The sequence below is a fragment of the Phocoena phocoena genome, chromosome 1 (assembly GCF_963924675.1).
Source record: "Phocoena phocoena chromosome 1, mPhoPho1.1, whole genome shotgun sequence".
In the NCBI taxonomy this organism is placed as follows: Eukaryota; Metazoa; Chordata; class Mammalia; order Artiodactyla; family Phocoenidae; genus Phocoena; species Phocoena phocoena.
In genome coordinates this window covers 927,555-1,182,500 of record NC_089219.1, presented here as the reverse complement: position 1 = coordinate 1,182,500, position 254,946 = coordinate 927,555, and the positions used below count along the sequence as shown (strand labels likewise).

Below are 254,946 nucleotides of genomic sequence, written 5' to 3'. Positions count from 1 at the left end.
GAAGCACAGGCAGATGGGGCCCTGGGAGGTTGGGAGGAGCCAGGAGGAGATGGAAGAGGCCCCTGAGTCTGACGCAGGTTGGGAGGGACTCTTGTGTGGCAGCGTGGATGAAAGGGGGAATGAGAACTGGGCAGGAATTGGGTGTGAGGGCCCTGAGCCCCTGGGGGCAGAGGCAGCATGAAGGGCTGGAGCAGGGAAGCCGGGGCATCACTCAGCTGCAGACCTAGCACTCGCTTCCTGTGTTCTTTCTCGAGGAGCCTGGCTTCGTTTTTCTGTAACAGAAACAATCCCCACTTGGTGTAGGACGCTTGCAGCAGGATCTTAGATGGGTTGAGCTGTCCAGAGGGTGCCAGGTGGGGTGAGAAGGCAGGACTCCTGGAGGATGTCCGGCCACGCCTGGGGGACAGTAGCCCATCCACTCTGGTCCCTGCGGGCTCCAAACGGACACACCTGCAGGGTTTTGAGCAGGCAGCTGTGGCCTTTCTTACCTCCTCCTGGCCTGGACCATCTCCTTGTACCAAATGGTTCACGGGCGCCAGATGTGATTCCCAGCTCCAGGGTCAGGAGGGCAGGAGTGGGAGGGTCAAGGGGTCCTTGCTCCGCCTCTGGTCACCTGTGGGGCTCAGGGCGCACTCGGGTCTCCCAGCCACACCGCTCACCCCGTCAGCCAATAGGGTAGGCTGACCCGTTAGATGTCAGCAGCTCGGAGCTGCACTTACCCCGCTGCAGGCATTTCTGTCACTCTTATCTCCCTGGGCAGGACACACGCATCCACTGCTGAGGGGAGCCCCTGCCCATGGGGTCCGCTGCGTGGGAAGTGCCACTGGGACAGCTCTGCAGGACGCGGACGCCAGAACGAGTGTAGGGGGAGCCCGTCCAGACATGCAGAGCACACCTTCTGGCTGGTTCGCCAAACGCACGTGGAGGAGCCCCAGACAGGATCCAGTGAGTGGGGGGTGCACCTCCTCTTTTTCCTCCCGTCTCCAGCCTCCAGGAACCGTGGCAGGGCTGGGGAGCCGTCCCTCAGAGGTTTTTGCCAGATGTTAGGAAGCCCTCTGAGGCAGACACCACCAACGGGACCAAGGCCTGGTCCGTGAGGGGTGGCTCCGTCTGGGGTGCACGGGCAGTGGCCCTGGGGCTGGAGACCTCCCTGGGCAGGGGAGTGTGAGAGTCGGGACATGTGCACACGTGTGCCTGTGTGTACACACGCATGCCACGTGGGGAGACAGCATAGGGGACTCTGGACAGAGGTCTGCAGGCCTGGTGGCAGGGGAGCCCAGTACAAATGCCCCCATGCCCTCTCTGCCTGCACCCGGCTGATGAGAGACCCTCCAGGCCAGACCCCAGGCCACAGCAGAGCTGTGTGCACCCACTGGACAAACGGGGGTCGGGGGGCTGGCACGCAGCCCAGAGGGGGCCCTCGCCAGGGGCCTGGGCGGCTGGAGAAGGGGCCCGAGGGTGCCCACCTGGCCATGCACAGCCCTAAAGGATGCCTTCCCCGACCCCCGGTCATCGAGACCCAGGGCCCACGTGTCCTCCCTGCATGGACCTCCCTGCTTCAGTGGCTTCCCAGGTGCTCGTGTGTCCCTGTCTCTGTAACCCGCCAGCCCCTCGCTGATGGAGTCTGCCCTGAAGGCTGGCGCGGTGTGTCTAGTCACCAACAGACAAGATGGCTTGTCCGCTTCGGGCTGATAACCTCTTAGGGGTTTGAGTCTCGCAAATGGAGGAAACATCCGGCCTAGAGCTGGCTCTCCCCCGGGTAACAGCCGGGCCTGCACGAGGTCTCTGCACCTCTCGCCTCTGCGTCCTACACAGGTGATTAGGGAGTCTAACTGAGTCGGCTGTAAAAAGATAATTAATTGGCATTTCTCTCCCGGAGAGGACAAGCTGCCTGATCTCCCTGGCCAGCAGTGACCTTTATCTTGCTGATAAAGCCATAATTGTTGTAATTAAAATCGACATAAAGGCTTCAGAAGTCACTCCCCAGATCTGGAGTCCCGCATCTGCTCACAGGGCCGCCTGGCTGGGGAGGACCCAGCGATGCACCAGGAGCAGCGCCAAGGGCCCTGGAGGCCGAGGCGGGACCCCTCCCCCCAGGAACACTGTCCTCTCTGGAGCATAGGGGGTGAGGGCGTTTCTTCCTCTTACGTGGCATCCTCAGGGCCCACGGAGTCCGTGCAAACTCGGCCAGGAGAATGGCTGGCTGACCTGTCCCCAGGGAGGCTCTGCAGGCTTGGACATCACACAGCAGAGCCGACAGAAGCCGAGTGACCCAGTGGATGGGCCAGGAAGCCACCATCCGGCCAAGACGGAGGAGGTGGCAGGGAGCACGTCCGAGACGGGGGTCAGCGAGCGGGGCTGAGCGGGGCCCGGCCGGACTGTGCTCTGGGGGCAGCGGGGGCAGCGGCCTGGCTCCATGGAGAGCAGGTCGAAGGGCGAGGAGGACCCTGGAGTCCCACCGAGGGCAGAGCTGGCAGCAGGCGGGCAGTGCTGGGGCCCGCGAGGTCGCGGTGGGCACGGAGAGCATGGTGGTTCAGAGTCGAAAGTATCTGTAGCAGAGCTGGCGTCGCTGGGGCTGCTGAGAGCAGATGAGGCGCGGGGAGGGGTGCGGGGGGCGGGCATGGAGGCTGCCCCGGCTGCTGGCTCAAGCGCCTGGACTGGGTGCCCATCCCCAGAAGGCGGTGGGCAGATTGGGGCGGTTCCCCCTGAGCAGATGAGGCCGGCGAGTGGAGGCGGCAGGAAGTGGCCTGGTGTCCAGCACGGGCAGCGTGTGTTTGTGGGGATGGGCACCCCTCAGTCTCCTGTGTCCAGGATCCCAATTCCAAAGGCTACCCCGCCGCCTGCCCCTCCTTCCCCTGTGGGGCCGTCCACTGGGGTCAGATGCACTTCCCAGCCCCCGTCCCAGGCCAGGGTCCAAATGCACCTGAATCTAGGAAGATTCCCTCCCAGGACTGCAGACACAGCTGCCTCTGGGGTTTAAGCCATTTCGTGCCGAGTCTTGGAGCGCCCTGCTCTTCTGTCCCTGGACGGCGCGTGGCACGTCCCGGGGGTCGGGAATGCCCGCCCTCGTGGCCGAGATGGAGGCGGTCCTGAGCCGCCATCGGGTTCACCACGCCCTCTCCCCGCCTTGTCCACCCCGTTGGTTTCCGAGACCCGGGCTCCGAGGCTGCCTGTGATGGTCGGGAGGACGGGCCTCTTCCGACAGCCCTGTTGGCACCCAGAGCCGGGGGGCGGCAGCTCAGGCTGGGTGTGGACCGTCCCCCAGCCCACCCCCCGGCCCCCGGCCCCCAGCCCCTGGCAGTGGCGTCTTGCGGGCCCAGGTCTGAGGTTACTTCTCCGGGAGGGACGGCGGCCCCGGCCAGCCCAGCTCCGCCTGGCGTCACTAGCACGGTCACCTTGTCAGAGCACAGCGCAGGGTCTCTATTGTCCAGAGGTGCTGATAAAAGAGGCAGGAGAAGTCAGCGCCTCGTGAAGTCACGTGGAAGCTGGCGGTGCGTTAAGAAATGGAAACGGTGCTGTCAGCAGCACAGCTCCTGTCGTTGCCCAGGACGTAAATAGCGTGAGGGCCGCAGAAGCTACTGAGGAGAGGACGTTAGCAGAGAACGTCCTTGTGGAAGGGAAGACTTTCCTTTTCATAATGTGCCATGACGATGAGATGAAGACACCTCCGAGAGAAATAATTCCCCACCTGTAATTTGGAAATTCTTCTGGGACCCGTCTCCACCTCTCCCTGCAGAAGCTGGGCTCCAGGGAAGGCGCGTTAATGCCTGCAGCCCCAGGGCCCCATCCAGAGCATATGGATGAGAAACACCCCTCCACTCACCCAGGGGCCCCCCCACCAAGGGGGGCCGAAGAAGGGTCCACCCTGCAGACTCCACTGGCAGGAGCGTCCAGCCACCTCCCTGAGGCTCCTCCCCACGGGTGTGCATGGACAGAGGGTGGGCAGCAGAGCCCTGAGTCCTGCCCCCACAGGACAGCGGGCCTGATGGGCCTGTTTTGGGGACGGTCCTGGGGTGACCCTGCACCAACGCCACATTGCAGAGTCCCCTGGAAGCTCAGCTGCCGGCCTCTGTGCAGAAACGGCCGAGTGTGGAGGTGCGGGGCTGGGCTGAACCCGTCTGTGAGCCGCCGGAGCGTGGGGGCGGGCCTGCTAGGGGAAACGCTCCCCGTCGCCCTCGCCCCTTGGGGCCCCAGGTGGAGGAGGGATGGAGGAAGCCGGGGAGAGCAGCAGTCCGGGGGGCACCCGCTGCAGGACAGGCAGGCCGAGCCCAGCCCGCTGACACTCCCCAGCACTGGAGGGCTCCAGGGTCTCCTGGGGGGGCGGCTGCAGCCCCACCCATGCCCCTCGCCGTCACGGGTGCGGTCTGACATCACCCGCACCGGGAAGCCGTCGGCAAGCAGGAATGTCCTCTGGCCACACTGTTCAGAAGCGGGCGCTGGGCTCTGCCTGGCCGAGCACGAGGCCTCTGGCCTGCGGCCTGCCCGGGCCTGCCCCGGGCAGCCCGGGCCTCAGCCGGCGGGGGCCTCGTGACAGGAGACCCTCCCAGCCCCAGAGCATAGCCGGCCAGGCCTGGTAGCGGACCCCAGATGAAGGGGCGTCAAAGGGCTGTGGCCCCCGAAGCGTACCAGCCACGGAGCCTGCTCTGTCTCACTGGCCCTGGCCTGGCCCTGCCTAGGGAGGGCCACGTGGCCCCACGCCGGGCAGTAGGGCCAGGCCCCCACGTGGCCCGACCACCGCAGCCACACAAGTCACGCTTCCGACTTTTGCTTTGTGGCACTTAAAGGGCCTTCTCATTCTTCATTTTTCTAGAAAACCTCTTTCCCCTCCGCTGGGGGACACAAGCCCCGCTGCCCTGAGGGCCGCCGGCGAGCAGAGCGAAGCTGCACCCAGCTCTCTGACGTCCGCCTCGGGCCCCTCCACCCGGGTACCACCCCATCCTGCTCCTGGACAGCCTCCGCGAGGTGAGGCGGGAGAGCCCCACGAGGCTCAGACACTGAGGCCAGCGCGGGGGGCCCTCGGAGCCCCACCCGCTCCTTCTATAAGGCCGGCAGCAGGCCCCGAGGCCTGGGCCGCGGGAGAACGACGCCCACAGTGCGGGCCCCACCAGGAGACAGCAGGTAGGAGAGGTCGACCCCACTCACGGGCGCCTGGGGGCTCGGTCTGGCCTCCCCATCAGCTGGGCCACAGGCAGGGCCTCGCAGGTGTGTGCGTTCGAGGACGGGGGCCCTTCTCCACCCGCCTGCCCGGTGTCCCCAGGCCTGGGCACGGAGGCCGCGAGCGAGACATCTGTCTGCCCTGGAATCACACATGCTTCCGTGGCCCGGGGCGAGGGGAGCCCGGGGCCTGGTCCAGGACGGCGATGTCCCTGCAGTACCGAAGGCCTCGCCTGGGATGGGGCAGTGGGGGTGGAGCAGAGCGGTCACAGGGGATACTTCCTCACGGGGCCTGCGGGACGCTCCAGCGAGTGGACAGACGCCGGGGCCACTGGGCGGGGAGCCGGGCCCTCAGGCGGGTGGGCGGGCGCCACGGGCTGGCGCTTCGTCTCCCCACGTCCCTCCCCGCCCCGCACGGCCGCTCAGGCCGCCACACGCCCATCCTACAGGCCCGGAGACCGCGGCTCGCCCAGGCTGAGCTGGGGTTTCTGTCTGACACAGTGGGCAGGGCTGTGTGGGGAGGCGAGGGGACACCCTCTGCTGTTCCTTCTCAGACACACGCTCCCTGCAGCGCTGACCCTGCCCCGCAGGAGGGAGGCTGGATTCCAGAGGAACTTCCTGGGAGCCCCTCACCCGCCTCCACCAAGCCAAACAGACCAGCCCCAGAGGCTCGGGTGGGACTGACCCTCAGCCCCGCTCCAGACCCGAGCGCCTGGGAGTCCTGAGCGCCGGGTGGCCCTCCACGGAGCCGCCAGCGCCCCGCCACCTGGGGCCCCCTTCACGGGTGGAACCTATGAGGTGTGGCCGCACGGAGCACACCCGGGCTGGCAACTGGGCCGTGAGACCCGGAGAATCCAATCACCGCTCCTGAAAGATAGGAGCCCTCCTTCCCGAGACAGGCAGCCGGGCCCCGGGTGGGCGGGGAGGGAGGACATGGCCCCTGAGGGGCCGGGGGGGGGGGTGCCAGGCCCTCCGAGACGCTCGCCTGCCACCAAGGCCCGGCCTCTGACCCGAGCGTGAGGCTTGCCAGCCACGGGAGCCAAGGTCGGAGTGCCGTGGAAGCCTCTCGCCGCCAGCCCGCGGCACACGTTGAAATAGCCACACAAGAGCAGAGGCCCGTGGGCACAGACGCAGCCACAAAACTCTAGGAAAAGGAGAAACGCAGGACAGATGGGCAGGGGGTCCGCAGCACCGCCCTGAGATGCTGCAGCCGCCGACGCCCCCAGCGATCGGCTTGCTCATCGGTGGCGCCAGCGGGTGTGGGACGGGCCGGGACACCTGGAGGCTGGCACGGGGTCGGCAGGCTGACAGGCCTTCGATCCCACTCGCCAAGGGGCGCGGGGGGTGCGCCATTTCCAGCAGAAGGGGCCATCCTTCTGTGTCGTTCTGAGTCATGGTTTGTGAATTAAATATGAAGCTCACTGATAACCGGAGAAGCACAGACTCAAAACAGAACAAAACAAACAGGCAAGATCCTGTGAGACACGAGACCCCACGTTGCCCAGTGTTTCGATCTCGGGAACACACGTGCAAGCCAGAGGCTGAAACACCCCAGGAATAACTCACATAACTGGGCACACACCCAGACGCTCAGGGCAGAACTGGTGCTTGATTTGGTAACTGTGGCAACCCGGCAGCTGAGGTTGATGTGGAAACGTCTGATTTCAGCAAAAAGAAGCTTCTCACCGTCCAATTCTTCTGAGAAGACGGGGGAGCGGCCACCTCCTCCCACAGGCCGGCCCTGCTGAGGGCTTTCCAAGCTCTTGCAATGCAATGTCCTCCGCTAGCGTGGGTACCACCCCAGGAGGGCACGTCTGCATCTTATACTGCTCCGTGCCCACGTGTTGGCCCGAGTGTGAGGCCTGGCCCATTCTCCCTGGGGAGCCCCATCTGAGCTTGTTCTCCGAATATAGAAACCCCGGAGAGATATTTTTAATCCTGAATTCTCCCACAGCTCCTGGGCCACCCCCTCAGCCGGGCCAGCTGTGGAGGGGCAGGGCCCCGTATGCAGAGCTCCCCACGGGGACTGGAGCTGCCGCGGTTAAAGACACGTGCCAGTGTGGACAGGCAAACCCCGACCTGGCCCCAGCGCCCCGGCCCGAGCCCACCTGCCTGGCCTGCGTCCACCTCCCAGGCCCCGGGGCCAGTTCCTGCAGCCGTGAGATCCTTTCCCCCAACAGACCCCAACACTCCCACTGCCCAGATGCCCTGTACTGACGGGCATTGGCCTCAAGGCTTCCTCCAGGGCCCCAGCTCTGTGCCCCCGAGTCCCCGACCTACTCTGGGTCTGTGTGGTCCCCGACCCCATACAGGGAAGAGGCGGGGACCGGCCGGAGGTCCCCAGCACCTCCTGCTCCACGTTATGGGACGCGGGCCGTCCTGGTCCCTGCCCACCACCACTTCCTCACGCTTGTTCAGTGCCCTGTGCCAGCCTCCACACCTGCCTCTGGACCCAAAAGCCCACCTTTGGGACTTCTAAGAAACCCATCCTCTCCAGCAGCCGGCTCTGGCAAGTCAGAAGCACCTGGGCCTCCGGGTTTGCGCTGAGAATTCCCGCAGAGCCGCGGACATTCGGTTCCCGCTGGGCCCACTGTCCCCACCCGTCAGGAGACACAGCGTTTGCACAGGGCTCCCCGCTACGTGACCGGGGCAAAGTGACACCTCCTCCTGATGCCTTTCGAGGCCCCACCCGGCGGCCAGGTCCCAGGCTGGGGCTCTGGCTTGTGAATAACAGACCCACAGGGGGCGGGGGGCGGGGGAGAAGGGGCACGTGGGCCCCTGCAGCCGGCGGGGCCTCCTGAGTCCTTAGTGCCCTCTGCCCCAAACGGTCTCACCAGCAACACACGGCGGTTCCCACCCCCACCAGGGCCACCATGGAGCCACCACGGTCGGCTGGGGGACCCCTCTTTCTGTCATGGGCAGCTGGCCTGCAGGGCCTGACCCAGACGCCAAGACGGAGTGCAGGGCCAGTCGGGTCTCCCGCCGGCCCCCCACCCCACCGGGCTGGCTCAGGCAAACGCAGAGGCCACAGGGCCGTCCCCCGTCCAGCAAAGCCAAGCCCGTCCTGTGTCACCATCCGCGTTTCCGCATTTGTTTGTTGACAGTCTGCCTCCCAGCCCTGGGGGCGGGGGGAGGGCTGGGGGGGGGGGGCAGAAGGAGGCAAAGCCTGGGAGAGGCCAGCATGGGGGCCGCCCGCAGGTCTCACCCTGTGGCAACCCCAGGGGGCACAGACCACCGGTCACTCCTGGTACAGCCCAAGGCTGCCAAGGCCCTGCCAGGGCCACCCCAGACGAGGCTCTCCCCGCTCCCTCTCCGCCCCCCCACCCCCCGCAGCAAACCCCAGAGTCGCCGTACCCCCCGCCGGGGTGGTTCCTCTCTCAGACGTGTCCGTCACTCCTGCTAAAGACACAGGTATTGACAGAAGCTGACCGCAAACCACCACGACTGTCTCCTGCTTGTTCCGAATCTCGGGCCAACTGGCAAACACCTGCCTGCAGACGAGGTTCCTTGAGGTACCAACAGTCTTCACGGGAGCGAGACGGGGTACGTGGATGCCTGGCGGGTACAGCCCAGCCCTCGCCCTCACCTCTGGTTGGCAAGTGCGCAGCAAGCAACGCTGGAAACCCTTCCCGTTTCCCCCAAAACCCCGTCCACAGGGCCCTGAGTTTGGGGCCGTCCGACACCTGGCCGTGACCGTGAGCCTCCAGGCTGGCCTGTAGGCTTTGGCCTCTAGGTGTCGGACCCCAAGGTCCAGGAAGGGTGGAAGAAGCCGCTGAATTCAGAAGCCCCAACCCGGGGTGACCCAGGAGGAGACCAAGGGGAGGCCGGCGCTCCTCAGCTTCCGGGGCCCGCGGGAGTGGTCCAGGCGGCCGACTGTGGGGCTGGGCCCGGGGCGAGCTGACCTTGCGGCCCCAGGGCCACTTGACCCTCAGAGCAGCCCCGGCCATGCCCACAGCCCGCATGGCCCCCCACTCAGCCGCCACCTGCCTGCCCTCCTGCCCCAGGGCCCCTGCGTGTCCTCCCCTGGTAACCCCTCAGAGCTACAGGACACCTCACGTCGTCACCTGTTAGCTTCACCCATCGTCACCATCTAGCGGGTTCCAACGGTAGCCGGGGTGGCCAAGGTGCCTCTCCATCCCCACGAGGGCTGGGGTGACGCAGGCCCTGCAGCCTCAGAGCCGAGCGGGTCTTTATCTCACGTGACGGCGGCAAGTTCAAGGGGAACCACCTGCTGTTTGGCACAACGTTCAGGTTTAATTAAATTACCTCTGTGCCCCCTAAAGTAAGCCTTTCCGTGGAGGGAAGGGGTCCCGCTGGGGCGTACCGGCACCCTCGGCCTGGGGGTCGCGGCCTCCCCAGAGCCTAGCCGGCAGCCCACTAGGCCCCAGCCCCTCCGCAGACACGCTCTGACCATTTGCTCCTGGGGGTGCACGCCCGTCCAGGGAAGGGGCGCCCAGCCCACCGGGGCCCCTCACCACACAGACCCCGCCCTGTGGAGGGAGCGGGCAGGGTTCGCGCCCACCCGGCAGGGTTCCGGCCTGGAAGGGCCCTGCGTGTGGACGACAAGGGAGGGCCCGAGTCCCGGGGGTCGTACAGGGGCTGTGGCCGCCTTGACCTCCCCTTCCCCTGGGAATGAATGGCCTGCGTCCACGGGGCTCTGGCTCCTTCCGGCCATCGCATACGTGGCTTCTTTGCGCCTCAGAGTCTGGTTCCTGAGTTGCTGCCCCACCACGGTCAGGGGAGCCTGCCCTGGTCCCCAGCCCCCGCAGTGCCAGACCGGGGGGACGGCGTGCGGACAGGGTGGCCCCTGCCCCCCAGGCGGAGGGCGGCCCTGTGCCGTGCTGCTTCCCGGGAGAGCGTGGTCTCCACCGCAGGCCTCGCTGCATTCCTGTGGAGACACTCCTGGCGCGTTACGGAATTTCACAGCGTGACACGGAGCCCTGTCAGTTCCTGAATGACGTGAGACTGCGCCAGCTGCACGAGACATCCTCCACTTCAGAGCCGTGGCCGTCAGCCTGCCCGGCCACACGGGAGAATTCCACCGAATTGGGGAGCACATGGCTCCGGCTGCATCTTCCCCAGAAATCCTGGATGCCGGCTCTGTGACAGGACGACGCGCCCGCAGCCCCATCAGCCCGGTGGCTGCGCTTGACCTTGCCCGGAACTGCTCAGCGGAGGGCCAGCCGGAGCCTGACACACAGCGACACACCCTGCTCGCTCAGAGAAAAACGGGTTTCATTAAGGCTTCCGTGATTAGTCATTTAATCGGTCATTAGGCCAACGCAGATGGAGGCAATTTTCTACTTGAATAGACAGTTGAAGCCCACGGTCCAAGAGCCCCCCACCTCCGCAGAGGGTCGCGGTGACCGCCGAGCCCCTAAGACAGGCTCTCGTTCTCCCTGAGCCTGCATCCTGGGCTCCCCTCCGCCCACCGGCCCCCCTCCTCTGCCGAGTCCAGGACAGCCCTGGAGGGAGGTGGGGCGCGGTCCAGGAACCACCGGGGTCAGCAGTTCCTGTCTCGAGCGCTGGTCCCCGCACCCTGAATGTGCTGGGCCCAGTCAGGCAGGCCCGGCTTGGTGAGGCCACGGTGGGCAGACAAGAGGGAGGCGCACCTGCAGCCGTAGGGCAGGGACGGGGCCCCCTCGGCCCCCGTGATGGAGTAAACGGGCAACTCCACGGCCACAGGCCAGGGGCTGCCTGCCTCTCCCGGGACCCCCAGGCCTCCCACCATACCCTCTGGCCTTTGGGGGCCAATTCTGGGAGCCCTCCCCCGACTCCGTGTCCTACACGGGGCTCAGCCCAGGGGGCCACAGGCAAATGCTTTAGAACTGAATCTCGAATGACCCAAAGGATCCCCAGGTGAGGACCGAGGCAAAGCCCACGGGCCCTCTGCCTTCCCGGCCCTCGGCAGGGAGCTCCTCTGGGTGGGCATTCATGGAAAACGAGAGAAACGGAAGGTTCTTTACTTCTTTAGAGACTTTCAAAGACTGAGAAGTGAGCCCGTCTTGTCCACAGGAATAACAGACCGGAGCAGGTGTGGGCCAGGCGGGAACAGCTGGCCGGGAAGCGCAGCTCTGGCACCCTGACCGCCCCACCCCACAGCAGAGCGGGATGCTTCCCCCCTGACGCAGGGCTGGAAGAATCACCCCGACGGCAGATGGGGAGGCTGGAGGCCCGACAGAGCCCTTAACCCTTCACACGCCGACCCCCAGGGCACCACCCACGATCCCCCTGGCCGAGGGACCCCCTCAGCAGGCACCCCCAAACAGAAAACACCCTGCAGGCTTTCCAGGGCCTGGAGCTGACTGCCCAGCGGTGCCCCGCGGGGCACAGGAGCCTCTGGGAGAGGAGCCGCCCGGAGGCACGTGCCAATCTGGGGCTGTGCCTGGGGCTGTTGCTCCAGAGCCCACGGCACTGCGTGAGACCCCCTGTCTCTCGGGGGTCCTAGGGAGGCAGCGACAGTTCCCGGCTCGGCCCCACATCAGGGCCAGCCGCAGTGCTGCGACAAGCTGACTTTTAATTTTGGAACTTTCGTATGGGCTCTCCGCGGGGGCCAGAGAAGCCCCGGGGCCCATGCCCCACGTGAGCCGCAGGTCGGGGGAGCCTGGGCGGGCTTCTCTGCAGGCCGCAGACCCTCAGGGCGACAGTTTTCCCGAACTGGGGCCTTGACTGGGCCCTCTCAGCCGGCACATCCCAAGAGTGCTGGCGTGACGCTCCCGTCCAACCCCGGGATCCTGGGCCTCGACCCAGACTGCCCGGGGCTGTCCCCTGACCAGGCCGCGGGAAGGGGTCCCCACGCTCTCGCAGCGGGTCAGCCTCAAAGACTGGTCCCCATGCCCAGATAGGCCTCGGGGATCCACACCCCACGCCATGCCCTCGTGTCCACTCCAGAGACTGGAAAACAGATGGCCTCAAGGGTCAGGTGCAGGTCTGACCACGCCCAGAGCCCGCACCCCAGCCCATCCCCCGCGGGTCTGTGGGTGGACAGGCCCGGGTCACGTGGGCTGCTGCAGACGCCTGGCCCAGTTCTCTCCAGAGCGTGAGCCCCTTTCTCCCGTGGTCACAGGGCACCTGGTCAGGGGCTCCCGATGCCCAGCGCCTCCTACAGCCAGCTGCCCGCAAAAAAGCCGGCTGTGTGCAGGTGCTCTGCTCGCCAGGGTCTGGCCGACCAGCCTCAAGCTTCTCATTCAATCACTTTTCTCACCTCTGCCCATTGGATCTCCTGACCTGGGCCACGTGGAAAAGCAGTGAGAAGCCACGGGCCACAGAGCTTGGCTGTAGCCCCAAACCCAACCTAGGCTCAGTGGGTGTCGCCTTGACAACAGCTCTGTTTAGGATCAGACGTGCTCGCGGTAATTTCAGCAGAGAAAATCCAGGGCAGATTCCTAGGGCCTTTGTGACCCCAGTGCAGTGCTGAGACGCACCAGCTCCGGCAGGACACTCTCAGGGCCTCCGGAAAGGAGAGGCATGGCCGTGGGGCCACCTGTGCCAAGAGGACAGCCAACGGACTGGCGGGTCCCTTGGGTAGCTGAGCGCCCGACAGGGACCCTCGCAGGAGGCCCAGCTTGACCACGTGTCCCACTGGAGCAGGCAGAGGGTGAGGCCCCTGGGCCTCGTGGAGGACTCGGGGGGACCCACCAGGGGAGCTTCACTACAGGCCTCGTGTCACAGGGACACATCTGTCAGGTCAAGATGCCTGACAAAGGCCCTGGACGGACAGCCCCACGCAGCAGGAGCTCGAGGTCGCCCTCCCCCTGAGGAGCCCCACCCTTCAGGCAGGGTCACTGGAAGACAAGTTGGTGCTGTCTGGGCACCAGGCCTCGGTTTGGTCTGTAAATGCAGAAACGGACTTCTGCTTCCAGCCAAGATGGAATGCAAGGGACTGGATTTGCCCTCCCACAAGTAAACAAGCAGGACACTGGACAAGATCCAAGACACAACAGTCCTCGAGACATTGTACATCTGATGTCGAGGAATGGGGAACCATGACGCTGAACCATCGGGGTGAGCCCTCAGGTCCCCCAGCACGCTGCCTCCAGGATGTCCAGCTGTGGCACAGGCAGGGGACCCAGGCAGGCTCAGGGGTGCCCCGAGGGGAGACACGGAGATGGGAGGCCCGGAAAGTCGAGGCAGCAAGAGTTCACAGGACGGAGCCCCGGAGAGGAGAGAGCCCCAGAGTTTGCAGAGCACGGATCAGCCCGTGCACGTGAGGAAAGGAGGCCAGGAAAGACCCACCAAGAAGGTTAAAGGGAGTCGGGTCCAGAGCTCACACGGGCTGTGAGAAGTGCGGGCTCGTTCCAACAGCCGGGCCAGAAGACCTCCAAATTCATGGGGCGTTGGTACTCACAAGGGTCCTACCTTAAACCCCACCGAATGAACCTTAAAAGCAAGACCCAAGAGGATCGCACTGTTTCTAAGTAATGTAACAGCACCAAGGATATTTACAAGAATACAAAAGCATCCGGCACCCAAGAAGGTAAAACCCACGATGTCTAGCTTCTCATCAAAGATTACCGGGCACACAGAGAATGCAGGAAAGCACAACCCGTAACGACGAGAAAAATCAGTCCATCAAAACTGATCCTGGACGACACAAGTGAAAGAACTCATAGGCACGGACACTGGACCGGTGATAACTGATGGAACATGGAAGGTTGAAAAGGCTGAACCAAACGTCTGGAGATTGAAACTGCGATGTCTGACGGAGGGGTAATGGCCACGCAGTGGGCGAGTGGGCTTGAAGACACGGCCATCCCAGATGAAACCCAGAGCAAGACAAGACCGGACACGGTAAGCAAATCTTGATTATTAAACCCTGAGATGACTTCAAGAGGCCAAACGCGTACACAGAATCGGAGCTTCCAAAGTGATGGGGCAAGGAGGAGATGGAAAACATATTTGAAGAAATTATGGCCAAAATGTTTTCAAATCTGGGCTTCCCCAGTGGCGCAGTGGTTGAGGGTCCGCCTGCCGATACAGGGGACGCGGGTTCGTGCCCGGGTCTGGGAAGATCCCACGTACCGCGGAGCGGCTGGGCCCGTGAGCCGTGGCCGCTGAGCCTGCGCGTCCGGAGCCTGTGCTCCGCAGTGGGAGAGGCCGCGACAGTGAGAGGCCCGCGTACCACAAAAAAAACAAACAAACAAAATGTTTTCAAATTTGATGACAACTATGAATGCACAGATCTCAGACACTCGAGAACCCTGAGCACAAGAAGCATGGAGACGAGGACACCAGCCGCAGACGGAAGGAAGGCCTTGGATGGGGGCCTGCAGGACCTCGGGTGCACTCGGCCCCTCCCACATCCCGCCCCATCCCCATCCCCCCCAAACCTGGGTCACGGGTCTCCCCACTGACCCCACGCACGCTTTCCCACTGACCTGGAGTCCAGGTGGATTCCGAGAGGAAGTCCGTTAGTATCCCGGCTCTGAGCCCTCCTGATTCCAGCGCTGTGCACACAGTGGGCGCCTCGTCAGCGTTTCTGGGCTCAGACACAACCTCCACCCCACACACCGCCTGGGCTGCAGCTGCACCTGCCTCCACAGGGCCAGGCCCCGAGCCCTCGGGTCTACCAGAACCGTCAGCTAATCCGCTGGCTCCTTCCTGGCTCTGCCTCTGTTTTCTCGAAGCCCTGAGGGTTCTGTAAAAACTCTCAGGGTTCTTGTAACCCCGTTTATTTCTCTTAAAGCTGGCAGCCTGACAGGCTCTGGTTATTCTTAGAGCTGAATACCCGCACTTCAGAATCTTTAACGCGGCTCCTGGGTCCGAGCCAAGGCCCATTTTCCCCCACTGGAAATGAAGTAATTTTAAAATCTTTTGTCTTTAATTTTTTATCACCCAAACCACGCTTGAGGTATGGAAGCTTGGCAAGGGGTCAGAACCTGGTGGGTCACCAAGCATGTGCCAGGAGCCCCCATGCTCTGCCCAGGCTCTGATGACAGGGAACCGCCAGCCACAGAGGGCAGGGGTGGGGGGAGCCCGCCCACTCCCCTAAGTCCCTTTGGGGGGTACGTCAGGGCAAAGCCCAGCCTGTGGCACCCGGGACTCTGTAGCTCCAGCAGCCCAAGGATTCAGGGTTGCCGTCCACACGGCACCGGCTCCCTTGTCCCCCAAGGATGCGTGGACGAGGCCGGGCAGAAACGGAGGGTGCAGTCAGGGCTCAGCCGGGGCACAGTGCCCTGCCCTTCCCTGGAGGTGAAGCCCAGGTGGTCCTCCTGGGCAGGTGGCCCTCCCCTGCGGGCAGGCGGGGTGAGCCCATCACTCAGTGCAGAGCAGAAGCCTGCATGGTCGAGACGGAAACGTTGGACTGGGCCTCGGGGCTCAACAGCTGTGGCCCCTGGGACCCCCGCGACCTCCTGTCTTCACCCGCTGCCTTTTCTCTCCTGCCTCACGAGGGGACACCAGCGCCCATGGCCCCAGACCCCCTGAGTCCCAGCTGCCGCTTGTCACTTCTCGCTGGGAAATAAACGCAGCTCCTGTGTCCTCCCCAGACTCCGCACCTCCGTGAGGCCTCGGCGCAGCTCTGACGCCCACTTTTCAGAGCAGCCCCTGGATTCTACACGGGCAGCGCCCGCAGTGGGGCTGGGACTGGGTTTGTCTGGCTCCAGCTCTGGCTCCATCCGTCTGTGGGCGCGTTTGGGATCGGACGGCAAGGTTTGGGGGCTGAGGGCCGGAGACCCAGGTCCCAGGGCTCGCAGGGACCCCCCTCCAGGTGCAGGCACAGCGGAGAGGGGCTGGTGCACACTGCCCCTCAGAGGCAGCGATGGGCCTGGGGGGACAGGATGGCCACGCGAGGGTGGGCCCGAGGCTTCCGCTGTCCTCAGGCCCGGATGCGGGGGACCCGGGCAGTGCCTTCCAGGGCCTTCTCCTCTCCTCCCCACAGGCCTGACAGCGTGGTCACAGCAGAGCTGGCAGCAGCGGCCTTCCCAGGTAGGCGGGCAGTGGCGGACACGGCCAGGTGGGGCATCTCCGGCTGTCACTCCACGATCCGAATGAGTCATTTGTGTCGACCTCCAAACACCTCATCAGAAAGGGCAGCTCCCAGGGCTCCGGATGGGCCTTGGGTTGCACGAGGTGCCCCCAACAAGGGTCTCTGGGCACCCCCGAGGCAGCACCAAGAGGGGCCTGGGCAGGTGGAGGGGCAACCAGCCGAGGGTCCTCACCAAGCCCCTCCCAAGGCTCAGTCCCTTGCAAGGACTGTGCGTGCCAGCAGGGCACCTCCCCGTCCCCTCGGCCAAGGCGAAAGTCCCTGGTTCCGTCTGGGGTCCTGGTCAGAAGGCAGGCAGGCCTCCAGGTGTGCCCCCCGCCCCGACCCCTCGTGCAGCTGGGAGTGTTAGCGAGCCCTGCTGGTGGCCTCAGCCGGAAAGGCCCCCGTGCACGGGCAGCGCTGGGGTTCCAGGCGGTGCCCCCGCCTGGCTCTCTGAGCTGGCACTGGCCATCCTAACAACAGCTACACACTCCTGCCAACTGGCCAACAGGGCCAGCCCCGAGGTCACCCCCAACAGGACCCCAGAACCCTCGCGTGCGCCCAAAGAGGTGGCGAGCTTAGACAGAGAGCGTGTCCCCGTGCACCAGCTGGGAGAAGCCAGCAAGGGACCGGATGGACTGCCAGGCTGTGAGGGGCAAAGCCAGGTGGACGGTCGAATCTCTGAGATGTGGGTCAAGCCAGGCCAGGCTCGGCCGGGCGCCGGGCCCACGGTGGGACCACGTGGCGGTTGGGCTGGGCCTTGGGTAGTTTCCGAGGCCGGCAAGGGGGCCCCTGGCCAGGCCCTCTCCCATCTGCTGGGAGAAGGGCCTCAGGAACAAGGTCAGATGAGGGCTGGGGCCCGGCTCTGCGGCCGCTGCCCACTGAGCTCTCGCCGGCTCCCCCGCCGGCGCCCTTGGCCGCGGCTGGTGTGGCTGCGTGTTCCCGGGAACACCTAGAAACCGGGCTGCTTGGAAACACTGCGGCGTTGCCATGCACCGTTTTCCTCCAGGCCGGCCAGGGAGGCCCGGTGCCCGGCTGCGGAATGCGGGCCCCCTCCCAGTGGCCCGAGCTGGCCCCCAGGACCCCCAGAACCGTGGCTTCTTCTGAAGGAACTGACTCAAGGTCAAGCAAATTCCTGCCAGCCCCAGAGGCCCTTTCTCGTCCCGCCCCAGGAACGCGGGGCGTCCGCAGCCCCCAGGCTGGCCCGAGCCGGAGGGTAGAGCGCAGCCAGGGAGGTGGCCTGTTTTCCACCCCGGGTGCTGGAATGTTCCCTGACGGTGGGAGCCGACTCCCGCGCCCCCCTCAGCTGCGGCCGCATTCCTGGTGGGAGCCCCGGCCAGCCCTGCGAGCTTTTTCCACGCCCCGGTGCCAGCACTGGCGGGCTAGGGCGGGAGAGGACGGTTTCCATGGCAACCTCACTTTCTGTTATTTCTTATTTTCTTTTTTATGGTTTCTCCAACTTTGAAGCTCTCCAGACAGTTTACAGACTGCAAGGAAGAAAAGTGTTTCCTTCTCTCCCATGTCCCCCAGCGGGCAGCAATCCCACCCCCAGAGCCGCCCCTTCCCACAAGACAAGCCAGACAGCCATGTCTTCAGAGACTAATTATTTTTAAAAGCATCCTAGAGGAAGTGAATTATTTTTCTTCTAAAAAGATAGGAAAGTATTTTGAGAAGAACCCCTGCCCTCAGCCACGCAGCCCCATCGGCAGGGTGAGGAGGCCCTGAGCCCGGCCCACCTTGCAGAGCTGGCACGTCTTCTCGGGTCCGGCCCCAGCTCTGCCCCAGGACACGGGGTGGGAGGTGACTTCCCTCACCCCAAACGCACTTATTCACCTGCATTGCACACCCAGCTCCCCAGAAGGGCCTGGAGCCCCGGGCAGGGTACTGAGGCGGGGGTCCCTGGGTGGGGGTCGGGGGGTGCGGGGGATCTGAGGGCGGCGGCAGCCTGGTCCAAGTGCCCGCCTCTCGCAGGGGGCTGTGCCGTGACGTGGCCACCCCTCCATTCCCGGGCCACACGCTGCCCGCTGCCTTCAAACACCTTCGCGTCTCGGCGCAGGCCTCGGGCCAGCAGCCCCACGTCCCTGGAGGCGGCGCTGCAGCCCCGAGCTAGGGGGCTGCCCGAGGCACCCACCACTGGCTTTGACAGAATGGGCAACACCGACTTCCGAAGGGGGGCTTCTCCCCCGACCCCCGGACACACGTGGCGGCTCATCAGGGCAGCCCAAGGCGGGGCGGCCGGTGGTGGCTGGTGCCCTTCTCGGCTGGCACGTCTGCACCATCCACACTCTCCCCGGGGTGAGCCCAGGCCTGGCGGTCCCAGTGCCCTGGCCACAGAGCCCTGCAGCAAAGCCGGCCCAGCAGACCCCTCGGCCCAGCACTGCCCGGAGGCCGGCCAGCCAGCGCCTGCCTCCCCGCCGTCCCTGCCTCGGAGGGTGGCTCAGGGGCCCCGCTGGCAGCCTGAGGGTCAGGATGGCTCCCAAATGAGAAATCAAGAGGCCGTAGGCAGGTGATTGGTTTTCCAGAAACCAGAGGCCGTGTCTGCAGGGACCGCTTGTCAGATTTCACAGCTGCCTCTGAAATGCACCCCCAACCAATCAGCCAGGTCTGGGGCTCGGGGGATAGAGCAGGGGACACGCCGGGAGGTCTGGGGGCAGCCAGACGTGCAGCCACGTGGAGGAGCCGGCGGAGGGGCCCGCACCTGCCAACCCCCTACTCGGGCTGCGACCACACTCCAGACCCTGGATCCAAAGCCTCCGCCCAGGGCCCCCAGATCTCCCCACATCCACACGGGGCTGGGCTCACCCCCTGCCTTGAAGCCCACGACCTCCTCCTCTCCCTGGCTACCTGCTGCCCTCGCGGAGTGGGAGGAAGGGGGAGGGGACACCCAGAGCCCTCAGCCCCTCCCTCACCGGCACAGTCACCCCTGGACCCGAGTGGACGGGCCCCTGAGCCCCCAGCCAAGAGGATGAAGCTGCTGCTTCCCATCCGAAACGCCCTGCTGACCCCACGCCCCTCATCCCGCACCCATTTCCCTCCTACGCTTGCCATCTGCACCCTCCCCTCCCCGATGAGCACCCCGCCCCCACTTCAGCGCTCAGAGCAGGGCCACCTGCCCCAAGGGGCTCCAGGCACCAGACGTGGCCCTGGCAAGGCCCCCCATCCCCTTGACTCTCAGCCCTGGGCCCCGGGGCTTGGGCCGCCCCCCACCTCCTGGGGAGCTCGTCTCCTGGTCTCCCCTGGCTTCAGCAGCGGTGGTGTGGCAGCCCCCTCGGGCGTCCAGGGCACCGTAGAGCTGACGTGCCCCACACCCGCTGCTCCTGCTGGGCTGGCAACTACGCAGTCTTCTGTCGTTAAGGCCCAAATCCTCCACGTCCGCCTTTGTTCTCTCTTGCTCTGTGGTCCACGCCCCCACCTCAACCCCAGCAGTCCTGCAGGTCTTCAAGGTGCATCCCCAGCTGACCCCACCCAGCACTCGCCCTGCCCCAATGTCTCTCCTCCACCAGAAGGTGACCCCACGGCTCGCTGCCCCTACTGCACCCCTGCTCCCTGCGTCCTTCAGCCAAGCTGGGCACGCTTCTGCCTCAGGGCCTTTGCACTTGCTCTTTACCTCCTCACAAGGCCTTCCCCACCCCAGCTCCAGCAACACGGCCTCCACGCTCCCTGCTTCTCCTTCGTCTTCTGCACGTGTCACGGGCTAGGACGCCGTGCATTTCACAAACGAATCTCCCAGAGGGTGGGCACTTCTTCAGTTCTGTACACCAGCACACCTCGGCACCTGGTGCAGCATGTGGGCTACACAAGGCACCCAGCGGGTATTTGTAAGGAACGGGTGAAAGCGGAGAACCCAGCTGGTGCAGCCACTACTCCAAGCCGGGCAGCGTGCAGGCACTGGAGACAAACAGACAGAGGAGGTGTGCAGAGCGGGGCTTTGGTGGGGGGACAGCTGGAAGGACAGACGGACGGATGGTGGGTGGGTAGGTGGACGGACTGATGGAAGTACGAATAAACAGAGGGATGGATAGATGGATGGTGGGTGGGTGGATGGGGATGGATGTAACGAGGGATGGAGGGCGCAGAGGTCCGTTTGTCTTTAGGACGTAGGTCTATGTGGAATAATTATGTTCTAACGTGAAAGGCAAGAGGAAGCTGATGATCGAAACCAATCCAGAGCACGAGAGCCCCTCCCCCTTCCTGCTTTTCTCTTAGTAGGTTTCCCACCCAATTTCCCTCGATACACCTGCCTCAATACACAGTCAACAGCTGGCAGATGGGGCAGTGGGGTGGAGCTGAGCCCCTGCAGGACAGGGGAGCTGAGCCCCGGCCCCAGGCGACCCTCCACCTCTGCTCGGTCCCGGCTCCCAGGGCAGGGGGAGAGGCTGGGCCGTGAGCCCCGCCAAGGGCCAGCTTCAGCATCAGGAACAGAGAGGAAGGACAGCCAGTGAGGGAAAGGGGGTTCCAGGACCTCCACGATGAGGGAACTGATGTAGCTCTGAGCCTGAGACGTGGGGTGGCAGCTGGGGAGCCTGGAGCGAGCCGCATCTGTCAGCCTCTTTCTGGTTCGACGAGCTCAAGGAGCCACAGACGCTGCCAGCCTGGTCTAGCAGGGCCTCCGCCTCTGAATGTCTGTCAGGAGAGGACAGGCTGCAGGTGTCCCAGCACTGAGTTCCCAGAAGGGGCCCGTCCCCGGGAACCCCTGACTCCTGCATCATGCCTGGGCTCCTGGGGGCTCTACCCCACCCAAAGTGCGTGGAGGCAGACGGAGGGGGTGCAGGACAGCGCCCCCTCCGGAGGGTGTGGCAGGTGAGCTGCAGGGGGCGGTGTCCACACAGGGCTGCGTGAATCCCGGGGGCAAGAGCCCTGGCCAGGACCCCATGCCCTTGAAAATCCCCTAAGACAGCTTCCTCCAGGCCCCGTCATCCACCGGCTCCACCCCAAGACTCGGCAAGTCGCTCTGCAGCTCCTTCTTTGCTTCAAGATAAAACCACACTTCTGTCAAAAGAAAAACAATGAAAATGATGTTTCAGTTTAAAAAACAAAAATGCTGGAAACAGAAGCAGCTGCTGTGTTTCCCACACACCCGGGTCAGCAGGCACCGTCTGGGGTTGAATTCCAAATCAGCACCACGATTTTCAGTCCCCAAACCCGGGGCAGCAAGTTCAAGGTCGCCACCCCACAAGGACGACGCGGGCCTCCCGGGACGTGGGGCGGGGGCTGCCCACCGTGCGTGCCCCCGCAGACTTGGAGCGAAGCTGGCTGTTCAGTCGGCAGCCTCTGCAAACACAGGGCCCACGAAACCTCCTACTTTCCGAAGGCCCGAGGGCAGGGGCTGCTTGGAACCCAGGAGGTGGGGTGGGGGCAGGACGGGCCCAGGTGAAAGGCGCTGTCCCCTGCCCCTCCCCTCGTGCCCACCCGCTGCCAGGAGTCCTGGGTGGGGGGCAGGCACCGCTCCTGGCCGCGCGCCTGAGCCACGGCCCCAGGGACCCACCAGAACTTCAGCTGAAGATCAGGGTGTGCTGGGGGGGCGGGTTCAGACACCAGAGACACCGCCCCCAGCCCGTTAGGACCCCCAGTCCTCACACTGTGTCCCACAGACAAATCTGTAGAAAATCTGAATTCTCAAAAAAAAAAAAAAAAAAGAGGGAGGGTCAGCAGAAGCCAGAGGTGTTGGCCCGGCCATTACACCAGCTCTGGAGGAGGAGCTGGGAGGGAAGAGGGGGTCCTGGGAGGGGCAGCATCCAGCCTGGACCACGAAAGGCCAGAGCGGCAAGGCGGCCGCAGGCAGGGCCCTACCTGCAGACAGTGCCCCCCAGGCAGGCGGGGGCTCCGGCGGGCCTGCCTCTGGCCTGGAGAGCCCCCTGCCCGGGGCCTTCTCCTCAGAGGCAGGCAGGCCTCTTGGGAGTCTCCCAGGAGAGCAGCACCAGTGGCCCAGGTGGGGCCTCCAAGCCACCCTCCTCCATACCGGGTGGGGCGGGCGGATGGACAGAGGCTGGTGGGGAGCTGCCTTGAGGCTGCCTTACACCCCAGGAGGCTACACGGGCTCCAGCAGGCTCTGGGAGGGGGCTCCTTTCTCCCCCGGGCCTCGGCACCCCCGGTGGACCCTCCTCCTGCCTCTGACTTCTGGGGCTGGGGACCGACTCCGGACGTTCCACTCACGGAAGGGCCATTTGCCGAGTGACAACCACGCGCCTTAGTCCTGGCAAAGCCCCTCCGGGAGCAGAGGACACCTTCGTTCCCCGACTGGAGTCTGAGCCAGAGAAAAGGGACGCACACAGAGACGGGAAGAGACAGGAGAGCTGGGGGTGCCTGCCCTCTGCCCAGCCCACCTCCCAGCAGGGCCTCGGCAGGCACAGCCCCTCAGAGCACTCCAGGCCGCTCGCCCCGGCCTCCCCTCCCGCCGGACGGCGGGTCGCCCAGGATGCCCCCGGTGGAGGCCTCCCTTCTCCGCAGCCCGGGCAAGCCGCCTGGTCTCGGTGCCAGTCGGGTGGCGAGGCCAGCTGTGCAGAGCAACCCCCCGCCACCCCCAGGGAGGGCTTCCTGGAGGGCGCAGGGGGGCCAGCCTTCCAGCCAGGCTCCGGGGCAGCCTGGCCCGCTCAGTGAGCTCACTGCTAGCCCGAGGTGCCCTGGGAGCCCTCGGTCCTGGCGGAGTCGGCGAGGGTCTCCAGGCCTGTTTCAGCAACACCGCCAGGGCACACAGACAGCTGCCCGCGGCGCCCCCCTTCCTGCCCCCTCCCTTCAGGGCAGGGACAGCCACTGAGGGCCAGCCCGGGGCCTCTCGGATGGAAGAGCCGGGCTGGGGTGGGCACAGGGGACCTTGGGAGGCAGGTGGGGAGCGGCTGCCGCGGGCCCCCCTCCTCAGGCCCGGGACCGCCTCTGGCCCTCAGCAAGCCTGGGGGCATCCCGGGCGCAAGCGAGCCAGGCGGTGACCCACACTGGCTGCAGCTGCCCCAGCCCGGGCTCCTCTTGGCGCGAGGCCCTGGGTCTTGAGGCGCGGGCGGGCGCCCCACTGCCACGGCCGGGGACGTTCTCCGATGGAGACTATAAATAGGACTGTCATGGGGACACCAGATGTGCGGGCTCAGCCGGCAGGCCAGCCCTCCCGCCCCACACGGCCCCTGAGCGGGACTGCTCCCCCGAACACGGGACACCCGTCCTCCTGGTAACCCTCCCGTCCACAGGGGCTCAGAGCACTGTCAGCCGCCCCCGACCCTGCCCCCTGGACACCCGGCAACAGGAACCAGAACAGGTCTCTCCCACAGATGTGGCTCCAGAGCCCAGTGGGTGGGACCACCTGGGGAGGGGCCCGGGAGGAGTGCTGTCCACCCCCAGCACCCCCGAGCCCTCAATACTCCTTGGCCCTCCACGCAGCACAGATGCCAGCCTGGTCACGTCAGCCACCGGGGGCCTCTGCACCAGATCGAGGCCGGGCTGGCCCTCCAGGGGTTCTCATCCTGTGGGCTAATCGTCGGTGAGCCCCTCTCGAGGACCCCACTAGAAAAGAGGGCAAAGGTGGAGCAGAGATGAAGGGGAGCCCTCAGGCAGATGCCTGGGTCAGGGCTGGGGGTGCACCTGGAGCACCACAAAGGCCCCGATCTGGAAAGAACCTGCTGGCCAGCGGGTGCACTGGAGAGCTGGCCAGTGGACAGCCCAGACCTGCTGTGAGCTGGTGGGGGGGCGGGGAGGTGAGGACCCAGAGGCAAGGCAGGGCCTGGGGAGGGGGCCCCAAGTACCAGCCCGTGCCAGGGAGAGGAAGGGTGTGTAGACGAGGGGGTTACCATCCTGATGACAGTGAGGCCTGGGGACAGACAAGGCGAGGCCTAGAGAAGACAGGGACAGAGAGAGAGGCAGGGGAGAGCATTTCTACAGGGGGAGCAGGTCATGCGAGGCCTTCTCTGGTCACATCCTTCAAGGCCCATCCCACCTCCCACCCTGGGGGCTGGGGTGCCCTGGGGCTTCCCCACCCCCACCCCCGTCCAGAGGAGGTGCTTACCCCCCCCCCCCCAGCAGTGACTAGGCTCAAGTCTGCGCCTGCATGGAGAGCAGTGGGGAGGGACGGGGCCCAAGGCCTCCAGGGAGTCCGCGCAGGGTTCTGGGCACAGGGATGCTTTTCCACACCGGTGAGAACGCGCTGCCCAAAGCTGGAGGGGTCTTTAAGGATCCGTTTTCCTTCGGATCTGGCATAAAAGGCAGGCAGCCCCCCAGAGAGGACACCCAAGCAGGCTGAGCGGAAACCTCCTGGGGAGGGCGGGCTCGTGTGCCGACCCCGGAGCAAGCCCCTCCCCGCGCTCGGCCCGGAGGTGCAGTTCCCGCCTCCGCCGCCGGGGGTCGCGCCGACACCCCGGCCCCCGCTAGGCCGCGCGGCGCTCGGATGCGTGGACACGTCAGCGCCCGCCCGCCTCCGCAGGGGAGACGCTCGGAGCGCGTGGGGAGCCCCTATCTTACCCCGTAGCGAGCGCGCGGGGGCTCCAGCCCAACGTGCCCCCAAGGCCCCTCCCCCCACAGGGTACACCTCTGTCTCCCCCCATCCCGCCTCTCCCCAGCGCGCAGGGCGGGAGGGGGGGGGGCACTTCCTGCCGCCCGCTCCCTCCTTCCCGAGCGCGCGCCACCGCCGGGCCCCGGGCCCCGGGCCCGAGTGCCCAGGCTGCGGCGTGTGGGTTGCCCCGGCCCGTTCCGCCCCCACCCCCACCCCCACCCCCACCCCCACCCTGAACCTGATCCCGCCCCTCGCGGTGGGTGGAGGGGTCGACCTCGCGGCGGCAGGGGAACGCGCGGCCCCACCCCCGCGCCCGGCGCAGGCGTGGAGAGGAGGGGCCTAGGCGGGGGCGGGCCGCCCCGTCGTAACCCCATCTCCGACCCCGCCCCACGGCCGGAAGCGCCGCCGTGCCCACCCCCGTCGGAATCGGAGGCGGACGGAGCCCCGCGCCCCCCGCCGGGCAGGGGGAGGGGAAGTGAAACCGAGCGGCGGGGCCCGGGGGCCGCGTCGGGGTTTCTGTAGACGCGTAATCGGAAACTGAGGCCACGGGGCGGGGGCGCGGCAGCTGCGCGGCCATTCCCGACCCCGGCCGCCTGCGTTCCCAACGCCCCGGCTCTGCTGGGGAAGCCCCCTCGACCGCGGAGATGGGGCGCAGCAGCCTCCCCTCTCCAGCCTCGTTGGATCTCAGGAGGCAGCTCCGGGGAAGGAAGTGGGGGGATCTGCCCTGTCCCGACTGGAGCGGGGCCTTCCTGGGCAGGGCGTAACCCACCGCCCCTGTCCCCGCAGCCCGCCCCCCAGGCTCCTAGCACCGCCCACGAGGGGCGCACACCCTCCGGGTGACTCACTCCGGCGGAGACACCCACTCGCTGCCTGATTCACTGGGTGCCGGGCCCCACACGGACACCCCATGCTGGGGGTGCATCTCGGGTTCGCGCTCTGCACCCCCATCGGCACGTTTGCTGGGCGTCCGAGACCCGCGTGACTTGGGAGAGGCCTCCTGGGGTGGCGCGCGGCCTTGGCCCAGCAGGGCGTGGCCCCCGACCCGCACCCCTAGACTCCGGACCGGGAACCCGGAGCCGCGTGCAAAGCAGGCGGCAAAGGGGCTTAGGTCCACCCCAAAAGGGCCGACCAGAGGCCTCCGCACCCAGCCCGCGCGCCACCGCCTCCCCCCACCCCAGCCCGGCTTCCGGCCAAGCCGGAAGGAGCAGGAATTTGGAATGTTGGGAACCAGCATTATAATTCTCCAGGGGCTTCTCCGCCCCCGCCCTTCCCCCCAGGGGTGGGCGGGGCAAGGGGAGGAGCCTAGCCTGCCTCCGACCAGGCGGGGTGGTACCTCCAGGGCCGGGGGCCACCCTGGCGTCTGGCCGAGACGCGGTCTCGCGGGTGCCGCGTAAACCGGGGCTGGGGGAAGGCCCGGGCACCCGGCCCAGCGCCAACCTCAGGCACGGGGGCGCAGGAAGGCGGGGGCGAGGCCCGTGTCCTGGCAGGGGTGCCTGCAGGGAGGCCGCACTGGGCGGAGGACCCCCCGACCAGCTGGGCCTCCCAGCACCGGGCGTGTTGGAGCAGCCGCTGCCTTCCAGCCGGGGAAGCAGTTGTGGGGAACGGCAGACGCCGCCAGTGACGCGGCCAGTGACACCTGCCTGGCCGCGCCGGCTGCAGCCCTCTGGACGCAACACCACCCTTCCCCGGCCCGGCCTTGGCAGGGAACCTCCTCCACAAACCACCAGAGCCTTTTCTGGGACTGTTTTTTCTTAGAAACAGGAAGTTGGGGTGTGGGCCACACGTCCCCCAGGTCAAGGCCCCGCCGAGGGCAGAGCAGGGTGGGGGTTTGGACTCATGGGAACTCGCCATCCTGCCCGGCTCTTGCAGCCCTCTGGCGCCCGATGGAACCCCAGGTGTACGCAGAACAGAGGAGAGGGGAGGGAAACAGGATGACCCGGCCTGGCTGCCTGGGCTCGGCTGCCCACTCGGCGCCAGCCGCAGCACTGGGTCACTTGGGCCTCTCGGTGGCGCCTCCACGAGTCTGGCCCCGGGCGTGTAGAGCGGGCGCACCGGTGCTCTCCTCCCGGCCCCAGCCGCGCAGCCGCCGCTCGCCCGAGCAGAACCTGCCCCCCACCAAGGCCAGGAGACCCCTGCCCCCAGACGAGGTGCCGCAGCCGTCCCGGGCCTGAGGACCTGGGTCTCTGACCCCAGCCCTGCTGGCTCAGCCCCTTCCCCTTCTCCAGCGGAGCTCCTGGGCCCTGCGTCCTCGCTCGCTGGGCAGGGTGGGGGGTCTCCACCGCTGCCCCGTGTCTGACGCTTTCTCGTGCTCACAGGTGAGCATCTGTCCCGGTGGTCCCACTGCTAGCCGCTCTGGCTGGGTGCCCCGCGGAGGGCGCCGTGAGCACAGACCTGGGTGCCTGACGCAGCGCGCCCAGCCTGGCCGTGCACTAGGCCCCGCCAGGGTCACCACCGGGCCCCGCCCCACCCGCCCGGCCAGAACAGGGAGGTTGGGTTTTGGAGGGTTTCAGGATGCAGGCCTAACTTCCAGGCAGGCCCCCACCCGCACCCTCGCCGTGGGCCTGGGGACCCCAGGGCCGCAGAGGATGGAGCCCAGGAAGGCCTGTGGGGTGGGCCCTGATGCAAGTCGGTGCGCACTTGACGCCCAGCGGCACCTGCTTCTCCAGACTCGGTGGAGGGACCAGAGGGTTCTGAGCGTGGGGGAGAGGTGGGGGGAGGAAACCTGAGGGGCTGAGGAGGGGGAGGGTGGGCATCCCGACACTAAGCGCGCGCTGCCAGGGCTTTCCCTACACGCCAGGTTGTAGACCGCAGAGCCGCGCCCACGGCCTGCCTGGGTGCAGGGGGGACCCGATGCCACCTGCCTCTCTGGGGCTGCAGGGGGCACCGGTGACGGGGCGCTGCCAGGTACCTGCCTCCCCTCTCTGCTTGGGTTTTGCAGGACTCAGGTGGCCTTGGACACGAGTGCTCTGATGGGGGCCTTGCAGAGAAGGCAACCTCAGGCTCCCTCCCACACAAGGTGCCCTGTCCCTGGAGGTTTCCGGAACAGGCCTCCACGGCAGCAGGAGTGACCTGGGAGAGAGCTTGGGCCGAGCTTCCTGCCTGCAGGGGCTGCCAGGCCGGGCACAGAGCAGGAAGGCCCGACCCCAGCCCGGCCGGACACCTGCCTGGCACAGGACGCTCCACGACAAGCCAGGTCGGGCTGGCTCCACCTGCCTGCCCACCCCCCTGCTGTGCGGCCACCTGCTCCAGGGCTAGGAGCCCCAGCGGCCCTGGCCTCTGGCACAGGCCTGGGCACAGATGGCCCTGCAGGCGCACGTCCTCAATCCTTGGGGGCAGGGGCCGGCAGGCATCCAGGTCCCCGAAGTTCTGTCCCCGTATCCCTCCCAGGGTCGCCAGGGTCAGTGGGTGGGCAGACAGGAGGGTGCAGGGCTGCTGCCCCCCAGAGCACAGTGGGTTTCTGTGGGGAGGGGTCCAGGGTCACTTCCGAGGCCCTGGTTTCACATCCTGCTGACAGCCCCACCCTTTCCTGAGGGCACACAGACTGTCCTGGGGGACGAGCCAGCGTCCCTGTTCCCTAGGGGATTCCACCTCCCTGCGGGGAGACGGGGGACTACGCAGGTCACCCCGAGTGCGGCCAGGGCTCCTGGCCAGCCCCGGTGGGCCACCAGCTGCCCGGCGGCCTGGTGAGCACAGTGTGAGAAGGCGGCCTCAGGGGTCTCGTGAACCGCCCTAATCTGACTTAGACCCGCTTGTGGAGCCCTCCCACAGTTCTCTTCCTGGCCAGCAAGAAGGGGTGACCCTGCGACAGGACAGGCAGAGACGAGGGGGCAGGGGCAGGTTGGGGCCTGGGGCCAGGTGGGCCAGGGAGGCGGCTGCTGGCCACAGCGGGGCTCTGCTGGAGGTGTGGGTGGGGTGGAAGCTGGGTGGGGGCCACACCGAGGGCTAGGGGCTCGGGGAAGGGAGGATGGGCTGTGCCAGCTGTTGCTGTAAAGGGCAGGCGGCTTCCTCTTTCCACGAGGGCGCGCCTGGCATCCGCCTCCCCGGATAAGGGCCCAGCGCTCGGCCTGCGGTTGGCCCCTTTGACCACAGGACGCTGGGTAGGGGCTGGGGGGGCCAGACTGTGGCTCTGGGACCGGCAGACTAGAGGGGTGAGGATCCCGAGACACAGGCAGGCACAGCTGAGAGCCCAGGGGGCCGGGGCGGGGCCCGCAGCTGCCAGTGACGGAGCAGAAGTGAAAGCCAGGGGGTGGGAGCCACGGGGCAGGGACAGAAGCTGAGGAGCCGAGGAGGTTCTCAGGAGAACCCCGCCCTGGGCTCACGTCACCCCAGGCCTCGGGGGGACTTGGGAACTGGCTCCAACGTGGGCGGGGGGCCCGCCGAGAGCTGCCGGTGCAGGGACACTTCCTCCAGCCCAGGGCCCTGGGCGAAGGCCAGGCTGGGGGATGGCCCCGTGGGTCCCTACAGAGGCCCTTGCTGGTGTGACAGTCCCGAGCCTGGGGACCCAGAGGTGGGGGGGTGGGGCATGGGGCTGCCAGGAATTCCCGAGGAGGGGTCCCTCCCTCCCCGAGGGTCTGATCTCCTCTCTCTGAGCCCTCGGGGTGCCCTGACCCCTTCAGCACGGGCTCGGGAAGGGGGTTCTGAGCTCAGACGGCTCCCATCCTGTCTTCTCTGGGCTGGGGCTGCCCAGAGCCCTTTAATGCCATCAGGTTCCACCCAGAGGTGAACCCAGAGGCAAGCCCAGGGCAGCGCAGGAAGACGGTTGAGCCCGGAGCCCCCGGGAGCTGTCACCGGCCCAGCTCCAGGCCCCCGACGGGCTGAGCACCACGCTGGCCGTGAGGACACCCCCAGACTGCACACCCGCTGCACTCCCCCAGCCCCAGAGGGCCCCCAGTCTCCCTCGGGAACACCTCCCCCCACCCATTTCCCTGGCCGTCAGGACCATGGGTGTTACGTGGACCGCCCGAGCGGGGAGCCGGGGTGGAGCCAGGGGCCGAGGGGCTGGGCGCTGGCGGCCAGAGATGCTCTGGGGGAGGGTGAGGAGAGGCCGTCGCCAGGCGGAGCCCAGAACGAGGCCTCACGTCAGCTCTGGGGACAAGTGCGGACTGTGGAGCACATGGCACCCACTCAGTGGTGACAATGCCCTGCAGGGGCGGCAAATCTGGACACCGGACATCACCCCCAGTCACACCACCCAACCCTGCTGGGCTCCGTGGAGGTCGTGGGGACGACGTCCGTGTCCAGCATCGGGAGTGGCAGGGCCTCAGCTGCCCTCAACTGGCGTCCATGCCTGCAGGACCCCCGACGGGCCGCAGTGGACGGCTGAGCACTCAGGAGACCCCAGAAGATGGCGCTGCGCGGCACCCTGGATGTCCAGGCAGAGGCAGCGGTCAGGTGGACGAGGGACCGCACGGCCCAGTAACGTGGACACAGTGTCTGGCCACCGGCCTTTCTCCCTCTCTCCTCTCCGCTCTGGGTGCGTGGGCCAGGAGCGCTCCCTGGGGGCCGTGCCTGCCTCATCTCTTGCAGGGCAATGCCCCAGGGTCCAGCCCTGCCCGGGGAAGGGGGCCCTCAGATTCTGACTGATGGCCCTACAGCTCAGTGGAAGGCCACTCCTGAGAGGGACAGGAGTCAGGCCCAGGTGACACCTGCACCGAGGGGGGGCAGAGGGTATCGGGGCCATGGCTGTGCTCCATTCAGGTGGGTCTGTCACCCACGCCACTGGGCCCAGGGCCCCAGGCACAGCTCTCGGGTCCAATGCACGGGCGGGAGGGGGCGGGGCTACAGCTTAGGGCCCAGCCTGCCTCCCTGACCTGTCCCCGACCCTAGGTGGCACCCCATGACCCTGGACCTCAGGGCGGCTTTCTCCTGGGCCCTGCTGTCCCCCGCCCCAGCCTGGCCTGGGTGGAGTGGGCTTCTGCTTGCGCACTACAGCCCTTCGTGTCCCCGATCCCCGGGGGCTCCAGGGGAGCACTTCTGGGCCCAGGTCTGGGGGGGCTTCCCAAGGCTGGGGGGAGGAGTAGGGACCCGGGAGCCCTCCCAGGCTGCGGTGCGTTTTCTCCAGGTGACCTGGGAGGCGCCACGGCCTGGGCTGGGTGGCCGGACCTGGGTGGCCAAAGGAAGCCCTAGTGAGGTGGCACTCTGGGGCCCAGAGCCAGGGGCGGGGCGGTCCTGGGGAAGCCCCTAGGTAGGCAGGCAGGCGGGCGGTGGCCCTCTGCACATCCTTCAGGGCAGCACATTGGGGTCTGCGGTTCTGATGCCACCTGGCCCCCTCCCCGTCAAAGACATGGGGCAACTCTGCAGGGAGCTGGCCGTCTACCCCGGGGTGGGGGGGGGCAGGCCTCCAGGCCCCCCAGCCGACGCCCACAGTACAAGGAGGAGCCGCAGCTTGGCGTGACCTGGAGGGAGAGGGATGGAGGGCGCCCCAGCTGGGACCTGCCCGCTTGTGCCCCGTGTCCACTTGGGCTCAGTGGAGACTGAAAGGCCCCAGGGTCTGATCGACCGGAAGACAGGCGCCCCTTCCCGGGCTCAGGCCTAGATGGTGGCTGGAGGAGGGGCAAGGAGTGCTGGAGAGGAGGGGTTCTGGGGTGGCCAGGCGAGCGAGTCCTTTATCTTACGGTGTCATCTGTTTGGGGAGGGGCGCCAAAGGACTAACGGGTACACAGAGAAATAGAGAAATATGCCAAGCTGATTTTTTCTTTTTAAATCAGGCATTTATAAACAAGAAAGCATACATTAATTACATAAAAATAGTTCTCGAATAGTGAGTAAGTCGTCATACTGTCGTTAGCAGCAGCGAAGGAGAGAAGGGGACGGTGACGCAGACGCTCCCGGCGGGTACGAGGCGGAGCTGTGGTTTTTTTCCTTAATTGAAAGAAAAAGTGTCATTTGTGACTCCTGACTTAAAGCAAGAACAAGACGGCCTCCCCGAGCCTAGTGGGCGCGGCGGGCGGTGTCGCCCAGAAAACCGGCTCGAGCCGGTGGGCGTGTTCTGCCTCAGGTAGAAATAACCCAGAAAACAAGACAGCTACCAGGTAAGAAGAGAGTCCCGGCAAAGGACCCACCACGTATACGTATGATACACGAGTATCAGAGGAAAAAGTATTTACATGGTCGCTTTGTACATCGGCGAGTTCTGTACGAAAAGCAAGATATCATGTGAGTGAGTTAGCTGCTCCATAGATATGAATGTTATTGCTGTTGTTTTTTCCCTTCGTTAAAAGTCTTCTTTCAGCATAGAAATAATGAGTGATTAAACTGAATACACGATCACTTCGATAATGGGTATTACACACGGGGAGAGTCAACAGCCTACGGGAGAGTGCCTCTTCAGAAAAGAAACTCCAACTGCGGCCGCACGGCAGGAGCCCGGGGACCCTGCCCCCGAGGACAAGCGTGGACAGCCCCATGGCCGGCCTCGCCCAGGGGCCGCCGACGGCGCTGGCAGGCCAAGGGACCTCGGGGCGGGCCTGGGTCCACCACCCCACCTCCAGCTCTTCCCGACATCTGGGGACCAAGCCGGACAGTGGCGGCGTAGACCCGATGGCCGAGACGTGCGGGTGACCGGAGGGGACAGGGCACGGGCCAGGAGGCGCAGCGGCCCCCACTCGCAACTTGGAAAAATGTATCTCCCTCTGGAGCCTAAAAACTCAGAAAGTAAACGGAGCAAAGCAGGTGGCCTCGGGCGGGTCCCGGGGGCCCCGCGACCTCACTACGCATTTTCAGACTTGGCAACAGAGCACAGCCGCACAGAAGCACACTGACACACGCTCAACGCTTTGCTCCAACTAAATCATTTACTTTCCCTTGAAGAAATGACCGCAAAAACACAACTCTGGAAAAACAAAGCTAAACACAGCATTCTGAGTGTTGCGTGACACAACCGACCCTCTACACGACACGGTAATAATGCCCATCGGTGGATATACGCATGGCAGAGGCTTTAAATTCCATGCATACAGATTTAATAACTGCAAAGAAAAACAGAAGCAAAAAAATTAAAAAAGAAACAAACAACAACAACCAAACAAACGCTGCATATACACGATGTCCCTTTTGCATTGCACTTTAGAAGGGAGGCCGGCAGCACCCGGCCCCCACCCAGTAAACCAAGGGCAAAACCCCACCGACGATGCCGTCACCCGGTCTCCGCTCCACTCGGCGGTTGCGGCACCACCCCCGGCCACGCTCGCAGCTGCCGGGGTGCTGGAACGGAGTCGGGCAGAGGGTTCTGGTAAGATCTCTCCATGTAAATAAATACCATGATTTTAGGACGGGCGGCCACCTCGTCTACTGGGAAATCATTTTTCAAGCTTGGGCGTTAAGAAACCTTATACAATTCGCATACAGTTGAGAGTAAACGAGATTATTTGGAATAAATGCAAGTAACTGTGATAGTGGCAGATTCGATAGCTACTGAAGACATATTTTGGGGGTAAAAAGACAAGTCAGGGTTTGCTGTACAAGATGCTGGAAGGCACAGAACTACCCCCCGAAGTTCAGTTTTTGCATTTTCGTTTTCGTGTGATTCCCTTGTTCAACCAAGCACCAGAGGGGTTTCTAAACACTTGAGCACTTAGGATGTGAATGCTCTATAAATCGGTTTGCAGTATTTGAAAGTAAAAACCTCAGTTAACCGGGGAATAAAAAGAGCAGGGAAGATTTTTGACAAAGTGCAGTTCTAAATATACGTTTAAATGAACGAACAAACAAGAAGTGAAGTAATGCTGTTTTGTTCCAACGCTGCAGCCTCAGTCCCCGAACAGAAGGAGCAACGTTTGCCGAATTGAGAGGGTTGCCTGGTCGAGGGCGCGTGTGCCCAGCCAGCGCGGACCCATCTCCCGTCGCCTCCGAGCACACCTGCGGACACACCTGTGGAAGGCGGGCCGGAGTGGCGGGCGGGTAAGGCGGCAGTGTTCCAGCTCATCGTGCCTGCGCGGTGCTCTCCGTGCCCTTCCCGGTGGCAGCACGGGAGACGGGGTTCCTTGTGGCTGAAAAAATAGACTCTGGAGAAAAACCCTTTGTGTTGTCACGCGGCCGCGGGCGCGGGATGAGCTGTGATGGCTTCGAGGGGCAGGGCGGCTGCCACCCTGGCTCCCTGGCGGGTCCTCAGGTGGCGTCGCGTGTGGGTGGGGCTTTTAAAAGTTAGTCATTAAAAAACGTGTCGATTTCTTTGAATATCAAGTCTCCTTATGGGTTTTAAATAGCTTATCACAAAAGTGTAAATGTTAAACGATCCGGCAAGCGGAGGGCCAGCTGCAGCTACCGAGCTGGCCTCGACTCCGGCTGCGGTTGGGGACCGGCTTGCTCGCTTGACCTTGGCCAGTAGAAAATTTTGCAGTGGATTCCAAAATATGTGGTTCCAAACACTTGCTTGGTTCTAGGCACAGTAAGACGTGGTGCTATATGGACCGGGGCTGGGGGGCCGGGGGGGTGGGGAGCGGCCCCGCCAGCACGGAGCCCCCAGCCCCGCCGCCCGCCCGTCCGCCCTGCGGCGTCCGCCCCGCGCAGCAGACAGTGGGTCCGGCTAGGGCTCCAGCTCGGCCGTGCTCTCGCCGCCCGTGGGCTCAGAGCGGGGCCGTGGCCACAGCTGCTCCTGCAGCCCCTTCACCACCTTCTCCAGGTGCTCCCGGGCCTCCCGCTCCCGCAGGAGGTCAGCCCGCAGCTGCTCGCGGTCGGCCTCCGCGTGCCGCAGCTTCACCTGCAGGTCCTCGATCTGGAAGGGGACGCCCCGCGTGAGCCGGGCCCGCTCCCCACCTGGCCGCCGCCCACTGGACCCGGGCTGGTGAGGCTGGCAGGGCCTGGGGGAGCTTCCCGGGCGGCACCAACCGTGCCCGCGGAGACCCTGAGTTGGCGAACTACCCGAGCCCCGAGCGCGGAGGCCTCGGGGCACCTCTCAGCCTCCTGGGCCCCGGCCCGGGCCCCGGAGATGGCCGTGAGACGGGACCCTGTCTCCCGACCCCAGGCCAGGCAGGGTGGCCAACGGGGACAGGCTGAGACTTTTAACGGTGCATGAGGGTGAGGGTGCGGGTATGGGTGCGGCCCTCCCCCCAGGACAGGAGGTGAGGAGAGCCTGGGGCCAGGACACCCCCGTGGAAGGAGGACCCCAAAGCCCAGCAGGGCCAGGTCGGCCTGCAGGCTCCCCACGCCCGGGGCGGCCCCGCGAGGAGGGGAGGGACCCTGAGATGCCGACGGACGGCGCACACGCCCTCCCCGCCCGGACAGCCCACGTACCTGGGCCGAGTACTTGGCCCGCAGGCGGCCGGCCTCACAGCCCTTGTCGCACACGCGCGCCTGCCGCGCCTGCTCCAGCTCCCGCTTCAGGCGGAGCCGCGCCTCGTTGGCCTCCTTCATCTTCTTCTCATTCTCAGCCCGGAGCCGCTCGATCTCCTTCCGAAGGCTGCGCTTGGCCTCCGTGGCCTCCCGCAGCTTCTCCTTCTTGGCCACGCGCAGGAACTCCAGCTCCTGGGGCGAGGGCGCCGGCTCAGGGGCGCCCTCACGCCAGGCTTCTCCGGCCCCAGCCCTCCTGTGCCCACCGTGCACAGCCCGGGGGGAGTCCCTGCGGCCGGGGGAGGGGGCTCACCCGGGCACAGTGCCATCTGGGGGCCCCGGGGACCCTACGCAGCCAGAAGGAGAGGCGGCGGCCCTTTCCGGGGTCTCAGCCCCGGCCCCCAACACGCTCATGAAGATGCATGTGGGGAGCCACACCTCCAACCAGAACCAGGGAACTGCTGCGGGTTTCTGAGAGAGTGGTGGAAATGGGGCTCTCGGGGCTGGCAGGGCTGTGCTGTGCTGGGGCCACGTGTCAGACGCCGGCTGAGGTGTGAATGCAGCTGAGCCCTGGGGTGACAGCCCCGCCCCCCACAAGGTGGCGCACAAGGCGACCAGGGGGCCGACGGCACAACCGCAGGGCCTCCAGCCCCCGCCGGGAAAGGAAGCAGTCCCGGGTGGAGCGGCCCGGAACCGGCGCGCAAGGGGCCGGCGGGGCAGCGCCCGCTCCTTCCCCGCACACTCGTGCCCCCGCGGCCCCCGCCCGCCCCACCTGGTGGAGGCTGCGCTTGGCCTGCAGCGCGGCGCTCAGCTTCTCCTCCTGCTTCACGCGCATCTTCACCACCTCGTGCAGGAACTTCTCTTTGGCTTCCTTGGTGTCCAGGCCGCCCTCCAGGGCCTGCCGCAGATGCTCCAGCTCGGCCTCCAGCCCGCTGCTCAGGGCGTCGGCGGGGGCCGCGGCATCGGGGGCGCCGGGCGCCGCAGGCAGGGCGAGCAGGCCCGGGGAGCTCAGGTCCTTGGCGGAGCCGGATGAGGTAAAGGACGGGGAGGACAGCGAGGACAGCGAGGAGGTGACTGCAAGGCAGGCGGCGGGGGCGCGGGTCAGCGGGGGCCGCTCCCGGAAGAACGGGCGGGCGCCCCCGCCGCCCCGGGGCAGGTTTGCGGCCGCACTCACACTCCTCTCTTCCCTCCACCTCCACCTCGGCCTCCGAGTCCTTCTCCTCCTCGGGGGCAGGCCCGGGTGCCGGCGTCTCCGGGGCTCCAGGGGTGTCCACTGTCAGCTTCCGCTTCCGAGGCTGGACGCAGCTGGTGACGGGCTCGGGGGCCCGGGAGACGACCGTGGCGCAGGGCGGGCTGCTCGCCACCTTGTGCTGGGCTGGCGGTGCTAGGGCCACGTTGGGGGCCACGCCCGTCTCAAAACTCTTGTAGGAGTAAAAGCTGCAGGGGTGTGGCGGGCATCGGGGCCTCGGCATCTGCCCCCTGCGGCCCCTCACCCCGCCCCTGTGCCCCTGCACGTCTCCGCACCCCCGCTGCACACCACCCCCCATCGCGGCCCCGGCTCCCATGGACCGTGCGAGGGAGCGGACGCTACAGCCCGGGGCCCCGGGGGAGCTGCAGCACGGCGACCAGCCACCATACGTGGGACAGGCCACACCCAACGCAGAGGGCGCGGCCAACTCCAGACGCCACGGAAAATCCTAGTGTCCGCCCCACCCTCCCCCATGCCATCAAAGAACCAGCACTTCTGCAGCTGCCTCGACCGGGGGGCTGGGGATCTGACACACAGCCTCCAGACCATGTGCCCGTCGAGCTCAGTGGCGATTAAAGCGGGAACCTGCTTCCCCGACTGGCTCGGGGCCTCACAGCAGGGTCAGGCTGAGCTGGGACGCAGACATGCCCATCAGAGCTGGCGGGTACTCACCTGTCTCGAATCAGGGCTGGGAGGTGTGGGGAGAGCTCTTTGTCACTCGCAGAAACCGCAGGGGACCAGGGTCGGAAGGCAGAGAGGCGCTGGCGAGGGTGGATGCAGCCCAGGCTCTGTCGGGAGAGAGGCGCCGTCAGAGGCTGGGCCCCAGGCCGCCCCGCGCGCCCGCCCCGCACGCCCGGGCCACACGGCACCTTGCTGGAGGAGCCGGCCAGAGTCCGCAGCCAGCCAGACTGCTTGTCCTTCTCGGAGGGTGTGGGGTGCTGGGAGGGGGCATCGTCTGCTTTTCTTACGGAGGCCGGGGGCTCGGAGACCTGTGAGCAACACAGAAGTTCCCGTTGGCAGGTTGCGAGGGGTCCCCCAGGGCCCAGCCTCAGACGTAGCTGAGCACGAGGCGTGTCCAGGGACGCGTACACCCTGCCCGACTCATCAGCAGTGCTGCACACACGCCCACCGGGCACTGGTGCAAGACAGCAGGAGGGACCCCTGCCCCTACCCTCAGGCCACCGCCGGTCTGGAAGAGGCGGCCCGGCAGGCAGGCTCGCTGGCCGAGTATAGGGCCCTGTCGGCGCCACGCAGAGCTTTCCAGGGGCGCCACGCAGCGCCCCCAGAGTTCTGGACTTCGCCACATGGGGCCTGGGGCAGCTGCACGCTAGGCTGGCAGGGCAGCCCTGGGCCGTGCCCCCCCCCCCACCGCCTGAAGGAACATCCCCAAAATGAACTGTGCTCAGCTTGGCAAGGAAGCCCCCTCGACTTTCCCAAGTCTTGCTGTCAGGGAAGGAAGCTTGGGACAGCGACCCCGGGCCCAGCAGCCGAGCGTTGTGTCTGCTGGACGCTGTGGCCCAAGTGGCCTCCTGGGCTGGTGTCAAACTTCCCCCCAGTCTGCTGGCACCAGAGTCCTGAGGACACAGGGTCCCTCCGCAAGAAAACAGAACAGTCTTTGGGAGGACGGACTGTGCCTCCTCCCCCACCCCGCCCCGGCCGGAGCCTGGGCGTATCCGGGAGGCCACTGAGGGCGAGGGGCTGGGGGACAGTGCCCATCACCCCCAGGCCTGACCTCAAGAGAGGTGGGGTGGATGGGGGGGAGGGGCTCCTTCTGCCCCAGGGGGCACTTGGAGAAAATACTGAACCCCAGAACTGACCCGAGGGTCAGCAGAGCCATCACCACAGAACTCAAGAGACAGGGGGCCAGGCTGGGCCAGGCCCCCCAGGGTGAAGGAGCCAGCACGCGTGGGTGTGTGCGCAGGGGGCCGCCCCCGACCCCGCAGCCAGGGAGCCAGGCTCCCTAACTCTGCTCCAAGCAACGTGTAGCCCTCGGGCCCCAGACCTGTGGGTCGGTCCCCGCACAGGGCAGCTGTCCCAACCAACAGCCTGCCCACCCAGCCCCAGGAGACAGTTCGGGGGTCCCACAGACAGCGGGGACCGTCTGCTCAGACCTGAAAACACTCAGGAAAGAGAGACCCACTTGGTGCTGCTTTTCAGGGGAAAGGAGTCGTGGTGATGCCTAGACCGGGCGACACCCACAAGGGTGGAGTTTCCTGTCTGAGCCCAGTTCTCAAGGGAGAGAAGCCACAGCGGCCCCGCCGGCTCCTCCGATTCCGAGAAACCTCAGGGAGCCTCGTGGCGGGTGTCAGATGAGCCGCGCGGCAGGGGCGGCTTCCCACTTGGGAGAAGGGCCGGAGCCTCCTGCCCCCGCCTCACCCCGAGCCCTGGTCCACCCGGGACGCAGGGAGGCAACTCGGGAAGCCGAGCAGCCCCTGAGACTCCGGACCCTGGTGCGCCTTCCATGAAGCGCAGCCGACCGGTTACGAAAACGAGGAAGCAGCGGAAGAGGGGCTTGTGGACCGAGGCTGGGCGGGCGCGGGGCTGCCAGGGCCCCGAGGGAGTGTGGCCTCCTCAAAGCCCTGGGAAGGACGGGCCGGCGACAGCAGGCAGTCGGGGGCAGAGCTGTGCGTGGCCATGGCCGCATGTCCCCCGGTGCGAGGAGGTGAGCCTGTGGCCTCCGGCTCCTGACCCCGCTGGGCGCCTCGAAGCCCAGGACGCTCCCCGGCAGCGGGGCTGGGAGCCCATGGCCACTTCCCCACACGCAAGGGCCCGGGTGGGAGCACGTGCCCCGTGCGCATGCCCCAGTGCGGGAGGTGGGGGTGCTGCCTGACGGAGAAGGCTGTAGGGACAGCGCCAAGACGCGGGTCCCAGGAGACACCCCACCACCACAGGGTGTCGCCACCCAGGACTGCTCAGCGGCCATGCGTGTCCGTCACCAAGGAGGACAGGACACGCATCTGCCCGTAGGGCGCTCCCTACTGTGGGGTCTGTGTGTCACCCAGGGACCTGTGTACGTCTGCAAGGATTTGGGGGTACAATTTGGGAGTGCTGCCACTCCTGTGACTTTCATGTCCGGCCAGGCCAGGAGTGTCAGCCAAGTCAGAGGCACCAAACCGCGGGGCCCGCTGGATATGGGTGGAGTGGAGTCTGGACGGCTGCGGGGACTGCGGCCACCGCCAAAGACCAGTGCAACAGCAGCAGGCAGACCGGGCCGGGGGGGCTTCCAGCGTCCCCCACCTCGTGCTCCCAAGGGCCATACTTAGTGCCTGAGCCCCAAAGGCCCTGCAGGCCAGCCCAGCAGTCAAACCTGGGGGGCTCCTCCCTGCAGGCAGCAGGCCCTGGACCCACTGAGGAGCAGCCTACACCCTGTGCTAAGGCCCAGAGGTGGGGAAGGGGCGGAAGGAGGGCTTTGGGCCATCGAAGACGAAGCTCACCCTGGGTTTCTGAGTCCCCACCCCCAGTGCTGCACTGAGAGCCCCAGGGTCTGGCAGCACGAGGGCCTGGACGCTGGGCCCTGGCCTGCACATCTGGGGACCTCAGGAGCCCCCGGATGCTGGCAGTCCCCACCCCATGGGCCTGCCCTGCCGCGCCGCGCTCTGTTTCTTATGCCCTACACCTTGGACATCTTAAAACAGAAAGCGACAACGTACGTGCGGGAGGAAAGAAAGGAGAAAGAACGTTCCAGATGCAGCTCGTGGCACCGGGCTGAGGCCTGAGCGCACGGCGTGACGTCCGCACACACAGAGCGCTGGGGCATACCACCCTCCACGTTCCCAGCTCTGGGGCGACCCTAGCAGTACAGAAGGGCGGATCCCACTAACCGCAATGCAGAGCCGGGGGCCAGCAGGGCACAGAGCCGCCCAGCGCTAACCTGCACGGAACACAGCAAGAGAAGCCCAGCGGCAAGGGCGGGACCAGCCCCAAAGGGCCCGGGGCTCAGACAGGAAGGCTCAGACTCAGGCCTCGAACACAGACACGCAGGCAGGGCTGAGGGAGATGCCGCTTGAACACGGCGCAGCGGGGCTGCCTGGGCTGGGCCCAGCACGGAGCACGTGGGGGTGCGTGCCCCCCAGGCGGCTGCCCGGCTGGGGCAAGCGGCCACTCAGTCACCTCCCTGCTCAGGCCCACGACCGCATCCGTGAGCCCCTGTGGGATGTGCAGGTGACAGGGCTCCACCCGCCCAGACGGGCGCCGCGCTGCCCTGAGATCCGCCACCTGCATGGAGGCAGGCGTATGTCCGGGGCGCCCCGGGTCGTCAGGATGAGGGGCCCCCCTGCACCCCCAGGGGCACACGCACCTGCTCAGGGCCGTGCACATGCGAAGCTCAGCTGTGCAGGCCGCGCACTGGCAGCCAGAGGAGAGCGGTAACCACCCCCCTCCCCGGGCTGGATCGGTCTGCTTTCTCGCAGCACAGAGGCGTCCCCTCTGGCCTCGGGCCTAAGGCCAGGATGCCCGCTGCCCTGGGCGCTCTGCAGGGCTGAGGGCGGCTGGTCCCCACACGCCCTCTGGTCCAACAGCACTAGACAATGTGGCTGCGGGGCCAGGTGGGCGCGTCCACCCAGTGAGACCTGCGCCGCTGGCAAGGAGCACGGCCTGGACGGAAGACCTGCCCCACGGAGGAAACGACACTTGGCTCCCCCAACTCTTTGCTGGGGGCAGGAGTTCTGCCACCTCGGGGACCAGGCCCAGATGAGGGTCCGGCCAGGCACTGTGCTCGGCCAGGAGGCGACACGCACTGTCCAGCCGCCAGACCCTGGTCGTCAACTTGTTAGAAGGACATCAGCCTCGGTGTCACCCCCTGCCCCCCGGAGCCCGGGTTGACCCAGCCCAGCCAGCAGATACAGGAAGAGCGCCAGCCTCTCCCCGGAGGCAGCGAGCAGCCTCCACAGATCAACACGAGGGGCCACGTCCCCACCTCTCGGCTGTGAGCGCACACCTTCCAGGTGAGCGGAAAGCCCCACGGGAAGCTCGCACAGAGCTGGGGGTGTCCTCCAGAGGCACGTGCCCTGCTGTGCAACACATCTGCCTGCACCCCCTATATCATCCCCTCCCCACCCACCCCCCCCTCCACCTCTTCACCAGGCGGCGGCGAGTGTGCTGGGAGAGCAGCCAGCCTCAGAGCCGGCCTGCAGGCAGCGGCTCCCCTTTGCCAGCTCACAGTCCGACAGATTCTGCACCAAAGGCCCGGGCAGGCTGTGCTAGGGGCCACGAGAGCGCCTCACCCACCGTCCAAGGCGGCTCTCACTTCAGGGAAGGGCTTTGGGAAGCGCCGGGAGGACCGGGTGGGCGTGGGGAGAGTGACTGCTGCTGGGTCCCGTGCAGAAGGCAGAGGCGGAGGGGCGAGACCACTGGCCACCGACCTGCAACACCAACTGCTCCAGGAAGCTGTGACGATGGTCCACAGCCCGCGGCACCTCCCCCCAGGCCAGTGCGGGGGGGGGGGGGGTGCGGGGGTGGGGGGGGGGTGGGCAGGATCACCCGAACGCCCAGGAGACCGAGATCAACCGAGATGGGAGAGAGCCGCCGCGGCGAGGCCCCGCCCACGGGCCACCGGTCAGGACGAAGGCGGCCGAGCGCAGCCCGGCCTCGGCGTCAGGGGCTGCTGGACCTGCGCTGCCACCGTTATGAGCTCATTTTCCACACGGCTGGAAAGGGGGTCCTTGAAAGGACACAAGCCAAACCTCCCCCCTGCTCCTCACGTCCTCACCGGGCTCTCGGGGTGAGGGCGGCCAGGGGAGGGCCCTCCCGGCTCCCTAGGGCCGAGTGTTTCTGTGCAGCTCCCCTACGATAAACTGCTTCCTCAAACCATCTCAGAGAAAACCTGAAGGTGAAGCGTCTGGAGGAACCATGAGGGCTCCAACGGTGTGAGCCCCACCCCCAGTGAGCGGCTTAGATGATACCAAAGCACAAGGAACCAAAGATGAAATAGCAGAGGGGGAACTGAGCAGCATCAGAACATCTGTGCTTCAAAGGACGCCATCGAGAGGGCGAGAAGACAGCACACACGGCGGAAAAAACCTCTGCAATCACCTGATGAGGGACCTGGATCCAGAACACATGAGAACGGAAACTCGAGACAAAAACAACCATCTCAAGGGCGAAGGCCTTGGACAGGCATTGCTCCAAAGGTGGCACACACACAGCCAGCAAGCGCAAGCACGTGAAGACATGCTCAGTGTCACTGACCATCAGGGAAACGCACCTCACACCCATCAGGACGGCTACGATCACAACCAGAAAGCAAGTGTCGGTAAGGATTCAGGGAAATCGGGAGCCTGCGCGCCGCTGGCAGGGATGTGACCCGGGGCAGCTGCCAGGAAAGCTGGTGTAGAACCACCCCGTGACCCCCAGTCAATACCCGAGAGGACTAGAAAGAGGGACTCACACCTGGTACCAGAATCTAGACCAAGTGCACGGGAATATCTGTCACCTCGTACGCCTGCAGGTGAACCTACAACCATCTCAAAAAAAGAGTAGAATTAAAAAAAACACCATGAGGTGCCCCTTCACACTCACTAGGACGGCTGTAATTGTTGAAAGGATGGACGCTACAAAGCGTCGGTGAGAGGGGGCTTCCCTGGTGGCGCAGTGGTCGGGAGTCCGCCTGCCGATGCAGGGGACACGGGTTCGTGCCCCTGTCCGGGAAGAACCCACATGCCGCAGGGCGGCTGGGCCCGTGAGCCGTGGCCGCTGAGCCTGCGCGTCCGGAGCCTGTGCTCCGCAGCGGGAGAGGCCACAACAGTGAGAGGCCCGCGTACCGCAAAAAAAAAAAAAAAGAAAAAAAAAACAAAGCGGCGGTGAGGATGTGGAGAAACCAGAACACTGTGCGCTGCTGGTGGAGGAACAGAGCTACCGTCGCCATGGAACAGTCTACAGAACTGCCGTACAGTCCAGCAACTCCACTCCTGGGCCTGTACTCAAGATTACTGAAAACACACCCGCAAAAACATCAGACACGAGTATTCACAGCAGCATTATTCGTAATAGCCAAAGAGCGGAAACATCCCAAATGTCCGTCAGTGGGTGAATGAAAAAACAAAACGTGGTCCCGTCCATCCACACACCGGTATCGCTCGGCCTTGACGAGGAGTGAGGCACAGACACGCGACACGGTGGAGCCGCGAGGACACAGCGCCCGGTGAGAGGAGCAGACGTGAGAGGCCACATGGTCCCATTCCCGTGAAACGTCCAGAACGGGAAATTCCGCAGACAGGAAGTGCATCGGTGGGTGCTGGGTGATGGGGGGCCCACAGGGCACGGGTTTCTTTCAGGGTGATGGAAACGTCCTAAAATTAGACAACGGTGATGGGTGGCATATATCAAAACTCACTGGATCATACTCTTAGAAAGGGTGCATTTTCTGGCATGCGAATTACATCTCAACAAAGCTATTACTAAAAATATCTATTAGAAAAATAAGAGGAACTGTTGGTTGAAAAACCCAACCACTGAGGATTGAGGGTTCCTGACTGAGGAGCCCGGGGAGCCGCTCAAGGTCCATGGCACCGAGACGGCGTCAGGGGTCAGACAAGGTCCCGGCGGGGCTGGCATCCACTGGGCACCTGGCCGGGCAGCCAGGGCATGTCCAGGGTGACAACGTGGCCCTGGCCAGGGTCCCATGGCGGGTGGGTGTGGGGCTGCACACAAATGCAGAGGCTCGACACAGAGGGCGGCCCCGAGGTCCTGAGGCCCACCCCGGCCCCCGCCTCCCAAACCCTGTGGCCTGGCATCCTGGCAGTGGGCGCCCCGGAAGCCCCGCCCCGGCTGGCTCTCTCAAGCCTCGTGCCACTTCACAGGTAGGGTCAGAGGGCGCTGCTCAGGCCACCACCTCACACAGCAGGGGGCAGGAGAACCTTCAGCGCGCTGGCCGGCATCCACCCGCTCCCCCCACCAGCACCCGCCCTCTGGCCCTCCCCGCTCTGTGCCCCGACCCTCAGCAGCTGAAGACCTAGGTCCCCTGCCAAGACATGGGCACGCAGGCCGGGGTCGGCAGCCAGGGGCAGCACCCTCTGGGGGATCAACTCGGCATCACCTGTGGCCCCATCACCATCTTACGAGCCACTCGGAAGGCAAAGCAGTCCCCTCACCCCGGCCCCCAACCTCAGGGACCTTCCACCGGCAAGAACGAGCCTGCACCCCCCCAGACTGAGGTCTCAGAAAAGCGGTGAGAGACGTTCTTACAAATGCACAAATCGGCAAAAACGTGTCTAAGGGAGCATTTTTTAAAAGTTACAGACGGCATATGAAAACCACGTTTAAAAAAAACAACATAGCAATCTTATAAAGAAAAGAAAAGAAAAAGTCTAGGAATCTTAATACAACACATCTATTTCTAACTGAGTCTTAACACGGAATTCCACTCCTAACTGATATTTCTGAATTAGAAAGTCACTGCTGGTCTGGAGTTGAGGCAGGACTGAGGGTCTGTCACCCGGATTCTAGGTGAGGAGCAAGAAACACACTGGAAGCATTCCTGAGATTTCCAAGCCCCAGGACAGGACCCAAGGCGATTTGTCCCCCAGAGCAGGGACAGGTGAGTGTAAATGACCGCAGCCCGGCGGGGGCTCGAGGCGGGGGTCCCGGGGAGAGCACAAGCGTGGGGCAGGGGCGGGGGGCAGGCGGCCAGCCGCCAGCCAGGGAGCCTGGGGTCTCTCCGTGACATTCAGAGAGTCCCACGGTCCAGCTGCTCATTCTGCAATTTTCCTGTCATTTAGCCGATCAGCAGAAAAACAGCCAGGACCACAGAGATGACAAGTTCCTGCTGGGCAGCATGGGGCCTTCAAAGCAACCCATCCCCACCTCTCTGAACCCCGGTGGGGGTGGAGCTGTCACAGCCGTCAGGCTGGGATTCCCGGAGATCGGCGGGGGCAGCAGCCTCCAGCCCCGCTTCTCAGCCCCGGAACCCCGGTCCGCACACTCTGACACCGGAGAAGACAAGCGAGCATCCCCGCGGCAGTGTGGAGCTGAGCCCAGGAGGACACGCCCACGTCACGTGCTGGCCCAGGAGGCCCACCACAAGCAACAAGGGCCTGGGGCCCCCGCCCACCATGCAGGGGAAAGTCCCTCAAGAACCCATAACCATGGACCTGCACGGACCCCTAAGAGGGGCAGACGCCCACAGACCCTACACGTGAGGAGCACAGGGTGGGAACACCCAAAGAGACGCAGCGGGAGCGGAGCAGACACAGAGAGAAGCTGTGCATGTGGGTGGGCATCAGCGCGGGCAGGCACATGGCACCCCGCAGAGCGACACCCCCCCCCCCACCCCGCTCTGCTGGACTCTCCCGCCCAGGGTGAGCCTGTTGCCCACAGGGACCGCAGCAGCTCGAGGGGCGGGGAGTCAGCCCCACTCCTACAGCCACGTGGACCCACCGCCAAGACCGGGGCCAGCCCTGCTGGGCCCCTGAACCTCTGCCCGGGGTGGGCGCAGCAGGGAATCGCAGGCTCCTTCCTGCAGGGATGCCCGCCTCGCCTCAGAGGGAGGCCGCAGAGGAGAGAGTGTGGCTCCCCGAGGCGATGGCGGGGCTCCGGGCCACCGCATCCCACCTAGGCTTTGTGACAGAGTCCTGCCAACACCACCCACGTCTCCTACAGCGTAGCTCTCAGCCCCCACGCTTGGGACCACTACCTCTAAATCAGCCCAAAGGCTACGTCATGGATGGTCCTGCAGATTTTACAGTTCTAGAAACTGCAGAGCTATTTTTGTAAGTACCATTAATATTTTCCACGTGATAATTCATGTTTCATATTACGCTTAAATTAACCTATTTTCTGATTACTCTGGTACAGAGGAAGCAGATTAAATTTGCAAGACAACCCCAAACCCCAAAATGAAGTGAGAATAGCAGTTTTACAGATTTGCTTTGATTTTTTTTAAACTTAAATGGGTCACCTTTTCTGTTATTTCCACACCGTCGATGAGAATAAGTTAAGACTTTTCTAAGGAAACAGTCACTGCCCCTCCCCCGGGAACCAGACCTCAGCGGCTCTCGATGGAGGGGTCCGCATTCCCTCCGCAAGGAGGGACCTTTGGCCTGGCTCCCAGAGGGAGGTCCTACCACCCCCCCACCCCCCACCCCCCCCCCCCCCCCGCACCAACCCCCCTGTGGAGGAGAATGCAGGGAGGGGACGGGAGGGGCTGGGCGGGGCTCTGGGAAGGGGTGTCCCTGAAGACCCTGGACATCAGCCCCGACACAGGGAGGCCTCCGGTGGCCCTATAGTCCTCGCCACGTCACGGACCCGCCACCAGCCCTGCTGCACAAGGCCTCCCACACTCCTGCAAAACCTCCCTTTTAGCATCAGAAAATCAGGGGAAGTCCCCCGCTGGACCAGGCAGGGTGGAACGGAACCTTTTCTTTTCCTTAGCGGTCACTGGAAAGTAACTGTTAAAAGGACTTTACAAAAAAAAAACCCCAGACACCAGAACCCCGAGAACAATGAAGCTGTTCTGGGGCTCATTCTACTCTTAGGACAATGTCCTTGAGGGGTGGTGAGGGACACCATCTTTCCCAGCGCCCTGACCGGCTGGCGGGGTGTGGGGGGGCACAGTGGTCGCCAGGCCTCTGGCCCCTGGGCAGAGAGGGAGGAGGGCCAACAGGCCTCTCCATCCAGAACAAGAGAGAAAGCCGGCAGGCAACACAGGGCACTGGGGCCGCCCTTCTGGAGGACCAGCCCGAGGGGAAGAGGACAGTTTACGAGGCAGCGGCAGGGGCGGGGCTGGACACCACCGTGCCCCACGCGGCCCTCACCCCACCAAGGCCCCTCGGGAAGGTCGGCCTTACCCTTGACCCCCAACAAGCCTCTGACACAGGAACCACCAGGACGCATGGGCGCTATCCCCAGACAAGGGCCCCGACGGAGCAGCGGGCACACGGGCCGGGCAGCAGCTCTGCCGGGTCACCAGCCTCCCCCCCGCCCCACGTCCGTGCCCAGATGCCAGCCTGTCCCCGGCCCCTCTGCTCACACCCAGAGCTGCCGCCAGGGGTTCCGTGGGCGTCTCCCTCGCCGCCCCTGGGGACACAGCCCCCATGCCTTGCGGGCCCCAGGCCCCCTCCACTGGCCTCCTCCTCCGAGCTGCATGCCATGCCGGGTGGGGGCCAGGGCCACCCTCTGCTGCTCAAACCTCCAGGGCACCCGCCCACACGCCTCCGGACCCACAGCTGACACCTGCCGTGCTCGGACCAGGACAAGATCGGGGCACACGCGAGTGGACGGGCGTGTAGGGGCGTGTAGCCTGCACACACGCATAACACGGCACTCTCGTGTGTGATCTTTCACCTGCTCCAGGTGAGAGCCTCAGAGAGAAGCCCGGGCCCGGGGCAGCCGGGAGTCAGCGGGGACCCGGCAGGCCTTTCACTGAGCAGAGCCCTAAACCTGGCAGGCTGGTGGGATAGCTCCCGGGTGGCCCTGGGACAGGCCCTGGGGAGAGAGCCCCCAGCCCCGCCTGGTCCCATCAGTCAGGGCACCGATGCGGACGCTGGCCGGGGGCGCTGAGCCAGGATCAGAGGCTGCCGGGACACAGCAGCCTCCCGCGTCCTTCCAGCGAAGGGCCTTCCGCTCCTCCAAACGCCAACGTGACGCCGGCCGAGGGTCTCCCGAGGCCTCGGGACCCTAGGCCTCGACTGCGAGCAGAGGGGGCGGCAGATGGTGGAGCACCCGGGGGCCCAGGGCAGCTGAGGCCTCGGGCTGCTCAGTGTCCCACCCTGGAGGACACACTACCGGAGGCCGAAGCGGGAACGCGTCCCCAGACTCCCGCCGTCTCCCGCTCCGCCATCTCCCCTGCCGCTCCGCCATCTCGCCTGCCCCCCACTCCCGCGGGAGGAGCCGCCGGGCCTGGGGCTGGGAGCCCGAGACCCCAGGTCTCTGTGCACAGAAAGCCTGCTTGCCATGCGCCAGGCCCTGCCGCGAGCTACGCATCACAGCTCGCCCGAGCGGGAGCCTCGGGAGGGTGGGTGCGTGAGCCAGGACGGAAGGAGGACCGGGAACCTGGGGGCCGGGGTCCTGGAGGAGGTGACACAGGTGCTGCGGGCTGGTCAGTTCTGTGGAGGGACTCGAAGGCCCAGGAGCCCCATGCCCAGAAGAAAGGCCCAGGAGCTCCATGCCCAGAAGAAAGGCCCGGATCCCGGCCACCATCAGCGTCCCGAGGGCACTGCCATGACACCCACGGGTCAACCACACCCCAGCCTCAGGGTTGACTTCACTGACACACAGACACGACGCCAGTAAAGAGGCCCAGCCCCAGGCGAGGGCACGTGATGGACCCCCGAGCGCCCCCAATCCGTGCATCCTGAGAGGCAGGAGGGAATCGGTGTTGCTCTCAGCACTCCGCCTACCAGACCCAAATTCCAGTGCTGACCGTGCAGGATGGGGGGGCTTCCAAAGAGGCAGCCGGGGGGGGAGAGACGAGGACTCTCTGCTCTCAAACGACCCCTCCCCCTGGCTGGCACCCAGCTCCCTGGGCCCCGGGAGGCCCTCGGAGAACGAGGTCCACCGCCCACACGCCCCATCCCACTTGGAGGAGCCCTGTGCTCAGTCCACGGGAGCAGACCCTCCCAGCAGCCCGCCTCGCAGGGGGCCACAGAGCCTGAACCATCCTCGGGGGTAGAGGAGGCCACTCACGACGTTCTTGGGGTCCAAACTGCCCATGTCGGGAGCTCCCCGTTTCTCTCCACATCAGGATTTTTCCTGTCCAGGGAACACTGTCCCCGTCTTCAGAATCTAAGTAAAAACATCCCCAAGATGTACCCACCCAAAGGGGACAGGCGGCCAATCTCTGCACAGCATGGGGGTCTCCCGGCCCTCCAAAGCCTGACACCAACTCCCACACACCCCCGGGGGCAGGAGGAGGGCCGGGAAGGGGGTCCTAGGAGGCCCCTCCCACGAGGGCTTTTTAACCTGAAGGTAAGACGCCAGGGCTGGCTTTGCAGGCACACGACCGCACACTGGGGTCAATGCTCTACTGGGGTCACCTCTTCACCTTTGATCAAATGTTATTTTGTAAATGAAATCCAACGGGACAGGGGTGTGTGCAGAGCCAGAGAGATGGCGTGTGACCCCAACGGGCCAGGGCTTCCCTTCAGAGGGGGCCATCCGCCTCCCACCCCAGCCCAGGAGGCCGTCCTGGCCTCTCCGTACCCACGCTAGAGTCAGAGACGCGGCCAGAACGGGAGCTGGGGACCCGGGTTCTCGTCCGTCCCACCTTCCACACCTCAGAGGGAGGCAGAGGCAGCTGGGGGTGGGGGGCAGCGCCGTCAGCCAGACAAGGACGAAACACACACGCAGGCTGCAGCGACCCTGCACACACCTCAGACGCTCTCATCTTTGCATTTAAAAGTGGCATCACACGACGGGAGGAGGAACAGTAAAACTCAGGGTGATAGCTTAAATTTTTAATTTTTTCTTTATCCGAAATGGCATTAAATAACAATAACCCCCCCCACACACTGCGACAAGTTGAGAGACCTCAAAAGAGAGATGAGGTGTAGGCATTTCAGGCCCTTTCCTCCTGCTTCCCAGACAAAAGCCGGGTTACGAAGCCAGCCCAGACCCTCAACGCGCTCGGTCACCGTGGACCCGCAAGGTGCCCAGCTGCACAGGCTCAGCAGCGGCCACTCGCCGTCCTTGGGGACGCAAAGGGCTGCCCACAGAAGCCGACCCTGCGGTCCGGTGTCACCCACGTGGAGCCCCAGGGCGCGTGCGAGCGCCACCCGGAGCTGAGCCTCGGCTCACGCCGGAGCGAAGGAACTTGGAAACCACTCTCTAACCTGTTAAGGATAAGATCCTCCAAAAGACGACTTTTAAGCCCATTTGTCAACACCTCCCAAGTGCACACAGAGCTGGTGATGGCGGGGAAGATAGAAATTCACTGGGGAGGCTGCTGTGAGCTGCCGCCCAGCTCCCTACAGCTCCGCGAAAACCACCATGCATCTGAACCAGAGCTCAAGGCAGCACACAGGCTGCCCACTGGGGTCCAAACACACCTCAAAGCCAAAGGGTTTTCTGTGCTCCCAATTCTAATTACAGAAAAAGGTCACTTCTTTTTATCGTTGGGGGTGCATCCGTCCAGGAAGCACACACGTGGGCCCCAAACTCCCCTGTCCACACCAGTCACTGACGGGAATGTGACGGGGATGGAGCCGCAGGACCGTGCGTGGAGCGCCCACCCCACCCTCCAGCCTCGGGGGCCACAGCAGAACCCCGGGTGGGTGCGGCCCGGTGGGCAGGTGACCCAGAGGAGGGTGGCTGAAAGCCCATCTGCTCCCACCTCTCCTCCTCCAGGTGCAGGTCTCCTGGGGGGGAAGGGAAGGGAGCCCGACCCAGGGCGCTCTCGCAGTGGCACTGGCATCGGCTCCCAGGTCAGCTGGAGACCTTGGGTTCCCCTGGAGGGGCTCTCAGGAGGGGCGCAGCAGCAGGGGGAGGCAGCCTGGCCCCTCACCCAGACCTGCAAGCAGCCCCGAGAGAAATCAGGGTGACCCGGGGCCAAAAGGAAGCTGCGGCGAGCCAGGCGTGGGCGGCAGGGCCAGCGGGCGGCGCAGGCCGAAGGCAAGACACACCGGACCTGGCCACCGCCGTGGCACCGCTGGGCCAGACCCCGTGCAGCCTCCTCCGCCAGCAGGCGGGGTCTCAGGGGAGCTGCCCTCCACTCCTCAGCAACCTAAAGATCCCCCCCCAGGCAGGTCCCCCTCCCCCAGGCACTGCACGTGCCGACAGCCGACAAGGCCCAGCCCTGCTCTTGCAGGCGCCCCGGCCTCAGCGGGCAGCTGGAGGGACGGCACTTTCGCCTGCTTCCCCGCCAGGAAGTAGCCCCGGCCGGCCCCGCCCACGCCGCCGGTCTGTTCGGCTTCCTCAGCGCCTGCACCTCCTCCCTCCCCTTCCCCTCCCCCTCCCGGCAGCCGCCCTGCTTGTTTTCTCGCCATAGAAACCGACACAACACTGAGCCCAGCGCTTGAGCCGGCGCGGGTGGACGTTGGCGCTGCCCGGCCGCGGGGCTACTCAGAGCTGGCGCGTTGGCCGCCTCTGCTTCCAGGCTGAGGCACCGAGGCCGGCAAGGGGCCAGCGAAGTCACCGCTGGTGTATCCCTGGTGAGTCCCCAAGCCCAGGCTGAAAGACAGCTGCTCGTGGGTCCCAAAGACATGACCCTGGAGACACAGAGCCGAGAGTCCACGGGCCTGTCGCCAGCACTGACCAGGGCACAAGAAGGCAGGGCCACCAGAGTGGGTCCCTAGTAAAATGAAGAACACATGGCATGAAGCTCACCGCGTCACTTTCACACTTGGATGAGGGTCTCCAAGGGGGCCCAGCCCCTCCCGTCTGAGGTTCATCCCTGCCAGTGGGGTGGGCTGGGGTGGGGAGGGGGACAAGGGTGACCAGCACCGGGGAGGAGGCTATGTGGGCCACACTGGGCCCAGGAGAGCCAGGACGCGGGCAACAGGGGCCTGAGCGGGGGACGCGGCTGAAGAATCAACACCTGTTTTTCATCTGAAAAATGGGGCGACACAGGCTCTGCTACCTCAGAGCAGAGAACATGGCGTTTCTCGAATGTCTAGCCCTAACACATTGCCTACAGCAGGAACCACGCCGGTCACATGACAGCCCCGTAGCTGCAGAATCCCCACCACTGGTGAGCCGGGCAGCGGGCCCTGAGACCCCTGAAGCTCCCCTCCTGCGGAGCATCCCAGGACACCCCCCCCCCCCATCAAGAGGCAGGTGGGGGCAGGGCCTGGCAGGGGCAGGAGGCCAGGGGCCCAGGCACCAAGGCTCTCCCAGTGCTGCCAGGCCAGAGTCTGGGTGACATGGCTGCACCAGGGGACCCGCCCGGCCCAGGACCTGACCCCACCCCCGCCCCCGCCCATACCAGCCCTGCATCGTCCCCTCGCTGACAGACGCCCCCGGGCCCCCTTCTCTCACTGCACAAAGCCAAGGACCCCACAGGGAAGGGAAGGGTGTCCCAGCAGCCCTGGGGGGGGGGGAGCAGAGACAGGGGCTTCCTGTACCTTCTCCTTTGGGGGAGGGGCAGCAGCCCTTCTCAGGCCCTGCCATCAAGGGCGGAGGGCTGGGGCCACCATTAGAATCAGCGGCCGGCCCCTCGCCCCAGGTCTGGGCCTGCTCTGCCCACTGTGGCCAAGGCCACAGCAGGGACCGGAGCCCACGGCCCACCCCGAGCTCTCTCTGACCTTCACTGACCCTAAGACCCGAGTTCACATGATCTAATAGGAAGACTGGGGTCTCCGGTTTCATTTTTTTAATACCCACACTATAGCCTGTGTTCGCTGCTGTTTTCTAGGCCAGGTGTACATTCTTAAAAGGTGCACGTGTGAAGTGTCAGGTGACACAGCCTCCTCTCTGCAGGCCAGGAGACTGGGTGCCATGTTGGGGCTGTTCAGGGGTTCAATCACATGCGGTTACAGCAGGCCGGGCTCTGGCAGTGACATCGGGAACACCGGGCCCTCCCTCTGCAATGGTGACCCAGGCGGCCTCCTGGAGGAGGAGGAACGGGTTCCACCCCAATGGCTAACGTGTCTCCTAAACGCTAATGACACAGATGGCGGGAGAGGAGGTGTCACCACTGAATCTGCTTTTTGAAAGATCCCACTTGAAACAACTAAAGGAGAAACACCTCACTTCCCTCAAGGAGCCCGCCGACCACCGGCCTCGGTCTCCCCCTGGCAGGGTGCGCACATGGGGCCAGAGTGAGGCAGACAGCGCCCCTCTATCTGCAGGGCTGGGGCGTGGGGTGGCCTTGGCCGGGGACAGCTTTCCACGCCCGTGACCCTCCCACAGCCCCCTGCACTTGCAGCTGGAGCAGTCCTTAGAGGGAAGGAGGCATTTCCTGTGCCCCCCCCCGCCAATTTCCCGACATTCTTGGCAAGCCCAGAGGAGAGGAGGTGACAAGGACGGGAAGGGGGCTTGGAAGTGGTGGGGCGGGAGGACGCGGCGCCCGGAGAAGGCCGGCGGGCAGGAAGGGGCTCTCCAACGGGGCATCCCCCGTGGGGTGTCCGCCAGGCCTGCAGCACCCACAGAGACGCGGGGGGCCAGGGACCCGGGCCTTCAGGACACGGAGATGCCCGGCGGCTGGGAGTTGGGGTGACTGTCCAGTCCTTGGCCACTACGCCCCAGAAGTGCTCTGCGGCCCCACCTGGCATTCAGCCGCCCCCGCTGGACTGGGAGGGGAAGCCCTGCACTGCTCACTGGTGCAGCCTGGGGCCTCCAGACACCAGGCCCATGACAACCGGGCCAGAAACACCAGCGCTGCGTGCGGGCCCAGAGCGACCGGAGCCCAGGAGCCCAGAGGCCCAGGAGACCAGGAGACGGGGTGGCTGTTTCTCCCACAGGCTGTGGAAACGCCCTCCCCGCACGCCCAGCAGAACAGGAGGTCAGAGTCTAAGGCTGCAGTCAAGGGCTAAGGGAGGGACCTGGATGGTGGAGCGGTGCCCCCGGGGCCAAGTCACAAGGACCAGGGTGGGGTCACCCTGGGGTCCACACATGCCATGCAGCCCTGTGGGTGCACGGAAGCCCGGGGGATCCACGGCCGTCCCAAGGCCCCGGGTGTCTCGGGGACACAAGGTGTCAGAGCTTCCTGGGGGTTGAGGCAATGGCTGGGATGGAGACCCTGGGCCCGCAGCCCCGACGCATGCTGGGAGCTCTGGAGTCTGGCCAGCACCGGCCCTCCAGCAGGTGGTCTCTTCCTCCTGCAGGGTTAGGGACGCTTCTGGCCGTAACAAGGAAGCCCGGACGCTCGGGGTCCCCATCCAAGGCCAGGACTGATCTCCACAGACGCCCTGGGGCTCAGTGGCGCTCCTGGCCTTCCGCCCAGCCCTGGCAGCAGGCGCAGGAAAGGGCAAAGCCCTGCAGGTCCGCGTGGGACCCGGCTGCGCACCTATCAGAAATGAGAACGCCACGGTGGTGGCTGACAGCCCGGGCTTCAGGGCCGCATGCCCGCTAACCGTGCACAGCCCCGACAACACCCCATCGGTGACTGGGAGGCTTTCCCTCCCAGTCCAGCGGGGCCTCGGAGCAGCCCCATCTCCCCGCAACATTCCAGGACCCACGGAGAGGCCTCTGTCTTCAGAACAGGAAGGTCAGGCCCCTGCTCTAAGGGGCTGAGGGAGAGGGACACGTGAGGACCACGTGATTCTGCCTGGGGAGTGAGTGACCAGGTGGGGACTTCTCCACTGGGAGTCGCCTTCAAAGCAAGTTTAGGAATCTGCATGTTGCAAGAATGGCCCCAGAAAAGCCGCTCGTCTGGCCCCAGGGCCCATCTCAGCTGCTGCCCCGCACGGCCTCCCAGCAAGGACAGAGGAGGTGAGGCTGGGGCCAGGCCTGAGCCCACGTGGCCAGACCTGCAGCCAGCACGCCCCGCTCAGCTGAAAGGACTCTCTGCCACGACGCGAGGCCCCGTGACTCCATCCAGCCCAGGGTGCCGGCCTCTCCTGTGCGTGGACATGAAGGCTCGGCCTGAGCAGCTACTTTGGGCCGGGAGGCAGCGAGCAAGAGTGACTCAGAGAGCCAGCGAGGATGGGGCTCCTGCCTCCAGGCTGCAGTCGCCACGGCGGGCGTGTGCACTGTGTGTCCTCTGCACGCGTGGCCAGGCCCCACCCCGGCTGGGGGCGACCACGAAGCAGGGCTGCCGTCAAGGGTGGAGCGAGCCCTTGCTGACATGCACCCAGAAAGCGAAAGGTCACAAGCCTCAAGTTTTGTTTGGAAGGTTTACAGTAAACAGCACAAGCTCTCTGTCAATCACCAAACCAAAGCCTGAGTTCTTCTTGACTTCACTTCCTCAGACAAGTCATCTAATCAGAAAATCTAGCTGACACTACCTTTAAAGTAGTCTTTCTCTTTAAACAGAACAAGCGTCCTGCGGTCAGCCAGAGACCCTTCCCCCAGAGCCAGGCTTGACAGCTGTGGACACCCACTTCCTCGCCCCCCGGGTGGAGCCCGGCTGCGTCAACAGCCCCACACCCGCCCTCGCCGGGGAGCAGCCGGAGGCCATGACACGCACACAACACTCACTGCAAACGCACACGTGGACACAGGGGCCCAAGAACCACCCCCCTACGTTTTGGAACAAAAGGCAAACACCTCAAAGGCTAGGGGTCCTGCACACATCAGGACCGAGGTACTGGGGAGGCTTTTCACCTTTCCCAGGGAGAATCCACAGCGCTAACGAGGGAGCGTCACAGCAGAGCGGCCAATCCTCCGACAGGCAAGGCTGTAGCATCGAGGTGGGGGCACAACCCCAGGGGTGGGCCAGGGGGACCCCGGGAGGCCCAGGGACGCTGAGAGCCCACCCTTCATGCCCAGTGGGGGGAGCAGCAGAGCCAGGCAGGCCGACCTCCGCCCGGGGGCCCAGCGCCCAGGCAGCTCCTTTCACCGCAGGGCCTCACCCTTCTTTTGGAGACAAATACCGGGCACCAGGAAAACAGTTTCTGAGCGTAGAAAGTGACCTGAGAGCTTGAAGAATGGGTCCTGCTGCCCCTGCGGGTGTGCCCTGCCCACCGTCCCCAGAGAGGCAGGTGCCGGGTCAGGACCACCTCCCTCCAGGATGCTGGGCGGCGTGGACTGGAACCTGGAACCGGGCTGGCTGCGGGCACAGCGGGCGAAGGAGGCTTGAGCCGCAGCAAAGCCGACACCAGTTCTTCCACACAGAGCAGGCTCCACCCCGGACGGTAAAGGCCAAAGAGCAAAGGCACGCGTGACCCCAGCGTCTCCGCAGCAGAGAAAAGGCCCCAGTCCCCCACCCCTGGGCAGAAAGGGCTGAGATTGTGCTCGCGGCTCTCCCACAGGGCCAGATCCCTCTAGAGGCCCCTCCTCAGCTTCCGGCAAACATTTAAGGATGCGGTAGAGTGCTCGTGGAAAAACCAAAGCCCCGGTGAGTGGGAGGCCCCGGGTGGGAGGAACCTTGAAGGACCAGTGGGCAAAGGACAGCAAAGCACAGACACGACCGTGGCGCCTGTCCCCGGAAGAGCAGAGAGGCCGCAGACGCCGCCCCGTGCTGGCCACAGGGAGCGACGACAGATGATGGGGGGGGTGCGCGTCCGCGGTCCCTGTCACCGCTGCTGTCCTCCCGGGACCAGCACGGGGCTGGCACAGCGTCCACCTCGCCGTCCCTCATGCCCCAGGCCCCAACCTGACTCCCGCTTCTAGAAACAGCGCGGGGACGCACGTGGCCAGGGTGTGGACGCGGAGCCCCAGGCAGGCCTGAGCGTGTGGAGGGTGCCGTCCACCGAAGCGCGGGGAAGACACACAGGATTCACAGCACAAGTGCTCTGGAAAGTCACAGAAGGAACCAGAACAGACGTGTGAGGGAGGTTTCCCCAAATACGTGAGCCCTTCCAGCCTGAGAACCACTCACCTACTCCCAGTGACACAGAAAATGGAAGGACAGAGCTGGGAGCCGGGCGGGGCAGTGGGAGGGGAGGAGGGGAGAAGGCCCCGCGCCACGCCCATCTCCATGGCCACTTGCCCCTGCAGCTCCAGCTCCTGCAGCCCTGTCGTTGGAGCCTGAGTAGCCTGGCACACTCTGGGCCACCGGCCGCAGGCACGGGCAGCGGCAACATAACCCGTGTTTCCCTGGACCTAAGAGCTGGGCTCCTGCCACCTGCCGCCCCTGGGAAGGAGCACATCTGAGGCCGGCTACAAGCAGAGCACCTCAGAGCCTCGAGAGGGACGGCTTTGTTTAAAAAGGTACCAGGGTCACCCTGGGAGCAGAAACACCTCACCTGCTCCAGGGTCCAGAGAAGCAGGGCCGGTGCGGGCCAGAGGAGGTGGGGGGAAAATGAGGTCCCAACACTGCGGACAGACACAAGCCAGGGCAGCGACAGGGAGACTTGGGTTTGGGGCAACACAGACGACATCAAGGACGATGTGGACGAGACGGCAGCGCCGAAGGGTCAGCAAACAGGAACACCGACTCGTCGACCCCCGTCATTGCCAGGAAAGTCCCGAAGGCCCTCCCCACGCCGGGCCGGCCGCCAACAGGGGGCTCCTGGTGCGGCCTCCCACCAGGGCTTCCCACCTCACTTTGCTTTAGCAGGTGGTGTCGTCCCAACCAGTCCTGGTTTCCCTTTGTCCTAAACCGAGATGTGTGTGTGTGTGTGTGTGTGTGTGTGTGTGTGTGTGTGTGTGTGTGTGTGTGCGCGCGCGCTTTAACACCATTTTTCAGCTACTGAAACATGTCACCTCAGGGCTGCAATTCAGACCTTTCAGCCTGTTTCATCCCCTGAAAGGCCGTGTCAAGCCCCAGCCCTGCCCGTCTGTGCGGAGGGCGAGGGGTCGTGAGAACACACGACGTGGCGTAAAGATCAGGGCAGTGACCTTTCGACCCGGCCTCTCTGCAGGGCCCAGGCCTGCCACGCCAGTGAGGGGCCGGGGGCGGGGCGTCTCTCCCCAGGCCCCTCGGCCAGGCTGGCCCTGCACCTGCCCACAGGGGCCAGTGCCCCCTGGGGAAAAAGAAACGAGCAAAGAGGGCTGATACATCCTCCCCGTCCTGAGGATGCTGCCTGTTTTGGGGACCAGGTCCCCTTTCCAAGAAGCCGCTTCTGTCAACTGGGTAACTCTTCCCCGGGCATCGTCCTCTCAGGCCATCTGCACAAAGGTCATCAGCACCTCCTGGCCTTCAGCAGTGGCCCGGATGGGAGGAGGGGGCGCCCCAGGGGCCCCCCAAGTCCCCGTGAGTCGGGCAGCCACACAGGAGACCCTCAGGGACAAGGGCCGAATCTCAGCCCTGGAGGTCCTGCAGGGGCGGAGAGGGGTCCGGGTACTGGCAGGCCCAGACGGACAAAGGCTTCCGTGGGGCGGGAGCAGCTCGGCATAAAGGAGCGTTTGGGTCGGCGCAGGGCAGCATCGAGCCTTTGTGCCGAGGGTCCCGCTGCTGCAAGTCCCCGACTGGCCCTTCATCCCCGGTGGGAACTGGGCGACAGGACGCCGGACAGGGCCCTCCTAATTAAGCTCCAAAGGGACGAGCCGCACCGCCCCCGGCGTGGCCATCGGGCAGAGGCCACAGCACCTTCGGGGGCAGGTGCCCTCCACCTGGGGCTGCCGGGGCAGCCTGAGGGCCTGACCACAGGCGAGGGCGCATCCCGGGGTGCACATGCTCCCGCCACCCACGGTGAACCGTGCCAGTCCCTGGGATGCCACAGGCGGGACCGCATCCGTCTGTCTGGAGCCCAGCCCCGCCCCGCGAGGAGCAGGCCGGTTTGCTGAACCCAGGGCCCTTTGCTGAATCCAGGGCCCGGGAGGAAAGCACGCAGTGGCTCCGCCCCACCCCCAGCTCCCTCTGGGGCTGGTGGCCTGAACTTTTCACCCTCGGCACAGACACCAGGAGAGGAGGGCGCAGGGGTGTCTGCCCGCAGGCGGGGGAGGGGAGGGCGGCCAACACCCTCCGCCCCCCTCCAGAAACGTGTATGGCCCCTTTTACAATGGCCAGATGGCGGCCCAGGGCCCGCAGGCCTCCTCACCCTCTGTGACCGCCTGACCTCTCGTAAACAGGGACAGAACTGGGACCTGCGGCCACACCCCCACACCCTGGAGGGGCCGGCGAAGGTCACCAGGGCTGCGTCCAGCCCCTGGCCTCGCTAGGTGAGCCAATGCCTACACCTCCCAGGCGCTCTTGTGTGAGAACCAAAGAGGACCCAACCCGCTGGTGGGGATGGGGCAGAAGCGGTGGAGGGATCGCGGCACAGGACACCGCCGGCGCTGCCCTGAACCCGCCCGACGGTGCAGGGCACGGCCACGACGGGCAGGGGACACGCGGGGATGGCTGAGGCTCTGGGCGCAGAGACCGACCCGCACGCCCCATCCCCCCCGACACGCGTCACGACGACAGGCCGGGAGAAGCAGGGACCTGCCGGCCACGGCCATCAACCAGGCTGCACCCGGGGCCAGGCTCCATCAGCAAGTGACCCCGGTCTCTCCTGGGGGTTGACAGCAGCGCATCGTCACACCCCGAGACCAGACGCTACCGAGCCTCGCCGTCCCTGAGGACCAGCCAGAGCCACCGCACGACGCAGCACACAGCCCGCCCGCTGACCTCCCTCCAGGTCATCGCCTGTCCCCGTGAGGCCGGTCGTTCTAAACTGCCACGCCAGGCGCGATGAGCAGAGCCAGAGGAAGAAAGACCCGCTAGGACGCAGGCCCCGCGGCTCTGTGGCCTCCGAAGGACCTGCTGGCGGTGCCTCTCATGGGACGTGCTGCCCAGAGGTACGCGATGGACGTCACAGCAGGTCCCAGACAGGGCCGCGAGGAGTCAGGTGTGGGCTCTTCCAGAATCCCCAGCAGCATGGCCACACTGAGGGCCCAGCGTGGCAAGGACGCCTGAGCCAGAGCCCAGTGGGTCCCGAGTGGCGGGTGGACCCCCAGTACCACTGAACGTAGGCTGGCACCCCACAAGTGCCCGGGGACCTGACCAGGCGACCCGCAGTTTCCTCAGCAGGAGTGCCAGGCCTCGCCACACGGTGTGCGCCCACTGCCCCTCAGCCCCTCTGCTCTGCAGCCCTCCAACAGCAAGTCAGGTCGGTCACTCCCTCGGCCAGGGAAAGGACTGTGCTCTAACGCCGGGCAGGGAAACTCTCCCGCACCGCCAGAAACCAAAGCAAATATGGTTCCGGACAGTCCTCTGGAGTGACTCAGGCCCGCGGTGACGACCGGGCGGGAGGACACTGGGCAGGGGTCTGGGCCGGCCCTGCCCGCCTTCCCCGTCATCCAGCATTCACAGCCTCCTGGCCCGTCGTCGCCCTGTGGTCGGCTCGGCACCACCGGGGGGGCCAGACGAGGCCCTGTGCCCCGGATGCAACTTCCCAGGCGGCCGTGTGCCCCCAAGGGCCCCTCCCAACTCAGGAAGCAAAACGTCCCCCAGCAGCCAAGCCGTGGCCGGCACCTCCTCCGACCCACGTGCTGGCACTCCGCCCCGTGGCTCAGCCCACCGCAACCCCCGGCAGGAGCCCGGCCCCTCGCCCAACACCCAGGTGTGCTCACTCGAGGCTACGCCTGTCCAGAAGCTGGGACGGAGGAATCGGGGTGAGGGGCACACACGGGGGCATCTGCCGGCCGCCAGAAAGGCCCAGAACAACAGCAAAGACAACGTGGATCAGCTCCCCAGGGCTGAGGTCCTGCCACGCGACTAGTTCCCTGAGCTGGAGCCCTGCGTCCGGGAGGCCGCCAGTCCAGGGCTGGGGCCAGTCAGGCACCCCTGGGGCATGGGCTTCCAGGGTGAGTGACGCCCACCGAGGGGCTCCCTGCCCGGCGCCCAGGCCTGTCCCACGGCAGCCCTGTCCCCCTGACTCCAGGGCTCAGGCCACCCGGGCCACTCAGGAAGATCTCCGGCCACCCGGTGAAACCGTTCTGATGCAGCTCCGGGCAGACACCGGGGTGGCACTGCAACCTGTGACCAGGGACAATCTGGAAGTAGGAGGCCCACGGCCCCACCTGTGCCCTGGTGCCCAGGCTCACCGTGGCACAGACGTGCGCGCCCCTCCTGGGCGGGACCACAGCACAGCCCTCACCTGCTGGGCCCTGAGCTCCTCCCCACAGTGTCTAGGAGAATGCAGCCCCACCCTCGGCCTAGCCGAGCCCCAAAGCCACTGACCATACCTCCAGACCTAAAGGAAGGCTCCAGGCGGATGCGGTATTTAAGCGTGAGGACACGAGGGCGTACAGGCCACTGTCACCGCTCTGCTACACCCTGACGGCATAACCGATGTGCCACCTCCTCACTCTGAAAGGCATCACACTGCCTGGAAATTTCTGAAAAGCAAAACACACAACTCTGTCCCCGCTCAACCCGAAGTGAGTGGCACCTGGTAACCCCCTTCCCCGACAGCCGAGTCCTCAACTCGGAGCACTGTCCGTTCTCGCAGGTGCCACGGAGAGCGCGTGGACACAAGCCCATTCTCGCAGGTGCCACGGAGAGCGCGTGGACACCAAGCCTGTCGCTAGACTGGTTAAGCGCTGGCTCGACGCAGCTGCTGCTCTGAATAGTCAGAATCACAGCACTTTGTTCATAATCAATCCTGACTAAAATTGAAAAGGCAGTGATGAAGATGTTAACACAAACGAGCTTAACGGAGCCAAGATTACTGCAAAAGGAAAACATATCTGCTCACGACGGACACGCCAGTCAGCACAACGCAGAGGTGTTTCTGAAGCCTTCCACCTCGGGGTCTGACTCGCTCACCTTCCTTCCTAGGGCCGACAGCACCCCTGGGGTCTGCCACTCAAGTCTCGAGCTATTTTTGCTTTTCATGGGATTCCAGCAGCGCAGAGCACCCCCCACACGCCCCCGTGCAGAGAAGCCTCCCCAGATGTCTGCATCCCGCAAGATGACAGCAATTTTTTAACTTTTGATCTCGTTTTTCTAATGTTGTTTATGAAAAGAGTGCCTGATTAGACAAGCTGGAAGCCGATTTGGGGGCAGTAACCACACCGCGGGGAGAGGACCCGCCTGCAGCCCAGATGGCGTCACAGGGACCGATCACCCCCTCCCCCAGCCAGTTAAAACCCAGAGAAGATCCAGGAGACGACCGCCCTCAAGGCACTGGACATACTGACCAAGGACAGTGACCCCCCCCCCCACAGATGTGGAAGCTCTCGGCCACCCAGCTCACTGCCTTGAGCTCTCAGGTGGCAGCGCCCAGGGCACCCCGAGTTGAGGAGACAGAGCTGATGGTCCAGAGGGACCAGTGCGGCTGGAGTGCCCAGGACATATCCACAGGGTGTGGGCAGGGTGGGCAGAGCACAGGCTGGCACACGCGTGTGAGGACACTGCCAGAGGCCGGGAAAGACCCACCAAGAGGACTCAAGGGAATGGAGCGTGGGGCCCACACGGGGCTGGGAACAGCCCCTGCTCCACCCAAGAGGCTGGAGTACCCGAGTCCTTGCAGTTCTGGCTACTCAGGACGGTTCTGCCACAGTGTGGGGGATAATTACCCCTACAAGGAGCATTCCTCCGAACCCACCCAAGAAATCGTAAAAGCAAGACCTGTGAGGATCAGACTGTCTGCAAGTAACTTAGCTGTGCCCCAGGACAAAGCTTGAGAAGATTTACAGGAATTCAGGACATTTAGCCTCAAAACGTCTACAGCCCAGGAAGCAGAAAAACACGACCACAATGCAGAGTCGCAAATCCACTGGAACGGACCAAAACCTGGAATTCACGTAGAACGTTAAAACCATTACTAAGGCCAGACTCTACGTGCTCAAGAAGTTAAACAGAGACACGGAAGGTCTGTGAAGTCAAACTTCCACAAGAGGAAGATGATGCTGGATGGGCTGGCAGAGCATATGTGTAGCACAGATGCTTGTGACAAACTGATCACAACGGAACAGAGAGAAAGAACCCAAGAGAAGGGGAAGAGCATCTCGGCGGGGGGGGGGGGGGGGGGGGGGGGCGGACGGGCAACTTCAAACGGTGAATCAACAGGTAACTGGAGCTCCCGCACGAGGCACGGGGAGCAGAAAAAGTCTTCAGAACACCAGCCAAAAACTCTCCAAACTTGAAAAACACTATGAACTCCAAAAGCTCAATAAACCCCAAACACACGCAATCTAAAGAAAGCCACAGGGCTTCCCTGGTGGCACAGCAGTTAAGAATCCGCCTGCCAATGCAGGGGACACGGGTTCGAGCCCTGGTCCAGGAAGATCCCACATGCCGCGGAGCAACTAAATCCGTGCACCACAACTACTGAGCCTGCGCTCCAGAGCCCACGAGCCACAACTACTGAATCTCACGTGCCTAGAGCCCGTGCTCTACAGCAAGAGAAGCCACCGCAGTGAGAAGCCCGCGCACCGCAACGAAGAGTGGCGCCCACTCGCCCCAACTAGAGAAAGCCCACATGCAGCAACGAAGGCCCAACGCGGCCTAAAATAGACAAATAAAATAAAAATAAATAAATTTTAAAAAATAAAAATAAAGAAAGCTACAGGGACTTCCCTGGTGGCGCAGTGGATAAGACTCCACACTCCCAATACAGGGGGTCTGGGTTTGATCCTTGGTCAGGGAACTAGATCCCACATGCATGCTGCAACTAAGAGTTCGCCTGCCACAACTGATGAGCCCACGTGCCATAACTAAGGAGCTGGTGAGCCGCAACTAAGGAGCCCATGAGCTGCAACTAAGGAGACCGCCCGCCACACCTAAGGTGCCTGCCTGCCGCAACTAAGACCTGGTGCAACCAAATAAATTAGTTAATTTAAAAATATATATTTTTAAAAACATAAAGTACATCAAAGTCAAGCAAAGTACATCAAAATCAAGATGCTCAAAACCAGTGATAAAATGAAAATCATAAAGACATCCCAGAAAGAGGCACAAAGGACCACATCAGATCAGCATCTTTTAAAGTACTGAAAGGAAAAAAAAAAAACTATCAACCTGGAATTCTATACCTACTGCAAATAACTTTCAAAAACAAAGGGGAAGTAAATACGCTTTGACACCAAAAAACTCACCACCAGTGGACCCATACTAATAAGGAATATTAAAGGACATGCTTCAGGCAGAAGAAAAACAACACCAGATGGAAATCTGTAGCTTTACAAAAGAATAAGCAGTGCTAGAAATGATTACTACATAAGTAAATGTATCAATTTCTCTCTTTTTATTTAAGCGCCTTTAAAAAGCAATTGTTTAGGGGCTTCCCTGGTGACGCAGTAGTTAAGAAACTGCCTGCCAATGCACGGGACACAGGTTAGGGCCCTGGTCCAGGAAGACCCCACATGCCGCGGAGCAACTAAGCCCGTGCGCCACAACTACTGAGCCTGGGCTCTAGAGCCCGCGAGCCACAACTACGGAAACCCACATGCCTAGAGCCTGTGCTCCGCAATGAGAAACCACTGCAATCAGAAGCCGGCACACCATAACGGAAGAGCAGCCCGCGCTCACCTCAACTAGTGAAAGCCCGTGCAGCAGCGAAGACCCAACGCAGCCGAAAAGAAATAAATAAAGGAATTTATTATAAAAAGAAAGTAATTGTTTAATCATAAGCTGTAATGACGTATTGCAGGGATTATGACACGTGTAAAAGTGCGATGCGTGAAACAAAAAGCCAGGAGCGGAACGATGCGCAGGCTGCAGTGAAGTTCTCGCGCTGCAGGTGCTGTGCTGGGCGCCCCTGAACGGTGACAGGTCCAAGGTGACGAGGATAAAGGCTGAAGCCCCGGGCAAATCCTTAAAATTCCAAAATGAGCACGGCAAAGGAGGCAACAAGGAAACACTATGGAATCGTAAACAGTATTTGATTAATCCAAAGGAATGCAGAAACCCACAAAAAATGAAACAAATAGATGGAAAAACAGAAAACGAACAAGATGAAAGACTCAAACCTAATCCTGTCAATAATGAAAGTAAACCTCAGTGGGTTGAACACCCTCAACTAAAAGGCAGAGATTGTAAAACTGGATAAGAAAGCCATATGCAGCCTACAAGAAACACATTTCAAACGTAAAGATAGGTTAAAGCAAAGGCGTGGGAAGGGATACGCAAATTTACAGGAGTAAAAAAAGTAAACAAAAGCTGAAACGACTACATTAACATCAGGCAAAGTATGTTTCAGGGCAAAGAGTATTCACCAGGGACGAGGGAAATTTCATAACTGATAAAAAGGGCCAAGTGATCTTTAAAAAAAATCATAAACACGGATGCCCCTAATAACAAAGCTACAACATACATGAAGCCAAAACCCGACCTGACTGCAGAGACAGATCTACAATCATGATAGAAAATCCCAATTCGCTTCTCGCAATAACAGAGAGCAGGACACAGAGGACCAGCCAGGACGGCAGCTGTGAACAAGGCTGCCAACACTGGACCTGAGGGTTCGGAGGCAGCCCCCAGCTCAGCTCCCCCAACGTGCACAGAGGGTTTACCGAGATGGACTGTACTCTGGGCTGAAACCAGCCTCGGTACCTTCAAAAGGAGCCACGTCACACAGGTGGGTGCTCTTACCAGGTGGGATTCGATGTGCAATCAGTAACAGAAAGGCCTCTGGAGAATTCCCAAATGTTTGGAAACTAATCCACTTCTAAATAACCCGTGCATCAAAGAGAAAATCAAATGGTAATTAAAGTTTTAAACTGAATGGAAATGGAAACAATGCACCAGGATATGTGCAATACTCCTAAAACAGGCCTCAGGAGAAAACCAAATGCTTGGATCACAAAGAAAGAAAGGTCTCAAAGAAATGGCTCAGCGTCCAACATATGAAACTAGAAAAAGGACAAATTCAACCCAAAGTAAACCAAAGAAACGGAAATATAAAGATCAAAACAGAAATCAATGAAATAGAAAACCGAAAAATAACAGAAAAAAATCAGTTAGCCCAAACTGGTTCTTTGAGGAGACCAGTAAAATCGATAAAGCTTTACCCAGATTGATCAGGAAAACAAAAAAAGAAAAATGACCAGCATCAGGAACGTGAGAGGCGCCACTGCCCTGATTTCTACAGCGAACAGGAAAACGCTGTCAACAACCCACGCCAGTAAATTTGACAATTTAAATGAATTGGGCAATTACGTGTAAAAAACAACTCTCAACCTAGAACAGATAACCCGAATAGTTAAAAACCTTCCCACAAAAAAACCTCCAGACCCAAAAGGGCTTCAATGATAAGCGCTACCAAATATTTTGAAAAGAAATAAATAATTATTTCAAAAAGTTTAAGGACGGAATACTTCCCAAATAATTCTATGAATCCAACATTACTCTGATACCAAAACCAGACAAAGATATTACAAGAAGGAAAAAAACAAAACAAAAACTATAGCCCAATATCTCCCACGAATATAAATGCAAAAGCTTATAAACAGGGCTTCCCTGGTGGCGCAGTGGTTAAGAATCCACCTGCCAATGCAGGGGACACGGGTTCGAGCCCTGGTCCGGGAAGATCCCACGTGCCGCGGAGCAACTAAGCCCGTGAGCCACAACTACTGAGCCTGCGCTCTAGAGCCCGCGAACCACAACTACTGCACCCACATGCCTAGAGCCTGTGCTCCGCAACAAGAGAAGCCACCTCAATGAGAAGCCCGCGCACCACAATGAAGAGTAGGCCCCGCTCGCCACAACTAGAGAAAGCCCACGCATAGCAACAAAGACCCGACGCAACCAAAAATAAATAAATAAAACAAATAAATTTATTAAAAAAAAAAACTGATAAACAAAATTTTATCAAGTCAAACTCAACAATATTCTAAAAGGTTGAGACACCGTGACCAGGGGAGGTTTATTCCAGAAAACGAAAGGTTAGCTGAATTCAAAATCAGTCAATGTAACTCACTATATTAATGAACTAAAAAAGATATGCACCATATAAATAATCTCAATAAATGCAAAAAAAGCATCTGACAAACTCCAACCCATTCCTGATCAAAGCAATCAAGGACAGAACTGTAGGGACTCCTTCAGTCTAATAAAGAGCATCTACAAAACCCAGTAACTTGTGAACAACATACCCAATGGTGAGATACTGCACGCTTCCCCTAAGACCAGGAGTAAGGCTGTCTGCTCTCACGACGTCTATTCAGCCACGGGAGGCTCCAGCCAGTGCAATCACACAAGACAAAGAAAAGGCATCCAGATCAGAGAGGAAGCAAAACTGCCTTTATTCACAGATGTAAAACCTGACAGGATCTCCAAAAATCTACTAGAATGATTTGCAAGGTTGCAAGATGCAAAATAAATTGTACTAGCAACTTATAATCAGGAGCTGAAATTTAAAAAACAAGAGTACTTACAGGGCTTCCCTGGTGGCACAGTGGCTGAGAGTCCGCCTGCCGATGCAGGGGACGCGGGTTCGTGCCCCGGTCCGGGAGGATCCCACGTGCCGCGGAGCGGCTGGGCCCGTGAGCCATGGCCGCTGAGCCTGCGCGTCCGGAGCCTGTGCTCCGCAACGGGAGAGGCCACAACAGTGAGAGGCCCGCGTACCGCAAAAAAAAAAAAGAGTACTTACAATAACACCAAAAAAGAAAAGGAAAAAACTTGTTGGTAAATCAATAAATCTGAAAAAAGGCATCAAAGACCTGTGCCCTGAAGACTATAAAATATTGCTGAGAGAAACTAAGCGTAACTTAAACAAATGCAGCAATATACCTTGACCGTGGGTTGGAAACTCAAAACTGTTCAAGTGTCAGTTCTTCCCAAACTGACCTATAATCTAATGCAATCCCAACCAAAATTTCAGCAAGATTGTTTTTCACAGAAATTGACAAACTAAGATTCATATGGAAATGCAGAGGACCTGAAATAGTCATAACAACTCTGAAAAGGAACACAGCTAGAGAGTGAAGATCACCTGATTTCAAGAATTATACAGCTATAATAATCAAAAACAGCACAACATTGATATAAAGACAGACAACTCGACCAGTTGAACGTAAGAGAGTCCAGAAATAAATCCACACACATATGGACAACTGATTTTTGACAAAAGTGCAAAGATAATTCAGTAAAGAAAGTATAGTCTTTATAACAAATGGCACTGGAACAACTGGTCATCCACATGCAAAAATATGAACTTGGATGTGGACCTTGCATCATTCCCCAAAATTAACTCAAAATAGATCACAGACCTAAATGTAAACCTGAACGCTACAAAATCTGTGGAAGAAAACAAAAGAGATGATCTTTGTGACCTTGCATTAGGGAAGATTTCTCAGCTAAAACATCAAAAGCCCCGTCCAAAAGAATCAACTGGTACACTGGAGTGGATCAAAATGTTAAAATTCTACTCTTGAGGAGAAAAAATGGAAGAAAAAAGAAAGCCACACTATGAAGAAAAAAGAAAGCCGCAGACAGGGAGAAAGCTTTGCAAAGCATAAACGTGAAAAGGGACTTGCACTCGGAATACATAAAGAACTCTCAAAATTCACCAATAAGACAACAACTCCACTTAAATAACCAACAAATCTTGAACAGACACTTCACCATAGAAGACACACAGACGGCAAATAAGCCCACAAAGAGATGCCCAACGTCATTAGGGAAAGGCAAATTAAAACCACAATGAGATACCCCTCCACACCTGTTAGAAGGGCTGAAACAAGAGAGCAACCACAGCAAGTGCTGGCGGGGATGCTGGCGGGGATGGGGAGTGGTGTGGGTGCTCTGGACCAGCTCGGCGTTTCTAGAAGGGCAAACCTGCACACAAATACACGACCCAGCCATTCACACCTAGGTGTCTACACAAAGGAATGAGACGTGAACGTCCCGGCAAAACTTGTAAAGGAACGTTCACGGCAGCTTTATGAGTAACGGCCAAGAACTGGAAAGGACCCCAAGCATCCACAGGTGAGTGAAGATACAGACTGTGGCAAATCCGCACAACGGAGCAAAAACAAAAACAAAAAACCCAACTACTGACACGACCACACAGAAGAATCGCGAGATAATTATGCTGAGTGGAAGAAACCAGACCGAAAGAGAGATTTCATTTATATAAAGCTCTAGACAAGGCAAATCCATCTAGAGTGAAGGAAGCTGCTCGGTGGCTGCCCGGGGTGGGGATGGGGGGGACAGGCCGGAGGGACCGCCAAGGGGCACGGGACACTTCGCGGGTAAGGGACGGTTTCTTCACCTTGACTGTAGCAATGGTTTCACGTGTGTACACATTTGTCAACGTTATCAAACTGTACGTTTTAAATATGCACAGCTTATTATGTTAATTATACCTTTAAAAAGCTGCCTTTAAAAAAACTATACAGCAATTATCCCAACTGGAGCTTTTATATTCCAGGACTCATTTGTTCCACGGCTTGAAACAATTCCCAAAGGTCAACGACAAGTGTAAATGAGCAGCAGAGGCCACCATTTCATCTGCGGTCTATCCCAAGCACGTCCTTTTCCATCCCCAAAAGATTCGCAGAAATGCCGTGGCCATGCATTCAAGTCATTTCTTTGTCCAGATCAGGAACCTGCAAGCACTTCCTATAAAGGACAAACCATATTTTTTGGCTTTTTTTTTTTTTTTTTTTTTTTTGGCTTTTTGGGGCCTGCGTTCTCACTCCAGCTGCTCCAGGCTCCCACAAAAGCAGCCACAGGCCAAGTGGATGCCACGGGCAAGGCCGTGAGCAGATACAGCTTTATTTACATAGACGAGTGGGCTCTGGCCTCAGCCCAGGGCTTCTCCCAGGGGGGCCCAGGGGCAGCGTCACCTGGGAACTTGTAAGCAATGCAAATTCTCAGGGCCCACCTCAGATCTAGGAATCTGAAACTCCGGGGGTGGGACTCACAAGCTAGTCACTGAAGAATTCTCAAGTCCAAGCTCTAGAGCCACTGGTCTAGAAAACCAGCAAGAAGGATGGACTGAACCAGAGGCAAGAACGAGCACTAACAGAAAGCTGCAGCCCACACTCCGCAGGAGGCCCTGGGCCTTGGGCGGCCAGTGATGAAACGTGTCTGCTGACTTCGCCACAGGAGAAGATCTCAACAAAGGAGAAAGGAAAGCGAGACGTGTCCTGACAAACCTCTATTACTGAACAGCTCCTGCTGGTTCTTTTCACTTCTTGACAAGGAGTTTTCAACCCACTTTTAAAAGGCAATTCCAAAATTGTCTTGGTTCACATTCTCCCTTGACTGCCTCCGCTCGACACTGGGGGATGATTAAACCTCAGAACGAGGGGTCTGAGTCATTCCTCCAAACATCAGTCAAGACCACACTCAGCCGGAGACGCTGAATGCAAGACCTTCAAGGGCGGTGAACCCTGTGTGGACACGTGTGCACACACATGCACACACACTAGCAAGAAACAAAACACTGCGAGAAAATGAACCCTGGTTATCCGAGGGTTGCTCTGGTTAAGTCACAGATCACTGGCAGTACCGCATCGTCCTTTTTAAAGCAGCTCTTTATGCTCTTCCTTCCCGAATGCTTAAAATGCCAAAACCTTCTGCAAATTCAGAGAAACTCATCAAGAAGATGGAATAATTAAAATGCGGAACGAAAGAAAACCAGTTTCAAGATGGAAGAACAAAGACGCTTCAACCCCGCCCTCCTCTCAAAACCCACCAAAGCCCCCACCCTCCAGCAAAGGAGCACCTGCGCGGGCGGGAGGAGGCTGGGCCGGCAGCAGCGGCCAAGGGCCACGGGCCAAGGGCCACGGGCCACGTGGACAAGCGCGGGGTGCGAAGACGCCAGCGACCACGGCGGGCAGAGGGGACGTTTCTCGGGAGCAACATCAGGGGCTCATCTGCAAGTGTGTCCGCGGGACAGTTCGGCGGACCCCGAGTGCCCAGCCATGCCACCCCACCGCTGCCCATCATGCTTCCCCACGACGTGAGCAGACGACAAAGAACCACCAGCGTGGGGAAGGCCGAGGCCCCAAAACCAAAGGGTTTCAGAGGAAACCGCCGTTAACATCCCTGGGGATAACAGACAAGATACTGCATCCATGAAACGAGAACAGGTGAGCGCTTTCACAAAAGAAACGAAGAACAGGAAAAGACATATTAAAAATTAAAATCACAAAACCCAAAAGTCGACAGGCAAAAAAAAAGTATTAGATGAGAAAGTGGAAGAAATCCCCAGAAATGACACGGAGAGAGGCCGACGTCCAGCCGGAAGGTGCTCCAGAGGACAGGAGAGCAATGGACCAACAGCCGGGACTCGCCACGAGGCACCTGCAACCGGGCAGACGGCCCGCGCCAGGCCTGCCGCAGTCACCTGCCTGACGCCGGGCTCAGAGGGAAGAGGCAGGGCACACGCCAGGTCCGGCACCTCAGTCTCACGGAGGGGGACAGCACCTCACAGGGGAGCAGGAAACAATGACCAAGCCCAGGACACAGGACGGACAGGAAGTGAGGTCAGGACGCAGGAGCTACTGCAGACAGGAAGTGAGGTCAGGATACAAGACCCAGAGCAGACAGGAAGTGAGATCAGGACGCAGGACCCAGAGCAGACAGGAAGTGAGATCAGGACGCAGGACGCAGAACAGACAGGATGTGAGATCACGACGCAGGACGTAGAGCAGACAGGAAGTGAGGTCAGGACGCAGATCAGACAGGACGTGAGATCACGACGCAGGACGTAGAGCAGACAGGAAGTGAGATCAGGACTCAGGACCCAGAGCATACAGGAAGTGAGGTCAGGATGCAGGACCCAGAGCAGACAGGAAGTGAGGTCAGGATGCAGGACGCAGAACAGACAGGACATGAGATCAGGACGCAGGACGTAGAGCAGACAGGAAGTGAGATCAGGACACGGGACCCAGAGCAGACAGGAAGTGAGATCAGGACTCGGGACCCAGAGCAGACAGGAAGTGAAGTCAGGACGCAGAACCCAGAGCAGACAGGAAAGTGAGGTCAGGATGCAGGACCTAGAGCAGACAGAAAATGAGGTCCGAACACATCCGCTGGCTCAGGGTAAACACGTCCCACAGTCACAACAGTCAGCACGAAGGGTGGATTTATCCAGACCTGAGATGCAATGGCATGGGCAGGCCTGGACGGATGGCAGGCACAGGTGACTGAGAAACACGGGTCAACAGAGGATAAGCCGTGAACCAAAGGAAGCCCCTGCCCAAAGCCAAGTGGAGAGTATAGGACAGGGTCACTGGGTTTGTGCCTTCGGTTCTTTAGCCATGACCCCAAGTGACAGTAAAGGTAAGAGGATGCCCACATCGTGATAAGAACAAACGTCAAACCCTCAAACCCCAAAAAGACAGAGAAGTGACGTCCGCGTACCTGGGGAGCAGGGGCACAAGCCCGCATCTTCCACCACATTACAAAGCGGGCCTTGCTGGGCAGCGTGTGGCTAAAGGTCACCTGTGCCCCGCAGCGGGAACGGGCATCTGGAGGAAAAAGGGCCCCCACGGCTGTGTCCACCCAGGGCATCCCGATCCTGCCTGCGAAGGCCGCGTCGCAGCCAGCGTCAGCTGGCCTGGACCTTGAGGACGTCGGAAGCAAACAGAAGATCCCAACTCAGCTGCCCCAACCAGGGGCGGCGGTGACAACCAGAAGTGCACACAAGGACTGTCCGGCAGCCAGAGGGTGCATCAGCACGTCTACACTGAGCACCAAGTAAATCAAAATGGACAACAGGCAAACAAAGACCCTGAGCTTTCCACGTGGCGGCTCCTGGGGGAGGCAGCACCGCTTCAGGGCTACTCAAGGGACAGGGAGCAAGGAGAAGGACCCCCGGCGGGTGGGGCTTCCCAGCCCCCTGTGTGCTCCAGGATGGGCTGGAGGGCCTGGGCCAGCTAGCTCCTTCCGTCAGCACCAATCCTGGAGACAACTCCATCCATCGCTGGGCCCACAGCCTGATGCTGCCTCGTCTAAGGGCAGAGGGGCCGGCAAGGGGCCGGGGGGAGGGACACAGGCCCGCCGGCCAGCACTCCGAGCAGGTGCATCACGCTGGTCGACGGCCCAGTCTATACGGTGGACCTTCCCGACACTTCAGAATCAACAGCTCGAGATGAACAAGAAGCTCCCAGGTGTAGCAGAAAGTCTCGGAAGAACTTTCGAGAGAGGTTCCCCTGGACCCACCCAGAGACCACCTAGCGATGCACCTGGGGCACCTGAAACAACACAGCACAGCTCAGGACGGCGCCAGGCCCGGCAGCGCACACACACTACAGGGCCGCGGCCCACAGAGGTCTGGCTGCCTCCACTTGGGGCACCTCTGGCCCTTCTCTGACTGCAGAGCGGGGGGGCCAGCAAGCGCATCACCTCCTGTGGCAAGGGCAAGCTGCGCAGAAAGGCGGTCGCGGCGGGGCACGCGTGGGGCCCGGACGGATCCCCCCGTCACAGCAAGCCCCGACGTGGATCAGCGGGGCGGGTGTGAGGCTTCCAGAACGGAGCACCTCCCACCCCGGCAGCGAGCGCTCCGCCCGGCCAAGGCCTTTGCCGACGGGTCGCCCCCGCCCCTCACACCCCTCACGCCACCTGGCAGCTGTGGCGCTCCTTCCCACTCTGGCTGGGCTCCCCGGGGCCACATGCCCTCCAGCGTCCAAATGAGGGCACCTTGGTTCCCTGTGCGCCACACAGAATCCGACACCCAGGCGGGGCGCGGAAGGGGCCTCAACTAACGACACCAGGGCCTCGAGCAGCAGGAAGCAGTGGCGCGGCCCAGCCGAGGGCACCAGGCAGCGAGGCCCTGCTCTGCCCGCTGCTCAGGGACACGCCATCCCCCGGGCCCGGCGGGGGCGGGCAGGCCAGGGCCGGGACACGGCGGCCAGCGGGACGCACAGCAGGGCCACCTCCTCCTGCTCTCACGCGGCCCATTTCTGCCTCTGCCTCTGCCTCACCGTCGGGCTTGGAGCGTGTGGCTTGTTTACTAAGAAACGCACACGTGTGCGAACGCGCCCCCAGGGATAAAAGCAAGGCCCCTGGCGGGGACAAGACGTGAATGCAGGAGGGCTTGAGGGAATTGACGTTCACAGGCTGTCTCCTCAAATCGCCGTCTGAGGACAGACCCGCGATGGGTCCTTCTCCCCTCACCGGAGGCCCGGCCCCAGGAATACACAAAGGATACGTCAAGAGCAAGCACACACACTGATTCGGGGGCCTCACGGGGGGACGCGAGGGCCCCGGCCCCGGCACGCCCACGCTGGCTGACTGCGGGGGCCAGGGCCGGAAAGGGTGGCAGGGCTCGGCCCATACCCACGCGCTGCAGGTCGGGACGGGCGAGGCTGTGCGCCATGGCGCACGGTGCCCCACGGCGCAGCCAAAGCAACTTGCACCAAGTCGGGCCCTGAACATCCATTCCCGTCAGGCCCTCCTTGTTCTCCTGTGACGCTCAGTACTTACAACCTTCTACTGACAGGCTGGACCCACTGGAAGGCTCTTCTGGCAGAGCTGGGCATCGGCCCGACACCAGCCTCAACCAGGGAACCCGTCCCGAGCTCGGAGGGGCTGTGGGAACACGGGCCTCGTCCTCTCTGGAGACACGTGGACCATGCCGGAAAGCCGGGGGCAAGGTGCCCGTGGCCAGGGGCCAGGCGTGTCTTTAAGCTCCGTCTTCTCTTTGGGCACAAAGCACTGACGTGCCTGCCCTTGGATTAACATTCTGGCAACTCTCTGTGGTCAGGAGCTCACACGGATGGAGGCCCTCAGCAGGTACAAAGCACTGTAGCCCTAAGGGACCCTGCAAACTGCTCGCTGGGAGGCTGTATCCCCAGCACAGGGTCTGGAACCTGGGGGCCTCCCCAGCCGCACAGCCACGGGGCACCTGTCGGGAGCCTGGCCGCCCCTACACAGCCCAGAAGAGCTTCAGAACATCGGGCCATGCCAAGGGCGCGACCTCATCCTCCATCAGCCACTACTGCTCTCAAAACTCTCATCCTTCTTAGGGTAGCTAAAATGAGTCAACCCCCCTTTTTTTTTTTTTTTTAATCCTACAGGGCTTTCAGAGATTTGAGGTAGGATAAAGGTTTGCTTTCCAAACGGGGGAAAAAGGGACGTTTTTCAATTCTCTCCATTCCACCTCAAACCGAAGTGACAGGCACCTGGAGGCCACGCTGCGCACCAGGCTCCCTGCCCTCCTGACCCCACTCACCCAGAGAAGGACACAGATCCAGGTGCAGGAACGAGAGGACGTTCTGGGCAGGGAAGACTGTGAGCGACCCCAGCGCACGGCGCACCCGGGCACAGCCCAGGGTGGAGTGGACACAGGCACAGAGACGGCCTCTGGGCTCAGGGACAGTGAAATGTCAACAGACGCAGCCCCATGGGAGGCCCCCGAGAAACGAGCCACTGGGGAGGAAGCGGCTGGGTTCCATCCATGACCCCCAACAATGAGAAATGGAAGACGGCCCAACGCTCACGTGCAGAGAGACCATCTGCCGTCAGCAGTCACCTTACCGCTGCCCGACGTGAGGCAGCCCCTACCGAGACTGGTACCCACCCCACCCCCCCGGGCTCTGGCTTGGGGGCAGGCGCGTCCACATCAAGGGGCCGCATCTCAGACTAAACCACCTGTAAGGGAGCCGTCAGGAGAGGATGGGCCACACGCTGCCATGAGGTGTGGGGCATGGAGGCGGGGGGTGGGAGAAAAGCCGTCAGGAGGGACCGAGTCCCAGTAGGTGGCCAAAAGAGGGACAGTTTAGGCACCAGATAATGGCAGAACGATTGGGACACTGAAATGGGCTGAATTTGGTGACACCAAGCAGCAGGAGGGGGAGGGAGGGCAGAGCTCCGGAAGAAGCAGACCGGCCACTGTCGCTGGTCAGGCAGTATCGCAGAGGGACACTGAACCCACCAGGAGAAAGTTCACGGGGACAGGATGCTGGCAGGGTCTAAAGTCTGCCCACAGATTACTTATTAACCATGTAGGGAAAAGGCAGACCCCACTCACGACAGTGATCGAAAGCTGCCGTCCCCAAGGGGAGGCAGACTCTGAGCCTCCTGCAGCTTCACGATCCCGCCCCAAACGCCACCTGACACCGACCAGGAGACACGCCAGGCACCCCGGCTGGAGGATCCACAGGACGGCTCCCGCCCTCCAAATGCAGTGTCAGGCAGGACCAAAGGTGGGGAGGAACTCAGGAGACGGCCCGGAAGAGACGGCCCAGGGCGCATCCTGGCGGGTCCCCGGCAGAAGCAAACCGCTGTGAAAGGGCCGAGAGAGACGACGGGCTCAGGACGGGGCAGCAGCTGGGCCCCCGGTGGTCACACACCCAAGGACCACAGTGACGGACACTCCCTCCAGCACAGCAGGTGTGAACCTTGGTGAACCTGCTCTCAAAGCTTCACTGCTGGTTTGAAGATTTCTTAAAAAGTCCCAAACCAAGGAGACGCAGCAGGTTTACCAACGGCAGCAGCAGCCACGCCACACAATGAGGACACGGGCCCGGCGCTCTGGGGACGCCCAGCTCGCGCAGGGCAGTGACCGCCTGCGATATTGAGGCTGCGCTAAGTGATTTTTCTAAGACGGACCCAAAGGCGTCGTCAGGAATCAAACAGCATGAAAAACCTAACTCTCAAAATTCCAGGTTTCCTGAACAGTAACAACCAGGGCCATAAAAACAAATGTCAAATTCCAGTTCAACTCTGGTACAATGATCCAGAATCCAGCACGTGAGGACCTGGACCAACAGGGAGCAGGGGAATGGCGACGCCCACACCCCACACCCCCGGCCCCGGTGCAGCCAGGCCTGCCCGAGACCCAAGCCCCTGACAGGAGATGTCGGCCCGTGACCCCGCCCCACGGGCTCCTCCCTCCCAAGCCCCCAGCCCAACAGCAGCAGGACAGGGAAGGAACCTCCCTAAGCGGGTACACACTCCCTTGCTTCCACCGGAGAGGACCGCTGCTGGCTTGTTTACCCAAATCACCACTTGAAGGATCACCCAAAGTTGTCCCACTTGAAATCCCATCCCATCAGCCTGGCTCTGAAACAGAATGCAGGTCTTCCCTCCCGCCATGGGGCCACGTGAAGGTTGAACTCGGCAGAGGAGGGACTCCCGCAGCCCGTCCCCGGGCACCACCTGCTGGCATGGCTGAGGTGGGCGGCCGAGCTGGCCCACGCACGCCCGGCCTGCACACAGCCCAGAGGCCCCCAGGACACGAGTGGCTCCCAGCCTCCCAACAGGACCACACGCAGGGGCCCAGGCCAAACGCACCACTACCCCCCCCACCTCGGCCCCCACCCCCTGGAAGTGGGCTGAGAACTTGCAGGTCCATCGGGGTGGCCGGCATGGGGCACACTGACCACAGACGGCACAGGCCCCAGTCCACCCGTGAGCCCGCTGCTGGCACAGAGAGCTGTGGCCGCCTGGCTCACCATGGGCTCTGCTCACGGCACCTGCTGGCGCCCGCCCCGCTGGCCCGGCTGGCTGCAGGGAGGCCACCGTGCCAGCCCGCTATGCCCACACATGGCCCCGGCTGGGCTCCTGGGACGGCTTGTCGGGCCCGCTGCCTCCTGTCAGATGCCCCGGCTTCGGAAAGAGAAAAGGGCTGGGGCAGCCGGAAGCTCACGCACAGTGCTGGGCCTTCATCGTGACCGACGCAGGGGTGGGCATCCCACCACCCCACTTCGCAGGCGGGGACACCGAGGCCCGAGGAAGTAACGGGGCCTCGGATCCGAGGGAGAGGCTGGCCAGGCCACGATCTGGGCCCGGGAAGCAAGTGTTTTTCGGTTGTTTGTCGTTTCTGGTTTTGTTGTTTTTTGTAAAGAGCCAACGTTTTATTTTTTTAATTTTTCACTGCAGCACACAGCTTGTGGGACCTTAGTTCCCTGCCCAGGGATGATACCCGGGCCCTCGGCAGTGAGAGTGCAGAGTCCTGACCACTGGACTGCCAGGGAAGTCCCAGGAGTCAGGTTTTAAGAATCCATGCCCCTAACCACTAAGCTAGGCTGCCTCTCTAAGTTTCAAGAAACTTCTGCTTGACCAGAAATACCAAAAAATTATACTTACTACTACTTGCACAGAGAAGATGGGGGGTGGGGGGGGGAAGGTTAAAATCAGATCCAAAGACAGTGATTTCTGCTTCACTGTGGGCAGCAGGAAAGGCCGGGGAGAGCCCTCTGAGCGATTTCCAAGTCCTTCTTTTCTTTATCCCAAACACAAAGAGCCACCCTCACTGCGGTCACTGCAGGCCACGCCCAGGTTCCCACCACCGGGTCTTCCTTTTGAATCCAGCCAGTGGCGTCACCCCACCCAGCAGGCAGACCGGGCGATATCTGCAAAACAACAATCAAGGACCCTCCTTTCGAGAGCCAACGGCGGGCCGCACAGCCCCACTACCCTGTCTCTCATCACATCAACAGCTAAGACAAAGCCGGCCGGAAGAGCAGACGGTGACCTCGGCCCCCCAGGTCCAAGCCCGCGCCCCCCCTGCAGGAGGCCAAGATGGGGGCGTCTGGAAAGCAAACATCGGGGATGGTCCGGGTCATCAGCTCAGGCAGTGCAGCCCCGGGGCCGGGGTGCGGGCAGCGGGGCACGGCCGCCCCGGCCAAGGCCACCACCCAGGCCCCAGGGGCCACCCCGTGACCTCAAGGCCCTTCGGGGCTCCAGGGAAGGGATGCCACCCCCACCCCCACCCCGAGCCTCACCACCCACACCTCCGCAAGGTGGCGGAGCACAACAGCGAGTGGCCCACCCGGAGGACCCGTGTCTCCCGGGCCCCCCGTTACTGTGGCGTCCTGAAACCAATGCCAAACTAGTGGAAATCACGGCTGGGGGCCGGGCTGGACCCAGGGCCACGAGAGGGGCACGAGCGCCAGTCACGCGGGAAGCGGTGTCCGAAGGTAGAGGGAGGACACCAAGAGGCCAGCGGTCCTGGGCTCGGGCCTCCTGGGCTCCCAACTGTCCTGGAGCCGAGCCGGGTGGGGCTGCAGGTCCGCACGCTGGTCCCCGAGCTCGGCGTCGGCCGCCCAGCTGCCCAGGAACAGCTCTGACCTTCCTCCCAGTCTCCCGGGAAAAGTCAGCGTCCGGCCAGCGGGCACTCCTGCCCCGAGCTGCCCCCAAGCTGTCCAGGGCAGGGGTGGGTGTCCGCCTGCTCTGGGCCCAGCGCGCCACCCACATCTGGTGACACGCTTAAAAGGTGGAGACGCGGTTCTCTGTGTGGGGAGAAGCATCAGTTTCAGAGAGTCCATCACTTCGTCTTACCAGAACTTTCTCCAGAAACTGGGGCAGGAGGCAGACTTCACAGAGAGAAGACGGCCTCACGCCAGGCTCGCCGGGCCGCCCCTCGGAGCCTGACACGCTCCTGCCCTGCCCTTCCCCACCCCGGGCCGAGGCCCGGCCATCTGTCCAAAGCCTGGCCCCGACCAGGGCACACGCGCAGCAGCCCTTGCAGAGGCCTCCCCAGGACGCGAAGACGGCCCGCGCGTGGTGGGCAGAGCCACCCCCAGCCCCTGCAGGCTCTCTCCCAGGCCCCACAAGCCGGGCACAGCGCGGACGCCCCATCACGAACGACGTCTGCATCCAGGTCCGCCCACCACGCTCCACCGTGAGACTCGCCGGCAGCCCCTCCTCCAGCAGGTCACTACGCCTCCCACTGTGCCCGGCTGCACCAGAGTCTCTGAGGCACGTGGGGTCTCCTTGTACAGAGATGGGTGTCCAGCCACAGTGACAACAGAGGGGTGACTGAACCAGCAGACAAAGCATCAGACTCCAGAAAAGGCAGAGCGCTGCCACAGCTGATCAAGGCCAGACAAACAGCCCGGTTCAAAAAGGGCAAAGGACTCGAACAGACCTCTCTGCAAAGAAGACACACGCATGGCCACCAACAGGCTCACGACAAGATGCTCGGCATCACTGGGGAGCGCGAGTCAACAGCACGGCGAGACACCACCCCACACCCGTGGCCGCCATCAAAAAACAGAAACCAGCGTCGGCGAGGATATGGGGAACCTGGGACGCAGGTGCACCACTGCTGTGGAAGGCAGTACGGAGGTCCCTCAAAAAGCAGACACAGAATTACCGTGTGACCAGCCATTCCACGTGTGAGAACGTGCCCGACAAAACTGAAAGGCGGCTAAACCCACCCACAACAGCGCCATTCAGCGTGGCTAAAACATGGAAGCGACCCAACTGTCCGCTGTCTGATTACAGATAAACAAAACGTGGCCCATCCATCCAGCGGAGTGCTATTCTGCCTTACAGAGGAGGGAGATCCTGACACCTGCTCCAACGCGGATGGACCCTGAGGACACGGTGCCGAGTGAAATAAACCAGACACAAAAGGACGAATTCTGTGTGATCCCGCTTCTGTGAGGTCCCCGGAGGAGTCACACTCACAGAGACAGAAAGGAGGAGGGTGGGGCCGGGGCTGGGGGAGGGGTGGGCAGTGAGCGTCTCACGGGGGCAGAGTGTCGGTTTGGGAAGTTAAGAAAGTTCTGGAGACGATGCTGGTGATGTTTGTACAGCAGCGCGCCTGTGCTTAATGCCACCGAGCTGTGCACTTAAAAAAAAAAAAAGTGGGAAATCTTACGGCACATATATTTTACCACACACACCAAAAAACCACGTATAAGGAGAATTACAGAAGAAAATACTAAAAATAACAAAATGGCCGACTCCATTAGCAAAAAAGGAATCGAGAGCTATTCACCTCTCACATTAACAAAGCTATTCTGAATGACGGTAACCTAACGTTGTGAGAAGGTAGGAACGTGGGCGTGTAACTGGCACACCGTTTAGAGAAAGAATTTTGGTAACAAAATCTAGAGCCCTTAAAAAGGGCCTACACCCTGCGGGGGTCAGAGTCTCCTGAGAAATGCCCAGGGACGTGCACGCAGATTTAAGCACACACAGTCACCCCACACGACCAAAGATGCCAGAGAAGTATAGAGACACATCGTATGCATGAATAAGTAAATGAAAGAAACAGGCCAGGGAGCTCGCTATGAGCCACCAAATCTCCTACGAGAAACTCACCGAAAGTCCCAGGCGTCTGAGGAGATGCACTTGCGGTGACCACTGATCTGAGCCACCTCAGGACCCAGGCCCTCCCCTCCCCTCCCCGCAGGGGCCAGTCAGCCAGTACAACCATTTCAGAAAACAGCTCAGCATGACCTCTGACCCAGCACAGCCCTTGCTCCAGACACACGTGCACACGCTTGCACCAAGGACGCTCCACACTCCTGTTCGCAGGCGCTCCCAAGTCCATCGACACAAGAGTGGGGACAGGCTGGCGTGCGCCCAGCAACCAGGCCAGCAGACCGCGCGACAAGACCCAGGGGAGAGCCAGCAGCCTCGCTGGACGCAGGTCCAGACACAGGGGACGTTCAGGATGGTGTCCGGGGGGGCAGGAAGCAGCTGGCAGGTGTGCATGACTTTCCGTGGTACCACACGCTGCTGTGCTGAGGTTTCTGCGAGGGATCCGTGGTGAGATGCTCCCGAAGCATCACTTGTAATAACAAAAACGTGGCCCAACCCTCGGATGTAGAATAAATGCCAGGACCCTCAATACCACAGATTACTCACAAAAATGCTACGTGGCCGTAAACACGCACAGACCTGCACAGACATACGTGCACACGGGGGTGTGTGCCCAAGGAAGGGCTGTCACCCGCTCGCAACGGCGGCCCCGGATCCTACAAGGCCCCCGCAGGGGACTGTGTCTGAGACGGCGGGGATCCAAACACAGGCCGGGGACCGGCTGGCACTAAGACATTCTCGACGATTTTGTTAGATGCGCTAATGGCAGCATGGTGGTGATTTTCTACAATTCTGTATCTGTTAGACGGATCTCGAAACACTTAAACATGAAGTGAGATAATGCCTGGGGTCTGCTTTTAAAGAGGAGGAAGGAGGGCTTCCCTGGTGGTGCAGTGGTTGAGAGTCCGCCTGCCGATGCAGGGGACGCGGGTTCGTGCCCGGGTCCGGGAAGATCCCACATGCCGCGAAGCGGCTGGGCCCATGAGCCATGGCCACTGAGCCTGCGCGTTCGGAGCCTGTGCTCCGCAACGGGAGAGGCCACAACAGTGAGAGGCCGGCGTACTGCCAAAAAAAAACCAAAAAAATAAAAACAAAGAGGAGGAAGGAGCTAGATGAAAAGAAACGAGTAACACGATGGCACGTGTGGAACCGGGTGTGCGGCTGCGTGAACTGACCTCCCGACTTCGGGGCACTCTTGAATCTCCCAGTTTATAAGTCACAGACACATCACCATGGCACTGAGAGACAAGCGCTGGTCCCTTGAGGCGGTGGGCTCTGCTGGGCAGGATTCTGTTCCACTCACCCCGTAGCAGCAAAGGCACAGGCCCAGGCGGCTCCGGAGCGTCTGTGACTCTCTCGCGAGCCCCAGGCACGGCCTGCGTCCCCATCCCTCCGCCCGCTTACAGCCGCCGCGGGGCCAGGCTGCAGGGCTGCCTTGTGGAGTCCCGGCCACAGTCCTCAGCCCCGGGGACCCCAGGGCCTCTGGCACGGGGACGCGTGAGAGAAATCGCAACGCAAGTGTAAGTGTTTAACGGAACATTTAAAAGCCTAATTACGTACGTGATGCGTGAGAGGCCTCCAGCTCAGGTAGTTAAATCCCGAGGGGCACTAAAAACCACGGGAGACCCCCCAAGTGACTCAAGACCCCCTCAATAGCAGCAACGGGAAAATGAAAGCAAGTTCTCCCCAAACAGGAGACTCCAACCTCCCCTGCAGGACGCCCGCCCCGCGGCAGAGACTGGACACAGGGCCGGCCTCGGGCCGCACTGTTGGCTCAGTGGGGGGCGGCAGGAGTGGAGGCCTTCTTCCTCGCCGTGGGGAAGGAGCGCGATTCGGAATCCGTGGGCCCTCACGGCAGGCAGGGATGCCGGGGACCCAGCCCGCAGGGGTGCCAGCGCCGGGCAGGGCGGGGGCCGCATTCTCGGTCCTCTGCAGTCGCACCCGTCGGCACATGGCCCAGCCCCAGCTCCGCTGCAGGTGGCCGGACCCCGGCTGGGAGGAGGGTCCTGAGCGTCCCCCACCAGGGAGCCCAGGACCCCGCACGGCCGCTCAGGCCACGCGGAGCACAGCTTACCTCCTGGAGTGACGCGGGGCCAGCCCAGGGCCCACCTTGGTCTCACAGCCTAAAGAGCTTTATAAATGCAGAAAAGACCCACTAGGGTCAGGCAAGCTAGGCGACACTTATTACATACAAGGATGTTAAAAAAAAATCACAGTTTTGATAGTTCTGCAAAAAAAAACTTAGCAAATTTACAACAAAACTGTCAAGTAATTAAGGCTAGGCACTTCACACATGAACTTAAACTGCTAATTAAAATCCCCTCGCTTAATTGACTACATTTGCATATCATTCAACTTGGGAGTATAATTTTTTTAACGGTTTGGGCTACGTGGTTGGAACGCCAGGAAGCGGGAGGCGGCAGGTGTGAGGGGAGCCAGCAGCCCCAGGCGAGACCAGGGAGGGCAGGGCTGGGACCCCCGGGGCTTCACGCCAGGCCTGGGGTCCCCACCCCAGGTGGAGAAGGAAGTCGAGGCCAGCAGAGACCCCCCGCCCCCAAGGCTCCCCCCTTGCAGCCCAGCACCTCTACCTTGCCTTGACCTCCGGTGGGGAGGGGCCAGGGGATTCCAGAACTACCCATGGGACACATGCACCTGCCCCTCCTCCAGGGGCAGCACGGCGGCCCCCCTGCCCCATCTGCCCCAACTCCGCCAGGGGCTCACGAAGCACCCGCCCCGCAGGGGGCGACGTCTTGGAGTCAGACAACCACACCCGCCTCCACCCACCTCCCATCCCAGCCTCACTCGCAGCGGCTGGAACACGAAGCACCCAGGCACCGAGGCCCCACCGTCTCTAGGGCCCGGCCCGCGCCCGGCGGGTCCACGTGAAGACTGTGCGCCTTGCCGTCCACGGCTGGACCCGTGGGTCCCCGTGGGAGGCACCCCAGCCGCACGCAGGGTGAGAGGGGCTCTGCGGGCCCAACGGCCCCTTTGTTCCAAGGGTGGAAGGGCAGCAGTGAGTTGATCCAGGAGGAGAACGCCAGGCAAACAGGGACGCGCCCACGAGGACGGGCCGGAGGAACCGCAAGCACGGCCGCAACCCCGGAGAGCGAGGAGGTCGGGTGTGAAGGCAGCACACGCGGCCACTGCCGCTGCCACGTGGATGCCTCGCCCACCCGCCGGGCCTGAGCCGTGAACCAGGGCCACGGCAACATGAAAGAACCCTGAGGTGTCAGAGGACAGACGTGGACCCAGAAAGCAGGCCACTCACAGGCCCAGTCACAGCCCCGCAGGCCGTCCAGATACCCCCAGCCTCAGAGCCAGGTGGGCCGCCGGCCTCCACAGGGCTCGGGGCCCGCTTGGCTGTTGGCAGCGGGTGTGGCTGGGACGGCCCATGGATGTGGAGGTGGGCTCCCGTGCTGGGGTGGTTTCCTGCACACGAAGCGGGACAGACCCTCGGCCCTCCCGGAACACGCTACGTGGTGCAGGAGAGGCACGGGGGCGCCCCTGCCCAGCTGGGAAGAGTGGGGTGCGGAGAAGACTGTGCCGCCAGGCCCAGGTTTGGGGCAGGTCCCCAGGCACCAATCACAACCACCTGGCTCCTGTGGCGACGTGGCCAACAGCTCCTCAGGGGCTGAGGGAGGCCAGCGCGGGCACACAGGACCACCTGACATCCAGTGGCTGACCCCAAAACGCATCCATCGCCCCCACCTACAGTCCTGACATTCAACCCAGTTCCATGCTGCTGGCCACGTCGCGGGGAGCCTACTTTCAACAAGAGATGTTCCTTTCGAAGTAGCCCACCAGCATCCCAGCGGAAGCCACGTCGGGGCCGACGCCACACGAGGCCTGTCCAGGGAGAGCGTCCCTCGAACCCCCCATGCAGACCCAAGCAAGCGTGAAGCAGGGCGAGGACGCCCGACACCTACAGGACAGCTCTGTCCACTCCCGGGAAAGCTCCCCGCGCTCTCCTTTTCTAGCCATCGACAGCCAAGCTGCCAGTAAACCTTGACGATTAGTGATTTCATGCCTCTATGAGTCATTCAATGAGTATTTATTCCAGGCCCGGAACTGGGGACCCAGCCGAGACCAACACCCCCTCCCCCCCATGAAGCCGACAACACAACCACAAACACACAACCCCAGAGCCGGCCGCAACAAGGGCTCCCCGGAGAGCCCAGACCGCGGGGCAGGCCTGACCGCTGCGGGCTGCGCGGCCCACAGAGCCACGCCAACTTCCTGAATGATCTGTAGCTGCAAAATCAAGAAGTCGCAGTGTTCTTTGAGTCTTTCTAAATCAAAAATGTAAAATCAGAGGAGACGCAAAGGCCAAATACCCGACAGCGTCCTGTCTGCTCCCCCGGCCGTCCCACTGCGCTGAAGCAGGGGCTTCTAGAAGCCAGCCCTGCGTTCACAGACGGCAGCATCAGAGCTGTGGTCTGCTCCCCCCCTGCCCTGGGGCTGCGTGGGGGCCCGGGCCACGCTGGCACAGGTCACACCGTGGACACACATGCAGCCCAAGGCCCCGCCTGCCCCACTCCACTCACACGGACACACGGACACCGTTCGCAGTGCTAACCCAACTCCGACCAAAACCAGCTTCAGACCCCACCGCGTGGGCCCCACACTCCCGGAAACGACTTCCCGTCCCTTCTCTGAGGCTCGGATCGGCCCTCGTTAACCCACGGATGCGTGTGGCCCGGAGCCCCCGCCCCGCAATCTCAGGGCCCAGCCCCCCTGGACTCGCCCCATCGCCCCATGACCAGTGGGCAGGAGGGAAGGAAGGGCCCTCGGAGGAATGGAGCCTTCTCCCTCTCCCGCAGCCCTCACAGATCTTAAGGAAATAATTCAGCCTCTGTATTTTAACTCAAAACAAAGAAACTTCTAAAAAACATTTCAGTTGAAACTTGCATAATTCTTCCAGTGGAGAAATCCTCCCCAACTTTCGCAATCCTTAGAAAGAGACACATTATTGCTGCTTGTGTAACAGTCTCCGGGCCACAGAGAGTCCGGCCGCCGGCCACGGACACCTCCCGCCAGACAGCCGGGGCGCGGGGCCCGGAAGCACCACCTCCCCCAGGCCCTCCCTGCGCCCGGCGGTCACCCTCCCCAGACTTCCTCGTGGGCCTCGCCTGGCATCTCAGACAGACGGTACCCAGACGCGCTGCAACGAAGCGTGGGAGCCACTGGCCCTGCTCTCGAAGCCCCGCGCCGACTGAGGGGTCCCGGGGGGCAGGAGGGTCAGAGGCGAGGGCCACTCAAGGACCCTGCTGCCCCCAGAGAGACGAGGGCCCCGCCCAGCTCCAAGGAGACATCCTGGACATCGGCAGGATGGCTGAAGACGGGCAGACGTGGCCCGCTCACCGCACAGAGACTGAGGGCCAGCCCCCCACGCCTTCCCTCCCTCACACACGGCTGACCACAGGGCTCAGGGCAGCAACCAGAGGCTCCTCAAGCTGCTGTTCCCTTCTGACAAGGCCCCGGCCTCACTCTGGGGCCTTCGCGCTGAGGACCAGACCGACCCGCAGACCCTGTCCTCCTGCACAAGGGGCGGGGCCCGTCCGGGAGCCTGGCCTCGCATCATCGCCCGACGGCACCCCGCCTTCTCAGCTGAGCGTCCAAAGCCAGGGAATCACCACGGAGCCCCATGGAAACCTCGAGCAAAACAAGCGGACAGAGGGACAGCCGAGGGACTTCCCCGGCAGCCCAGGGGCTACGATACCCACTCCCAATGCAGGCGGCCCAGGTTCGATCCCTGGTCGGGGAACTAGCTCCCGCACGCATGCCGCAACTAAGACCCGGCACAGCCGAGAAAAACAGATAGATAGATAAACAGATAGAGACACAGGTAAAGAAATAAATATCTTAAAGAAAAAACAGGACAGCCAAACCTCGACATCTAGGGCCAAACCTGACGGCGTCCGGTGAGCACAGCCCCCCACGAAAGAGGGAGTGCCGGGAAAGGCATGCTGGCCAGAGTCCCTTCCAGTCTGTCGCACGTTCCTGATTCCATGCCCTCCCGTGGCCATTTCGGCTTGAATGCACAACACGCTGAGAGGCCCAGCTCTCCCTCCACCACAGCCACAGCCGGTCCGCAACAGACACCAAGAGACTCAGCACTCCTCCACGCCAACAGCCCGGCCGGGTCTCTACTTTGAGGAAACACTGCTCTCTGACTAGAGAGCCGTCATCAGGTGACGCAGGGAAACTGCTCCAGCGCTAGGAATTTAGACAGACCGCACCGTGGACGCTCACACCACACACCACGGCGACCATCGGCCCACGAGCCCCTGGTGTGCAGGCAATTCGACAAAGAAGACTCCCGCGAGGACTCAGCGTCTGAAGGACAGAGGCCAGCGAGCGACACCAACCCCGGTCTCCAGTCTGAGAAGCGGGACCCTCCGAAGGCACAGCAGTTCCCAGGAGCCTGTTTCTTAACCACACAAGGACCGGCCAGGCTCCAGCCTGGGGAGACAGCACACCCCCGCCCCACCGCCTGCTCGGCCGCGAGGAGCCCTCCCGCGGAACGAGGGGTGCGTCCCAGGCAGCAGCCAGGCTGGCAGCACCAGCGTCCCGCCATGACCGATAGCAGCCGTACCGTTAAAACACCAGTCCGGTTTGGTTCAAACGCCATCAGATAAGGACAGAGCCGACTGGGCAGAAGAAAAGGGGAGGGGACCGTGGGAAGGCTCTGAGGCCCCCATCTCCTCGCCACACATTCCCAGCAGCAAAAGGACACGTCCTCGCCCCGCCTATGACCTCATCACTTAAACACCCCCCAAAAAACACTGCCAATGGCCGCTACTTACTACAGTCCCCCTCTTTCACAAGTGAGGAAACTGAGGCAAACTTGCGCAAGGTCAGGCAGCTAGTGAGGAACGGAGCGAAGGACAGGGCGAGGACATGGGAGCAGCCCCATGGGGCTCCACGTTCTGACCCGCCCAGCGCGGGACACCAAGGACAGCAGCCGGGGCCCCGGCAGCCCCGACAGCCGTGGGACGGCCGAGAGCACATCCTTTGGGGCCCCCGTGGCGTGGGGGGCATCACTGAGGAGGGCCCCGGCTGGCACACATGGACGTGCCACCTTCAAGGATTTCCAACTCAGGCGGGAGCCCCGCCCCCCCCACTCGGTCCCACGCTGGGACTGCCGCCCCACCGTGGTCAGGCCGCAGGCACAGCAGGGCAAGCGAAGGCCATTGGGCACCAGCACCCCACAAGAGTCCCTGGCCCCTGCCCACTGCTGACGGCAGAGGACACCGGCCTCCGTTTGGCAGGAGACCCGGGCGACCCCTAGGCCCCCAGCACCTGGAACACGCTTCGGCTCACTTCATGGCCCCGGCACCCAAGGCCCCCACAAAGAGTGGTGCCAGCACACTCTTTGGTCCTCTCTGCCCTCAGCCTTGGGAGATCAAAAACATTAAAATAAACTACGAGAAAAGTGAAGAAATCAAAACACAACCCGTGAATAATTTGTCGAGCAGGGAGTGGGAGGGGTGAACAGAGGCGGGCAGGGCGCCGGGAGGGGGTCTTCCCAGGCAGCTTCTTCCAGAACAAGCAGGGTCTGGGCAGCCATGGGTCCCCCCGATCCTGAGGCTCAGACCCCCCCTTCTCACGGGTGGGGTGTCCCTGGCATGTAGACAGGCTGTGCTGGCGACTGCTGGAAAGGACCACGCACCCCAGAATTCCCAACCGCACAGTCACAGAGAGAAGGCAGTGAGCAGAGTCCCGGGAACAGGACAGGCGGCGAGGCCGGCGGGAGGAGTGGCCCCCGAGGTGCAGGAGTGGCAGGAAGGCACAGAAGCGTGTGAGCGGCCAGCCAGCCACACGGCCGAGGCCCAGAAGGAGGGACACCGGACCGCCGGCCCATACCACCACTGCGAGGATAGGCCGCGCTGACACTTCGGCCTGGGGCCCCACAACCACTTACAGCGACCACGTCTTCGTCACCACTGGGGAGAGTGTTTTAACCGGTGAATGAGCTTTCTGAGCGGCGCTGGGGGGAGCACAGGAGGAGACAGAGTGGTGCTGACCGTCTGTTGAAATCACCAGGCACGAAAGCCCCCTCTGACCTCTTCTCTGGGACTGTGGCTCAGGGGACGGTCCTGCCTTCTCACCTGGCAGTCCCTGGGCCCACAAGCTGAGCCTACGGACACCCATGTCCAGAAGAGCAGAGCCTGCTGCAAGAGGGCTGAGGCCCGGGCCTGCAGCTGCAACAAAGAGCCCACCCCAGGAAGACAGCCACAAACATACACGGCCCAGATTCGGACACAGACACAGACACACACCCTGTGAGACAAGCCCCTCTGCATTCCACCCTGGGGTAAGTGACCCACCACGAGCTTCCCCAGTCGGCCAGAACCCACCACTACCTTGCACACGGGGCTCCCTTGGGCCACGACGGCTGTCGAGGGGGCGGGCACCCCAAACAGAAAGGCCCCCAGTGCGCAGGGAGCGCCCACCACGCCACCCAGAGCCAGCTCCCAGTCTAAAACGAAGGGCCCGGCCAGCCTGCTGGGATCTGCCGCCGGCCGTTCCCAACAGCATACTCCCCCACCAGCGCTGCCCACTCAGACTGTCCCTCCCGCCCAATCCCAGCCCCATAGTCTGCAGACAGCTGCCACCTGGGCGCCAGCCTAGCCAAGGGCAGAAACACCACAAATCCACAAACGCACACGGTGGCCCCCTCTGAGCGCAGGCGACAGGCCCTCACTTCCCCTCCCCTCCTCCGCTCCCTGAGACTCTGACACTCCGCTGGAGGGGCGCCCAGAGAAAACCGGGCGGGAGCATCTATTCACAGATTTGGAAAAAAAAAAGTTTGATGCAATAGCTGAATTAATTAGGCCTCCCAAGAATAGCTGAGCCGATGCAGCATTCTGTGCGTGCAACTTAATAAGCCCGGATATTTAAAAGAAAAGTTACAAATACGCGGGGAGAGGGGGGAGAGGTCACAGAAAGTTAGCGTGGACCCCACTGAATGGCTTCGGCGTCGAGTGGCCCGGGAGCTGCCAGGCTGGATCACACAGATCCTCCGTCTGGCAAACGACAGGGACGAGGCCAGCGGCCCTTCCCCGCGGCGCCCTTCAGCGTTTCAGAGGGAAGGAGAGAAGGAAACGCGCACATCCAAAACAAATCGCAGGCCGGCGGCTACCCTGACACTCGGGGCCCCGGGTGCCCGCCGACCAGTCCCCGAGCCCAGTGCCAAGGGGCCCTCGCCCCCGCACGGGGGACTCTGGGATTCACTCCCTGGCAGGCCAGGGCAGACACACAGAGCTGGAGTCACCGAGTCTCGGCCCCCTGCCACCACGGCCCGAACACCTGGCTTCGGTTTAGTGTCTGTCTCCCAAACCTTCAAGGCACAAACAGGCCCTGCCCGGCCAAGTTCTGCCTGCTAGGACACAGGGGCAGGCGCCCCTCTGTGTGCCAGCCCGGGAGCGTTAGGGCCAGGGCAGGTCCCTTCCGCCAACTCGGCCTGGACACCTCCTTGGGCCCCAGGAAGGCCCGGGCTCCCGGCTCCAGCCTGGACACGGCCGGGATCAAACTTCCCGGGACTCAGGGCAGAAGAGTCCGAGGTCTGAAGCCTGCCCCTCCCGGCCCAGCTGGGCACCGGCTATGGGCCTGAAGGAAGGCTTCACCCACCCTGGCCAGCCCTCGAGGCCCCCAACCAGGCAAGCGGCTTGTCCTAGGAGTCGGACGGGAGGACCTTCCTCCCAGATACATGGCCATCTACGGGGACGCCAACGCCACCCCACATTTCCTTAAAACCAAACCAAACCCTGAGACGTGTAGGGGAGGCAGAGCCCCTGACCCAGGAGGAACCCCCACCCTCTCCGCAGCCCGCCCTCCTACTCACTCCCCGGGCCCGGCCGTGGCGCGGGACACTCACCCGGGGCACCCGCCGCTTGTACTTGTTGCCGTAGTCGAACTTCTCCTTGACGTCGTCCAGACAGCGGCCGAGGCGCGCCTGCTCCTCCTTGCCCGTGTAGTCCTGGCTGAGCAGGATGTAGGCCCGCCAGTTAGCCGAGTCGAAGCCCCAGTGGCAGGTCCGGTTCTCCAGGGCCTTGTGCGAGTGCACCACGAACTTGTGCGGTGGGTACATGAGGCGGCAGTCGAGGCACTGGATGCAGGCGGCGCTCGGGCTGTTGTAGAGCTCGGGCACCAGCAGCCCCTTGCACTTGCCGAAGCACTCGTGGTACACGCGCACGCTGCGCTCGCTGAGCTCCAGGCCCAGCGCCAGGCTGGCCGCCAGCTCCTTCTTGCAGGGCGGCGGGTAGGCGCCGCCGTACAGCAGCGCGTTGCACAGGCGCTCAGCGTCCGTCTTGGTGATGAGCCCGCACGAGGGCGCCGAGAAGGGCAGGATGCCCATGACTTTGAGGATCTCCAGCTGGTCGGCCGTGCAGCGCGAGCAGTAGATGTGCAGCTCGTCGCACACCGAGTTGATCTGCTGCAGCGAGAAGTCGCGCAGCACCGAGTTGAGGATCTGCGGCAGACAGAGGCGCTTCTCGCCGCCCACCACGAAGCACGAGATGGTCTCGCCCTCCAGCACGGTCTCGCAGCGCTCTGTGGAGCGGTCGGACGGCATGAAGAAGGGCCCGGGCAGCACGGGCGGCGGCGGCTGGATGGCGGGCAGGTGCAGCACCGGCGGCGGCTCGGCAGCCGCGGGCACCGGCGCCGGCACCGCAGCCGCGCCCGCCTCCTTGGAGCTCTCCTTCTTGTAGGCCTCCTGCGCCCAGCGCGCCGAGAAGGCGGCCGGGCCGCCCAGCGAGCTCATGGAGCTCAGGTGGAACTGCTCCAGCGTCTTCTGCAGCCCCGGGTGCGGCTGGAAGCCGCCGCGGCCACCCGCCGCCGCCTCCATGGTGCGCTCCGGCTCCCCAGGCCGCTCCCGCTCCCGCGCGCCCGGGCCCCCGCGGCCCCCGCCGCTGCCCCGCGCGCCCCGGCGGCGCCCCCGGCCCCGGCCCCGGCCTCCCCCCGCCGCCGGCTCCCGGCCGATCACGGCCGCGGCCTCGGCCTCGCCCGGCGGAGGGAACGGGAAGGCGGGCGGGGCGAAGGGGTCCCGCCGCTGGAGCCCGCCGCCGCCCGGGCCCGGCGCCACATCCACGCGCCCCGCGCCGCGCCCGCCGCCGCCGCCGCCCGGGCCCCCCGCGCGCCCCCCGCGCGCCCCCCGGGCCCTAGGCGCGGGGCATGCCCCAGCGCGCGCCGCCAACGCCAACGCCAACGCTCGCGGGCCCGGGGCTCGCGGGGGGCGCGCGGGCAGGTGCCGGCGCCGCGAGGCGCGAATCGCCGCGGCGACCGAGGCCGAGGGGCCCGGGAGGAGCGGGGGCGCGGGCGCGGGGCCCGCCGGGCCGTCCTCGCGCGGCGCGCCGCCGCCGCCGCCCCGCTCCTCCCACCGCGCGGCGCCCGCCCGGCTCGTCCCGGCGGCGCTGGCCGGCCGCGTCGCGCCCGCCGCCGGCCTCCCGGCCCGGCCCGCGCCCACCCCGCCGCCCGCGCCCGGCTCCGCGGCCTGCCCGCCCGCTCGCGCGCGCGCGCGCGCGGCTTCCGGGACGGCGGAGCGCCTGTGGGGCGGCCTCAGACCGCGGCGGCGGCGGCGGCGCGGGGCTCGGCGTACATCCTCCCGGCGGCTCGCTCCAGCTCGGACTGAGCGCCGGGCGCTGAGCTCACGCCGCCGCCCCGCCCCGCGCCCCGCCCCGCCCCGCGCCGCCGCCCCGCCCCGCGCGTCGTCTGGGGCCGCGCGCCCGCCTCAGCCGAGCGCCGGCCAGGAATGCGCCCGCCCCCCGGTCCGGCTCTTCCAGGAACGCGCGCTCCCCCCGCCCGCGCTCGGCGCTCCGCCGCACTCGGCCGTGCTTGGGCCCGCCCGCCGGCCCGGGACTCGGGCCCGCTCGGCTGCGCTCGGGCACGCCCGGCCGCTACTCGGCTCCGCTCGGCTCCGCTCGGCTCCGCTCGGCCCCGCCCGTCCGGGACTCAGCCCCGTTCGGCTCCGTTCGGGCCCGCCCGCCGGAAGGCCACTCGGCGGGGGCGGGGGCGGCGGCTGCGCCCCGGGTCCCCCATCCGGTGGCGGCAGCTTCCTGCGAGGCTGCGAAGGCGCCCGACCCGCCGCCGCATCGCCGCCAGAGCCCAGAAACCCACACAAGGTCCCCACTACAACCGCAGAGCAGCTGAGCGGCGGACGGGACGGGGCGGCACACCCTCCACCGCCCACCTCCCCCCCGGGGTCCCCACGCAGGCAACGGGGACGCCGGGCCAGACGATCCACGTCCCACATAGGACAGGGACACCGAGCAGCACGATGTGGGTTACTACACACGTTGGGATTGCAGCACCTCGGAGACCCCACACGGGACACAGGCATCATGCAGCCTGTTCTGGGGACCCCCGAGCGATGCAGGCGCGACACAACACCCCCAAGGGATGACTGGCCGCAGGGCCGGCCACCCCATGACCCTGCAAGGTGGTCCCCACACACAGCCAGCCGCTGGGCCTCCCACCAGTTCCAGGGCAGGGCTTGCATCCAGGTCGCCGCCAGGCCCAGGCCCAGGGTGGGTCTGCAGGAACCTGGCTCCTTCCTGCCCCCGGCAAGCTGGCACGACCCTTACCCTATAGCCCCCGGGCCCAGAGAGCCATTTATACATCTGCAGGGCACCCAGGGCATGGCCAGTGGGAGACCCCGCTGTCTGTCGTGGCTCTATCACGAGGGAGAGACAAACCAGAAAGTGCTGGGTGGGACGAGAACGGGGCCTGAAGTTGGACAGGCCGGCCAGGCGGCCCCCAGAGGAATCAGCGTCCTGCAGAGGCCTGGGGGTGGGGACTTGAGATCAGTAGGACGATTCTGGTGGTGCTCAAGCCAAGGGCAGAAGGACGGTCCAGCCAAGCTGGGCAGTGGCATCTTTTCCTCCACAGGACAAGGGCACCCAAGCTGTCCTGGGCACTGGGGGACACATGGGCGGGGGCAGAGTGCTGGGCAGAGGCGAGAGGGCCATGTCCACTTCAGCCTGTGTGACCTTCAGCTTGTTACCTATTGCTCCTGCCTCCCCAGTGGAAGCTGGAACTGGCCCCAAACCAGCACTCCCCAGGGTTGTGTCTGCCCCCGGGGGGGCCGACCCGGTGTCTCTGCAGGCCTCTGTCGCCCCTCAGGCACGGGCAGGTGTCTGGAGATGCAGCTAGGATGGGCAGATGACCCCACACATGCATGGCTGCAGGATCTCAAGGGAGGCCTGAGACTCAGGGTGCAGTGCCGAATGTCTGAAGGCCTGACCACTCCCCGCCAGGGACGTGAACCCTCTCCCACCCTCGCCTGCGCCCTGGGGGCTGTGTCTTCCACTCTTCACTCCAGTGCCCCCAACGCGAGGTTTTTCTACGGGTGCTGGCACAGGACAACTAGGAAAGGGATCCTTACAAAACAAAAAAAAGGGACTTCTTTGCTTTCGGAGGCTGTTTTCTTGGTCCCATTTGGACCAAAAAAATTTCTGTGGTACCTGAGTCCGTTCCTTCCACGTGGCTTTGACTCCCATACAGTCAGGCAACCTGTAGTTGAAAGGAGATGTTGGAGCACCAGAGGGCTGGCCAGGGAGGGTTTCCAGCCAAACGCACAATTCCTCCTCGTTCGGCGAAGTGGGCACTCCCGGGAGAGCCCTGAGCCTAAGGCCCCCTGGACAGGTAGTGCCTGCCTCCCAGTGTCCCCCCACCCCGCCCACCCCCTGTCCTCTGGCTTTGCAGGGCTCCAGGAAGGGGTCTTGGGAAGGGGCCAGGTGGAAGGACCAACACTCCCAGAGATTCAGAACCCAGATTGAAGCCGAAGTGGGTGGGTGTAGGGTGGGGGACAGGTGAGGGGTGAAGGGCCCTGAGATTCAGGGAGGGCCTGGACTGGTCGCTAAAACTTCTCTGCCTCGGTGGACTTTGAGGTCTCCTTCCCTGAAAGACGTTGGAGTTTCTGGAGCAGCAGAGGCCATCCTACCCACCGAGGGCCAGGACGACTGTACCTAGAGAGAGTCAGCCAGGCCCTGTCTTCTCCATGAGCCCAGTTGGGGGCCCCCAGTGTCTGGCCTTCCTCCTTTCAACTCACTGCAGCAGCTGCCCTGGCCAGTGGCCTGCTCCCCCCCACTGACCCCTGCCACAGGCCACGCACCACACTGTGAGGTGGAGGGTCCAGGCCACGGGCACAGCCACGTTGGGGGGCAGGGGCAGGAACCTGCTGCACCAGGCCCGCCCAGCTCACTCTCCAGCCCTTGCCGCACTGACGGGTATGGGCAGCTGGTCGTGTGCGTGTTCACTTGCGAGATAAATACACATTTGTGGAGCTCGTACCCCTGTGGGCACAAGCCAGGCTCTGGGACCAGTGGCGAAGGAGACCAAATTCTGCCCCGTGTGCTTCCGTGTCCTGGGGCCAAGGAGGCCAAGGATCGGCAAACTGCTCGTAAGGGATCGAGATTATTGAGGACCTGGGGGTGGGCTTTGCAGCCAGCAGCACCCCGAGACCTGAGAGAAGAGGGTGCTGGCAGTGACGAGCTGCCCCTGGCCTCAGGGGCAGCTCAGAGGCCCAGCTGGGCAAGCGGACCAGGAGGCTCAGATCCGCAGGTCCTGACAGTGACCCCGACAGACAGCTCTGCCCTCCTTGGTCCCACCTGTTCCCTCCTCCCTGCTCCATGGGAGGAAAACACCTGGTCTCAGACAAGTACAAACTACCATCATCAGGAAAGTGCTGAGATACTGTTTTAAAACTTTAAGTTTGAAAAAAAAAATTACTCAAGTAACATGAGCTTGATAAAAATTTAGAAAAGACTTTTATGTTATTTTGAGTTCCACCAAAAGCAGACCCCGAGACAAAGATTTGAGTGAAAATATGTGTTTGGGAGGTGTTTCCAGGACACACAAATCAGGGTGGGAGGAAGGGAGGGAGGGAGGGAAGCCAGGACACCCGAGTGTGTTACCAGCCTGTCACCCCAGGCTCCTGGAACTGGATCCTGGGGTGCAGAGCCATCCCCGGGGGCCGTCCTGATTGAGGTCAGAGCCCAAGGAGGGGAGGGGACATCCACTGGAGCAGGGAGATTGATTACATATGGGATTGAGCAAATAAGGAAACAAATTACTGGTGACATTTCAGGTCTCTCGCTGTTAGAGATGGGAATTAAAAAATGGAAAGGTACGAGGATATCTGGATACGTATAGCTGATTCACTCTGTTGTAAAGCAGAAACTAACACACCATCGTGAAGCAATTATACTCCAATAAAGACGTTTGGAAAGAGATAAATAAATGCAGTGAGAGGCCCTTAGAGGAATGACACCCCAACAGCAGCAAGCACCCCGAGAACCTGTGTCTTGGCTTCTAAATGCCATCTTCCACTAAAAGGAAGCAGGGTCCTTTGGAGAAATGGCTAGTCGTAGGGCTTGGGCAGAGAGAGTACAGGACGAGTCTGGAACATCTTACTGTGTGGGGAAGTAGGAGAGCCCAGAGCATAACAGGGACACACTGAAAGGCCGCGTAGCTGGCTCGAAGGGCCCCCAATGGCAAGTCGGAGACCATCGTGATGGCCGTGGATTATAACCGTGAAGTAAAGTATTAGACCACAGGGCCATGCGTATTTAAATATTTATTAAAATAAAATGTATTTGTAACTTGAAAGTTTGATGAGAAATGGGCTATTTGCATGGTTTTACAGCTCTTCCCCACAAGGCTCCCGTCAACTGTGAAAGGAAGAACAGTGAGTTCCCGGGGGACCCTGTCAAGTACCACCCAAACCGAGCCATCCGTGGACACCAGCGGTCATCAGATCAATCGTAACCCTGCACCATCTGACAGGGTGGGATGCTTGCTCTCTTCTGTGACTCTCCTGCCAAAGAGGCATAACCTGCACCTGACCGTGACGAGACCTCCGACACCCACACAGAGGGACTTTGTACAGAAAGACGGGCCTGGAACCTTCGAAGGTGTCAGGCTCCTGACAGTCAGGGAAAGGCTGAGGAATATTCCGGACTGATGGAGACGAAAGATACGACGGCTCAGGGCAACATGTGGTCCCTGGCTGGATCTCGTTACTAGAAACGATGTTACTGGAGGGACCAGAAAGCCTCGGACGTGGCCTGAGGCTCAGAGGGCAGCAGCCCTACCTGGGACTTGGCGCTGTGGGGTGTGAGGGATAGAGCCCCACGTCAGCAATTCACTCTCAAATGGTTTGTGGGGCGTGAGGGGTGGTGTTCCTGTACCATTCTTGCAACTTCTAACTTCTCTGTAAGCTTGAGATTGTTAGAAAACACAAAGTTTATTTTTAAGAATGTCACGGGGAGGAGGCATGGATTCTTTGTGCAGCCTCGTGAGCCTGAGCTGCCTAGTGGAGCGGGCTCCAGCCTGGGGCCGCTGAAAGCCCTACCGCTGGGCAAGGCAGGTCAGGCCTGGGGGGTACAGGCAGAACCCCACGAGTGTCTGCTGCGACTCCGGCCAAGATGGCGGAGGAGCTGGACCCGCTTCCTGGTCCAACACGGTCACAAGCCAGGGAATACAGGTCGCTCTTTAAATGTACAAATGTGAAAATTCAGAAGGGAGGGAGCTCCGCAGAGCTGGAGACAAGGCGGAAGGCAAGGCCCAGGGGTGAGCAGGGTGGAGACCAAGCAGCCTACACGGGGCTTGGAGTTGGCCTCACGCCACTAAGGTCAGGGAGTTAAGGCCACGGTGGGAAGGAGTTGAGGCCACAGGCCATTTCTCAAACGGGAGCTGGAGCCAGGCTTCCACCATGACCATACAGGCTGAGAAGGGGATGTCTGGTCCATGGAGGGGACGTAGAGACTCTGCCCACCAGCCTGGAGGAGGAGCCCAGAAAGCAACCAGCCCAGGATAGGACAAGAGGGCAGAGGGTGACAGGGAAACGAGGATCTGATGGAATATAGGATGTATCTGACAAGATTCAAAACTGGAGAGCCTCCTGGATGAGGTAGGAGACATTAGCTATAGGAACAAACTCAGCAGATGAAAAAGAAAGCAAAGCAAATATTAACTCCAGGAAAGACAAAGAGAAAACCTAAGCAGAGTTCACCACTTGACTTAGCAGTGAACAGTGTTGACATAGTTATAATAGTGTAAACAACAACTCAGGTCATTTAGGAAGAGAAAAGAGAAAGTCAGGTGAGGGCAGAGGTGCTGGGCCATTGCTACTCCATCTCACAATGTCCAAAACCCGTAAGCGAAGAGAGAAGCGGCAAGAGAACACAATTTAGAAAAATGGAGAAAGGTGAGACAAGAAACGGCTGAAAGAATTGGGAGAGGCCGAGGCCAGGCCACTGGACCCGGGGGCGGACGGAGGTGGCTTAGTGACCACCAGACTTGTCCAAAGAGTCTTAACCCTTTGGGTTCTTTTCGTTTCTTTCATCTATGTATCTTTCTTTGGTAAGAATTAAAACGAACGAATCATAACTCTAAACTAAAAATAAGGAGCAACAAAAAGACGAACTCACATTCCGCCCCCCCCCAAATGCCACAGTTTGGGACATTAAAGAACACAGTTTGAATAAGTCATCAGTTAAAGAAGGAATAAAATGGGAATCACGAAAAGTTTATTTTGCCGCACTGCATGGCATGTGGGATCTTAGTTCCCGGACCAGGGATCGAACCCGTGGCCCTGCAGTGGAAGTGCAGAGTCTTAATGGCTGGACTGCCAGGGAAGTCCCAAGAAGTTGTTTTTTTTTTTTTTTTTTTTTTTTTTTTCCGGTACATGGGCTTCTCACTGCTGTGGCCTCTCCCGTCGCAGAGCACAGGCTCCGGACGCGCAGGCTCAGCGGCCACGGCTCACGGGCCCAGCCGCCCTGCGGCATGTGGGATCTTCCCGGACCGGGGCACGAACCCACGTCCCCTGCATCGGCAGGCGGACTCTCCACCACTGCGCCACCAGGGAAGCCCCCAAAAAGTTTTCAATTGAATGATGACGGAGCGCCGTCAATCATCGGCACAGCCAGTGTGGTGCTGACATTTATGGTCTCCAGTTTCTACGTCAGAGACAAGAAAGTGGTTTTTGCCAAGCGAGGGAACTACAAATATTTTTAATTTCTTCCTCGTGCTGACCTGCATTTTCTAGTTTTCCAAAGAATCTGCTTCAGTCTTGTTGACCTTCCCTGTTGTTTCCCCTGGACCATTCTGTCTGGGAGGGACCCCCTTCCCTCATGGAACCTTCTGTGGGGTCAGCCTCGTGGCCCATATAAGGACTACTCATCCAGGGGCCAAGGGTGTGTGTGCACCTCCCCTGAGGTGGTTGGGGACCAAGGCCTGGGCCGGGTCACACGTGGCTCCTGCACCCAGCACTCAGCCCAGACCTGCCTCGTGGGGGTCAGCTGAGCTGGCGCTTGGGGAGCTGAGCAGAGGACCTGGCCATGGTGCGTGGGAGTCGCCACTGGCCATGAGGGTGGGCTGGCTGCCTCACCCAGGGCCCCCAAGTCCTGCCCATCTCCCACTGCGGGCAGCAGCCCCAAAGTCCTGGCCCTGTCCAGGAGCTGCCCTTGTCTTCCTGGAGGGAAGGGAAGAGCGGGCCCCTTTCCTGTGCCAACCAGAGCCACCCAGATGCCCACCCCATGGCCCCGAGGCACTGCCAGACCCCCGCCCCCGCCCCGACACAGCAGGCCCAGCCTCAGCCGCGGACGAAGCCCTGTGGGGCAACATTGAGGCCGCCTGGCCTCTGGGGGCCCGAGCAGGGCAGTGGGCAGTCCCAGGAGCCAGGCGGTTGCTCAGGCCCACGTCTATGCCGGGGAGACAAGGCTGGCCCTGGAGCCCCTGCCCCTGGGGGGAAGGAGACCCCGCCCGGCCCTACTCAGCATAAGCCCTGGAGGTCCAGAAGCAGCAGGAAGAAAGAGCAGGAATGAGGGAGGGACTCGCAGGCTGCCGCCACCGCCAGCCGCCCCCCCCTGCCCGGGCTCCAAGCTCCTGCCTCTGGGGACACGTCCTCAGCCTGGAGGGCATGCTGTGGGCACCTGCCCTGCGACCCGCCCCCGCCCCCGCAGGACCCTGGCCCCGAAGCGTCCTGTGCTGCTCTGGACAGAACGTGCCCCTTGCTGGCCACAACCCACCGATCATAGGGTGGCCCTGGGCCCCGGGACGAGGGGCGGGGCTGCCGAGCCGGGTGTGAGGGGGAGCTGGGCCCCTTCGGGGACCCCCTAATGTGCCCTTGCCCAGCAGACGCTCCTGAGAGGCGCCAGCTGGGCACAAGGGACAGGATGGGGGCAGAAAGGCAGGTCCTCGCCTGCAGGAAGCTCCCACCAGTACCTTCCAAAGACATCCTCCAGGGGCCCAAGCTGCCGGTGATGACAGTAGGACCTCTTCGGGGCCCAGGGCCCATGAGACCCACTCACGTGCACAGGTGGCTCTGAGGGCACGGGGTCACCATCCCGTGTCACAGCAGGGCACACCAAGGCCGGGGTGGCCCGGGACCTGCCCAGTGCGCCGTGCGGTAAGGATGTGGGAGCCCGGGTGAGACCCAGCCACCCGCAGCAGGGTGTGGGCAGGTGGCTGTGATGAGCCGTCGGGGTGGGGGGCCGGGAACAGGTGAGGGCTCTCAGGGCCAGACCCCAGAGACCTCAGTGGAGAGGTGGAGCAACAAGGGAGCCTGCCTTTGGAACACGCCCACTCGACCTCCCAGCAGCCCGGTGACCCTGAGATCCAGAGGGACCCCCACGTCCTGCTCTGCCCCACCGGGGATGTTTGCCCCTACAGCACCAGGACAGGCCCCATCCCCCTGTTCTGGGCCCACGGCCTCCCCAAACACACTCTCTAGGAGCAGGGTCTGCCCCGCCCTGAGCCCCTGCCCAGGCCCTGGGGTCTGCCTCCTTTTGCCTGGGACCTGTGGCTTCCCCATCAGGGACCCCAGGCAGTGAGTGGTGGGCAGACTCTCAGTAAATCTTGGTGGACGGTCTGAGGGAGGTCTCTTGACACGAGGCACCTCACGCCGGGCCCAGCCACCTGCGCAGGGGAAGGTATCCCCGGGCCGGGTGCCGTGGGAGCCGCTCCTATGGCCGAGGGGCACCCCACACGGCCGCTGCAGCCGCCCTGAGCCCCTTCCCCTCTCTGGGCCTGAGGCTGCATCTCCAGGAGACAGAGGATAGCTGGGCTGGCTCTGGGCTTTCGGCCTGTCGCACAGGAGGTCGGGGGTCGCTGCACACCCCAGAGGGGAGGGGGCACGAAGGGGCGGCGGCCCAGGCCTCCGGCAGGGAAGAAAGGATGGAGACGCCATCCTCAGAGCAGTGTCCGCCCCGGGTGAACGTCACGGGAAGGGGAGAGGGAAGGAGGACAGAGGGCAGCTGGTGCCCACCCCTCCAAGGCCCCCCATGCGGCTTCCCAGAGAGACTTGGGGGCTCAGGAGGAGTAGGGTGGGTCTCGGCCTCCGGACCCCAGGCCCGTCCACGGCACCCGGGCCCTGCTCCCTCCTTGGCCCCTGCCGCCCCAGGAGACCCCAGCCCCAGCCTCTGCAGTCCCCTCCTGCTGCACAGGCCCTGGGCCCCTCTCTCCTCGTAAAACATCGGAGCCACGCTCCTCCAGAGCAGGCCCCTCCCGCCCTCCTGCCGTCACTCCTGGCAGGCGCTGCAGTGAGCGCACTCATTACATAAGGCATCTGAGCTATTTCTTGGGGGACTGAGCTCCCCCTACACGGGGCTCCATTCCCCCCTTCCCTCTCCAACCATCAGCCATCACCAGCCAAGGGCATCTGGGCATGAGAGGCAAAACCCCCAGGCTCCCAGGGCGCCCCCCCCCGACCCTGCGTGGGGAGGGGGCTCCCCCCACCCCGCAGAACAAGGGTGGGAGAGAAGAGAGGGCAGCTCCTTCCAGATTCCCTGGGAGGGCTGTGGGCAGAGACGCAGCCCCACCCCCAGGCTCAGGCGTGAGGGGGAGGAAGGAAGGGATTTCCCCAGGGCAGGAGGGTTCTGCCATCACCAGTCACTGTCCCACGGATGGGGATGGGCTTGCCTCCCTCTGGGTCTGGGGCACCTGGGTCATCCGTGGGCCCCGATCCCAGCAACATGTCAGCCAGGACTTGTGTCTCCGGAGGAGCTGCAGCATTTCCTTTAGGTCAGGACAGAGGATGCCTGGCGAAGTGCCACTGGAGGCCCCAGCAGGACAGCCCTGCTTTCCAGAGCGGGGCACCAGCCCAGGAGCCCCTTGAGGCTGCAGGGGTCCTCCCAGGGGCAGAAGGGCCCGGGACCTCAGACCTCCTGCCTCATTTCTGTGGCCCGGTACCACGCGGACGCAGTGGGCCCCCAGAGGACACAGCTGAAGGGGTGTCCAGACAGCGTGTGCTGGGCATTTCAGAGGGCCGAGCCGGCTCCTGGCCTGGAGAGGAGCAAGACAGGCCCCCTCGTTGCCTGGAAGGAAGCTCCGGGAGGGGCGGCCGTGGGGCCGGCGGGGCCAGGCCCATCGCGAGCTTCTCCCACGGGATGCCCCTTTCCCGCTCCTCTGGGCCCGGCGGCCAAGCTTGGGGCCCTGAGCTGTCCGCCCCTCGAGGCCGCTCGGTGGCCCGCGCTCGGGCCCCGCCTCGGGGGAAAGTGGCCCCAGCGCCGCCTCCCGCCAGCCCCGCCCGGAGGAAGCGGACTCCAGACGCCCCCGCCGGGAGTCCGGCGTGCACCACGCCCTGCCTGGGGACAAAGCTCCCGGCGGGCGGGCGGGCAGGCGGGCGGGCAGAAGGGACCCTGGGGACCGCGGGCCGGCGGGTGGCGGCCAAGCCGGAAGCCCCGCGGCCCCTCCCCCGGCTCCCAGCCCCCGGCCTCTGTCCTCCTCGAGAAACGGAGAACGAACGAGACCGTGTTTTCCTTTCTTTTCAGAGACTCGCGTTCTTGGAACTTACACCCTCTTGGGTTTGCTATTTTTACCCACCCTGAGCCTTCCGGTCTCCATGGCGACGCCTCCAAACAGCAGATTCCAGGCGGCAATGACGTCACCTTTCCCTTTCCTGCCGCCCAGGCCTCCCGCCGCTGCCGCCACGCGGGGCCGCCCGCCTGAGCCCCCGTGGGCCCCCATGCCTCCCCGTGCCCGCTGCCCGCCGGCCAGGCCCTTCCCCGGGCCCCTCCGCCCCGGGCTCCCTGCCACGCCGCTGCCCTGTGGGAGCTGCCTCGGCCCCGGTGGCCCCTGTGTGGCCCCTGTGGTGACCGTGCAGGGGCCGTGCAGGCAGCAGGAGCGCTGGAGGCCCTGTGGCCTGGTCTCTTAAGTGCTAGCTGCCCGTGGGTGTCGGTCCCCTGGGTGAGGCTGTCACACTGCCCGGCCCCGGGGCTACTGCCCTCCCGGCTGTGTGGTCCACGGGCCTCAGGCTCCACACCTTGGTCCTGGTCTGGCTGCAGGACTGGGGGGCCTTGGTCCCTCCTGCTGGGCTGAGGTGTCCTGCAGTCGGTCACCAGGCTGTGTCTCTATCTGGGCTACACTTTACCCAGCTGTCCCTTCAATGCCCAGCCTGAGGGTTGCCCTCAGCCCAGACCGAGGGTGGGGACACTCAGGACTGCAGGTCCACACCACTCCTGGGCACTTGCTTTGTCGTGGACCCAGACGCTTGCCAAAACGGCTGAGAAGTCTTGGCAGGGCCTCGCAGGACGGGCGAGTTCGGCGCGGAGAGCCCCGCGTCCCTGCCACGGCCAGAAGACGGAGTTCTTCCTCCAGCGGAGGAGTCCCAAAGAGCCAGGCCCCCAGCCCCTGGGCCTGCGGAGGCTACCTTTGCCTGGTGGGATGCCGGGGTCCCCTCCCCTAAGCAGGGCCTGTGCCTCCCCTGGGACGGGCCTGGGACGGACGGTATGAACCCCAGCCCCAGCCAGAAAGCAGACACTGGGTCTGGGGCCAAGGAGAAGGGGAGCAGGCAGGGCTGCGGGGGCGTCGTGGGGGGTCAGGGCCGCTGGCGCGGGCCAGGCCGAGAGTTGGGGCCACGCTCTGCGCCGCCAGCACCCGGAAGGGCAAAGAAGGCACTTCGGTAGCTCGTCAGCTGCCGCCCCTGCTCCCAGAAACAACATCGCGGGGAGGCGGCTTCAAGGCTCACATTCCTGCCCTCCTGGCTGCATCTCAGGTACGAAGTCCCAACTCGCCTCCGGCTGACACAGGCAGGCACACTCACAGGTCTGGACAGGAGGCAGGCCGGTGGGCGGCCCCGTCTCCAGAGCCCCACACAGACATGTTCACGAAAAGCTGTGCAGAGCACTTTCCTGGGGGCCACGGGTGGGCCTTTCCCCTGCTCCCCCAGGAGCCTCCCCACCCTAAGGCTGTGTCCTCAGGCCTGGAGGAGGCCCCGAGGGAGAGGGCCCGGGCCGGAGCAGACCCGGGCCCTGAGTGGAGGTGGCTCCGGCAGGGATGCACACGCGGCCTGCCCAGTTAAGCACCTACCCCAACAAGCTCCATCTGGACCAGAGACACAGAGTCTGGGAGCTGTGGGACAGTGAGGGGCGGGGGGCAGGCTTCACACTGAGGGGCGTGAAGGTGAAGGATGGAAGACCTGTGGCCCCAGAACAGGTCAGGTGGCCGCCCCACCGTTACCGCAGGTACCCGGGCGGGACTCTGTGTGCCTCTGTCCTTCCACCCTTCTCCCTTGGATTTTTTTTTTAATATTTTATTTTATTTTAATTTTTTTTGGCCGTGCTGCGTGGTTTCTGGGATCTCAGATCCCAGATCAGGGATTGAACCCAGGCCACAGCGGTGAAAGCCGCAATCCTCACCACGAGGCCACCAGGGAACTCCCTCCCTCGGGGCTTTGATGTAAGGCTCAGACTCCTGGGACAGCCACTGCCCCGCCCTTTTCTTTGCACCCTTTGGACCCCCGCACAGGGGGCCCTGGTCTGAGCTCTGGTCAGCCAGACCGCATCCTGCCCAGGCTAGGACCCAGGCGCAGGCCGGGGGCTCAGGCCTTGAGGGGCAGTGAGTGCCTATGGGTGAGATCCCATGCTAGGCGTGACTGTGAAATTGATTTCTTCCACCAGGTTTATCAAGGGCCAAACTGTGACAAGCACGAAAGAATTCCTGTTCTCATGCTTACAGTTTCATGGGAGACAATGAAAAATTAAATTTCCATATGTTCTACATTAGTCGGGAGTATATGCTCTTAAGAACAGACCAGGGTGTGGTCCAGTGGGTAAGGCTTTGCGCTCCCAACGCAGGGGGGCCAGGTTCGATTCCTGGTCGGGGAACAAGATCCCACATGCACGCCGCAACTAAGAGTCCATGTGCCGCAACTAGGAGTCCGTGTGCCGCAACTAAGAGCCCGTGTGCTGCAACTAGGAGTCTGCATGCCACAACTAAAGAGATCACGTGTGCCGCAACTAAGACCCGGCGCAGCCAAAAATAAATAAATAAATAAAGACTAGGGTGAGGGGGGTGGGATACCAAGCAGAGGGGCGTGCGCAGAAGGTGCAAAGACCCTAAGGCGAGGGCACGCTTGGGTCCCACTGGGGTCCACACAGAGGGGTGGGGAAGGTAGTGAGAGGAGTGTGGGCAAACCCAGCTTTGCTGCCCCCGGGGGATGGGGGTTTGGGGAACCCTGCTCTGAGCCGGCCTGGGAGGCCCTCAGAGCCACAGCCCATCGCTGGCAGGTGGGGTGGAGCGGCTGCCGGGTGAGCGGAGGAGGAAGGGACGTCCTGTACCCAGCACCCCTGTGCCTCCACTTTGCTGCTGGGAAAACTGAGAGCGAGAGAAGGGGAATCGATTCGAAAGACACAGGCTACTTCTCGGAACATTTGTTCCCAGTCCCGCCCCCAGCCTGGCACAGGGCAGGAGCCACCGGCCAATGGGAGGACCCTTGCCAGGCCCAGGCCAAGCCCCTCTCAGCCCCTGGGCGGCTCCTCCCCACCCCGCCCAGGGCCCCACTGCCCGCTGTTCTGGGCACAGCGCAGGGGTTAAGGAACAGCCCACTTCAAAGGGTGGGGCTCCCGGCTGCCACCCCAGCCCCATCCCCAGTCCCACAGCCGCCGCAGGCCCGGCATTGGCCTCCGCCCAGCACCTTCTCCAGACCGGTCCACCTCCAGGCCAGCGCTGCCCAGCGGGCTCTCATCTCCGTGAGTAATATTTAACTTGGAAGGGCCAGCGGACAACTGCAGGGGAGAAGTTCACAACAAGTTTGGATTTCGATCCGCTTGCCAGGAAGGAGAGGGGGAGGGAGGGAGGGCAAAGTTGAGAGGAAGAAAGGAGGGCAGGAGGCGGGCCTGAGAGACCAGCACCCCAGGGAAGCTCGAAGGACCGGGCCCAGCACCGCCCAGCACAGCCGGCAGCCCCTCCAGCCTCGGCCTCCTGGCGGGAGACACCCCGGTCAGGAAGAGCCTCAGAATCCAGCTCTGGGGCAGAGAACACAAGACGTGTGTGCGCACACACGCGGAGACAGACACACGGACACACAGACACAGACGCACGCAGACACACACAGACACACAGAGACCCAGAGACAGACACACACACACGGAGACAGACACACAGACAGAGACACAGACACACGCAGACACACACAGACACACAGAGACCCAGAGACAGACACACACACATGGAGACAGACACACAGACACACACACAGAGACACACAGAGACAGATACACACAGACACACACATGGAGACAGACACACACACACAGACACACAGAGACAGAGACACACAGACACACAGAGACCCAGATACACACAGACACACACACACACAGAGACAGACACACAGACACACACACACAGACGCACACAGACACACAGATCCATACACACAGACACACACAGAGACCCAGGGACAGACACACACACACGGAGACAGACATACAGACACACACACACGGACACAGACACACACGGAGACAGACACACAGACACACACACACAGACGCACACAGACACACAGATCCATACACACACAGACACACACAGAGACCCAGGGACAGACACACACACACGGAGACAGACATACAGACACACACACACGGACACAGACACACACGGAGACAGACACAGAGACACAGACACAGAGACACACAGAGACAGACACACAGACACAGAGACAGACACACAGACACACACAGACAGATACACAGACACACACAGACACAGAAACCCAAACACACACAGACATACACAGAGACAGACACACACACACACAGAGACACAGACACACACAGACACACACAGACAGACACAGACACACACAGGCATAGAGACCCAGACACACACAGACACACACAGAGACAGACACACAGACACGCACAGACACAGACACACACAGACGCACACAGAGACAGACACAGACACACGCAGACACACGCAGACACAGAGACCCATACACACAGACACAGACACAAACACACCGACCCATACACACACAGACACACACACAGAGACACAGAGAGACCCATACACACAGACACACACAGACAGAGCTCGAGGGTGTGAGCAGAAAGGCCTGCCTGCACCTCTGAGGCTTCAGCACGGAAAGGAAAAACCCTCGGGGCAGGAGCAAGCCGGGGCAGAGAGCAGGCAGGCCAGGGCCCTCCCAGAGGCCTGTGCCCGCAGGCTTGCCCACCCAGCGCCTAGCTGGGAAGGGCCCCAGCCAGTGCGCCCTCCTCCATGGGAAGCGCGGCCACTTCCGGGCAGCGGCTGCCCCAGGGTATTCAGGAACATGGAGCCTCTGCTGGCTCCCAGCCTCTCCCAGCTCCAGGTGTCCCCAGCCCACACCTAAGAAGGCCGAGGGGACCTTGGGAGGGCCCCGCTCCAGAGGCCCAAGGGGAGAGGCCCCAGCTCCCCCTGCCTTGGGGACAGGTCACCCCGGGTCTCCATGCCACGTGGGGCCCACCCTCCTCTACTGGGACCCGGCCCTGCCAACAGCCCCCGAGCCTGGGGCCCGGCTCCACGGTGCCAGGTAAAAAGCTGCACCCACCCTTCACCGACTCGCCTCTATCCTGGAATGTAGCGAATCTAAGTTGTTAAATGATTTATTTTCCGCAAGCATGCATTTTCCCAGGGAAAAATGCACCCCTCTCCGACCTTGCAGTTTGTCCTAACTGGCTCTCAGGCAAAAACGTCTGCCCTTGGGGGGTGGGGCCCTGTATCACCCACCCTAGAGGACGGGCCACCAAAGCTGGCTGGGTGGGCACCCTGGCACCAGGTGGAGTGGGGCGCCTTGCCCGGGGGAGGGGACCCTCACCGAGTCACACCATCTGGTGCAAGAGCTCAGAGCGAAGCTTTCCCGCTTCTGGTAACTGCCCTCTGCTCCGCGGCTCCCCTTTCACTAGTGAGGCTGTTTCATTTTGGACTTCCTCTTGGGAATCAGAGTCCCAGCCCTGACAGCAGCCGGGACAGCAGCGTCTCTGTCAGAGCTTTAGGATTCATGGCCCGTCTTGCAGGCTTGGCAAGGAGCCTGGACAGAGTAAGGAGCTTCCCTCCAGTGCATGTGTTTGCTTGTGACATGCAGGGCTGCAGGGGGACCCGGGTCTCTGTGACAGGAGATCTCCCACGCCAATTCTTTCTCCCTGCTTTGCTTCTCTGGAGGAAAATCACCTGTCACCCATCTTCCGCAGACAGCCCAGTGAGTGAATCCATAGGGGCCCCTGCTCCTGGCCCACGCCAGATGGTACCTGTGATGAAAGCATCTGGACCTGGGGGTGCCCTACCCCCACCGGGAGTCGTGGCTACAGACCACCTGGGAGCCACGCAGATGCTGTGACCTGAACGCTTGTGGCCCCCAAATTCGTATGTTGAGGCCTAACCCCAGTTAGGGAGGTGAGGCCTTTGGGAGGTGATTGGGTCGCCAGGGTGGAGCCCTGGTGAATGGGATCAGTGCCCTCATAAAAGGGATGGCACAGAGCTGTGTCCCACCGTGTGAGGACACAGAACCTGGATGTGGGCCCTCACTAGAACCCAACCATGCTGCCACCCTGATCTCAGACTTCCAGCCTCCAGAACTGTGAGAGAGACATTTCTGCCCTTTATAGCCACGATCTATGGTGTTGATGTTTTCTCACAGCAGACCCCAAACGGACTAAGACACCGAGCCTGCCAGAGGCATCAGCTCTCAGACCAGGCTGAAAAGAAACAGGGTAACTGAGGCCCACGGAGGGTGTTTCCAGGGCTCAGGGCCCAGGTCAGCCCACAGGTGAGGTGCAGAAGGCCGGGTCCAGGGTGGGAGGGCAGCAGACCTCCAGGGGGGTCCTACTTCTCAGCATCCCCCGGCACCCTGATGTGGTGTGTGAGGGGCGGTCAGGAGCGCTTCCTTGGAGCCCGCGGCCTCGACGTGGCAGATAGGGCCCAGAGCATGACCCCGGGCTCCAGTGGGCACGTGGCAGGAGCTTCCTGTGCTCCCAGGCCCCTCCCCCCAGACACGGTCACACGGCCACACGTGCCCCCGCCCCCCGACCTCCTGGAACGTGGCCGACAGGAGCCGTACTCTGCGTGCAAAGGCCCAGCCTGAAGAGAAGAATGTGTGGAAACGTGCTAATAACTGACATACGATTCCACGGTGAAACGTAATATGTTAGATATGTTGGGTTGAAATGAAATATATTTTTATGATTAACTGCACCTGCGTCTTTCACCTTTTCAGAGGTGGCTACTGTACATTCTCAACGACCCGAGCAGGGGCGGGCAGGCAGACAGACAAAGGCTGGGAGGCTGAGGGCAGGTCGGAGGAGGGTGTGGCGGGGACAACCGACCGTAGACCCGGGGCAGCATTGGAAGGTTCTCTCCCTGGAGGCTGGCTCCCAGGACCCCGTGCTGCAGGGCGCCCTCGGGCAGCTTTGCGAAGGCCCATCGCCCACAGTTGCCTGAAGGCCTGCGCGGCCCCGGGTCTCGGCAGCGTCCTCCCTGCCCAGCTGGCCAGCCGCTCTCATCACGTGGGGAAGAGAGGCTGCTATTCGGGGGGACCGGCCACCCCGGGGCACCCAGCAGCGGATGGCTCCCTCAAAGGAGGCTGTGGTCCAGGAGATTTGGGGCAGTCTTTACCAATCAAGGGGTAGGGCGGGCGCCCAGGCCTGGGGACGCCAGAGGGACACTGGCCACACTCACCAGCCGCAGGACAGCAGATCCCGGGCAGCTGGGGTCGCTGGGCATGGGTGCAGAGTCGGGGGGATATTCCTGTCCCTGAGGAACTCGGGGGCCCCTCTCCAGTCCAGGAGCAGCCCGTGGGGCACGTGGGCACCCAGGAGGGGAGCTGGCTCCACTGTCTGCCTAGGCTGGGCCTGGGTCTCCCAGGCCAGAGAAGCTGCCCCTTGTCCCTGCCCCAGGGCTTGGGGCTCCTGCACCACCTTCATCCTCTGACCCCAACTACCCCCTCAAGGCCACTCAGTGCCACTAAGTCGGGAAGTCCACCAGCTGGGCAGTAGCACAGGAGACCTGGGTTCAAGTCCCTGCTCGGAGCTCACTGTCACGCAGCCGATGACAGGGGCTAGACGGCCCGTCTGTCCTCCAATGCGGGGCTGGTGCCCGGAAGTGAGCCCCGCATGGGCCAGACACGGGGGAAACAGCTCAGGGAGCCCATCCTGGCAGCTCCACCGCCCAGGCACTGACGCAGCCTCGGCACGAAATCGTCGGGGACCTGCCCCACCTCGGCCTCAGAGCCGCCCACCCCCCGCTCCTGGACGGGTGACAGTCAACGCAGGGCTGAGCTGGGAGGAGGATGGCGTGGGCTCAGCTGGCCCCAGCGAGGGAGACCCCTGTGTGCGGGGGTTGCCGGGAAGGCCAGCTCAGCTGTGCCTGGCCTGGGTGGGGTGACCGGCAATGTGGTCAGGGGGGCTTGGCCATGGAGGGACCCCAGGCACTCCCGAGGGAGAGGGAGGAAGCAGCGGGGGAGGAGCCAGGCTGCGCCCCTTCTCCAAGGCCTGCTGAGCCGCTCCCAGGCCCTGGATGGCCCGACTGGGGCTCAGTCGTGTCAGGGCCCGGTGCTGCTGTCCTGGCAGGTGGGCGGCAGCAGCTCTGGGAGGTGCCCACTGCCTGAGAATGACCCCAAACAGGTCCCGTGTCCCTGATTCCTGGCCCCCTTCCCGCCCCCCTCACCTGGGGGGGGTCCCTACATTCCTGCACTCTCCCCCTCCCCCACCCCTCCCCCCCTTTCTCCTCCTGAGCGGTCAGATGGGCCAGAAGCCGCCTCCGGAGCAGTGAGAGGCCAGCTCTCTCCCTGGGCTGTTGCCCCAGCCAGGGCTCTCCTGCCCTCCTGCCAGCATCCCAGCCCGGGGCCTGCGGAGTGGCCCAAGGGGTGAGGCCCAAGGAGGGGAGACGGAGGCGGCAGGAGTGGAGGCAGGCTAGCCTCAGTGGCCCCAGGGGGCTGAGGCAGCAGCCTGGGTGGATACCTACCGGCCACCTGGCCGGCTTCCAGCCACGTCCTGCTTGGCCCCAGCTTGGCTTTAGCCCGCCCCGTGTAGACACAGAGGCTCGGTCAGGGCTCCGCAGACGGGTGTCTGACCTCCCTGCAAGAACGGGTAGGGGTCTGTTGGGGCAGGGGTGGTGGGCACAGGCAGGAAGCTGGGCTACAGGCGGGAGTAAGGCCAGTTCAGAGAAGTGATTCCACGGGGCCACAGGCCCCACTGGCCGGACAGTCCCCTGCAGGCCTCAAAGGGGACACTCAGGACCCAGGGCTGCCCTCTGGCCTGGGGGGTTGCCAGGCCCCTGAGGGCCCTGCGACACCCCAGGCAGAAGCAGCTCAGCACCCAGGGCAACAGGAGTGGGTGGGGCCTGGGGGGTGTCCCTGCTGCTCCTGCCTCTTGGATGGTGAAGCCCAGGGGTCTCACGTCAGAGAGGTGGCCCGGCCCCCTCCTGCCCCCCTGGGCCAGACAACAGACAGCTGTGCCCTGAGCAGCTGCTGCCCCAAACGTGGCAGTGGAAAGGAGACACAGGCCCTCTGCCAGGGGCTGGCGTCCCTCGAGCTGCCTCAGGCTGATGCCCCGTGACCTGTGGTTGCTGCTGGGACCTCTGGTGGCCATAGTCCTGGGTCCCAGTAAGACTCAGGTAAAATAACTCCAGGTGCAAGGCCCCTGGGGGCGGGGGTGGGAGGGAGGAAGCAGCTTCTTGCCTGTGCCCACCACCCCTGCCCCATCAGACCCCTACTCGTTCTTGCAGGGAGGTCAAACGCCTGTCTGCTGAGCCCTGACAGAGCCTCTGTGTCCACACGGGGAGGAGCTAAAGCCTTTGTGCCCTTGTGAGGAGAGGAGGGGGCTGAAGGGGGAGGAAAGGAGGAGGATAACGGGGGCGGGGGGGGGAGCAGGGGGAGGACCCAGCTGAGGCCCAGCAGCACCTCTGATGGGGATGCCCACCCCGTGAGCCACACCAGGACACCCAGGCCAGCCTGTGGACAGCCCCTGCCTGAGGAGGTCCCCAGGGAGGCGGTCAGAGCTTTCTGTGTCAGGCTTCCCTCACAGCAGGTGGTTGGAAATGGCTCACACAGAAATGGGGGTGGCCCGAGTGGGACAACAAGCGGCACTGGCCCACCCTCTCCACCCAGAGGGGGCGGGGAGGGGGGAGGGGGAGGGGAGAGGGAGGAGGGGAGGGAGGAAAGGAGGAGGGGGGAGGGGGAGGGGAGGGAGGGGGAGAGGAGGGAAGGGGAGGGGAGGGGTGGGGAGGGAGGGAGGGGGAGAGGGAGGAGGGGAGGGAGGAAGGGAGGAGGGAAGGGAGGAAGGGAGGAGGGGGGAGGGGAGGGGAGGAAGGGGAAGGGGAAGGGAGGAAGGGAGGGGAGGGGTGGGGGAGGAGAGGAGGGGAGGGGAGGGAGAGGAGGGGCGGGGAGGGAGGGGGAGGGGCGGGGAGGGGGAGGGGTGGGGAGGGGAGGGGAGGGAGAGGAGGGAAGGGGAGGGAGGGGGAGGGGAGGGGAGGGGAAGGGAGGGGAGGGGGAGGGGAGGGGAGGGGAGGGGCAGTCTTCCAGCTGCACGTGATGCCAACAGCTTGGAGAGGCCCGAGTCTCTGTGTCAGTGTCCTGTGGCTACTGCACAAATGACCCACCTGGGGGCTTCAGACAACGGGATCCTCTCTCTCACAGTCTGGAGGCCAGGAGTCCACACTCAAGGTGTCATAGGGCCCCGCGTCCTCTGGAGGTGCTGGGGAGACTCCTTCCTGCCTCTTCTGGCCTCCTGGGGTTCCAGGTGCTCCAGGGCTCGTGGCCACATCCCTCCAATCGCTGCCTCTGCCGTCACGTGGCTTGTCCTGTGTGGCTGTGTCCAAACACCCCTCTTCCTGTGAGGACACCGGTGATGCTGGATTCAGGGCCCACCCTGACCTAGTACGGCATCAACTTAACTTGATTCTAGCTGCAAAGACCCTATTTCCAAACAACGTCACACTCACAGGTTCCCAGGGGACACTGTTCAGCCGCCCAGTATCCTCAAAGCTTCTCTGCGGAGGGGACCCCAGAGGAGAGCCCAAGGGTTGGCGGGAGTGGAGACATGGGGACAGAGGCAGAGCCGGTGTGGCTGCACTCAGGGCAGCAGCAGAGGAGGGGGTTGGGGGTGGGAACAGTGGGGACCTCAAGGGAGTGACAAGGTTCGCTATGCATGCTGGGAGAGGGTGGCTGTCCACGGGAGAGGTGGTGGCCAGGATGGGTGCTTGGCCACAGGCTGCTGTCTCTGCCACGCCAGGTCACCCCGGCTCTGTTCTCTGTGGAAGGGTCCCCGGCTGCCCCGTGGCTTTCAGGCTCTTGAAGTGGAGGCTGGAGGCCGAGCTGGCCCTTGGCTTTAGCCCGCTGACCGTGGCAGGTCCCAACCATGGACGCCCACCCCTCTGCAGCCGTGACGAGGGTCCCTGAGGAGGCCAAGGGTGCCCTAACTCCCACACCGGTGAGTGGGCCCTGCGCGCGCTCTGCTGCTCGACGGATCCTGCGATGTTTCCCAGGCAGCTGTTTCAATCCAGCCTGCCTGTCTGGCGCTTTGCGTGCCCACGAATGCACTGCCCGGCTCCAGGCAGGCTTGCCCTCTTGGCACCCACAGGCCAGCAGGTGTGGCCGCGTCAGAAGGCCGGGCTTCAGGGAGGGGGCGGCCCAGCCCTTGAGGCCATCCTGGCTGGCATGGGCACCGACAGGGCACCCACACGGAGCACGTGCCCCCGGTGCCCTGTTCCACTTGGAAATTGGAGGCTGCGGTGCTCTCTGGGGCTGGTCGTGCCCGCTGGTCTCAGGCCCTGCCCTGCCCGCCTGTGCCGTCTTGGCTGCCCCGATGGCAGAGCTGGTCCCAAAGGAGGGTGTGGGGAAGCCAAGTGGGGCTCGGACCTGGCCAGCCGGCCCTGGGCCGGGGTCCAGCTGATAGGTCTTGCCCGGCTGGTCCACCGTGGAGTAGAGGCATCGGCACCAGTCGGTCAGCGGCAAACTCCGCTCTGTTGGGGGGGAGGAGAGAGCACAGTCACCCTGGCTCTAAGGACACCAGGAGCCCAGAGGTATTGGAAGGTGCTGGGGAGGGCTGGGCCCCCGACCAGCTGGCCACAGATGTTACCCTGATTCTGGGAGGGGAGGGCGTACCTGGCTCGCCATCGTGGACAAAGCCAGAGAGCGCGGGGGGAGGTGGCCTCACAGCTGGTGGGGCCGCCACCCCTGCCCACTGGTGCCCTTTCTGCTTCGCTGGAGGGCTGCCTTCTCCAGAACGTGAAATATTCTCTGTAAACATGAACTTGGCTTGTAAACATCTTGTCCCGCGGTGCCAGCCTCAGTCCCGATCAGAAATGCCTTTCCAGCCAAGCCCGCGGCCTGTCACTGCAGCAGGTGGCTCAGAAAACGGGAGCCTTTTAATCAAGTTTAACTTTTAAACTTCCTCCAGCCCCCCCTCCCCCTCACCGCCACCGCGTCTTGCTGATAACGCCAGGACAGCTGGGACAAGGTGGGTTCCCGTCCACCTCCAGAAGGTCCTTGTGCGGGCTGGGCAGGCGGCGGGCAGCTGTCGGGAAAGCGGCGGCCAAGGGGACGGGGCTCCTGCCGGGTGCCGGCACCTGCCACGAGCAGGCATACGGGTCACCCCGGCTCTGTTCTCGGTGGAAGTGTCCCCGGCTGTAGGTCTCATTGGCGATGGGGGAGTTAATCCCCAGCAGCCGGATGAAACCAGAGAGGAGAAGCCCCCAGGAGACAGCTTTGACATGTCGCTCTGGCTCTGCCATCCCCAGAGCATGGATCCCGAGGGCCTCTGTTCTGCCTGGCCTGGGGTCTAGATCCCATGCACCCCCCAGCAGCCCAGGGTAAATGAGGCCCGTTGGCATGGTTAAGGCCAAAGGAGCATGAGTGCCTCCCACCCACTGTGCTGAAGGCCAGAGCCAGGCTCAGCCAGGCCCTGACAGCCACCGGGGCCTGCACCTCCTCGGGGCACCTGGGTCCACCTGAGACCCTCCCTGCTCCTGCCTCAAGCTATCTGTCTTGGGCTGGGGAGTCGGCTGTGTGAGGTCTGTACAGGCAGAGGCCAGGACGCTGAAGACCCCAGGGCTCAGTTCCCAGAGCCCTGCGGGGTAGGAGCAGCTGCTCACACAGATGTCCCCGTGCGGCTTCCCAGAAGGGCCTGAGAGTGGGGCACACGCCGGCCGTCGAGGCCTGCTGGGGCCCCGTCTGCCTGGCGTTCCTCCTGGAAGTCCCCACGGCTGGCGCTCAGAGGCGCGGTGACACTTCCAGGAGAGGCTCTGAAGCAGCGGAGGCTGAAGCCAGAGCCAGTGGTGCCGTGTCTGGGAACCCCCCCACCACCCAGCTCGTCCTGCACACCTCAGTCCCATCCTGGGGCCCCCAGGGCACAAACTCTGCACCGGCAGGAGTGGCCGAGGGTGCCTGGGCGTCTGCTGCCACCACGTGGCGGATTGCAAGGTCACTGGACGAGAGTGCCTGACGCCCGGGGTGTCACAGAAGCCCCCTCAAAGGCCTTCCACCTCCAGGCCCCCGCCCCTGGCCCAGGACTCCGGGCGCTGCACTTGGTCGTCTCACATTTTTATTTATTTGCTTATTTGGCAGCACCGGGTCTTAGTTGCGGCACGCGGGCTCTAGGTCCCTGACCAGGGATCGAACCCAGGCCCCACCCCCCCGCACCCCCCCACCCCGCATTGGGAGCGCGGAGTCTTAACCGTTGGACCACCAGGGAAGTCCCTCTATTTCTTAATTAAGGGAACTAAGCTCCTCCCTTTTGTAAGGAAACGGGGAAGGATCGCCCGGGTCGTCAGAGCTGGACGCCCAGGCTCAGGGCTGCCGATGCAAAGGGAGGTGGCAGAGCTAGATCAGGCCTGGAAGCGGCGGGTGGGGACGCCAGGACCCCCAGCTGTCTTCCCGCGCAGTTCCTCCTCCTAGAAGCCGCTGCAGACCCCAGGCCTGAGGGGTGAGGGCGGCATCCCCCGGCTCAGCTGGAGAATGACTCCCTCAGGGCAAGGCAGCCTCCCGACCTCAATGCCGCCTCCGCGGTGGACGGAGGAACCCTGGCCTCCGTCTCCCCAAAGGTTGAGGTATCCTGACCGATGCCACCCTCCGATAGTGCCATAAAGGGGAGGTCACCTCATGGCCTGCGGAGCAGGTCGTGGGGTCCCCAGGGTCGGGTCAAGCGCCCAGGTGGGGGTGGGAGTTGGGGTCCACAGCTCACGTCTGGCCGTGCGGGGATTGACTAGGGGGTCCGGGGTCGGGTTCTGCCCTGGCGCGCCGGGAGTGCCCGGGGCGGGGTCTGTGCCGGGGGCGGGGTCCGTGCCGGGGGCGGGGCCTGTGCTGGGGGCGGGGTCCGGCGCGCGGGCCGCTCATTTCCGCCGGACGCGCCGCCTCCGGGAGGATGGAGGCGGCGAAGAGGTCGAGGTTGAGGCTGAGCCGCCGGAGGCCCCCCTCGGGGGTCCGGTGAGGCCGGGGCTGGGGGCAGCAGGGAGAATGGGGAGGCCCCCCCACGCCGAGCTGCACACCTGTCCCCCCCGCTGAGTCCTCCCTCCTGTGCCCTCCCCGCCAGCTGAGTTCTCACCGCCCCGTCGCCCCAGGTCCCCGAGCCACCCCCCCGGTTCCCCTCCGGACGGCGGCGAGTGTGCGCGGCCGTGGGCTGAGCTGCTGCGCGCCGCGTGTGCGGAGCTGAACGTGGACGGCGAGCCGCCGCCGCTGCCCGCGTTCCCCGGCCAGGTGCGTGTGCAGTGGTCCCCGCGTGGCCCCGGGTCTCGGGCTGGGGCGGGGCGGGGCGGGCGCGGTCCGACGACCCCGTCTTGTAGGAGCCCAGGCGCAGCCCTGAGCGCGCGCCCCCGGAAAGCTTCACCGTGGGAACCGAGACCTTCTCCTGGACGCCCTTCCCGCCGGCCCCGCGGCGAGGCGGGGACCCGAGCGACTCCGACCGGGTACTCCGCGAGGCCCCGGGGCGCACGGAGTCCTCCGCCTGGTCCCCCCAACGACACCCCGCCCCCGAGCCCCGCGGGACCTCCAGCGCCGAGAAGCAGCCGTCCGTAGAGGGGTTGCCGACACTGCAGAGCTGCCCCATGTGCCAGGCCGTCTTCGCCCCCAGGTGAGTGGCTCCCCTGGGCCTTCCCTCCCCTCTGCTGCCACCCGGTGGCTCTTTCTCTGGAAACCACAGGCAGCTTCAGAAGGCTAGGGTAACTGAGCGCGACTTTGGCATTCCAAAGTGATATTTCACGCAGAAAAAGTTGGCAAAGCACAGAGACGGCGCTGATCAGCCAGAGGGCACAGGGGTGCAGGTCTGGGGGTCTACTTCCTGGTCCACCGGCCTGGGGCCCTGCTGACAGGCTGCAGTCTCCTAGACAGGGCTCCTGGGACTCTGCAGCATGAGGGCAGGGAGGCTCTGGCTCCAACCGGGTCCACCCTGACATCCGGGAACCGGGAGGTGACTGGCATCCCCGAGTGGACTGCCTCCAGAGCCAGTCCAGGCTGTGGGTCACTGAGCAGTTTTCTGTTACAGCCCCTCGGGCACCTTCCTCTGTGGGTGGATTGCCAGTTTTAAAAACAAGACTTCATTTCTGTGTCTAGAGATACTTATCTCTTTTTAAAAGCCTAATGTATATTTTTATACCTTTTTAAAAGTAAGGGTGGTGGAATTGGACTTTGCTAAGAAGTCCCAACTGCCCAGCTTGTGGGCCACATGTCACAAAGCCGAGGACACAGGTGTGTGTGGGGGGTCATGGGGGTCAGGATGGCGGGAAGGAGGCTGGTCGGATGAAGGGGGTGGACGGCCGGTTTCGGTAGCTGGACGTGCTCTGCGTGTCCTGTGGCCTGGAGAGTGGGTTCAGTTACGTGCCTCGTCTTTGGTTTTCCAGAAGTAAAACCAGCCCTGGGGGGTGAAGGGAGTGGCTTATAGAACTAGCAGCTGATGACAGACAAAAGTCATCAAACCAGTGATCAAAATGTGTGGCACGAAACTGCACAGGTCTGCAGTTAAATATCCAGGCTCCTCCAGTGGCGACACTTCACTGGGGCCTGGACGGCTGGGGTGGGGAGAGTGAGGACGGGGGGTGAGGAGGTGGCTGTCCCCGGGGGGGGCCTGTTGGCGAGGCCCCCCAGCCGGCACAGGTCTGGCATGGCGGGGGCGGCGGGCGCAGCGGGTGTGGCAGCCACGCTGAGATGCCCGTGCTCCTCGTAGCGCTGGAAAATTTTTCCCAGACCCAGAGTCTCACCGAACATGTCTCCTGCCTGTACTGATGCTTCAGGACAGTTGTGGCCTGCAAACACCAGCTCCCTCACCAGTTTTGTTTTTTTTTTCTTTTAAACATTTATTTATTTATTTTTGGCAGCATCGGGTCTTAATTGCAGCACATGGGATTTTTTGTTGCAGCGTGCGGGCTTAGTTGCCCTGCAACATGTGGGATCGTAGTTCCCCGACCAGGGCTTGAACCCGTGTCCCCAGCATTGGAAGGAGGATTCGTAACCACTGCGCCACCAGGGAAGTCGTCCCCCCCACCCTGCCTACGAGTCTTGATGAAGCCATGAACGCTTTTTAACATACGAAGTCCTCCTGATCCGTACCCGTCGAAAGAACGTCTTCTTGGCAGCAGACGAGCAGCCCAGCCCCTCCGTCCCGGTCTAAGGGTGGCTTTTGTTCTTGGATTACTTGTTTTTCTACACAGTCTAAAAAAGGACTCCTAGATATGTTAGAAAGAAAGTTCTAGTCTGAGCTCTTTAAGCAGTTAGATTGAGGCTGGGCAGAATGCCTCGGGATTGCAGAGTAGGTGTCAGTGCGGTTGGGTCCAGGCCTCCGCGTATCTGGAATGCTTCTAGCAGGTTCTTCCCTTTGATTAAGAAGGAGAGAGCGGGCCCTTGCCGGGCCACACCCCGAGCCTGCAGGGTGACAGTAGAAAGCCCCCGGCCCCCCGCGCCCCTCCATCCCTGGGGCAAGGGGACAGGTCAGGCCATTAGGGGACAGAAATGGGACTGTCCCACGCTTGCTTTCAGTGATTCTGGGGACTGTTCTTGGGCAGAGATGGAAGCCCTGCCGCCCCTTGGAGCAGAGGGATGGGCTGCTGGGCCGCGGGCGGTGCGGGCGGCCTGGGCGCCGCGGGCAGTGAGACGGTGCTTGTCTTTCTCGGAGCCTCGCGCTTTCCGGGTCACTCAGAACCGTTTGTTCTCTGAGATTCTTCTCTGATCTGAGGGCTGTCATGTACCGCGTGTGTGTGAAAGCCCCTCCGGGTCCGTGAGCTCGGGGCTGGTTCCGGAGATTGGCTCCCACCCGCCACCTGATGTGAGGATGGGAAACCAGACAGGCACTGTGTCCGCGTGATGAGACCCACGCCAGCCCGTGGGGTCTCACGCGCTCCGAGGCCCCTGGAGGGTCGGAACAGAGCCCCCTCCTGTGCTGGGCCTCCCATCCACGCACCGGGCACGAGTGGGAGACAGAGGCAGAAGCTCAGTGTGCAAGGTGGACCCGCCACGAGGCTCCCGTTGGGGTGTGTGAGGGAATCCCGGACTGTGTCCCCACCGAGGGACAGTGCCGGGCAGCCCCCGGACGAGGTGACCCGGTCCAGATCTTAGGGTCTTCTGGTGGCCTCGGAGAAGGCACGTGGAGGGGCTGCTTCCCAGGACGGGCCGAGGGGCCTCTAGGGACTCGAGGAGGCACTGACCGGGGGCCTCAAATCCCCAGGAGGAAGCAGAAGGCCACCCGGATTGGCAGGGGCTCCCGCGAGCAGCAGAGGCCGCCGTGGGCGTGCATCAGGGGAGAGGTCGTGGCCCTCGGGCTCGCTGAGCCACGCGGTGAAAGGAGGTCATTTCAGGCTCGGCGCCGGGACGTAGTGGTGCAGGGAAGGGCCTGTCTACTCTGGCCAGGTGACCAGCTTGGTCTGCCGAACGCCTGGCTCTGCCGCCCTCTGGGCACCGTGGCTGCAAGCTGACCGTACACGGGTCACCAGCACATGGGGGACAGTCATTCCCGGCCTCTCCTCCTTGATGGCATCAGACGAGGTCAGGGATGGGAGGCGCCAGCTGTGACCGGCGTCCACTCTCCCCTCCCCCACCCAATACCGAGGGGCTGACCCGTGGGCCTTGGAGCCCCACTAAGTCCTCTTCCCCAGAGGGGCCGAGTCCCTGAGTGAAGAAGACAGATTCTCAGGTCTGAGGCGCACACCCACCTTCGTAGTGACCGCCCTCCTAGTCACCAGCGCTCACGCCTTTTCTTTTTTGGTTGCCAAGCAGGTAGCTTTCGAAGGAAAGCTTCGGAGGGAAGGAGGGAAGGGGGACGCGTGGGGCATTTGTTGGTGTGGACACACCTGGTGGGCTTGTCTGACTAATGAGACAGAGCCCCCGCCGTGGGGGGTGGGGACCCCGCCCTCCACCTGGGGGGCCCCGTGTCTTGCCCACGCCCTTTACTCGGGACTTTCCGACATAGGGTTCTCCTCAGTCTCAGACGCAGGTGCCAGGTGAGCCTGGGAACGGGCATCCAACAAGCCTTCTGGGCGCCCTGGGGACCTTGGACCCAGGAGCAGGGTTTGGAAAGGCCCTTTCTGGTTGGGGGGGGGCCCTCCTTGGTTCTGCTAGCTGAGGGCACAGTCCCCGCTTTCTCTCCAGCTACTCTTTGGTGCGTGGTGAGCACCCAGGAAGGGCGTGAAAGCGGGTGTTGCGTGCTCTGGCCGGGCGCCCTCCCTGCCCGTGACCCTCTCCTCTCCTCGCAGGCTGACCCAGCTGGACATTGAGAGCCACCTGGCCCGGTGCCTGGCGGAGAGCACGGACGACGTGGTGTGGTAAGCAGCCTGGCCCACGGCTCCCCCTCCACCGGCTGGGCCACCACCCCTCCGCTCTGCATCCCCCAAAGCTGTGTATTAAAGCGTGTCAGCGTGAGGGGTTCACGTCCCCCCTCTGTGTTGAGGCCAAAACATTGGGTCCTTTTTCCTTTTTGGGTGACGCTGAGCAGCGTGGTGACTGAAGTGGACAGAGCAGCCCAGGCAGGTGACAGAGGCAGTGTCACCAGCAGTTCGGGTATTTGTACCCAAGTTGGCGCAAGAACGGGCGCTTCGCTCACCCCTCCGACTCGGCTCACGTTTCACGACCGTGTTTTAACCCCCAGGTGAACCTGCCCCTTCTGCAGCCGTAGGTCACTGCCAGCAAGGAAGACACTGTCACTGGTGCCTGTCATCACCCGCAGGGGTTCAGAGCAGCTCCCCTCAAGTCGGGAATTCACGGGGAGGGACAGGCCCGCCTGCCGGCATCTTGCGTGAGCTGTGTCTCGTTCGTGCTCTCAGTGCCCACGGGAAGCAGGGCCAGGGAGCGTGTGCAGGTAGTTTTCCTTCCGGTGCTGTTGGCCCACAGGTTCCGGAAGAGCCTCGTCTCCAGCACGGCCACAGCGGCTGCAGCACTGGCGGGAGGGAGGGGGTAGGATGTGGAAGCCCAAGGTTAACCCCCAGAAGTTGGTATTTTCCTTTCAAAAAGGGCTTCAGACGAGCCACGAAAAGACACAGAGGAAGCCTCAGTGCACATTTCTCAGTGAAAGACGCCAATGTGAAAAGGCTACACGTTGTGTGATTCCAACTCTAGGACATTCTGGGACGGGCAAAAGCCATGGAGACGGTAAAAAGATCAGTGGTCTCCAGGGGTTAGTGGGGAGAGGGCATAGACAGGCAGAGCACAGAGGAGTTTTAGGGCAGGAAAATACTCTGAACTACAAGGGTGGTTACGTAATGCGTGGATCAAGCCTGGGTCCAAACCCACAGAATGTACCGCTCCCAGGTAACACAGCAGAGCAGGTTCTTCCCTTGTAGCAAACGCACCCTCTACGGGGATGCTGGGAGACGGAGGCGGCAGCGGGGGGCGGGGGGGGCACATGGGAACTCTGTACCTTACCCTCACTTTTGCTGCGAACCTAAAACTGCTCTGAAAAATAAAATCTGTTTAAAAAATGGCTTCAGAAGCCTTTGCTCGTGGAGACGCCTACTTCTAATGAAGATGACAACAGCACGCACTGTCGCTAACGTCTTTAATGTGCAAGACACGAGCGGGTGTGGCCTTGGCGGCAGCCCTCAGCAGGAGGAAGGCCACGGCCACGTGCTCCGCCACTCACTGTACAAAAGCACAGGCACGCGTTTACCTCTTTACAGTTCTGACGGCACCAGCTTCCAAGAACCGTATCAAAAGGACACCGTATTGACTGGAGCCGCTGGAAAACGTTAACGATTTGTTTCCAAACCCCACCTCAGCACACCCTTCACCTTCTTTAATTTATAAAAACAAGTGACTGCACAAAATCTCCCCTCACCAGGAGCACAGGTCACGCACGTCTCGTACACGAGCAACCGCACTGGGGACCGGGAAGCTGTTTGGCAACACCGCAACCTTGATACGAATGCCTTAAGTTTGAACAGATCCGTGGCCCCTGTGCTGAGCAAAGATGTCACCGTACCCGATGCAGCACGCAACCCCTGTTGGGAGGAAGGGGGCTCCTGAGGCCGTCCGTGACCCTGTCCTGGGCAAGCGGGGTCTCCCCCGCCCAGGCGACCTTGCAGCCCTCACGCGTGGCTCCAGGACAACATCACCGCGGGGCTGCCACGCCCCTCAGGCCCAGGCAGCTCTGACTCTGGTCCGTGGTCCCTCATTTCCGTCTCTGGAGGTGGGTCCTTCTGGTCACAACTGGGGTGCTGGTTGGGACAAGCCTACACGTTCCACGGACACAGCTCTGCCACCGGGGCCACGGGCCTGGGGAGGCAGGCATGTCCGCGGAGGGTCACGGTGAGGCAGTGGCTTCTCTGTTACCCTTTAATTACCGTGATCCGCCCGAGGCCGCAGACACATGGAGAGAAGCAAGGCCTAGGGGTGTGTGGCGATGTGGGACATCTGGGGACTGCTGTCCCCGAGGGTGGGCAAGGCCCCTGCCCCCCCCCCCCCACACACACACACTCTGCCTGTCCCTGAGCGACACCTGACATGTCAGGGACTTGCAAACCCACGATTTACCTCGTTCTAGAAAACATTGGGTTTGGCTTTTCACTTAAGAGGGTGGCCGAGTGACACATGCCCCCTCTGCAGATTATGGGAAGTAGGGGGTGAGCCGTGCCCAGAGATGCACGTGTGAGGGTATTCTAGATTTATTGTTTCACTTTAAGGCTAGGACCCATCATACATATATCTTTTTAAAATTTCTAATTCTGAGCAGCATTTCTGATAAAAATATTTTCCAAAAATCTGATACATAATGCGAGACATCACACGGGCACTGCTTAGCGTTTCCAGAAGTATATTTTGTGCGGATTTAGTTTTCAAATTGTTTTTTGGTCTACGGGTGCTTTGGTGAGCCGTGTTTTAGAACCTCTATGATCCAATTTTCCTGGTCAGTCTAATGCCTGGGCCGGGACCAGTGGTGCCCACCTGGTGAAGGGGGGACCTGGGCGTCAGACCACAGGGGCTACTGACATGCTCGGTATGAAAATACTTGTTAAATATTAACAACAGGAACTTACCAGGATTTAGAAAATGTTCCGAATTTGTAAAAATGCTCCATTGCAGTGGATCCCCGCAGGCACTTACGCTCCCGTCCCCGGCCCGCGCCTCCTCCGGGTGGGGCCGTGCCTGCGACGCTGGGCGGGTGCCACCCGCGAAAAAAAGGCATCAGAGGGAAGCGTCAACATCATCGGGACACTTTATTCCTCAGGACGTTACAGGCTAACTCTCCCGGCGGAGCAGTTCTGTTTCTGTGGAAAGTGTGCACCTTCGAAGTCGGGGACACTTTCTCCCTCGGACACGGGCACCGCGGCCTCCGCGGCGCAGGCACAAGAAGCAAGTTCCTCTGGTGCAGGCGGCCGCGGGCCGCATGGAGGGGCTGTTCTGCCCGGGCCGCCAGCACCCAGCCCGGCATGCATGCATGCGCGGTGGTCGGGGACAGGCCCGCACCGTCTGCCCGCGTCCACGATGAGAACGCGGCGCCTCACGCGGACTCCTCGGCGGACAGGAGCAGCGGGTGGGTGTATTCAAACCCTTCGAACTCCGACTGGTCGATCCGCTTGAGGACGTCCCTGTGGGTACCGGACAGGGCAGGCTCGACGGGCCGCGCGAGACCCCGGCCCGCAGCTCGGGATGCCCCGCCCCCGCCCCCCACGCGAGACCCGCCCACGTCCACGCCCCCGCAGCTCAGGACGCCCCGCCCGTCCGGCAGGTCCGGCAGGTCCGGCAGGTCTTACTCGTCGTCCGGGGTCAGCTGCACCGGCTCGCTGGTGAACTGCGTGTCGAAGTTGTCCAGGCCGTAGTCGTCTGTTATCTGCGGCTGGAAGGGCGGCAGGGCCTGCTTCTTCCCCAGCTGCAAGAAGACACGCGGTCAGACCCACGCGCGCCGGCTCAGCGCCCGCTTGGAGTTTGCACAAACATAAACCACAGAATCGAACAGAAGAGACCGCCTTTAAATATGCCTCATGTTTAAAGGCCGATTGTTTTTCTCTTAAAGTCCAGCGGGAAAATTTTCCAGTCATAAAAACCCTACTTGAGCTGACAAATGCTGGCAGCGCAGGCCGCGCGGGATGTACCTGGGATGGAGCGCAAGGTCCGACCACCCACGCGGGATCCCACGCCATCTGGGGTTTGCGCCCCCCTCGGCAGCCCCACCACTTAAACCAAAGGAGGCTGGTTTGGGGAAGTTTCTTCCTTTCTTAATCTGGGAACCCAGGTCATAACGGAGCTGGGACCTGGCAGGGACGCCCACACTGGAACCCCTTCTCCCAAAAAAGCCTTAAGTGGCCATTTCTATGGTTTTCTTTTTATATGTAAATTTATTTTTGGCTGCATTGGGTCTTCATGGCCTTGCAAGGGCTCTCTCTAGCTGTGGCGGGCGGGGGCTACTCCTCATTGCAGCGCGCGGGCTTCTCATTGCAGTGGCTTCTCTTGCTGCGGAGCACGGGCTTCAGTAGTTGTGGCACGTGGGCTCAGTGGTCATGGCTCATGGGCTCTAGAGCGCAGGCTCAGTAGTTGTGGCACACGGGCTTAGTTGTTCCGCGGCTTGTGGGATCTTCCCGGACCAGGGCTCGAACCCGTGTCCCCTGGATTGGCAGGCGGATTCTTAACCACTGCGCCACCAGGGAAGCCCTCTATGTATTTCTAATCCCAACGGGATGCAAGGCAGTAAAACGCTCGTCAGGCGGGAAATGGGGCGTCTCGGGACCCAGACTCTGCTTCCTACTCGACATTTAGGAGGAGGAGACATGCTCGTGCCTGGAGAGGGCGAGTCGCGCTCTGGGGCAGAGCAACCCAGCGCCACACCGCTCACAGTGAGGACGGAGGACGGCGAGGATGGAGCGGCCCCCACGTTCACACACGCGGTGACATAACCCAGCCTCCCACCCCCCACCCAGGTGTGCGCTGTGCACTTGTGCTGGGCCAGGCGCACTCCTAAGAACACAGATCGAGTCGTGAGTGAGAGATAAGGTCCTGCCCTGTGGGGTCTGCTCCCACCCACACCGGCCACGTGTGAGCCAGCAGCCAGCCCTCCAGCCCGGAGCCCTCAGCTCTCAAGGCCCGGAGCAGCTTGATTCAGGAAAAGGACGACCCAAGCCTTTCGGGACCGGCTGCCCCCTTCCCTTGGAGGGTCTGAGTGAGCACTAAGCCTGGAAACCTCCACCTGGGTGGGGCCTCCGTGGGACCCTGTCCAAGATGTGGAACTGTCCCAAGGCCCCGTGTGGGGAGGGAGCGACAGCCGAGTCAAAAATAAGCCCCCAGCCCAGCTCAGCTCACACCGGCTCTTTGCACCGTGGGACCCAGAGCCATCAGGAACTCCAGTTATAGCAAGAGAAACAAACCGAGCATGGAACGTTGAAACATGTTCCGTAAGTTTGGGGACTTGGGAAGGACGAACGCAGGTTCTGCTGGCGAAGTTGGTGCATGAAATGAGGATGCCACAGAAACAGACGAATCCTTCCCAGTAACGCCCAGGTGTCAGGGCTGAGGCCCGCGCACCTGCCAGGGCCCAGGCAGAGGAACGCCTGTGTCTGTCACCCAGGGAATGCAGGAGCAGAGGGAACGGGCCGACCCGCAGGCAGAGCGGGGTCGCCAGTGTTCGTGTGCGTGCATGTGTCTGCAGTCACAAGGCCCCGGCAGCTGGTAGGGTTGGGCCACACCCTGGGCACTGTTACGGGGACACAAGGCCTTCCCTTCTTCCCTGACTTTCTCTCATGCGCAAGTTTCCGTATTCTTCTGTATGTATGAGATACATTCTGGTAAAAAGTGGAAAAAGGGGGCATTTCTTACACGATTTTCCCTACCTCAGGTCTCAGGCTGCTTTAAAAACATTTAAATAGCAGGAGTCAGAACAGACCACGAGGCAAGCACAGCTGGGTGCCGGCCTGGGGTCCTCCGAGCCCACCCCCTACCCCTGTCCCTGCTCTGGGGGCCAAGGCTGCCTCGGTCCGTGGCAAACCCCCCCGGAGTATCCCATACACAATGTCACCTCCTCTTCCCTCAGTCAAAAGCAGTGGACGAGGGACTTCCCTGCTGGTGCTGTTGATAAAACTCCGCCCTCCCAGTGCAGGGGTTTGAGCTCTGGTCAGAGAACTAGATCCCACACGCATGCCGCAACTAAGAGTTCGCATGCCACAACTAAGGACCCCACGAGCTGCAACTAAGGATCTGGCAAGCCACAACTAAGGAGCCCACCCCCACAACTAAGACCCATCGCAACCAAATTAAAAAAACAAACAGTGGACGAGAACGGTGCCACCCGAGTGATGGCCTGTGCATCCCACCACTTAGCCCTGCTGTGTTATGGGAAAGAGGAGGGTGGCGGCTCCGGTTCTGAGGAGATGGCCTGAAAGAGGCGAGGGAGCGGTGGAGGTCGGGGAGGGGCACAGCCGTGCAAAGACAGGAGCGGACCTGGTATGTCGGGCGTCGAGGGGATCACGAAGCCCCAGCAGAGGAGGCCGTTGCTGCTAGGGGCCAGGCGGGAAGCAGGGGACCAGCCCGGATGAGGGTGGCTCAGACCCAGGTGGCTGCAGTGGGGGTGGGAGAAGGTCCAGGCCCTGGAGGTTGAGTCCCTGAGGACTGGGTGGGTCAAGGTCCACTGCAGCGGGGAGGGGCCACAGTGCACCGGGATGTCCTATTGGAACTAGCTAGCCGGCCAAGCGGAAACGTCCGGGAGCTGAATCAACTCAGGTGGATGGCAGCGGTCACAGACCGGGCACCCCGCCACGGGACCCCCCAGCATGGCATGGACGCCCAGGCAAGGCTGTTCCCAGGACCTTCAAGAAGCAGCCCCCGCCCCCAGGGGCTTGTCAGGCCCCCTCCTTGTTCTTCATGAGTTTCCAGATGGCTCCCCGCCCATTTCCACCCATCGCACCCCCCTCGAGGGCCGCCCACCGCACGGGGCGGGGGGCGGTATCAGATTCCGCGCTGCTTTACCAGGTCCCAGTCTATACTACGGAAGAAAGCGTGAGACTTGATGTCGGAAAATCCAGTCTGCGGCCGGCAGCCGAGCCTCTCCTTAGGGTCCTGGGGGTCAGAGTTCAAATGAGGACAAGTCAGCGCAGAGCAAGGCGGCCCCTGATTCCCGTGCCCAGCAGGGGAACGGGCCTGCCCTCCCCGGGACCACCCCCCGCCGGCCCAGCACCCAGGCGAAGGCCAGACGTTCCCTTCACTGGAAACGCTTCCTCCCGGCAGGTTAAGCTCCTCTGGGAAGTTCCTCTTTGGCATCATTTCTCGTCGTTACATTTTGTCAAGTGTGGACAAGCATCCATAGGACCAAGGAAGGATGCAGAGAGCCACAGCCACACCCGACACTAAAAATGCCAACCAGCTGGTGGAGCCGTGGCCCCAGTAACTGAGAAAGGGCCGCAGCCACGGCTGGCTTGGCTGCCACGGTGGCCACGAGCGTACCTTGTTTAAAAATCCTTTCAACACGTGGGAGGCCTTGACCGAGAGGAACCGGGGGATCCGGATGGGCTTCTCCAGGATGACTGCAACGACCCGGACCGGGAGGTGAGCGCCAGCTCCCTCTCCGTGCCCAGCCCCCGCCCGCCATGTCAGCTCTGCCCAGCAGCCAGGGAGCCGGCAGTCTGCAGGGCACTGGGAACCCTCCTGAGCAGTCGGTTTGGGGCACTCGTGGTGCCCTGGGCCCCATCCTACACCCCAGCAGGGTCTCGAGGCCGCAAAGGGCCCCAGTGCCCACGGTCACACGTGCTCACGATCGCATACGAACCAACGGTGGCTCAGCTGGCCCCGCGTCCCCACGTCCACGGGTGCCAGAGGCCACCGTGGGGACAGCCTCAGCCCTGAGCCCCAGCATGCCGGGGCTGTCAGTTCTGGCCCGGGGCCCAGATTGCAAGGAGCCGTGGCTGGAAGCGGGCAGCACTGTGGCTGAGCACAGCCGCTGCCCGGGACTCATGTGCACACCTGGCGTGGGCGGAAGGGAGTCTGGGCTAAATCGGGACAGATTCTCTTTCCCGTGGGCGTGAGAGTGCCGTGTCCCCCCAGCCACGGCCGTTCCCACACCCACGGCCCGGGCTTTGCTCCCTGAGAGCCGGTCGTGGACGGGTGGCCCCACCTAGTCTGTGGCAGCCGCGGGGACCAGCCTGGGGACCTGCACCTCTGAAAGGGGAAATCTCGCAGGGTGTGGAGGCAGCTGGACGCACGGCCCACGCACCTTGGAAAAGGTAGTCCTCGGTGTTCATGTCGGGGTTGTCGGTGATGATGTCGAAGGGGGAGCGGCCAGCCATCATCTCGAACATCAGGACGCCCAGCGCCCACCAGTCCACGCTGAACCCTGGGGGAGAGCACAGGCCTGCCAGGTCGGGCCTCTCCGGTTGTGCTGTCCCGTCACGGGGCGACGGTCATGACAGTTTGCGTTTCCGTGTCCCCAGCGTCTCCCAGGCAGCCTGGCCTCCCCTCTGTCCACTGTCCCCGGGACGCTCGGTTCCCCCTTACTAGCTGCAAAGCTGTCTCCACATCGAGGCAGTCCACGGACGGCCAGCTGCTCCCAGGGTCTGCAGCTGTCCACCTCCATCACACACGGGGTCCCCATCCCGGGCCAGGTTCTAGACTCCCTGCTCTGGTCCACAGCTGCCGTCTGTCCTTCTCTGGCTACTAAGTGACTTCAACCCTATCAGCCTCCTGGGTGCCCAGGTATCGGAGGGTGCGAGAACCTGCCCACCCTGCCTACCCGCCCCCCGACTGTTAACAGCAAGGAAAATGTGTGGAAATATTCGATGGTATATTTGTGACGTGAAAACAGCAGAACCCAAGGGAGGGGTGACAAGCTCCAGTGTCCATGGGGGCTGTGCGCGGCTCTAGCGGCTCTGGGAACCCCCTCCAGAGGGCGGCACCCACTGACTCGGGACACCCGCCTCAGCTCTGTCTTTACTTTGTCTTCTCCTGCGCAAGCCCTTCGGGCTCCTTGACCAGAGGGATCCTGTCCAGTGACCTCACCAGGGGACACTCAGGTGGACACACAGGACAACAGCTGGGGACTGAGGCCAGTTAGTGGCTTGGGGCTGGGACGAGGTAAGGGTGTGCGTTTTAGTGCAATTTGGTTAGGAAGCCCCCTCTCCCCGGCTGCTGGGCCAGGGCCCCAGAGCCCCTGGTTGGGAGCCCCGGCAGGGTTGGCCCCAGGCAGGCCCACCTCCCTCTCTCTGCTCCGTGGCCGAGTCCCCAGGGAGAGGAAACTCCCAGGGCTTGGGGCGCGCTCCCCCGCCTCCACTGCGCCCAGCGCCCTAGCGCCCCGCCCACGCTCACCGTACTCCTCTCCTCGCAGGATCTCCGGGGCGATGTAGTTCGGGGTCCCGCAGAAAGTGCTCGTCGTGTCGCCGGGGCCCAGGCCTTCCTGTAGGGATAAAGCCAGTTACCAGCAGGGAGGGGCCCGCCAGACACACCCCCGCCGGCGAGAGAACCAACAGAGGACCGGTGACGTGGGGGCGGCCGGAGCCCGGCAGCCAGGACGAGACGGAGCGGGCGCTGGGTTGCCCGGGACCCCCCGGAGGCAGGCGGGGGCAGCGGGCCGGGAGCCCACCTTGCACATGCCGTAGTCCGTCAGCTTGATGTGACCGTCAGCGTCGAGGAGGACGTTGTCCAGCTTCAGGTCCCGATAGATAATCCCTCTCTCGTGTAGGAAGTTGAGCGCGATACAAATCTCGGCAGCGTAGAACCTGGGGAGGGGGTGACACCCGTCATCAGCAGAGAGAAGCCAACCAGGAACCGGGACGGGGGCCCAAGCACACAGACGTCCCGTATCCTCCGCTGAAGAGTGCGTGGGCCGACAGGACAGGACAAGGCACGCAGCGTCCTAGTGGTCAGGGAGACGCACACCAAACCCGCCATGAGACCTCACCTCGCGCCCACCAGGTGAGCTGTTTGGACAGCCACTCTCCAAACCCCCCAGACAGAAAAGAACAAGTGCTGGTGAGGATGTGCAGAAACTGGAACCCTTGTGCACTGCGGGTGGGGATGTAAAATGGTGCAGCTGCCGTGGAAAACAGTATGGAGGCGCCTCAAAAAAATTAAGAATAGAATTACCACGTGACCCAGCAATACTACTTCTGCGTATATATCCAAGAGAATTGAAAACAGGGCCTCGAATGGGTACTTGTACCCCCGTGCTCACAGCAGCACTGTTCACCGTGGCTAAAACACAGAAGCGACGCAAGTGTCCATTGTCAGATGGTGGATAAACAAAATGTGGTCCACTGACACGTGCAGGGATACCCAGCCCCACACGGGGAGGAGGCCCTGACCCTGCTCCGGCGTGCGTGGCCTTGAGGCCACGATGCTGAGTGAAATAAGCCAGGCACCAAAGGCCGCGTCCTACCTGATCCCGCTTCTACGAGGCCCCTGGAGGCGATTCCTAGAGACAGAGAGGAGGAGCGTGGCGGCCGGGGCTGGGGCAGGGGTGGGGAGCGAGCGTCTCATGGGGCCAGAGCGTCGGTTTGGGAAGATGAGGAAGTTCTGGAGACGACGGTGGTGATGGTTGTACAACACCATGAATGTGCTTACTGCCACTGGGCTGTGAACTTATAAATAAATGCGCTGAGACGGTAATTTTATGTCGTGTGTATTTTACCACAATTAGGAAAAGAGGACATGAGCGTGTGGGGCTCGCTCTTCTTGAATGACTACCCGCCTCCCCCCAGAAAGGATCTATGGTGACTCATAATGCCGCATGGAATTATTTTCCAGTGAGGAAATGAGGAAAAGAGAAAAATATGGAAAACAGGAAAGAGCTACGTACGGGGTGGAAATAAACGCCCCACCCGCCCGTGAGGCCAAGGCTGCGCGGCGGTGATGGGGTCAGTGTCCCTGAGAGTCATTTAAAAAGAAACGGAGATGGTCTTCCTCTTCCAGGCCAGCCCCTGCTGTACATCCGTGCAGATGGCGGGGAGCGGCCTTGCCGTCCAGGCGGCTAAGCTGATGGTCGGAACGTTCACCCCGTTTCAGAAACGGGGGAAAGCACGGCGCCACCTCACACGCAGCGCTCCGGGGGGTCGGCCACTCCTAGGACCCTCCCGGCTCTGGCCTGGCCCCTGGCAGGAGGCAGTGACCCCCTGTGCCCCTTCCCCAAGTCCACTTCCCTCCTCCCGACGCCCCAGGCTCCCCCCGGCCCCCGGCTGCACCCACCTGGCGTGCTCCTCGGGCAGCTTCCTCTGCCTCTGCATGTGAAACATGAGGTCGCCCCCGTTGACGTACTCGATGACCAGGAACAACCTGTGGGACACGTGGCGGGGAGGCCAGGGTCACAGGCGCGGCCGGGACCCCCACGGGTCCCCCTCTCTGGCCGGTCACCCTCCTGAGAGGCCCAGGGAAGGCGGTGACCGGGGCTGCCCGCCCCGCTCTGGGCTCAGAGGGAAGCTGCTCAGCTCTGACCCCGATGCAGTAAAACTCAGGAGAGAAACTCACCACTCGCTGCCTCCAACACAGTTATTTGTTCTCCCAGGGGTGCCAGGCCTGCCTTTGGTTAAAAAAGGTAAAAATAAGGCAGGGCTGGTGGCCGGAGGCCCACTGGGGCAGGGAGGGCACTATGTGTCTGGGTGGCCGCAGAAGGCCTCCCCAGGGAGCAGAAGCCCGGGTGGTGGGGGGACGGGGAGGGGCCACGGGGGAGGGCAGAGAGCTGAGGGACCACCCCGTAGGCCAAGGGGAAGCCAGAAGGGCAGGTGCACAAACCAGGGGACGCGAATGACCCTCTGGCCGCTGTCTGGATGCACCCCAGGCAGGGGGGACGGGCAGGCGGAAGGGGGAGGAGGTGCCCAGGTGAGAGCACAGGTGCGCTGGCCAGGAGGGCCTGAGGCAGAGGCCGCAAGATTGCCAGTGGGCTGGGCAGCCAGGAGGGGAAGGAGTGGGTGGGACCCTCCCTGAACAGCAGGTCCCAAGGGGGAGGGTCAGGCACGCTGACCTGGCCACAGGGCGTCGGCGATGCCGGCTGCCCTCCAGGAGGGGTGTTGGGGGCAGCGGGGTCGGGGCTGCCGGCGGGAGGATCCCTGTGATTGACAGATCCGTCCTCTGGATGCAGGCAGGGCCCTTCAAGTCTCCAAATTTACCATTTACCACGTGGTTTCTTCTCTGATAAGATCCTTCTCGCATTTAATAAGGTTCCATTTTCAAAATTAAATTCACACACGATTTTCCAGAAATACCCTGCTAAGGGCAGCTCGTGGATTTTTAGGTCAACGGCTCCTCTGGGGCGCTTCTGGAGAGCTGGGAGCACAGACGCAGGGGAGCAAACCCACCGGCCCCCCAGCCTGTCTGCATCCCTGATTCAGGGACGACGTCCTTTAACACGGGGCAAGTGAACGAGCTGCGGATCGCCTTCCGAGTCTCTGATTACATGTTTAGACCAGAAACAACTCCCAAATACCTAAACAGCAGAAGTGGAGACAAAAGCCTGAACACTGGGTGGGCAGCCAGAGCCTTCCCTGTCATCCCGGAGAAACCCAGCTCCTCTGTGGGGGCAGGGCGTCTCCCCTGCCTCCAGAGGATGCTCTCGGAAAGGCTCCAGGAACCCTGGCCCCGACACGGGTCCGCCCGCTTTGCCGACAGACCGTACTCACGCACATCTTGCCTGTGGCTGCTTTCACACTACAACAGAGGTGAGAGACGGAAAAAGCTTGCCGACCGGCTACAAACAGCAAGGACAAACGACAGCTGCACAGCCCCCGCTGACCGTCGGGCACTATTCCAACACGTGTGCACGTCTGATCCTGGCAGCTACCCTGAGGGAAGTGCTATGCAGGTCCTCGACCCCTGGGGAGAGGCCTAAGACCGAACGGTTTTTAAAAAAAACCATTTACTAACAGCTCTGTGACATCAAAGCACAGGACGGTATCTGCCACCAGGACCCGGAATCAGGCAGCCCCAGGAGGTGTGTTCACCCCAACGTGGGTGCTCCCCAGGAAACGGATGTGGCCGCCCACACAGGGACAGAAAGCCACGCCATTCCAGAGAAAAGAAAGAAATACGCCAGTTCTAGAGACAGACACCAGCAGGATGGCTTAGGGAGCAGAAGAGATTTAAGGGGACATTTAAGAACCCAGAGAAGAAGCAGCAATGGTAGTTTCCCTTCTGTATCCAGGGGAAAGCCCGTCAAGGGAGTTTCAAGAGAAGCCGCATCTCTACGCGTGGACGCGGGGACACGTTCAGCTGGTCTGTGGCTGTCACCTGGGGCCCCGGGTCTCAGGTAACTTGTCGATCAAGGAATTTATTTAATTTGTGAAACTGATCAGCTACAAGAACAGAAAAGGATGTTTTTTTTTCTTAAGGCAACTGTGTAGCTGAAGATTTTTCTCGTTCTACAAATAAATCTTAATACTACTTCCAACATTTCACTCTTTCTTTTCCCTTTTAATTTTTACAGGAGTGCGCTGCATTTACAATGTTGTGTTAGTTTCAGGTGTACTACCTTCAACATTTCTTTAGAGCAAAACCCCACCAGAACCGCCAGGGGCTGACTCACCCTGAGGACAGCGTTTTGTGTGGCTCAGACAAGCTGGCTGCTATGACGAAACGCCCCGATGTCCACGGCCAAGCGCAGCTGAAGGCCGTCTCTGGGCTTCACGCCCGGGGCTCTGCCATGGCGCAGGCAGAGTTGGCACGTGTGTGATGCCAGGATGGGAAAGAAGCCACCCCTGGGGCCCAGACAGCAGCTTACGTTTCCTCGGTACTTAACAAAATGTGCAAAATATAGTAAAACCTCGCAAAACAGGATTCATCGAGAGCTGGAGACAGAAAGGGGAGTAAACACCACAGTCAACTCACAGGCTGGGACCAGGGCAGGAGCAGAGGCCAGAGGCCGGCCCTACCCGCCTGACCCCCATCACCCGAGGAAAACCTGGGATGTGGGGCCTATCCGATGGCTGAGAGTGCTGGGGGCAGGGGAAGAGGGGACCGTGGCCCCATCTGCATGGGAGATGCTCTCCTCAGCTCGGGGATGAGTCAGGCCAGGCCCCTACCTCCCCACAGCCCCCATGGGATAAAACACCAGCCCCAGGCTTCCCTGGTGGTGCAGTGGTTAAGAATCCGCCTGCCAATTCAGGGGACATGGGTTCAAGCCCTGGTCCGGTAAGATCCCACATGCCACGTGCACCACAACTACTGAGCCCACGTGCCACAACTACTGAGCCTGTGCGCCACAACTACTGAAGCCCGTGCACCTAGAGCCCGTGCTCCGCAAAAAGAGAAGCCACTGCAATGAGAAGCCCGCGCACCGCAATGAAGAGTAGCCCCCGCTCGCCGCAACTAGAGAATCTCGCCGCGTGCAGCGACGAAGACCCAATGCAGCCAAAAATAAATAAACAAATTTATATATATATAAAAAAAGCCACCAGCCCCATACCTCGCTCAGAGGGGACACCGATGGCATGGGACAGTGTGCTGAGATCAAGAGGTAATGCCACATGGACACCAGCAGCTGGCTGCATCTGGCCCCCCACCCATGTCTGTCAGTAAAGCTTTATCGGAACACTGTCTTTGTCTGTCTGAACCCCAGTGAGTAGATGCCACAGAGACCACGTGGCCCTCAAAGGTGAAAATACTTACCATCTGGTCTTTTGAAAAGAAGTGTCGACCCCGCTGGTGTAAAAAATAACAAGAACAGCAGCTTTTACAGCCCTCACAAAATGTCAGGCACTGTTCCAAGCACATCTGTGTATAAAACTTAACCTGAGAACCGTGCGGTAGGTTCTAGGAGTTTCCCTATTTTACAGACGGGGACACCGAGGCAGTGGAGGTGAAATAGCTTTCCCAGGATCACACAGTTACTGTCTAATAAGATCTGATAGCGGCTGATCTGGATGAATCCAGGACGCAAGCCTGGAGCCCCACCGCCAGTTACCGACCCCCCATCACAGGGGTGGCTGCCCCCCAGTGGAGCTCAGGGACCGAGGAAAGGAAAAGAGGAAGCAGACAAGCACCTGGGCTCCCGACAATGAACGACAGACAGGAAAGGAGGCTGAGGGCCAAAGGGAGCATCTCGGGAGAGACCACCCTCATTCCCGGATGAAAACACAAATCAGAAACGCAAGGCAAGCCCCAGGACGGACATGGTCAGAACCAAAACCCTGACTCAGAAGGATGCTCACAGCGGTCACGGTGAGCATGCGAACCAGACACAGCCCACGGCCCCGGGGCAGCTGCCAACGGAACAGGGAAGCTGGCAACTCCAGGCCCAGAAAAACCGCCTCTCGGAGCGGGGGCGATGAACGGCTTGTCTCCATCTCCCCGTGGACGACGCGTGCTGGCCGGACACACCACCAAGCACCCGTCTGCATTCGAGGGCAAGGGGACCTGGCTAAGCCTGGCTCAAGTGCCTGTGCTCTCACACGTGAAGGACGCACGGAACGTGAACTCCAGCCCTTCCCAGACTCGGGAGTCATGCCACACGATGAAATCGAGCAAAGCAGGAGAGACCAAAACAGCGAAGCAGCTACAGGAGGACCGGCAGGAGGGTGGCACACCTAAAAAACATAAAAATTACAGCAAACGCAATTGGGTGGCGGAGAGCGGGAAGCTGCCCTCTGAAACACCATAGGCCCCAGCAGATTCAGGGGATCCTGCCAAGAGATCATTTCAATGAGATTTAGAATGTTCCAGAGAGTAAAAAAATAAGGAAAATGCAAAAATCTAATAAAGATTGTATAAGGGGAACTATAGATGGATCAGAAAACATCAGTGAAAAACTCCTAAATAAGATCAGAAAACTGAATTCAAAAGCACATTAACAAAACTGTACACTGAGACCAGGCATGCGTTTCCCCAGGAATTCAAGGAGAGTTCAACCCTGGGAAATAGGTTATAATGATACAATTCATCATTTTAGGAGGCCCCGAGGAGTAAAAATCGTAACAATCACCTCCATAAACGGTGAGAAGACCTTTGGAAAAATTCCATATTCTTTCTTGACAATAAAATAAAAAGAGGTGTAAACTTCCTTCAGACAAACTGTAACTCCATGCCGGTTATTGGCGTGTCTGTAACCTCCCCACTGGGAGTCTCTGAGCTGCGTTTCTGAGGCTCTGGGGGAGATGGGATGATGGGGTCCAGGAGTCCGTAGCGGGTGAGCCTATTCCCAAAAGCCAGACAGGGGCAGCACCTCCTTAGCCTCCAGCCTGGTCAGAAGGGGCCCCTGTGGACCCGGAACTCAGGGCGATGGCCGCAGGTGGAGACCCTGGTCCCTGCTGCTCCCTGCCTCCCCCAGTGCCCCTGGGCCCCTTGGTGGAGCAAACGCCAACACATTTGACTGGAATGCCAGCGCGGTCTGGTTCTGCGTTCCTGACACCCCGCTGGCCCACAGCAGCTGGCGCTGGGCCCCTCAGTGCCAACACCAGACACGTTCCCTGGGGGTCAGGAAGGGGACGGGTTTGTCCACCACCACCAGTCCCCAAATGCGCTAGGTACTGGCTGATGTCATTAGAGGGGCACGAATCGGGAAGGAGGGGGTAAAAGCATCGTCTGCAGATGTTATCACTGCACAGCCGGAAATCCAAGAAAACCACCTGAAATTTACTGGAGAAAAAGAACCATGAGGCAAAGGGCCCGAAATCAATGTGCAGAAGCCGCGTTACGCTGCTTGTTGCTCTAATGGAAGAAAAGGCCTCGCTCACAGTAGAAACAGGAGAGAAACACTCAGGACAAAGATGAAGCGAGGAACTGAAAACGGCACGAAGGAAAACTAAGACCTCCCGAAAGAGCAGATGGAAAGGGAAACCACGCGACTGAGCAGGAAGAGCTGCACCCTAAGGATGCCCCGTCTTCCTTTCCGGAGCCGGACAGGTTGACTCCGAAGTCCACGCGGAGAAATAAACAGCAAAAGGGAAAACAAACGGCAGAACGTGCGGACGGTAAGGCCAGGGAGCGCGCACAACAGCTACTTCCTCCTTTCGCTCTGCTGCGTTTTGAAATGGCGTCAAGTTTTTTTTAAAAAAGGAGCTACCCTTTTACGTGGTTTCTGACGTCGTTTAATAGTTGGCAAAAGCGCAGTTTCAGGCCTGGTCCTGACAGTTACTTCGACCAAAGGAGCCCCCACGCCCGGCTCTAGCGAGGCCCCGCCCAGGGGAGGCGTGCAGATGGACAGGACGTCATCTCAGTCAGGCAGTGGCTGCGTGGGGCACCGGAGTCACCGCATCCTAACGGGATGGTCCAAGGACGCCAGCTCACGGAGAGCACGTCCCACGCCGGTGCACGTCCGTCCCCAGGCACGCGGTTAATAACACGTCCCCGCCACCCACTTGCCCTGGTCTGAAAGCAGCCAGTCGCCACCAGATTAGGAAGAAAGAAGGAATCACACTCAGTGAAGGCCGTGTGTGGGCACGGCGGCGGGAGGACTCAGGCCCCTGGGCTAGGCGGACGGAGGCCACGCCCCACGGGTCCCTCACTGTCCGGGGCTGTGGGGTGATCCACGACAGCTACCGCAGTGTTTCCAGAGAGATGGAAACGATGGAAAAATACAGCGAAGTCCTGAAACCTCCTGAGTGTTCCGGGGAGTCTCGACCCACTTCTCCCCACGTGCGCCCTCGTGCCGGGCAGTCTAGCCCGAGGGGCCCTGCTTGGCAGCCTGAGGGGTCAGGGCTGCGTCCGGACCGTTTTAGGGGATGCAGGGGATCCAGGTGGAGAACAGAGGCTGACGCGGCTCCACCCACGCCTACTGTCACTCAGCGCCGCGCTTTCTATTCCGGGTTTAAATTATGACGGGAACACATGTGCTGCCTTTGGAAAGTAACAGTGACTCTCGTCCCCAAGGATGGAGCACCTGCCCCTCGAGGTCGCGGATGACTCCTGCCACGTGCGTGGCCCTGAGGGCGCATCCTCACGCAGATGTCACAGGTGTCCCGTGACCACCACCAGGGCCCCCGGGAACCGGATCTCCCTGACCCTCCATCAGGAGCGGGCGGAGGTCAGACTGGGCCCGGGGTATGCTCACTGCAGGCCCGCCGGCTTCTCACCGTGGCGACGACACACGTGGCCCCGGCTCCCCCTCGGCTCCCGCGTCCCAGCCCCACGTCCACACCGCCCACTGGACGTGTGCTCGCCCCGCGCCCCCAGCTCTCCACGTCGGACCCCGCCTGCCGCCCCAGCAGCGCCAAGCGTTCGTCAGTCCTGCCACGCTCTCCCTGGCATTGGGCGAACTCACCATCCTCGTCTCCCTCTAGGCCTCCCTCAGGCCTCCTCGCCCAGCAGGTCCTGCGTCCCCGGCTGAGGATCGTGGTGCTTTCAGAAGCCGTCCCACCGTCAAGCCCTTCCTCATCCTTCCCCGGCACAGCCGCCTCCCCTGGGACACACCCGTGCGACCATCCCTCGTGGGCTCTGCCCCCACCCCACCCCACCTTGGCGGCGTTCCCAGGGTACACGTGTGCGCTGTGGCCCCCCTGCATGGGGCCCCGGGACCCCGTCCAGGCTGAGGTCTCTCCAGAGCTGCAGGTGAGTCCCCAGGTGCGATTTACAAAGGCCAACACACAAGGTGTTTCACATCTCCAAGGCACCGGGAACCAGGAAGAACCGAGTTTAGCGTCTAAGCGGGCACTGCAAACAAGGCACAGCCGCTGTGTTCTTCTTTAAAGGGTAAGAAGCACCCGCGTCCGTACAGGAACACAGATAACCAATTGGGCCAACGGTTAAAAGGCTTTCTGTTGGAACAGCAAGTTGACTGTAAACACTTTACCGGTGGCTTGCTCATCTGTGATCTGAGACCACGCAGAAGCGAGAAAAAGGTCCCCAAACTACAATCTAATGTGGGGGGCTGGGGGAGGGAGAAATCGATTTCCAGCCACCATCTCTCGATCACCCATTTTCCCCACAATAGCTTAAACTGAAGCCACTTCCCCTGTTTTGGCCATTTCGGAGTTAATTTTGGCTGTTGTGTAGAAAAGATGGGCTGTGTGGATACGAACGATGGTTTTTCCGTAACACAGATGTTTATTTTACACTGAAACCCCACTGTGGGACTTCCCTGGTGACGCAGTGGTTAGGAATCCGCCTGCCAACGCAGGGGTCATGGGTTCGAGCCCTGGTCCGGGAAGATCCCACATGCCGCGGAGCAACTAAGCCCGTGCGCCACAACTACTGAGCCTGCGCTCTAGAGCCCACGGGCCACAACTACTGAGCCCGCGTGCCACAACTAGGGGAGACCGTGCGCCTAGAGCCCGTGCTCCGCAACAAGAGAAGCCACCGCAATGAGAAGCCCGCGCACCGCAACGAAGAGCAGCCCCCGCTCACCACAACTAGAGAAAGCCCGCACGCAGCAACAAAGACCCAACGTGGCCAAAAATAAATACATACATAAATAAATACATTTATAAAAAAATTAAAAATAAAACCCCACTGTACCATCTGCATACGTTTGTACACACGTGGTGCTCTGTACCCTGTGTATACACGTGGCGACATTAATGACTGTAAGGCTCGGGACGCCACGTCCATGAGTGAACGTGGAACAGGGCAGAGCCGGACGGCACTACTGGATTTGGGGAGAAAAAAGAAATGCTTATTTTCTTCCCATCCGGAGACCCCCTTCTGATAACTGCTTGTGAGAAACTGTGTCTTATTTACCAGAGTTTTGCTGGTGGCGGCCCGCGGGCGCAGCTCCGGAGTGGAGCGGGTGTCCGCTGTGTTCAGCAGCGCTGCAAGGGCTCTGCCGGCTCCCGGCACCACGGCAGGCCCTCGGGGCGGCAGCTCGGCGAGGAGCCCACGGGAAGAGTCGAGGTGGCCCGCACGCCCATCCCAGCCACGTCCCCGCCGCCACCCTGCCCACCCACCTCCCAGTTCCCGACTCCAGTGGCCTCGCTCCGCATCCACCAGCAGCAGTGGGCGCGGTGCTGAGAGCCGCCCAACGTGGGGCGGGGCAGCTGCTGGCTCCTATGTCCTCGCGGGCTCAGACACGAGGTTCCGTCTGTTTGTTCCAAGGCCCAGCACCCCGAAGAAGAGAGGCCCTTTCAGCCGAAGCTTACATTATTCACGGTTCCCCGGGAGCGGGGCCTTCCTGGCTGTAAACGTTTCACTGACGGACCCACAGCCACAGCCCCTGAGGTGGGCATCCCTGCCATTCCCTGTCCCAGGGCTGAGACGGGGCCCAGAGAGGGTGCCCTGGGCGAGGTCGCCCGGACAGTAAGGGGGGGCTGGCACGTGAAGCCCAGCTGTCGGCTCCAAGCCTCTGCTGGTACCACTGTCAGGAGAACCACAAAAGGCTTTGAAAGACTGAAATGAGGACGGGGTCTCCGGAGGAACCAGGCTCTGCTGGCACCACCCTCCCAGGGCACGGCTTCCGGGGTCTCCCTCCGTCTCTGAGCCACTTTCCAACCGGGTGCGTTCTACACCAACAATGCCATCCACAGACTCGCAATGGAAGTCTGCCTGGTGGGGCCCCTCCCGGCCTCCCGGCCGGCTCGGCACCAGGCACCGGCCAGTCCCAGGGTCCCCGTCACCCGACGTGTGCGGGATCCTGAATTCTCCTGTGAGCGGGCTGTAACCTCTGACGAGTCCCTCATTAATCAGTGAGTCACATAAACGCTGACACACGCTCACTTTATAACTGTACCAAGAACGTGACTGTACCTTAAAAAAATCATCCTTCAACACCACAACTGCCTATGAGGTGCCAGGTATGAACCAACTGCTGGGAGCACAAAAACACCCCACCCGGCCCTGCTCTGAGGGAGTCCACACCGTGGGTGGTGGGGGACAGGCGTATATCATAAGCCGGCGTCAAAGCAGGCACGTGGAAACAGCCCGGAGAGACACCCTATCCTGACTAACCAGGTCTCAGGTGCTTCTAGACGTCACTGACGGATTCCATAGAAGCGGAGGCAAAGGAACTAGACGCGGAGGCTAATGACCCCCGGGACGCCTGCCGGCTGTGAACGCGAAGGCCGCAACGCACCTTCTCACGTCAGTCTGGAAAGGCGCTACAGTGGGGCTCACACGGAAACACCTGCGGGATGGTTTCTGTTTCCAAGTCTAACCTTAGCGCACCTGGGAACACGTGAGCCGGCGGATTTCCGGGACGCGAGTGCAGGAAGCGCTGTGCTCCTACAACAGGGCTGGAAGTGAGGCTGAAACACCTGACCCTCGTACGTCCACGCCCTACAAGTTCATACGGTGAAGTTAACTGAAAAACACAGCAAGACTCGTTCCACAATACGTTTGGGGAGCGTGGGGTTGGGGGGCACCCTCGGGCGTGCCCCATAATCCCAAGAGACTGGTCACAGCCAAAGAGAGGTGAGGAAAGCGCACCGGACACTACTGCTGGGCCCTCCCGGAGCCCCGGGCGGGGGAAGAGGCCCGGCAGGCAGGGCGGCAAAGATGGACAGAGGGACCCAGGGGCAGCCTGGTTGCAGGGGCCTCGTCCACACGCCTAGGGGCCTGGACTGTCTCCCAGAAGCAACTGGGAAAGTGGTCGGGGGGCTCTGAGGCGGGTGATGGATACTTCAGATCTATGTTCTCGAAACATGGCTCAGTTCCAACGTGGGGGAACTGACAGCCTGGTGCCCCAGGGACCGGACGCCCCGAGGAGGCTGCAGCTGGGGCTCAGGGGGAAAGGGAGGGTCTGAGACCCACTCAGGAGGCAGAATCACTGAGATCTGGGAAGGTGGCGACGCCAGTTCCGGTGGGAACAGGGGACCGAAGATCGAGAGAGGTGGGGGTGGGTGCGGGGGTGTGTCGGGGGGGTGAGTCACCGCTCTGATCACAACGAAGCCCCGAGCAGAGAGTGGGCAGAGCAGGACCGAGACCGTCGTGCAGAGAGGCTTGCCTGCACGCTGGGCCCTCGCTCGACCACTGGCTCCCTGCGCTGATATAAAACTTCCCCAAGTGGTAAGCGTGCCTCACTGCACAAACAACACGGTCTACACTGAGCGCCTGCTGCTGGCTGGGAGTGTGGGGCTTTGGCACGTGTTAGGTAGAGGTGCCTACGTGACCCGCCCCCAGTAAACCCCGAGTTTCACGATTCCCTGTGGAGGAATTCAGGGTGTCCTGTGGGACTCCACAGGGAGGGACTCCAGGCAGCTCATGCCTGGTTTCCTCCCGACTTTACCCCGTGCGTCGTTTCCCTTTACATCCTTTCACAGCAGTAAGCCTTAGCCTCGAGTCTGACGATGTGCCGTGTCCTGCAAGTTCTCCTAAGTCACCGAACCTGGGGGTGGGTCCTGAGCACCCCGACCCAGAACACAGTAACTTTTCAAGTAAGCAAACTGTGTGAGTTCAAGTCACCTGGCCAAAAAAACTCCAAACTGAGTATACGTTGACTATCCTAGACCACTACTTCCAAACCTTTTTAAAGTAGAATTCAAATATGTACAAAGCTTCTAAGTGAGGCTGTTTAGTATTTATTCATTTATTCCACTAATCAGTGAGATCCATAAGCACAAAGACAGGCCTCCCACTCACAGTGGCATCCCAATACCTGATCCCATGCTTGTATCAGTGGGATGCGTTCAATAAATAATTTGTAAACAGAATTAAAGAATTTCGCTTCATTTGTATGAAATTTACTTAATATGACACCAGCCAATGAGAACACCACAGCTAGTTTGAGGAACCAAAAAGCCCCCATACTTGCAGACAGGAGGACCCTACAGACGGCGGCAGAAACCTCGTGACGACACAGCCTCCACACGGTTCAGGTCAGAAAGCAGCAGAATCCCAGAAGCACCCCCTTCTCTTACCGACTTGTCGTCTGGAAGCAGGAGTGTAACCCAACCAGGAAAGGGTTGCTGGAGGCCTGCTCAAACACGTGCTTCTCTGTCTGTACCCAGTCGATGTCCTGAAATAGAAGCCAGGGAGTGTGAACACTTCACGGGCATATCCTGGAGAAGGGGAGGCAGGAGAGGAATGTCAGCTCTGCTTGAGGGGTGCCCATGCAGAGAGGAAAAGAAAACGCCCGCTGAGAAATTCTCCCCACCACCATCGCCACCCCACCACTGTCACCCACTACCATCCGTCACCTTCACCTTCACCATCTCCACCACCGTCAGCACCGTTACCTGTCATCTATCACCATTCACATTTCTCACCGTTTCTACCACCATCACCAAAGCCACCATCACCAGCTGTGCACTGGCCTCTGGGCTACAGGCTCTCCTGCACTGCCCCATGTGCTGCCCGTGGCAGCCTTGGAAAGTCTGTATTATCATCTCCGCTTCAGACAGGAGGAAACAGAGAATGGAGCTTTCTCCAACACCCCACACCCACCTCCCAAGCACCAGCTCCCAGGGCAGGGCTATCTCCCTCCCAATCCACACTGGAACTTGGGGAAAACTCAGCTTGAGAGTCTCGGCTTTGGTTCCGTGACAACCCCAGAAAGCAGAGCCGGACGAGATTCCCCGAATTCCCCAGGTTAGACCTCTTGTCTCAGGGGTTGGGAAGCGAGAGGGAACGGGATGTGTCCACGGTAGCCTGCCTTCCCCTGAAGGTTTCTGGAAAAACGAGCAGACTCAGTGAGCATCCCTTTGGTGGCCAAAGACCGTCTGGGTTCCTCGTCCTGGGGCTGGGTCCTGACCCCTCTGCCCCTCGCTCCCAGGGACGCCCTGGCCGGCATGGCTCCGTCTGACCAGCCCCACCTCCCCCAGCTCCACTCGCTCGTGCAATGGCCGCCTGGTGCCCGCACTCAGCGTCTCATGTGCAGAGCAGGCCTCAAACAGAGCCCTTGACTGTCCCTGCGTCTGTTCTCGCAGGCACCGGGCCACCAGGGTGCTCAGGAAGGAAACGCCGTTGGGTGCGTGATGCCTCCTCCCCCACGCCCCCGGGTCCACCCGCCTCCCGCCTGCCGGACTCCCCACGCTAGTTTAACAAAACGCCACAGACCTCGAGACTCAAATCCTCCAAACTGTATCCTCTCGCTGCTCTGAGGAAGAAGCCTCTGGGCTCAGGGTGTGCGCAGGGCCCCGCGGAGGGTCCTTCCTGCACCTCCAGGGGACTCTGGCCCTTCTCCGCCTCTGTCTTCACAGTGACTTCTCTGTGTGTGTTTCCCTTCCTTCCTGTCTCAAATCTTTCCCTGCCCTTCTCTACAGGGACACTCGTCACTGGATTTAGGGCCCCCCAGCTGATCCAGCATGACCGCCACAGGATCTGTGATTACCTCTCCCCAAATAAGGTCCTGTTCCCAGGTTCCTGGGATTGGGACGGGGGCCATGGGACGGCAGCGCCTCTCACAAACGCACCGTTGGCCCGCGCGCCACATCCTAGGGTCTCGCTCCCCTGAGACCACCTCCGAGTCCGAGCTCCAGTCCCGGCCACGTGCGAAGACGCCGAGGGCGACCACAGCAGTAACTCTCTCTGGAGGCCTCTCCGCTCAGCGTTCTAGAAACCGGCCCTCACACACCATCAACCCTCCAGCCAGCCGCAGGCTGGGAAGGGGCTTGGAATCCTCTTGCGGGGCTGCAACCGGCAGCGAAGACGCTGGCCGGACCCCGCACTTCCCGGGGCCTCCGCTGCCTCAGCTGTGAGGCACGGATGTCCTAACTCACTTGTGAGCGCAGCACCCAGGGCTGAGGGGCCAGCTGGGCGCTGTGAGCACTGCATAGACGCACTTGCTGGGAGGACAGGTCGGGACTCGGTGCGGCCCCGCTCTGCCCTCTGAACTGCGAGCCTGGGCCGGGGAGCCCGCCCGTGGCCCCCGCTCCACGGGCGCCAAGCGGCCTCACGGGTCAGCAGGGGCTGCACCGGAACAGACTGACTGCTCCCCGTGAAGCCAGTTCTCTGCTTCTTAGGGACGTCACCCCCGTTCAGGGGTCCAAGAAACAGGTCAAAAGTACGTCAAGCCAAGAAGCCCATGAAAAGGAGCTCAACACGTTGTCACTATGGGAACGCCAATCAAAGCCACTTCATACCCACCAGGACAGCAATGGTCAAAAAACAGAAAATAGCAAAAGCGTCGGCAAGAACGCACAGAAATTGGGAAACTCACGTGTTGCTGCTGGGAATGTAAAATGGCACAGGTGCCGTGGAAAACAGCTTAGCTGTTCCTCAAAAAGGTAAACATAGAACTACCCTACGACCCAGGAGTTCGCCTCCTGGGTAAACACCCAGGACGAGTGGAAATAGGGACTCAAGCAAATAACCGCACGGAGCCGTTCACGGCAGCGCGACTCAAGCAGCGGACGCAGAGACAAGCCCAGTGCCCGTCAGCGGGTGAACAGAGAAGCCCGAGGGGGCTGATCCGTAAAACACAACGTGGCCGAGGCCTAAAAAGGAAGTAAGGTCACGCAGACACCCGCTACCACGTGGATGGACCTTGAGAACACGACGCTCCGTGAGAGAAGCCGGACACAGAAAGTCCCCTAACGCACGGCTCCACTTACACAGAGCGTCCAAAACAGGCAAATCCACGGAGACAGTGGGCGGCCGTAGGGGCCGGGGAGGGGGCGGTGGGGGGGACTGCTCACGGGGACGGGGCGGCCTTTTGGGGGGTGAGCGGGGTGTTGGCGAGGGTGGCCCGACACCGTGAATGCGTTAAACGCCACTGAACTGTGCGCTTGAAAGCGGTCAACTGGCAAACTTGGTCACGTGCGCTGACTGCCATCCGAAGGAGCGAGTAGGTGGGCCCTCACCTCGTCGTCGTGGACCAGCTCCTTCTTCACCACCTTCATGGCGTAGACCTGATCGTTCTTCTTCAGCCGTACCAGCAGGACCTTGGCATAGCTCCCGCGTCCGATGACCCTGAGCAGGTCGAAGTCCTGCAGCCCGAGCCCCTGAGATATTTTGATCCCGTCCATCCCATCGATGACCGGCTTGAGGTCCTGAGGGAGGGAGGACAAAACGGGAGGAAGCGGGAAGGGGACTCGTGCGCGACGGGGGAAGACGTGTGGCATCCACGCCCCGGAGCCCAGAGCCCCATCCTGCTCACAAATCCTGACTCTCTGTCCCAAAGGCCGCCACTCCCGCGCCACCCAGGAGCAAACCCCAAGAGCTTCTGGCGGAAGAGGCCGGAAATCCGAGAGCCGTCATCAGCCACCGGTAGGCCTTCTGCAAGCAAGAAGGGATGCTCGGGGCCAGCCCCGCCTGGACAGGCCGAGGAGGTGGCCGCAGGCTCACACACCCAGGGGCCATGGGTGCAGCGGCCGGAAGGCCACCTGGCCCTCCCTGGGGGGTTGCAAAGCATAACTTGCTAATGTCTGGAAAGACCTTCCAAAGCAAGTACCGCTAGAAACAATATACGATGAAAGAGAAAGGCAACGTGATTAAGGGCACAAGCTCCCCTCCTGAGAATTATCTCTGGCGAGGATTCTTAGGTGGAGGGAGGGTAACTAAGTGTTCCTGACTCACTCCAGACACAGAATGAGCAGGGAGAAAGATCTAGACGTCCAGGCGGGGACACTGATCTTGGGAAAGGTGTGGCCTCTCAAGGTGTTGCTGTTCCCTGAGGTCCTGTGCACAGAGGTTGAGCTCCAGCCGGAAATGTCCTTGCTCAGAACCACAACTTCCTGAGCCTCATTTATCACCCAGAGTCCAGTTGTGATGCTGTGATTTGTAACACCAAGTTCCTCTCTGTTCTAGGGCCCCATTCCTGGCACACAGCTCCTAAAACCTGGGGGGGATTTCCTAAGTGCTGAGAGCCAGCAAGGTGTGTTTTGTTATGTTAATGAGGCAACTACAGGGAAGCCTCTAGGTCACCTAAGGATGCAGCTGGCTGCCAGGGGAACCAACTCAGGGATTAGAAGGTCAGTCCCATCCCCTGACCTCCCAGGAGGGCAGAGGGGCTACAGCTTGACTCCAGCGCCAATGGCCAATGATTTAATTACACCTGTGTAATGAAGCCTCCGTAAAACCCCCAAAAGGAGAGGTTTGGAGAGCTTCTGGGTTGGTGAATACATGGAGATTTGGGAGTGGCCCTCGCTCAGAGACCATGGAAGCCCTCGCCCCTTCCCCACACCTTGCCCTGTGAGCCTCCTACAGATGGCTGCTCCCGAGTTACAACCCTTTAAAAGAACCCGGTGATCTAGTGAGTAAAATGTTTCTCTGAGACCCGCAGGCCGTTCTCACAAATTAATTGAACCTGAGGAGGGGGTCGTGGGACCCTCCAATCTGTAGCCAGTCGCTCAGAAGCACTTGCAACTGGCATCTAAAGTGGGAGGAGGGGTCCGTCTCGTGGGACTGAGCCCCCGACCTGGGGGATCTGTTCCCCGGTCGATGGTGTCAGAGCCGGGTTACACTGTAGGACACTCAGGGTCTGCTGAGAACTGCAGAGCTGCTGGGCAGTGTGGAAAGCACACACAGAAAATAAAGGCAGGCTTTTATGCAGTGCAGCTTGGGAGGCGGCCCTGGACCCGCTGTGCTGTCTGGGCGGAGAGGATGTGGGAAGGCCTCACCCGCGGCAGAAGACGGTGCCAAGATTGGGCCCAAGAGCCTTCGGGGCAGCAGCCTCTGGGGCTTCGTAACGGATGTGCCCCTGGTGAGACCCAGCTGCGGAGGCGGCAGGGCCTGTTCCCGGAGCTGTCAGCTCCCCGCTCCTCGACACCTCTCCTTCACTGCCGCCCGACAGGCCGACTCCCCCACCCCAGACACCCCATCCCCCCAAACCAGAGGGCCCGTGAGAGCTGCCTGTGGGCACCAACGTCCCTGCCACACAAGGCACTGAGTCCCAGAGACGGGGACTCCCGCCACGGGGGAGGGGGACGGCCGCAGAAAATGTAAGAACCTGGGTGCTGGAGTGGGCTTGACAGCCAGGTCAGAGTGAGCCCACCCCCCAGAGGCCAGCCTTCCCGCTTTCTCTCAAAGCACAAGAACACGGGGTTTCCTTTGTGGAGGTCACGGGTGCCCCTGTGGTCCACCGTGATGGCCTGAGCCACCTGTACTGATGTGGAAACGGCCACGCCGGCAGTCAGGGCCGTGGAAAGCTTCCCGTGCGCCGGGCATGGTGCTAAGCGTTTCTACGATGCTCTCAGTTTACCCTCACGGAAAGGTGCAATCATTATCCACACTCGACAGAAGAGGATCCTGAGGTCAGAGGGGTCCCCTGAGCCGGGCTCAGACCAGGCCTGCAGCTTGGGCTCACACAGACTCAGCCAATGACCCCTCACGCCCAGTTCCGTGTCGGTGAAAGAGTGCGTACAATGAGCACCATATGCTCACCTCTGAGATTCAGCAACGGCTCACGTGCTGCCACGCTCACTTGCTCTCTGCCCACTTGGCTGTACAGAGAGCACCTCTGTGCTAAGTGTCTGGAAGACCTCACGGACCTCTGCCCTGGAAGCCTCAGCGTGCGCGATGCCCGATGCCGCAAGGCCGTGCTCCCCCAGGCCTCCTCGTTCATGCTCGGGTTTCCACGCCCGCCCCGGAAACGAGCTAAAGCACCTGTAGACAGGACGCTGGAAACACCGACGAGCCGCCTACTCACCTCAGGCTCACCTGCGATGTCATCATGTCTCCGGGCCGAAGGGACATAAGCGACTAGTGAGGAAAGGAGAAGAAAGCGGCGCTACAGGCGTTGTCGGGGACGCGGCCCGAGACCCCCACGGCCCCTGCCCCTCGGGAGACACGGTGGCCCGGGCCAGGCCGCCAGGAATGTCATCATGTCTCCGGGCTGAAGGGACATAAGCGACTAGTGAGGAAAGGAGAAGAAAGCGGCGCTACAGGCGTTGTCAGTGCTCAGGGCGAAGGCCTGGCAGCCACTCTGACTCAACTAGAGACTTAAGAAAATGCAGCTTCCTGGGCCCCACCGAGACCTGCTGGCTCTGAACCTCTGGGGCTGGGAACCTGCCTCTGTGACAAGTTGCCCTAGTGATTCTTCTGAAGTGACGGATCACAAGGTTTTGGTGTCTAGCCTTCCGGTCTTTGTTCTTATGGTATGCAGGTGGCTGGCTGGGTGGACGGGTACTTGTTAAGGGTCTCCTTTACATGAGGTGCTGTGCTAAGGGTTTTATGCTCCGTGGCCTCCTGTCATCCCAGGGGATGGAACTCATTTATCAAACGAGGGCTAGGGCCCTTGCACACCCTTGTAACGGCGCACAGAACTGCAGAAGCTCAGAGCTGCGCCATCAGTCCAACTGGTATTCAGAGTCACTCTCTGAATGCTTCTTAGCATTAAAAAAAGTCTCTCCCCAACCAAAAAAAAAAAGAGAGAAAGAAAGAAAAAAAATCCACTAAAACTCAAGAACTACACAGTAGCCTGCCATGCGCACTGCAGGCCTTTCCACAGAGATGGGTATCCATGGTGGCCGCTGCGCTACGTGCCTCTTGGAACGTCCGAAGTCGGCACAGAGGGCAACCCCGCCCCGGGCTCTCCAGGCAGCAGCACACAGAGACGTGGGCGCCCAGGGAAGGCCACCCCGCCCACTTCTGACCAGACGAGGGGGGCCCTGAGAGCCCTCCCCAGTCCCGCAGCGAGCACGGGACATGCTCCCAGGTACTGGCCCCTGGTGACAGGAGAGGATCTAAAAGGGTGCCCCGGGGGAAGGGGAGGCGGGCGGGTGTTCCCGGGGGGCGGGGCGAGCAGCCCCTACTTCCATCCGTCTCCTCAGAAGGAAGGTCCACGTCGTCACTCTTGTCGTCCACTGCAGGCTCCTGGGAAGGCATGACAGAATCCTGCAGAGAGACGGCAACACAGTGACCCGGCGGGCGCCACGACGGAGCTTCTGGAGACTCGTAAGTCACCTGTTATGTAACACACCCTGTGACACACGTATCACTCAACTGTTACATCATCGCACTGAACACGGGAGGAGGAGCCCTGAAGTCACCTGTGAGTCCACAGGCCGAGGTGACCGCTCAGCCCCTCGGGCCGCGACCTTGCCGGCAGGTGCTTTAGAAAGCGCGTGTATTTACACAGTGACGCTGACTCCTCTCTCCCGCCCCCAGCCCCCATCACGCGTCGGCTGCAGTCAGGCCCCAGCTCCAGGTTCCACGGCTGACGTCACAATCGAGGAGGCTCCCTGCTGGTGGACCCTGCGGCCCCCAAGAGTGCCGGGGGCTCCCGGGGCTCAGGAAGAGGGCCGTCACCCTGCAGCCCACGGGAGCCCCCTCCTCTCTCGTGCGGGTGGCAGGGACGATGTCAGGGCCCCACCTGGACAGAAGGAGGCCGAGGGTCCCTGGGGCAGTGTGGACACCCGCCCAGGCTGTGCCCAGCCCGCACTCACCATATGCCTGTCGCAGCTCAGCGGGACGAGGACGTGGCAGCGCTTATGGACCAGCAGTTTGCAGTTGATGCACCTGTAGCCCTGCCTGGCAAGGCCCCATATCCTTTCACTGCACTGGCCACAGTACGCTCTCTGCACGGGACGAGAACAGCCGCTGTCAGGGGGCCCCGCCACGCCGCGCGGACATGCTGCACCGTCACGACGCGCACCTGGGGCGGGAGGAGGCCCTGTCGCCTCATCCAACCGGGACCAGGCCCCGCCCAGGCTCGGCAGCTCCGTCCCAAGGTTGGGGGGACCGAGGGCCCCAAGGAGGGCGCTGGGGCTCTGCTCCTTGTGAGGGAAAAGGGGAGGCCCCGGCAGGCAGGGGTGAGGAGACCCCTCCACGGGCAGCGCCCCCCCTGCTTGCAGGGCCTGGAGTGGGAGTCGTAGCTCCTACCAGGCCGTGCTCAGAACAGCCGAGGGGCCCCCTGTGGGTGGAGGGACCCAGGTGAGAAGTGGGTGGGAGAGCCGGCTGCCTGACCCTCGTCCAAACACCCACCTACACGACGACCACAGAAGTGACCCTGCCTGGCGTCTGGACGTGTCAGGATTCTGAGCTGCTCTGGGGCTCCATGCAATTATCTTGGTATTTTTCTCAGCGTTTTAAAAGATTTTAAATGGTCAATCTTTATTCTTCTTGGTTCTAAACACCTGAAATTCATGATCATTTTTGGCTTGTTTGGAGAAGTTTTTGGAATGTCACAAAATGCGTGGAGGTGAGCGCGTGCAGAAGTCTGGTCACCCGCCCACCACTCGGCGTCCAAAGTCATCTTCGCAGTTCCGTGGTGTCCGCACGACGACAGGTTCCCCGTTTTTTGCGGTAAGCGGGCCTCTCACTCTTGTGGCCTCTCCCGCTGCGGAGCACAGGCTCCGGACGCGCAGGCTCAGCGGCCATGGCTCACGGGCCCAGCCGCTCCGCGGCATGTGGGATCTTCCCGGACCGGGGCACGAACCCGCGTCCCCTGCATCGGCAGGCGGACTCTCAACCACTGCGCCACCAGGGAAGCCCCCCCATTTAGTTTTTTTTCAGCCGTAACTCGTTTTACCCTCTTTTGCCTTTTTTTTTTTTTTTTTTTTTTAACAAATTTCTTTCTTCTGAGAGAGTCTCAAATTACTCCTGGAGAACAGAAAGGATACACAGTACCAGCCGCGCAACGGAGCTCATTTAGGAAACAGAGCGAACCCTCACGAGGTGTGGGCCTGAGGTGCAGGACGGGCTGCTGGCGGCCAGCGGGCACCGAGAAACTGATTTCCCACCAGGAAGGAGCCCCCTCCCCATACACAGAGCGCATACGTCAGTCACAGCCATGTGGTCAGCACCTGGGACAGTGCCCAGCACACAGTGGGTGCCCAATTAAGTTTTGCTGAAGACAAGTCCACACGCGTGCGCCCACGCGCCCCCCTGCTTTCAACTTCAGTAACAGGAAAGAGAAGGATGTACCCAAGTCCCCCACGTTGCCGGAACCATCCCTCCCACAAGGTGGCCAACACGGGCTATGGGACTCCTTCTGGGAACGGCCTGAGATGCAGTGGACGGCAGCAAGGGCCAGACAGGGGGCTGGACAGAGGGCCACCCCCCCAGACCTCCAATTCGGGCCAATCCAGTTTAACGCCGGCCTTGGCACCTCTGCCCGAGGAGGGTGAGTGCTGGTGAGTAAACTCGGGGTTCAGGGAAGGGGCGTCATCTCTGAGGACCGCTCACCATTCATGGAACCATTACAAAAATCCACGTCTTTTTATACAATGTGCTAAATGTGTTTAGCTTTCTCCAGGACACCATCTAACAATGCTTGGATCATATTTAGGGGCAAACCCACAGCCACCTGGTATCTTCGCGAATTAACCGAGATCCCTTTTCCTACAGAGCCACCCTCGCCAGGGTCCAGGCCAGGACAACGGGTGATCAAGGGCAGCGTGAGTTTGCCGGGTTCCAGCACCCGTCAGTCGCATCGAGGCCACATGCAGGCATCCCCCCAGGAGAGGCAGCCACAATGTTGCCAAAGGCTCTTTATTTCAAAACTAGATTTGAATTATCAACGTTTCAAGAAACGTGCCACTAAATAATAAAACTTAGGGAATTCCCTGGCGGTCCAGTGGTCGACTTGGCGCTTTCGCTGCCACGGCCCAGGTTCAATCCCTGCTCGGGGAACTAAGATCCCGCGAGCTGCGGCCAAAAAACCCCAATAATAATAATAAATAAAACTTAAAACCCAAGCTTCATTTCTCAGAAAAATCACGTGACTTAATAGATTAACGGGTGCAGATGTTTTTAAGCCCCTTACATGCTGCCGAAGTGGCTCCTTGCTCGTGGTTTCAGTCACTGGCGTCTGGGGCTGCTTTCACACGGCAACAGTAATGGCAGAGTCAGGGCCCGGCTGTCATGACAGAGACTGCACGGCCCCTAAAGCCTGAAATACCTACTCGCTGCCTCAGCCCTGTTCCAGCTGCTCAGACCAACGGCCCTGGGGCTGAGGGCCTCAGGGCCTCCCATTGTGGGCTGGACGCTGCCCCTGCGCCCCCGTGAGTCCCCAGCGGAGCCTTCCTCTCTGCTCGAGAAGCTCAGTTGTGTCCAGTGCAGAGACAGCTCCAGGCAGGGAGCTCGGGCCAGTGAGGCCGACAGCCCTTGCCTCCGTCCCTGGGTCACCAGTGAGGCCGACAGCCCTTGCCTCCATCCCTGGGTCACCAGCAAAAGAGGGCAGCGGCCTCCTTTGTGGGCTTGTCCCTGGGAATCTGGCTGAGCCCGCAGAGCCAGGCGTGGAGCTCCTGAGACACGCGGGGTGGCCTCGCAGCCCCGTAATGAACACTGGTGGATGGTGCGGCCTGAGACGTGGAGCCCAAGGACCCTGGTGGGAACTGTGCCTGCTGACGAACGGCGACACGCCCGCCTCCCCATCTGTGAATGGCGGGGCTGGTTAAGAGTTGTCGGGGGTCTTGGGGTCAGCTCCCTCCTCGGCCTCCTGGTGTCTGTGAAAAGCCGCTTGGCGCTCAGGGAGAGCGGGTGGGGACGGGGCTGGAGTGGGTACCGCCCCCCAGCCGCCAAGTTCCCCTCCTCCTTGAGGAGAAGCCTTTGCCCACAGAGTTTGGGGAGGGTGCGGCAGGAGGAGTGCCAGGCTCTGCACCCTGCCATCAGAGAAATGGGTTTTCCTCGGAGAACCTGCAGGGAGGTAGCGGCCAGGCCCCTCCGGCAGCCTTGCCGGGTGGGTGGGTTTCGTCCTGGACCCGTGAGTCAATTTGTCATGAAGGGAAGCAGTTCTCTGATGTCCTGAAGGGTGGCCCATCCCGTCCGCCTGAGACCCTCTCTGGCAGAACCAAGCTGGTGCCCAGATGCACAGGAAGAGAAGCCACCGGCCACAAGCTGGCTGGTCGTCCGTTTTTTAAGTAAACACGGGAGGGTGGGCAGTGAGGGCCTCGCGTCACGGGGGCTGGACGCTCCCATTTCTCCTTAAATAAACACAGGAGGGTGGGCAATGGGGGCCTCGCGTCATGGAGCTGGACGTTCCCATTTCTCCAGGCTTCACCCGGTCCGTCTGGGTGGCTCACCGCAAAGTCTCACGTCCACACCCGTCGGCCAGGCCCATCACTCCCACACCCCAGCCCTCTGCCAGCACTCGGCGATGCCCGACCTCCCCACAGCATCCGACGTCCCGAGGACCCTGTCCCAATGTTGCCAAGGCTCCCAGGGCCCTTCTCATTCCCGACAGACATGCCGCATCCCTTCTATACACCCAACATGGCACCCAGGGCTCCCCCGCTGACTCTTCCCCAATCATCCATTACAGTAAACGATAAACCACTGTGTCGTGTTGCACCTCCCGTGTGCCAGGTGCGGGCACAACCTTCAGGGCAGAGTGCTGTGCCCGGCGGGAGGTGGCACACACGGGGCTGTGAGGGGCACGGGGGAGGCGCACCACGTGGGGGGGACGGGGGGGGCAGAGCGCTCAGCGCGTGCGGGGGTCCCCAGGTCAGCGGGCGCTCGGCTGCTGTACTGGACTCCGTGGTGTCCCCCCAGACTCAGGTCCACCCAGAACCTCAGGTGGAAAAGTATCTTTGTAGGTGCAGTTAGTTAAGTTAAAATGAGGTCAGGGCTTCCCTGGTGGCGCAGTGGTTGAGGGTCCGCCTGCCGATGCGGGGGGCGCGGGTTCGTGCCCCGGTCCGGGAGGACCCCACATGCCACGGAGCGGCTGGGCCCGTGAGCCGTGGCCGCTGAGCCTGCGCGTCCGGAGCCTGTCCTCCGCAACGGGAGAGGCCACGACAGTGAGAGGCCCGCGTAACGCATAAAAAAAAAAAAAAAAAAAAAAAAAAAATGAGGTCAGACTGGGTCCTAATCGTGACGGGTGTCCTTGGGGAGCAGGTGGCAGAGGCTGGAGGGCTGAGCTCCCAGCCCAGGAGCTCCGAGGACCGCCAGCAACCCCAGAAGCTACACAGGCAAGAAGGACCCTCCTAGAGCGGCGGGAGGGCGAGCGGCCCCGCCCCACCTTGGTTTGCGCTCCAGACGGCGAGAGAACGGACGGTGAGGCACCCAGGCTGTGGCGCTTCGTGCCGGCAGCCCCGGGGCACGTGGTCGCCGGCCGTGGGGGCACCTGCAGGTGCCTCCCCACCCACCTGCCAACGGGACGGCTACACAGCCTCGCGAACCCCATGGTTTCCACAGGACACAGGGCAGCACGAGGAGAAACACCAGATGCTCGGCTAAAGCGCCTTTGGAGCAGGCCGGACAGCGGGGCCCGCGGGCCGGGGGGGGCTGGAGGGCTGTCTCGGGCTCTGGGCTTCGCAGGACACCCCTGGGACCAACAGGGGACACTGTGGGGTAACACACGCATCCTGGTAATGGGACAAATCTGCATCCCTTCTGAATGCACGCAGGCAGGCGGGACCATGGAGCCACAGCGCCTGGACAGGGGATCCCGAAACAGGGACACACAGGCCGAGTTCATCAGGAAAGACCCGAGCTGGCACCTTCCCGGGCTCAGGGAGCCTCGTAAAGGGCTCGTTGTCATCCAGGGGCAGTGGCTGTGAAAGCGGCTCGCAGGCCTCGCCTGTGCGCAGGGCAGAGCCCGGCACCTCCTCTGGCGGGGGGAGTGGGGGCATCTCGGCGGCCTCGACAGCAACTCACCCTGTTAAAGCGCTTGGCTTGGAAGAGGTGGCCGTTGGCGCGGTACAGCTTCCGCCATCTTCTGGCTCCACGGCGGTAGATGGATTCTGGAAAGAACAGCAGAAAGGGGTAAAGGAACGGCCTAGTGGCCCACGAGCCCAGCTCTGCCACGTGCGGTGCGGTGGGGACAGGCCACCCGCCGAGCTGACACGCCTGCATCCCCACAGCCACTCCTCACGCGATCCCGGGGTCGACCTCCCCTCGATGCCCCTGGATGTGCCGCGAGGGCTGCCCTCCGCGGAGGGTCAGGCTGCGAAGACATTGGGGCCCGTGTGGCCTCCCACGTGTTTCCTTTCCACGCCCTTCCCTCTGGGCGTGAAAACCAGGCCCCTCTCCACATAGGGACAGGCTCCGACAGGCTGAGGGCCCCCTGGACGTGCACGCCCAACCGTCCTCAGAGGGACCCTGGCCGCCGGGGAGTCCACGGTCAGCCCGAGACAGGCGTCCGTCCAGCCAGCACCATCCCGCCCCCTCCGTCCCGGGCTCCCGTTTGAAGAGCAAATCTAGGGACAGAAGTAAAGCCAAACCAACCGGACACTAATGTTGAATTGAAAGTTACCCAAACCGTCGCTTTCACAGCCTGCATTCGATAATTCAAACTCCTGAGGAAGGAGGCTGCTTGTTAAAAACGCGGAGCTAAACGTATAACCAGAACCGTTGGTTTTATTCTTCCTCAAAAATGTTTCCAACTTTGCTCCTTCAAAACACTTTGAAAGTATGTGAAAACAAAATACTCAGGATACAACGGGAAGCTTTGTGCTTTTACAAAGCTCTGTAGTGAAGGCGACTTTCATGAGAAGTCAGGGAAGTGCCAGGAATATACTGACGTGGAAACTGTAACAGAATGTTTTTAAAACAAGCAAATTACGGCTCTGGCTGGAACCTGCCGAAACCAGGTCACAGTGACTGCAAAACCGGCTTCTCTCCCGTTAAATGGGAGACGAAGGGGGAAACCGAGAAGCCGACACCCAGACAGAACAGGGCCGGCCAGAGGTAGCGTCCTCACCCCCCAGCCCATCTGCCCTGGGCTCCGAGGGGGCCCTGGTGACGCCCCAGGACCCCTGCCCGGATGACAGGGTGCGGCCCTCCTGGCCTGATTTGGGGGAAGCCTGGCCCCCGGTAGGTTCCCGCTAACGTCCCCGCGTGTGGCGTACACACCCCCCGGCTGTCCCAACAGACGGAGGCATAAGGCACCGGGTGACACAGACACACAGGGGGAGCTGGGCTCTCAGCCGGGGACGCGGCGGCACGAGACTCCGGCTCTTCCCTGCGCTCACACACGTGCCGTGTGAAAGCCTGAAAATGCAGCCCACCGGATACCCTTCAAATTTGAGCCAAGCCACCCGAAATAAGAGACTCAAGGATGTCCTAGCAGAGGTCAAGGGGTACTAGAGAGCCCCCAGCAGGCCGGAAAGCTCAGCGAGGGGACAGGATGGAGCCCTGCTGACCCCTGGGCACGGAGCAGGACTGAAGGAAGGCGGGTGATGTCCCGCCGTCCACAGAGAGAAGCCTGGACCCCTGCTGCTACGTGCCCTCCCAGATCACACGTGGAAGCCCTACCCCCAGCCCCCATGTGACTGTATTTGGAGGTGGGGCCCCTAAGGAAGCAGTGGAGGTTAGTGGTCATAGCGTAGGGCCCCCGACGGGATTAGCATCCTCACAAGAAGAGGAGACACCCGAGCTCGGTCTCCAGGGCGGCAGGACACCGGGGAGGTGGCGAGTGAGCCAAGTGTCCTCGCCAGGCACCGACCCCGCTGGCACCTGGGCCTCAGCCGTCCAGCCTCCAGACCCTGGGGAGTGAGCTCCTGTGGTCTCCGCCCCCATCCAGGGTATTGTGAGGGCAGCCCACGCAGACTGGACGCCTGCCTCACTCCACACACAAGCCGTGGCCTCAAAAGATAAGGACTAACCACGAGAGGCAAAGCGACACATTTTAGAAGGAAATGTGGACAATCTTAACAATCCAAGGGGGAGAAAAATTCCAAAAACCCAAAAGCACCGGCCCAAAGAGGAGAGGAACACACCTGAGTACCGCGAGGGGAGGACGCATGTCCATCCAGAGGCCGCCCGAGAGGCAGACAAACCCGTCTCAACGATCAGCCGCACGCAGGAGACGGGTTAATGATTCGGGATGCGGGAGGCACTTCCACAGACCAGCGAGGAAAAAGCAACAGAAGCGTCAACGAAAGACAAGTCTCCGCAAAGTCAAATACCGTCAAGGACCAGAGCAGTTGGAAGTTGCCTGTCCTCCGAGACAGGGGCTAAACCGGGGCCAAAACCGATTGTCGAGAGGATGCGCGCTTCCCCGGGACCCGGCAATTGCACTGCTCCGAGACCAAGGCGCAAGGGACCTCACACGTGGGCTCGTAGCCGGCAAAGGGTGTTTGCGGACGGCCAGGCCCACGGGCAAGATGACAAGTGACCTGCGGGCGTGACTGCTCAGGAGGACCCGTCGGCCGTAACCTGACATGAGCTACCCTCAGCGGCAGAGACGCATCTTCCAAAATCAAACCAAATAAAGAATCAATACGAAGTGACGTACTGACGTCCATAAAGCGGGCTCTGTGAAATGATGCCCTTGTTACCAAACTAAAAAAGAAGCAAAACGGACAACGTGTTGCTTCAGGATGCGCAGGTATGAGACGAAATCCTTCTGGTCAGTGGAAGACCAGAAGCGGTGGGTCAGCGCTGGGCGGGTCGGCTGCTAAGGGCACGCGTGCCCACTCCGTTGTATGTTTTATAACACACGTGAGTCCCGTGCTCTCGAAGCGCCTCAAGTGCTGCAGTAAACAATATACGATCAGGATTGTAAAAACACAGAGGGAGGGGCCAGAGGCAGCAACAACGACGTGGTTATAAACCAGTTTCAGATTTTAATAGTAACACAGAGCTCTGAGTCTGCACAGAAAGGCCCCGGCCGCTGCATGCGATCCCGCCCCAGGGGCCCACATCCACTCCCCCACCGGCTCGCACCCTGACCAGAGGGGAGCAGCGCCTGTGGACGTGCGCTTCACACCCACGGCAAAACACCGACCAGCAGGGCTGCCTCAGGGAGCCACGGCACTGATGTGACACTGCTCCCAGGCCACGGAAGTTGCAGACGTGCAAGTTAAGGGAGGGGAACCAGGGGGTAAAGTGGTGAGCAGGCAGGAGGGGGCCACATCCTCCAGGCCCCTCCCGACGACCAGCCCTCCTGGGGGAAGGGTCAGTGCATGTCCTGCGCACGCAGGACCGCCGTGCAATGTCGGGCAGAGGTGTGACCGTGCTGTTGTCTTTAACGAGAGACCGAGCATGGTTTCAGGAGGTGCCTCTTGGCAAGGAGGGGAATGTGGTGGGTAATTTCATGTGTCAGCTGCCTTGGGCCACGGTGCCCAGATCTGTGGTCAAACATTATTCTGGATGTTTCTGTGAGGGTGTTTCTGGATGAGATGAACGTTTAAACCAATGGCCTCTGAGTGAAGCAGACTGCCTTCCGTAATGAGGGTGGGCCTCGTCCAATCAGGCGAAGGCCTGAAGAGACCCCCCAAGGCTGACGTCCCCCAGCGAGAGGAAGTCCTGCAGCAGATGGACTTCGGACCTGAACTTCGGCAGTGGCTCTTCCTGCATCCAGCCTGCAGCCTCCGTGACCATGTGAACGAATCCCTCACAGTGAATACTCTCTCTACACACACGTCCTGTTTATTCTCGTCTGGAGAACTGACTCACATGAACCCTCAGGTGGTACTTTCCATTACTCCCCACCCCAGGCAGAGACAGGAAGGTGCCGTCAGAGACCCTGGCAGTGCACAGCCCGGCTCCACACCCTGGCATCACTTCCGGCAGAGGCAGGGGAGCCCCTGTGGTGTCCAATCCACACCCATGTTGCCACCCGGAAAGCAGTGCCCAGGTGACTTACAAGGAACCACAAGGGACAGCAGGGCATCCTGCATTGAAAAAAATATATACAGTTTTTGTTCTGAAGTAATTTCAGACGTACAGGAAGTTGCAAAGACAGTTCAGAGAGCTCCTGTGTAACCTGCCGGCAGTTTCCCCTCGGTTAGCATTGCTCCGACACGGTGTGAAAAAGAAAAGGACACACGTGCTCAGAGAACACGCATGTGCAGAGCGCTTCCCGGGGCGGGCGCTCTGGGGATGACCCGCCCCACCGCCCGCTGCACCCACCGCGGGCCCTGCGTGTCCACCTTCCCATTCGGCCGATCTCAGTGGTAAATGGTCCTGAAGCCCAGCCGGGTGGGCTGGCAAGGCCTCCATGGGAAGCGGGCCCTGAGGGGTGGCTCTGGCTGACCCCACAGCTGCTCCGCCGGGTATCCTGGTGGGTCAGGAGGCTCCAACTCGGTCACCATGTCAAGGCCGACTTCGGAGTCAGAGTTGCTCAAAGTCAGAGCCTGCTGGGCACCTTGAGGTGTCCGGTCGCCTCCACGGTGCCCGTGCTCTGGACGGACACAGAGCGGGAACGACAGTGGGTCCTCATGGCCCCGTCTGCTCAGCCGCTCCTATACCTTCTCTCAGCCTGAACGACACCCTCAAAGAAGCTCTCTGCTTGTCTTCGGAGTCCTATAATTAGGACGGCTGCAGGGAACTTTAATGAGCTCAGTTTCTATGGCAATGGAGCATCTTGAGGGCTCTGACAAGGCGAAGAAAATACACTTTAAAAAGGGAGCTTAGAGCAACAGACCTTGAAACAAACCAGGCAGCCCCCAGATTTTGGGGGGAACATGGGGTGCTCTGAATTTTCAGGGCAGATCACGAAGCTACTGGAAGCCTCTCTGTTTGCTGGACACGGACCCACCGCCCAGATGACCAGCCCAGCACAACCCCCGACAGCCCTAGAGCACCTCGAAACTGTGGCGGAAGTGCTCCGGCAATGGGGCGTGTGGGTCAGCCGAAAGCCTTCCTGGTGGTTCCGGGTTGGTGGCCAGCCCGAGGCAAGGCCAGGGAGCTGGTGAGGGGCCCTCGTCCCTCAGGCTGGGGGTGGGGTCCTCAACAGAGCGCGCGCTGCCGGCCCCAGGCCCAGCTCCCTCCGGGCGAGTGGCGTCCCCTGGGGTCCATGCTCAGGAGGGCGGGGCCCGTGTCCAGTGGGCAGCGCACTCCCTCAGGCCACCCTGTCCTCACCGACCACACATTCCACCAGAAGGCTCCTACCGCAGGCTGCACGTGACCCTCTAGAAGCAGGAGTCTGGGGTTTACGTGGGATGCTGGCCTGGCCATGGGCCACGTATCTGGCGCTGCTGAGAAGCCTGGTGGCCGCACAGGCTGGGGGTCCCGAGGGACGGTGGCCAGTGTGGACAAACCGTCCCAGGAAGCCCACGGAGCCACACAGCTCGCCTGCATTTCCCAGTGGCTGGTTTCACCCGACCGTGGATCCGGCAGCCCACTGCTACGCACACCAGATGGTCGCTGTGTCTCAGGAGGGACCGGGCACTGCCCCCAAAGCCGTGTGACCCAGACCCATGTCCTCCTGTGGCTCTGTGGGTCATGCTGGGGGCGGAGCAGCAGTGAGCAGGACACAGCAGGGCCGGTGGGGTCGCCCCCTCCAGGGCCCTTTCCCTCGTGGCTTCCCGCCCCTCACTCTGATCTGTGTCCCAGCAGAAGACGCAACTTAGAATCCGCTGCTCTGAGAGGTGGGTGAGGGGCCTGAGGCTGCAGACGCAGACCTGGGAAGGGTCTCAGAGCCAGCCTGGCAGGAAGCCAGCCACGTGGGCACAGCGGCAGTTCGGTCCTATCAGCGGGCCCGGCTCCCACAGAAGCCTGCCTTCCGCACGTGGTCCCGACGTGGCCCCCAAGCCTTGGCATTGCTGGCGCGGAGCTGACCTCATCTGGGTCTAAAGCAATCCAAGGGCGACCCCAGGGATGTCATGGGTCCAGGGCCGTCACGTGACTGAAACCACCCAATCAGGCTGCAGAGAGGGGCCTCCCTCTGAGGCCAGGTCGCCCCTCCCTGGGCAGTGGAGCAGGGACACAGGGCCCGGGCGTGGTTGGCTGCGTGGACGAGGCGGGGCCAGCCCCAGGGTATGGCCACGGGAAGAGAGAGTGACCAGGGCCAGGCTTGCCACCCCACACTGCCGCCTCTGGACACGTGCTGTGGGGATGTCCCTCGGGGGGACTGCCCATCAGCTGCGGCCACAGCTCTCTGGAGCAGGTGCCGGCGTCGTGGCCCGGCAGCACCGGTGGGGCCTCCCGCAGAGAGGAAGCTGGGGACCGGGACCAGCATGCAGTTCGTTTCCCTGAGCCTCACGCACGGCAGGGAGAAGAGGCGCGAGGGTCCCCCCAGTGTGACGCGCTGTGTGCAAAGCGGCGGGGCAGACACGTGTCCCCTGAGGCTCAGCCACACCTGCAGGAGTCCACCTGCCGGACACCTTCCCTGGTGGCCAAGATGGACATCTGAGCTGTGCCCGTGAGGACACAGCGGCTGAAGGTCAGGACGCTAGGCTCCGTGGACAGGAGAGTGGCCACCGGGGGTGGGGAGGGGAAAGGGGTGTCTCCCTCGAGGAGTGGCTGACGGACGCACCCTGACCCAGCGCCGGAGCCCCGAGTGGCGGATTCACTCCCACAAAGGCTCCGAGGGACGGGGGGGCCGGCACATGCGAGAGACCCAGCGAAGGACCAGGTTCCTGATGTTTGTAAAGAGAAATGCTTAAGTAAAGAAAGGTCTTCTGCTCCCCAGGACAGGAGCTGTGAGGACCGGACGGCGTCCTCCGTGTACAGCAGGGGCCCGGCCAGCACCCAACACCGGGGTTCAGGGCGACCAAGCCATCCAGACAGACCCAAGGGCCCATCCCTGTTGGCTCGAGCTGCTGTCACAGGGCCCCAGACGCCCCAATAAAGAACAGACCTCGACGAGGCACAGGGGGCACAAGGCCAGGGCTACACCCTAGGGGTTCCCAGAAAGGGCAGGCCTCCCAGGGCTCCTCAGAGCTGTCCCTTTGTCACCAAACACCATGAGTTAAGAAACCCATCCTAGGAGGTGCTTTGAGAGGGAGGGGGATACTATAACAGTTCAACTTTCCCACAGTTTTTATCACAAAGATACAAATTTGTCATGAAATGAGTTGAGTTTTGATGAAACGTCTGACCAATGTTTTCAGAAAGATCCTCTGGAAAAACGTACACCAACTTGCAAGCGATCTGTTGCAGATGAGTTCCGCCGAACCACTTCCCCTCCATGCAGGCGTCCTCCTTTACGGACTCACTTCTTATAAACGGCACGAGCCCTGGAGCTACTCAGAACCCACCTGTGCTGCAGGGGCCCGCGTTTCCCCCAGACCCGCTGCACCTGCGGCCCGGAGCACAGGGCCAGGCCGACGGGAGAAGACCTCGGGCCGGGAACACGGGCACCCCGAATGTGCCGGGGGAAATGATGAGAGGGGACTGAGGACGCAGCCCCTCCAAAGACAGCCAGTGGCGGCTGGACCACAACAAGGACGGGCCGGCATCACGGCCAGACGTGCGGATCAGAATGGGAGACAAGGCTGGTTCCCGGGAGGCCAAGCGGAGAGTGAGGCCCGGTGCTCGTGGGATCCAACTGCAGATGAAAACTGGGGTTCAGGGCAGCCGAGACAAGACCGCCCCAGGGGCCACCTGGGTCCTCCCGGGACCCACAGACAGGCTGCAGCAGAGTCTGGGGGCTGGAGGCCCGGGTTCTGGCGATGGCGTCTGCCAGCTTACTCGGCAGAGGGGCTCCTGGGGTCTCTTCTCCTGTGGCACAAGCACCCCTCCCCACGACCCCATTGCCACATACACCTGGGGTCGGGGCCTCCACACAGGAATTTGGGGGGCACGTTTGGTCCAAAACAATCTGCTCCTGGCCCCCCCAGATTCATGCCCCTCTCACACGCAAAAGACACCCACTCCATCAATAGCCCCGAAGCCTTCACTCCCGCAGCAACACTGACGTCCAAAGTCTCACTGAAACATCTACACCGGGGCGGGGGGGGGGGGGGGTGACACTCAAGGCGCCCCCGGCCTGGACCTGGGAAAGTTGTGTGTTTCCAAAATGCAATGTTGGGGGACTTCCCTGGTGGTCCAGTGGTTAAGACTCGGGGCCCTCACTGCCGAGGGTGCAGGTTCAATCCCTGGTCGGGGAACTAAGATCCTGCAAGCCACATGGAGTGGCCAGAAAACAAAAAACAAAAACAAAATGCAATGTTGGGACAGGCACAGGGTGGTCAGTCCCACTCCAAAAGGAGAAAGAGAAAAGGAGCGAAAGCAACAGGTCCCCAGCAAGCCCCAGACGTGGCCAGACAAATTCGCCAGATCTTTAAGGCTCTAGAATAACCTCTTGGGTTTCATGTTCTGCCCCCCAGCCTCACTGGAGTGGCGGGGTGACCCCCCACTACGAGGCTCTCTCAAAGTCCCAGAGGAAAGGGGAATGTGGAGAAATGAACCAGAAATCCAGGCTGCCCTTCAAGGCATTTGCTGAGTCCCACGCTGCACAAATCCGGGGCAAAAGGCCAAGAAATCAAGCAGAAAGAGCTGCGAAAAGGTTAAAAAAAAAAAAAGCTCGGTGGAGATTTCTGGCTGACTCACAGTGCTGGGGAGACAAAAGCTGGAGATTGGGGTCCTGGTGACCCCCCAGATTTTTCCAGCTGTAATTACTAAAAGATATTAAAGGAAAATGAAAAACAGACCAGCCTCAACAGAATCAAGGTGACTCACCCACACTCCATCTGCTGGGATAAAGTCAAATCCTTTCAAGAGGAAAATAACCTCACTCAGAGCTCCTACACTTCTTCAAACACAGTATCTGATATTCAGTAAAAAGTTACCAGGAAGGTCAAGAAATAGGAGCATCTGACCAAATAGTCAATAAAAATGGCCTCCCAGGGGATTCCGATATTCTACGTATGTTGAAAAAGGTAAAATGAGAGAATTTCACCTGTGAACTGGGTCTGTGAAAAAAGGAATCACATTCTAAAAACCCGAGCATTTTAGAAATTCTCGAAGTGAAAATGCAATGATTGAAATGAATAATTCAGGAGACAGATTTAAGGGCAGGTTAGACAAAATAAGACATAGTAGTAGAAAAGATCCAGATTGCAACACAGTGGGGGGAAAACCGGGATGGAAGAAAGTGCAGGAAAGAGGAAGAGGGCATATGGGACACGGTGAAAAGACATGGATGTGGCGCCTGGGGGACAAAGGGAGAGGGGACGGGCACCATCTGAAAGGACGCGGCTGATATATTACAGCAGAGACAAAAGACACTGTGCCACAGATCCAAAAAACTCTACAAACCTCAGGATAAATTCAACATTCCCCCTCTTTTGCAAGGCTGCTAAAACAGAAGAACAAAGACCATTTTAAGGCAGCCAAAGAGGAAAGAGAAGCAACCAAGGGAGTAACGGGGGGACAGGCGAGTCTCCAACAGAAACGGCTGAGGCCAGGTGACGCACCAGACGTGCTGAAAGAGCAACGCTGCCCACCTGGGCTCCACACCCAGAGAAAATGGCCTCAGAAACGAAGGCAACAGAAAGCTGTTTGCACAGAAACAAAAACCAATTAGTTGTCAGCAAATCTCTGCTAGAAGAAATACTAAAGGGAGTTTCTCGGGAAGGAAGATGGTCTCGGACGCAAGCACGGTGCTGCAACGTGGGCATCAGAAGGGGGATCTGAACGCACGCTATTTCAAACAACACTAACAATGGCTGTGGGGTTTAAAATATAAGTAAAATGTACACACATGACAACAATAGCATAAAAATTGATAAGGGGATAAATAAGACTAAAGCGTTGTAAGGTTCTTGCCTTACCCAGAAATAGTAAAAACAGTAACTTAAGGTGCATTCCAACAATGTTTCTTAAAATTCCTAAGGTAGCCAGAATATTTTTTATTTTATTTTATTATTTTTTAAAAATAATTTATTTATTATTTATTTTTGGCTGTGTCGGGTCTTTGTTGCTGCGCGGGCTTTCTCTAGTTGTGGCGAGCGGGGGCTGCTCTTCGTTGCTGTGCGCGGGCTTCTCGTTGCAGTGGCTTCTCTTGCTGTAGAGCACGGGCTCTAGGCGCACGGGCTTCAGTAGCTGTGGCTCACGGGCTCCAGAGCACAGGCTCAGTAGTTGTGGTACACGGGCTTAGTTGCTCCGAGGCATGTGGGATCTTCCCGGACCAGGGCTCAAACCCGTGTCCCCTGCATTGGCAGGTGGATTCTTAACCACTGCGCCACCAAGGAGGTCCCTATTCTTTTTTAAAACATTTATTTATTTTATTTTTGGCTGTGTCGGGTCTTAGTTGCACACGCAGGCTCCTTGTTGCAGCATGCAGGCTTCTCTCTAGTTGTGGCGCGCAGGCTCCAAAGCGTGTGGGCTCTGTAGTTGTGGCACGTGGCTTCTCTAGTTGTGGGTTGCATGCTCAGTAGTTGCGGCACGCAGGCTTAGTTGCCCCACGGCACGTGGGATCTTAGTTCCCCAACCAGGGCTCGAACCCGTATCCCCTGCATTGGAAGGCGGAGTCTTAACCACTGGACCACCAGGGAAGTCCTGCTAGAATTTTTTTTTTTTTTTGGCTGCATTGGGTCTTCGCTGCTGCACGTGGGCTTTCTCTAGTTTTGGCGAGCAGGGGCTACCCTTTGTTGTGGTGTGTGGGCTTCTCATTGTCGTGGCTTCTCTTGTTGCAGAGCACGGGCTCTAGGTGCACGGGCTTCAGTAGCTGCAGCACACAGCCTCAGTAGTTGTGGCTCACAGGCTCTTGAGCGCAGGCTCAGTAGTTGTGACACACGGGCTTAGTTACTCCGCAGCATGTGGGATCTTCCTGGACCAAGGATCGAACCTGTGTCCCCTGTATTGGCAGGTGGATTCTTAACCACTGTGCCACCAGGGAAGTCCCTAGAATATTTTTTTAAGTATATCTTTTAAAAGTATTACTTAACAAAGCTAATTAAAAGTGGGGTGGGGTGATAAAAAAAATAACACCTGATTAAACCAAAAGAAGGCAGGAAAGGAAGGCCAAAAGAAAGAACACATAGGTCAGTTACAAAATTAATAGTAAGCGGATTGATTTAAACTGTAACTTATCAGTATGACATTAAATGTAAATGAACTAAATGCTTCAGTAAAAGACATGGATTTCACACTAGGTCAAAAACAACAACTAACTTCTGCTTATGAGAGCTGCTTCCAAAATATGATACAGAAAAGTTGAGTATAAAGATGGAAAAAATATACCACATAAGCACTAAGATCCCCCCGTTCCCCCCAACACACACAGGCATAGTTATACTGATGTCAGACAAAGGAGACATAAATGGTAATAATATTTTTCATCTAAAAGAGTAACATTTCATGATGATAAAAGTGTCAATTCAAAAGGAAGATATAATGATCCTAAATCTGTACGCACCTAATATAGCACAAAATACATGAAGGAAAACCAAAAGAAGTCAGATTTCCAATAATTTAATACCTATAGATATTAAAGATATTTTAAAGGATAATAAAGATATGTACTATGTCAATAAGTATGACGTAGACTTTAAAATATCCTTAAAAACACAACTTACTAAAGGTGACAAAAGAAGAAATACAAAATCTGAATAGTTAATTTGTATTTTAAAAATTAAACCTAGAATTTAAAATGTTACCATGAGGAAAACTCCAGGCTCGTGGAGCTTTGCTATAAATTCTTCTAAATAATTAATTTAGAAATAACATCAGTCTTAATGTAAATCTTCCCAAGAATTAAAAAAAAAGCTCAGGGACTTCCCTGGTGGTCCAGTGGCTAAGAATCTGCCTTCCAATGCGTGGTGCCCAGGTTTGATCGTGGTCGGGGAACTAGATCCACATGCATGGCGCAACTAAGAGTTCGCATGCTACAACGAAGAGCCCGTGAGCTGCAACTAAGACCTGGCACAGCCAAAATAAATTAAATAAGATACATAACTATTTTTTTTTAAAGCTCAATTAATTTTTTAAGGCCAATATACCTCCATGTTTAACTCTGACAACGTTACAAAAAAAGAAAATTATAGGTCAATTTCTCTTGTAAACATAGTTGCAAAAATACCAAACAAATATTTGCAAACTGAATCCAGCAAAATATAGAAAGGATAACACATTATAGCCAAACAGGGTGAACTAAGTGAATGCAAGGTTGGTTTAACATTCAAAGCCAAATAATGTAATTCACTTTATTAACAGAATAAAAGAGAAAAGTATGTCAACAGATGAAAAAAAGTCCATCTGGTAAAATCCTATGTCATTCAGGATAAAACCCTCAACTAGGAATAAAATAGAACCTCCTTAATTTGACGATGGGAATTTACAAAAGAAAGAAAAGTCATTCAGCAAACAACATCCGTAATGGTAAAATTCTGAAAACTTTCCACTGAAATCTAGAACGAGAGGATGCCTGTTGTCAGCATTTCTGTTCCATAATGTTTTGGACACAGGCTCAATGTTTTGGAAAGATAAACAGTGCCAGTGCCACAAGGCAACAGCTGAAGGTTTGGAAATAGAAATGAAACTCACTGGCGAAATGGTAGTGTATATAGGAAACCCAAAGGGACCTGCAGATAAAATACTAGGATTTTTTTTTTAAGTTATTAATTTATTTATTTATGGCTGTGTTGGGTTCGTTGATTCGCCATTGTCACAAAATACACCACGGAGATAAATTTTAAAAGCTGTTTTTCACATTTAATATGACTACTTTATTTTTTTTAATTTATTTTATTTTATTTATTTTTGGCTGTGTCGGGTCTTTGTTGCTGCACACGGGCTTTCTCTCGTTGCGGCGAGTGGGGGCTACTCGTCGTTGCAGTGCACGGGGGCTTCTCATTGCGGTGTCTTCTCTTGTTGCAGAGCACGGGCTCTAGGCACGCAGGCTTCAGTAGTTGTGGCATGCGGGCTCAGGAGTTGTGGCTCGTGGGCTCTAGAGCACAGGCTCAGTAGTTGTGGCGCAAGGGCTTAGTTGCTCCACAGCATGTGGGATCTTCCTGGACCAGGGATCAAATCCGTGTGCCCTGCATTGGCAGGTGGATTCTTAACCACTGTGCCACCAGGGAAGTCCCAAAATACTAGGATTAATATGTGAATTAACAAGGTTGCTGGACAAGAGTTCAACAATCAACTGCATTTCTCCATACATTTTTATAAGCAAACAAATAGAAAACAAAATTATAAAAGGAACACCACTTAAAGCAGCATTAAAAAGTAAATGGCAGGGCTTCCCTGGTGGCGCAGTGGTTGAGAGTCCGCCTGCCGATGCAGGGGACACGGGTTCGTGCCCCGGTCTGGGAAGATCCCACATGCCGCGGAGCGGCTGGGCCTGTGAGCCATGGCCGCTGAGCCTGCGCATCCGGAGCCTGTGCTCCGCAACGGGAGAGGCCACAACAGTGAGAGGCCCGTGTAACGCAAAAAAAAAAAAAAAAAAAAAAAAAGTAAATGGCAGAGACTTACTTCCCTGGTGGTCCAGTGGTTAAGAATCTGCCTTCCAATGTAGGGGACGCGGGGTCGATCCCTGGTTGGGGAACTAAGATCCCACATGCTGCAGGGGAACTAAGACCTGATGCAGCCAAAAATAAAATAAAATAGATAAATAATAATAATTTAAAAAATCACCCAGAAGCAAAAACTAACAAATTCTTAAAAAAAAAAAAAAGTAAACGGCAGTGAAGTGATCTAACAAAAATTGTGCAGGACTGCTACACAGAAGACTACAAACGTTACTGAAAGAATTTAAAGAAGAGTTAAATCTATTTTCATGGATTGGAAACCTCAGTGCTGTAAAGATGTCAATTCTCCCATGTTGATCTATGAACTCAAATGTAATCCAAATTAAAAATCTCATTGGGTTTTGGGAAACTTATAACCAACTGTAAAATTCGTATAGAAATAGAAAAAGTAAAAAACAACCAAGATACTCTTGAAGAAAAACAAAATTGCAGGACTTAAAACACAATGATATTAGGAGCTATTATAACGCTGAGTTAGGGGACTTCCCTGGTGGCACAGCGGTTAAGAATCACCTGCTAATGCAGGGGACACAGGTTCGATCCCTGGTCTGGGAAGAGCCCACATGTCACGGAGCAACTGAGCCCGTGTGCCACAACTACTGAGCCTGTGCTCTAGAGCCCATGAGCCACAACTACTGAGCCCACGTGCTGCAACTACTGATGCCTGTGTGCCTAGAGCCCGTGCTCCGCCACAAGAGAAGCCACTGCATGAGAAGCCCGTGCACCACAATGACGAGTAGCCCCTGCTCGCCGCAACTAGAGAAAGCCCGCGCACAGCAATGAAGACCCAACATAGACAAAAAAAATTAAAATAAGTAAACAAATAAATAATAAAAAAAAGCTGAGTTAAAACTGTGTGATATTGGTGTAAAAGGCCAACAGGACAGGACAAGTCCAGAGACAGCCCGCCCCCACCCTGGACAATGTATGATAAGGATGTCACTGAATCGTGGTGAGAAAAGGATGGGTTTTCCTATAAGCGGTTCTGGATCAACTGGTTATCACCACGGCAGGGGGCCGGGCGGGTGCGCGGATAACCTCCGCCCCGACCTCACGCCATACACAAAACTCACTCCCAGGTGATGCAGGACAAATGAAAAGCTGCAATTTGGGCAGGAGAGAAAATACTCAGGACCTGGGGTTAAGGGGATATTTCTTTAACAGGATACAAAAAGCACTAATTGTAGAGTGAGCGTCCGGTTTTTGTTCATCAAGGGTGGAAAGGCAAGCCGCTGCGTGAGGGGAGGTGTTGGCAGCATCGCATCCACAACACACAAAGAGCTCCTGCACAGCAGGAGAACAGGTGCCCAGCCGATTCAGTTGTTTTTAAACAACCTGATTTTGAAACTAAGCGAAAGACTTGGACGGGCACCCGACAGCAGTGGGTCCTAAACAGCCCATTGGTGAGAAGGCGCTTAGCCGCTGGGGCAAAGAGGAGATCGGACCACGGCCACGAGGTGGGACCATTCACACATGCTCTCCTGCAAAGAGCTTCTGACAAGCCCGTGTGCTGCAGGGCGTGTGAGCGGGACCCCTACAGCCCGAGAAGAGAGTGGAAATGCAAAGTTATCACGACTGTGCTCCCGGCACACGCCTCCTAAAACCCTAGGAGCCCTGAGTGTCTTCTGTAAGCTGATGAGATTGGCTTCAGGTTGGGGGCTGTCGTCACGGTCCAAGGCATAATTAGACGGCTGGAACTTTCGGCCCCACACCCGCCCTCTGGGGAGGGGAGAGGGACGGGAGGTGGGCTGCCCCCCCCAGCCATTTCCCTCCCCTCTCTCCACACTTCAACACCATCTGCCCTGTCCTCAAAGATTTGAGCCTCAGGTCCCCATCTCTTTAGCTCAACACCAATGACCTTAACGTTCCCTGCCCTCATCAACACCGCAGACCTACATCCCTCAGGATCACCCACCTGCAGGCCTGCGTCCATGCCCGCACCCAACCTTCTCTCTGCCTGATGCCAGCCCACCTCTGTGACATTCCTCATCCAACCTAAGAGACCACCAACTGTCAGAAACACCGTGATTTTATGCACCAGAAAGAAAGAAAACGCTGCCGGCTAAACGGGGACACCCAGACCTGAACGAGGCTCTCCGATCTCAGCCGTGTTAGGAAGCGGGAGGCTGGTCCTAGAACTGATGGAACGCGGTGTGTGGGGGAGGCTCCTGGCTCTCCTGAAAGGAAGCCAGCCTGCCCTTCACCCTGCGCTGATCTCTTCCACTTGGGTGGATATCTGGGAGCCTCGATGGACAGATGGTCGGACAGGAGGCTGGACACACACACGTGCCAAATTCTTGTGACTCCTGAGCTTGAGGATCAGGTCGTGAGGAACGAGGACTGCGGGAAGGATCTGGACCCCCTGAAGCAGGAGCTCAGAGAGGCTCTGGCGAGGGTGGGATCCGTCCCAGGCAGGGCTGAGGTCCAAGTGGTGAGCTGGCGGGGCGCCGGGGGCCGCGCTCAAGAGTGAGTGCCCCCCAATGCAGGCCAGTGGCCACCCACAGTGGCAGCAGTGAGCGGCAGGAAGGGTGGTTCTCTTGGATAAACCAGCCCTTAGGAGCAGATCGGAAACCAGATGAAAGAGGTGGGCGGGGGGCGGGGTCCCTCTCCTTACACCCCCACCCTGCAGGGCTCCATGCCCACCAGCCCAGGCCGGGCCATGTGCAGGGCTTTCCACCAGTGATGATTGGAAGGTGGGCGAGTGACCAAGGGCACGAGGCGTCGGTGTGACCCAGCAGCCGGGGACCATGGTGAGGCGCCTGACGGAGGGTAAGCCCCTCTGCGGAAACCAGCACTGCAGAGGTCCGGCCGCCCGAGGATGAGCCGGGGTCAGTCCTGGCTGTTGGGTCTCCTGCCTCAGTTTTAGAGAATCTGTTTTCAGTTGTTGGTCACTCACGGAAGCCCTTAGGAAACGCCCCCTCCTGTCTGGCTCTTCCCCCTCCCGGGGCCCCCCTGGCAGAAAGAAACCTGCGCTCCCTCAATGCCCAGCCAGCGATCAAGTCCACAAATTTTTCCTGTGGCTGAGGCTGGACTCTCCCCACGCCTCCTGCCTGCGCCTGGCCACAGCCCCCCTGCCCCGTCCCCAGCCCAGGCCCTGGGAAGCCATCACCTTTCCCGTGTGGCTCCCAACACCGACACGATCAAATCTCAGGGACACACACGACCCGCAGGCCGTGATCTGGGCTCCCCCTGCCTCCTCGGGCGGGTCTGTAAGAAGGTCCGTGAACAGGGCTGCTGAGAGGCCGAGCCCAGGTGCAGCTCCGAGGGTGAGCCGGTATCAGCCCCTGCGTCACAGCTGCTGCCAGCACCCTCTCCCTGTCGCACGCCCGGCCCCCTCCACGGGCACTCTGATGAAGCTCAGGTCAGCGGTTGTAATTAGTGTTTTAATACCCGTTACAACCTCTGATCATCAGAGGACAAAGGGGCAGGTACCGTGGACTCCACTTTACAGAGGAGCAAACTGAGGCCATCCAAGGCCAGGGGTCCTGGAGAGAGCTGGAGGGGGCTCCCAGGCCGCCCCCGCCCCAGCCCCAGTGAGCCCGCCAGTGCCTTCCGTCTGGGTCTCGCTCTCACTCCAGGAATCCCTCTAAAGGGGGCCAGAAACCGCCCACAGCGGGGGGACGGGAAGCCCCTGTGCTCGGCTGAGTATCCACCCCCAGGGATGACCCGTCCTAGTCCCCGAGCCTGTGCCTGTGTCACCTGACACGACAATAGGGACTCCGCTGGCGCGATTAAGGTAAGGACCCTGGGAGGGGATGATCCTGGATTATCCGGGGGCCAGTGTCATCACGAGGTCCTTGCGAAGGGGAGGCAGGAGGGTCAGAGTCAGAGAGAAGATGTGGTGACGGAAGCCCTCAGGTGCGCCTCTCACTCAGCCCGGCCCCCAGCAGCTCGCCTGCCCCAATCATCTTTGGTCCAATGAGGAACAAGAGGGAGGCCTCTGAGAGACACAGAGACAGAGAGAAAGAGAGACAGACAGAGACAGAGAGATGACTAAGGTGGAGCCTCCCTTCCCTCATCCTGCTGTTGTCCTGGGACCACGCTGGGGACCAGGCAGGGCTCTCCCCCTACCCTGGACTCACCCTGGTCCTCGTGGCCAGCCCTGTCCACCCTGGAGGGAGGATTCCTGTCCCCACAGCATGTCTCAAAGCAGCCGGCCAGCTCTTCCTCGCGGCTCTCAGCCACATGATCACCTCGTCCCAAATCCACTCCGCTTGGATGGCTATTTAGCGAGACCCGCAGACGCCAGCACGATCCCCGTCCTATCAACCACAAGCCCCGGGCACGCCCACGGCTCCCCCCCACCGCCCCTCAGCTCCTTTCGGGTCCCTGTCTGCAAGCAGCCTGCGGGCCCCTCCTGCTGGCCAGGGACAAGCCAGCTCCTGGTTGTCTGCGAGCACAAGGCCAGAGCGCCGCCTCCTTTCTGGGATCGAAGCACCAGACCTGGGAGAGGGGCAGCGAGGCCACGACACACAACCGCACGCCCTTTGCAGCCACGCGACAGGACATGGCCTCAGTGCCTGGGAGGCTGGCGCCGCGATGAGACCACCTTCCCACGAGTGCCGTGTCCTCCATGACCTCGGCATCCACGCCGGAATCGCACCACGATGCTCGAACGCCTACCGAGACTGCATGAACCAACAGCAGTACACCAGGGGTCAGCCGAGCAGCTGCCGGCGTCCTCGGCTGATTAAGTACCTGGACGTGTCTGACCACGAACGGAGACTCGGCGGAGAGTAAACGCTTCCAGTCCTGAAGGCTGCTCCCCTCACTCGGACGGAAGATGGTGTCCGTGCACCTACCCGCGCCCACCTGTCCACACTCATCTCTCTGCACTCACCTGCCCACACTCACCTGCACGGTTCACGTGGGACCCACCCTCCAGTTCCCCCTTTCCTGGTCCTCCCGGGTCCTGCCAATCTTCTCCCAGCGCTGCACTCCTGCCCCCTTTCCCTGACCCTTTGGCCTCGGGGGCAGCAGCGGGCCGCACAGGCCTGCTGGCCCTGACCCACTCAGCATGGGGCTCCTGCCTGGTCCACGCTCCGACCGCGCAGCTCCCGCCTCACCCTCAGTGTCCGAGCTCCGCCCACACCAGGGCCCAGTCCGGTCCCACCCCTCCCCCTCCCACCTGGCAGAGCCAGCTCCCCTACCCCTTATCTCGGCTGAAACAGCGTCTCCCAGGGCCCTTCCGGCCACGCGCCTGTGCCCTCCCTCCCTCTAGGGCACAAACTCCACACAGACAGGTGGCGCCATCCCAGTCCCTGAAGCAGACACAGTCACCAGGGGCCTTGTACACAGAAGGCCGCGAGGTGCGGGCGGTCTGTGGTCAGCCAGGTCTACCCTCTTCTTGCTGCTCCAGGGGAAGCGCCCAGCGTCCGCCTGGCCGCCGTGCCAGCCTCGCAGCTCCACGGGCCCCGAGTCTGGGTTTCAGCCAAAGAGATCATAGCCATGTGACCCCAGTTTTGATTTTCAGCTGCTGACAACCTTCGAGCACCCCATTCCCTTCCCTTGCCTCCACAGCTGAGAGAGCTGACGAGAAAGCCCCAAAGCCACCTCCTGTGGCACCGGAGGTCACAGCCCGAACGCCCTGGCCCTGCTCCCCCACGCCCCCCGAAACCCAAGCTGCTCTCTCAAGTCGCCTGGGACCGCCTCGGGGGCCCACCCTACTCCCCCGAGAGCCTCGTGACGCCAACAGGAAAGGAACCCCGCACAGTCCAGGTCACAGGGAGGTGCCAGTCTCCCCCCAGCCCCCCACCGCCGCCCGAACGCAGACGCCGGGAAACACTGGCGGCCACACAGCGAGGAGCGGGTGGTGTTGCCCCGAGTCCCACGTCCCACGCAGCCCCGTCAGTTACCCTAGTCCTGGACCGTGAGCTTCCCGAGGGCCGTCTTCACATCTCTTCACGGTGGGTCTCAAGGAGCAACGGCTAAACGGACAAAGCGGCTGATGTTCAAGTACCCATACCCCCCCCCCCCCCGCCCCATTCTAACAGGGACTAAGAAACGAAGTGCAGCCCCACCCGCTGGGGAAGGCTTCCCAGAGAAAGCGGCTTATTTGACTTCCTCACGATATTAAAGATCTGTCGGGCTTCCCTGGTGGCACAGCGGTTAAGAATCCGCCTGTCAATGCAGGGGACACGGGTTCGAGCCCTGGTCCGGGAAGATCCCACATGCCGCGGAGCAACTAAGCCCGTGCGCCACAACTACTGAGCCTGCGCTCTACAGCCCGCAAGCCACAACTACTGGGCCCGTGTGCCACAACTACTGAGCCTGCGCTCTAGAGCCCGCGAGCCACAACTACTGGGCCCGCGTGCCACAACTACTGAGCCTGCGCTCTAGAGCCCGCGAGCCACAACTACTGAGCCCGCGTGCCACAACTACTGAAGCCCGTGCGCCTAGAGCCATGGTCTGCAACAAGAGAAGCCACCGCAATGAGAAGCCCACGCACCACAACGAAGAGTAGACCCCGCTCGTCGCAACCAGAGAAAGCCCGCACACGGCAACGAAGACCCAACGCAGCCAAAAATAAATAAATAAAATAAAAAAAGATTTGTCACGTTGATATGAATCGATTAGAGAGATGGTTAGAAAGAGTACAGGGGCCACGTGTTCGTAAAGGCCTCGCACATGGGGGGAGGGGCAGAAAAGCGAGGCTGGGGCGGGGGTGGGGCACCCTCCCCCAGCGGGTCTGAGAGCATCTCCAAGGCCCGGCAGACACACCTGCTTCTCCTCCACATCTCAGCAGTGTATCCCACCCTCCCTCGAGAGAAGCACTACCCCTTCCCCAGAGGAAGAGGCCTAATTATGAGAAAAACAGGAAAAGAAAAAGTGAGGGTAGGGTCGTTGCGGGCTGTGTGCCTCGCAGTTGACTGCACGTCTTTGCTTTGGGACCCTTTAGTGGGGGGGGGGGGCATCTTTAGACTTCTTCAAAGTTGTAATAAAGAAGAGAACAAAATACAAGAAGTTTCTAGGAGTCTAGAAACAAACAACAGAACAAAAACTTGTAAGCAGACCTCGAAAAGCCCACACCGGACTCTAAGGAAAAAATATAAATTCAAAAGATTCCTGGGACAGAGCAAGGGGTGGTGGGGGACTGGCTCCAGGACCACCCTCCCACCCCCTCCCCCAGCCCATCCCCCTCCTGACCTCAGGGCCCAACCCAGAAGGACACTCTCCACCCACCAGACAGGAAACGCTGCTCTGCTGTGTCTGGTAAAAAGGAAAAGGGGGAGAGAGGGAAAGAAAACTGGACTGTTTTTCCAAACCCCTGTAACAGTCCTCCCTTGTGAAAAGGATCCCACAGACAGCTAAGTGAACCCCAGGCGGGACACTCACAACACACCATTAGCATGTGTTGATCCTATGGTGTACCCATTGCTTGTCTGTTACATGTGAATTTCTGCTGTGTATCTGTTCTGTATCTATTATGAATCTATTACATATCTACTATGTGTCTATGGTGTATCTGTTCTGTGTCTCTGCTACACATAATACGGGACACGTCCACCACATATCTACCCCGTGTCCACTCTGTAACAGATGCTGGTCCAAGCCGAGGAGATGCCGAATCCTGTCCCCTCACAGGCCTCCTAGAGGCAGGCATTGACATCTCCGTTTCACAGGCAGGCCTACGAGGCAGCATCTGGACTGCAGGTCGCTTCAGTATTTCCAAAGCTTTTGATCCTAAACCCCCAAGTAACAGAGCAACAGACATGAGGGCCACAAAGTTGATAGGAAAACACACGCTCATGGCAGAAGTCCCACGAACCCGGGCGAGGCCTGCATCCCCGTGCACGGCTCTTGTCCCAGCGCCCCGTTCTAGTGGGTGAGGGATAGTCGGGGAGTTGTGACCACGGCTGGGGAAGAAGGGCAGAGAGCAGGGAAAGGAGCTTTCGAGCAGGGCGGCAGGCGCTGGACCCGCACAGCAGCCCTGCAAGGCAGCCACTCCCACCGCCCATTTCACAAGAAGGGAAACTGAGGATACGGAGCCTTGTCCTGGGCCCTGCAGCCAGTGGTGACACAGGCCACGCTCAGCCCAAGGTGCCTGGCTCATGGTCGTGAGAGCTGAGCTGCAAATGAAGAATGAATGAATGAATGAGACACACGCCGAAGAGAGAACAAGGAAATCAGACCCGCACTGGAGGCTGCCCCTGGGGTTTCACGGCCAGGGCCACCCCGAGAAGCGGGGGAGGGAGGATGCCCACCGGCCTCCTGCCAGTTGGAGGACTCAGCTGGTGCAGTGTCTTAGGTCTCTTAAACCATGTTTGAGATTCAAAACAGCTTTGGTAATTAAACACACAAAAGGGCCTGATTCTCCCTGAGATTAAGCTTTTGAAAGGCTTTAAGAATTTACTGGGGGGAAAGCCCACGCTGTCACAACTAAATTCTGATGCGGGATTTACATATCGAGAGGAGACTCAAAGGTCGAGAATGAGGGGGGCAGGGCCAGCACCAGAGGAGCCCCCTCGGGATCCCTCCACAACGGAGAATCTTTTAATGTCTTTTGACTAATGACTAATGACTAATTATCTCATTGTGCCGCTCACCTTAGAAAATCAGACACAAGGAAGTCAGGAGCCCTAGGCCTCCAGGGGGTGGGACGGCATCGCAGGACAGCCCCCCAGGAAATCATGGAGTCAAGATTACGTGTCAGTACGGGCACACCTCAGGGATGCTGTGGGTTTGGTTCCAGCAAATAGAAAGCAAATATCGCAATAAAGCGAGTCACACGAATTTGCTGGTTTCTCAGCACGTATGAAGTTAGGTTTACACTAGACTGGAGCGTATTAAGAGTGCAGCCGCGTATGTCTCAAAAAATGTACATACCTTAAGTAAAGACTACTTTATTGCTAAAAGAGGCTAACCATCATCTGAGCCTTCGGCAAATCTTTTTATTATTTGTTTATTTATTGCTGGTGAGGGTCTTGCCTTGATGTTGGCGGCTGCTGACTGACCAGGGTGGTAGTTGCTGAAGGCTGGGGTGGCTGCAGCAATTTCTTTCTTTCATTTTTAAATTTATTTATTTTTGGCTGCGTTGGGTCTTCATTGCTGCAGGCGAGCTTTCTCTGGTTGCGGCGCGCGGGCTCTAGGTGTGTGGGCTTCAGTACTCGTGGCTTGCGGGCTCTAGAGCGCAGGCTCAGTAGTTGCGGCGCACGGGCTTAGTTGCTCCGCGGCGTGTGGGATCTTCCCGGACCAGGGCTCGAACCCGTGTCCCCTGCATTGGCAGGCAGATTCTCAACCACTGCGCCACCAGGGAAGCCCCACAAAATGTGTTACTTGTTTGTTTTTTTAATTTTTTTTTAAAATTGAAGTAGAGTTGATTTTTTGTAAAAATTACTTTTATTGAAGTATAGTTGATCAAAATGTATTTCTTAAATATTAAGACTTGAAAGTTGAAATTGCTCCTTGATCCACAGGCTGCAGAATGGAAGTTGTGTTAGCAGGCATGGAAACAACATTCATCTCGTTGTACATCTCCGTCAGTGCTCTGGGGTGACCAGGTACATTGTCAATGAGCAGTAATATTTTGAAAGGATTTTTCTTTTTTTTTTGAGCAATAGGTCTCAACAGTGGACTTAAAATATTCAGTAAACCATGTTGTAAACAGACGTGCTGTCATCCGGGCTTTGTTGTTCCATTTACAGAGCACAGGCAGAGAAGACTTGGCCAAATTCTTAAGCACTCTAGGATTTTCAGACGGTGGATGAGCACTGGCTTCGACTTTAAGTCACCAGCTGCATTAGCCCCTAAGAAGAAAGTCAGCCTGTCCTTTGAAGCCAGGCATTGGCTTCTCCTCTCTAGCTATGGAAGCCCTAGATGGCATTTTCTCCCAATATAAGGCCCTTTCATCTATATTGAAAATCGGTTGTGTAGCGTAGCCACCTCCATGAATTCTCTGAGCTGGATCTCTTGGATAACTTGCTGCGGCTTCTACATCAGCACTTGTTGCTGCTTCCCCTTGCACTTTGCTGTTGTTATGGAGACACAGCTTCTTTCCTTAAACCTCATGAACCAGCCTCTGTCAGCTTCAAACTTCTCTCCTGCAGCTTCCTCCCCTCTCTCAGCCTTCACAGGACTGAAGAGGGTTAGGGCCTTGCTCTGGATTAGACTTTGGCCTAAAAGAATATTGTGGCTGGTTTGATCTTATACCCAGACCACTCAAAACGTTTTCCACATCAGGGACTTCCCTAGCTGTCCAGCGGTTAAGACTCCACGCTCCCAATGCAGGGGGCGTGGGTTCCATCCCTGGTTGGGGAACTAAGATCCCGCATGCCGCACGGCACAGCCAAAAAAACCCCCCCAAAACAAAGGAAAAAACAACCTTTTTCCGTATCAGCAATAAGGCTGTTTCGCTTTCTTATCATTCATGTGTCCACTGGAGCAGCGCTCTTAATTTCCTTCAAGAACTTTTCCTTTGCATTCACAACTCGGCTGTTTGGTGCGAGAGGCCTAGCTCTCGACCTGTCTCAGCTTCTGACATGCTTTCCTCATTAAGCGCAATCATTTCTAGCTTTCGATTTACAGTGAGAGACGTGCACCTCTTCCTCTTACTTGAATATTTAGAGGCCACCGCAGGGTTATTAACTGGCCTAATTTCGGTACTGTCGTGTCAGGGAATACGGGGACCCGAGGAGGGGGAGGGAGGGGGGAACGGCTGGCGGGTGGAGCAGTAAGGACGCACACGACACTCATGGATTAAGTTCACCATCTCATAAGGGTGTGGTTCGTGGTGCCCCCAAAACAATTACACAGATCACCAATCACAGATCACCGTAACCAACGCATTAATAATGAAGGCTCCAATATTGCGAGAACTGCCAAAACGTGACACAAAGGTATCCTCGTCCACAAGGGCTGACCCTCGCGACAGCGACCACACGAGGCTGTCCACGGAGAGGACGGGACACAGCCTTCAGATGCAGGGGCAGAGCCCTGGGAGCAAACCTCAGAGCTTGGAAACCAGGAAGGCAACCAGCAGGGAAGGGCAGCTCAGGGCCACGGGGCTGGGGACAGAGGACGTCCTGGTAGCAGCGGGTGACCTTCGGGCGAACGGGGTGACAAAGCTAGATGTCAGCACAAAAGCTGCAGCCTCTGTGGAATCCTGGGTCCCTGCAGATGGTCCCCCAAGGGACGTGTTTTTCCAGGTGGCAGGTTCTGAAATAACTGTAGCAAAACAGCGTCTACCACTGCAAAATAAAATGAAACCAAAGAAAAGACTGTAGCCTGCAGTTGGGCTGAGACCGGCTCCCCCTTTGCCCTTGGGCCACGATCACGGGGTCAGGAAGACCCTGGGGATACCTACGTGCTTCGCGAAGACGAGAAATAACTCGAAATAACTCGGGGTCTGAACCAGTTGGTTCAGAGCAGGCAGTGCACGCAGCTCGCTGCCACCAGGGTGCGGAATCCGAGGGCTGTCTTTTCCCACAGAGAGCATCCTCATCTCACTTTCGTTACTTCGAAAATGCAGTTCAAGTTTTTTCTGCTCCTTGCAAGTCATCTGATACAGCTGGATGTGGACAAGTGACGTCCAACTTAACTGGAACAGCAAACTGGTCACACCCAGGATGCACTTTTGTTGAACAAATGCCTTACAGGCTCACAAAATGCACAACTAAGGGGTGACCGGAGGCTCCTGTGTGGCCCCCACCCTCACCCTCACCTCTCTGGGTGGTTCCACCAGCAGGTCTTCCCGGTTCCTCTGACCAGCCCCCCCAGGAACCCCCGCCCCACGGCCACGTCTCGGTGGTCCTCTGCGCTTCGCCTCAGGGGTCACACCACGTCCCGCCCCGGCACCTCCTTCGCCCCCCGCACCAGCCCCACTACCCAGTGTTTCCGCCTCGGTGCCACTTACGTTAATTACAAGCTGGAACTTTAAATCATTTTGCACATCTTCTCATTAACCAGGCGAGACCGGGAGTGTATCCTCCAGGTCACTGGTTTTCCCAGCATCTGCCCGACCCGGCATCCGGGGGCCGCCACTCAGGTACGTGGAAGGAAGGAAGCCCGTCTGTGTGAGGACCCCGGTGCCTGTGTGTGTGTGTGTGCGTGCGTGTACATGTGCTGACACTCAGGCTGAGGATTCAGCAGAGACTGAGGTCATAGTGGACCCCTGGGTGTCTGCGAGAAGCCATGAGTCAGGAGCAAATCTGACGTCCACAGGGGATGCTGCTCCACGTTCCCTGACTTGTAACTTAGGCCCAGGACTGTTCTGATTCCCGTGGAACCACCACGGCAGCAGTGCACCGAAGCCGCTTCCTCCAGAACTGTCACCTACCACTCAGAAATACATCAACATTAGCACACTGGCTCCAGCACCTACTGAAGACAAGCTTGGTGCCAAGTATGTTTACACACTGTCGCATTTAATCCCCACAAAATCCACGTGATTCAGTTCCTTGTGTCCACATCTGCCACCTGGAGATGAAATGGAGGCCCAGAGAAGAGGTGGCCCGCCCAAGACCGGAGTGGGAAGTAGGGGCGGCTGGATGCCAAGGCCCGCGCTCTGGGCCTCCTGGTGGTTGGGCCTCTGGTGCTGCCCTGACCCTCAGGGACCTATGATCTCGGCGTGAGTGGCCCAGGCACACGGAAACCCCGCCCCATCCGAGGGATGAAGCCCCAGGCTCGAAGGAACAAAGGAGCCACTTCTCCACAGCCGCCAACAGGCAGTCAGATGCTGACGGCCGGGGTCCCTGGCCCTGCTCGGTGGTGGCCTGGGGAGATATGCAAACGGGTGGGGGGCCCGGGGGGATCCAGGCAGAGCTTGTTATAGACACGAGGGGGAAAGAGCTCAAAACCGAGCTTTCAGAAGAATGACTGGAAGGCAAGAAATTAATTCAAGGCCAAGAACAGCCAAGACGGGAGACAGGGGCCGAGGGTGGGAAAGGAGGCCGCGGCAGGAGCCTCGGCAAAGACCCCATACCCCGCGGTGACTGCTGTCCACACCGCGGGCCTGCACCTTCACACACAAGGATGAGGCCACGGGCCTGGGATGCGCAGCTTGGACTGGAACCAGGTTTCTTCCATCTCTTGCCAAAGACGGGGTCCAGAGACAGAGACAGGTGCTGCCCCTGGAGGTGGGGGAGGTGATGGCAAAGGAGAACCCCAACACCGCGCATCGGAGGGAACATTCCGGAGGACGCGTGGGCTCCCAGGGAACGTGGCTGCACCGATGTGACAAGCTGGGAGGTCATCCGAGGGGGTGGGGACAAAGAGGTGTCCAGCAGGAGATGTGGCCCCCAAAGTCAGACTGGGAGAGGGACACGTGGACCAGGACCCAGCACCGAGGCCTCTCTACCTCGTGCCCACAACCCTGCCTGCAGGTGAGCATCCGTGTTCACACCTGCGATTACCTGGCACCCCCCACCCCCACCAAGGCGGCCGTGCCCAGTGCAGTTCCAAGCGTGGGGAGGTCTCCGGAACAGGGGGGCCCAAGTACCGCAGGTCCCTCTGTCCACAGCATCCACGTCTGTCTATCCACAACCACAGTGTGTCCACACTCACCCACACCTGTCTACACAGCATCCAGGCCCGACCACGCCATGTCCGCGTGGTGTCCACACCCGCCCATGCCTGTCCATACCCAGGAGGAGACACTTTTCAAGGGAACAGCTGCTGTCAGCTTAGCCCACGGGCCGTCCGTCTCCTCCCCACAGGCTGGGGGTCCCGGGTCTCGAGCCGCAGCCTCCCTCATAGCAGGAGACCCGTCGCAGGCGCTGCAACTTCTCTGTGTGTGTGTTTCCAATGGTCCGTCACACGGCATCCCTGTGCGTCCTGGGCCGGGTCTGTACCTGGAGCAGCAGGTGTTTCCCCCACCCATGTGGGGAGCAAGTGCATCTGAGGCCCGTTAGGTTTATGATACTGGAGCTGAGTTTCAAAGTCTTGGCTGGGACTGACACTCAGAGCCACCGCCTGACTCCGCCAGCCGGCCCGGCCCCTCCTTTCTGAGCACGGGGGCCTGGACCCCCGGCCCGCGACCCGCCCCCCACCGCCCTCGCCCTCTGCTCGCCTTGCTCACCTCAAAAACCGGGCCTCCAGCTAAACCATTCTTTAGTGCTTAAAAATAATTAAATTTGGGCTTCCCTGGTGGCACAGTGGTTGGGAGTCCGCCTGCCGATGAAGGGGATACGGGTTCGCGCCCCGGTCCGGGAAGATCCCACGTGCCGCGGAGCGGCTGGGCCCGTGAGCCATGGCCGCTGAGCCTGCGCGTCCGGAGCCTGTGCTCCGCAATGGGAGAGGCCACGACAGTGAGAGGCCCACGTACCGCAAAAAAAAAAAAAAAAAAAAAAATTTAAATTTAAAAGCTCCCTTTGTACAAAAACAGATCAGCTAAAACCCATGAATAATTTATGCTTGTTCTGTTCACTTCCAAGAACATCAACGTGAAGCTCAGGGAAGTTTCCGTCCTAAAGGAGCCCGTGACCTTCAGGTGCACGGGACCCCAGTGCTTCTTAAGGCCCCAAAGCGGAGGAGGTGCTTTGCACTTACCAGCAGGCGCCCCCAGGGAGGCCGGGAGCAGAGGGAGGTGCCGGCCGCCCTGTGCTCTGCCCCCCTGGGCCGGCCCCGAAGTGGGACCCCGCTGCCTGCCCTCCTCGCAGCTGAGCGAGCCCCCCAGGCTCCCCCATCACCCCACAGACGGCCCAGAGCCCCAGGCTCGCTGCATCTCGTTCTGTTCTCCCAGGAGTCGCCGCACATAGGAAAACATGCTGGGGGCGGGGGAGTGCTGAAATGATGGGGCATCCGGGGAGGGCTGGACACAGACGGTGCAGCTGCCACGGGCGGACCCCACAGGAGGCAAGGGTCTGCGGCAGCAGGGAAACGTCTTACTGCAGCCGTGCTGCCCCAGACCCACGTCCTCGTGGGGATGGAGTGACTCACAGGCCCTCCATTGCCTCCTGATTCAAGACTTCCTCCTCCACACAAGTCTTTTTCCTTCTTAATGAACTTGTATGCTATAAAAATAAGCTGATGAAAGACTTGGAAAATATCAGAAGGCGTAAAAGAGAAGGAAAACAACGGTCCACCTTCGCGCTGACATCGCAGGCGCACGTCTGCTCTCCACCCCGAAGCCAACGCCTCGGACCGCCCCTGCTCTGCTTGGGTGACGTGGTCAGGAGAAGGCGGGGCCCAATGTGCACGCTTGTGGTCTGTCATTGCACACTTACCAGGACGACCCAACACCACACAGGCGGACAACCTGATTCTAAAATGGGTAAAGGACTTGCACAGACATGTCTCCGAAGAGGATACAGTAGACTGATGGCCAAAAAACCCGAGGAAAGGTGCTCAGCGTCACTGATCACCAAGGAAACGCAAGTCAAAACCACAGTGAGACACCACCTCACACCCAACAGGGGGGCTCCTATCAAACAAACCCAGAAAACAGCAAGTGTTGGTGGGGATGTGAAGAAGCTGGAACCCTGTACATGCCGGTGGGCATGTAAAATGGCGCAGCTCCTATGGAAAATGGTCTGGTGGGTCCTCAAAAACCTAAAAATAGAATTACCATACAACCCAGCAATTCCACTTGTGCATATATTCCCAAAAGAACTGAAAACAGGGACTCGAAAAGGTATCTGTACACCCATTTTCAGGGCAACATTATTCACAGCAGTCAAAAGATGGACGCAACCCAAGTGTCCATCAGTGGATGATGGGTAAGCGAAATGTGGTCCATCCGCAGGATGGAATATTCTTCAACCTTGAAAAGGAGGAAATTCCAACACCTGCTGCAATGTGGATGAGCCCCGAGGACACAATGCTGAAACAAGCCAGACACGAAAGGACATGTCCCGTAAGATGCCACTTTTAGAGGACCCAGAGGACTCAGATTCACATGGTGGCTGCCAGAAGGGTGGGGGCCAGGGGCTGGGAGAGGGGGTGAAGAGTGTTTAATGGGGGCAGAGTGTCGGTTTGGGAAGATGAGAAAGTTCTGGAGACGATGGCGGTGACGGTTACACAGCAACGTGCATGCACTGCTGAGCTATACACTTAGAAACGGTTAAAATGGTAAGCTTTACATTAAGCGTACTTTGCTACCATTTTAAAAAAACAACAAAAAACAACGGTGGGCTGGATTTGGTGTGTGGCCCATAGTTCTCCGACCCTTTTATTAAAGTGTGTCCATGTGACGGTACATTGGGTGGTCTTCAAAAGCGGTATTTACGAGGTGTATTCAATAATCTGCTTAGATCGTAACATCAAGAAAAACGAGGTTCTGTAACTTATACAGAAAGTCAAAGTAATACCGTGGAAATATTTGGGCGGGTTCTACCTTGGACATTTAAGATGCGTGAGGTCCAGAGAGCAAACCACACACTGGGCACGTGAAACGGGGCTGGAAGCTTCATTCCTACATGTGCAAGGGCCTCCTTGGCGAAGCCCTGGGTGTTTCTTCAAGACCATGTGAGCTCAGGACTCTGCCCAGCGACCAGGGCCTCCTGTCCGGGAAGGGGTGGCCGCAGGCGAGGATGCCACAGCCAAGCCGCGTCCTCCGGGTGGTGTGATGGATCCTGTGGGGACACTGGGCTTGGGGCCCTGGTCAGCGGGGTCCTCTATGGTTGGTCACGAACCATCCACTACAAATCCTCAGGCAGTCTTCTGGTTCCCAACTAGAAGAGGACACCAAGGACAGCTGGCCATGAAGACTGCAGACCTGCCAGGCTGTGAGCCTATGGGGACCCCAGGATTCAACCTCTGCGGGGACTGTTCAGGCCAAATTGTGTCCCCCCCAAACCCAAATGCTAAGTCCTGACCCCCAGCACCTCAGAATGTGCCCTTATTTGGAAATAGGGTCATTGCAGATGTCTGAAGTTAGAATGAGGTCACAGGGTGGCCTCTGACTCAGAATGACTGGTGGTTTTATAAAAAGAGCAAATTCAGACACAGGTGCAGGGGGAGCTCACCGTGTGGGCGTGACGATGTCTCCAAGCCCAGGAGGGGCCGGATGGACCCTCCCTCAGCCTCAGAGGGAGCCAGCCTGCCCACACCAGGCTCTAGACTGAGACAGAATAAACTTGGGCGGCTTAAGTCACCCTGCCCCAGCAGCGGGGGGACAGGAAGCAGACCCTGACACGGGGAGGGGCTGCAGGACAGGAGGCAACCCCCGGAGCCTGGAGTCTCCACGGCTGACCTCAACCGCTGGGCATCCTCACACTCACATCCTCATTCCAACACTGCACAAAACGCAGCCCCTCTGAGCACGTGTCCTGGTGACCTCTCTGCTCTCCAAGGCCCCTCCCTCCCATCCCTGCTCCTTATAGACATACCGCCTGGACCCTCCACACCCTCCCGGTGACTTTGGGTTGGACGCCTGCCATGAGCAGAATGTCCGTGTCCCCCAACCCAAATACCAGTGCAGTGGTATTTGGATGCAGGGCCTTTGGGAGGTGATTAGGGTGAGATGAAGTCATGAGGGTGGGGCCCATGATGGGATCAGCGCCCTTAAAACTCGAGGAAGATTCACCAGAGTTAGCCCTCTCGGCCTGTGAGGACACAGCAGGAGCCTGGGAAGCAGGACGTCGCCAGGAACTGACCCAGGTCTCCAACGCCCAGCCTCCAGAAACGTGAGGAATTCCTGTTGCTTGAGCCACCCAGCCTGGGGTATGTTTGTTACAGCAGCTGAGCTGACGGAGACAGGCCCCAAATCCCTAGACTCGCCCTCAGCCTCCCCGGCCCCTCTCCCCACAGGGCTGAAACAGGGTCTTACATAATCAACTCAGCAATGTGGGTCCTCTTCCCACCACCCGCCTCTCGCCCCTTCCCACACACACCGGTGAGTCCCAGGGTCCACACGCAGTTCACACGTAGAAGCCACGTCTCAGAAAGGTCGGGACAAAGTGGCTAAATTCCTCCCCTGGCCGGGGCAGGCCCGGGACGAAAGGGGAACACTGGCCTCCCCTGGCGAGGCTGCGGCTCGAAGGCCCCTGCGACAAGACAGTCCCTGGGGGTCGGTCAGATGATGGACGGCAGCACAGAGGCACAGACACCCGCCCAGCCCCTCACCCACATGAGGACGCCAACGTGTGATGGACTCTCCAACTGCCCGGCTGGAGAGCCAACCCTTTGACATGCAGAAAGTTCAGGAAGGGAATAAAAACTGAAAAGGTTATGTGGGGGGTGGCACCCAGGGACCGCCATCGCTGCGTCCCATCTCCCAAGCTGAGGGGCGGATGCCAGCGCTCAGGTGACAGCACACCCGAACACACAGCGACAGGCGCCAGCAGCTCACAAGATTTTTATTTACTTATGTCTAAAGATTTTTTTTTTTTGGTGTGGACCATTTCTAAAGTCTATATTGAATTTGTTACCATATTGCTCCCGTCTGATGTGTTGCTTCTCTGGCCCCAAGGCACGTGGGACCCCGGCTCCCCGACCAGGGATCCAACCCGCACCCCTGCATTGCAAGGCGAAGCCTTAACCACCAGACCGCCAGGGAAGTCGCCGGTTCACAAGACTTTAAATGATAAAAACGTATTTATGTTCTTTGACGGCGCGATTGCTCACTGGAATTCTGCACCCAGGAAACCAAGAGCGGACCAGAGGGGCCGGCGCTGCGCAGCGGCCGAGGGGAACCCGCCGCCCCCGGGGCCACCACATGCACAGCCCGAACCCCAGCGCCTGCCCGCCCACGCCAAGTCCCGAACCGCGAGCTGAAGACAGGGAGGAATTTTAACTAACCTGACGCCTCCGTATTTCCTTAATATTAGTAAGCACGCGAGGCTCGAATAGAATTTAAAGTGGTACGCTCGCCAGGGAGCGACATAAGGGGCGATTCAAAAATTTCCCCTTCCATTTCATTGTGTGTCTCAAATTTTCTGTATTCAACACGTGTTGCTTTTCAACCAGAAATGCTGTTTTAAATACAAAGTGGACAGTCCTGTCTTCACAGTGCTGCCTTCCCGTCCACTCAGTCACCAGCGGCCCTCCCGAGATGCCGAGCGGCACACGTGACCCGGCCCCGGGCTGGCTCAAGGCTCCGGCGGCCTGACCCACGTGGCGGGGCTGACAGTGCTCCCGGGCAGCGGGCTTCGCTGGCCGGTCCCAGGGTCTGGGGACCTCTGGTTTAAGGAGGGGACATCGTGGGAGCCCGTTCAGTGAAAGCCCAGGGAGGACACACCTGAGGTGGAAGCAGGCGGACCCCACCCTCACAGAGGCCACACCCCGGTGGCTGGGTGGGGGACAGCACAAAAGCCTGGGTGCTGGGGGAGAGGACAAACGGTGGGGGGGGCGGTGTGAGTTTTCGTGGCGGGGGGGTGGGGAAGGATGGTGTGCAATGGGATGGGGAAGGAGACGGGGGTGGGAGGGAGGAAGCCTGCAGCCCTCCTGCCGTGAGCTGCCTTTGCAGAGGGAGGTGGGACTCCCACAGAGAGGGGCCCCTCAGCCCGGCTAGACGGGGTGGGGTGGTGACAGGGGGTTACGGCCCAGTGAGACCCCATTTACAGGCCCCTTCCGCCTGCAGGGGGCAGGGTCATCCAGGTGAGGGAGGCGGAGCCTGGACCAGGTCCATAGGAAAGGCTGCGACCTTCCTAAGGTCACACAGGAGGGAAGCAGCAGAACTGGAATTCGAATGGGGGGGCATCGAAGGCAGAGCCCTCACTGCCGCGGCGGCCCCGCAGAGAAAGCCGCTATTCAGCACTGGCTCCGCCCCATCAGAACAAAGGACGCCTTCAAGCCACGTGTCCAGGCGGCCAGCACGTGCCAGCCACCAAGCAGCCCGCCCCTCACCGCTGTCCCCGCAGCCCCACCTCGAGGCCAGACCGCCCGCTGCTGCGGCCGCCCAGACGCTGTCCTCACTGCCTCCACACCAGTGCCAGCTCCTCGGCGGCCGGGCGGGACGGGTGCCCACCCCGTCAGGTCAGACGTTCTTCCGTGGCAGGTCACTTCCAGCAGCCACGCCCTCCCCACACACAGGAGCAGAAAGATGGTACCCCCGACTCCCCAAAATGCCAGCTTCAGAGGAAAAGCCACCTCTGAGTTACTCACTCTGCCCACAGTAAATCTGTTTGATGACATAATATACATATTGCTCCGATATCTTTTCATAGTCCTTTGGTAACGACACCAACATTTTCTGGATGACGAGACCAAAACAGAACAAAATGAACAAACAAAAACTATGCAAAAATAAGGGAATCATTAAAACCCCTCGGAGCAAAGGTCTTATCAGTGGCACGTAAGCTGCAAGGACCACCTGGCATTTCAGGCCACTGTCCAAAGGTGCTAACGTCACTGCTCTCTTGGTCGTGGGGCCCTTCCCAGCTGTGGACACGGTTAGCCCACGACAAAGCCTTAACCCTATAAGCCATGATGCTCCAAACCTATCTGTTATCTCCTGTTTCTCACAGAATTCTTCATTTAAAAGCAGAAGAGAAGATGAGAGAGTTCTCAAGATCTGTCGTCGAACATGAGGATACGGTTAACACTTCTGAACCACACGCTAAAAATGGGCAAGATGGCCCTGTTAGGATGACCAAAATCCAGAACACGACGTCACCGAACACTGGTGAGAGTGTGCACCAACGAGTGAGGGACTCGCACTCGTCGCCGGTGGGAGTTCAAAACGGACCGGCCACCCTGGAAGACAGCTTTGGTGATTTCTTACAAAATTAAACATAGTCTTACCGGACAATTCAGCAATCATGCTCCTTAGTATGTACCCAAAGGAGCTGAAAACTACGTGCACACAAAAACCTGCACACAACGTTTCTGGCAACTTTATTCCTAACTGTCAAAACGTGAAAGCAACCAAGATGTCCTTCAGCAGGTGATGGATAAAAAAACTGTGGTCCTTCCAGACAGTGGAATATTATTCAGCACTGAAAAGAAATGAGCTTTCAAGTCATGAAAATACATGGAGGAATCTTTTTTTTTAATTAATCAATTATTTATTTACTTTGGCCATGCCACGTGGCATGTGGGATCTTAGACCCCCAACCAGAGATCGAACCCGTGCCCCCTGCACTGGAAGCATGGCGTCTTAACCACTGGACCGCCAGGGAAGCCCCAAGACGTGGAGGAATCTTAAATGCATATTACTCAAGAAGAGAAGCCAATCTGAAAGGGCTACACGTTACATGATCCCAACAATAAGATATTCTGGAAAAGGCAAAACTATGGAGACAGTAAAAGGATCAGTGGTTGCCAGAGGCTGGGGGGAGGGAGAGGGGAACAGGGGGAGCACAGAGGACGTTTAGGGCAGTGAAACTGCTCTGTACGATACTGTCATGGTGGGCACACGTCATCATACGTTTGTCCAGACACACAGAACGCACACCACCGCGAGTGACGCCCAGTGTAAATCACGGGCTCCGGGTGACGACGTAGGTTCGTGGGTTGTAACAAGTGTACCCTCTGGTGGGGTGCTGCTAACAAGGAGGCTGTGCCTGGGGGCAGGGCGGGTATGGCAACTCTCTGTGTCTTCCTCTCAATTTTGCTGTGAACCTAGAACTGCTCTAGAACATAAAATCTTAATAAAGAGAATCAGAGAGAGGGTTGAGATGGTAATTTCTATACCATGTGCTATTTGGCCACGTCTAACTGAAGAAGATGTATCAGGAATGTGGGTGGACGTGGGGCGTCTGACGCTCAGGGGTCTGACCGGTCCCAGATGCTTTGCGGGACAATGGCCAGCGCCCCCGTCATCGCCTTCAAGCATCATCACGTTTGTGCGTACAAACCTGTGGCGGGACTAGGGGCTGCCGGTAGCTCTGGGCGACGTGCTGTGCTTCACGCATCTACAGAAATACCGAGTCAAGTCACACGTGGCAAGCATCTCTAAAAACTACAACGTGAATGAAGATTACACAGAGTTCATACGACGTGTGTCTGTAGCGAGGACCTGGACAGCAAAATGGTAAATGCGTGACTACCATCTCGAAGAAATCTGTAAGATGAGTCGCGGTACAAGAAAATTTGAACTGCTCTGAAGTCTTACACACCTTAAGTGAAAGAAACTGAGGTCGTTCCCAAATTTGAAAACAATCCTAAAAATGGACGTGATGTTTCCCATAATAATTTGTGAGGCCAAAAAGAAGATTTTCTAAATGGCCAAAAAGTAAAATTTTGTCCACTATATGGCAGGAAGGACGGAGGTAATTATCTTTGAGGTTTCTCTAGAGGGAATATTGCAAAACTGTCACTTGAGAAGGCAATCACAACGTTTGCAGCTGGAACGTGTTGGGAGAAATGTATTATAGGATCATGCCAAGCGGATACTTAATGGTGAGTCTAACTAGTGATGTTTCTAGATTTTGCGATGCTGTCAGTATTTTAGAAGTTATCATTTATTTATATTGCTATTCTCATTCTAAATACATATACACATGTACGTATAATAGCACACAAGAGTAAGAAAGTACGAGCAGAGAAGAGTACGTGTACTAGGTTACTCTTTGTGCAACGAAAAAGGGTAAATAACACACACACGCGCCTACTTTTACAAAAAGAAACACAGGAATAAGCCAAAAAAATTAATGAAGTTGGGTGCACATGGGTCGAAGGTACATGAACAGGAATCTTTGCACACAGTTTTTTGTTTGTTTGGGTTTTTTTGCTGTACGCAGGCCTCTCACTGTTGCAGCCTCTCCCGTTGTGGAGCACAGGCTCCGGACGCACAGGCTCAGCGGCCACGGCTCACGGGCCCAGCCGCTCCACGGCACGTGGGATCTTCCCGGACCGGGGCACGAACCCGTGTCCCCTGCATCGGCAGGCGGACTCTCAACCACTGCGCCACCAGGGAAGCCCCTGCACACAGTTTTTATTTTTGAATCATGTTCATGTGTTACACAACCCTTCTATAAAATAAACAAAAAGGGATGAGGAACACACCCTAAAACTGAGTGCAGACAGAAATAAATAAACCCGACTGAGTACTACATAGACACAGCCATAGGGACGATGACAATGGAACCTAGGTAAACCCCTGGGAGCCGCGCTCGAACTGAACCAGTGTCGGGGGAGCAGAGGCCAAGGACCAAGGCTGCCAGGGAACCGGGTCGGTGCATGGGCAGAGAGCCCGAGAGGCACGGAGGCGGGTGGAGCCGCAGCAGCTCCAGTTCTGGTGGGAGCTCGAGGGTCAGAGCACGAGCTCAGGTCCTACTCCCGGGGGTGAGGGGCGCATGGAACCCAGCCCTGCTTCTAAAAGCCCTCCCCCACCCCGGGGAGGCCAGGTCCTCAGGGCAACAGCAGCTCCGGGCTGGAACTGGGACCGTGCTTGCTGATCCCAGAGGTGACTATACCAGAAAGCGGGGACGCCCTCAAACGCTGGTGGGAACGCGCCCCAAGCCAGCGGGAGCCGCTTCCCCAGGCTCTGCCGGCCAAATAGAGCCTCAAAAGAAATGACAGAAATGAATTTTAATAAACTCACAATTTAGAAAATTACCCATGCGGGTACGACATTGTTTTTAAACAGGGAGGGGAGCAGGGATGGCTCTTCCTTACAGCATAAAATGCCTACTGATATCGGTAGAGGGAGTGATGGAAAGAGAAAATGGCCTCGGGAGCGCCACGACAGTAACAACCCTCCCACGGACGCCGACACCACGTGGGGGGACGCAGGACACAGGCTCTACCGCGGACCTCCTCTCGTTCCGTGGACCTGAGAGGCGCCCGTGCTGGAAGCAGGACCGCTGGTGGGCGGCACTGGCTCGGAGAGGCAGCTCCGATGACAAAGGATTTGGAAAGAATGTGATCAACGAGAGCACAGTTTGGTGAGAGGCGAGGGTGTGCGTGGTCTGGGGGTCCATTCTGAGACCCAAATGCTTTCAGGCGAGACATGAAATGCTAACCCAGGAAGGAGGTGCTTAAGACCAGTGTCCACAGTGTGACAACCCTCACAGCGGCTTCACATTCGGTCCTGTCACCGTGGTGGGCGTGCTGCCCCTGCCAGCTGTCTGCGGGGCCGCTCCCGGGAGCCGCTCGCTACTTGGCTCCCCCGCCGACTGTCAAAGGCCACGGGTGCCACCCTGAAGGAGGCCGGCCCGGGGACAGGTGGCACTTCCTGAGCTACGGTCATCAACCAGCTGGGACCCGGTGTCCGTGTCACCCTGCTGACCTTCTCAGATGACCGCGTGTCTCCCCCAGCTCTGCCTGCGGTCGGGTCGCTGGGCGGCTGGGGATCGGCCGCAGTGGGAGCATTGACACCAGGGAGACTGGCAGAAGGGACACCAGCATGAACGCAGCCTTTCCCAGAGCTCAGCTGCTGACATCACAAAACAGTCACTGGACGCTCAACCAGCGAACCTCACACTCACGGGTCGGTTAGTTCCGGTCTCCACGTGACTCCACCTTCCACAGCGGCCGAGGTACACACGGCACCGGCGGACCTGCTCCTGGAGAGGTGCCATCTGCCGGGTCCGTCCTGAACGGCCGCTCGGCAGCCCCAGGCCCCCCGCATGGTCACCCGCACGGGGTCCCCTCCCCAAACAGCGCCAGAGCGGGGCGCGCGGCCACCAAGGTTGACTGGAGCCACTTCCAGCTGCTCCGGGTCAGGCCCGTCGGGTCAGCAGCCAGAAATACGCCTGGGCTCTCCCAGGGCAGCACTGCCATGGCGTTCGTCCTGGGGCCTCACCTGGAGCCGCAATGGCTGGGGCTGGGCCTGTGTCACCATCACTGCTTTACGGAAGGACAGGACGGAAGAGAACAGACCATGCTCGCCGGGAAGATCCCGCGTCCGACGGCGGCAGCTGAGCCACCGTAACAGGCCGACCATCACGCCGCCCCTCGTGCCCTCCTGCCCTCACCGTCTCTCCTGGGTGAAGGGACGGAGGGAGAGCCTGTGTCCCCACCTACGGGGGTCAGAGATCCCCCTGCCTCACCGCCCACGGGGGCTCCAGGTCCACCTCACACCCCTGAGCCCCCAGCACCACCCTCCTGGGGAACGGTCTGGCCCTCACACTCCCCAGACCCACCTGAGGAGCTCCCAGTGGCTGAAGCTGGAACGATGTGGGCAACAGAAGAAGAAAGTCATACTGGATGAGAATCCCGGGTACAAAACCACCATCTGTGAGTCCAGACTGATATGAAGAAAGAAAGCAATGGAAGGGACATCCAACACCCCGAGCAGAAGAGTCCAGGTAATCCGCATGGACGCCCCCTCCCCTCCTGATGGGCTGTGCTGACAACCTTCCTCAGAGGAGAGGATGCAAAGGGAGAAAGAGGGATTCTGCAGGGGGCACCTGGCAGACACACCTCAGCCAGGTGAGCGAGGCCACGTCACCTGGTGATGTGAGAGCAGGTGCCCCGACGTGACGTGATGAGAAGGGCGGCGCCTCCGTGGCTCCTCCCCAGGCCCCCGACCCCAGTCTAAGTGTGAGAAAAACATCAGACAAACATCAGACAAGAGGGGCAGTCGACCCACACCTGGCCAGCACTCCTGCACACGGCAAAGGTCACAAAAACCAAAGGCCTCTGAGGCCTGTCGCAGCCAGAGGAGCCCGAGGACACGTGACGACTGAATGTCATGTGGGGTCCCGGGTGGGAAGAGGACACGAGGGGAAACTGAGGAATCCCGAGTGAGGTGGGGCTTGAGCTCGTGGAAACGTGCGTACGTGGGATCATGAGCTGTGACTGACGTGTACACTGGTGCTACCGGCTCCCGTGCCGCCGTCCCAATTCTCCCTAACCCCAAGCCTGTTCTAAAACATAAAGTCTATCAACTCACACGCACAGACCACTGCTGGGAAGCGCCCGCGACGCGTCAGCCCTGCCACCTCCCACTGCCCCTCGCCGGGGGCCACCCCACCCCACGCCGCCGTCAGCCCCGCATCCTCCGTCCCACGGTCACTCGGGCCCTCGGACAGGCTGATTCCAGATGCCCACGCTCGCCCACATCCACCCGCGAAGGCCTGTCCCAGAGCTGGTTCTCCTGCATAATTCAGCCTCGGGAAAGAATCACCTACGTGGTATCCAGGTAAACACAGCAGCAGGCACACCATCATTTTCCTACGTTCCCTCCCAAGACCACAGTCGAAGGAAGGAAAGCACCGATAAACCCGTCACAGCAAAGAGAAGCGGGGGTGGGGGGTGGGAAGAGGGGCACCACGTGGCACCCTTGGAGATGGGTGGCTGGCCGGGGGTCACAGGAGACGGGGCAGGGCGGAGCCCCCCAAGGCCTCAACTCAGAGGCTCCTGGTCTCTGAGGAGGAGACCCCTGGCCTCACCCTGGCGGCGGGCAGAATGAGGGCCCAGCCTGGTCACCCAGCTTGAGACCCCCGGCCTCCCGGGAGCAGCCCAGCCAGGACACTGCACCAGTCATCCCCATGGGCAGATGACCACGGGTCATGGGGGCCGGGGGAAACCTCCTAGCGATACAAGCCAAGGAGAAGCACCTGGGTGGACACGCAGTGGGAAGGGCAGAAGAACGCGTTTAGAAGGAAGACACCAGCTCTTCCTGCACCTGCCCTGCTCTGCTCGGACCTGGCCGCGGGCGCCAGCGCCTCATTCACGCACCTGGTTCTCCAAGTAGCGGGGACTCTCACCCACAATCACACTCCATTTACGAGGGTCTGAGCAGGGGCCTGACCCTTGGCAGAGAACCTGGACTTGGGCCCAGCCTGCGGGGGATGGGCCCCAGCTCCACCAGCCACAGCTGTGTGCTGTGGGAAAATGACCTGACCTCTCCGTGCCTTGGGTGGCATTCTCTCCACGGGACACAAACAATAATAGCAGGTACCCATAGGGCAGCACGAGGATTAAAGGATTCATGCCTGTGAAGCCTTACAGCCAGAGAAGTGCTCAGTGACTCACGTAATCACTTTACACGATGGGGCCTCTTGCCACAATTAATAACCTCAAAGAAGCACTGTGATCTCCCAGCTCTGAAACAAGAGCAGGACAGTCTATTCTAGAAAGGAACCTTCAGAGAACAAAACAGAGCTCTTGGAAGTTAAAAAACAAGGACAAGACAACACATTTAGTAGATGGTTTGGACAAGAAAAATTAAAGATATCACCTAGAAAATAAAATAGAAGAAGTGGAAAATAGAAAATCAGAAAACCAGTCCAGGAGTTCCAACAAACCATCAGTGGGAAGAGAAGGTAACAGAACCATCAAAGGTGAACCATCAAAGAAATAACTGAACAGGGCTTCCCTGGTGGCACAGTGGTTGAGTCCACCTGCTGATGCAGGGGACACGGGTTCGTGCCCCGGTCCGGGAAGATCCCACATGCCGCGGAGCGGCTGGGCCCGTGAGCCATGGCCGCTGAGCCTGCGTGTCCGCAGCCTGTGCTCCGCAGCGGGAGAGGCCACAACAGTGAGAGGCCTGCGTACCGCAAAAAAAAAAAAAAAGAAAAAAAAAAAGAAACAACTGAACAGAACCTTCCCATCAGGAATGCCTTGAGTTTCCACGTTGAAAGTTCCAGCACAAGAGACAAAAAGGCCCACATCCAGGCACATCATCGTGAAACCTGAGAATATAGAAGACAGAAGTTCCTAGAAACTTTCAGCAGAAAAAAAAACAAAACAAAAACACACACAACAATCAAAATGGCCTCTGACTTCGCCATCAGACCAGAAACTAGTGGACCACAGTCGGTTCCTCCAAGGTGCCGAGGGGGGCGATTCTAACAGGCTTCCATATCCAGCTAAACTATCACCCATGTTCCACTCAAGTAAAAGCACTTCCACTCCAGGTCTCAAAAGACTTACCTCTCACCCCCAACCCCAGGGCCCCTCTTTCAGAACATCTCTGGAGGACGTCTTAACCAGAGATGAAGCCAAGAAAGGGAACAGGGGAGCCAGGGATGGAGGCGGCGGGCAGAGCAGAGCGGCAGGAGATTGCGGGATGAAGGCAAAGGGAGGTGCTGGGCATGCAGTTCAGGGCCTGGGGGGCCCCGGGAGGGCTGTCCCTGCGCTGGGAAGATAACGGGCAAATATGAGGCAGGACTTCTAGAAAACTGCAAGGACGAAAATCAAGACAAGTATTAACAGCAAGAAAAACTACAAGTTGTACAAGACAGGAAGTCTAATGCTGGTGGCTCATGGCCACGAGATATAAACAGTCAATGACAAAACAACCCTACTGGGGGTAGAGGGAGGGAGGGAGAGCTGAGCTGACGTGTAACAAGTAACACCCCCAACGGAAAAGTGTGATCCGGAAATCTGGAAATACATGCCAAGGGTGGCAGAGGGGTGGCGACACCTGTTCTCTCTCTTTAAACCACATGGACTATTCAACACCTTAAAATAGAAACATAAAACCCAAAATTAAATGCAAGGTATGAAAACAATATACAACGCAAACTGTACACATGCACATCTCCTGACCAGGACCCACCAGCCCAGCCCCTCCGTGTTTGACACAACCTTGTTCCATCCTCCCAACAAGCCCACATCACAGAAGAGGAAACAGGCACAGGGCAGGGGGCCATGGGGCCACTTGACCAGGGCAGCCCTGGTGTGCTGACCCCAGCTCTCCCTCCCAGGCGCTCTTCACCGCACACACACACAGATGCTCCCCACTGCCACAAATCAACTCTTCTTAAACTTCCCACAGAAGACACAGGCAAAAAAGCAGACTTTGAAAAGACCAGGGAGGGCTTCCTTGGTGGCACAGTGGTTAAGAATCCGCCTGCCAATGCAGGGCACACGGGTTCGAGCCCTGGTCCGGGAAGACCCCACATGCCGCGGAGCAACTAAGCCCATGCGCCACAACTACGGAGCCTGCGCTCTACAGCCCGCGAGCCACAGCTACTGAGCCCGCATGCCTAGAGTCCGTGCTCCACAACAAGGGAAGCCACCGCAATGAGAAGCCCGCGCACCGCAAAAAAGACCCAACTCAGCCAAAAATAAATAAATAAATAAACTTAAAAAAAAAAAAAAAAAAAGACAGACCAGGGACTTCCCTGGTGGCGCAGTGGTTAAGAATCCGCCTGCTAGTGCAGGGGACACGGGTTCGAGCCCTGGTCTGGGAAGATCCCACATGCTGCGGAGCAACTACTCCCGTGCGCCACAACTACTGAGCCTGAGCTCTAGAGCCCACGAGCCACAGCTACTGAGCCCACGCACCACAACTACTGAAGCCCACGCACCTAGAGGCCGTGTTCTGCAACGAGAAGCCACCACAATGAAAAGCCCCCACGCCCCCACGAAGAGTAGCCCCCACTCGCTGTAACTAGAGAGAGCCGATGTACAGCAATGAAGACTCAATGCAGCCAAAAACAAATAAATAAATTTGTTAATTAAAAAAAAAAGACCAGACACATGCAAACTACCAAGCTCAACAATAAAATGCAAATTCAGGGTCCCCTCCATCCCACCCCACCCCAGCCTCGCATGTACAATCTCCTGTTCACCCAATAAATGATCATGGACTGAAATGAAGCTGAAACAGCCTCCACAGCTGTCAGACCACGGTTCGGCACCTTTGAAATAACTACCGAGAAAGGCTCGTTAGTTGTCAACTTGGCGTCCTTGCCTCTCCTGATCTGGAACCTCTCTTGGAGGAAACGGGGACCCACCGGCTCATGGTTCGGCTATCTGGGGGGGATCAGAATCCGCTGGGCCTGGGTGGAGGCCTCAGAGACACGGAGGAGAAGCAGCCAGGCACCGACGAGGTGGCCTACTCTACATTTTAGGACGATCCTAAAAATAAACCGCCACGTCCACATACACGGCGGGGATTTTGTGGCGCCACCTCCCGATCGGATGATGTCAGCCATGATTTCGTGACCAAAACAACTCAAACGCTGGGTAACTGGTGCAGATGGCTGATTTTGGACAAAGCTTTTCCTGCCCCTCCCACAAAGCAACAAGCTCTTACGGACAGAGAGCCTGCTTGGTGCCCACCCCTGGGCTGGGAGCCGGGGACCCCACTAGAGCATGAAACGCCCATCTGACCCTTGTGGAACCGTAGCCCCAAGCACCACCTGCCCTGCAAGAGTGGAGGGAAAAGACGAGCAAAGGCCCAGCGGCAGCAGGGATCCACCAAGGGGGCGGCCAGACCCGCCAGCCCCCAAACGCGCCTTTCCCAGAGAGCGAGGCAGGGAAACATGGAAAAGAATCGTTCTCTGTTCTGTGATGTAAACAGAGACGCGACACCCGGAAAGAGGGCTGGTCCTCCGTGGGGCTGGGCGTCGCTGGGCCCTGGCTCTGGCGGGCAGCGCTCAGGGCATCCTCCGCCCGCCACGACAGCCCCACGACAGCAGGAAACAACTGCTCCCCAGGCCTTCGGATGCTCAGTGGGGCCTGAAGCCTGAGCCAGGCACACTCTCCGACCAGAGCTCCGAGGAGGATGGGCCTCCCGGGGGTCGGACTGCATGGGATCCGCTCCGTCCCGGGGGGTAAACACAACCCCCCCCCCACTGCTCAAATGTTAAAGGGAACAAGATGGGAACACGGGGAGCTTCTGAAGCAGGACGTCTCCGCAGGGACGACAGACGACCCTGACGGGGCCCTCAGGTCGGTGCCCAGGGACGGGGGGCGGAGGGTGACATCCACCCGGAGGGGCTCCCGGCCGCTCCGTGTGACCGACTGATAAATAGGCAGCCCTGGCAGTAAAGTCTGGAAGGTTACGGAGCTCACACTCCTTACGTAACTGTCAGCAGCTCTGAACTTTGTGAAGGCGGCCCGTCGTGGCTGACGCAGCAGAGACAGGAGAGTGGTGAAGCCACACGGATACAGGTGGGCCCTGCCACTGCCCCACCTGGCAGCATCAACACAGGATGGCTGTGGTTTTGGGGGCGTTCACTCCTCCCACCTGTCCCCCATTCACGGCTTTGACTAATCCCAGCCGAGACCCTGAGGCCTGGAAGTCACGTCCTGGGTCTTTGGGCAGCGTGTCTGCCCTGAGGGTCCCACCAGCCCTGCACGGGCAGCGTGTGATCGCGTGAAAGGATAGAGGCCAAGACATCCTGAAGAAACTATGACACAGCTAATTTCTGCTCCTTGGCCGGTACACGTGTGCGCCAACACCCGCTCCATCTCCCTTTCCCATGCAACCCTCCAATGCACCCTACGTTCTGTGATTCTGGGATCCAAAACAAATGAGTCACCCCCGCATCCCGGGCTGGCTGCAGGGTGGCCGGTACAACAGTCCTTCTGCTCCTGGGGGAGGGGCGGCTCTGCCAGAACAGCCTCCCCGTCACCCCAGCACCGTCCACATGGTGGGGAACCCACCACCCAGCAGCCCACCCGCCCGGCTCCCCACCAGCCTTGGGTGGGCGGGGGCTGCCTGCTGGTGTTTTTGATTTTTACAAAAACACCTTTTGCAAAATGGACGTCAGAAAAGCACCCACATCCCCACCTCCCCGCGAGCTACGTGCAGCCCCGGAGCGTCCGAATCTACCTCCAGTCATGTCAGAACAGGGACCCGGCCGCCGACCTCCCAGGCCCGGGCGGAGAAGCCAGACGCCGACACGACCTGCCTGCCCTCAACGCGGAGCCGGAGCCAGAGCCAGGACCGCCGGGGCTGCGGGAGCACAGCCGCTCTGCGCATGGGGCTCAGGGCTGGGACACAGGTGCCGGCCGCGGGCAGCCTGGGCAGCCGGGGGCCCCGGGCGGCCCCATCGTGGCGCTGCCCACACGCAGGCGGCAGCAAGGCGGAGCGGAGAGCAGGCAACACACATGCACGCTCACTCCAGACCCTTCGCCGCTAAGCCCCGGCAGCAAAACTCCCAGGGAGAGAGCAGGGCCCCCGGCCAGGCTGCCACATGAAAACGAGGCTGCTCCCAGAGCCAACCAGCCGCGCGGCCGGGCCTCGGTCACATACCGTCCGATTTCAGGGGCAGGTTTCCTCCCCATCCACCCCCTCCCCCGCCCCCCACATCAGCCGCATCCCTCGCTGGGCACGCTCCCCTGGGGCTTGTTTTTCTAAAACCTGTCACCCCTCGGCGCTGTTCCCCTGCGCACTCGGAGCTGCTGCGGCCACATCCCTGCCCGGGGCCGGTGGCACCGGCGCGCCTGTGTTTGGAGCATCTGTGCAGCAGGGAGGATGCAGGCCGGGTGCCACACAGCCGAGACGCGGACCATCGCGGCTGCCCCGCCGGGAGATGCGCATCACTTACCGGGCTTTCTTCCACTGCCTCCTCGGCCGGATCCTTTATGCTCTACGGAGCAGTGGGCATGAAAGGAGGCATCCTCCTTCCCTGAATGTGCCGACGCTGCCCCCTGCTCCCCTTGGACCCGACAATAGGCAAGGGGGGCTCACACACCAGGGTAGATATTTAAAGGAAGGCTGGCCGGCCTGTCCCCCGCCTCTCACATCCCTGCCTCCTCATGTCTCCAGGCCCGGGTGGTACCCGGCTCCCCTGGGAAGCTGGAGCCGGCAGCTGAGGCACCAGCTAAAACACGGCCTGGATGTCGAGGAGCTGACGTCACAGGACCACAAGCATCTCTGCATTGAAATGGACCTGAAGGGAGCCCAGGGCAGCGGCTCGGCCTCCCGGAGCTGCTCAAACGCAGCGTCCATGGGGAACAGAGCCCGGCGGGGCCTGGGGCCACCACATCAGGCTCACCGGCCGGGATGCGGGGATGCCGCGGCCACCAGAGTGCGGGTGACCTCCGACCTGCATCGCTGAGGCCAAGAATGGGTCCAGCGTGAATGCTCACGGGTCCCAAGGCCTGGGCACTGTGGCCCGGGGGGAGGGGAAGGAGAGAGGCCTGGCTCCGGTCAATGAGGCAGAGAACCCAGGTCAGGAGGCGTGTCTTGATGCTGCTGCTACTCTGGGGGATGGGGGGCCAGCGGCAAGGGCAGAAATGGGGGAACCGAGCTCCCAAGGAGGCAAGTATCGGGGTGACCAGCCTGGAACCGCACCTGCTCCAGGCTGAGGTGGGAGGTGGGCCCCCCCCCACGCGGCCTGTGTCGTGCCGGCCGTGGCCAGAGTGGACCCCGGACCTCCGACACCCGCCCCAGGACCCACTACACCCGGCATCCGGCCCTGGCCGGCTTTTCCCTCCGATTCCAAAATCACGAGGGGACTCGGCTCCCCTCCCTGGAGCCCCCAGGGCTTGTGCTCAGCCTGTGTGGCCAGGCTTCACACTGGGGGCACGGAGCATGCTGGAAACTTCTCCCCCCCACCCTCAGGCCTCCCTCCTCTGATCGATTTTAGGCAGGCAGCCGGCTCAGGAGTCTACGCTTACCCATGTTCCCGACACAGAGTCCGCGCCAAAGCTCTGGGTCTGGACTCCAGCTCCTTCCCTTGCTCCGGGCTGAAGTCACCTTGGAGCTTCTCTGACCCGGCATCGAGTGACCATGCGAGGGTGTCTGAAACTCAGTACAACTCCAGAAGCGCCACTGGAGTAGAAAGTCCCCAGAAGCTGTGAAAGTATCCATCGATAACACCTCGTGGTAGCACAGCCCTGCTCCCCCGTTGCCGTACTGGGGCTGCTTTCACACCACACGGCAGCTGAGAGCCCAAGACAGAGGCTAAATGGCCCAAAGAGCCCAAAATATTTATCGTTTGGCTTTTACAGGAAAAGCTGGCATAACCCTAAGACTATAAAATCATAAAATCGCGGAACCATCACATCCACAGTGGGCTTCGATGGGAAATGCAGATTTATCCTGAGTCCAAGGGGAGAACCCGCAAAAGACGCGCTTGGTGTCACCGCTGCTGCCCTTCAGCCATCTCTCCTCCAGTCATTCCAAACACCCAGCTTTGCAGAACTCTAGAAAACCCAAGCTGAACCAGGAGACCGTGCATTTCACTGGAAGTCCATTTTAGGTGGAAAAGTAGCTGTCCCAGGTTATTGCAAGTAATTTGAGACAAAGCTGAACGAAACTGGATTTTTTTCTTTTTTCTTTTTTTTTTTTTTTTGGTCACTCTGCAGGGCTTGCTGGATCCTAGTTCCCCGACCAGGGATCAAACCTGGGCCCCGGCAGTGAAAGCGCAGAGACCAAACCACTGGACCGCCACAGAATTTCCTGAAACTGGATTTTTAATAAACAGTACACACACCTATAAACACCAGGAAATAGCAGGCGTCCGTTCTCCTGAAAGGATTCGGTGGTAACGGGTCCACCCACACCTGCTCGACCACCTGGCCCACCCCAGCCCCCCACCCACGCTGGGCCTCGTTCTCGTCCTCTCACTCTGAGGACGCTGGGTGGCCTTGAGCGCACGACGGGGGCAAATTCCTCGCCCTTGATCCACCAGCGGGGGCAGGGGAGGCGGCGAGCTGGGTACTCAGCCTGTTCCCGGAGCCCTTCTAGCTCTGCTAGTGCACACACAGCACCCAAGGGGGCGGTCACTCCAGACCCCTTTCACAGCAGGGGAAACCAAGGCACAGGAAGCTGCCTCACCTGCCCGGAGCCGGGGTTTGGACCCGGCAGCATGGCGGCACCGCCCTCTGGGCTCTCACAAACACACGCGTGTTCAGGAGCCGCCACCATCGCACGGAGCGACCCCTGGTTTCCCTGGGTGGGTCGTGGCCGCGGGAGACGTGCCCCAGCCAAGGCCCCTCCAGGACCAGCTCTGCTTCTGGGCGGTCGCCCGGCGTGTGTCCGGGAGGCACGCGAAGCTTCAGAGCCAGAGAACAGGCGGGACGGCAGCTCCGGGCACAGCGGGTGGGAACGTGAACGAGAGAGGCGGGTGGGCAGGGGGCCCAGCCTGAGCCCCATCCTCTCCCACAGCCACTGGCGGGGATGCCCCTTGCCCCGCAACCCACCGTGGCCCCTGCAGCCCGTGGCTGTCCCCACCAGCCCCAACCCGGCCCCACTCCGTGGTCACCACTCCTCTGGGCTTCCGGACGTACATGCCCAGGTGAGAGCCCAGGTGAGTCTCCCTTCCACTCACTCTCCCATAGGCTGACTCGCATGTATCCAGGTACTTGCCTTTAACACCTCAGGCTGTGAGAGCTTTCTGGCCCCAGAATAGGAGAGGAAATGGCTTGGGGCCCAGCTGCAGGGAGAGCAGGGCCAGGCTGCCACCCCCACGCCACTGCCGCTTACTGGGAGTAAGAGGGCTTCGGAAGCCCCCAAAGGCCTGGGGCTCCTGACAGGTGAGGAAGCCTGGCCCAGCCCACAGGGGCTGGCAGGGGGCACAGCTGCAGACAAAGCCAGCAGTCATCCTCCTAGCCAGACTCCACCTCCAGACCTGAGGGGTGAGGCCGGACAGGGTCCTGGCCCAGATACAATCTCCCCGACCCTGGGGGTCCTGCCCTGGGTGCCAGGCTTGGCCCCAGAGCCACACAAGGGTCACCCAGGTGACAAGCAGGGTCCTCTGCAGCACTGCCTGCCCCCCTGAACGTGGGACGCCTCTCCCTGGGAGCAGGCTGGAGGGAGGTTCCTACACCAGCCAGCCCACCCAACAGTCCAGGGACACCTCTGTCGCTTGAGCGTGTGGACAGGCCGGGACCAATGACACGAAGCACACAGGCTGCCAGCGCCAGGTTCCCAGGACCTCGCAGGACACTGCCGGCTTTTAAGACGGGATCCAGCACCAAACCCCCAGATTTGCATTTTCTCCGAGGCCTTTAAGGACCGAGAAGCCCGGCTGAGTCCAGACCCGCCAGCCCTGCCCCGGCCAGATCCTGGTGTTGACGCTGCAGCCCTCCTTCCCACACCCCTTCCCGGGGGTCACTCGAGCACCCGCAGTGTCCGCGGCTAACTCCGTGTGACAGGGCCTCCAACGAGACTCCTCCTCCAGGAAGCCCTCCTGGGGCCAACTTCACCACCCACAGGGACACTCCCGAGTGACCGAGAGGGCTTCGTTTATTGCATTTATTCTGCCCTGTAAGTGCCCCCCACTGTCCTTTAAAACACACTGAATAACCACTCGCTCCATGGAGGTCCCAGCGCTTTACAAACAGTGCCTGATTTACAGTCCCATTACCCCATTTTACAGGTAAGGAAAGGCAGTAGCTAACGGGTCTGTCATCTGCTCCACTGGCAGAGCTGTGGCTGCTGCCTGGACACCTGCCTGATTCCCAGCCAGGCACACACAGTCACTACCCAACATTCCCAGGGAGGCCACTCCACCCCTCGGCCGCCCTGCTGGGGGCTCGCTCCAGCTGCCAATCACCCCCAGCCCCCAGGCTGGAGTCAGGTCCCTGGGAAGAGCCCCTGTGGAGGAGGGGCCAGCAGGAGTGGCCGACAGGGGTCCGGTCACACTGAGGGGAGTGCGGCCAGATGTTAAGGACAGCGGCCGTCAGAGGGGGCCGACGGGGCAGTGGGCAACAGGACCCCACTGTCCTCGGGAGGGCTGAAGGTCTCGACCATGCTTAGCCCCTGCTGGGCCTGCTCCCTGCGGGAAGACCCACGGACGTGCCACCCAGACCCACAATCTGTGCGCGAGTAGCCGGCCCAGGCGATGCTCCTGAGCGCCAGCCTGGCCGCAGCACAAGCTTCAGGTCCCCGTCCCCCACACCTCTGAGTGGGGCCTGGTGTGAATCCGCCTTCCACCATCCGACCCAGGGTCCCACCCCTCAGAGCTCCGCACGGGACCCCGACCCGAACACTGCGAGGGCCCTGGGCTCCCTGCAAACCTGCACAGCGTCTGCCGCAAAGCTCCACGCCAGAGGCCCGCAGGGACCCTGTGCAGAGGGCACCTCCCGGGGGCAGACCACACCCACAGGGTGCGGGGGGATCGGACCACCCACCACCCCACGAGGAGACTGGGCAATCGGACCTGAGTGTAGTCGACTGTAGGGGGCTGGGTGCTGGCCCGAGACATGTCCACGCCTAGACCCTGGAATCTGCAGATGGGACCTTACCCGGAAAAGGGTCTTCACAGACGTGAGGAAGTAAGGGGCTCGAGAGTGGCCCTATATCCAATGACATGTCCTTGTAAGAAGAGGAGGAAAGACAGGCGGACACAGAGGGGAGGTGCCCATGAAGCCGGAGGGAGGAGTGTGCGGCCAGAAGACCCAGACCTTTCTCCCCCGGAGCTCCCACTGCAGACTCCGTCTCCAGCTGTTCTGAGCTCGGGGTACCAGGTCGCGCAGCCCCAGGACCTAACACGCCCAGCAGCACCGCACACCCCCAAGTCCCCGTTGCCCTGCGCCAGGCCTCTCCCTCCCGTCGGGCCTCGTGGCTGCAAGGACAAGTGGCCCAGCAGAGCCTAGAGCAGGCCACCCAGTGGGCACTCAGGGACCCTGCTAGGAAGGGGCCCGGCTGCCTGCTGGCCCTGCGCCCTCCCTTCCTGATGGGGGTGGGATGGCCAAGGGGAGGCGAGGAGGGTCCCTGACGGGATCCCCGCACAGCGCCCAGGTGCAACCCTGATGCTCACTGCGGCAATCCCGGCGGGGACCGGCCTGCCGTCTGTCACGGTGACCGTATGCCCTGGAGGAGCCGCGACCCAGGCCCGTGTGCGGCGCACTCTCCACATCCCCGCCGCCCCCAGGTCCGACATCTGCTGCATCTCACAGGCTCCCCGAGTCCCGCTGCCCGAGGCGCAGAGCAGAGACCTGGGTTTGCTGCATCTCGGGCCCGAGAGCTTTGGCCACTCACGTCTGAGACAGGAGACGCGCCCAGCCAGACACCCAGGCCAACACCACCGGGGACACAGCTGTACGTTCTAGACGGATCAAAGACCAGAATGCAAGAAACGAAATATGTCTTCCATTTGGGGGAGCCAGAAAGGAAAATGTGAAACAGGCTGAAACGCACAAAAATCCAACATGAACACTTCCGTGTGAGCAGAGGAGGACCCCCAGCGGGATGGATAACGCACAGAGGGCACCGTGAGGTCACAGAGCCCCTCTGTGCTGCCACCACCCCGCACTTGGCCCTGGGCTGCCCGGCGCCCTTGCCAGAGCCAGCAGGTGGCCCTCCCTCGGGCCCCAGTGCTGCCACGTCATTCCTGGACTCCAATAAGCCACCCAGAGCCACCACCTGCAGGTCCCACCTCCCCCGGGGACGTCACCAGCCAGCCCAGCTCTCCCCGCACACAGCGCCCCGGAACGCCCTGGAAAGGTGCTTCCGCTTGGTGGGAGGGAGCCTCCCGGTCTCCCAGCTGCCATCAGGACCCTGCTGCCGACAGCAGGGAGCACATCCTCCCAGCTGAGCCGACGGCACATTCACCTCCAACGCCTGCACCTCGCGGGCAATGCAGGGCAACCAAGCTCCGCTTGCGCAGGACGCGGGACCGGACAGAAGCCAGAACCCTTTAAGTTGGGGCGTCTCCCGGGCCCTGCTGACAGTTTATTCTGATGATGCCTCAACATACACAGACCTGAAAACTTCTCTGTGCTGTGGCCAGAACAAAATGACCAATTCAGTGTCTTAAAAACCTATAACCTGTGCATGAATGTCCACAATAGCCAAGATGCAGAAACAACCCAACGTCCAACAACAGGTGAATGGATACATAAGATGTGACGAAACACCCAAGAGGGGGACGTCCCTGGTGCCGCAGTGGGTAAAACTCTGCCCTCCCAACCATCAGGCCACACGGTAAGTCTCAATCGATTTTAAAGGACAGATATCACACAAAATGTCTTCTGCGACCACAGCAGGATCGTTAGAAATTAACAAGAGGAGGAAAACTGGAAAATTCACAAATGTGTGGAAATTCAACAACACACTCTTAAACAAGAAAGAAAGAAAGAAATGTAAAGAAATGTAATGTAAAAGAAAGAATGTAAAGAAGAAAGAAATGTAAAGAAGAAATCACAATGTAAATTAGAAAATACTTAAAGACAAATGAAAACAAAGACACAACATACCAAGACCTAAGGGATGCCGAGAAAGCGAAGCTAAGGGAGAAATTTACAGCTATAAATGCTTCCCTTAAAAAGTAAGAAAGATCTCGGGGCTTCCCTGGTGGTGCAGCGGTTAAGAATCTGCCTGCCAACGCAGGGGACACGGATTCTGGCTCTTGTCCGGGAAGATCCCACATGCCACGGAGCAACTAAGCCCGTGCGCCACAACTACTGAGCCTGCGCTCCAGAGCCCGTGAGCCACAACTACTGAGCCCACGTGTCTCAACTACGGAAGCCCGCGCACCTAGAGCCTGTGCTCCGCAACAAGAGAAACCACCGCCATGAGAAGCACGTGCGCCACAACGAAGAGCAGCCCCCGCTCAAGGCAACTAGAGAAAGCCCGCGTTCAACAACAAAGACCCAACGCAGCCAAAAATAAATAAATAAAATAAATTTTTTTTAAAAAAGAAAGATCTCAAATCAACAGCCTAACTATACGACTTAAGAAACTAGAAAAACAAATAAAACCCAAAGCTAGCAGAAGGAAATAATAAAGATTAAAGCAGAGATAAACAAAACAGAGAACAGAAAAACAATAGAGAAAAATCAGTGAAACCATTTTTGTTGAAAAGATCAACAAAATTGACAAAGTTTTAGCTAGATGGACTAAGAAAAAAAGGAAAGGCTCAAATTACTAAAATCAGACATGGAAGTGGGAGCATTACTACTGATTTCACAGAAGTCAGTAAGAGACTACTATAAACCATTGTACACCAACAAACTGGATAACCTAGATGAAATGCACAAATTCCTAGAAACACAGAATCTACCAAGACTAAATCACTAAGAAACAGACAACCTGAATAGACCTATAACTAGTAAGGAGAGTGAAGCAGTAATAAAAAAAAGAAAAGCTCCCCGACAAAGAACAGTCCCGGAGCCGACAGCCTCACTGGTGAATTCTACCAAATATTTAAAGAAGAACTAACACCAATCCTTCCCCAACTTTTCCAAAAAACTGAAGAGGGAACATTTCCTAACTCGTTCTAGGAGGTCAACTTACCCTAACGCCAAAGCAAGGCAAAGAGACTACAAGAAAAGAAGACGAAGGACCAACGTCCCCTAAGAAAAATGACACAAAACTCCTCAACGAAATACTAGCAAACCAAATTCAGCAGCACAGTAAAAGGGTTATGCACCGTGACCAGGGGGGAGTTATTCTTGGAATAAAAAGATGAACAATCCATAATGTGATGAACCACATTAACAGAACAAAAGAAAGACATGCGATCAGATCAACGGATGCAGAAAAGGCATTTGACAAAGTAGAAAATCCTTCTACCATAAATACATTCAACAAACTAGGAATAGGAGGTACCTGGTATGTTTTTCCCCATACTACCAAGCAATTAACTCAATTCTGACACCATCTCCCTGCAGGTAGCGTCAGACCCCACAGGGTAAGGGCTCAGTCCTACAAAGACTGCCCACCACCCCACTTCAATGCCAGTTGCCAGTCCAGGTTGACACCTGCTTCTGACCCACGGCTATAGATTGGAGGCTCACACCCCCCTCCTCAATTCGATTAATTTGCTACAGCAGCTCACAGAACTCAGAGAAACATTTACCTTCCCAGATTAATTCAGGAACAGCCAGAAGGAAGATGCACAGGGCGAGGCACGGGGAAGGGGTGCGGAGCGTCCACGCTCTCCAGGAGCCACTCCCCCAAATCTGATCTGAGAGCTCTCTGAGCCCCATCCTTTCGGGGTTTTATGGAGGCTTCATTGCATAGGCACAGTTGATTAAATCATTGGCAGTTGTTGGAGATAAGTTCAACTTCCTGCCCCTCACCACTCACTCCCTTAAGGTCAGGGGCTGGGACTGAAAGTTCCGAGCCTCTAATCTCTTCGTCTTTCCGGTGACCAGCCCCATCCTGAGGCTATCAGGGCCCCCACCCTAAATCACCTCCTAATGAATGACAAGACACTCCTATCACTCAGGAAATTCCAAGGGTTTTAGGAGCTCCTTGCCGTAAACTAGGGACAAGGACCAAGTACATTTCTCATACCCTAGAAACCACCTCAGTACAAGAAAAGCCATACAGGAAAAACCCACGGCAAACATCACACTCAACGGTGAAAGACTGAAAGCTTTTCTTTCAAGATCAAGAACAGACAAGGATGCCCACTATCACCATTTCTATTCAACAGAGTACTAGCGGTTCTAACCAGAGCAATTAGGCAAGAAAAAGAAATAAAAAGCATATAAATTGAAAAGGAATAAATAAATTATCTCTGTTCACAGATGACATAGAAAACTGATTCCACAGAAACGAAATAGCAAAATAGCAGGATAGCAAGTCAACACATAAAAATCAGTTGCATTTCTATATCCTCACAGTGAGCAACCCAAAAAGGAAATTACAAACACAGTTCCATTTACATTAGCATCAAGAATAAAATACTTAAGCATATATCTAACAAGGAAGTGATAGACTTGTACACTGAAAACTATAAAACAGTGCTGAAAGAAATTAAACAAGACGTAAATAAGTAGAATGACATCTCGTGTCTATGGATTAGGAGAGTTAATATCGTTAAGATATCAATACTACCCAAAGTGATCTGAAGAGTCAATGCAATCACTACCAAAATCCCAATGATGTTTTTGGCAGAAAAACATCCTAAAATTGTTATGGAATCTCAAGGGACCCAGAAGAGCCAAAACAATCTCGAAAAAGAACAAAGCTGGAGGACTCACACTCCCTGATTTCAAAACTCACTGCAAAGCTACAGTAATCAAAACTGTGCTACTGGCATAAAGACAGACAAACAGACCAATGGGATAGAATAGAGAGCCCAGAAATAAACCCTCACACATATGGTCAAATGATTTCCAGCAAGGGTGCCAAGACCATTCAATGGGGAAACGACAGTCTTTTCAACAAATGGTGTTGGGAAAACTGGATATTCACATGCAAAAGAACAGAGTTGGACCCTCATCTAACATCATATGCAAAAGTTAACTCAAAATGCAGCAAAGACCCTAAACGTAAGATCTGAAACTATACAACTCTTAGAAGAAAACAAAGGACAAAAGCTTCCCGACATGGGATTTGGCAATGATTTCTTGGACATGACACCAAGGCACAGGCAACAAAAGCATACACAGACGAATTGCACTTCATGAAAATTTTATAATTTTGTGCATCAAAGGACACCATAAACAAAGTTAAACAAACAAAAAAAACCTCACAGAATGGGGGAAAATGTTTGCAAATCATATATCTGATATGGGGTTAATATCAGAATATGTAGAGAATTCCTAAAACTCCACAGCAACAAAACAAACAACCCAATTCAAAATGGGCAAAGAACTTGAGTAGACATTTCCCCGAAGAAGACATACACATGGCCAACAAGCACATGAAAAGAGGCTCAACCATCACTAATCATTAGGGAAACGAAAATCAAAACCACAGTGAGATGTCACCTCACACCCACCAGGATGGCTACTATCAAAAAACCAGAAAACAACAAGCATTGGTGAAAATATGGGGAAATGAGAACCACTGTGCACTGCTGGCGGGAATGTAAAATGGTGCTGTGCTGCCACTGTAGAAAACAGTGTGGCAGTTGCTCAAAAAATTAAAAATAGAACTACCATATGACCCAGCAATTCCATTACTGCATGCATACCCAAAAGAACTGAAAGTAGAGTCTCAGAGATATTTCTACACCCATGTTCATAGCAGCATTATTCAGAGTAGCTAAAACACAGAAGCGACCCCATCGTCAGATGGATAAACAAAACGTAGTCCATCCATACAATGGAATATTATTCAAACTTAGAAAGGGAGGAAACTCTGACACCCGCTCCAACGTGGATGGACCCTGAGGACACGATGCCGAGTGAAATAAACCAGACACAAAAGGACGAATTCTGTGTGATCCCGCTTCTGTGAGGTCCCTGGAGGAGTCACACTCACAGAGACAGAAAGGAGGAGGGTGGGGCCCGGGGCTGGGGGAGGGGTGGGCAGTGAGCGTCTCACGGGGGGGGGGGGCAGAGTGTCGGTTTGGGAAGATGAGGAAGTTCTGGAGACGATGGTGGTGATGGCTGCATAACAAAATGAATTCAGGTTATATCAATGAACTATACACTTAAAAATGGTTAAGGTGATAATTTATATTATGTGTATTTCACCGTGATAAAAAAAATGGGGGAAAAAAGAAAGGACTGAAGTTCTGATACACCTTACAACATGGATGAAGTTCAAAAACATCACGTTAAGAAGCCAGTTACAAAAGACCACGTATCATCTATTCCATTTACACGGAACGTCTACACCAGGTAACTCCGTAGAGATGGAGCAGTTTGGTGGCTGTCAGGCGCTGAGCGGAGGAGTTGTGACTGCTCGTGGGCACGAGGTTTTCTTCCTGAACGTGTCTCAGAAGCGGCAGAGGTGGTGGACCTACTAAATGCCACTCAATTGTTCAGGTTAAAGTGGTTAAAATAGCACATTTTATGTTAGGTGTACTTTACACCATTTTTAAAAACCCTATAGAACCGATTAAATTCAGGCTGACACCCTGCACAGAAGGTGCTGGAAGGCGCTTTGCTGCCATGAACACAGGCCCGGCCGGACATGCCCAGCACGACCTTGAGGCTGCATCTCTGCCGCGTGTCCCTGTCTGGCTACCGCCCGTCAGACCCGCCAGCATCTGCACGCGGTCCTGACCCATGTCAAGGGTGCCATGTGTCCCACCAGCCTGACCCTTCTAACTCGCCCGGCCTTGGCAGTGAACACCAACGCCCACGCAGGTGCCAGGATCATGCCTGCACCCAGGCCATCGGGGGACCAGCGCAGGGCGGTCCTAACTGCCCAAGGTCAGCGTCACGACCGAGCTGAACAAGCAGAGCCAGGGAGGGGACGCCACCCCCACCCTCCGTCCACCCCATCCTCCACCTGCGCTGAGAGGCTGCTGGAATGTTCCAACAAAAGCGAGTGGCCCGGAGCTCGGAGCCGCCCCTGGTGAGCATCTCAAGGACCTGCTCGCGAGTGGGGATGGCCCCACATTCTCCGCATTCCCCCGCGGTGATGCAGCCCCTGCCCACACGTCAGCCCACGTCCCTCTCCGGCAGAGATCCTGTGACTCCCACGACCCCAGGAGGGCACAGCATCGGCTGTGCCGACCCCCATCACCATCCCCTACATGAGGCCCCAGACAGGGCGGCGTCCACGCGGGGATGAAGCCAGGAGGGCACCGAGTCGGGGACAGAACGGGCAGGTCCGAGGCCCTCAGGGCAGCACTGCTGGGGCCCTGGCCTGAGCTGATGGCCGGGCAGCCAGAGACCGAGATGCAGAGATGCTTGGGCGACCCCCGCACTGCACGGGCTGCTGGCGACGACTCTGGGCAGACAGACAGACAGCCTGTCACTGTGGTTGAGAGCCATCAAGGGGGCAAAGAAACGAGCTGGGGGACCCCTCATACAGAGCACAGTGGAGGGGACCCTCCTTCCAGCTGGAAGGTCTACCTTATTTTATCCTTTTATGTGTCTGAAAAGACAACGTGAACTATCAAAAGTGTGCCCCTTCCATGAGACGTGGGTACCCCGGGGCGGGGGGCCACGGGGAGGGGCAGCCCCGCGTGGGATGAGGACCCCCGGGAGGCCCACCCGCCTCCGAGCCCCCCACCGACGAGCTCCTCTCTGGCCACCTGGGGCTCCTGCAGGTGGGCTTCTGCTCATGGGGTCTGCTCCCGGCTGTCCGCACTCCCCACCCCCGCAGTGTCCTGTCTTGAGCCACGTCCTGGCAGGTCCAAGGGCCGCTGGCAGCGAAACCGCACATGCGCACAGGACCCTGCTGTCCTGGACGGGGCGGGCGGTGGCCAGGAAGTCTTACCCGTGGGACTGACTCCCTCCCGCCCCCCTGCCCACCTTCTCAGGGCGGCTTCCAGGCCTCAGAAGCTCCAGGCTCGCCCCCCACCTCTGGCTTTATCTACCAGCGGTGGACATCTGCCTCCCAGCCAGGACGCACTGGGACTGCTCACCCACCCCCCAGCCTTCCCAGACCTGCCCCTCACGTCCGCCCCCTGGGGCAGCACCTCCTGACGGCCCCTGGGCTACTGCTGCCTCTTCAGACTGCCTGCTCCACTCCCGCCAGGGCTCCACGATCGGGATGTCTCCATGGCCTTGCTGACTGCTCCTCCAGGGTCCCCTGCTCTCTTTGGGAGACCCCAAGGCCCGGCCCTCATCACTGGCCACACCCTCCGTGGCCTCAACAACCTCCTCTATGCTAAGGGCTCCCAAATCTCTCTTCATCCCCGACTGCTCCCCGAAATGCAAGTCACGCACCCAAGTCCGGCCACTGCTCAAATCTGCTCCCACCCCACACAGGACGCTGCTGGCATCCAGAGGCCGGGCCCAGGGACCTGATCCGGAGCCCACCCTGGGGCCCCTGCTGGCAGGAGGCGGAGCCAAGTCCCCCTAACCGAACAAGCGGCCACCGGGGTCCAGAGCCCCTCAGCACCAGGTCAGGGCCCGAGGAGGGTCTGGTGATTGGTGTAAAGTTTCTCTACGCCCCATCCATTGGGGGCCCTGCCCTGAAAGACGAGGCAGGGCACGCTGTTCAGGGTCAGGGGCCTCCGGGGCGTGGTCAGAAGCTCTCCTCTGACCCACGGCCCCTGGGACTCTATCTTCAACCAACAGACCTGCCATGGAGGAGGAACGGATGCCTCCCTGGTGGGCCCGGTATGGACTGGGAGGGGCCGATGACCAGGTCTGGGGGTGGCCACAGCTGGGACAGACACACGGGAGCAGTGTCCAGCCATCCCAGCCAGGCCCCTTCCCGCCGGGGGACATCAGGGCTTCTCCTGGGCTTTACCTCATGGCACCACTGACCAAGCCAGTGCCCTGTCTGATGGTGGATACACCCCTAGCCAAGGGCGAGGACACCAGTGAAAATCCCACACGAGGCCACACCCGCTGCCCACTCTGCTTTCAGACTGTTTGCAAGGGGCACCTAAGCCTCGGGCCACCAAGCTCCATCCTCCCCCGCCTTGCAGAGCACACACGTCAACCCATCACTGTGACACACGTCATGGGAGAGGCGGTACTCACTGTCTTCTCCCGGACAGGGCATGCCTGGCTCCTCGGGGATGCTGGGGAAAACTGCACAGAGAGAGAGAGACAGAGAGAGAGAGAGCGTCAGTGCCTACTGCGGCCTCGTGAGAAGTCCTGCTGGGAGTCAGGCTGCCCGTAGAGCCCCCGCTGCGACGAGAGCCTGCTCCTGGGAGACGCTCATTAAGGCAAACCCAGCACGTGGATGTGTGCCCGACTCCCTTTGACGAGACACGGAGATGCACGGAATAATTCAGGGGAAGAAGCAACCAGAGGGGTCTAGAGAGCAGAACCGTCCCAGGAGGACTCCTGATGTGTACGGCTAAGTCCATATGGAAATGGGGAAGAACCGAAATTCCCTTGAAAACTGACTTCTGAAAGCACATTTCGGTCCACTTCTTTACACTCAAAATGAAGTTCAAAATTAAGCGTGGTAAGATATACCTGGGCTTCCACAATAAGTTACTAGAAAAGGTTAAACGTACTAAAACCTAGCTCAAATGACCTTTTCCTTAATCTAGAAAATAGAGTGCATTTTGAAAGTACCGAACCTTTCACTGTTGAGTCAACACAGACGTGCTAACCACCACCACGCAGTGGACGAGCGTAGGTTTGACGTTTAATCCACGTCCATACAAAGGACTACAGAAACTAGGTATTTTAACCAACCACTAGTCCAGCATCAGAGAGAACGATGGTCCAACAGAAAACCGCGGACAGGGGCTTCCCTGGTGGTGCAGTGGTTAAGAATCCGCCTGCTAACGCAGGGGACACGGGTTTGAGCCCTGGTCCAGGAAGATCCCACGTGCCGCGGAGCAGCTAAGCCCGTGCGCCACAACTACTGAGCCTGCGCGCCACAACTACTGAAGCCCGCACGCCTAGAGCCCGTGCTCCGCAGCAAGAGAAGCCACCACAATGAGAAGCCTGAGCACTGCAACGAAGAGTAGCCCCTGCTCGCCACAACTAGAGAGAGCCCGCACGCAGCAACAAAGACCCAACGCAGCCAAAAATAAATTAAATGAAAAAAAAACACTATAGACGGTTTCGTGCGCCGGTCCTGGCTCTTGGGCCCAGCCGTCCGCGGCCCCCGCCTGACTATAAGCTGCACCAGAAGCGGATGCGGAGCGGCAGGGCGGCCACAGCTGCCAGAACTATGCTCTCTCGGCAGACACCTTGCAGAACCCCAAAGTGCTGGGGGGCACAGTCTGAAAACCTGCGATTTAAAGACGACACTGACACGATAGCAAAGAACACTTCCCGCGACTCAATTTCTACCCAGTGCTGAGCTTAGCCAGCGGAGGGAGGCTGTGAGCCTGCAGAAAGCCACGGGGAGGGTCTCATCCGCCCCGGGGCAGGGCTGCGGCACTGTCCCTGCTCTGTCCGCAGGCACGTGGGCCCCGGGCCCTCAGAGCCCCCGGAAAGGTGGGGGCAGGTGAGCGATGCCGCCCCCAGGAAACGAGGGCAGTGAGGGCTAACCAGCTCCAGGACCCGGGCTTCTCCTTACAAGTAAGAGCAATTTTATCTGGGTTAATAAAATGTGAGAGAAAAAAACCCCATTGCATCCCATCCCACATCCTTACATTCTCGGGCATCCTACGATCTTAAACCGCGATCCTCCACGTGGCTACTGGTCTGACAAAGCGCCCCTGCCCCCACCCCGCCCCCCCACCCCGCCCCAACACACACACACACACACACACACACACACACACACACACACACCCTCCCCAGACCGCCCTCTGGCCGCCACTGACCGTGAAGGATGAGCCCTTCGTCCTTGCGCTGACAGGACAGGCGGAAGGCCTCCTCCAGCTCCATCTGGGAGGACACAGTGCAGGGGTCACCTGGTGGACAAGAGACACGGATGAGGCCACCGCAGGCCCAAGGCAGAGGGGTTCACGGTGGCGGGCACCCGAGTTTGGGAGGGCAGTCTCGCTGCTTGTGACCAGCTGCCCAGCCCGACCAGCACAGGTCAGCCCAGCCGGGGCCCGACATCAGAACCAACTAAGCCTAGAAGGGCAACGAGTTCACCCACAGCCTGAGAAGGCCACGCGGGGAGCTACGGCGTCCTAGGTTTCCCGGCCAGGGTGAGAGTAAGCGCACGCTTGGCCAGTCCTAGAGCGGAGGGAAGGGCTCCTTGTCCGCTGCGGCCGGACAGGGGCACAGATCCACAGCCAGCCAGCACCCCACGCGGCCAGGTGCCTGCGGGAAGGGGCACGGCCAGAGACCTGCCTGCCCCTTGTCCAGGCTGAGAGCTGCCAGGGAGCTCCTGGATGGTCTCCCAAACCCTCAGCTTTCTCTGAAGTGTGTCCAGCAGCAGGAAAGAAGGAAGCGGGGCGGGGGGGGGGGGGGGGGTAGAGAGGAGGGAGGGAGAGGGAAGGAGAGATGGACCCTGGGGCCCCGGCCACCCTTACCCTCCCCACTTCCCCGAGAAAATGAAGAGCTCAGCTTCCAAATCACCCACCAGAAAAACCCGGGATACGGGGAAGGAAGGTCATGTAAGGAAGGTAAGGAGCCGTGCAAGGTGTGGAGGAGACCCTGCAGCCTCTCCCTGGTGCCCAGACCAGACCTGGCCTTGCGGGGGTGGGTGGCTCCCCCCGCAAGGGGCAGCTCACCCCCCACTCCCCTGCCCAGTTTGTCCACGCACCTGTCGCAGCCTCTTCCCAGGAAACAGCTTCCAACGACCCCAGTGGGGAAGCTGGTTAAATTTAACCAGTTTAATTCCAAGGTTGTCCGTCTCCCCCCAGAAGGGGCTGCGCACAGATTCAGAGGTTCACAACCCGACCGACACGCGCCCAGGCGCTACCTTCACTATCCACCCACTTGAGGGTGAGCGGGTGACCCTGGTGGAGGTGGCACATCTCCCGCACCTCCTCACAGAGCTTGTCAAAGGTGGTGGCGGAGTCCAGGCTGGTGATCAGGATGTCCCTGGGGCAGAAAGGATGCACAGGTCTCACCATGGAGCATATTTAAGCCACATGAAGTACTGATGATTGATTAACCGAGTTACTGACCAAATAAATGAAGCAATGCTGTCCCCAAAGAGAATATCACAGCCTCTCCCCAGAACCACTGCCCGCAGTCTACGTAAGTTACCACCACGAGTGCCCTTGTGCAGAAAGATGTATCTGGGTGCGTGGATGTGCCTCAGTGGGGCGGAAGGACCAGGGTGGGCACGGCAGAAAGCACCGTCCACCCCCCGTGGAGGCCGGGCAGACCTGCTCGGACACCAGGAGTGAGGCTGCCAGAACGGTCACCCAAGAAGCGTGGGGCGGCTGCACACAGCCTGTTCAGCTCAAGCCCACCAGCCTCATTACACCGTCCCCCAACCTCCGTGGCGCCAACAGGGCCACGTCATATACCTTCAGAAGACGGGAACTGGGGGCGTGGGGGCAGAAGGCGGTAACGTATTAACCCAAGGCCGCAGCTTCTTGAAACCCTGGAGGGACCATTTGACCGCCTTTGGTGCGGCCACAACAGAATTCCAGGTTCGGTTTTTTGGAAAAGCCAGTCCCAGAATGTCACTGCCTTTCATCTTTTCATCCAAAATAGGGAAGTAGAAGCTGGATCACTGGGGACAGCTCAGGGACTCAGGGTCAGCCTTTGAGGGCTGGCCCTTCGGGGGTGAGGCAAGTCAGCACAAGGGAAACGCTCGACCCCCCCCAGGATAGGGGGGAGGGGCATCCCCCCCACCATGCACCGTCCCCTCCCATCACCACCACCCAAAGCAGGGATGGCACGGACTCGGCTATGCTCACTGAGACTCAGCAAGAACCACTTTAGAATACGCTCAAGTTTTGGGGAAATTCTGCCAGCATCTGACACCACAAGGGAGTGGAGCGTATGAAGAAAGACGTGAAACATCCCACACAAGAGAAATGCAGGGTCTGCTTGGCGCTAACACTGCTGGCTTCTGAAGTCTGTCAAACGTGTGTTTATAAAGTCTCCGTCCACCAGGTAACAAATCCAGGGCCACCAAGACCTGTCCGCGGGGCGCCCACCACAGCTGGGGCCCGGCCCACGGGTCACTCACCCTAGCGGGTGGGGGGATATGGCCCCCAGCCACCCACCCCTTCTCGTTGGAACTGGCCCCATCTGCTCACAGACCCACAGCACCCGTCCCCGGGGCCCCGAGCTCACCACAGCCTGCGACGTCTTGGCAAACCAAGGCACAGAGGGCTCTCACGGCTCATCAGTGGGGGCCCCAGAGACCAAGCCCCCATCGCACCCACCCCATCATCCCGGGGTCACCCAGACTTGGTACCCACGCTGCCCACACTCGCCAATGACCCAGCATCCACCAGTCCCCCTGCCACAGGGAACTCTGGAAGTCAGTCTGCCATCCCCTCACCTTTGACCTCTCCCTGCCCCATGACCCTCCTCCGCAGTTCTAACCCCACGTGGCAGCTAGTCCCCGACCCCCCAGCATTTCAGGGCCTAGAGTTCGGGTGGGCAGCTCCCCAGTGGTTTGGAGGCGCCCCTGGGCCCCAAGCTCATCACCCAGTGACAGCACTGCAGCTCTTCCCTCCAACGCATGACCTTGGCACCAGTGGGGAGGGACTGTCCCAACCCCCGGCCAGACCCCTGACCACCACCCCTAATGTCATCCCAAACCCGAATCAAGCGGCATCTCTGAGCAAACGGGATCCTGAGGCTGCCAGCTCAGGGCGCCAAGACAGAGCCCCGGGCTGGGGCAACAGCCTGCTGGACGTCCCCTCCCGGGACTCCCGGGTCTGCCCAAGCCATGCACCCAGGCCTGGGCTTTGGACACAGCAGGCCCTCAATAAGAGTTCTGGAAGACAAGCTTGAGCTGCAGAGAAGGAAGATCCAGCCAAGTGTTCCTGTGATCTCAGAAAAGCGGGCAGAGCAGGGTCTCCAAACCCAGCATGCATCACCTGGAAACCCCCTGAAAACAGAGAAGCTGCCGGACCCCCGGACCCACCCTCAGAGTCCGGTGACTGCACACCCTCCAAAGGCCCAGCAAGCGAGGGGGAGACCGTGATCTCAAGCCTCTGGAGGGCCTGGGGCAGAGAGGGGAGGGGATGGGAAAGGGCGAGGGGAGAAGGCATCCCCCCAGTGGGGGCGGCTGATGACCCCCCATTTTTAAGAACAGTGTCTCCACATCTGACATTCAGCTCTTGGGAGATGCTGGAAACAACGCGGAGGTAGATGAGTCTTTGTTCCAGGAAATGGATGACCTGGAGCTGGAGGATGACGAGGGTGATCCAGACTGCAATCCTGCCAACCGGGAGAGGGACTCGACCGACTACTGGACTAGCTCGTCTTCAGAGAGGCCTGCCTGCCGTCGCATCTGTGGCCGCGCTAGGAGGGCGCTGAGTTTCCTCTTTTTCGAAGAAAAAATAATTTTCAGGAGAATGTTCTTCTGATGGCTTTCAGCACTGAACTTAACAAGCTGATCTTAAAATTTCAAAAAAAAAAAAAAAGAATAGTGTCTCCAATGTATCTGACCCTCAGCTCCCAGCCCTGCTGCTTAAAAATAACCTGCAGTGGCAGCACAGGGAAGGAATTTCACTCGGACCCCACGGGGTTTGGGTAAGTGAGCGCGGAGCGCGGCGGACACTTTCCGGAGCCAGCATCAGGTCAGCGCCCGCCGAGGACTGTCTCCCAACTCAGACGCCAGACTCTCTCGTCCCGGTGAGAGGCGCCAGTGCGGAGCACTTTTAGGGAAAGCCCCGGGAGGCGTGAGGAGCTGGGATCGAGGAGGAACGGTCAGCCTGGGGCAGAAATGAGGAGGGTGGGAGGGAGAGAAGGAAGAGTGGGAGAAGGAGGGAGAAAGCCGCAGCAGGGAGGGGGAGGGGACTGCGAAGGGGCAGAGGAAAGGGGAGGAGGGGGGAGGGGAGGGGAGGGGGGGAGGGGAGAGGAAGGAGGGGAGGTTGGGACGGGAAAGAGGAGGGAAGAGTATAGGGTGTGGCCTCATCGCTGGGAAACCAGACTCAACAGGTCACATTTCCCCCGGTAACCAAAGCGCTCTCCAGGGGCCCAAGCCCGGGGAGGGGACGGACAGGCAGCTCAGCCAGAACTCCCTGGGGCTCCCTGAACTCTGCCCACGGCAACTGCCTGGTCCGCCTTCCACCCCTGGCCCAGTGCCTACTTGAACTCCTCCTGGCGGAAGGCTGGGGGTCTGGTTCCCACCTGCCCCCTGGCCTCTCCGGGTGTGGACTTCCTCTCACTAAGGATCAACTCTGATTTTCAGTCACTTGTTGCTCTATTCCATGGTTCCAGGAAGGGAAGAGGACTGTCTCTGCTGTACGACAGCAATTCCTTACCCTCAGTGAGCCAAGACCCTCGGACCAGCCGAGGCCCAGGACCTGGCTGACACCTCACCAGCTTCAGTCTGCAGCCCGCCTTGCCAGCCAAAAGACAAGACCCCCTCAGCCTCTTCAGGTGGGCTGGCCAGTCGTTCCCCCCCAGAAATCCTTCTTCTGGGGCACTGCCACCAATTCCCTTTGCTGCCCCCTCCACTGCGTTCCCAGGTGGTCAGGCTGAGGACAGCAAAGCGGGCAGGAGAGGCCTGACTGACACCCCAAACAAGGTGTGCTCCCCAGCTCGAGCCCGAAGCCCCTCCTCCGGTGCCACTACAGCCGAGACCACCAAGTTCATCTGCGGAGCCAAGGTCCGCTCCCCTCCCCACTCCCCGGCAGAGGCGACCCTGGGAGCAGCCAGGTCCGATCTGGGGGCTCCCGGAGACCAACACCAATGGAAAGAAGCAGCAGCAAAAGCTCCTACTTCTCCTCCGACCTCAGTCTGCACTGAGCGCGCAGCGCGGTCCCGGCCGCTGGGCGCAGCCCCTCCCCCCCCCGCCCCCCCCCCCCCAGGGCTGTCCCGACGCGACCGAGAGTCCAGCGAGCGCTCTCTGGGCCGGGCCAGGCGCTCCGGTCACTGACCCCTGCGGGCGCCGGCTCGCCCCATTTCACAGGGAGGCAGGTCGAATCCAGGCGCCCAGCGCGGACGCAGGGCCCCAGCCCTTCCAGGCGCCCTCCGTTCAGGCAACCAGCCGGCTCACCGCACCTGCCCTTCACCCGGTCATGAAACGGTTCTGAAACTGAGACCTGGTCGGGTACATTGTAAAAAGTTTAGGAAAACCTCGGTTTTTAAAACCTGCCAGCAATCTTCACAATTTGACAAAAACTTTCGTCTTACAGGCTGTGGCCTGAATGTTTCGGCCAACTTTCCAGGGAGAGTGTCAACACAGGGCCCGGGGCTGCGGGGCGTGCCAGACGCCCGCCTCCCCTCCGGGCAAGTCCCAGCCCAGGAAAATCTCGTCGGGGCGAGGAGAGACCCGCATGGCCGCGCGCTCCGAGCTGGGCCCGGCGACCCCGAGCTAGGGCGCCGGGGGGCCAGTCCGACCCCACCCTGCCCGCGAACTTTCCCGCCGGTGACGTTCAAGTGCGACCGGAGCGCCCGGGGCCGCCTCTAGGCGCTGGCGCCTCCGGACCTCCCGGGACGCCCCTGGGCCCGGAGGGGCCTCGCTGTCCCCTCCCTCCAGCGCCACGGCCGGCTGCCCCCAGCCCTCGGCCTCCCGAAGCTGCGACGACACGGTCGCCGACGGCCGGCGCTGTCGGGGGCAGCTCCCCGCGCCCGGCTCTGCCCTCGGCCCCGCCGCCTCGGCGCACACGCCCCCCAGCCCCGGCCGGGCCCTGCCGTCGGGCGCTCGCGCTCACCCGCTGTAGTGCGCCTTCAGGCGGACGCGGCCGCCGCTCCCGTCCATCTTGCGGCCGGTCCTGCTGGGCATGGCGCGCTCCGCCGGCCGCCGTCAGCGCTGCGCCCCGGACGCTCGGGCCATGGCGCGGGGCCCCAGCGGCCGGGCCGGGGCGCAGGTGGGGTAGACGGCGGAACGCGGAAGGGAGCGCGCGGCGCGGGGACAGATGAGCACCGCTCCGGCCAACTCCGCGGAACTTGGCGGCAGGCGGGGCGGGGCGGGGCGGGGCGGGGGCGCGGCCGGCGCGAGCGCGCCGGTGGGGGCGCGCACGGAGTCCGGCGTCAGGCCTCGCGGGGGGCGGGGGGTGTCCGAACATGGCCGACCCGAGGCCCAGCCGGCGGCCAATCGGCGGGGCGGGCGGTCCCGGGGCGGAGGCGGTGGCACCTGCGGCCAATGAGGTCGAGGAGGGGCCGCCACCTGGGCCAATCCCCGGGGGACCCCGCGGCCGCAGCCCAATGGCGCGGCGCGGGGCGGACTACCTGTCGGGCGGGGCACGGCCCCACCTGGGGCCAATGGGGGCGCGCGCGGCCCGGCTCTGCCCGGCAACCGACGCCCCCTGTCTGCCACGCGCGCTGGCCCCTCGGTGAAGTGGGCTCCCCGGGCCGGGGTTCCCAGGTGGGGCCCCTGCGCTGCGCGCCCCGAGAAGTTGTTGGAAATTCAAGCCTTCGGCCCAGCCCAGACTCGCTGAATCGAAACTCCAGCAGTCTGTGCTAACAAGCCCGGGTAAACCGGGTGAGCGCGAGTCTGCGAGCCGCTGGGCTAGGGGACGGCGGGGACGGGTCGCCCGTGACGAGTGCGGCCCGCCGCTCAGACCCTGGATTCCGAACGGCGATCGGACCGCGTGACCCGCGTCCGGCCAGCTTACAACTGCGGAGACAGACTGCGAGGAGCAGAGAACCCAGCGAAGGTCACGGCCGGCAGGTCGGGGCTCAGTGGGTTCTCCCGGCCGCAGCCGCCCTCCTCCTTCTGCGGAAGGTTTGTCTACACTCGCTAGCCTGCTCCTCTGCTCCAGTTCGCTCCTCGGTTCGGGACAAGGAGGCTGCGTTTGTCCAGCTCGCCCGTGACCTCCACTTCTGAATCCACATCCTCTCTGGGTCTTCTTAACACGGTGCGTTTGTTCCGGACTGTCGCCTTAGAATACTATCCAGGCCCGCACCCACCAGGTGCCTGCATCCTGGGCCCATCCCTTACTGGTTGCATCCACAGGGGCCCAAATCTGCAGTCTGTGGGATCTCAGCTGGGCACCAGGTGCGCACCCCGGGCTCAGAGAATCTACAGACCCCTCATCCCTGCCGCCCCTGCCAAGGCCTGTCCTACTCTGGGCCACACCCCTGTTGCCTCCCTCCCCTTCCCCACCCCACCCCGTTGGCAACCTCTGACCACCCCACCCCACCCCCGACTCCAGTCCCGGCTAAGCCTTCACCACTCTTCACCTGGACAATTGTAAGGATTTCTCATTCACTCTTTCATTCCACAGAGCTTCCCGGCGCCTCCTAGTACAGGGTGCTGGTGTCCCTGGAGAACCACATGGACATAGTCCCTATGGTCATAGGACCCATATTCTCCCTAGAGATGGACACAGAGAAACCTGTTGACAGCCCACCTCTCACCTACTTAGGGTGCTGTGAACTCTCCGTCCTAAAAAACAGAGCCCTCTGCGCCCCATAGCCATCCACCCACCTGCCCATTTCTCTGCTCTTCTCTACAACAAACTCCTGCCCAGAACTTTCTGCAGCCCTTATCTCCACTTTCTCTTTCCTGCCACTTTCTCTGAGGCCACTGTCACTACCACCTCCTGTGTTTTAAGTACACTGCCAACTGTCAGCTTTTTCTGCATTGACCCTTGGCAGTGTCCTCACCCTAGGACGCTGCTGTCTCTCCCCTGTGCCTCTGCCGCTTCCTCGTCAGCCTCTAAATGCGTCCCCACCGCCCCCGCCTCAGTCGTGGGTGCTTCTCAAGCCCTTGAGCTGCTCGTGTCCACTTAGGGCTCGAAGTACCATCCCAAGCTCAGATGGCCCCGCTGGGCTGATTCCCCCACCATCACACCTCTCATTCCGCCAGAGCTCCCCGACATGCCATCCTCCACCTCAGGGCGCCCACCCCTTCCTTCCTCATTCTCACCTCAAAACTCCTGGGGTTTCCTTTGCTTTCTCTCCCTCTTACACCCACCACCATCTGCAGATCCCGGCAGCTCCGGGTTCCTGCCATGTCGATCACCTCCACTGCTGCCACCTGGTCCAACCTAAGTCCATCTGTGTCCATCTCTCTGGTGTTCAAGACCTGCAGTGGTCTGCATCGTCCTCAGGGACCCCAGGCCTTTCTGCCCAGTCTCGCGCCAGCCTCATGTGGCTCTTTCCACACCGGCCCCCTGGCTCCCTCCTGGCTCAGGGCCTTCGCACGTGCTGTGGCACCTTTGCCCAGACCCACACTTCCCTTGAGTCTCTACTCAACATCCCTGACGTCCGTGTTAGTCTGCTCCCGACCCCACCCCGTGGGCACTCCTCCACGCCCCGGCGTGGGCACCGAGTTCCCTGGCTGTCAGGTGCATGTGGAAGGGGAGGGGTCCGAGGGTTTGTCATGTGAGGGGAGCAGCATGGCGCTCACAGGAGGGAGCAGGAACCTGTGGCCCAGAGGTGAGTGTGTGGGATGCAGCGCCCTGTGCCAGCCCCTCACCTGGCCCCACGGCCAGCACTGTGGCTGTGTCCCCTGGGCCACCGGGAGCCCAGCCTGGCACACGGCCTTGGGCACGTCCTGACGGGCCGAGGAGAGCAAGACGTCCCACAGCACCACCCCCGCCCCCCGTCCCCCCCCATTCTGACTTCCTGCCTCAGAGCGTGGTGAGGGCAGAGGAGGAGGGGCCGGGGGTCCAGTCCTTGATGCCCTCTTCCCCCTGCTGGCAGCACGGGCTAGCGAAGGTCCCTTCTCTGGGCACCATCTCCTGGACATGCCCCATCCAAGGCCCCACCGGACACAAGAGCCCTTTCTAACCAGGGAAGCCCTGGTCAGGGTAGGAGCTCCGAGCATCCCAGGTGGCCCCATGGGTGCTGGCCGCCGCCTGCAGACCTGAATGCCACATGGGGCCCTCTGTCCTGGAGTCTGGAAGCTGGGTCACCCAGTACTGGTGAGGAAGTCCGAGGGGGGGCCAGTAGCTGCCTGCTCAGGGTCAGGTGGGTTTGGAGAGTGGGGCCTCTGTTCCCCATGGGCGTTGGGGAGGAGAAAGGCGTATTCCGGGAGGGGAGGGGTCCCCCACCTCGTCTAGCCCCAGGCCCGGGTGAGGGCACATGGGTTGCCTGCGGTGCCCAGAGCACTTCCCTGAGGCCGCCGGAGAGGGGAGGGTGAAGGACCCTCCCCCTACCAACAAGTTCTGCAAAACAACGACCTGCTGCCCAGGCCAGCAGACCCCCTCCAGAGGGCAGGGCCACTGAGCCATCCCTCTCAGGGCCTCGAGGACAGAGGGCTTGGTCCCGACTGAGCGACAGGCAGCTGAGCCTGCCTGGCATCCACTTCTCGCCCTGCATCCTGGCCACGGGCATGGGGTGTTTGGGTAGTTGGCGGGGTTGGGATCCCGTCAGCCTGGGTCACCGCTGTATCCCCACCGCATCAGGCATCTGGCACACCTGGAATGAATGAATGAATGAACAAATGGGTGAAGACCCCTCAGAAACGCTGGGACCAGTCGTCCTCTTGGGAGCCCGGGCCTGTTCTGGGGCCCACCCGTCGGCAGGCTGCAGCCTAATGATGTCACCTGGGGCGGAGCGGCAGTGACCCTTGGACGGAGGCACAGGCGGGACAGACCCGCAAGGGGCCCGGCAGCTGAGGGCTGGTCCTTTTCACTCTGGGCACTTTCCGTATTTCCCAATTTTCCACAAAGCTCTCATATACTTTCATGATCACAAACACCTATTATTTCCAAAGTGAAAAGTACAAATGTGTGTTGTTATTAGCCGATTATAAAAGTGACGATGGCTCACTGCAGAGGTCCGACAGCACGGCAGGTGCAGGGAGAGGAGAACTTCCCCCTGCCCGGCCCCCCCACCCCGCAACACAGCCGGGCCTTCTGCCCCTCCTGTCACCTGTCACCTGGGACCCAGGGCAGGGCTGCAGCCTGTGCATCCCACCCGCTGTGGGACCGCGGGGAGGAGGTGGGCGGGGCCGGCAGAGGGCAGAGTGGGCCCCCAGCGTGTGGCTCGCCCCCTGATTTTCTTTGTTAAATGTTCTTTCTGAGTACTTTCAACAACTTTGAGCTCCTCTAGGTGAAAGGTGAAAGGCAGCTGGAGTTTACGCTCGGTGAGCCTCATCAGACAGAGGCAGAGTCTCCCGTGGGGGTCGGTGGTCCCTCCCGAGGGGTCCTTCTCAGAACCCCGTCCGGGGGCCTTCCCCATCAAAGCTCACAGGCGGCGTCTGTGCCCACTCAGCGCTTGGGGCTGCCCAGGAAGAGGTGACAGCCGGAGCCAGCATCCCGCCAGGCGTGACACTGACCCGGGCGGGGCCTGGCGAGGAGCACGCAGGTCACGGGAGAGCCCGCGACGCCCGCGGACAGGCGCTTGGCACGCGCAGCTGTGGGGGGGATGGGCCGCAGGTGTTTCCTTTCTTCGTCTCGGATCTCGGGATTTGGAGACACGGGTTCGATGTCAACATTCGTTTCACCTGCTCCTTCATTTATTCAAGGGAGGTCGACTGCGGGCCGACTGGGCGCTGCACCCTGGCGGGCGACAGGTCACAGACCTGGCAGCTTGGTCGGAGAGAGCGAGGTCTGCCTAGGGCCCGGAAAGGGAGGCTGGCTGTGGGGCCTGAGGGCGGGAGGGGTGGGGCAGGAGCAGAGGGGTCCGGGCGGCCCGAGACAGGCCCTGGGGGCCCAGGGAGCAGGACGGCTTACGGCGTGGGGCAGACCCGGGGGGGGGGGCTGTGTGTACCCAAAGGGCTTCCTTCAGGAGAGGGTGACGGTTTCCCCCCCGGCACTGCCGGCATTTGGAGCAGGTGCGTCGCCGCGGCGGGGCCGGTGCCTTGCGGGGTGTGGAGCCGCATCGGAGCCCGCCCCCCGCAGGCGCCTTCCCGCGGGCGCAGTGCTGCGCGTTCCCGGCAGAGGGCGCGGCGGGGACACGGCCGGAGGCGCGGAGCTGCTCGCGGGGTCCTGGGCGGGGCCGGAGTCCAGCCCCGGGAGGGGCCGCTGCAAGGTCACCCCTCTGAGGACCTCAGCCCTGTCTTCCCCCTGCAGTGGCGCGTTCTCAGCTTAACCGTCAGTTACACTGATGGTCCCTGTTTCAAAGCACGGCGAGGCTTGTCTGCGGGTTGGACCCAGACAGACAGTCTCCGTGTGCGTGTGCTAGAGAAGGTGCTGGGAGAGGCCGCGTCCGCAGAGGCAGGAAGCAGGGACCGGGGGTTGCTGTGTCCAGGGCTGGAGAGGGGCTGGCGGGACCCTGACTGCTTGCCTGGGAGGGGCTGGAGGCTGCAGAGCCAGGCACTTCCCACACGTTCATGGCTGAGCCTCACACTGAACGGGTGAGGACCGCGAGGCAAGGCACCCCCAGGGTCAGACCCTGCGCCAGGCATCACCCCTAGGACGTGCCCCGTTCTCTGGAGGAGGACACTGAGGGTGAGGGTGGCCTAGTGCTTTGTCCAGGGTCTCAGGGCTGGGACCAGACCTGCCCAGGCCAATGGGGACAGGCGCACATCTCTCCTTTCAGGCCAGGCGTGCCCGCAGAGCAGGGCCTAGGACAAGCAGGTCGGAGCATCGTGGAGGGAGGGGCGCTTCCTGTCCTGAGGCCGCTGGGAAATGGAGTCTGTCCCGCTTTCCTGTCCCCAAGTCGGCCTGGGATTGTGTTTACAACCCAAATCGAGCCTGCCGTGCCGGCAGCACCCAAAGAACGGTCACCATGGCAATACGGAGCAAGCGCTATTTTAGCCACATGAGGCATCACAGGGAGACACGGTGGCAGAGCCGAGACAGGTCTCCCACTCTCCGCCCGAGCTCCTCGCCCATCCTCGCCTGTCCACACCAGGCCACCTGCATCAGGACTCACCGGGCTGAGGTGCCACCGCCTCGCTGAGCCCGCCCGTCAGAGCGTGAGGCTGCGGCCCCCAGGTGGGCGTGGCCCGAAGCCCAGCATTGCTTCTACACTGCTTGCCTTTAACCCCAGCCTGGGGTTGGAGGGCGCGCAGAAGGCCCCCGTCCAGCAGGGGAGGTGCAGCTGGGACCACCTTCCAGAGACAAGTGCACAAAACACGTCTGCATCATTGGGTCCAATCATTCCACTTCTGGGAGTCTGCTTTAAGAAAAGAACTGGAAATGCAAACGTTTGCAAACCAGCTGTCCCCGTGTCAGCTGCAGGCGCAAACGTGGGAGGTGACCTGCCTAGCCACGGGGTCCGCATGACCTTTGGATGGAAAGTTGCACACTCATAGGCACACACACATGCAACACAACACACAGGTCCATGCGTGTGCAAACACGTGCACACACCCGAGCTTGTGCTCACCCGGGCCAGGCAGGAGCAGCTCTGCCAGGACCCCTGCTGGGTGGCCCCAGAAGCCAGCAGATGGACAAGCAGGGCCCCGTCCAGCGGGGCCGTTCAGGCGCCTCTGCCCGAGGGAAACGTCCCTGCTCCCCCACGCAGGGAGAAGGTCACCGGGACCTTGTCACCCAGGGTCAGGAGCCTCCTGTGGACACAGGGCCCTGGCTGCCGTCCCCAAGGGAAAACGAGCTGCACCCAGAGGCAGCCCTCTGCCCTCTCTGACCCCCGATGACCCTCGCCGTGGAAGAGCAGGTGGGGTTAACACTTGCTTTCGGGATGGGACTTCACTTCATCTCTGCAGCTCCCACCCGGGTGGGTAGGTGGCTGAGGCTCTGCAGCCCTGGGAGATGCAGCACCTTCCAGGGTCCAGCGCAGATCCCAGGGCAGGCCCCTCCGTGCCCATCTGCCCCCCATCCGCACGGCGCCTCAGGGGAGTCCCGAGAGCTGTGCCTTCAAGGTCACCCTGGGGGGAAGCCACCCAGCCTGGCCAGACGGTTCCCAGGACTGCTCGAAGGCCGGGCCTGGGGCGTGGGGCCCTTGGTACCTGGGAGAGGGGGGCTGCGGGCACCCCAGGCCAAGGACACTAAACCCACAGCTACCCCATCCAGGTGCTCGGGCACCTGGGCCCACCCAGGGAGGGGCCACCTTAAGGGAGGCAGCCCAGGTGGACGCCACGTGCACAGCAGGTTCCGTTATAGGAGATGAACTTGAGGTCCAGTCACCAAGTATTTTATACCAGGCAGAAAACCCTGCCCCTTCCCCTGCGGGGACAAGTCCAAGCTGTGTGTGCAACAGACCTCCTTGGAGAGACAGTGCAGGACAAAAGGCAGGTAGCGTCTTGCTCATAAGATGTGCAGAGACCCAGAGTCCCGTGGAGCGCAGTCTCCCAGCAGGAAGTTGGGACATGGCTTCCTGACTTGGCGGGACCCAGCAGGCCTCCCAGGAGGGGTGTCCTGCTCTCGGTGTCCCGGCTGGCGACCCTTCCAGGCCTCTGCCTTGTTGTCCTTCAGCTCCTTGGCCTCCGTGGAGCCCCAGCCTCTCTCGAGGGTCCCCTCACTCAGCCTCAGTGGACCAGGGCGGGCAGCCCAGAGGCTGGACCACCCGCCTGGTCTGATCGCACTGTCTGGCCTCGCCACTCCACCTCTAAATTGTATTGAGTCCAGAATGGGGACAGGGGTGTCCCTTCTCCCGTGTGTCACACACCACTTGCCGTGCTGGTACACCAGCTCCCCGAAAATCAAAGCCCCGGGTATAGTGTTTGCCCAGTTCCACGGCGTGAATTCACTGAACTTGGCATCAGGGAGACGTGTACACATCAGCTCCCGTGAGCCTGGGGGAGCCCCCTCCTCCTCCCCCATCCTCTTCTCCTTCCTGCAGCCCCCTGGGCTGGGAGAGGGGGGCTCTCGCATTTCTCAGGACGGACTCTCCTCCGCAGGGCAGCACGCCCTTCCCCACCCCCAGCATCTCCTAGAAGTGCCCTTGCTGTGCTCAATGGGACCTAAGAGATTGCAGGGAATTTTCAAGACACAGCCCAGATTGCAAGTGTACTGTCTTCGCTGCAAATCCTATTTCGAGTATCTAAACCCAAACACTAACCTTTTGTGTGTCTCCTGTACCAGGCTAATCGCCTTGCAGCCCAGCAAGACGTGTGCCTTGGGCCAACCAATAGCCATAAGTAGCACCTACTGAGTGGGACAAGGTACAGACACCGCTGTAGGTGCCTTTTATTAATTATAGCAGTTAATGTTCACGACAACCATATACCATCGTTTCCCCATTTAACAGGTGACGGTCCCTGGGGCAGGCGGGTCACTTGCCCAAGGTTACACGACCTTGCATTCAAGTCCGGAGCCCACACTCTCAGCCGCTGTGTGTACAGGACTTCTCAACCAAGGGGCCATACCTGGGGAGGCAGGACGCGCTCATTTTCCCCCAAACGATCACCCTGTTACCCTGGGAATCCAGAACCTCCTTGTAGCGGCTCTTGACACCTGGGCCAGGTCCCCTCAGCTCACTTCCAACCTCAGAGCAGCAGCGGGACAGTCCCCGAGCTCACGGCCAGCATTCCATCTCCACCGCTGTCCCGCCTGGGACTTCCTCTGACCTGCTCAGCCTGAGGTGGGGCAGCCTGAAAGGGTGGAGGCTTAATGTCCTGGGGGGGGGGGGGGGCAGCCCTCGGCCGGGGGTGGGTGTGGGGGGAGGGGACCCGGCTGATCCATCCTCAGGGGACCGTGGCGAGGGGCCCCTCAGAGGGGCTCCGGGGATGGAAACCCCACCCTGCAGAGACAGCTCAGTAACCGCACTCCACTGGCTTTTCCTCCTCCATCTCCCCACCTTGCTTGCTCCTGTGTCCTGGGGTCACTTCCCAAGGTCACCCCGGACACTGAAGTCCTCGCACAGATGCTGCTTTTGGGTCTTGGAAGAGTCGTGGGGTTGCCACTCAGTGGTGTCATGACAACAGCCTGGCTTCGCTGGTGGAACATGGGAGGTGAGAGGAGGCCTGCATACCTCCCTCTGCTGCCTCTGGAGCCGACCGTGGCCTCAGGGCAGGCGGGGAGAGCCAGAAAGTTCTCCAGGCCACCCTGTCTCCTGCAGCAAGATGGCGGGGGGTGCTGACCGTCAGGCCCCAGGTCCAATCCTAGGTGAGGCGACAGACCCCCCCGAGGACGGCCCGCGCGCCTCGCCAGGCCTCTCGAGTTGAGATCAGGACGCTGATGGGGGGGAATAGTGCCTGAGGTGCGGGGTCCTTAGGAGTGAGTTCACCTGAGGGTCTCGTACCCCCGAGTTGTATCCCGCTTGTTTGTGGGAAAGAGGCTTCCCTTGTCAGGGGTCCCTAAAAGTACATCTGAGATGGATGCCTTTGCCAAAGGGTGCTTGTTGTATGAGTTTTCTGTGGATGCTGTAACAAAGGACCACAAACCGGAGGGGTGCTTAAGACAGCAGAAATCTATTCCCAGAGTCTGGAGGCCAGAAGCCCACGATGAGGGTGTGGGCAGGGCTGGTTCCTTCTCCAGGCAGCAGGGAGGATCCCTGCCAGCCTCTCCCTAGATTCTGGTGCTTTCCTGGCCATCCTTGGGCTCCTTGGCTTGTAGACACCTCTCTGCCTCTGTCTCTACAAGGCGTCTCCCTGTCTCACTGTGTCCTCTTTGTAAATAAGGACACTAGGGGTTGGATCTAAGGCCCACCCTGATCCCGTAGGACTTCATCTAAACCCACATCTTAACTGCATCTTCAAGGACCCTATATCCAATATCACACACACAGGTACCAGAAAGGAGGACTTAACACATCTCCTGGGGGACACGACCCACCCCACCTCTCACGCTCTTCAGACTCTTACCCACCCCCCACCGCCTTCCCTCACTGCATCCAGACCGACAGCCGGGACGGAGTCCCAACAGCCTGAGCGGGCGTATGTATGGAGAACCTGTGGCTCGCGGCTCACACGTGCTTGGCCGTGTGGGAGCAGCTGTGGAAGGTGTTGGATTGGGGGGCGGGGGTGGACATAAGGCTGGACAGGGGACAGTTTATTGATGTGGGAGCTCACCTGTGACTAGGGGTGGACCGTCTGCGAGAGGTGGCACCAGCCCTCATACAGCGTGGGTCACTGCACCAAGAGGTGACCTTAGCGAGCAGAAGTGCCGGCCAGGGACGGTGCGGGGCAGGGGGAGGATGCCTCTTATCATGGCCCCAGGCTGGCCACAGCCGTGGCACGGACTGTGGCTCGTTCCACTAAACGTCCTTGTCATTTGTTGCTGTTGCCGTGAGAGCTGCCACCCTGAAGGACCAGTGCCACCCTGAGCAGGCGTGAGCGCCGTGGGGGTGACTTCTGGCAGCTGCCCCCAGTGTAAGGTGCAGCGTCTCCTGCGCCCTCCAGAGCGTCAGGGGTGCCCTTCAGCCCTGGGGGTGGGAGTTGGTGGTAAAGCCCCAGACCCTTCTTCTTCAGAAGGACAATTTGGGGGAATTCCCTGATGGTCCAGTGGCTAAGACTCCACACCCCCAATGCAGGGCGCCCGGATTCGATCCCTGGTCAGGGAACTAGATCCCACGTGCTGCAACTAAGAGTCCGCATGCAGCAACTAAAGATCCCGCGTGCCACAACTGAGAGCCGGCTCAGCCAAATAAATAAATGAATTTTTTAAAGAAAGGACTATTCGGGGCCCGCTCCCCAGGGCTCTGCAGGGGTCCCCAGTGGAATGGGACCTGGTGGCTGCTGCCTCGTAGCAGCCGAGTCACTGCTTCCTTGTAGACTTTCCCTCCCTCCTCCGTGCTCCCGACACCCTGCTCCTGCATCTGGGGTGTCACCCTCCGTACTGGGTTAAACGGCGTCCCCCCCAATTCACGTCCACCCAGAACCTCAGAATGTGACCTTATTTGGAAATAGGGGCTTTGCAGCTATAATTAGTTAAGGTGAAGTCACCCTGGATTACGGAGCCCCAAATCCGACGACAGGTGCCTTTACGAGAAGAGGAGGGACACACAGAGAGAAGCCACGTGCTGACAGAGGCAGAGACGGGGTGATGCGTCCATCAAGCCGAGGGGCGCCAGGAATTGCCAACAGTGCCAGGAACTGGGGAGAGGCCAGGGACAGGCTTGCCGTCAGAGCACCCAGGAGCCCAGCCTGCCCACACCTGCATCTTAGACTCCTGGCCTCCAGAACTGTAAGAGCATGAGTTCTTCTTTTATCTTTTTCTCTTCTTTTTTGGCCGTGCTGTGTGGCTTGTGGGATCTTAGTTCCCCAACCAGGGATCAAACCCAGGCCACAGCAGTGAAAGTGCAGAGTCCTAACCACTGGACCACCAGGGAATTCCCTGAATTTCTGTTGCTTTAAGCCTCCCAGCCTGTGGCACTTTGCTACGGCCACTCCAGGAAACTAATTTCCCCCCAAATAAACTTCCTCTACCAGGTCCTTGTCTCAAGCTCTGCTTTTGAGGGAACCCAAACGACGCCCCCAGGTGTGGGCTGCCCACGGTGAGGCCTGTGCCCCACTGGAAGGGGGAGGGGTCAGTGCTGGTCTTCCCCCTGCTACAGGGGACGGAAGGGACCTGGGGCCCTGCCTCCTCCAGCCTCGGGGAAGAAGCTGTCCCAGGCTCAGGGGAGCATTTAGGAGTCTACGTGGGCCTCCACAGGAGAACACAGACAAGGAAGCTGACAGCCCCCAAAGACCGTCCCTGCTGGAATGAGGCGCACGCAGAGCCCAGGCCACCGCCCCACCCGGCCACCTGGCCCCGGTGCCCCGGCTCAGGAAGCGCTGCCACCCCTGCCCAAGCCAGCTCCTCTCAGCTGCGAACCTTGATCCGCCCTGGCCTTCAATCTGCTCGTGTCATCAGCGCCGGAATAGAACTCGCATTTCAAGAGCATCAGCCCTTCCCGTCCCTCTTCCTGGCCCTGTAAACATGTGGGCAGAAATAGCAGCCTGCAGGCTAGAGGGAGTGATTGCCGGTTGCAGAATTGAGTGAAGGCTCCTGCCCGGGCGGGCCTCGCTGCGTGGGTGCCCAAGGCGGCCACAAAGCCCAGCTCGAAATAGCTCCCTGTGGGTACCGCACAGCAGAAGGAGGGCAGCCTGCGAGCCGTGAAGAAGGCGGGGGGGAGGCGGGCCCCGGGGCGGGCAGGGTCCTGGCAGCGGACCCAGGTGAGCACAGCAGTTCCGGGAACCTTGAACCCACCCGCGCATCCGCCAGAGGCCCCAGTGGAAGGCAGGCCTTAGGGCAGGACCCCGGGTGCCAGGGGCGGGGGTGCTGTGGGCGGTCTCGGGCCCAGCCCAGTAGCTTCAGGACGCCATCGGGGCCTGGACGTCCCATCCCCGGGCCACTCTCCGTGTTCCAGGAGGAGGGAGCAGGGACGCTGCTGCAGACACACAGGCCAGAGGGCGCCCATCTGGGAAGGGGAGAAAGAGGCGTCACTGGCCTCTTGTCAGAGCTGGCCAGGCATGGCCTGGGGCCCTGGCCGACCCAGATCCGGGCTCTGCCGCATCTCGGCCACCTGCTTTCTGCTGCTCCCACGTCAGTCACTCTGGGGCCCGGAGGCCCTGCTCCCTGGGCGGTCCTGCCCCCTGGGACGAGCCTGCCCAGCCCTGCAGCCTAGCCCTTTAGAGCGGGGGCCCAAGGGGCAGCCTGGCGCAAGGAGGCGTCCTCAGGAGGTAAGGGGCCTTTGAGCTCGAGGTGTGAGCCCTGGGCGGGAGGCAGGCCTCAGACACGGCTGCTCCCGCGGGGGGCCGCTGGGCCCTGCAGCCCTGGCTGGACCACCTGGCCTCAGGGGTCACTCTGCCAGCTAAGCCCTGCAGTGGGTGAGCATCCCCAGCGCCTGCTCCCGTGGCCTGGGGACAGAGCACACCCTGGGCAGGTGGCCCAGCAGGGCACACTTTCTGATTCCCACAAAGTCACCGTCACATGCCCCTCGAGGTGGTTTGCGGGGGCACCTCAGGGCCAGCGGGGTCGTGGCCCGGCTGATCACAGCAGAGCGCGGGGCCTGGCGTTCCCGACCCAGCTTGGCTGCACAGGTGCCGCTCTAGTCGCCTCTGTCCCCTCTGAGTGTGAGGACCTGCCCTGCTCTGGTGCAGGGGTGAGCCGGGCCCCTTGCTGAGAGCTGCGACCCTGGCGCCCTGTGGTGGCAGCAGATGTGGGAGGGGGCGGGGTATTCATGGGGACCTGGTTGTCTCTGTTCTCCCATCACCACGTACAGAAGGCACTGAGATGGCACCCCCGGCCATGCACCCGAGGGACTGGGGGTGAGTGACTCTTCCAGCCCCCGTGCCTCCCCCCAGCCCCTCTGTCCTCAAGTCTCGGTCCCCAAGTCCCTCTGTCCTGAGCCCGTCGAGCTAGTGGGAGGAGAGCCTTCCAGGCTCCAGCAGAGGAGGTCACAGTGAATTTAAGCAGCGGCCAAAGGCTCCGTTTTATTTCATGCTGGGACCAAAGGCCTTCCCGCTTTCTCACCGAGAAGATGCGTACCTTCCATGCCCGGCCTCCTCCCCCTCCGTGGTCCAAACCCACAGAGCTAAGTCCCAGAATCAGGATCCTTTTCCGAGTCAGACGCAAAGCTCCCTGGGGCCCGGTGCCTGCCTGGCTCCCAGGTCAGGAGGCTGGGCTGCTGGGCCGTCTTCTAAAGACCAGGGGTCTGGGTGAGGGTGGGGACAGAGCCTGGGGGTGCTGAGCGAGGCTGAGGCCTTCCTCTCCTTTTATGTGGCCCGTGGTCCTCCCCCCTGTGAAACACGCAGAGCGCCCCGGGGGTCCTTCCCCCAGGAGGTCCCGGGCATGGGACCTGCGAAGCCGGCCTCACATGGCGTACGCGGCCCAGTAGATGACGTTGACGGCGGCGAAGGCCGCGGGGAACACGGCACGGGCGTAGATGTCGATGGTGTCCGCGTCGATGGGCTTGAAAAGCGCACGGAGGCCCCCCTGGGGCCCCTGTTTCTTCGTCTCCTCTGTCTCCACCTCCACCGACCTGTAGGAACCCATGAGGTTCCCGGGCGCGCGGCACTGCCGGCGGGACGCGGCCAGCTCCTGGGTGACGCCCGCGGCCGAAAGGGAGAAGAGCACGATGGCATTCTTCACGTCCATCTGTGTGGGGAGGGGGAGGGGCGGGCTGAGTGGCTGGCGAGCGAGGGGCAGGACCCCCGGCCCAGGCCAGCGGCTCTACTGGGAGAGCAGGTCCCAGGCTGAGCACAGGAAAAAGTGCCCCCTGCCCCGCAGGCAACGCTGACCCTCCCTGGTGCTGGGCGGGGGCGCTGTCCTTCGTCCTGAACGTGAGAACCCCACTCCACCCCCAGCCTCACCTCGACCCTCTGCTCCTTGACCTTGACCTTGGCCTTTTGCTTCTTCCGGTAGTCAGCGTTGAAGTGGGCGAAGGCGTACTCCACCAGGGCGGCAAACACAAAGACGTAGCAGATCCAGAAGTACACGTCCAGCGCCTTGATGGCCGACGCCCGCGGCAGGGAGGAGCGGGCACTGACCATCAGTGTGGTCATGGTCAGCACCGTGGTGATGCCTGTGGGAACAGGTGGTGCCATTACTGGAACCCACCCGGGTGCAGGTCAGGCTCCTGTCACCAGGCCCGGCCCGGCTGGCCACTGCCCCAGGACAGTGGGCCCGAGGGACTGCAAGGCAAGGCCTGTGCTCAGGACAGGTGGGGTTAGGGCCCTGCTCCCAGACTCCCTCCTTCCACCAGCTCCCGCGGGGGGAGAGGCCAGGGCCCCGTACCTAGAGACACCCTGGCGGGCACTGCGGCCTGGCTAATCCAGAAGGAGACCCAGGACATGGCGACCAGGAGGATGGAGGGCATGTAGGACTGGATGATGTAGACGCCCCGGTTCCTCCGGAGGTGGACGTGCAGGCTGAGCCGGGGGAACTGGCCGGCTGCCGGAGACCCCCGTTAGCACCAGGCCCACCACCCAGGGCAGTGCTCGGGGAGAGGGGCGCTGAGCGGGAACTGGGGCCACTGCCGGCCTCCAAAGAGAGGAAGACCCTTGTGCCCACCTCCCCCCACAGCCTGATGGGTCAGGAGAGGGTCCGGCCCTGCGGCAGGGCCACCAGAGGAGGGGGAGGAGAAAGATTCCGGCCTTGTTTCTGGCCCGCGGGCCCCTCCCAGAGCGCAGTGCACCCCTCTCCTGCCCTGCTTGTGCACAGCCCAGCTCGAGGAAGGAGCCAGCCTGGGCTCGCTGGCTCCGATGACCGGGCAGCAGGGGCGGGAGGGGCCGGGAGACAACACAGGCTTGGCCCTGGAGCCCCCCGGCACCCCTCAAACCCCGGGAAGCAATGAAGAAGCGAGGAGTAAGGCGGAGGAAACCTGATCCGGGCCCGCACTAGGGCTCGTCCCGGGCGGCTGGGCCAGGCACAGCCTGCGCCGACCAGCGGTTTTCCAGCTGCAGCCTCAGGGGGCCCTCGGGGCCGGCTAGTGGCTCTGCGGAAAGCACTAGAAAACCACCAGCGGGGCTCACAAGGAAGAGGCCGCGAGAGGCCGCGTTACCCGATTTGAAGTTCATCAGCTCCGTGGTGAAGCGGTAGCTGGTGATGGTGAACTGCGCTAGCTGCAGCCTGTCCAGCCCGTGGATCTGCCCCTGGTTTTCAGACCAGTAGTAGACGATGTCCTCGGACGAGTAGCCGTCTGCAGGAGAGCCCACATGGGCCGCAGAGCCTGGCGCCCCCTCCCCAGCCCCTGGCAGCCCTCGCAGGACTGCCCTGCCTGTGCTGGGAGCTCGATACACAGAGGCAGGGAGCAAGGAGGCCTGGGACCACGCCTGGCACCTCGGAAAGGTGGGCAAGGCCAGATGAGCTGGCCAAAGGGCAGGTCGCCCTTGCCAGGCGTGGCCCAGTGACACAGGCACACGTCTTGTCTGGCCTCCAGGGCCGGCCGTCCTGGGCAGGGCGCTGACCCGCAGCAGGAGGGCCTTCCGGCCCCCTCTCTTCCTTCTCTTCCTTCTGTTTCTGCCCCGCCCCCGCCCTGCGCCCCGCCCCCGCGCCGCCCCGCACTCACAGCTCTCCAGGTGCAGCATGCAGTCCTGCTCGTCCATGGGGTACTTGGCCAGGTCCATGTCGCAGGCCACCGTGGAGGTGATTCTGCCCAGACAACACACCGGTGGGTCCCCGGGATGAGGCCAGCCCCCGGCAGCCGGCGTCTCTCTGGCCCAACATGGCAGAGACGCTCCTGCACCCGGCCAGCACGGCCTCCTCACGGGGCGGCAGCAGGCTGCCTTTGGTCTTGCCGGCAAGCTGCCGGCATTTGGGTGGAAACTGGAAACTGTGGCCACGTTACAGATCTCTGTGAGTCTTCGGGGATCAAGAACCGGATTTCACTCACTTTCCTCGTCCTTCAGAACAGCTGGCTGGCTAAGCCTGCGGCCAGGAAGGCGGGTCCAGCCTGAGCCCCCTGGTCTGCCCCTGGGGACGGCCTCTAGGCGTCCCCACTGACCATGCAGCCTGGGAAAAGGCTGGTGTTGCCAAGTGTGCTGGTTTTCCAAGAGAATTTAGATTCTTATGTAAATCTCCTGATCTTTAAAGTGTTGGCAATTAAGTCCACTTTTAAAAGGCGTGTGTCAGAAAACACACATTCAAACCGATACACGTACACGTGTGTTCACAGCAGCACAGCTCACAACAGTCAAATGTGGAACCAGCACAGCTGTCCGTCCACGGAGGAGCAGATACACAAAACTGGCGTATCCATGCAATGGAATGTCACTCTGCCATCGAAAGGCAGGAAATTCTGATAAATGTCACAGCATAGATGAATCTCGAAAACACTACACTAAGTGAAAAAAAGCAGACTCAAGGGGTCACGTAGCGTATGATTACTTTTGTGTGAAATGTGCTGAATAGGCAAATCCATGAAGCTAGAAAGCCGATTGGCAGTTTGCAGAGCTGGAGACGGGAGATGGGGAGTGACTGCTAACGGGCACAGGGTCTCCTTTCGGGTGAAATGTATTGCGAGTGGGTAGAGGTGATGTTTGCACAACATGGGGGATGTGCTAAGTATCGCGGAATTGTTCACTTTTAAATGCTTGATTTGATGTTATGTGCACTTCACCTCAATTTAAAAAGACGAGGGCACGCGTTAGCCAAATAGCGGCCTCTGCTGGCTTCCGGCCAGCAACCTCGGCTTCCTGCGCAGCTGCTGGTTGCCGGGGGATATAAATACCGCCACCCCCCACCCCCCATCCCCCCAGCTCCCAGCGGTGCGCTCCGTGGGGGGTGGGTGGGCAGGCAGCCGGCTGGGCTCACCGGATGCTGTAGAGAATCACCCCGTCGGGCTGCAGCCGGATGAGCTTGTTCTCCACCGTCACATCGTGGAACCAGGCGGACTTGGCGTTCACGATGAAGGTGTCAGGGAGCCACAGCTTGTCCACGAAGCGGCTGTCCAGGCCCAGAGTCTCATTGGTGTGGTTGTAGGACAGCCTGCTGTCGCGCCAGCTCTGATGCAGAAACACCGTCATGGTGTACTCCTGTGGGGGTGGGGGGACGCAGAGGCCCGGCCGTCAGCCCCTCCGCTCGCTCCTAGGGCACGCGGCCGGGGGCGGGGCGGAGGCCGGTGGGACCTACCATGTTCGCCTCAGAGATGTGGTCGATGCTGGCCACCTCGATGGCGAGTGCCACGTTCACAGGGGGGCCTGCGAGGAAGGAGCCAGGCCCGAGGCAGGTGGGGCTGAGGCCAGGGCCCAGCACCCCCGGCCGCTCAGCCAGGCCAGCGAATTCCCCAGAAGGCGGGACAGGGAACAGCCAGGGGCTTTGCAGGGAAGGCCGTCTTGGTGCAGACCAGCCTGAGGCCTGAGCAGATCCACCTTCCTAGCCGTTTCCCTGGGGGCTGGTGCAGGAGCTCGGGCACACCCCTCAGGGGAGCGGGCCTCTGCGCCAGCCCAGAGCCAAGCAGGGCTCACACCCACACTGGACCCAGGGTCTGCCCGAGCCCGACGGCCACTCTCACCTCCGATGCCAGGCCGGAAGTTGCGGGCGTAGCCCTCTATCAAACCGTCCAGGTTGGGGAGCCAGGATATTTCCAGGTTGGAGCCGACATAGTCGCCAATGTCATTCATCGCCCTGGAAACGCAAGGCCCTCTGGTCACAGGCAGGGTGCCAGGGACAGAGCCTGTCCTGGGCACCTAGGCCAGGGGTGGACAGGGGGGAGGCCCTGCGGGCTGGACCTGACCAGTCCCAGGAACTCACGCCGGACACAGGGAGGCCCCGGAGGTGCAGAGCCCAGGACTCCTGGACGTCTTCCACTGGCCTCTATGCTCGGCTTACATCCTACTCACTCGGCCCTGAGGGAGGCCACCCAGGTCAGGCAGAGGCCCCCGGCTCCCTCCATAACCACCCAGCATCCCCACCCCTGGGGTCCCCCAACAAGAGCACATGGCCTCCCTTTCAGCTTCTGAGGGCAATGTGTCCTGTAGGAGGTGACTTGGGAGAAAAGACGTGTGACCAGGAGGCTGGAGGCTGGGGAGAGGGAGACAGCGGGTGAGGTCCCAAATCCGGGACCCGGGTCCAGGCCGAGGGCCCGTGGGGAGGCTGCAGGCCGGCCTCCTGCTCTCTGTCCCTTCCCAGGCAGTCTCCAGATCTCCCCAAATTGCCACGTGCCTCCGGGGCTTAGCCTGACCCCGGAGCAGCTGGGGGCCACGCACCCTGGTTTCAGATTAACCTCACCGACAGCCTGTGCTGGTCGTGTTTGTCCCTGGTGGGGCCGCACGGGGACCCAACGACACAGGCGTCTCGTGGCCCGCACACGCCGACTGCTGGAAGCCCCCCAGTGGCTCTGCCCATCCCCCTTCTTCTGCTCGCCCTCTGGGAAACAGCGCCCCCACATTCATGTCCACCCAGAACCCCAGAATGGAACCTTATTGGGAGACAGGGGCTTTGCAGACGTAATTAGTTAAGATGAAATGCTAGACTAGGGTGGGCCCTAAATCCATGACTGGTGTCCTTAGAAGAAAAGGAAATGGACACACGGGGAGAAGCCACGTGACCACCGAGGCAGGGATGGAGTGATGCGGCCACAAGCCGAGGGACACCAGGGACTCCGGCAGCACCAGAGGCTGCAGAGAGGCATGGACCCTGCCGACACCTTGGCTTCAGACTTCGGGCCTCCAGAATTACGAGAGAATAAATCCCCCCTGTCTTAAGTCCCCCAGCTTGTGGTCGCTTGTTACAGCAGCCCCGGGAACCTCACACACCCTTGCTCCTCCAGGCCACGGCAGGTGGGGGGTGGGGCGGGCAGGATTTCTCCTAAACCTGACAGCAGGGAACGAGGAGGGACATTCAGGAGGAAGCCTCTTGTTTTCCTCTGAATCACTGCTGTCCCCAGTGGGCAGAGAAGGCCTCCAGGGCACCTGGGGCCCGAGCCCATCCAGAGCCCGCAGGGGAGCCGATGCGCCAGGGTGTGGGTGCAGAGCGGCCGGGAGCTCTGAGGCCATTCCTTCCTCTCCCCAGAGTCCGGCGTAGCCGCGTGCCCAGGCGCCCCACTCTGGGCCGTTTTGGCCACCGTGACGAGACCGCTGACCCCTCTGGGCTCCCGCGGTGCTGCCGCTGGCCGCCCCACCCCTACCCTCCGGACGTGGGACCGGCTACCGCTGAGCCTGTCGGTGCAGCCTGTGCCGTGCCCCCCCACCACCCGCCACTTGGGCCACCGCAGACTGCGTCCCCCGCCGCCATGGCCCCAGCCTCCTGCCTGCCTCCAGCTGCTACTGCCCCCGACTCCTGCACTCCAGCCTCGCCCTCTTAGACGCCCGCTTGACCCTCCAGACCCTCTGTCATCTGTCCCCACCTCTTGCTCCAGCGCTAACTCTGACCCCCCATGTCCCCACGCTGATTCCCCCCACCTCCACTGAACCCCCATCCCTCTCCTGGCCCTGCCCCGGGCCCCTGAAGGAAGCTGTCCTGATCACGCATTTATTCATCCACGCCTCCATCTGGCTAGTGTGACCCTTGGTGACGCCCTGTTCCAGAGATGTGACTGAGCCGGGCCAGGACAGTCGCGGCCAGAGGTCAGCGTCTGCAAGGGGTGGCAAAGCAAGGGGCTTTGAGCATGAAGACGGTCACAGGAAGGGGAGGTCAGGAGCCCTCTGGCTGGGGAGAAAGGGACAGCCTCCCCGAGAAAGTGACATCACAGCCCAAAGAGAAAGAAAGTGAGTCTGGGCCGAGGCAAGAGGCAGGAGGCAGCCGAGGGCTCCACGCGGTGGGGTCTGGGAGGGGCCTGCAGGGCGGTGGCAGGCATGGGGCCGAGAGTGTGGAGGGGGGACCGTGGGGCTCATCCGGGGTCAAGGGGAAACCGGCACTCCGAACAAGGAGCTGCTCGATTAATTAGATTAAACCTGGATGCCTGTGAGGGAGGGGCATGGGAAGTGTCCTGAGGGAATAGGGGGGATAAACTGGGGGCCATCGTGGAGGTTGGGGGGATGATGGGCTGGACGGGCCATGGAGACAGAAAGGGGCCTGGTCCAGACCGAGGGAGGGTCAGTGGAGGGAGGGGCCGGGAGCAAGTTCTGCCGCTGAGTTGGTGGGGCTCGGCATCCAGCTGGACTGGCCCCGGGACGCCGTCCTCTCAGGGGCTTCAAGAAGGCCTCGGGCCGCTGGGGCTTGGGAAACGCCGGCAAGGGCACCAGGGCCCCTCGTCTGCTCCACATACCGGCCCATGAGGAAGGCTGAACGTGACCCAGGAGGTCCTCAGCTAGTGAGGCCTGCGAAACCCGCCCTCCCCGCAGGCCCACGGGGTCCCTCCAGGTGAAGGCTGGGTAGAGCGTGTAGACAGGGCAGGTGCTTTGGTAACAAAGTAAAAGAAGGAATTAAATGAAGCCCTGGCCCCAAGTAAAGCACAATTAAAAATGCAAACGGAGTTCACCCTGAAGGTCAGACGCAAAGGGATTGGAATGAGGCTTTATTTTTGGACCGGCCCAGCGGCCGGCCTGCTTGGAGCCAGGCCGTCAGGAGACACCACCCTTCCCGGCCTTGGGCTGGTGGCACAGGTGAGCACACCTGTCCTGGGCCAGGGCCTCACACACGCTCAGGGGCACAGAGGCAAGGGCAAGGGCAGCGCCCACCATGAAGCTCGCCTGAAAGTGTCAGGACACTGGTGGGTTCTCAGCTCTGCCGTCTCCAGGGGTGAGAAGGGAACAGCCGCCTGCGGTGCCACATCTCACCTGGGACAAGGTGGCCGGTTCTGCAGCTGTGAAGGGATGCGGGGGCTGGAGGCGGGGCCATATGGTGCTCTGGGTCCTGGACGGCCCTACCCTCCTCCACTGGTTCAGGTAGAGTCAGTGGGGCAGGCGGGGCACCTGGTCCATGGGGGGCTCTGCATGGGGTCAGAATGTTGGGACTCTGACCCGCGTTCCGGGAGGGAGCATCTAACTCCTCTGATGGCCCTGGAAGCCGGCGGTGGCCTAGGGTTGGGGTTTCATTAGAGGAACAGAAGCTCAGAGACACACCAGGCTCAAGCTCATGGGACAGAGCAGGTGCCGTGAAATCACAGGCAGCTTCCGCCCTCCCGGGGCTGCTCCTGGGTGCCGTCAGGCCCCCCGCCCTCTCCTGGCCCCCCTGAGAGAAGCCCCAGCCCTGTCACTTGCCTGTGCCCCTGGGGATGGAAAGGGAAGGTGGGTGTAGCTGAACGAGGCAGCAGGCACCACCCCCAGGATCCTCCCACCCCCCCACCCCGGACCCTGCGCGCACGAAGCCCACGGATCCCTGACAGCTCTGCTTTTAGAGCAGCCGCTGCAGCGCTGGCACCTCAGTTACCAAGGCGAACACCACGACGATTGCGCTCACGGGAGGTGAGGGCGAGGCAGGAGCCGCGGGCACAGCTTCTCCAGGGAGACGGAGGTGCCAGCAGCCCCGGAAGGCCACCCACTCGGGTAGGCAGCCGGTGAGCTTGGGTGGCCGCTGCGTGAGCGGATCTTCAGACTCAGGGAAGCGTGGCCTTGACCCGACCCACAAATGCTGCACGGCCTACTCCCTTCTTATCCCATCAGGAGCCCCGGGATCTGGGCTGAGGGGCGGCAACAAAGAGGCCCTTCCATTCGCCCCGATGTCCCCTCACACCGCCCCGGGGTGGGGACGAGGGAAGAGAAGCCACTGCTGCCCTGGTATCTGAGCGGAGGGATGCAGAGCAGATGGGAAAAGAGGCCCCGAAGGCCCCCAAAGCCCAGAGGCGCTCGTCCCAACCGGGGCCTCAGCCTTCCTACACAGGCAGACAGGCTCACCCCTCGCCCAACAACCCAGGAGCCAGATGGGGTAGGAGTTCAAAACACTGCAGATTTTAGAAAGGCAATATAACGCACTCATGGACTTGGGGAGGGGTGTGTCTGGAGAATTTTCCAGCAGGAAATGTATAAATGTGCCTCATGAGTAGCGTGGATACAGACAAAACAAGCAAGGCAGGCTTTGCCGCCAACTGAGTGCTGGTGTCAAACTTGGACTAACACTTGGGGCTCAGAGCAACTTGGATTTCAGAACTGCGGTGCGCAGCTGTGGGCCTGAGCCGGCGGCTGACCCCCGGCCCCCAGCACATCCCTCCACAGCCACAGCTCAACGCTTCGCCCTTTCTGGGACCGTGAAGCAGGAAGAGGAGAGAGGAGAACAGCCCATTGGGCTTGATACAGAACAAGGCCCCGGGACAGGGGCCACACGGGCACTGCCTGTGACTGTGACATGACAGCCAGGTCTACAACCAAAGCCAGACTCTGCCCTCCACCCATCAACGAGTAAGCTCTGACCACACACACACAGAGCCGTGTTACGTATTGTCCGAGTGACTACAGCCCAAACACAGGCCAGTGTTCAACAATTTCTGGCTTTTAAAGTCTTCGACATCAGTTGGTTGACCACAAAGTCTGGAATGCTGGGGGGAAGGGGCAGGGAGAGATGTTTTTGCTCTGTTTTTTTCTGCAGCCCTGGCACCAAGATGATTTTCAAAAAGGCCCCTCACAACTCCTATGGCAGGTAACCAGACTCAGAGGTCAGGATGCTGGGCAACCCGGGGCCCACCTCAAGTCCAGTCTGCAGAGACGCGAAAAGCGAGCTGGGACCATGCTGGCCCCTGGGAGCCAGAGGGAGGGAGCCTCGGCACAGGGACCTTTCTTCTTAGCCTCTGCCTTCGCGGGGGAAGACGGGGCACCTCATCCCCTCTCCTGACAGTTAAAAAGAAATCCGGAGTCTGTCCCCTGCCAGGGGCACCTGGCTCCCCCACTCGCATACCCTGCAGTCGGATGGCATTAGAAATGGTCCCAGAAGGGAGGTCCACAGCCACACCTGCCATGAGGACGCGCCTTCTTGTCCACCCCAGACTGCTAAAGGCAACGGAAGCGGGTGCCCGAAGGAGGGGAGCGGCCTCCTCTCCCGTGTTCTCCGGACCCCTCCTTTCTTCCTGCCTGAAGCTGGGGCCCTGCTGAGAGCTCAGACCGCGCCTGGAAGGGCACCAGCCAGCCAGGGATCGGCCAAGTGCCGGCTGGGGCAAGGAACCCGAGCTCAGCAGGCGAGCCCGGGCACCGGGGCAAACTGCGAGCGGCTCTGACGCCCTCGACCGGCCCTGCGGCGCGGGTTCAGCACCGGGACGGCGGACAGCACCGGGGCGGCGGGGCTGCCAGAACCTAGAACATCGCCGCTGCCCGCGCCCAAGGGCATCTCCGCGGCGAGTTCGGAGAGGAGGGCCCGCGGGGGAGACGGGGTGGGGGAGTCATGGGGGGATGGGGGACAGACACGGTGGGAGCCTGTGGGTGCGGGAAGACGCGGGCCCCTGAAGAGCAGGGGTTCGCACGGGGCGCCATCCCGGCAGCCGGGGCTTGGCAGGCGCGGGACTCCCCACCGAGGGCGGCCCCGGCGCAGCGCGGACCCGGCGCTCGCTCACCTGGTGCCGCGGTGCTGCTGCGCGCAGAGCAGCAGAAGCGGGGGCAGCAGCCAGGCCAGCGCGTCCATGGCCTCGGCCGGCTGGGCGCTGGGCCGGGGGCGGCGCCGGGGTCCGGCCGGTCGCGGGAGCTCGAGAAGTTGCTTAGCCGGCGGCCGCGGCGGCGGCGGCACAAGAGGGCGGGAGCGGGAGGGCGCGCGGCGCGGGCGCGAGGGCGGACGGAGCGGCGAGCCCGGAGCCGCCCCGCCCCGCGCCGCGCGGCACGGCCCCCTCCCGCCCTCCCCCTCCAGCTCCGGCCGCCCCGCCTGCAGCTCCCCTCCCGCCTCCGCCACACCCCCGCGGCCCCGGCCGGGGGTCCGGCACTCCCCGTCCCGGCGCCGCTGCCCTTGCCGGCCGTAAAGGGTCCCTCCGCGCGTCTGTCCGGGAGGCGACTCAGGCGCAGGACCCGCGTGGACGCGGCCTCTCGCTGCCGGCCAGGCGCCTGCGGACCGACGGGCGCGGCAGAACCTCGTCCCTGGGGCGGAGTCTGCGATGGGCTATTTGTGGGGGTCACGGGTCCTCGGGAGCTGGTTCGGGGGGAGGAGGGTGCCAGCGCCCCAGAAGCCTTCAGCTTCTACCGGGCGAGACGCCCCCCCCCCCAGCACCGGCAGCTCCTTCCAAGACCCTGGCGCTTGCGCCTCGCCCACCCTCCGTCGGGTGGGCGGTGAGAGCAGGCGTGGCCGCTTCGCTGCCCGCAGGTCTGTGGTCAGAACCCCGCTCTGGTCGCGGGGCGCAGTGACTTCTCTGCCTGGCGGGTCAGGCTCCATCACACCTGCCCGCAGGCCGACGGCTGGGCTCTGACGAGACGACACCCCTACCTCACCCCACCGCCACCCCCAGCGAACCAGCAAGAAAGCCAAGGCCTCCGCATTCTCTACTGTGACTCTTCTGAACATAAAACTCTACACAGTTTCCCCAAAAAAGCTGACCACAAACTCTTCTCGTTTGGTCTCATTCATTCACTTCTGGACTCGGTACCAGTCACGACCGAAAACGAACGTCTCATGAAAACACTTAAAAATGGGCAAACTGGTCCTGGAGTGGGTTGAGTCCTGTGCGTGACTGTTGACACTGGCCAGAGCAGGTGCGGGGCAGGCGATGGGGAGTGTAGAAAGGGCTTTGCTGGGGCTTCCCTGGTGGCGCAGTGGTTAAGAATCCACCTGCCAATGCGGGGGACACGGGGTCGAGCCCTGGTCCGGGAAGATCCCACATGACACGGAGCAACTAGGCCTGCGAGCCACAACTACTGAGCCCATGTGCCACAACTACTGAAGCCTGTGTACCTAGAGCCCGTGCTCCGCAACAAGAGAAGCCCCCGCTCACCGCAACTAGAGAGAAAGCCCGCGCGCAGCAACAAAGACCCAATGCAGTCATAAATAAATAAACAAATAGGGCTTCCCTGGTGGCGCAGTGGTTGAGAGTCCGCCTGCCAATGCAGGGGACATGGGTTCGTGCCCCGGTCCGGGAAGATCCCACATGCCGCAGAGCGGCTGGGCCCGTGAGCCATGGCCGCTGAGCCTGCGCGTCCGGAGCCTGTGCTCTGCAATGGGAGAGGCCACAACAGTGAGAGGCCCGCATACCGCAAAAAAAAAAAAATAATAAATAAATAAATATATTTTAAAAAAGAAAAGAAAAGAAAGAAAGAGCTTTGCTGCTGGGAATTTCTAGCCCAATCCTGAGGGCCACGGATCAAGGGGGCTGGGTCTCAGCCTTCTTTCCTAGAGCCAGCAATGAGCTCTAAGACAGTCAGGCAGGTCCCAGCAAAAATGCCCCCCCGGAGGGTCCCCTGGTCCCTCGGGTGCGTCCTCTGGGTACTTGGAAGCACCGCCCTGCTGTGTGTGTGAGCGTGTGCTCTGGGCGTGTCTCTGGACACATTCCCATTTGTCCTCCTGCGCAGGCTTGATCGGAGGTTGAGGAGTTAACCCACAAGGAAGTGCGGAGAGTGGGGCCTGGCACGGAGTGAGGGCCCTTAGCCTCACGAGGGTCGTTTTCATTATTCTTCTGCTAGATTAGGATCTAGTCTGTCTGCTTCTCTAGAGCAGCCCTCGTGTCTAAGAGCCTCTGGTGTATGATAGATGCTTAATAAATGCAGGGCAATTTAGGCTCAGAGCCACCAAAAGCCGGCACAGCTGGTGTGGTCAGACCCTGAAGCGTTCGGGAGCACGCACAGCGCTCGCTCTCCTGTCTTTCAGGCCCAAGCTTTGGTCTCTGTGCTGGTCGAGGCTCCAGCGCTTCCTCTGGGTTCACTGTCACGCTCTTTCCTTGGATCTGAGAAGATCCAGGTGCTGATAGCCTCTGAGAAATATTGCTGACCTTGAATCACCTGATTCAGTTAGTTCAGGGTGACCCAGATTATCGCCACTTTCTACACCCTCGTCTATTACCTGAAGCACAACATTAGCCCTGAGTTTCGCCGGAGGACGCCCATACAGGCATCTCAGCCGTAGCCCTGGGTGCTGGGTGCCATCGAATCACCTTTTCTTCCTCGAGCCCTGGAGAGAAGCACATTTCAAGGCCAGGACAGAGAAAGAGGTAAGGCAGCGACCTGCACACCCGGGGGACCCGTGATACTGCCCGTCCTTCACAGCTCCCTCTAGGAGGCCCGGCTGTTCACTGACCTCAAATCAAAATGCTTAATTTCTTCCCCAGAGTCTGCAAGCTTTATTTTAGTTCTATTTTGTTGCTAGTTGGCTTCAGTTTGGATCTCAAGAATGGGCATTTTCATTTTTCCTTCCTCGAGTTTTTTGAGAATTAGCTCGTCGCACTCCTGAGCCTTGGTCGCATTCCACTGATGTGTGTCACTAGTTGGTCTCGGGGCCCTCATCTTCCGCTCCACGCAGACAAGCTCCAGCCGTCTCAGGATGGGGAAAAGCCTACGCGGGGCAGCCCCACCGAAGGTCCACTTCTTCCCTCCCTTTGATAATTCAGGAAATGCCCCCAGAGTCAGAGCTCTGGTACCAGTCCCTGTCTTGCTCCTAACTGGCCGTGTGGCCTCAGAGAAGTAATTTCTCCTGATTTTGTTTTATTCATTTGCCAGAGGAGAAGCTGAGTAGTGATGGGTCTCCTGGGTACCGGAAGTCCCCAAGGCTGAAGCCCATTACAGAGGATCTCATGGGTTGTCTTCACTGAAGACAACAGTCTAACTTGTAGGTGCTCAGGTCCCCCCCTTCTGTGGAAAATAGTGTAGGTGATTCCCCATCTTTATTCCATGCCTGTGATTTTTTGGGGGGGAAGGCAGAACCCCACCCTCCAAGTGTGACTTTGCTGAAACTTTCCAAATCAATCAGATGAAGGGCCTCTGTCCATTTCAGGTGAGGTCTGTGCTCTTCACCCAGATACCTGACAGCCCCACCCCGTTGGCCTGGCACTGAGAGCACGGGACAGGGGACCTGGTGCCAGAGCCTGGGTACAGGGATGAACAGGAAGCCTGAAATTCCACCCTGAGGCGTTTGGTCCCTGTAGGTCTACTTAACTCGTCCACTCGCTCCCCTTCCTCTTATTTCACAGGTAACACGGCTTCTCCGGCAGACGATCCGTGCAGAGCCCTCTGGTTACGGGCTCAGGGCAGCGGCTGCTGTACCTTCCTCCTGTTTAGTGCAGGAAGGCGTTATGCCCTCCCCGTGTGGCGCTGAGCAGGGCCAGCGCACATTTAGCCCTGGAAGGTACAGATACTCTACTTCTGTGCTTGCCCCCCGGAGTCACCACCTCAACACTTCCCTGGGTAACAACGCCCTAGGTAGAACCTAGGGAGCTGCAAAGTGGGGGTGGTGCGTGTACTCGACTACTGAGATCATCAGCCTGCTGTCTTTTTTGCCTGTTTCTTTCGGGTAATGCTTTGCCGTACGCTCACGACGTAGAGGAAGGGATGGCACCGAGTCCAAAGCTTGGGCAGAGAGCTGGCCTGAGTCCATTGCAGCAGCAGGACGGGCCCCAGGAGGTACAGGTGAGTCACAGGGACTCAGGAGGGGAAACTGCACCAGCTAATTTTAAAATCCCTGCTGGATATATTTGTGAGGTTGTTTTATTATTTTCCCGGGAAAATGCACCAAACAGAGAAAATGGCAGTCACACACAAAAATTTTCTTCAGCTTATTAGAGTGTAATTATTAATCCCATGATTTCCAGATGGAATCCATTCATTTGGAGAAGCAGAGGCAACTTAGCAGAAAGGGTCACATGCAAAATCCCTGCAGCGGGCCGAGGTCAACTGTCTGCTCAAACAAAGGATGCGCTGGAAACGGGGCTGCGTCTCGAGGCTGTTTTTGGTAATCAAGGCCCTGAGAACCAATAAACACCCGAACTTGGCCACCTAGAGAATTTTTTCTCCATGAGGTAGATAGACGTCCAAGTACAATTGCTCACGTGTCATGAGGAGAAGACAGAATTCTATTCTCGTATTTTATGTTTTTTAAAGCGACGATTTGAATTCTTTCATGTGACGGAAAACGCTACACACAGATTAACATACCTAACAAAGGGCTGCCTATCAAGTGAAAAAGACTCTCCTTTAGGTGCCAGCGCGACTGAATTGACTGACGTGAAAGTCCTGAAGGGGCTGCTGGCAGAGGGTCCCCACGGTGGTCGGGTGGCCCTGCTCCCCGGACTCTGTGAGGAAGGTGACCGCGGCTCCCCAAGACTCTCCCTGGTCTGATGAGCTGATCCTCTGGGCAGGATGCTGGAGAAGGAAAAGCAGGAGATTTGCTGTAATCTTTTTCACGTTCGATATTTGGATGCTTTGATTAAACTTCCTTAAGAAAGGCCCCGACACAGGTCAATATTCGTTTAACCAATATTTATGGAATTATTCATGGTACTCTGTGCCAAGAACTGGTCCAGACGTTGGGCGTGAATAAGATATAAAAGGTTCCCGTCCCCAGTGGCCTCAACGTCCGGGAGGAAGATCCTGGACAATCAGCGGGTAAACAAACAAAAGAGACCATTTCAAGTGTAACCTCAGCAAGACAACAATCATGGGGAAGACCTGTGGGGACGGGCACTGTACACAGGGTGGGTGGGAAGACCTTTGTGAGGGGCAACATCTGAGCTGAGGTTTGGATTCCATTCTATCCCTTCTGGAGGAAAAGCCAGCCCCACCAAGAGCCAGGTAAGTGTTCAGGGCAGAGAACGGAATGTGCAAAGGCCCTGAGGCAGGAGTGAACTGGCCAGTCCAGACAGGAGCAAGGCCAGGCCCGAGTGGCCTTGAGGGAGGGAGGGTGGGCAGCAGAGTGAGGCAGGCAGAAACCAGGTCACGCGTGGTCCAGTAGGTGCGGACTGATGTCTGAGTTCAGCTTATTTTTAATTAATTAACTGGCTGTGTTGTGTCGTCGTTGCTGCGCACGGGCTTTCTCTAGTTGCGGCGAGGGGGGCTACTCTTCTTCGCGGTGCGCAGGCTTCTCGTTGCGGTGGCTTCTCTTGTCGCGGAGCACGGGCTCTAGGTGCGCGGGCTTCAGTAGTTGCAGCATGTGGGCTCAGTAGTTGTGGCGCACAGGTTTAGTTGCTCCAAGGCACGTGGGATCTTCCTGGACCAGGGCTCGAACCCGTGTCCCCTGCTTTGGCAGGTGGACTCTTAACCACTGCGCCACCAGGGAAGCCACCAGCTTATTTTTAATGAGCTTTATAGAAATACAGTTTACATACAATAAAATTCACTAATTTAACTATACAATTTGATGGCTTTGATATACACGGAGCGTTGCATAATCACCACTGAAATCACGACATTGCCCATTTGCTCCACCTTAAAAGTTCCCTCCTGTCCCTTTGCAGTCCCCCGAGGAGGTGACTGCACCCCAGCCCTGGGCCCAGATGACCACAGGTGTCTGCTTCCTATCCCTACAGTTGTGCCTTTTCTGGAGTCTCACAGGGTGATGCTGTGCAGACGCCTTCTCACTTCCCATCCAGTGACCCCTGCCCCCTGCCGCAGCCACCCAGCCGCACGTGCTCTGCCCCTCGAGACTTGCTCCAACACGTTCAGGTTGACAAGCTTTGGGTTAGTTTTCTTCTCTTTCCTTCCTTTATTTTCAAGTTCCTCTGTCTCTGGTTTGTCACAGGAAGCTGGGCGGCGTTTCTCCGCTGCTCTGTAGGGAAAGTGTGTCTTTCTCCGGGGGTTTGAAGAGCGTTTCTCTGTTTCTCATTTGCATCCATTTGATTAGTTTGAGTCTTGGTGTAATTGTCTTGTATTTATTCTGCTTGAGCATCTAGGGTCTGCGGGTTAGAGTTTTCGTCAAATTTAGAAGATTCGCAGCCGCTTTCACGTGCGTTTCAGCCTCCTCTGGCTCCTCAAGGCATTAAACCCCACGTCCCAAGAGAAAGGCCCTCATAACCTCTCCCTGTCACAGGCTCGGGTTTGGCCCTGTTGCTCAGCCACCCCTCCCCATGGCTGGGTCGAGGTGCTCACTCTTGCAAGTCCTTGGCATTTAGCCCCTTCCTCTCCTCCCGGGCTCACGTGTACCCGATGAGGCTGCAACTTACCCCTAGTCACCAGCCTGGCAGCCAGGGGAGGTGTGGGACAGATGCTGAGCAGGGCCCTGTTGCCTTGCTGGGGAGACCTCCACGGTGTCCTTCCAGATGGGGGGAGTGCTGGCTCCCCTTAGGGAGACGTGAGCCAACTTTGCTGCCTCTGAAGTTTCAGAGCAGCCTGGGAAGCCAAAAACCCTGGGGCCTCCACCCAGATATCCTGCCCTATGTGTCAAGATTTCCCACCTACCCTTGGCCCCAGAACCTGCCCTTGGCCCCCGGACCTGCCCTTGAGCCCAGGGCCCTGCCCTTGGCCCCCGGACCTGCCCTTGGTCCCAGGACCTGATCTTGGCACAGCAAAGCTACCTTGGCTTGGACTCCAACACCTCTGAATCTCAGCATCTCTAGTCTGTCCTCGTCCTGCTTCCATCACCTCTTTTTCTCCAGAGAAGGACGTAAGAGCGTCTTTATAAACTACCAAGCAGCTCCGGCCTTCACTCTTAGTTTTTTGGGTTTTTCTTTTTCTTTTTCATTATTTTTAATTTGAGAAGTTCTTTTCTGTCAAATAATACAATTATGTCTTATAATCATTATGGTTTAGATACTGTTTTGCTTTCAATTTGAAATTTTTTATTGAGGTATGACTGACATACGTACATATTTCAGGTGTACGACATAATGATTCCATGTTTGTATATACAGTAGACCCTTGAACAACGTGGGGCTCGGAAATCCCGGGTTAACTTACAGCTGCCCCACCTCAGCCACGGCTCCGCGGATCCTGTAGTACTGGAGTGCAGGTACTTATTGAAAAAAATCCACGCATAAGTGGGCCAAACGCTTCAAACCCACGCTGCTCAAGAGTCGCCTGTATTGTAACCTAGGTAACCGCCATCACAACACAGTTATGGGGATATTTTTCTTCTGATGAGAACTTCAAAGACCTACTCTCTTAGCAGCTTTCACATATGCAACACGGTGTTATTAACTATAGTCGCCGTGCTGTACATCACATCCCCACGATTTATTTCTCTTATAACTAGACGTCTGTACCTTTTGATTCTTTTATGCACTTCACCCACCCCCTGCCCCCCGCCTCTGGAAGCCACCCATCTGTTCTCCGTATCTATGAGTTTGGATGTTTTGTTTGCTTCCTTCTTTGTCTTTTGGGTTTTGTTGTTTATTTGCTTTATGTTTTGTTTCTTGGGTTTTTTTATTGTTGCTGGTGGTGGGGTTTTCTGTTTCTTGGGGTTTTTTTTTTTTTTAGCTACCACACGTGAGATTATACACTATTTGTCTTTCTCTGTCGGACTTATTTCACTTAGCATAATGCCCTCAAGGCTCATCCATGTTGTCGCAGATGGCAAGATTTCACTTAAAAAATTTTTTTTACTATTTCTAAACTTATTCTTATAATTTATTTATTTTAATTTATTTGTTTTTGGCTGCGCTGGGTCTCCGTTGCTGCGTGCGGGCTTTCTCTAGTTGCCGCGAGTGGGAGTTACTCTCCATTGCGGTGCGCGGGCTTCTCATTGCGGTGGCTTCTCTTGCTGTGGAGCACAGGCTCTAGGCACGTGGGCTTCAGTAGTTGTGGCACACGGGCTCCGTAGTTGTGGCTTGCGAGCTCTAGAGCGCAGGCTTAGTAGTTGTGGTGCACGGGCTCAGTTACTCTGCAGCAGGTGGGATCTTCCCGGACTAGGGCCCGAACCCGTGTCCCCTGCATTGGCAGGCAGATTCTTAACCACTGCGCCACCAGGGAAGCCCCCCACCACATCTTCTTTATCCATTCATCCACTGATGGACACTTAGGTTGGTTCCATGTCTTAGCTCTTGTGAATAATGCTGCAGTGAACATGGGGGTGCAGATGTCTTTTTGGGTTAGTGTTTTCATTTTCTTTGGGTAAATACCCAGAAGTGGAATCGCTGGATCACATGGTAGTTCTATTTTTAATCTTCTGAGGAAACTCCACGTTGTTCTCCACAGCAGCTGTTTCAATTTACATTCCCACCGACAGTGCACGAGGGCTCCCTATTCTCCGCAGCTTCAGCAGGACTTGTTATCTCTTGTCGTTTGGATAACAGTCATTCTAACAGGTGTGGTTTGCATCTCCGTGATTATTGTCGATGTGGAGCAGCTTTTCATGTGCCTGTTGTGTGTCTTCTTTGGAAAAACGTCTATTCAGATCCTCTGCCCTTTTTTTTTTTTTTTTTTTTTTTTTGTGGTACGTGGTCCCCTCACTGCTGTGGCTTCTCCCGTTGCGGAGCACAGGCTCCGGACGCGCAGGCTCAGCGGCCATGGCTCACGGGCCCAGCCGCTCCGTGGCATATGGGATCTTCCCAGACCGGGGCACGAACCCGCGTCCCCTGCATCGGCAGGCGGACTCTCGACCACTGCGCCACCAGGGAAG

General features: G+C 60.5%; 4 protein-coding genes across 4 annotated transcripts; 1 reads left to right on the top strand and 3 right to left on the bottom strand.

Moving 5' to 3' along the window:
- Nucleotides 1–34,110: 34,110 nt before the first annotated feature.
- Nucleotides 34,111–91,253, bottom strand: SKI (SKI proto-oncogene). The gene is made up of 7 exons (XM_065892410.1): nucleotides 90,279–91,253; nucleotides 36,972–37,091; nucleotides 36,775–36,890; nucleotides 36,028–36,290; nucleotides 35,626–35,927; nucleotides 34,818–35,048; nucleotides 34,111–34,299 (listed from the first exon to the last, which is right to left on the bottom strand). Exons 1-7 carry the CDS (start codon nucleotides 91,251–91,253, stop codon nucleotides 34,111–34,113), a joined length of 2,196 nt encoding a protein of 731 aa, XP_065748482.1.
- A 24,760-nt stretch (nucleotides 91,254–116,013) lies between these two features.
- Nucleotides 116,014–120,413, top strand: FAAP20 (FA core complex associated protein 20). The gene is made up of 4 exons (XM_065892268.1): nucleotides 116,014–116,090; nucleotides 116,225–116,360; nucleotides 116,447–116,733; nucleotides 120,341–120,413. Exons 1-4 carry the CDS (start codon nucleotides 116,029–116,031, stop codon nucleotides 120,411–120,413), a joined length of 558 nt encoding a protein of 185 aa, XP_065748340.1. The 5' UTR covers nucleotides 116,014–116,028.
- Nucleotides 120,414–123,579: 3,166 nt separating this feature from the next.
- On the bottom strand, nucleotides 123,580–222,251 carry PRKCZ (protein kinase C zeta). The gene is made up of 18 exons (XM_065893537.1): nucleotides 222,181–222,251; nucleotides 217,305–217,426; nucleotides 216,253–216,342; nucleotides 214,499–214,549; nucleotides 155,319–155,404; nucleotides 150,167–150,298; nucleotides 149,534–149,615; nucleotides 148,429–148,481; nucleotides 145,643–145,831; nucleotides 142,760–142,857; nucleotides 131,235–131,321; nucleotides 129,634–129,769; nucleotides 129,360–129,447; nucleotides 128,272–128,391; nucleotides 127,506–127,585; nucleotides 127,032–127,121; nucleotides 123,833–123,948; nucleotides 123,580–123,667 (listed from the first exon to the last, which is right to left on the bottom strand). The coding sequence occupies exons 1-18, from the start codon at nucleotides 222,249–222,251 to the stop codon at nucleotides 123,580–123,582; spliced, it is 1,779 nt and encodes a 592-aa protein (XP_065749609.1).
- A 13,355-nt stretch (nucleotides 222,252–235,606) lies between these two features.
- On the bottom strand, nucleotides 235,607–246,257 carry GABRD (gamma-aminobutyric acid type A receptor subunit delta). The gene is made up of 9 exons (XM_065885173.1): nucleotides 246,047–246,257; nucleotides 240,143–240,255; nucleotides 239,761–239,828; nucleotides 239,443–239,663; nucleotides 238,199–238,281; nucleotides 237,692–237,829; nucleotides 236,926–237,081; nucleotides 236,502–236,713; nucleotides 235,607–236,286 (listed from the first exon to the last, which is right to left on the bottom strand). Exons 1-9 carry the CDS (start codon nucleotides 246,112–246,114, stop codon nucleotides 236,002–236,004), a joined length of 1,344 nt encoding a protein of 447 aa, XP_065741245.1. The 5' UTR covers nucleotides 246,115–246,257; the 3' UTR covers nucleotides 235,607–236,001.
- Between the last annotated feature and the right edge of the window lie 8,689 nt (nucleotides 246,258–254,946).

Bases quoted from the DNA above. Each gene is read 5' to 3' on its own strand.
- SKI (XM_065892410.1), bottom strand. From the start codon at position 91,253: ATGGAGGCGGCGGCGGGTGGCCGCGGCGGCTTCCAGCCGCACCCGGGG. The intron at 36,891-36,971 runs GTGCCGTGTGGC...CTCTCCCGACAG, and splicing joins TGGCCGGCTCCTCCAGCAAG to AGCCTGGGCTGCATCCACCC. The intron at 34,300-34,817 runs GTACGTGGGCTG...GTCCCCTTCCAG, and splicing joins GGGCCAAGTACTCGGCCCAG to ATCGAGGACCTGCAGGTGAA.
- FAAP20 (XM_065892268.1), top strand. From the start codon at position 116,029: ATGGAGGCGGCGAAGAGGTCGAGGTTGAGGCTGAGCCGCCGGAGGCCC. The intron at 116,091-116,224 runs GTGAGGCCGGGG...CCGTCGCCCCAG, and splicing joins AGGCCCCCCTCGGGGGTCCG to GTCCCCGAGCCACCCCCCCG. The intron at 116,361-116,446 runs GTGCGTGTGCAG...CCCGTCTTGTAG, and splicing joins TGCCCGCGTTCCCCGGCCAG to GAGCCCAGGCGCAGCCCTGA.
- PRKCZ (XM_065893537.1), bottom strand. From the start codon at position 222,251: ATGCCCAGCAGGACCGGCCGCAAGATGGACGGGAGCGGCGGCCGCGTC. The intron at 150,299-155,318 runs GTGAGTTGCTGT...CGTCCCGTGCAG, and splicing joins AAGCCAAGCGCTTTAACAGG to AGAGCGTACTGTGGCCAGTG. The intron at 128,392-129,359 runs GTGAGCGTGGGC...GCTCTCCCCCAG, and splicing joins CCTGCGAGGAGAGGAGTACG to GGTTCAGCGTGGACTGGTGG.
- GABRD (XM_065885173.1), bottom strand. From the start codon at position 246,114: ATGGACGCGCTGGCCTGGCTGCTGCCCCCGCTTCTGCTGCTCTGCGCG. The intron at 237,082-237,691 runs GTAACGCGGCCT...GGTCTCCGGCAG, and splicing joins GCTGATGAACTTCAAATCGG to CCGGCCAGTTCCCCCGGCTC. The intron at 236,714-236,925 runs GTACGGGGCCCT...CTGTTCCCACAG, and splicing joins GCCCGCCAGGGTGTCTCTAG to GCATCACCACGGTGCTGACC.